Source organism: Xiphias gladius, chromosome 1, assembly GCF_016859285.1.
Source record: "Xiphias gladius isolate SHS-SW01 ecotype Sanya breed wild chromosome 1, ASM1685928v1, whole genome shotgun sequence".
Classification (NCBI taxonomy): domain Eukaryota; kingdom Metazoa; phylum Chordata; class Actinopteri; order Istiophoriformes; family Xiphiidae; genus Xiphias; species Xiphias gladius.
The window spans coordinates 25,716,205-26,003,284 of record NC_053400.1 but is presented as its reverse complement, the minus strand read 5'-3'; the positions used below and the strand labels follow the sequence as shown (position 1 = coordinate 26,003,284).

Sequence of the window (287,080 nt, the reverse complement as noted above, 5' to 3'; positions counted from 1 at the left end):
TGGCCTGAGAAGCTTGATACCACTCCCGTGTCTGCGCGGTCTCAGTCAGCAGCTGTTTAGCCTAGCTTAGCATAAAGACTGGAAACTGGGGAAACAGCTAGCCTTGCACCTCCGAGCACCGTATGCGCTCGCTTGTGTGGACGGTTTTAATCCCCTAGTGACCATGAATTGATTAACGCAGCCCCAATGATACAATATTAGCAGATTTCACAAAATTCTCTCTCGGACTTTTGGACCGTGATGCTATTGGGATCTGAAGGCATCCTCTGTGCATATCCTTTGAACCCTGGGCATCAGCCAGAGACGGGCGAGGTAATACCAGCAGTCACGGAGGTCTTTGGGTTGTGAAACTCTTGCGAGCACAGTCAAGCACAGCATGTGGTGACACAGCCTGCAAGGGGTTATCTCTCTCTCTGATTATGTCAACTCCTTTTTCACCCTTTGCTGTGCTTTCCACAGTGTGTTTTGTAACATGCTCTAGCAAAGCGATGTCAATATTAAATCCCTGATGTCCTCATATTTCACTGTATTTAAAACAGCCGAGCAAGCATGACAAACTGAATCATGATACCCCCTCACAGACATTATACAGTAGTTAAGTCTAGAGCTGCCAGTTATTTAGTAGCTTTTTTTTAAAATTAGCTTCTTTTTAAATAATTTTTACCAGTGAACTTTTTATTTTGTGAAATATTAATAAGAGAGTATTGAAAAAAAAAATCACTACCTTTTAGACTTATAGACTCAATACTGGTTTTGAATCACTAAATATATAAATGAAATCACTAAAACGCTCGATTTAATCAGCCTTTTTATCCAGATTACTTGTAAATTAATTCCTAATGCAAACAAGTCTTTAGTCGGTTTAAACTGTTAATTTATTATTAGTTTTTTTTAATTCATTTTCGCGAAAATGACAGTGCCCAAAGCCGCTGCTCTGACAATAATTCCTGGGTCATTTTCAGGGGTTCTCCTCAGAAACTTTTAAAGACACTAACCCAGTTGATAAGAATTTGCTGGCGTAAGGGATTGTGTTTCAGAATTGCATTTTTTTTTTTTCCACAAGTCACGTTGCCCCACAACATGAGGGCGACCAATGGTCTAGCAGGCACGTAGACACTCTCCTATAAAGTTTGCGGTGGGCTGAGGCGCCTTCACCCATGAGCACACTGAGAGGTGGATCCTGCGCTGCCGTGTGATTTCACTGACACACTCACTATTACATTGGACAATGCTGCGAGTAAGGTGTCTGAGAGGAGGTAGCAGGGGGGCCGAGGCTGCCCATCTGATCGGAGCCATGGTTGGTATTATGGTGGTTTCATGTTCTCTATTTTTTTTTTTTTTATTTAAATTTTTTCTTTGTTATGGTTGTTTTAAAAAAAAACCAAAAAACAAACAAAACAAAAAAAAACATTCCAGTCAATGTGAATAAAGAAAACATGTTCGACTTTTTCTTCACTAGGCTACGTCTAAGATGCTTCTTTCAATTGAGATCAGTTTAATTGATATATTTATTTATTTGTTTGTCTGATTAAGCATTTCAGCAGAATAAAACACGAAAATCTCGGGGGGAAAAAAATCCAATCTGATCGACTGTTTGGGCTTTAAAAAAAAAAAAAAAGAAAGAAAGAAACACACCAAAACAAACATTTTAAAACACTGATTATGTCAAATAGACCTTAGTCCAACGATTGATTTGTTTGTAATCGCTGAGAGATTTCTTTTTTTCCCCTTTGGTCCCTGAGTGACAGCGAGCAGCTGTTTGGCACAGATGCGCTCCCAGACTCACTGACACGGGAGCCTGCTCCTGAGCCAGCAGAGGCCCCACTCAGGCCCATCTGTGGGGAGAACGCGGCTTCTTAGCAACACGTGTACTTTGGCACCAAACCAATCTGCCTTGCTGAAGGCATTTCTCGCTGATATCTAAGGTCGCCGTGCTTTACTTTGCCAGATTTGGCCTTATTGCGTGTGAGCTGCGTGCCAAGTCATTTATGCGACTGTAATTTCACTTCATTTCTGGCACTAAAATGAAGTTAAAAAAAAAAAAAAAAATACAGCTTGCAACGTGCAGCCATGGTATTTACACACAGCTAGTGTTTTTTGCAACTAATACACAAATTGTATTAATTTGTATACAGTGTATTTTTTGCCGGAGACGGTCTATTAAATCTAAAGAATTGGCATGTGTTATATAAAACCCGTTCACTATATATGTTATTTCACTCCTGCTGCACAATGTTAAAAAAAAAAAAAAAAAAAAAGTCCTGATCCATTTTTTCCCCCTGCTCAGCTTGGCCGGGCGGTGACTGGATGGGTGCAGAGGGCTTTCGAGAGCACTTCGAGTGCAGCAGCTGCACAGCCGCGCCTTGCAGTTGAAGAGGAACACGTTACTGAGCCTGTGCACCAGGAATGTCCTGTCTGCAGCTACAATGAATGGGACCCTCTCGAAGAGGTGATTGTGGGCCGTGCTGAAAACGCCCATGTGCCTCCCTTCACCGTGGAAGTGAAAGTAAGCTCCCAGTAGAACGCTTCCCAATAGGCAACATCAGAGCCTTAACAGTGGGATAATGACATTCACTGCCTGTTGTCATATTGCAAACCTCTCAACAGGCTAACACATACGACAAGTATTGGCCCTTCTACCAGCAGTATGGGGGCCAGTGTTTTCCTGCGGACCACTTGAAAAAAGCTGTTGCTGAGATTGAAGAAATGTGCAATATTCTGCGTCACGAGGGCGTCAATGTGAGGAGGCCGGAACCCATTGACTGGTCCCTGGAGTACAAGACGCCAGATTTCACATCGTCGGGTATACTGAGAAAAATATTCCATGAATACTTTCCTTTCCCACCACTGCTCTTCACCGTTATCTCTGTACGATAACAGAGTCAATGCATCACATTGTCTTTTACAAAGTATTCTATGTAAGATGATAGTGTATTGTTGAATCTTTCGTAGGCATGTATGCTGCCATGCCCCGAGACATCCTTATGGTCGTGGGAAATGAGATTATCGAGGCTCCTATGGCCTGGAGAGCTCGCTTCTTTGAGTACCGGGCCTACAGACCTTTGATCAAGGAATACTTCAGTAAAGGTGCTAAATGGACCACTGCTCCCAAACCCACCATGGCGGATGAGCTGTATGATCAGGTGAGGCCTTGTCTTGGGAGTTGGACACGAAATACCAGATTTCCAGCTGTTAAATAATCAAGAGAGCACATGTTAAAATGTTTCAAATGTGGATTTTGTGTTTAACTTCAACTCGTTTAAACCTGCATTAAAACACCTTTTTCAAGTTCTACATATCACCACGGAAATCTTTACCTCGTGCTGTTAATTGCACTATACTTCACCACAAACTGTACATGACTACTTAATTGCCATACTGTAAATCCTAATTGCTTGGTGTCATCCAGGACTACCCCATCCGCACAGTGGAGGACAGACACAAGCTGGCTGCCCAGGGGAAGTTTGTGACCACGGAGCATGAGCCCTGCTTCGATGCTGCTGATTTTATTCGAGCTGGGAGGGACCTTTTTGTCCAGAGGAGTCAGGTAGAAAGGCTGTTAAACTTATAAGATCCCCCTATTCTTACACAACAGCCTATTGCTAAAATGCCGGACTGGAGAGTACCATGCAACGTGTAGAATGGAAGTTTAGACGAAGCAAAACTGTGAACACCAATTTACCATTTATTCACTCAAAAAAATTCATAGATACATAAAATAATTCTGCATTGCAGAGTTTAAGGATTTACATCAGATTATACATCATGTGTAACTACCTAAAACTTCAACTGTTTTCTGGCAGGTTACAAATTACATGGGAATTGAATGGATGCGTCGTCATCTGGCCCCGGACTACAAGATCCACATAATCTCCTTCAAGGATCCTAATCCCATGCACATTGATGCCACTTTTAACATCATCGGGCCAGGGCTGGTGCTGTCAAACCCTGATCGCCCGTGTGTCCAGGTACCATAAGATAGGAAAATCTGATTTTCATTTCCTGTGCTGCCCTCCTGTGGACTGATACGTGATCTTGCCCCGATAAATACCACAAAGTGCCTCTTGTTCACTGCTGCTCTCTGCTCTTTACCTCAGATTGAAATGTTCAAGAAGGCCGGCTGGACTATTGTGAAACCTCCAACACCTCTGATTCCTGATGGTAGGTAAAAATAAAACTTATCTTATCTTACATTAGCTGAACACTTTGATGTCTTACTGAAAAAAAAAACAAACGAACAAATAAAAAACCGCATTCTCTCTCTTTCTGTGCAGACCACCCGCTGTGGATGTCCTCCAAATGGCTGTCCATGAATGTCCTGATGCTGGATGAGAAGCGCGTTATGGTTGACGCCAATGAAACCACCATTCACAAATTATTTGAGAACCTCGGTGAGTTCATATATCAAAGTTATTCCATCTTATTTTGGCATCGTTTTGTGTGCTTTAAGATTAATTTCAATAGATGTTTTGATCTTCCAATTCTTCTATGAGGAAAATACTCTGTATTTCAAAGGTTGTTTTTCAGAAAATGAGGCTGTGTAATGAAGATCAATAAATGTGTTTTTGTCGCAGGGATCAAGCCCATAATGGTGAACATTCGCCATGCCAACTCTCTGGGTGGTGGCTTCCATTGCTGGACAACCGATGTCCGCCGCCGTGGTACCCTGCAGTCCTACTTCTACTAGCCTTGCCAGAAATAGGCAGTTTTTATTGAGCTTTGAAGATTAAAGCCTAAATCCGGATTCTTAATTCCAATGTAACCGTCGAATTTGTCAGTCAATCACGTATGTACACACAGGTTAATGAAGGGAAGAGCTATGTCACACAAAAATCCTCTCCTAATATCAAATCCTGTCTTAAAAATTATGTACAATTGAAATTTGCATGTTTGGGCGTCATCTTCTGCAACTCAAAGTCAAACCAACGGACGGTGTAATCTTCAAAACTGTATGAAACAAACTAATAATGGGGCAATCATATCATGACAGGTGGCACCAAAGTCCTTTTCCGGATTGGATCTTAATGTCCCCAAAAATGAACATGTATGAACTGTTTTGATTTGACATTGCTGTGCATCACACTGCCTTTGCAAACAGCTTTGTTCAGCTATATTTAAATGCTCAATTGTAAGAAATGATCATCATCTTCCCTTCAGTCGGTAATCTCAGTATTAACTGCATTTCTGGCCTGGCTATTGTGAAGCTGAGATGTTTGTGGCTCATACATCTGAAGAGCCATAACTTTGAGGGCAAGGTACAATTTGGTATGTGAATGTCATCAAACTACGGGCACAGGAGGAGAGGAGCTACCTCCTCAGGAAAACGTGGACACCATAATTCTATCTTTTTCCAAACTATTTTTTTTTATTTAAAGAAATGTATTAAAGTTATTATGTAGGTCATTTAACAATATTCATTTCTTATTGGTGGTTTATTATTTTGTAAAGATTTTAACTGAACAGACAAAGTTCTATTTATATTTTTCATACTCTTTACTGGTTTTCCTGACAATTTGTGTTTTTATATATTTACTCACAAAGTATGAAGTCCATATCAGATATTGTATACCTTTTGCCTCTGCCGTTTTCTCCTGTTGCAAATCTAGGCCAGTTATATGCTACTAGTCATTCTCACTGAACTGCTGGGCTGCTTTTTGTGTGCAAAGCAAAAATGCCTAAAGACTGGAAGATTGATGTTAAATGATTCATCCGCTGCAAAGAAAGTTAGATATAGATTTTAACCTCTTGAAGTCTGCCTTGATATTTTTTTTTTTTTTTGAAAAGATTAATTCAAAGGAAGTTATGGCTGAGCAGAGGAATACAAGTGATGTTTTGTATTATGCAACATTAGGAAATGTAATTAAAAAGAGTTGTGTGTATTTTTTGTGATTGTGTATTTTTTTTGATTACATTATTATTTTAAATTTAACATTTATGTAGATATTTGTGAGTTAGCCATTAGTGGTCCGAGAAAATATTGCAAAATTGCAAATCTTCACCCTTAATCCATATCACCAGTGGTGTGAGAAGCACTGAGATCTTTAATACTACATCTCTAATACTACAAATACTCTTGAAGTAAAAGTCCTGCAATCAAATGTATAGGAGTATTATCTGTAAAATGTACTTACAATAGCAAAAGTAAAAGTACTTATTCCAAATAGTGGCCCCTTTCATAGTGTTATATTTATCACTTATATCATTGAAATATTATTACTTATGCATTATTGTGTTATCAGCATTCTCATATAGTCAAGGTGGAGTTCTTTAACTACTTTACATATTGCATTGTATTCAGAAGGTGATTTATTTGGGTTGAAACTTTTTAATTTTAATTTGAAAAGCAACTTGGAATTATAATCGAATTATAATCAAATAAATTTAGTGTAGTAAAAAGTGCAATATTTGTCTCTGAAATCTAGTGGAGTAGAAGTATAAAGTAGCAAAAAAAGGGAAAATTAAATTTTTAAATTTTAATTTAAAGTACAAGAACCTCAAAGTTGTACATAAGTACAGTATTGGAGTAAATATAGTGGTTATAGGTGTTTATAGCCTGCTTATCTTCCACCACTGATCTGACACATGTAGTTGAATAAAATAAGCCATTGTTGGTCGTGCAAAATTGGGAACCTGAGATCTGTTCACCTGTGTGATAAATGGCACCACATTTACTGTAACACCTGTATGTCTGTAAACATTAACCTGGCTGATGTGTCAGTGGGAGGAGTATTGCATCATATATTACCATGTAAGCCAGACCAATGCAAATGCAAATAGTAATGGTGACTTTACTGTAAAGATAAAAAAAATAAAATAACTGCTTTATTTATGTATCACTTTTGTTTAAGTTGAGGGCCAAGTCTTGACGACTACTGCTCTATTTAGTTGATATCTAGAGGAGTAAAATCTGTGATTCTGTAAAATGAATTGCTAGTTTGTGGTCAGTGTTACTACTTTCAGTTAATTAAAGTGCCAAATCTTCTCTTTCTAAAAAAAAAAAAAATACTGTTTAAACTTCACGTCCACTGTGGTTGGGGTGAAAGGTCAGTCAGGTGAAATGTGTAATGAACAAGGAGGTGTTAAGTGTAGCTCTCACAAGTACCTTGGGTAGATACTCTGCTGAATTCAGTTTTTAAAATCACCGTTGATGAAGTGACCAATAAAAGGCAAATTAAGTCTTGAGATACACAAAATCTAAAAATATTTTTACGCCAACGGTGCCACTGACAGTTGCATATCTCTCATAAATAACCACTCACTACAGAAATTACATTTTACTTTATGTACTGTTATCTTTCCGTACTATATTCCCTCCTGTATGCCCCTCTGACCTCCTCTTTTGGCACAATTAGATAAAGCATAGTCTAATTTATGAGAACTACATTTACCTATCTCTGTATTTTAATGTTTAAAGCCTGCAAGACAAAATAATGTTACTGTTAATGATATAAGTGATACCGATATAATGATTTGTTGTCTGATAACAATTGAATTTAGAAATTGCAATGTGCTGAAAAGGTCATGTAAATTTATGTAATAACAGAAAAAAATGCACTGAAATAAACTGAATCAAGTAGTGCGGCAACCTGTTGTCCGCATTCTGCTGCCATCTAAAGGTCAAAATAACACACAGCACCCTGAAGTTTATTGAAGAATTAAACTAAAACTATATAAATGTAAAGTTTATGAACGACACAATCAATGATGTTGCTGCATTATAGATTTAAAACCCTGAAATTAACAGTGAATTCCTCTGCATGCAGGGGAAAATAAGGGGTGACTTAAATATGATTATTTAATGTAACATTTCAGCAATTGTTCTCCTCAGTGCAGATGGATTCTGATCCTGATTCTGAAAGTTTGCCCACTTCAAAATCTGTCCCAAACACTTTCTCCATAACGTAATTTTCAGCTTGGACCCTGCCGCTCCCCTGGTCACTATCCTGCCCAAATTAGGCAGCGTCAGTTACTTTATGCTGGAAATCTGCTACTACTGGCCACTTAGCTCCAGTTGCTGTGACAGTGTGCTCACAGCTCCACGTGGTCATCTTTAGCCTGGATCTGTAGTGGTATGGGAATCCTCTTAAAGTCCAGGAAACCAGACTCTCTCTCCACAACCTGTTGGTGATTTAAACTCCTAAACATAAAATCTAAATACCTTTTTTACTCTCTGTCTTAAACTTTGAAATGCTTCCATCTTTATGGTGAGTCGATTTCTTTTCTCGGCCCTGCAGTTACACAAACTTCTCAGTGTCTCATGTAAATCTGCTGTAACACTCTTTGCTCCGAAGTCTGGATGAGAGCATGACTTAAAACTAGGAAGTGTGACCAAAGGTGGACACAGAAGATCTTTAAAGACCTTCAAGCAAACAGCTTTGATTTGTGAAAAACTACTTGAGGACTGAGCTAATTGTGCTGTTAGGGGTACATTTTAAGTGACAGAGTCTGAATGCACCATTTCCTAACTAACTAACCTGTTTCAGACAGGTTCTGACAACATATGACTTCAATGGGACCGAAACAGTTTGCCACCAGTAGGCACATCCTGACTGTGTGCGGCTCTCTGACATTTGGCTCAAGCATGCTGCCTATTTATCGGCCTCACCTTTGTCACAATGTGGTTTGGATCAAGCACTAGAGAGTGAATGCTACGGCCTATGGCTGCCTCCAGTCCACTTGAAGCCAAGCCACTTCTCTTCACAGCTGTCTATGTAGTCTTCCGCAGATGGATTGCTTGTTTGTACAGCTGTTTAATTGCGCAATACCGCAGCTGCCTCAACAACTGTCTGCAAACAGTAGAACTGATTGGGATCTGGTGATGATCAGACTTCAATGTCTGCAGGGAAACAGCAGTCATCTTCTCAGATTGACTATGAGTGACTTTATAGTCTGAATTAGGTCCAGAACAGTCAGCCGGAGCGGATCCAAATGCTCAAATCTCTGGCAACTGGACCTTTAAGAGGGTACATACAATATTATGACTAAAACTGTCTTAGACTATGTGCAAAAATAAAAAAAAGTATGTGTTAAAGCATTAAGGTACAAGAACAGACTGCTAGATAAGTAAAGCTAGAATACTTTTTTTACAATCTAAACATCTATAGCTTTTTACAGTGACATATGAAAAAGATAAAATAAAATGTATTATTAAATACTATGTGGAATGGTATTTACATTGACTTTATAGTGTATTCAGACAAAAATAGTCAGAAATAAAGTGGGGAGACAAGGAACCTGACATTAAAAGTTAAATACATAAATTACACTTGAATCAGATACTGCATCCAGGTGGTGAGTAAAGTGTCTTGTGTCTGCAGATAGCAGTTTGAGCAGCTAAAAAAAAAATACAGTTATTGCACTTGTAGCAGCAAAAACAAATATCTATCTATATCTCTCCATATCTATTTTTATATCTATAGATATATCTATAGATATATAGATTGATAGATATATATAGATATCTATCAATCTATATATCTATGTCTATCTATCCATCTACATCTATACAGTATCTACATATCTCTCTCTCACACACACACGACCTGTAAAAATCAGTCAAATCAACGTGTTTAGGGACTATCACTCGTAATGTCATTACATTGGCATATTATTCAGTGAGACTGGTTGAATGGGAAACTTTGCTCATGGCAGCTCACACTTTTGTGAAAAAGTTTTTCCTCTTTGTCATAATGGCTTACTATTAGAATTCCTCTGTCATCCAAATAACACAATGTGATTTGTGGATTCTCCAACACATGTGTGTGTATGCGTGTGTGTGTGTGTGTGTGTGTGTGTGTAAAGTAGTCTCAAGTATTCCTTCAAATGTCATCTTACATCATCTTTTGTTTGGATTACAGGGAGAAGGATTAATGTTTGATGTCCTGGAGTACGAAATGCAACATTCAATCAGTAGCATGTCACTGACCCTGAGCAGAAAAGATTCATCCATGTCAGCAAAGCACAGGCTTTATTTTAATGCTTTGGACACAGTGTCCTTTAACTTGTCTTTTGTAACCTGAATGACAGTTTTGCGCTGGATCACGTCCAGGAACAGTGTGTTGAACAAAGATACTACAAGCACAATGTGTGCAGACAATACATGATACGGCAGCATGACTACAGGTTGGTAAGAAAAAACAGTTTAGGTTTTCTGTGTTGTGTCTGGACGTTCTGAGAGACACGGCCACTGCACTGTTTAAAACTCAATTGTTCAATAGACGCTAGTGACATGAAATGGAGTACCTGCCAGTTGTTACATTGCCCAGTTTACACCATTGTCTGCTGCAATAGCCAGACTGTTTCTGTAGCAGTTTAATAGTTTACAATTTGACAAAACAGCTCCAAATTTTCAAACTGTGTCTCAATATACATTTCTTACTGCACTAAAAACATATAGTAACATTTGCATTAAATTGGACATTTAATAATTTACTGCCTTTAGAAAAAAAAAAAAAAAAAAACAACATGTACCAACTTTGACTTTCTTTTTTATATCAACAAAATTCTTACCTATAAAACTTTTATACTATTTTATAGTAGTTAACAGTACAGAGCAACAGAAAACATGTTATAAATCTCATATCACTGGACAACCATGATGTTTTTAGACTAGGCCTACAGAAATATCCTATTAAAATATTTAAGTTAAACCCCTAGAGTTGGAAAATCTCTCAAGTGGACAGATTCCAACTCACTGTTCAGATTTCAGGTTTTAAAAACACACACACAAAAAACAAACCAAGACATTGTCACTGCACTGTATGTAGAATTGGAACATTTACTCGCCTGGCGCCCCCTAGTGGAAGTATCACAAAACACACTGTATCAGACTGCAGTGCACACTGCTTGAACAGTTTCCAGGCACTTGCAAGATGTGGAAAAAGAGCGCCATTTTTTATTTAAATCACTTGCAAACAATCACTAGTTCTACCAAAGTAGAATGATTTTTACTGTTGTAGAGTTATTAGAGGGAAAGTGCGGTGCTGCTGAGTGTGGCTCTGATCGGCTGCAGCTGATAGAATAACTTGAGGAGTAGGTATGATGCTTTACTGTTGATATATACCAGGAAGTGTGTAGGATAAAGTCAGTTAGTATCTCTGATGAAAGTATTCACTTGATAAGAATAAAGATTCCTGCTCTCACTCAAAAAAACCATTTCCTACAACCTGTTCATATACATGTAAAAGCATCGAGTTTTGGAGTATGTGTAGAATTAGTTTGTCCATGAACTCCTGAATGGTCATATTTAAAAAAGAAATATATACTGTACAAGCTTCCTTTAATAATCAGGCTAATTGTCACATAACAATTTAACGCTGTGATATTTATTGAAACTACAGAGCATAAGAACATTCAGACCTAACATATTCACTTTAACGGCAATTATAGTTAGTGTAAAAGGAATTTTATTAGTTAAGCAATATAGGACGGTTGAAAAATACTGGATTGATATAACAAAAGTTTACACATAGCATAGATAAGATATGCTGTTTGAGAGTAAACCGAACAAATTAAAAATGTACTTTCCTGCAGTGTAACAACTAAAGAATGCAGTAGCACAAAGTACAGTGATGATAACTGATAACCAAACACACATAAATGACAGAAGGGCAAATAAGGCGACAGTAAACATGTCATGCCCTCATGAATAATGCCGCCAGTGTTACAGAAAGCTTATAAAAAGAACTGAGCATGATCTGTCAGTGGGTTCATTTATGTGTTGTCATCTGTCATATGTCTAACAAAGATTTATTTAAGACTTGAATTCTTTGTATTAAACTTGTGTGTTCTTGTTTTATAAAAGCAATAAACTGTTTGAGGCCATGATTTACAGTGATTTTAAAGTTGCCGATGGTTTGGTTTCTTTTTTCGTACCCCGACTAAAGCAACTTAACCTTGATGCTCCAAAAAGCAGTTTATTATTGATATTAACCTTGACTCAATAATGGTCTGTGATGTGAAAAGGTTGCTAGCAATGCACTTCCCACTGAAAATTCACGGCCAAATCTGCAGCTCTGTGCAACTTTTAGCCATGTTGAACCTATTGTTCTCAAAAGGTAATACACACTGGCGTCATGTGACACACATTAAAGGGGAATTCCACCAATTTTTCATATAAAGGTCAGTTGTCATGGGAAGTACTACTCTGCTTATCTTGGTCTTGAAGACTACAGATTTATGACGGAAAGAAAGCCTGCACTACAAACTCGGGGCAATGAATATACCAGAGAGAGGGGGGCTCTAATGGAAAGATCATTATGGGAAATGTATGGTCCAGCATTTTTGGAGATTATTGGGAGTATAGTCAGGATATCTCTGCATCTGCCTATTCAATTGTGACCATTTCTTTTTTTGTCCCACCTCAATAAAAGTGATGTACAAAATATTCGGAGAGTCCATTTAAAATATCCAGGTCTCTTCTTTCTGTGCAAGACCACATGTCAGCAGCATCTTGCGGGTTGATGCATTTGAATGCATCGAAATACACCACTGTCCTTTTTTTCTCAGTGATAACACGTGAAAAGTCTCCATGAAAAACATTTGCTACCCGGATCAGTACATCCCATCTAGAGCACCTCGACTACTGTGTTGCAAATCCCAGCGTCAAGTGACACAATGCTATGCAACGCAGCCAGTGTGTATTGCACTTCCGCCACACATAGACTGTATGGTATATCTGCCAGACCCACATTATGGGCCGATATTAGCTTGCAGCAGATATATAGGTATTGGGCTATATGTGGGCTGATCAGTAACAAGAAATGTTGTGCTATTTGTGCTCTTTTGGAAACAGTACAGATATTACATAGTTTGTCCACCAGGGGACAATGATAAGTTTGTTTTTCAACTATAAAAAAATAAAACTGTTTCGACTCTTAATATCAACACTTTGGCCTTAAAAGTCCAACCTTAGTCAGGATCTGATCACATACGGTACTGTTTGTTACTACAGAACTACAAAATGCCTGACGTTTGTGGAGAACTGAATAAATAATTTCTGAGTCAAATTATTTGTTTGTTTTTTTTGTTACCTTGAGAAACCGTGAACAAATGAAAATGTGAATGGAGGGAACTTCTGTTATTTAAGTAAGTAGGGACCTGAAATGGGCCTTTTAAAACAGGAAATCTCTTCACCTGACGGAGTTAATGTGAATCCTCACAAATGTCACTGATCGGCTTCAGACTCTTACTCGTCAAAACAAAACTGATAAGGGACATAAACAAAGATAGTGGAAAAGAAAAACGTGAGAAATGTGGGATGGCAAATAAATGTTTACACGTGTGCTACGATAAGGAAAGTAGGATGTTTTTTTAAATTTATTTTATCAACTTATTGTTGGTAAAGGGGGATAATGGGTTCATCCTTTTTTTTTTTTTTACATTCCGCTTTAATTAGTTTGCTTCACAGTGTTTTTTCTAAACAGAGTTGCCAACTTACAGTTCATTAAAACATATAAAAACATAGTCTTTGCAGTGAAGAGCATGGGATCTACAGTGCACATTGTGTAAATGACGAAAAAGGGTTGGAAGCTTGTAGATTTTTTTTTTTTTGTCTGTACTTGATCATATGATCGAAAACTAATGCAACAACAGATACACTTGTCATTTTAAGTATATCCGAGTTTGAAAATTACAGCATATGGTTTAAACAGCCAGATGTTCACTCCGATACCTACTGTACGATGCATATATTAACACTATAGCAATTACAGAAACATTTGTTTACCCTTTCATATTAAACATGCATGCTAACATGCACTGACATATTCAGGCTGTTTGCAAAGACATTTGTCCCTGTGTCAGCTGAAAAGCTGTGAGCTATAACACACCGTGCAGTCAAAGCTCATGACACAAGACAAGGTTAGCTACTTGGCTGACGACTGATGTGGTGTTTTATTGAACTCGATTATACTGGATTGTACCGATATATGGTCATATTGTTGTTTCCTGGGGAAAAGTACACTTGAAGATATAATGCAATCCAATACAGGAAAACCATAAACTACCGCCTCATAAAAATTTTATAGACTTGAGACAATACCTGTCTCACACAATCTTATTTATAAAAAAAAAAAAAACACTGAGCGTTATGAGTTTCATAAAGGACAGCATATCAGCCGTATACTTTCAGATTTTGGACAGTTGGTTGGCCAAAACGAGAAATTGGAAGGCAACACGCTGAACTCCTGGAAACTGTGATGGGCCTTTTTCACTGCTTTCTGACATTTTATAGAAACAAATAAATGATAAATTAATTGACAAAATAATTGCCGGGCCAATCAATGATGAAAATAATCATCAGTTGCAACCCCGCTAACAATTAACTCCAGTAGGCTAATTTCCTCACTGATGAACTAACATTTCACAATAATCAAATGATTTTTAAAAAAAAAATAATTTCTCATTACACAGTCTATTTGTTCATTTATACATTTTACTCTATGTTTTTGAAATATATTTTTTTAGATATTATGATATAATTTTATGATAATGTGACTTTAAAAAAATAAAAATAAAAAAAAATTGTAAGCCATTTTGGCCCAAACGGTTCTCCATAGCCTTGACATTGTGTTACTCGGGGGTTCGGGAAGCGTTCGGCCCGCACTGCGGCACGAAACTGACCTCGCAGCGGACAGAACCGTGAAAAAAAAAAAAACTCACCGACAGGCAGCTTTTCGCCCGGCCCTTCGCGCGTGCTTCCTGCGGGAAAGCGTCCGGCGTGCCCGAACGCCAGCTCGGCGCTCGCCCTGCGTGAGCCCTTTTCCTGCTTTCAAAGTTCCCACGGAAAGCGGGGGGCCACCCACCGGCGCCGAGCACGACGCCGATTAGCTGCGCCGAGCTCATTTGCATTAACGTCAGTAAAGGCTGTAGGTCAATCCTTGCGGGTGCTTTTATTGGATGTGCCGCTGTCAAGCAGCGCTGAAGAATTGGAAGGGCAAACGCCAGAAAAGGCAGAGAAAAGACAAACATTAAAATCAGCATTATGTAGCTCGACTCTGCCTTACCTCCGCCCTCGTCAACCTTAAATAATCCTGCCGTCCACGGTTCCAGATCCGAAACTTGCGGACACGGAGCGGTCTTGTTTTTTTTTTTTTTTTTCTTTCTTTTTTTTTTTTTTTTTTTTTTTTTTAGATTTTTTTCTCTCTCTCTCTCTCTCTGTGTCTCTTAAGCGATTGCATTCTCCAGAGGTGGTACCTCCACATATTACAATCCGACAGCCTCTACATCCTTTTTTTCCTCCAGAACGAGAGAAAATCGTGGAGCCTGGTAACGCTGTAACCAACTGCACCCGGGTTTGGACCTCTTATATCAGGCGGATCATCCCCAACCGGGCAGCGGATGCCTGAATGGAGCTTGAAAGCCAGCCACCGAGGTTTCCCCGCTTCCTAAATTGGTGAATTTGGGCTGATTAAATGGAGTGTTCCGTCGGACTACATGACATTATGTTTCACGGAGGGTCCGCGGCATCAGAGCGACCGGCCAGAATAACACTCTGCAGTGTGAACGTTTCCCCCTGTTGATGATGAACCGCTCAGGACTGGAGCAAAGTGTCGTGAGAACCGGTTTATGGCCCGTGTCTTGAGCTGAAGTGGGCAACCAGATTGTTAGAGAGAGAAAGAAGGAACAAAAAAAAAACAAAAACAAAAAAAGCATCATCTTTGATGGCTCTGGGGCTGGGGAGGACGACTACAAATGAAACCTTGGACACAAAAATGGATAAAACTATTGCATGAAGCTGGCGGGGGGGGGACCGCACGGTGTGTGTGTGCGTGTGTGTGTGTTTTTTTTTTTTTTTTTTTTTTTAGGCCTACTTGATAACACTGAAGTTGAGGGAAAATGAGAAAATGGTGATGTGGTACGAAGAAGGCGAGAAGAGGAGCCGGAGTGAGGGATAAAATCGTCCATGGGGATCTGAGCAGCCCAGCTGAAGAATAACGGAATCCCAAGTTTTCGAGGATAAGACAGCTGCTTTGATTAAAGCTCTCCAATTAACTTCATGTGGAAAAACAGAGGGAGGAAATCAGCTTCCTGATCGGGGGGTGGGGGATAGAAAGAATATATTATTCATGCCTTGTGTAAGAGCAATTGGAGAACCGGCTTCGCTGTGGCCTAGATGATACATATGTATGTATTTATATGTATCTTAAAACATGAAACTTTAGGAGGAAGAGTGGACCTTAAAAATACAGAGAGGGAGGGCGAATGACACTCGAGTAGCCTCAAAGTAAAAGCACTTGCGCAAAAAGAAAAAGGCTGAAGTGGGTTGAAGCATGGGCTGTGCTTCAAGTATTCATATCTCTGATAGGGTGGTCTACCACAGTGGAAAAGAGTCCGAGGATTCCCACTCACCCCAGCAGACTAATACCACTCAGCATCAAGGAAATCCTGCCTCGGGACTACCCCTAAAACCCCAGAGCTGCAAGGTGAGGGAACCAGATATTGATTACATTTACAGACACAGGAGCACAGTGTGTGTGAGGTGTGTGTTGAGGTGCCTGCGTGTTACATGCAATTTAAAGATAAAGAACATGAGGAGTTATGCAATTCTTAAAGTAATGATTTTTGGAGCAATGTTGAACAGAAACGCCAAAACCAGAAGTTGTATATCATATTTGATATCCCGGGAGACTCAAGAAGGGGGGGGGTAAAGCCACTATAAAGTTGAACTCTCAGTGCTACAGGGACAGCCACTACGTTGTAGTCCCTATATTTACTTATTTTTAATAGAATTTGCAGTACTTTCATTTGAACTCCCTTCAAACTCTGCCGGCTATGACAGCTTAGCTACTTTTTTTTTTTAATCCAGAGGAACTAGGCCATGATTCACACTCAGTGGAAGGTCGTGGGGTCACCGGCCTCCACGCTAAACCTGGGGTGTTGTTCTCTCTGTAGCTTTTTATGTAAGAGTCAGGATAAATCAAACATTCGTAACAGGGTTCCGCTGCTTTTTACATGTGCATGATATGTATAATCTCACTGCCGGATTGATGGACGTTATAGACCCAAAATCTCAGCATGAAGCGCCGACTTCTGTTGTCAAACGTGATCCTTTTCCAGTTGACACAGCTTTGGCCTCTGCTTCACCTTTCTACCAGTTAAGCTTTTTCAATAGGATGTCCCGTCCTGCGGGATCTTTATGGAGGCCTCATCTTTGTGTTGAACGCGTAACATTGGACGAGTAATTTATAGGAACATTTAACTGTAAGTGTTTAAAAAAAAAAAATGGGCAGGGGCTTGCGAATGGAAAGTAGGAGTAGTTATTGAAAAGGACTAATTGATATAAGAGCAAAAGGTTTTCCATCAGTGTGTTACATCATTACAAAAAATTAACAGTCCCATTTGTTTATTGGACCACAAATAATTACACTAACAGAGGATCACAAAATTTGCTGCGCCTGCCTCTACGAAGGGACTAAATTAGTGCTTCTAATCAAGATAATGATGATTTTTGTTATTATTTGGCATTTATGTAAGAGGTGTAACAGGTTACACATGCACATAAGGACTACCTATCACTATTATTCAGATTAACAGGCAGATGTGTGTTTGGATGTCATTTTTTGCCGCAAAGTATGAAGGGAAGATCCTGGTTTTCATGTGTGGCCTCATCCTGTTTGTAGAAAATGCAGTAATTTAGCAATATTGAGTTGAGAACAGTCGTCTGCCTCTAAATGAAGAAGAATGATGTAGAAGTCTCAAGGAGTGGCACACTGGTTAGGGTAGCTCTTACTGTGATGTTTTCGTGCGTGCGTGTGTGTGTGTGTGTGTGTGTGCGTGTGTGCATGTGTATGTGATCACCCAGAACATTAAAAGCGATAACTGGTTTTGATGTTGTGGCTGATCGGGTACACATCTTCTGGCATCTGCAAAGAAAAAAGTGTACGTTTTTTTTTTTTTATTTTTTTTTTAGAAGGGATAAAAAAAAAAAAAGTGCGATCCTATGAATTTAGTCGTGCATGAGTGTGTCTGTGTGTTTGTGTATGTTTTCGCGAGTATGTGTGTGTTTGTCTGACAGACCGCAGGCTATTTGAGGGCCTCTGTCAAGCTGAATTTTGTGGCCAAATGTCACCGCAGGATGCAGTGAGAAGTCAGTGTGACAGATGCCCCCACGTCAAGACGCCCACTGTGCCTTTGATTGAATTAGTCCCCCTGATTGAGTTAGACTAATGGTATACAAATCTCCTTCAGCTGGAAATGGTTAATCCCTGTTCTTAATGTCCCCAATGGTTGTCCCCAGTGAGTGGCCGGGTTTAAGTTTACCATAACGTAAAGAAAAAGTAAGTCGCAGTTGCTCTCTTAAATAAAAATCACGTGTACGTCAGCTTGCCATGATGCGTTCGAGGCTCAGTGATACATGCCATTGATTGTTCTTAGATTGTGTGTTTGCACCACCTAGATTTAATAAGGTGTTCTGCAACACATTTTCAATGTAAATAACTCTCATTTCTTTCAATTCATGTGGAATATATTTGGGTATAAAGCTTCTGTTTTTTTTTTTTTTGTCACTGTTTTATTTGAATTAGTAGGGCTGCACCAGATCCCTGTAGGTGTCACTAGAAAGTAGATCTAAAACAATTTAGTTGATTTGAAAGCGATTAGTTGATAGACAGAAAATTCATTGATAATTTTGATAACCTTTTGGTTTTAAAGTCCTCTTTCAGGTAATAATGCCAAACATTCTCTGGTTCCAGCTTCCTAACTGTGAGCATTTGCAGCTCTTATTTGTCTTTTGTGATTCGAAATTGAATATCTTCGGGCTTTAGACTGTCGGTCACATTGGGCTTTAGAAAGTTGTGATTGTAAAAATGTTTAATTTTTTTTCATTTTTTTTTTTTTTTCACTATTTTTAGACCAGACGACGAGGAAAGAGTTGGCAGATTAATCAATAATGAAAATAGTCATTAGCTGCAGCCCTAGTACAATGTGGATCAACATCATCTGAAATTGTTTGTGTGTCCAACTATTATGTGCTTTGTTTTTAGTCTTTGCTTGCATGTTTGTGCCCTGGCTTGTGTCATTGTGATTCTGAAGGGAGCACACACCTTCATCCCCTGAAGGATAATAATAATCACCCAAATCTACACACAGCAGGCAGTAGCTACAGCAAAGGGCACAAGTCTAGCATATTACAAAACTGAATTAAGCAAATGTTAAAACTGTGCTGTATCTTTGCTTACTTTTTTTTTTTTTTTTTCCACAATTGGACCGAGTGTGTGACGGGGAGAGAGTGTGTGCAAGCGTCTACAGTGTGAGAAAGATTCAGTAGAAGTTTGGGATTGTGATGTGAGCCTTTGTCAAGGGTACGTTGCCATCTGGGCTGCTCTGGCGATGATAAGGCTCAAGTACAAGGTCCTGTGATAGTGGGCATTTTTGTGTGTGTGTGTGTGTGTGTGTGTATATATAAAGGGCCAAAGAGACAGAGAAAGACCTCAGCCAAACACAACACCATTTATCTGGCCTTGACTTTTCCAGTCTGATTGCCCCCACTCAAGGAAATCAAGTAGCCCCCCCCCACACACGCACACACAGCAAATGTAGAATCAGTTTTACCGTTACCTCTTACTGTAAATGGAAAAGGGCAATAAAAGGTGTTACGCCTATAAGTATCTGGAGAGTAATACCATCTTGCTTGCTGCTTGATTCCAGCCTCTGCAAGCATTAACATAAGTGGTGGAATCACTCAGCCATACCTCAGACTTCCCCCATTAAACCCTCCCATCCCAAGAAGTGACAAGGCACACAAGGTTGCTTTTTTTCTAAACTAAAGCCTCAGTTGGGAAACACTTAACTGTTGCTAACTTGCAGCACAGATCTTAAGAAGCCTCTGAACCACACACCTCATGTGATACATCTTACTTACTTCTGAAGAGAGTATAGCAAGATATGATACACCGCTGACCTGGGCAGCCTCTCTCCATTTGTCAGTTTTCTCTCCCACCGTTTTTGTGTGTGCTCTCTGGTCAGTTGTGTGTGTGTGTGTGTGTGTGTGCGTGTGTGTGTGTGTGCGCGTGTGTGTGTGTGTGTGTTTAGTCTAAGTTGAGAGTCATTGGGTAATTTATTCCAGAGGAGGGCAAAGGCTTAGCATGGCGATGAATTAATCCACTGTGCTTTTTCTGCTAGCTGAGAGGAGGAGGACTGATATTGGCTCTTTTTCTTTCTCTCTCTCTTTCACTTTCTTTCATTTGGCTATCAAATTTTCTACTCTCTTTTCCTTGTGTTTCTGTTGCTCTATAAAAACTTTTGTTCTTAGATATTACTCTCTGAGTGTCCACAGTTAATACATTTATCTCCATTTAACTGACAGCTGTTTTTATTGTCACAATCCCATATATGATTTAATGCACAATAGGAGCAGTCTCCCTCTGTGCACCCATAGAAATGTCAACATTCAGTTGACTTCAATGGCCCTGCTGTTGTCTTTGTCTTTACAGATGCTGATTGGATCAAGTGATTGACTATGTTTGTATATGTCTATCAAGGATGTCTGTCTGTATGTACAAAGGTCTTTTATAGCTGAAAGCATGGCACTAACCCCTGGCACGCTGCCGCAGTTAGTAGTTCGATTCCCACTGGGCCGAAATTTTGGTGCTGTAAGGCAACCTATGGACAAAAACATCCACCCAAACAGCACATGTATGTTTAAGGAATAATTTGAAATTTTGCTCTGCACCACTCTCATGTCTGTACAGAAAATACTTGGGGGAACAGCTAGCCTGGCTCTGTCCAAAAGTAACAAAATTCTTCTACCAGCATCTCTAAAGCTCACTGATTAACTCTTTTATATCTTGTTTGTTTAAATTTGTAAGAAAACTGAAGTGTAAAACTGATAATTTGCTTTTTTACGGAGAGTTATTTGCCCGGATTATTTCTTGGCCGGGACCAGTATCATGATACTGGTCCCTGCCAAGAACTAGTCCATGTAAAATGGTGAATTGTCATTTTTATGCTTCAGTTTTTGTACAGTTTTAAACAAATGAAATATAAAATGTTAATGAGTGGGCTTTAGAGGAACGGGTAGGGGGATTTTGTTAAGTCAGGCTAAGTGTATCCCCTTGTTTCCAGTCTTTATGCTAGGCTAAGCAAAGTGGCTGCTAACTGTAGCTTCATATTTAGTGGAGAGTGGCCTTGATCTTCTAATCTAACTTTTGACAAGAGAGTGAATAAGCATATTTCCTAAATTGTAAAACTATTCCTCGAAGATTGCTACATTGTCCTACTTTTAAATTCATTGAAATAAAAAGAAAATTCCCAACCTACTTGAGTACAGCCTTCAAGTATGACTCTAGCTGTTCATTATGTTTTATTTAAACAAAACGTCAGCCGCCGTGTGACCCTCTGTTTCCCTTCCTGTCTGGAGTGTCTGCAGCGGCAGTAAGGGGGGGGGGTAATTATTTTTTCTTTCTGCCATGTCATTTATCGCCACTGGCACATGAGCAGAAAGAGTTGAGGGGAAGCGAGATGGGGCCTGTGGAGCACCCACAGTCCTCTGATTGATGTATTAGCTCTAGAGCTTGTCTTTCTACAAAATATTAGTACTGTATACAGCAGGAGATGTCCAAGAATTCATGGTTAAATGTGTTAACACGCTATTTATACATTTCATTTCCTAGAACCAGTTTGTTCTTGAGAATTAAGCAGCTTCAGTACTCGATGTAATGACACCAAAGTCTTCCACTGTTGACAGCATGAGTGTTAATCCGTAGTAGAAATCAAATTAGGATAATATAATAAATCCTTTTGTCATCTTGAGCATAGATACAGTGGGTCTCTTCATCTCTGAGAGCTTGCTCACTTGAGGTGTCAGTTGGGTGCATGTACTTATGAAACAGAACCTCCCATTGTTTTTGAAATAGTCTTAACAAATAAGGCCACACTGAAAGCTTGTTCTGCTTCCCCTCCAGGTTAAGAATTTAATATCATAAGGTCAGCATGTGATAGTTTCACGAGATTATGGAAATGGTAGTCTTCCAAAACGAGGCACTATAAGTGTTTACTCTGTAGCAGCGCTCTCTGTTCAGTCTCAGAAGCTCACAGGAATGTAGATGTGAGTGGGCCCAGGTCCACTGGTGGCCCTTTAAGCTCCTCCTCGACTGTCTCTCCCAACTTCTGTGCTTTCCGAGCTGTGAGCATCTGCAGGGGTTGCGGTGTCGTGCTGCCGATGTGTGTTTCAGACGTAGCTTCCTGCACCGTGCATCTAAACCTTTAGGGCCGAACGAACTGGAGACTACCAGCGTGAGTCAAAGTGGACGGGGAGGTGGTAATTCATGGAAAACGGTCTTGTGTCAGAAGCCAGCTAGGCGTGCAGTTCTTCTGAATTTTTAGTCCACTGACTACTGTTGTGTTTTGCAGCCGTCACTACTGTCACTACCGAAGTAGATCATTGTTCTATCTATCAGTTTATTTGTCCCCAAAGGGCAAAAGGGGCAAAAGGGGCAAAGCACAAAACAATTTATAAATTTGTTAAGGAAAAATTAGATTATGAAAAAAAATAAAATAAAATCATTAAATATTTAGAATTTGGGTCATCATGTAACCTCATGCTCAGAGACTTTAATTGTGAGATCACAGAGGGTATGGAAGAATTTTTGTTACTGTTAATTTTGGCGAGCAGATACAAAATGTGTGCATACACTATAGTATCCCTTTAGTATACTTTATTTTGCTGGCTGTTTCCCACTGTTTTTCCAGTCTTTATTTTTAGCTAAGCTAACCGGCTGCCGGCTGTAGCTCCATATTTACCACATAGACATGAGAGTTTTATTGATCTTGTCACATAACTCTCGTCAAGAAACCAAACAAGTGCCTCCCAAAATTTTAAATTATTCCTTAAAGATGGAGTCACAGTAGTCCAGAAAGAATGTAATGTATGGTTTTGCTCAGAGTCTTTCTATATATTCAAGTTTTCGTGCCATGTTTCCAATTATCCCTATGACTCTTCTCTTCAGCCTTTGGCAGTCTTCAAAAACCTCTGAGTCTGTTTGTTCATTGGTGCCATCACAACCATTCACTGTTTGAGGCATATTTTGAATTTGTTCACTATACTGAGATCTCTCAAGGTCCCACGCTTAAGAGTGGTTTTTGAAATTTACACCACGTACAAAACACACCATCATTGTTCCTCCAAAAGTAGATTTCATCTGAGAGTCATTTCTCTTGCATAGTGGTACAGTGTCAGTGTCCATAGGCATGTGATGAATCTCCCATGGAAGAGGACCCTATGTGTCGCCTGTGGACTGCTGTAACCATGCACAATACACTGTTAACAATGCTAAGAGCCACGTTAACAGCATCTGGTTACTTCAGCACTCTGGCCATTTTCACGCTCCCTCATGCTGTACAGCACTGTAACTTGAAAGACTCCTCCTGGGGCAAGATTTACAAACCACCAGAAATCGGTAGATTTTAGTATTAAAATACAAATCCGATGGTTATTTCTCTGCAAAATTTGACTGTCGATCTAGAACTACTTTAGCATCAAAATGCTCCCAAGGCTTTGACTTCATTTTACTGCCTTTACTAGAAAGCACCGAGCAGACAAGAGCCTCACTGGATTTAAGTGATCAGGCCTGCAGCTTATTGGCTGTAGTAAACACGCAAGACACTCATTCACCTGCTGAACGCCACATTAAGCCAGCGGTGCTTGTGTCCTTCCTTGTTTAGACGGTCAGCTATGACGCAAAACTCTCTGGAGTGTATCTGGCTTTTAGCTCTGAAGATATACTGTACCCTCAGTTGTAATGTCCCTTACAAGTTTTACTGGGCAGAGCACAGATGATGCACGTCGTCTGTGTAGTGAGAGGTGTGCGGTTGCAAGGACACATTTTGGGCCCAGTACAACAATTCAGTCCAAAGCTCAACTCATGTTTTGACCTTTGACTAAACAATAACATATACAGACTGGTCAGTTCCCTCTCTTGGTCACTTTTTTGAATTTTGGCTAATGTGACTTTTGGTACTGCAAAGATTAGACTTCATCGTATGCAAAAGAAAATATCATAAGGATAGTTAAATGTAACAGGACCGTAATATTTCAAACCATTTGGCTTTGACATGCAAATGGATTTTGGAGCCTGATGAAGAAACCAGAAGTGAGCCTGTCTGCATTGCTTGGCTCAAGCATGAAATTCAAGTCTAAATGTACATATGTATGTATTGGCCCGTAACATTTGGGCCTTTGATATATCATCGTCTTTTCCCCACTGAGATCCAGAGGTCAAGATGAGCCTATCCGATGTAGTCTGGTTAGTTTTAGCCAAAGAAAATTAAATACACATTTTGCTTCTTCTCTTGAGTCGATCTAGTCTTCACAATATGTCAGAGAAAGCATATTTTAGCGTGACTTTACTTTGACCGTTTTGAAAACATGTATTCCAAAGTTTCAAAACAATAAGTTAAAATGATTCACATTAATTATGTTTGAGTCAGCCCCATTTATCCTGTCGCTACCAAGCACATTGGAGCATTTAGACTCTGAATGTGGTGAGATATGTAGAGCAGCAGACTTATAATCTAGTGGAAGCCATAGGAAAGCAGGAAATGTTTCAATGGAAACTATGAGAATACGTTCCCCATTAAAAAAAACAAAACTTTGCATGCACACGAGAAACGGTGAAAGATATATTTCAGATTCTAATAGTTGTGAAAATTCCTGCATGTCCATGAAAAGCACCTTTGTCATTTATTACACCTGTTGCACTAGCCTGATTACATACCTCACACATTGCCTGTTTTTACTGCGTGCAGTGTGCCAGAATAGTCGCTTGTAGCTATATGAAATTTTTTTTTTTTTTAATTTTTATACACTGCTGATTTTCTCCTTCAAATTATTATTGCTAATGTCTGCACGCAGTCAGCATAGTTCAATATATCAGTTCCCCTTTTCCTACCCTTAGCAGAGGCTTTTGTGCCCAACAGTTTCTGCATAAAATCAGCTTCCACATCATTTTTCTTGGCTAAATAATCGGATCCTTAAATTTGATCTTTTAGTCAGAGTTTGTGTGTTATTGTTGTTTTTTGTTTTTATGTATCCATATTGATTTTTTTGCTTACAGTGCTGCATCACATCACTCTCAGCTTAAATGTCAATCATCTGAGGCCCACAAGAAAACGAACCCCTTGAAAACTCATAAACTATTGACATTCATGTCCTTTTATCAGGTTTTTAATTTTAAAAAAAGTAGGTTTGAGATCATACACTTAATCAGGGCCATAATGAGTAGGAAAAGGAAAAGGTAGGACTTTAAATGAAATGGTATCAAACCAAGAAGCTGTTGAGTTGTCAGTATATCCATAAACATTAAATAAGTTAAAGATTGAATTACAGTTGTTGTACTTCTCCATTTTCTAATGCTCAGTTTACATCATTATTGAGTATATGTGATTGTATTTTACTTGGTTTATAACCTCTTTAGGAAAACTCTCAGTTTAAATGTCAGGGTTAGTATAGAAGCAGAAAGAGGCGTAAAGGATTTGAATCTTAAAAGTGGCCCAATTGTGAAAAGTAACAGGCACTGAGTACTTAGAAGGTAGATAATCAGATCACATAATTTGAAATCACCTATTCAAAATTTCAAAGAGGCAAATTCTAACTATAGGGAAATATTTCAGTACAATAAGTATTTAAACTTCAACAAGTTTAACTTCCTAGGAAGTTATAGCCTAAATTGTTTTAACATGAGATTCCTATAGTGATAGGGGTAGATGGGGTGCAAAGAGAAACAGAATTTATGATACAATTTGGTGGCAATATTAAACTCATTTTTTAAAATTTTATTACTTTTTTTTTTGTCTAATACTATAGGCACTTATTTGAGACCCATAACCTGTTTATTTTGATAATGCAGCAGGATCATTTGCAAACAATCTGGGCTTTATCTTTATGTGTGTTTACAAACTTCCATGAATGTGAGTATTGCCATGCAGTCATCAAATCCCCATTCCTCGTGTGTGTGTGTCTGTGTGTGTGTGTGTGTGTGTGTGTGTGTGTGTGTGTGTTTAAATAGAGTATAGTTTGTGTGCCAAGCCCCAGCCCGCTAATCAAGCGCGTGTCACTCACTGATCCCTCACGCAACGGTGACATCAGTGCTCCTGTTTTAGCAGGTGAAGAGGAGGGGGAGTCCGGTGATTATCTAATGCTCTCAACAGCCATCTGAAGAGCCCCAGAGATGTGCTTCTGATATTTAAAAAAAAAACACACCTAAGCTGTTGTGTAGAGATGGAGCCCCGCAGCGTTGCAGATAGTGCAGGGGTGGTGTGGCGGCAGTGGGCGTATTGTTAATTCTAATCCTCTCTTTTGGCCACAGGGCTGGTGAGGTAATTAAGATTGTTCAGTTTTGTATGGTTCTGGCAACAAAGTGACTGTAGACTAATGATCTCTTATTCAGGCCAGACGGTCTTCTTGTGTAGCTTGTTGTTTGCACTCTGCTTGTCTTGTTGTCATGTCTTTGGCTGTACTGAGGAGGAGGGGCCGACTGCAATGGAAAGGTTCCCGGTAAGATTACAGTACACTGTAGTGTCACTGGACCAGGCAGTGTCCTTGTTAGACTTACCAAGCTCCTTTAGCTTGTCCTTTTGCTTCATTGGCCCCTGACCTTACCTGGAATGAGCTGAGAGAGAGAGGGAGGAGAATGCTAACTACATGCGCCTGATCAACAGCTGCCCATGGTTCACAGTGAAAATGACACTCTGATGGAAAGCAGAGACACTGTAGAAAAAAGTTGGAGCATTAACAGTACAGCTGATGAATGCAGGGGGGACACAGTGAATGAAAAATAGAAAGACATACTTATAAGTATTCTGTGGTGTGTTTATATGCAGAAAAAATGAAATGGAAGAGGAGTAGGTGTGAATAAAAGGGAAATCCAAGCAGTCCATTACACAGGCCTACAGTCCAGTAACGGTGGTGTTGAAGAAGGCTGCTGTGGACAGAGGAAGTGGAGGAGGCTTTAGTAAGGGGCTGCTCTACAGCCCTGGATAGCTTAGGATTGTCCAGGTCTTATGGGGATTTCAGGGTAATCTGGATAAGGACAGAAATACCTTGAAGGTGAACATTGGAGAAAGTGCTCTGCCTCTCGTGGGTCTGTCCTCTGCCTAAAATTAATTTACCCGCGCTGGTGGTGGATACAGAGGGCATCATCTCCATCTTTCCTTTTTAAAGGGGCACTCCATCGATTTTTACACATGAAGTTCATTTTACTCATCATGAGGTTGTACTGCACAGCCAGTGAAAACAATTGTATGCGTGTGTCTGTAGTTCTAAAGGAGCTTTGTAAAGTTTAACAGTTTCTTTTGTGGGGCTTGAGACTTTAAATTGAGACAGAAAGCCTGCGTTACAAAATGGAAGGTGTGAGGTTTGAAAGAGGCCGGCATTTAGGAAGGTCTAATGAAAGATGCCATTGCATCATGGAAAATGTAGGATGCAGTCTTCTTGGAGCTTTAAATGGCTCAAGTTTCATTGCTTTGATCCACTGTTTTTTGTTTTTGTTTTGTTTTTTAACCTATCTCCCTATGTTGTTAGTGGCTTAATAAAAATTGCTGGATTATCCCTTTAACCTTGCACACTTGCTGCTTGATAGTTTGTAGATGCTGTCTGTCTTCACCAGGCTGAGGAAATCACTGACTAAGAATCGAAAGTCGGCTTTTGCTCATACTGCTATGGCTGCCCTCAAAACTAGATAATAAAAGGGTTCGGGGTCATATTGAGATCAGTTTGGAGGCATACTGACTTCAGTGTGCATATAACCAGTTTGAAAAGATGGAAATGGAATTGGGAAAAGTAAGACACAAATTTAGATAAATACAGCCACAGGAGATGCACAAAAGCGGAGGGCGTATGGAGATGTGATCTCATTAAAACCTCATCTGTCTTTTGAATTGAAGTCTCAGAAATCCCAGCCTCAGCTTCATCAACCCAGTTTGGCAGTTCGCCTGTATGCAGCTATGTGAGGAACAGCTTCACGTATTTCTCTCCAAATTTAATGAGTGCATCTCTCTCCTGCTCTGGCTCTAAATCTCATGTCCCTGTAGGCCAGCGTGCGAGGGCTCTGAGCACGGCCTCTAACCCTCATCACTTGGCCGGTCGGCAGGAACTTCTCCACTGCCAGGCCACAGTTACTCTCACTGGCTCAGTGACGTACAGATCGGATGCACGCTCGCGCCACTATGGACACGGGGTTTGCAGGCAGGGCCGGGCAGCATCAGGAGCTGAAACAATGCAGAATGCACTATGACGTCATACAGGTGTGCATAGAATCCAAATGCACATTTTATTTTAGTCAGAAATACAAACACACACTATTCAGATTTTTTTCTGTGGGAGCAGAATAAGCCGTTGCGTGCTGCTGTGTTGCTCTTTTGAGTGTCTGTGTGTTGTTGTGTGCAGTGTGTATGTGCACGTGTAGGTATTAAATATCTACTTCTTGTTTTTTCTGTGCCTGGCTGAAAAAAGCCAGAGATTGCACTGGACCAGCAGTTCACATCTGATGGTCTTTGTGTGATATCTGAGGCGATGCTTGCAAGGTGCGGAACACCAGTGAGAAACAGGGACAGGTCACCAAGGATGAAGTAACCTATCCATTTTCTGCAAACTCTGTATTTTTAAACCACGGACGTCATCCAAGGGCGTTTGGGACTGAATTCCAGGACAAGTTCAGTCTCCTGTGAGTTACTCGGTGTCTTCCCTCTGTGTGTGTATGTGCATTCCCGCATGCTTGAGTTTCCGCACTATCTGGTGAGGTAGGAGAGATGTCACTGCAGACAGAATAAAGGTCAGGGCGTTCTCTGGAAGCCCTGCTCGAAAGACAATAAATGTGTATGTGTGCATGTGTGTGCACTTTTATGCGTGACCGATTAGAAATTGCTGTTTTTTGGGACAGCATGTACAGTATAAGGGTTAGTTCACAATACTGCGGGACATACAGAGTAAATAAGAATACTTCATTTTGCAGAGGGTGACGTTTTTAAAGGCCATCATTTTTGACAGTTAAGGGGTGTGTTCTTGAGTCAAGCTGCAGTTTTATTATTTCATTTGTTTCATTAAAGATCTACTTTACATCTCAAAGTCGTATTCATTTCATCGTCAGTTTTTCTTTAAAGATCAGTGTACATTAAGTTGCATGTACAGCCAGCATAGAGCCTGGTAAGCTCACACTGCTTAAATGATTAACTTCCCCTACCCGTACTTAACTTACTGAAGATTAAGTCAGCTAGCTTCTTGAGCTAACGATGCACACCGAGAACAGACTCCACTGTCACTTTCCTCTGTGCATTATTCAGTTTGCCCTGATCTTAATTAGATAACAGTGATGGGGCAGAGGGGGGATCGCAACAAAGCCATAATGAAGTGGAGCAAGGAACAAAGTCTTGTGTATGGGGAGGAATGTAAGACATTGTCAGTCTTTGATATTGCAGGCCATGTTGCCAGATGTCAGGGCGGACTGTACGATGACTGCATTTTTGGTTTACATGGCATGATGACGGGTGTCGGGCCTGTGACATGATAGGTGTGGCAGGGATCTGCAGATTGTCAGTCTGTCTCTTGGTTTGGGCTTGGTGGAGATATCCTTGTCAACTTTAGATGGGTAAGACGTAAAATAAATAAATAAATAACAATAATGAAATGTGTGATGTTCTCTTGCTAGACTGACCAGTGGGCTCCTGCGCTTGGAAGCTGACATAGATGGGGCCTCATTGGGTTCATGTGCCTCTGCTTTTCATCCGCCACCTCAGGTTTTTGGCAAGGCTTGCTAATATCACAGCTGAAAGACGTTTCGGTCATTTATCAAGAATAAACTCCAGACGTCTCTTGTTCCAGCTTCTCTTATGGGAGGATTTGCTGCTTTTCTCTGTTTCATCTCACCATAAATATAATATAATATCTTTGGACTGTTGCTCCGTCCAAGACCTTTTGATAATGTCAGCTTGAGCTCTGGGAAATTTTGATGGGCAATATTTAGTATTATCTGAAAGATAATTGACAGATTATTTGATAATCAAAATAATTGTTAGTTGCGACCCTAGATGATATTATTATTAATATTGCATTTTTTTTTCTATCTTTGATTTATATTACTAATATTGAGTTGATTGCCCAGTAGGGACATCCCAGCCCCCAGTGGTCCCATCTTGTGTGATCTTTCCCAGGATTTGTTTAAACTTTTTCCCTGTGAAAGGATTTTTTTAGTTTATTTGCCTGATGTCCTTATCAGCAGGAATTTATATGACCGTTTTTTTTTTTTTTTTTTTGGAAAGTGCTTTGTATATTTACATGGCACTTATCTTATAGTTAGATGTGAGATGTGATTTTTTTTTTTTTTTTTTTAAAGTGTTGATTTTACAATATTTGGAGAAAATTAAAAGAAAACAGTCACTTTCCTGTCTCCTAAAATGTGAAGGTTTGGGAACAATTGTCATAGAGAAGTGAAAGGAGGCACATTGTTCATTTCATGACACCGCATCTGACACACATTGATAAACAAGAAAAAACACTGGGAGATATTAGATGAATAAAAAAAAAAACATCTGGTTGAATCTAGTTTTACACTGAAGATATTAAATGAATATTTTATTTAGAGCATGTTCTTTCCAGGACATTGCAGTTTTTGTTACAGCAGATTGGTCTTTCCTCTGTGGTAGGTTCCACCAGACAGACAGACAGACAGAGAGAGAGAGACAGAGAGAGAGAGAGAGAGAGAGAGAGAGAGAGAGAGAGAGGTAGGAATACAGAGAAAGTAAGGATGTTCTGGGACAAACCGATCCACAGTGGCCTAGTTTCCCTCAGCCATGCCAGTGACTCAACTAAAGTCTTCTGCCTGGCTGACTGTGGGCTTGGTCACCATGGATAAGACATGTGGACAGAGCCAGAATACACACGGTTGCAGTTATTTTTCTAAATGGATGAACTGCAATTATATTAATATGTTAGACAAATGTCTAATTTTTATTTGGGTGGGGGAGGTTTTTTTTAATCTTTTACTCAGGAGTCTTTTTATTGCTCTTTGTGTGCAGTATTAAAGCGTTTAATTAAGCCTTTTTTAGCGCATTGTTGTCGCCTGTGCATTTCCAAAGTGCTTTACAGAAGGACATGGACGTGTACTGTACATCAGATAACAAAAGAATATGATGAGAAAGAGATAAAACATGTACATAACAATACATCAGGTAAAAAGTACAGAGCATTTTTGCGTGAGAGCCCCTGCATGTAGATGAATAAGTGGTTCTGAGAGCAATGGCAAACAATATGTTCTTAAAAAAAAAAAAAAAAGGGAAGACTTGCTAGGAAAGGAAGTGCTGGTAACATGGAATTTTGGTATTAATGTCTTGATTTCTGAAGTCTTAATCCCAGATTTTGTGTGTGTGTGTGTGTGTGTGTGTGTGTGTGTGTGTGTGTGTGTGTGTGAGAGAGAGATTCTTGCAGGACCTAGAGTGCTAAAGTAATGAGATGACCAACAACTCAGATTTCGTTTTTTTTTTTTTTTTTTTAAATTGTTGAGGCAGATATCACCATCTCATCAACCTAACAGTTTTCATATCCATCTGTATATTTTCTACATCACAACGCTGTGTCCAGAATTGCTCACTATTCACTATATGGTCCTCTATATAGTGTGTTCACCAGTTTGTAGTGTGGTCCAAATGTCTGGTGAGAATTATTGTACCCTATACAGCGAACTAAAAATAAAGAACAATGCCCTACAGATGTAGTGTACAATTGATGGCCACTAAACCAGAGCTACTGTGACTACCAGCGCGGCGGACGACAGGAATGACTTGAGTAGTGTCCAGAAGTGCTAACTGATTTTCCCAACTAACATTTTATATAGCCCTCTACATAAAATCCCCCGTATAGTGTGTGGTGAGTAGTGAATGATTTCGGACACAGCCATATTCGTTCTTGATAGAGGTAGGCTATAACCTATCTCAGCATGCATTTGGCGAAAGGCAAGGAAACACCCTGAAAAAGGTTGCAGGGCAACTGCAGGTCTTATAGAAGTCATATTTAGGAAACTATACATGACATTTACTGTATATTAAATCAATTTGGCACACGCTGTTGTCTGCAGGTGCTCACAATAAGTGCATTCAAAGTCAATAGTATAAAATGTTGGAAGTGAAGTGAACTAAATTTAGATGTGCAGCCTACCCAAATATATTTGTTTTTAAAGAAAAGAAGAAAAAAATATATATACAGCATATTTGTAAAATATTTCTAAACTTATTTAAGCATATTTTTATGAATTAATATATACATGTTAGACAAGATAATGGACACTTTAATACAGATTTTATAAAGTAAACACAAAACAAACAGTATATCTGTTATATGTGTCTGTAACATACTTTCCTGTCATTTAATCAATTACGTTTCGTATGCTCAAGTGCAGTTTCATCGACACCACCTGTTGTGTTTATTTGACATTCTTTTAAAATAGATGTTATATATCACTACTAATTATACAAAAGTGGATGTTGTTGCGATACAAGACAAAGTGATCTTTTTTGATTTGTCGAGATCTACTTGGTATATTTCTTTGTCTTTTCTCAGTAAGTTTGGTCTGGCTTACCTTTGCTTTTAGCGATCTCTTTCAACTTAGAGGTGTGTCCTGTGCAGTTGGCCCTTCATAGCTGGTGGTTTATTGGTTATTGTGGTGATATATATACTAATTTTCAATTTCCTATTTGTGGATTATTTTTTTTTTAGTCCTAAAAACAAATAAGTAGGTACATTTTTTTTTTTTTTTCCCAAATCATAATTCCTATATATTGTCATAGCTGTCCGGTATTGTAGCTGCTATAGGCTATTATCATACCTATGAAAACCATGTATATCCAATGTGTCAACTTCTTAAGAGCTAAGGAAAACATCCTTGTTTTAGCTTCATCAGTACTTTCCCCCCCCCTACAATTCACTGTGTTTTACAATTTTAAATGTTCTTAACCAATAAAGGAATCCTTATTAATCCTTCAGTTTATCTGAAAAATTCAGAATCACCAAATTTGGAGACACAAGCTTTTCATTGGACAGCAATAAAATACAGTATATGATTCTTACATATTTTTGTGTAAATTAACTTTTAAATAGCAATCCATGTATGATCTAAAGTCAGTTGAAATTGATTTAGTTTAACTAAATTTGGTTAGGTGTTCGCCAGGCTAGTCATTGATTTTGTCCGAGTTAGAAGTGGTTACAGGTTTGAAACCCCATTGTTATCGATGGCATCAGCGCGGATCGATGGGCCGAAAATGTAAGTGGCCACACATGAAGGTGAATTATTCTCTTTGAGGTAACACACACAGCATGGGCGGCTAGCACTACTATCTGAGTGGCTCAGCGTGTGGTCAGGCTGATGTGTCACTCAGTGCCATTTAGCCCGTCACTTAGCTCGGTGTGTGTGAGAGGTAGTGTGTCTGTCTGTCTGTCTGTCTGGTACATAGTGTGCGTCCACACCTGTGGCTGGGACTGCTGCCCTTAATCAGACCTAATGAAGAACATTGATTCATCTCCATTTGATTCACACTTTTAGACGGGAACACACACGGACACATACGCAAAACACGCGCGCGACAACCCCGCCACTAGTTGTGAGACCAACACTTTGACTTCTTTTAAGGAGGAAATGCTGATCTTGTCTAATGCTCCTGTAGTGTTATCAGCCGTGAATATAATATTCTACTTAACCGCATGTGGAGAAGTTTTTAAGGAGAGATAAAGTGATGTTAGGGAACTGGAGAAGAAGTGGAATCAGAGAATGGGAGGAAGAGAGAGAGCGCATTAGCTGGAGAGCTGTGTCAAAGTGAGGGATTGTTGGTGAACGGGGCAGCCATGCACATTTTCCTAAGGAGCACGAGCAGGGCAGGCATCCCAAGATTCCCTGCATCCTGGTCCCAGCTCTGGGGTGGAGGAAGCTGTTTACTCTTTCTATCTCTCACTGCTGACGTCGGCGCACCGAACAATGTCATCCAATTTCCTGTTTTTCACTTTAGTGGAAAGCCACTCTCCCAGTGTGCATGGTGTAGTGTGCGTATTTGTGTGTGTGTCTATGAGTGTGAGACAGAAAAGCTGGTGAGGAGGAGGGAGGAGGAGGAGGAGGAGGAGGAGGAGGAGGGGGGAGGAGGAGGAGGAGGAGGAGGAGGGAGGAGGAGGAGATCTATAGGGCCGGATACACGGGGAGCAGGATACAGGGTCAGAGGCAACTGCGCTATGTAAATACATTAGGTGTATTGAATGAGAGTAGGAGGAGACTGCAGACTGTCCTGATTGCTGCTCAAGATGACTGTAGACACCTAGCAGCTCTGATGTGGTCAGATTTGGCCTGAACAAGGAAGAGAAGCGGGATATAACATGACAAGACTGTTTGAAGCTGTCAGCCTGGAAACTGTCACCTGATGGCGACGGATTGATTTTTTTTTTTTTTTTTTTGAGGTCATTTTATAAAATGACGCTCAAGCTTTTGATTTAGGATTCCTCCCTGGTATTTAAAACTACCTAGAATATCAACTGGGAAAAGAAGGCAAGCAGTTCCTGGACCCCCCCCCCCCCCCCACCCCCCCACCCCCCAGACCCTTAGAGGGCCCGAAGGCTCCAGGTTCACTGCGTGCCAGTTGATTAATTTATTCACCGGACACACTGGATTGGTATCACAGCGCAGATACTGACCATGTTTATTGAATCAGGTCTTGGCCATGATATTACCAATCCACATTGGTCAATTTCATTATAAAATTCAAGGCCTCTGCCATCAGCTGCGTGTGTTTAGTCATTGTACGCCACTGACTCAGTGTTTAGTACCACAGCATCCCTGGCATCCCTTACATAAAAACGATTCCGATAAGTTCCTCCCAGATTGGCATACACATTTAAAATTTTGGAGAGAGAGAGAGAGAGAGTGAGCACAGGTAACCTGGCTCCGTACTCTGTAACGGCAGATACTCTGAGGAGAGGTATTGGATTTAGGAGAGAGTGTAAGTTTGTTTGGTACTCCACGTAAGTAATATAAAAACTGAAGTGATAAGGCCCTTAAAGGATAGATTCACATTTTTTCGAGTCTCACTTTTTTACTGTATATATAGACATGTGAGACATAATGGTAGCCTATCATTTAAGGGGTCTTAATTATTTTTGAATTATTTTGTGCTTATTTTGATTTTATTTTGCATGTAATTAACTGGCAAATGAGTTAATGTACACAATGCATAGAGGGTGAGAGAAACAGGGAGTCCTGTAACATTACTGATCATTGATATTGATTTATCACCAAGCTTCACTAGAAAACTGATTCAAGACAAACTACAAGGAACAGAATTCACTGCATTCAACTCACACATCTATTCCAAGTTTTTGCACTGAGCACAACTGCATCTTCTGCACTTTGCCCTGCCGCTCAACAAACTTGTCGTTTTGATTAACAAGTGGCCCTGTGCACAGAGAGAGAGAGAGAGAGAGAGACACACACGGAGACAGAGACAGAGACAAAAACAGAGAGAGACAGAGATGGAGAGAAACAGAGAAACAGAGAGACAGACAGAGACAGAAATAGAGTGACAGAAATAGAGAGACAGAGAAACAGAGACAGACAGAGACACAGAGAGAGACAGAGAAACAGAGAGAGACAGACACAGACAGACAGACAGAGATACAGACAGCCAGACAGAGACACAGACAGACAAAAACAGAGAGACAGAGACACAGAGTGAGAGAGAGAGACAGTGTGAGAGAGAGAGACAGAGACACAGAGAGAGAGAGAGACAGAGACACACAGAGAGAGAGAGACACAGACAGAGAGAGAGAGAGAGAGAGACAGAGACACACAGAGAAGCAGAGAGACACAGAGACACAGAGAGAGACACAGTGAGAGAGAGAGACACAGAGAGAGACAGAGAAACAGAGAGAGACAGACACAGACAGACAGACAGAGATACAGACAGACAAAAACAGAGAGACAGAGACACAGAGTGAGATACAGACAGAGACAGAGTGAGAGAGAGAGACAGAGACACAGAGAGAGAGAGACAGAGACAGACAGAGAGAGAGAGACAGACAGACAGAGAGAGAGAGACACAGACAGACAGACAGAGAGAGAGAGAGAGACAGACAGAGAGAGAGAGAGACACAGAGAGAGAGACAGACACAGAGAAGCAGAGAGACACAGAGACACAGACACAGAGAGAGACAGAGAGAGACAGAGACACAGCGACAGAGAGAGACAGAGACACAGCGACAGAGAGAAACAGAGAGACAGACAGAGACAGAAATAGAGAGACAGAGATACAGACAGAGACACAGACAAAAACAGAGACAGAGACAGAGTGAGAGACAGACACAAAGAAACAGAGACAGAGAGAGAAAAACAGAGAAACAGAGACAGACACAGAGAGAGACAGAGAGCGAGATCCCAGTGTGACTGGTACAGCACAGCAGCATAGAGCAAGAGGGCGGGACGTGGATTACATAGGCATACTACCATGTCCGCACTGCCCGCCTGCCTGGCCTACATGCTCACTCACTTCCCCTGCTTTGTTTGCCTCTGGTTGAGTGCCAGCATGATGTTTGCGAGATGCAAATGCTTGGCTGAGTGATTCATTGCAGTATGTGCGTGTGTGTACTGTACAAGAGGAGTACGTTGCCCGAAGAGGCTGGCAGACTGGCTCAGCTCTTTGTGTGCGTGATTGTACGCGTGTGTGTGTGTGTGTGTGTGTGTGTGTGTGTGTGTGTGCGTGCGTGTGTGTGTGTGTGTGGGGCAGGCTGGCTATGCGACTTACACAACCTCAGCTGCAGCTGCAGTTGCATTGGTTGTGTCGGTGTCAGTTAGAAAGGGAAGTCTCCGTGGATGGAGACAGAGCGCTGTGTACTGCTCTTGCTAGGCCTCGGCTAGCTGGAGGCTCTGTGGCCAAACTCCATACGTCAAGACCCTGACCTCGGCTAGTTCACCAACACACGGCATCACGGCGGAAAAAATTATTTTATTTTATTTTATTTCATTTTTTCTACCTGGGGTATATTTTTGTGCAGCCACCGTCTGTGACATTTACCCACTAGTAGCCTATAGAAGAGAGAATGTTTTGTTTCACCTCCACAGGAAAATAAATGGGTGGTTTGAATCCCTAATCAAAATTCATAAAGCTGAGGGCTGAGTTATTTGTTCTGGCACACGTGGTCAGAGTAATCGAAATCAAATCTGACAACATTAAAACTAGGTCTTGTTTAGTCAAACCCTCTTGAAAGAGCATTAGTTTGTGGCATTTCCATATGTTAGTCCTATGGCCACACACAAACACACACACACACACACACACACACACACACACACACACACACACACTCACACATACACACACACACACACACACACACTAACACATGCTTACTGTCTCTCCAGTGCACATGAGCCTATCATGCGACCAGGTCCTCGTGTCTGTGAAAGATCAGATGATCACAGAGCATCAGCCTGTAGCCATCCTGATGCCATACTCCTTGTTTGTGGAGAACTACAACAAACGGCCTAGTGTCACGATGACGTCAATTTGGCTACAACCGAGGGCTAATCGGCTTTTTTTTTCCCCCCTTTGTTGTTTCATGGAGCTTTCAAAAGGCTTACAATTTAGCAAGAACTGATTTACTGCCGCCCGGCACGCTCTGAAATTCCTCTCCGTATTCCTCCTCACATGTGTAGATTGTTTACGGAGAAGAGGAATTCTAGAGGGATGGCGGTTCGCAAGGGGCTTGGTTGCTATGGTTACTAACCCCTGAGCTGGGTTGCATTTAGCAGGAAGGAAGCTAAATTATTTGCAGACAGAAAAGCCTAAGCTGATGTAGCGAAAGTGTAATGAGTTGAAAACCTGTCTGTCTGTGTGGAAACCATTTTTTTTTATTTTTTTTTCACAACTCTACTGTTGTTGAATTAGAGATCAGAAGATTAAATCCCAAGCTTTTGTTTTTGCTGATTCAGTCAGTGGTGGAAGAAATATACAGATCCCTTACTTAATTAAAAGTAGCAGTACCATAGTGTTGAAATTTTACTCAAGTATACCTCAAAATACACTTAAAGTCCAAATGGTAAAAATACTCATTCACGTTGCCACATTTCAGAGTAATGTATATTAGGGCTGCAACTAACTAAATTTTTTTCATTGTCATTTAACCTGCAGATTACTCTCACAATGAATCATTTTGTCAATAAAGTATCACATCCCTGTTATAATTTCCCGCAGCCCAAGTTGACATCTTGACACGAGTTGTTTTTTTTTTCCGTCCGACAGTCCAGAACCCAAAGATATTCAGTTTACTATCATGTATGTCAAAGAAAAGCATCAAATAGTTGCTGATTCATTTTCCATCGATTGACTCATCGGTTAATTGACTAATTGTTGTAGCTCTAATGTATATTATACAGCATTATTGGATTGTTATTATTGGATAAATTCATTTGTACATAACTTTATTGTTGCAGCTGGTAAAGGTTTGGTCTAATTTTCATTACTTTATATGATTCTGGGTTGTTTTTAAATTTCCCTCCAAGGTATCAATAAAGTCTTAACCTATATCATTACACCACCACTTAATTGTTGAACATATTTTGTATTTATAATCTGGATTGGTAAAGTAGCTAGTAACTAAAGCTATCAAATAAATGCAGTGGTGTAAAAAGTATAGTGTTTGCCTGTGAATTGTAGCAGTGTAGAAGTGTAAAGTTGTAGAAATTAGAAATACTCAAGATCCTCAAAAAACGTGTTCAGGTACAGTACTTGAGAAAATATACTTCAATACATAGTAAGAGGATCTAGTGCTGTAGTTTTACATATTTGACTCTGTTTGCAATCCTGGAGACCCTCTTTAACACCACATGGTACATTCTTTTATCAGGTTGATGACTTTTATTAATTTAATGAGAAATGCTTAATGAACATGATTTTAAAACCCATGACATGTTTCAGAAGCAACAGAAGTTGAAGCATTACTTGTGTTGGGGGGGGTCTCAGAGCCTCCCACTGTAAAACATGGTTAAATACAGTGGGTTTTTTATAAGCGCCATGTCTGTGACAGAACTTTTTACGCAGCAGTAGCCCTCTTAAATCGCAAAGAGGTCTGTTGGGATTTCTGTTACTGGAGTTCAGTACGGTTTGTTCGTAAGAGGTCTCTCTGGGGTCTAACTGATCCTAAACATAAGTAGCATCACTGTGTAAGGTGACATTTTCCTGTACGGTGACTCAATAATTTAATCATGAATAACCCATATAGCATGAGAGATATTTCCTTATTTGGTGATATAACAATGTTTTATGGTCATTTTGGTATTTTGGTATTTTCTCACCTTCATCAAATGTGCCAGCTCAGTTTGTGGCAAAGAGCAGGATTACCGCTTCAACACTTTTGAACATGTTGGGTAGAGAAGCGAAGAAAAACTTGATTATGCTATTATTGTTACCATTACGCATGAAGCAGTGACACGATGAAGAATTAATGTCAACAAAACACAGTGGTTAAAACACAAATATGAAGTAAGTGAGAAAGTATCATGTTTATGAAATGTTTTTTCTCCTAATCCTTGTTTTCTTCTTGTTATCTTTCAGACCACATTAACAGAGGTGCAATTTGGACCAATGAAGTTATTTAAAGACCCACTTCAGGTATTGTAAAACAATGCCAAACATCAGAATGATTGATGCTTATGTGCTTGAGCGCATTAAGACTTTCCAAGGAACAACAGAAGTGCTCCAGTGAAATGTTTATGTCCATATCATTCAGGGGCTTTTAGCTGAGCCTTGGAGCTAAACTTGGTGTGACTGTCAATATTTGGTAGCATTTTTCTAGGATTAGTATTTCAAAACGTCACTTTCTTTTGTTCGCTGTTAGAACTAATCTTGAATTTCTCAAAGATACCACACCTCGCTAAGAGATTAAAGAAAAAAAAGTCCCCATGCAAACATTCAAAGAAAAGGAGAAAAAAAAAAAAAAACTCTTAATGGACGTATTGTGTGCGATGCAGCCTTGGGTTGTCAAGGCAATAAGGCCAAACATTTATGACAGAGAACATACCATAATGAACAATGCATGTTATGGAAGAACTGCACAGAGGATCCATGGACCAGTTTCGTCACTGCAAATAAGGACATTCTCTGACGTTCAATGGTTCATTATACAGTTTGATACTGTGCTTGTTCCTGTGGCATGCGTTGCTGCAGTTGTGCGAAAACTTGGAGTCTTTGAAAAGCCAGCTTTTTAGGAATTTTAAAAGTATTTTGAGTATCTGCGAAATTAATCAGCTGTTTTGATAACCAATTAATCCTTTTATTCATTTTTCAACCAAAAATACAAACGTTTTGCTGGTTTCCAGCTGCCCAAATGTGAGGATTTGCTGCTTGTCTTTGTCACATATTATAGTTAACTGAACGCTTTGGGTCTTGGACCGTTGGTCAGACGAACGGGACATTTGAAGACTGAGACAATCCGATGGGCATTTTTTTTCACAATTTCTTTTTAATTTCACCGAAAAAACAATCAATCATGAAAATAATCACTACTTGCATCCCTAGTGCATAGCTCTACATAGCTTAGCTAGGGTAAGTAAAACACATTTTTTTTTTTTTTTAATTAAAATAAAAATGCAACAAATGCTAAAATTAGTATAACTATAACAATATAAAGTCAAACTCCAAGGAACAGAGAGTCAAAGAAAATCAATGTATGAGACATCCTGTAATTTAATGCCATATATAAGTGCAGAGACTCGGCTTTATTGTGTGATGCGCTCCAGTGTGACCACAGTAGGAAAACGAGGTAGAGAGATATCCCCTTCCTGTTTTTGTCACTCACAGCTGATCCTGTCATGCCCTCCTCCTCTCTACTCCTCCTCTTCTCTCGTGGCTCACAGGATCTGGCCTGGCCTTCTCTGTTTTCAACAATGATGTTTTCTAGGCAGAGCAATCACACCCTACCAAAATGCTCACTACCCCCTTCAAACTATTTTTTTTTTTTTTCCCCCTCTTTCAGTCTTTGCCTCTCTGCTACTTTCTCCGCATTTTCCATTTTATTTCTGTGGAGCATAAACAATGAATCTGCACTTACAAAACTTTTTTTTTTTTGCTTGAATGTGCTTTGAGATTGTCGAATGTTTTTGTCTGTTGCGGCTGGATGTGTTCTTACTGAGTGAGGGGTATCTGTCTAGTCTGAGCACAGGCGTCTGAAAGGACCTTATCTCAGCCTATATTACCCCGTTCCTCCACCTCCTGCGGGAATGTTGACTTTTCTACCAACATCCCAATGTGGAATTCTGATCTAATTCCCTGTGTGTACCGAACATAGCTGCAGGACTCAGTGGTGATGTATTTATGACCCGGACTTATTGCCAGTTGAAGGGAGAATGTTCATATGTGGAATATGGTTTGCATTAGCAACACCCCTCTGAGGCGTAAGGGCTTTCTGCTTCAGGCCTGAAGCTGCATTTGGGTATTTAAATATAGCCACACCAATCATCAGAATGAATCAAAAAGACAGCTGTCAAAACAACCGATCCTGTATTGCCTCATTGTGTGGCGGACAATAGCTCTAGTTTTCTCACAAAGTCATGTCTTTGTGCCCTAACTCAACTTTACAGGTGTGATGCAAACTTAAAACTGCAGAACAAACTTTCTCTTCTTTACGTTCACTCTGCTCCCTGCCAACATTTGGAGATGACGTCTGTTTGAGAGAGTGACTCATGAATCTACTCTTAGTGCAGCACTGCTCCTGGAGGTGGGCCTAAATCTCTGGTCCAGTATTTACGCAAGTAAGGGGTTATATGAAAGTATGCTGGCAGAGAGGGAGCATGCTCTCAATGGCTGGTTTGACGGTAGCAGCAGCACTTTCTGCCACAGCCTTGGCAGAGCGTAGGGGCGGCGGGGGGGGCCCAGCCAGTCTAGGCCATCTCAGCTAATTGTGTCATAGATCACGGCAGCGGACAATAAAATGTCTGACGCACCCAAGTACGAGCTGAGCCTGATCAATCAGGGCCTGTCCACCGGAGGCCCTAGGTCAAAGTCAAACCCACACTGCAGGCGGATCAGGACCACGGGCGCAAATGAGCATGAATGAAGCAATGGTGACTTGACAACTCGGAGCTGTTGACACACTGAGGCGTCAAAATCATCTTTTATTGTGGCTCTCTTTTGTTTTTTGCTGCACTGATTCTATAGCACAGGGTGTTGGCACATCATTTGATATTAGTTAATCACTTTCACTAATCAGATTACAGCTACATATAGTAGCTCTCTTATGTTGTACAGAAAAATATTTCCAGCAAATGAGTCCATATTTACATAAATTCATCATTTTTCTGTCACATAAAAATTAGATATACACTCAATTTTACAATACTACTGTACAACTACTGAAGGACTGCACAAGTGGGTTTGCAGGTTTTGCCCATGCAGGACAAACTTTATACACTTATGTACCACCAATCATTTAATTAGTGCTCAAATGATTTGTTGATTAATTGATTACTCGACAAAAAGAACATTAATTGACAACAATTTTTATAACCCATTTGTTATAAAAGTCATTTATCAAGTAGAAAATGTCAAAAGTTAGTCGATTCCATATTTTCAAATATGGGAATTTGCTGGTTCCTCTGTTTATCTCGTTGTAAATTAGGTGTCAGCTTGGGTTCTGGGAAATGTTGATGGATTTTTTTTTCATTTGGTTAACTGTTGAATTGTAAAAAATAAACAACTGATGATTCAACAGTAGCGTCAGTCGTTAGTTTCAGCCCCGTATATCAGGTTTTTGGCAGTCAGACTGTCCAGCCTTTGACTGTTCCAAAGCTTGGACTTGCAAATACCTGCGATGCCATTAAGTCAACTAGTCTGTGGACCGTTATGTCTGTGGAGTTCATGCTAGCAAATTCATTGCGTCTTTTAAAGCACTTCTTAATACCTGCTTGTACATGTAAGATTTTTCTGATGGTTGTTTTTAATCTAGCCTTTCTTCGGTGTATTTTATCCACTCTTCATTTAAACATTATTCATATTAGATGTTGACACTCCCTATGTATTTTGGTAGAAGTAATGGCATTGCAAGAGGTCACTTAAAAATACAAATTGCTCAATTGGACAAATGTGCTCAGTCATCTCTCTTTTTGCAGGTACTTTTAGTTTTTGCCAAAGAGGACAGTCAGAGTAATGGCTTCTGCTGGGCATGTGAGAAGGCTAACTTCAGGTGCAGCATGGCGCGAACACCCGAGTCGGCTCTTGAGTGCTTCTTGGAGAAGCATCACGACCTCGTCATCATTGACCACAGACATTCCAGACACTTTGACGCTGAAGCACTATGCCGGTAAACAAGTTCTTTCATCATCAATGTACTTCTACTTCAAGATGTACATCTGGAATGATGTAGTTTAGTGGTTAACAACTTTTTGTGTCGGATGCATCCACACAGTCCTGTAAACCCATGTACCCTTTCATTAACACCCATCCAAATATTTATATGAACTGATTTTAAGCTGGATGTAATTTAAGACTATTCATTATATAACATTAAACTAAATCACTACTTTTAGCTAACTATTTGATCCATTATCTCTGTATATCCACCACTTTTAGCAAACTCTTTTAACCATAGTAAGTATAGTATTACTTGTAGCCATTTCTGCCATAATCCTCAACTTTTAGTTTTTTACCGTTTGTCCATTATGTTTCGCCATCTATTTCAATTGTTGGTCAGTAACATTTACCTATCAAAAATGTATGTACCACTTTACCTAGCTATTGTAGCTATTTATCAACTAACATTACTGTTAACTATTTTAACCATTTGACCATTAATGTTATTTTAAACTATTTAACCATTTGTTTTTAGTTATTTTCAAACATTTAGTCACTGTTTTTAGCTTTTTCACAATTTATACGTTACTTTTAGCTATCTATTTGTAAAGCTGACTTAAAATGTAGATATATAGTATTTCTTTATTTAATTAATTATTTAACTTCAATTATTTTTCATACTAGTTGCACTACTCCAGTCTTTTCACATACCTCCTGGCAACTGCAACTACGAGGGCCACAGGTTAGGAAGCAATGTAATGATGTTGTTGAATTTGAATTCTGGTAGTGACTGTTATTCAAGGCCAATGACATAATCCAGACCAGATGATCTTAATAGGACCAGTTATAGCGCCCCTTTTGATGTGTTACATTACATTTGGTAACACGTGCGATTTTGAGACTCTGCGGGGGTAAATAGCCAGATCACTTTGGGGCTCACTCGCTTCCATCGCATGCTACCTAGTGGAGTCACGTCAATGAGAAATGAGCGGTGCCTGCCCATACCACTCTATCTTTAGCCTCTGCCCAAACCAAAAACACATTTACAAACATTCATTTGCCCTGCCTAGTGTGTATGTTAACCCTATTCATTTTGGCCAATCCATATGTTCAGTGTACACGCACAAGCTCAGATGGGGAACTAAAGCGCCTTTATGACCGCTGGCTGGGGAAAACCACAGGCGGATGAGTGGCCCTGTACACAGCATTCTTTCAGAGGTCTAGGCCTGCTCACAGAGCTCCGCCACTAGGCTCTGCCTGCCTGGGAGAATCGGAGCGTAAAAAAACTGAAAAATACATTGATTTGATGCCATGGGCTTTTCCACCAGCCTGCTCACTGGCTAAAAGGCTCCCTCTGTTTACATTCAGGTCAATTAGAGCGGTCAACTCCTCAGAAAACACTGTGATAGTCGCCGTTGTGAAAAGGTATGTACAATTCGCTGACCCCCCTCTCCCACTCTGCCCTGTCCTGTCCTTTTCCTCACTGTCTTTTTGGGAGTATTGTCGGAACTAAAATACATGACTCAGCGGAGGTCTGTAGGCCTGCAGCCTGTCATATGGTGCAACCCTCTGATCTTCTCTAAACAAACATTTGTCACGTAGATGTTTGGCTGCTAACATGTTTTCTGTTTTTAAGGCCAGACAGAGAGGAAGCCTCTGTGATGCCCCTGATCAATGCCGGCTTTAATAGGGTGAGCAACATCGTGTGTTAATGTGTGTCCCCTGCTGCGTGTATTTGTGTTATTATTTTGAAATGGTTTTTATATCCTTACTGTCAACAATGAATGTAAGGCGGGACTTCAGACTGTAAATCCTTTTTGTCTGCTCAGGAGACAGATACATTGAGTTGCCCATGCTCGAATCATTGTTATTGTCAACATATCCTGCAATGGCACTGATTTGAAAATGTGATTTTAGTTGTCTATGATTGATCCGTTTTCCTTGGTGTTACCCTCTGACCCTCAGAGATATGTGGAGAATGCCAATATGATGGCCTGCTACAATGAGCTGCTACAGCTGGAGCATGGAGAGGTGCGGGCGCAGTTCAAATTGAGGTGAGTCGTGCTTTATCGTTGTACAGTGCTGTAGTTGCATTTAAGATTAGTTACTATTCAAAGCTGTCACACCCAGAGCAAGACCTCAGAAAGAGTATCTACTTTTAACAATTCTCCTTTTGTATGGCAGTTTAAATTCTTTGTAACTCTTTCTTTAGAAATTATAAATGTATACTATATATGTGTGTGTGTGTTGTGTATGTGTGTATATACATATGTGTGTGTGTATGTGTGTATATACATATGTGTGTGTGTATGTGTGTATATACATATGTGTGTGTGTATGTATATAAATAGATGCTTGACACTGTTGTTGCATATTCTAACACTGATTTTGTTGTCTCTCTACCTGTACAAGGGCTGGAAATGCTATTTTCACAGCTCTAGAACAAAGCCAAGAGGCCATAGAGATCACTTCTGAAGATCAAGTAATTCAAGTGGGTTTTTAATCGACTTTAATACTTCTACTTAATTTATTGTGATGAACTGTTGATCTCTCTCTCTCTCTCTCTCTCTCTCTCTCTCTCTCTCTCTCACTTTCTCCCTCCTGCTCTCCTGGTTTTAGTGCCTGTTCGTGTCTTGTGACCCCAGATTTTAGTAATGATAGTTGCGGTCTCTGTCCCTCTGAATGGTTCCTTTTTGTTAACATCAAAGCACTGTAGCCCGTGGTATCATGTTATGTTTTCACGTAAAATATATGTTTTTGAGCTCCATAAAGCACGCAATGGATGTGTCAGCGTCTTGGAAAAAGTATTGTTTAGGTTGGCAAAAATTCATACTGTATGTTGTGAGAGGTCATCAACTGTGTTTGAACTCAGTGTGGATTTTATAAACAGCAGAACACCATATCAGATTAAGTCTGAACACTGCTGTTACCTCTCCTCTCCTTCACAGTACGTGAACCCTGCCTATGAGTCCATTATGGGTTACCAACAAGGCGAGCTAATAGGGAAGGAAATAATAGAAGTGCCTAAAAGTGAGAAGAATAAGCCTGATCTCCTTGAAACAATAAACTCCTGCATACGGAAAGGAAAGGTAATATGCATTAATGAAATCCTCTTATCATCTACATTATACATTTCAGACCAAACGAGTCATTAGGTAATTTCGTAATGAGGAACTTAAACTGATCAGGAAATAAGTGATCACTTTCTTGGGATTGTTGATTCTCCAACATACATAGTTTTGACATACGTGTAACACAGATGTCACTGCAGACAATCGCTTCCCAGTCAGATCAACCTTGAAAACACGGTAGATATCCGCTCCTGCCTTTGTGTCTGTGCATGCATGCGTGCGCAAACACAAAGGCAGGAGGACTTACAGCACACATGCATCCATGTGCGCTGTAAGTCCGCACCACCGGCCATCCAGCAGCTCTGTTTCATGTGAATAAGAACAGCAGTTGAAATCTTACTACACAGAGAGCAAAGGTCAGTCCCAGACAGGCTAACAGCAGGATGGTCCTTTTTAAGCTTCCATAGCAGTCTGTAGGTGGGGGGGGGGACATGAAACAAGCTCACCGGACTCCAGGAGCGCTCCCCCCACACATTAAAGCAACTTGCCGCTCTCTGAAATACTCTGAGCCCCCCCCCCATACCACCTAACTAGTGCCACAAACACTGCCACGCTACACCAAGTCTAAACCCACTTTTAGGACATTTCACAAAACTTATATCTTGTCAGTTTTTATGATGAAAGGTTCCTAAATATGTTCCTAAGTCTGTACATCATGTGTCTGTATGTTTCATTTCCTCTCTTGGTTCTGGATTTTTATGTTCCAGGAGTGGCAGGGGATTTATTATGCCAAAAAGAAGAATGGAGACAGCATTCAGCAAAATGTGAAGATCACACCTGTAATAGGACAGGGAGGGTGAGTGACAGTCTTCTTAAATATAAATGACATTTTCTGTAAATGAATAATTATACCTGATAACATATGACTGAATAATAATTGTATCCCTTTATTTTTCCTGATGTACTAATAAGCTGTTGTCATTCACAGAAAAATCAGACACTATGTGTCTATCAACAGGCCTTTAAATGATAATAATAAGGTGAGGTGTGTTTCCAGTTTTGCTGATTTAATAATGAACGAGATTCTGGTCTGCATGTATGAATTTGCTTTTCTCCTCTGTCCGTGCAGAGTGATAAATCCAGTGAACGTGTGCAGGCAGAGTCTCAGACAGGTAAGATTCATCCTGAAATTCTCTCTACTCCATAAAAAAAAAAATCCCCATTGTAGATGCGGGACTGCTCGGTCTTAACCCTTCCCTGTTTTAGAAGGTCATTACAGGTGATTTATTATGAAGTTCTTTCCATGACAGTATCAGTTGTGATCGGCCTCAAGACTCGAGGACCTGAGGGCCAAGCTTTGTGTTTGTCATTAGGAAGCACAGCACTCAGTTCCAGTGTTACACGAATGATATACAGTGCTAATTTTAACTGATTGTTTGCAGACACCAAATATTTGTTGAACGTTAATAACAATAAATTGGAGATAGTCACATTTGGGAACCTGAGCTTTGTAAACTCAGAAACTTTGGAAATCTGTCAGCAAATGTATTGCACCATGCCGGAAAAATCATTGTTTTCTTTAATCATGACCCAAATTTTAGACAGTAGACTAACAGAGTGTCCAGTCCTGCTTTATCTAGCTGAGAAATATTTACAAAGAAATGAACTCTGTCTTTTGTTGACCTTGAAAGAGTTATCCACAATTTTATTTCCTCTAAACTGGATGATTGTTCCTTGCTGCATTGTGGTATCAACCATAAAACCATTTCACAGCTGCAACTGATTTCAAAATGCAGCAGCTATGCTCCTGACAGGCGAAAGAAACAGGGATCATATCTCCCCTGTGTTGGCGTCCTTTCACCAGCTCCCTGAAAAGAAGTGACTTCGAAATATTGCTGTTTGTTTATGAGGCTTTATATGATCTTACAGCACATTATATTTCACAATAATTCTTATACAACACCCCTACATCCTCTAGGTCTTCTGGTAAATTGTTCTACAGGTTGATTATGCTTCTAGAGTTATAGTACCCTACAGAAAAGTAGTCAGTCAGCATAGTCATTTGCTGTTTTGAAAAATGTATTAAAAGCTTACTTCTTCTTTTCTCTCTTCAAAGCACATTTAGAAATTGCAAAACACTGAAATTTCCATTTTTCTGTCATTCTGAACTGAAATATACAATATGTCCAAAGCAGAAATGTCTACCTAAAAAGAAAAGAAAAACAAAGAAAAGTTTTCTGCCTACTTCTGCACTTTCTATCACTTTATATATACTTATTACAGTAGAAATCCCTTTAAATCAAATCACACAAACAGAATTGATTGTTTTGGTCAGAGTCATATGCGATGTAAAGTCTAAATGAAGGCAGAAACTTGAAACAAAGGTCCAAATTAAAGGCGGACAAGTCAATTAAGTCAAGAAAATTACATTTGCGTTGACTTTAAAGCAATGCAAATTTTAAATTTTCTTTTTATTGTCCAGAAATTCCATGAAAAATTCAGTGGTCTTTATATTATATAATAAATATTATACAATTAATATAATATTATATAAATAAGAAAAATATAGAATAACACCAGCCTTATCCTTTAAATGTCTAAGACAGATCTGATAATAGAAATGAAATAGATTCTAATATCTACTATTTTCTATTCATGGATTTGACTTCTGAGGTTGACTTATAGATCCAAATTTCACTCAAAGTACTGGAGTACTTCTAGTAGCTTGTTGGGTCTGCATGATGTTCAATATCACGTAAAATTATTATATTTCACTTTGTTGGGTAAGGCTTTAGTCTTACTTTTGCACCTTTTGTTCCCAACTTTGACTAATTATTACAATTTCACTGGATTGAAACATAACTTGAGGGAAACCACAGAATCAATAAATAGAGTTATAGTGAACAAAAAAACAGACTGCTAAATTCTGGTTAGCCCAATTAAGGCATCTCTTCCTCCTGCCAAGGTTAATGAGACTGGAGCCAAAGTCAACCTTGTCACTAAACTTGATCCATGTTTGTGTATGTGTGTGTGCGTGTGTGTGTGTTAATGTAAGGTGTTTTCTTCTCCCCAGACATCCAATCCAGTAAGCACAAAGACCGGAGGAAAGGCTCTCTTGACGTCAGATCCACAACATCTCGGGGGAGCGATGGTGAGAGTGAGAGGGAGTTAGATGATGGCAAATCTGGGCGTTTGTTGTCACGTTATGAAACCTAAAACCCAGTTTTCCGTCTGCGTTGAGTGTTGATTGGAAACACACATAAACAAACTCATTAGAGAGTGGTTGGAAAACTGCAGCATAATTTGTAGTTGAATCAACCCCTTTCAAAATTTGGTTGAATCAAAGTTCAAGCTTATAATATGGGGATGTCCTGTTTTCAGGGAGCTCACAGCGAAGGCACTCCTCAATGGCCCGCATCCACTCCATGACTATAGAGGCTCCCATTACCAAGGTGGGTTCATCTCCTTCCCCATCATCCCTCCCAGCCTCCATCATATGATTAGCACTTTGTACTGACGTTCTGTATCTCATGACTGAACTCTTGGGTTATAAAACTGCCACAACCGCCATGAGCTCTTCTTGTACCGCTACTTGCACTGAGTCTGAGGCCACGCATGTGTCAAGAGGAGATAGGCTGATAAAATCCCACATTTCATGCCCATACAGGAAAGCATGTTTGACCAGAATGACCTGCTGTTTCAGTGGTTTTATGTAGTTTGCAGCCCGGATAGTCGGAAACAGAGAAAGTCCCCAGGGATGGATCATATGACACACTGCAGTTCCTCTGCTGTATCATTTGACTGTGTAGTCAGTCCCTGTAGGCGTCATCCTCTCCAGAATAACCATTATAGAATTGCTGGTACTGTTTGTGTTTGTGTGGAAGTGAGTTAGCTAGAACTGGTGTTCTTGCACATCCTTGCTGACCTCGCCATCAGTGCCCATAGTTTGAACTCCCAGAACTTCCTAAGTTCACATATTGAAGTAAAAATGTAAATCTCTGTGTATGTTTTTTTGAAGATCATACTGCTGGGCTTGTCCAATTAGCACTTTTTTTCCCCTAGCACTTAAGAGATATTTTTGAAATGAAATCTTCTACTAATTTAGTTCAACTCACATGCTTTTATCTCATGCCTCGATTACTGCAACTGCCACTTCATTCAAAGAAGTTGTTTTTTTTTTATATATATCTTGCTGAGAGTTGGTTAAAACGCTCAAAACTACCCTCACATCGTTCCATTCAATATGAAACTGAACCCAGTCGCCAATTAGCTTAGCTAAGCGCAAAGACTGGAAATGGAGGAGGGGGGAAAACAGCTAGCCTGGCCCTATCCAAAGGTAAAAAAAGTCTACCTGCTAGCACCTCTAAAACTCAATAATTACCACATTATATCTCATTATATCTCAGCCATATAAAAACTAAAGTGTAAAAAACTACAATTTTGAGGTTTTAAATTGGTTTATGTTATGGACTATTTCTTGTTTGGGAGGACTAACTTTCTGAAGGTTTCTGGTGGTGCCAAAGCAACCTCACAGCGACAAACATTTTTGTTTCTGGACGGGTTAAACAATCATGTAAATTGGTAAACTTTGGATTTTTCTTTACTTTTGGTCAGTGCCAGGCCTGCTGTTTCCCCCCCTGTCCAGTTGTCATTGCTAAGCTAAGGTAACAGTCTTCCCACTGTAGCTTCATATTTAAGGGAGAGATATGAGTGGTATTGATCTTCTCATCTAACCCTTGACAAAAAAAGTGAATGAGCAGAATTAAGAGACTGCAAATGTTTTAGCCTCTTTCCACAGTTAGGACCCAGAGGCTCTAAAATAACCTGTCTGGATGCAGTGGGGCTGGCTGAATCAGTATCTATTTGAAACACAGTTTTATTGGAGAACACATCTTGATCTTACCTGATTTTTACCTTTCATTTCTTTTATGTTATGTCATCAGAACCGCACTTTACATACTTTATTCTGGTCCATTAAATGCCTTACCTATATGTGTTTTAAGTTTTCTTTCAATATTGTTGTTTTTTTTTCTGTTATTACCATCATTATTTCGTCATCCAGGTAATCAACATCATCAATGCAGCACAGGAAAGCAGCCCTATGCCCGTAGCAGAAGCCTTGGATCGGGTACTGGAGATCCTGAGGACCACTGAGCTCTATTCCCCACAGTTGGGCACCAAGGATGAAGACCCCCATACAAATGACCTCGTGGGGGGGCTGATGACGGTAAGCACCAGGTCCTTTAGAGCATGAGGGTCCTTCGATAAGTCTGAAACACCCAAACGGCTTCCTTCCGCTACAAACGAATAGACTCCCATATGGCAACACACATCAGAGCATTCGCAGAATTCCAGTGATAACAAGCATTCACTATGAAAGCCCATGACAATGTGTTAAATGAAAGAAACAGAGATGCAGAAGTGTGACCCTGTGTGTGTGGACGTTTTTTTTCTGTGAGGATTATTGTTCATATTTTGCGGGAGAACGAGAGAGACACAGAGAGAGATTAACAGACAGCAATGGTGAAGTACAGAAGTAGAAAGAGTGCCAAGTTGGCAGTCTTGGCAACAACCCCAAAGGAAGTGTTAGATTGTCCTTTGTGCTCCTGTAGGCTGGAGAGGAAAGCCCAGCCCACCCTCTCCTTCTCCCCCCTCTGCCTCTCTCTCTCTCTCTCGCTCTCTCTCTCTCTCCCCCTCCCTCCCTCCCTCCCTCCCTGCACACACTCTGCACACATGCACACAGTCACACTCACATGAACCTCTTCCTCTCGACTCCGCAGGCCTGGAAACATCCTGTTCGTTGGATCAGATGAATAAGCATGGCTTTACTTATACATGTACACTCTGGACACACAGGGGCAGAGAGGTGTCACACACAGTTCTCCCCCAGAAAGATTTGTTCTGCTTAAGCGATAAAGGCCGATGAAACCAGAAAACCATGAGGCGTTTGTTGGGGTTTAGATGATTATTTATGTGCAGTCATATCGGTTTATGAGGTGCATGGTTGCATTTGTATTTTCTTGGCCTTGTAATTCCATTTTTTTAATGGTGAGGTGTGCTGGGTCTGAACTCAGAAGACCCGGTTAACATTAAGAGAAGAGCTGTCATCTTTCTGGGGAGAAAGTCTTAAAATAGCCAGTGTGTACAGAGGCAGCGCCACCATGAGACAATGCTCGGGTCAAAGATGAGCCAGTCTCCTCTTCCTTTTTCACTTGTGAAGTAAACATTTCATTCTGCGACACACACCCATGTATTCACTGACGCCCAAAATATATACAATATGACTGGGTGATGAAGACCTGTCATTTGCATAGCTGACAAGTGGCAAAATGTTGTTTGAAAGAAGTGGAGGCCTTAATGGTCACAATGGTTTTGTTTTTTTTAGTCTTTTAACAATTTCATAACATACAGTGGCCTGAGGACATAGTTTTATACCACATAACAATACATTTTTAGGTCAGAATGATTTCATTGGCACAGTTAGTCTTTGAGAGGCACACTTAAAAAATTGTTCTGTTTTTGAGCTTTTTTCTAACGAATGCAGCACTACTGTCATGGTCGTTGCTAGCATAAAACAAGCCTGAGATGCTAGTGGCTCTGTGAGGCTGTGCTTTTAGCTAAACGCTGCCGTCATTTTCCGACATGCTCACGGTGACAAACAGGCTTAGCGGGTTCTTAGTTTAACATGTTCATCGTGTAAGTTTAGCATGTAATCGCGCTAATATTTGCTAATTAGCACTAAACACACAGTGGAGCTGACGCTGACGGGAATGCCATTAGTTTTCCAGGGTTTCCTAGAATAGCTGGATCGTTAACCGCTCGAAAGCAGGGTTTGATTATTTGGGCGATGAATTGTTACCCCAGTCACAGCACGCAACAATGCCCAGAGGAAGACAAGTGTCCGAATAGATTATCTGACATATGTACGTAACATATCCTAATGTCATTTCTGACACAACTATTTCAGTTTATAAATATGCTCATCATTTTTAAAACGTACATTGGTTTCGCTAATAAGCTCAGTTTGGCCGCCTCATCCCTCTACTCTCTCTGTTTGCTAGCGGGGGAACGAAATGAGGTGTCAACATAACAAAGCCCCCAAAATACTGTGTCATAGCACAGATGAAAAAACACTCATAAAAGTGTTAATTTGGCAAATCAGTTAAAATCCACGTCTTTGTTTCTCGTTATTCATACAGTTGTAATTTGTTATGCTTTCGCCTCAGTCAAAATTCATTTCCTTCTGTAACTTTGTCATAATGCAGCGAGGCGTTCAGACAGATCCAAAGCGATAAACACAGATCTTAATGGTTCTCTTTGCTGGGAAAATCATTAGAAAATGAGCTACTGAGACTCCAGTTATGGTTCAAGGATTTTAGGCTGTCATTAGCCCCCCAGAAATGTTAAAATCAAACTAAAGTGACAGGGTGTTTAAAAAAGTTTTTCTTTCTTTCTTTCTTTCCTTCTTTCATGTTCGCAGGATGGTTTACGCAGATTGTCAGGAAATGAATACATATTTTCCACAAAACGTAAGTTTACATGAAGTATACAGGATGATATGCTATGTTACATTTTAGTATTATTTTTATTTTTTCTTGCTCTGTTATTAAAAACTTGCACAATTTTTTTTTTCTCCTACTGGTTCATCCAGAGGTAGTGAACCACAGCTTTCTAACCTCCCTCTCTTTATCCGAATGCCTCCTCTTGTTTCTCCCTTTGCTCACAGAGCCCCACCATATCCCCAGTCACCTGACAACTCCTCTGTCGTTAAATGACATACCTCCTCGTATCGCCCACACCATGGAGAATGAGGAGTCTTGGGACTTTGACATCTTCAACTTGGAGGCTGCAACCATGAAACGGTGAGGTAACAACACAGTTAAGGGCTACCAGAGGGACTGTCTAATTTTTTTTTTTCTAGTGTGGAAGGAGAACTTGCTGTATGAGTTTTATATTAAACTACCGTGCTGAATCCTTCCACAGGCCATTGACCTACTTGGGCCTGACGATCTTCTCCCGCTTTGGGGTCTGCGAGTTCCTAAACTGCCCTGAGGCGACTTTGCGCTCCTGGCTACAAGTGATTGAAGCGAACTACCACTCTAGTAACTCCTACCACAACTCCAGTCATGCAGCTGATGTCCTGCACGCAACGGCATATTTTCTCTGCAAAGAGAGGGTCAAGGTAAATTCACAAACAGTAATAATCAATAATAAAGCATGCTATTTTAAAAATGGATGCCAAACTTGCTTAGGCATAACATAGTTTAGACTAAACGTGTGGTTTGTCGATTAGCTGATGGACAGAAACTGAATTGGCAACTATTTTGATAATAGATTAATTTATCTTTTATCCTTTATTGAGGGAAAATGGCAAACATTTTTGAAATGTTTGCATTTACTGCCTGTTTTTGTCTTATGTAATGCTGAATTAAACATCTTTGGGGTTTTTTAGACACAAAACAAGCAATTTGAAGATGTCACCTTGTGTTTCTGGTATATTGTTTTGGCCATTTTTCCCTTTTATCCGACACTTTATTAACCAAACGATTAATTACGTAACTGAGAAAATAAATGAACAACAAAACAGTCAACAAATGAATCCCCAATATGAATCACTGTTGCAGCATTATTATACATTACGAAATATGTGAATAAGGTGGCAGTGAACGTGTGATTGTTAAGGTTTTTATAGTGTGATCGGTGTGATACTGATTCCCAATAAGGGACATTTTTCATATTTTATTTCTCTGTGTTTGATGTGTTCGCGCCCTGAACAAATGCTCTTTCCTTTACAAGCTTTTTTGTTTTATCCTATATGCATAGTGTTTGGAAGTCACTCCCACGCCCAGAGTTTAACCCACACTGCCCAAGGAGCACTGTTAACAACTGTTATGTCAAAGTCTGGAAGTACATGAGTAGATGTGAAACTGCACAGCTGTATACTTCAATATGTTGTTGAAAGTCAGCACAGGTTCACCACTGCTTTGGTTGTGCGCCCCAACACCTACAGTATCTAGACGCTGGGATTTTCTGCTATCAGGCTCTCTGCTCGGTCTTAACTGCCAGGTGTCCTGTCTGAGCCTACATTATCCTTGAGAGTCGTGGTTTTGCCCAAGTGTGTCAGTGGCTCAGCCACGGGTCGAGGGCGAGCACTGGCTGAGCTGATTACCAAACTGTCTATTTCTGATCTCAGTGGAGGGATCTTTCAATGGCTTAGCCAGTGAACTGTGAAGTTACATCACCCAAGGTTAATGAATCCCTGGAACTCTACAGACAGTAGACAATTGCAAATTAATTTGAAAATTAGGAATCACTTTGAGGATCTGTATCTTTATTTTTGTTTTGTTTTGTTTTTTTTACTTATACTTATACTTTTTAATTTTTAATTAAGTGACCTCATAATTATGATGCCTAAAATTTATAAAATAGTTGAGTACAGATATTTGCTCTATGTGCTCAATTTTATTATTAAATAGTTCTGTCAATACTGAACCGGTATTTTTTTTAAAAAGATAGCTTCAAAGGTACTTTCATAATTAGATTTTTAAAAATCTACAATGTTCTACACATTCAGCAAAACGAAAGTTTTTGCTTTTGCTGTTTAATCCATCATTCAGTATATTGGGTGACATTAGAAATATGCAAATCGGCCAGTCGAATGTAATTTGTATTTTAGGAAAGCTTAGTGTCTCTTCTAAATGCAGTTAAGGGTGAACTTTACATTTTATTGTCCTATTAATAAATCACAACTTTCTTTCACAGTATAGAGCTACTTCTTGGTGCAGATGAAACTCAACGCAGATCACAGTTGAGTTGAAAGGGAGATGTGACATGTTTAGAGAATGTAGTAAACAGTTATACTGTGCCAGCTTTTGGCCTGGTTTATCAATCAGAACTGCCCAACTTCAGCCCCGACAACATTAAATATTGCAATATACCAGACCTTTCCTTCAATGCCCAACAATCTGTCCAGTTTCATATTTCCACTGTTTTTCATGTCGTTCGCACCAACAGCAAAGCTTGGATCCCATTGACGAGGTGGCCGCCCTGATTGCTGCTACTGTGCACGATGTGGACCACCCAGGCCGCACCAACAGCTTCCTGTGCAACGCAGGAAGCGAGCTGGCGATCCTCTACAATGACACAGCTGTGCTAGAGAGCCACCATGCAGCACTGGCCTTCCAGATCACCACAAGAGATGACAAGTGCAACATCTTCAAGAACATTGAAAGGTAAGAGATTTTATTACACAAGGAATACATCACCCTGAAAAAAGTCAGTATGTAGCTACTAGTCCGAAACAAGCATAATATATCTATCAAATTTCTACAAAGATTTCAAGTAGTTAATCAAATAAATGCATTGTGTGCTACAAAGACAAATATTTACTTCACTTTCTCCAAAATATGTAAGCTAACAGTTTTGACTGACCTAAGGTTGAGAAGATAGTTTCTATATTTTCATTTGGCGCTGAACTATTGCTGTAATTTATTACAAACAGTGTGAATTTGCTGACTTTTGTGATTATGTGCAATATGAGTGATTGCACTGGCAAGTATTTTCATTATCAATTAATCATCAGTTTATTTTCTCGATTAACTGATTGATTATTATGCCTATAAAATTTCAGAAAATACTGAAAAATGCCTGTCAAAATATTCTAGAGCCCAAGGTGACGTCTTCAATTTTGTCCAACCAACAGTCCAAAACCCAAAGATATTCAATTTACTGTCACATATGACACAGAAAGACATAAAGTTTTTACATTAGAGAAGCTTCAAGCAGCAAATGTTTGGCATTGTTGCTCAAAAAATTACCAAAATGATTATTCGATTATCAAAATAGCTGGCGATTTATTTTCAGCTAACCGAGTAATTGACAAATCATTGCAGCTCGAGATTGGCTAATAACCCAATTGTATGAGCATTTTTTTAAACTGTTTTATTAGATAAACATACAAATATTCTGTGTATCCCATAATATTTGTATGTATCAATATGTAAGATTGACAAAATTCATATTTTATGTGTGGAAATTCTGATAAAAGAGAGTTTGTGATACAGACATCACCTGAGGTAGCTTCGGGGATAAGCAAAGTCTGCATATGTGCCAGTGAAAGCAATACTGTATGTGTGTGTTGACAGCGGCGGGGTAGTAATGTGATTTGAGTCCCAAAGCAGAATGGCTCACATGTGCTGGTCCCCTCAGAGGGGGAAGGTGAACAAAGCATCCATTCATTGCCACTGTCATTGCAGTCAGAAGAGGAAAACTGTTCACACGGGTTTCTGTGCTATTTACCACACTGTCATCTCACTCTCTCTCTGTTCTCTCTCTTTCTTCTCTCTCCTGCCTTTACCTCCTCCCATCTGATTTCTGTCCATCTCTCTCTCGCTCTCTCTCTCTCTCGCTGTCTAGGAATGAATATCGAACACTACGACAGGCCATCATTGATATGGTGCTCGCAACTGAGATGACTAAACACTTTGAACATGTCAACAAATTTGTCAACAGCATCAACAAGCCACTGGCTGCTTTAGAGGAGAATGGGGTGAGGTTAAAAATGAAATCATGCTGAAACGCTTTTGAATGTTTTTATATTTCGTACCTGTGTAGAAATAGTATTTCTAATTTTAGCATTTTTTTCTAAATAGTGTCAGAGCAGGAAGTACACCCAGGAGCATTCAGACTCTATATAAACACAACTATTGTAATCTCATTCTGTCACACGCTGTTGAAAAATCATACTTAGTCCAGCAGTATGCAAGCAACAATAGTTTAAGAGCTTGAAAGATGATGATACTGGTTGAGGGGACTTGTGGTCTGTTGTTGCCTGGGCACAGATATCTTTGTGGGGAGAGAATTTTACAACTCGGTAACATCTTTCTCGTCTCTGTGTGGAATGCTCGACACAGACATTTAAAAGTTCTCTTGCCTTTTAAAGGCAGGAATGATACGAATAAACGATCTGACTGCTGATTTTCCCCTTAATTCTTATACTGGATACAAAGACTTTCAAAACCTGTCAATTTAGACACATAGTGCATTTTAGTGATTTGGTATAAATTGTAACAGAGGTTAAGATTAGTTAATAAAAGAAGTTGTAGATGCTTTGAGAAAATATGCTGTCATTTAATTGTAGATTTAACTTTGAGAGTTGAAGGTTTAAAATAAAACAGAGACCACAATCATCTTGGCACAGAATAATAGACCTTTTGTACTTCTGTGTGACATAATTGTCGGTGATTTCAATCTTTAAACATACAGCAGCCTGCAAAGCATGTGACTGTGTGAAGCATGCTGTAGTCTTTTACATGTAAGTGTAACCCATAATGAACATGCACTGAATGCAGACTCTCCTTCTCCATAAAGAAAACTAAAATCTTTTTTCCGCTGCAGTGCAGCGCCGTACTTTATCTTCCCAGTGTGGTTTATGCACAGACACAGTTATTTTTAAAGTTGTGCAGATGCTGTGTGTGATAAGGAGTTGTCTACTGCCACTACTAAGTATTAGTACTAATAATTAATGGGTTTTTTTTGTTTGTTTGTTTTAGGGAAACAGTGATGAGGAATCTGTTAAAAGCATTCTGACATCCCCCGAGAATCGCATCCTTGTCAAGCGGATGCTGATTAAGTGTGCAGACATCTCCAATCCTTGCAGGCCTCAGGAGCTCTGTATAGAATGGGCCGGGCGCATCTCAGAGGAGTATTTTGCACAGGTAATGAGGAAAAATAATGTGGTGTTTATGGTGTAGCAGCTGCACTGTGGTTTTTGTAATTTATGTATTCATTGTTCGTGATGATCACTTGTGCCTTCATCTCTGGTACAGACGGACGAGGAGAAGAGACAAGGTCTACCAGTGGTTATGCCTGTGTTTGACAGGAATACATGTAGCATCCCAAAGTCCCAGATTTCCTTCATAGACTACTTCATTACGGACATGTTTGATGCATGGGATGGTAAGACTGCACAGCAGAGATACATACACTGCTATAAATCTGCATACTGTTAGTTGTTACTTAATCTATTTTGTTAAGAGGGACTCTGATTGAGCACAAGAATTTCTAAGAGACCTGTGTACAACAGTAGCATAGACCAGAACACAATTCAAACACGCAAATAACAAACACAATGGACAATTATTTCTTCACTAAAGAAGTGAGAAAGTGGCATGTAGAATGTCTATGTATGATGTTAAGAAATCTTCAAAAGGATTGAGAAACTTCCTTATACTCAGTATGACTTTTAAGTCAGATGTGAAATTAGCAACTGAATTAAACTATCATCATCTTTAAAAATATACTTTTATATCTACATTTGTCCCAAGTCTTAGGGAAACACTGATTCGCTGTGGATACTAACCTCATAAAGTCGACCGGGTATTGGCCGGGACGTGACCGCGCCACATTAGATAGTTTCTTTGTCAATGTCATTAGAAAATCCATTGTTTCCACTATCTGTCACATTCATTAAGTCACAGTGGGCCATCAACTCAGTTTTTAGTGCTACGGCAATTCCTTGCCTCATGTTACCTCACATAAAAATTAATCCAATAAGTTACACACAGCGAAGCATACAGATTTTAAATTTGAGTAAAAGAGAACACTGTTATTGGATCGGTACTGGGAATCAGTACTCGGTATGGGCAGATATCCTGAATTCAGGTATAAGAATCAGTACAGGGAGACAAAAAAAATAAAAAATAAAAAATGTAAATAAGATAGTGGTGTTGATTTGAAAAAACACTGTCATTAAAAACAAACTGTCAAATCTGATATTGAGCTTCAACTTCTTTTGTCTTCTTTTCAGCTTTCGCAGACCTCCCCAATCTTATGCAGCACTTGGACAACAACTTCAAGTACTGGAAAGGCCTGGACGAGAGGAAGCTTCACAGCCTGCGACCGCCTCCAGAGTAGACGCCGCAGTGTTCGGCCCTGGGACTCTGCAGTCCGGGGCAGCCGTCCTCTCCGCTGCTGGGGCGTCTCTCTCCCTGCCAGCCCAGCCAGCCAAAGGGCCTCCTCGCCTTCACTCTCCTGCTTCTGTAGCACGCCAAGCGTCCACACGTCCGTTGATACAGAAACCACAGATGGACTTCCTGACAGGCAGCTACGGCAATAACAATGCTGGATTTACAACCCTGTCAGATGAGAACTGTGACAAACAGACACAGACACAAAACCGCATCCTTATGAACTTCTTGTGCCTCTCAGGCATTTGCAGTGTAGCCGGTCAAGTGACATAACTGAGAGAAGGTCCTTACAGGCCTCCTGGCAAAGCATCCGTCCCCTAATTACCATGTGGGCTCTCCTGTTTGCCTGTGAAGTTGCTGTTGAGTAAAAACTGCTTGTTTACTGAAGGATCAAGGAACACTGGAGGAGTGGATGGAAGTGTGGTCTGGATATGAAGGTCTCCGATCCTTGTCAGGCCATATAATCACCTTTGACCTCCATCCCTGTGCTCGCAGCAAGGCAGGACTGCTCCTTCTGCCCCTGGAGACCACGCCATGAAAGAACACTCCACTGCTCTTTTTTTTTTTTTTTTTTTTTTTTTTTTTTCGGCAATATTTTCATGTGTCCTTCAGAAACACATCCAAGTTGACACATAGCTGTCATAACAGACACGTGGGGGGGATACTTTCTTTTTGGGTCAGGGGGTGGATCTTTACTTAAGGCCACTGCTGAGAGACAAAAACCTCAACATCATGATCATAGGTAACTAATTACAGATGATTTGGTATGTTAATTTTTCTTAGATGTTCCATATTTTCTATATTAAAATTCATAAATGAATTAGTTGATAAATAAATAAGAACAAAATTTAAAAAAGAGAGAGAAAAGCCAAAGCTGATGAAGACAAATACTATTATAACTCTCAAAAATTTACAATTATTATTCATATGAAGCATTACCATATTAGACATTTTTATTTTCTTATCAAAAGTACAGTACCAGTTTGAATGAACACTTTTGTATTGCACTGTAAACAATATTAGAAATGTCTACGTCTCAGTGATTTGTCCAGGGATGGGATGTTGCATTGGAGAATAAGCTGTTATTGTTGATCATCAGGAGTTTGTGTGTCTGTGTGTGTGTGTGTCTGTGTCTGTGTGTGTGTGTGTGTGTGTGTGCGTGTGTGTCTGTGTGTCTGTGTGTTTGTGGGTGTGTTTGGGTTGTGGGTGCGGGTGTGTTGGTGTATTAATTGTTGCAACAATCCCTTACTCTTGGTTTAATGCTGTAAACCGCTTGACATTTGACAACAGCAGAAATATGTGAAAACATTTTGGACTTGAAAATTTTTTCTCCCAGAAATTTTTGTATCTGGTTTATCCTACTGAAAAGACTGCCTTATTTTATACAATATTTATACAGTACATCCCACTGTGCAACTGCAATGGACATCTGGAGTTTTTATTATAACATAGTCAGAAGGTTATGTTCAAGTAAATCTCAATATTTTTATAGACAATGAATTTTACACTGGATTTGCAGCAAATGAGATCAGCCATTCTAGCTATCTGAATACCTGTGAATTGGATGGTCACAAAGAGCATGTATACAGAGAACTAAATGGTTAAGAAGGATGTGGATCGCAGAGTTGTCTATCACTGTCTTTAAGCAGTCTCCTAGAGGCCAGCTTGCATTGATTTTTGATCAAACATCATTCTATTTTGGCCACTTGTCCAACATCCTTATGCACAGACCCAGGGAACAGCTTTTTGTTCAAGGTTGGTTTCAGATTAGGATACTAATATATGTTAAAGATTGTTGCTTATTAAGAATATTTCCTCTTTAAACAGTATATAAATGCCATAACAGCTAAGCAAATGATGGTTAATAAGATGTTTTGACCATGGTTATCTTTGTTTCTCTCTTATGACAGAAATGTACACTCAATCAGGGGATTTGTTTGTTCCTTCTGATTCACATCTTGGTCTGAAGGCACGAAAAAAAAAATTAGAAAATATTCAATGAAAAATAAAATAATGTCAATTATAAGTATGCAGTCTATTTCCTGCAATAATTCAATGTCTGTCCTCTTACTTATGTCATTTTCTCACTCATTCTTTATTAGCCTTCAGTATGTCTTATAAACATAGTTCTTTTTTTGCACTGTCTAGCTGTCTAGCTATCCAACTACCTCTTTAGGTTTCTTGTTTTACTTTGAAATATCTTAATTTTTAGAGAGATAAGGAACAACCTAGTTTGAATCAAAGGTTTTCGATTTTTTTGAATGGAGGGAAAAGATGCATCTCAAACTGCATGTTGGCCAGCTGAGACCCTGACTTGGACATCTACTTTACCTACAGTAAGAGGGACATTTGAAAACAAAACAAAACTCATTTTCTATATCACCGAGATGGCGCATCGAACAAATCTGCTTTTCTTCTGGCAAACAGGGATATTGTCCTCTTTCAACAATGTGGCAGAATAGCAGATAATACCAAACTGGGGTGGGAACAGTCTTACTCCTCTCCTCTGGGTCACTCCTCATTATTCTTTTAAGAATATTCAAAACCATTAAAGCATAAACAGACAAACAGTTACAAATGGCAGGTACATAAATGATTCATATTTGCACAGCTGATCCGCCAGTTTGATCTGTCACATATGGTTAAAGGGAGACTATGTAACTTTAGCCACAGTGGCCACTGTTTAGCCAAACTATCATTTAGCTAAAATGGGATTATGTTTAGGTTTAGGCACAGAAACTAGGGTTAATTTTTCTTTTTTTTTTTAAAAAGGGTGTAGTTTAACCAGAGGTACTTGGATTGCCATGATCTCCATGACAAAATAACATGTATGCTCACATTACTAGTAGTTTGTCATCAAGAATGCTAACAGAAGTTTTTTTTAAAAATCAGCTTTACCTCTTTAACATGCAAATTTATTTAGCAAGGCACACAAAAGTCTAATCAGATTATCTAGTCCATATGGGCTAACTGTGGTGTAAGTATGAAGTTTCTACAATTTATGGTTCTTGAGTTATCATGTTTGCAAGAAAATTAGTTTCCTCCCAATTAGGCCAATTAGCCCATTAATTAGCAAAATATTTTTGTACAAACACGTTTGCCTATGCATATTACATATCTGGTATCAGTGTGAAGTTTTTAGCTTGAAGTGTTAGGGAATTACAGCAATTTCTGGGAAGTCAGTGTTACCTCATGAATATGCAATTTTATGCAGCAGGATGCTCCAAAATCTATTCAGATCATCTGCTCCACATGGTGTACAGTCCGTGGGGTCCATGTGTCTAAAGAGTCACGGATGCCAGCATGACAACACGATGTCCTGCATACCATGTGCTATGGTGGCGGGGGACATAAAAACCTACATTGGTTAAAGTTAGGAAATGATGTTTGTCGTGGTTGAAAGAAGACAATGTTGGCTGTTGGTAGGAAATTGAAAATAAACAGTGGTCTCTGATCTCGAAATCACTTTGTTGACCCATCTATCCACCACAACCTCCTCCCTTCAAGCTTTTGTGTTGCTAAAAACAATGTCTTTCAACTTCCACCTTTGCTCCTGGCAGACAAGAGTCACTGAGTCACACTGCTGTTAGAGGTCCTTGTCAGCTAAACACAAATACAGGTTGTTTTAAGTATTTGAACAAACAACAAATACTTCAATTTTTCTACTGAGGACAGTCTCTTTCCTCTTTACCACATTTCTTTTTCAGTTATATTAACAGATTGATACAAATAGTTAATTTCTAGTCTGGTTCATGCAAAATACATACCGTTTGCACATTCATAATGCAAATCTGTGCAAACAAACGGGTTGGTGTTGTTGTATTGTTGTGTATTTATGCTCTGTTTAACATTATTTGCAAATGCAGAAAACTGAGAAATTAAAGAGGGGGCTGTGTTTTTTTTTTTTTTTTTCATACAGCTCTAAATATGTCTGAATTCTGCCTTAAGGTACCGTCACACTGGCTTTCCATTAAACGATATTACCCACATTCAGCCACGAAAAAAAAGAATGTACGATGTAATGGCTCTGATGTAGGTAATAAATAAATATTGAGCTAAGGGATTACAAACTGTACACAGCCTGTGGGAGTGAGGGTACAGTTTGTAATTTGGTAGTCTAATGTACTAAACACGGTTATGAAATTTGATGGAATAATGTTTTTTTCTATTTCTAAACTCAGCGCATTATCACTTTTGGCCGCATGGTCAGAGATCCCATTTTCTAATATATCGTAATGTCAGATAAAGGTCAGCGGACTGTGAAAAAAACATGGACAATAGAAACAAGTCCAGGCCATGGTTGCACTATCCATGACAAAATCCGATAGGTCATATTTTATAAATTAATTAGAATGTTGTCAACAAACCAAATCAAACCAAAAACTTGAACTGCAAGTCTACTGGAGCTGACTGGGAAATGCACGGACATTAGTTGGGTGAAAGTGTACTGTGCCCCCGTCACCGTACACCTTTCCGATGTTGGTTAAGGGGGAGACAATCCAACATTCACAGCCAGCTCGCTGTGATTGGTGAGCTGTAAAGTCTCTTTTTTCCATTGGTTACCCAGCTATTTGTGGCACTTTTCATACAACCTACTGCATTTTCACTGTTATTCTCATTTTAAATGACATACGTATCCCTTCTATGACGGCCTGTCTTTTCAATGCGCCTTCCAGTGTTGCATTGGAAATAACTATAAACACTTTTGATTGTCTTACGAACTAGTTCTGAGAGGCTAAAAACCGGCCCCGACTGTGATTTTAATGGGGGCCCAGGTGGTCTTTATTGCCCCGGCCCCCCCCCCAAGCAGTTTAATCCAGCCATGGTCCTGAACTCGTGACAATGGGGGCCTTTACTCTTTGGATTTTTCTACAATAAATCCCACATTTTAAATCAATTGGCTGAAAAATCCTGAGTCAGTTTAGCTTCTGTTTTACAAACTAGGTGACATCTTTTCCCTAAATATCTACAATTATAATATTAAATTAAATATAGTGTTACATAACAAGAACATAGCTCAGCTTCCGCTGAGTCAGACTTTGCGACAAGTCGTCAGAAAAAATTGCCGGCGCCAGATAGAGCAGACCGATGGCTACCGTCGTCCATCGTCAACTACATTAGAAACTGTTTTAATTTTACCGCAGATCTAGTGGAGTGGTGCTATGTCTTCGGGAATGACTGGACAAACACCGTAAGTGTCCGTTTAGTTCGTTCGATTTAAATTAATTTGGTAACGTGAGTAACGTTAGACGGTTCAGCTAAGCTAACGCTAGCCGCGGTGTTTGTTGGTCGAATCTGTTAAGCTTCACGACCAACTAGCATAAATCGTCGTGGCCTGCTAAGAGAGGTTAGCTTAAGGGGAATGATTTGTACGCTTTAAAGTCAATGCGAGTAAGCTAGTCTGAGTGTATGTTATCAAAAATAATCGAACACTAGATTCACTCAAGTCTTAAATAGATATATTGGCAATAAGAACGTCCAAAAAAAGGATTGCAGCTTGCTGAGTTAGCCATCTCACTGACACTGAAGCGGGTTACTGCTAGCTAACTTGGCTTACCTGAGAACAAACGAAACGTTTGTATTATGTGGAACAAAATACAAAGGCTATTGTTAACTTCATCAAAAAGACAAGGAATTTATCAACGAAAGACCTTTTTAAAAAACACCACGATTTACAAGATACATATTTTAACGCAGTAAGCGGTTGGCTGCAATAAGCCGCTATCTACAAACGTTAACGTTACCAGCGTTGTTTCAGGTATTGAATATGGGACCCTAATGTTTTAACGGGAGAAAGTTGCCATTTTAATCTCGAATATGTTTAGCCATCACTTAAGATTCAACAAATCATTGTCAAGATTAATATTTTCCTTTGATTTTGTACTTAGATGTAGCTTTGTTTGTTTTGTAAAATTGTGTAGAAAATGTATGCTCATTTAATGTTTCGTTTTTTTGCTTTTGTTGTTTTATTCTCAGGTGCCTATCCAGCAGATGGGATCAACCTGCCCAACCTAAACAGAGTGTCGATGTAACGCAGCAGAGGAGCAGTGAAAATGCAGCCCACCCTGTCTCTTTATCAGGAGTCGTCAGCACTGCTGGTTCCAAAAGCAACGTTTCCCAGCCACCCCAAACAGGAGAAAAGCCAGTGCCACAGGGAGGAGTTGAAATGGCTGCGGCCATGGCTGCTAAAATAAATGCCATGTTAATGGCAAAAGGAAAGCTGTTGACTCCTCCCCCGTTACTTGCAAAGGTGCACATGATTTAAAAAGCTGTAGCAAATGACTGTATGATATGTCTTGTTTATGCAGTCATTAGAGGACTTAAGGTTTTCCTTGTCATTTCACATGTCCTACAGACCCCTACATGTGTTCCTGTGCCGACCACTACAGAAGAGATGGTGGTCACAGAGGTCGACATAAATGATGTACCGCTAAATTGCAGGGACCTTCTTACTAAAGGCAAAACACAGGAGGAGGTAAGTGGAAGGTAGCCATGATAGTGTTGCAGGGGGACTGCATTAGTGTAAAAAAATGGGGAAAATGAGAAAAATCTTTGTCTTTTCACAGCTTTAAATGAACATTTTCTAAAAATCCCTCTCATATGTTTCAAATTTCCTATTACCTTTTTCAGATCCGGCAGTGTAGTGGGGCAGTCGTCTCAACAAAAGGTCATTACATGACGGAAGCTGAAAAAGGAAAAGGAGGGTATGTATTAAGACATGATATTCTTCCTGCAAAAGTAGTAGTCCATACATTTAAATTTCTCATCACTAGATGGTAGACTAGATATATGGTATTATTTGTTTCAATAAAAAAAAAAAATTCAAGATCTTTTTATTGTTTTGACTAGTTGTTGCAAGCTATACAAGAATAATTGCAATTACAGTGATGAACTGTCTTATTGCACATTTGTTTAGTGCTTGCTGAGAAAATCGCAACATATTTACCAGGAGTGCAATGTCAATCGAATAAAAATTAAATTAATCAATCACCATATAAAATGAATTTTTGAGTGTTACAGTGGTAATGGAGAAAAAAGAACAGCTGTTTGAAGGGGTGCGGAAGTTCTCGTTGTCCATGATATTTCTAATTCACTTTCTTTTAGACAAAGACCTTTGTATTTGCATGTCCAGGGAAAAACCCAAGAGCAGGTCAATAGTAAGTAGCACTTTTGTCTTTTAATCTGCTCAGTATGCAGAGTCTGGCGTTGTCTTTTAATGTAAATCACAAATGTCGTAAGCATTCCAAAGCCTGTTCTTTATGGCAAGGGATAGAATATAGCTGATGTCCATGTTGACTTCTCTTAAAATCAGAGGCTGTGATGAGGATAAAGGAGATCATCTCTGAGGATGTGATGAGGGCCTCAGCAGCATCAGGAGGACAACAGGTGCCTGTAATGCCTCCGCTCACACTATACCCTCAACCTCCTCGGCCTGTCATTCCCTCTCCTGTGCCACGGATGCCCAACACCAACTCAGTGCCAGGCCAGGGACATCGACCTGCAGCTCCTCATTCAGGGGTAGGCAGACATGACGTCTATGTTGAAGTTGAAGCTTCTAAAAACAGTGGTGAAACCTGTGTAGGGTATTCTGGCAGTTTTGCACTTATTTTCATAGTGGCCATTGAGAATAGCAAAAGTATTTTATTTTTTTTTTTTTGTAGCTATACTTTGATATTTATTTATTTTATAATTAAGTGGTGTAAATGATTGCTGCTAGAGTTAGGATTTATATAAGAGGACTTTGCTGTCTTTGGTCAAAATCTATTATCACATTTTACTGGATAAGATTTTTTTTTTAGACATCAGGATTAGGAACGGGGCATCAAGGTCTACTTAAACATATTACCACAGAACAAACTTGACGAGAAAAAAATAAATCCATTGTTGACACCTTTTTAGTTTTTAAAGATAGTCAGAGAATACACCCAGCGAAACTAGGTAACAGCATGTATAAAGCATTTCTAATTTATCGAGATGTGTAACATCTCAGCATAATATAATTACACAATATTCAAAGTAAAATTAGGATTTTATGTATAAAGTTAATTATACGGACTAGGTCTTTTTTGTTGAATATCAGTTTTACTATGCTTCTCATTGTGTCAAGAGTCAGGATTTTACAAATGGAGGTAAAGAAAGTGAGGCAAGTGAAGACTATGTTGCCTTTACTGATACCCACCTCCCAAATTAAGTAGCAGAGAGAACGTCGCTGGTCTAAAGGGAAAAACCTTGGATTACTGCATCTGCTTACAAAGCTGTTCTACCTTTAGTCAACCTTATTTTAGATGTCAACAAACAACCAATATGTGCAGGGTATGGTAGTAAATCATTCTTTTCTTGTCCTCAGAGTTTTGTGCACACAAAGATTTTTGTGGGTCTGGACCAGGCTTTGCCTTCTTTTAACGTGAATGAAAAGGTCGAAGGTCCAGGAGGTTCGTACCTGAGTCACATCCAGACAGAGACAGGGGCTCGAGTCTTCCTCAGGGGAAAAGGTTCCGGCTACATTGAACAAGCATCAAAACGAGAGTCTTTTGAGCCTCTTTATGTTTACATCAGGTATGTTCATTCTAAATGCTCACCTTTTGTAGACTTTTCAAGTTCCCTGTTAGGATTCTAATACAACTTTCTTGTGTGGTTGTGCTGGTAGCACTTCACATCTAAAGGCTCAAAAAAAAAAGAGGAAAAAAAGGCTTAAATGCTGAGCCAAACTGGCCAGTAATGTATTGTTGATCTTTAGCTTTTCACTGATTTGGAACTTATACAGTTTTTGTTTTTGGAGCATAGAAAAAGAAGTTTTTCTCTGTTTCTCCAGTTTTCAGTAGAAACTGGTGGCATAGAAGTCAGTTAACATTTGGATCTGTGACCATGTTATTTTAAAAGGAACCCACAAGAAAAGGGTTTGATTTTACCCAATGAAAATGTTTTTATAACAGAACATGCCTTTACATGGTTGGTGTAAGGAAGTTATTTGTCTGAATAACTGAAGTCAAAAAAATTTAAATCCAAATTTAAAACCAACATTGTATGGTTTCAGTTTTGGTTCATTAGTGACTGAAACACCTGCCTAATAGCCCAACTTTCGTATAAATGCTAAAACCTCTTTGTTAATAACAACTCTGTTAGTCCTTTCCCGAGTTTGTTTTATCTTATTTAACTTTTTGTGTTACAGTCACCCAAACGCAGCTGGATTGGAGGCAGCGAAGAAACTCACTGAGAGTCTGCTGGAAACTGTGAGTTCATGATATTGTCACCATAAATAAAGTTGTGGAGTTGGCCTGAATTTAATCAAAGCCTAATGGGAGGTATAAGAAGGTGAAACTATTAAAGCATATAGTTTTCACTGATACCCACCTCCAAAAGTGAAAGTGGTAGTGTGAACCACCTGATCTCCAGAGATAGGTTTCGAGTGCTCTGCACCTACCTACAATGCAAATGTTGAAAATAAATCACCATAGCCTTTTTGTATTTTTATCTAGCTCTCTACATAGTTTTTTGTTTTCTCTCATTTTCCAGGTGAGAGCTGAACATGCCCGAATGGTGTCGATGTACACGGCCACAGGCTCAACACAACGTGAGTATTCTTTTACACTTTTTAATTAAACAGGCAAATTCCAACAGAGTGACCAAATATCAGGTACTAGCTGACTGCATTCTTCCTTTGACGTCTGTAGTGGCTCAACAATAGGTTGAAATAGTTTGTCAGAACACCCTGTTATTGAGCCATATGATATATGCTATTAACTCCACATTCTATACTTTCATTTCAGCATACGCAGCACATGGATTTCCACCTAATAGCAATTACTCTAGCCAGGGGTCCTGGTATAACTACCCAGCAAATGGGTATGCTGGCGGCTATTCAGCGTACCCAGGAGACCGTGGTTATTGGAGTAGTGCAAATGGTCCCCCAAGTCTTTCTAACATTTCGACAAACCCTCCATCTTCTCAGGCAATGGTTCAGTATCCAGTGTGTCCTAGGAAACCACATCCCTATCTCGTCCAGGTAATTATCAAATATTATTTATGCTACACTTGCTGATTTGAGCACTAGTTTAGTTCTGTGTGCACACATACCACAAGGTCATAAAAGTTACTGTTAAAAGGTTTTGAGCTCATTCCTTATGTAGTAATCCATATTATAAAGTTAGGGCACATGAAACTTCTCGAAGCTTTGGAGTATTTTTTTTTTTTTTTTTTTTTTTAAACCAGTGTGCGTATGTTGTTCTTGATCTACTTAAGGATCCTGGCAGCAGTGAGACAGTGGAGCCTGAAGGATCTTTAAGCACCCCCCCTGACTCAGGAAGTCCCAAACGACATTTCCACGAGGCGGCTAAGGAAGAGCAGGTTAGCTGAAGATTAACACCTGCGAATATCACTGAAAGTTAATTCTGGCCCCTTTAACATGATCATGTCTTTTACTCATCGATTGACCTGCTTGAGTTACTGCTGAAAGTTTTAACTGTCTGGTCTTCACCATTCACAGAGAATGGAGAAGCATCAGCCATCACTGAACTACACATACTTATATTCCATGAAATTACTGTATGAAAAGTATCAAAGTCAGTTTCAGTTTGTCATCCGTGAATGCTGTCTTTCTCTTGCCTATTTTTAGTCTAGCTGAGTAGTGAGTTATTGTTTTTAAAAATCAAATTACCATTCCTAATACAAATGGCTGTTAAGTGGCAACCTAGATGATTTCAGCCCTGGTTGATTTGGTGATAACCGTAGTTACTGGCGGTAACAGCAAATGCAGTTTAATACTAGTGGTCACAGAATTCTGGGGGCGCAAAAGAAACTATTTTCATTTCAATAAAGAAGTGGGGCAATAATTGGCCTTTTTCAGTAACCGTGATCCGATTTTTATGCTGCACACGGCATGAGTCTTCAAACAGCAAGGCACAGCGGAAGGAGCTGGTTACTTCGCTGAGAAGTTGGGAGTTTTGCAGTCTGTCGCCTGCAGCTCTTCATCTCACTGCTCACTGTGGCTGCTCCCTCTTGTTCCATTACTCCCTGCAACATTTCAAACTGATCCAAAAACGCCAGAAATGGATGTTGTCTTGTTTAGTAATTTATTTTTGAATTACAGCAGTAAGTGCTAAGCTCACTGACAACCACATTGCATTTTCTGTGACTATTCATAATAAAAGTCAACTTGTGTTTTGCCAGTTGAATGCTTTTATTGTGAAGCTGCAGCAGTAAGAAACGTTTGGTTTGCATTAGCAGTAATTTAATACAGCATTTTCTTTCTGGGACTGTTGCCACAGACACTCAGTTCATAATTCTAATATATAAATAATTTAATACTTTCATCGGTAGGCTATAGGCTCAATCACCATTGTGTTACCTCGTGGCGATATTGACTTAACATTTATTTAAATGAAAATCTTTGAGAATACCACTTAAAACAAAGCTGAGCAGTGTTTTTTGACCACAGGCATGAGTTTAAACTCATGCCTTAGTCTTAAAATAGATATAATGGTGACCATTTGGAAATTCCCAACATCAACAGTCCACCCTGAAAGCAACTCAGGCTCTGTCAAATTCGTATCTTTGTCTGTCAGGACACATTTCTTTTAAGTTTTAAATTAATTAATTAATCATACAAATTTGGGCTTTTTAGAATAGTTTTAATGTTGCTTTGCTTGTTAGGTTAGCCCTTGCTGACTTTACACTTGTCTACATATGACACGGATTGACACGTCTGGTTGCAAATCTGAATTTTGTTGTCCAGATTTGACTACATCAGACAAATAGCAGATGCATGCTTTGTAGTAAAGTATTTGTCAGGCTCGTGGCTTTTTGGATTTTCAAAAAAGAAAAAAAATGTTTTTAAAGTAGTAGCAACAGTAGGTTCAAACTAGTTCATTCCTGTATTTTATTGTCTCCACACATGCAAGAGGACACTGTTGACTTCTGTTTAAATAAGGGCTTCTTGTACCGAGCACAGCTGAAAATATGTTTTTGGTAACAGAAAGTTATGACGAAAATAGAGAGTGCAAATGAACCGCTGATTGTGCTGCTGTGTAGCCACAGTAAAATTACCTTTTTCTTTCCACAGCAGCTAGCACTTTTATACTCCAATTTTCAACCGTATTTTTCAGTTTGTTTTTTTTTAAGTTTAAACTGTTTTCCTGTGGACCAAATATTTTCTTTAACATAAAAAGTTTTCTTAAATGTTTTTTACTTTTCTGTTTTAGCCAACCAGCTGCTCTCCAGAGGGTCCTGCTCACCAGGAGTCTGCACTTCCTGCCTCCAGTGTTGGAGAGGAAAAAGCCGTAGAAAGGTCTGTTAATAGATCTCATTTCCTTTGTATGTTATTCTTCACGAATCTTGTGTGCTGTAGGTACTGACATTTTTCTCTCTTCAGAATTCTGATGCCTCCACCGCCACCTCCCTTTGTGGCTCCTGCCACTGTTACCCGCAAAAGGCCGAGAGACGCAGTGACAGATGATCCGGCCAGTCTGCCCAGCAGCACCGCGTCAATGGGTATGCATTTCTTTATTCCCTAATAATAAGAGAGCCTGAGTACTCAGACATTTCTTCTGTGGAGTTGTCTATTGCATGAAATGGCATCTCCCCCCGTGGAGGAATGGGGGAGGAGTGGAGGACCTGTGTGAATCTCTCTGCTGGTAGAACCCACTAACATGGTCTTCTTGTATATGTTTTTTGTCTTTCCCTTGTTTTCTCTCTCAACATGTGTCCCCGGACCTGCCTGTTATGGATGTATGCTGTGCTGCCGTTTCATTTGATATCTTCCCTCCCCTGGCTGTGGATCAAACGAACTCAAAAACCACCGCTAACATGGGGCTCCTCAATGGGTTTCCTTTTTGTTTTGTTCTCTCGCTTTGTCTCTCCCCCTCTCTCTTTACCTCCCATTTCTCTCTCATGTCTCCCACCTCCTTTCTACTTTTCTCTCCATATTTATTGTGCCCTTACAGGTGTTCAAGAGGATATGTGCGAGAAGAAGTCTAAAGTGGACGAAGATGCCTCAGGGCTTGTGCCCTACGGAGGAGATTCCTCCGACGAAGAGGAGGAGAGGACACGCAGCAGTAAGACAGATAACTCATAACCCCTGCCCTGCCCCATCCCCACTGTCCAGGATACTCGCAGACCCAAAGTCTACATTCAGTATATCAATGCAGTTCTCAAACTCAAACCCCCTAAAAGGAAAAATCCACCTTTGAGTTATCATACACTGTTTTAGGACTATACCAGTGTTTTCTCATGTTTTACCCTATTTAACTACAAACTACGTTATTGCTGACCAGTTTCCAAGCAAAATGTTTGTTTTTGATTGACGTTCTTTGCTTCCATCCCAGCAGACATGGTTTTCCATTCATCTCCGTATGGCATTTAAACACATTGTTTGAAATGTCTGCAGCCACTTTTTGTACTGACATCAATTTTAGAACTTTATATACAGGTGACTAAGCTTTGTCAGGTTGACAGTCTTTATACAGCAGTAATCAGGGTTGGGCAAAAAATGTTTTCATATCGTCAGGTTGTTACCAGCGATCGCTGACAGGCTGCCCATTCGTATGACGGGAGGGAAAGGTCTCTCTCTCTCTCTCATGTCACTCATTTTACATGTCAGTAAAGCTGATCTCAAAGCACAGCTGCTGTCATTTACCTCTATTTTGGTTCAATTTACGTAGTGATCACAAATTAAGTTTATCTGCAGCAACAGCTTGGTTCTTCTGAACAGAGATTTCTCCCTCCCTCTCTCGTTATTCTGTTGCTTCATGTGTGTTTTTAAAACAAAGTCGGTGGCAAATCAAGTCAGTCTATGCATTACATACATTCACAAGTGAATTTCAGGCTTCAGCTGGAAATGCGAGCCTGGCAGAAATGAACCCAGCACATAAAGATAGCAGAGTGGATGAAAGAGCTGTAGTCACGTGTGCCTCACACTCACCAGCTCAAATCAAGCAGCAGCAGGCATATGGAGAATGGAGATACAGGGTTTTTTCAGATTGCACAGCACATTGATTGCGCTCCCTTTTCCATCTGCCAAACGGGTTGCTTTAAATTAAGGAGCAGAGTCGGTGTGCTGATTAACAGTGATTGCTGAGCGGGCGATGACAAATTGGCGTCTTTGATCGTTGATAGACGATCCGTTTACTGTTCCTATCAGTATTGTAAAGTACAGATGATTACTAGTAAGCAGACTGAAGAGGCTTTAAAAAAAAAAAAAAAACACTGGTAGGTATGTTCAAATAATCACCAGTTTCTGATGTTTGGTGCTTTCCTGGACTCTTAAGGAAGAAGGGTTTTTTCTTTTCTTTTCCTGGTGTTGGTTTTGCTTTGTGTAAGTCTGTTTCAGTTCTTTTCATGCATCTCCCAGAATGTCTCTGTAATCCCTCACACAATGGATGTGAACTTGTTGGTTTTAGTCAAAGGTGAGCATAGTTAAATGTATACCCACCTACATAGCAAAGTGTAAATATAGCCTGCCACCAAGTTCATTGTGCATATGTTTGTAGCCACATGACTTAAGATACAACAGATCTTTGGGAATTTTGAGGATATGGTTTCAGAGAATGTAAATCTTTTCTACAGTGTTATTGCTGTCTTGATAAAAGCCTCTTTTTTACTTAAAGGGTTTTGACTCTACAATGTGCACTTACCAATCTCTTAAATGGCTGAGAAATTGTGTGTGTACACACACAAAAAAAACACACACACACAAAAAAGGTCCAGAAAAGCAAAGAACATCTTTAGTAGCCACTTTTAACAGTGTGGAAGAATTCAGGGTGGATTTTGTCCTTTTAAGCTGTGAATACAATTGTATAGTAACAAATAAATTGATTATTTTATTTTTTCTTTCTTAAAACACTTAGTTCATTTTTCAATGCATCTTTTGTTAAAAACAAGCCCCTCGTTTCCTTTTTTGAATTTCAACATTTGGTCTGCTGCAGTTACTGATGATATAAGTACATATTGTAAAATTCAGTGAAACTTTTTCTTATCTTGGAAAATGGTGTTTGCCTGTTCCCATGGAATACTATAATAAAAACAACTAAAAACCCATCTTTGTCTTTGTGTCAAAGAAATTTTATACTGCTAAAGATGCTCAGCAGGTGTTTTTTTTGTTTTTTGTTTTTTTTAATGAATTAAGTGGTTTCTTTATGGGGGATGACACCCAGAACTTTTTTTTTTAAAGTTGTGTCTGTTTCTACCAGGCTTATGTCATTGTAATACTAGATGTGTTTGCTGGTGTCAGATGAATGCGTACTCAGGAGCCTCTATGCTGTTGTGTACAGTAAGAGCTCCTGGGTTGTCCAGGCCAAAGCAGGGGTGCACATAATTTTGGAAGTGACAGTGGAAGGTGTGTAGGTGTTGTTCCAGATCCACATTAAAGAAGGACAGAGTCCCCCCCTCGTAGTCCAGTGCCACTCCTAGCCGCACTGGGTTCACTGTAATCCTCAAGTCAGGACTCCAACCATTGTGCAGAAACTCATATTTATGCCTGAAGAAAAAAAAGAGGAGGGCGACTTTATGATTGTGTATAGCAAAGAAGTTCTAAATATAAAATGTTTTCGCTCATCCTGCTGGGATAATTTTCCCGCTCTGTCAGCCATTTGTGGAGCAGATGCTGAATTGTGAACCAAAAGTAGAAATGGCTGTGGATTAAAAGAATATGAGAAATGTGATTGTTAAATTGTGTTTAGGCAGCATCACCATGAAGACGCCAACAATGGAAACCACATTCAGGGCTTGTGTGATATGCTGCTCTCAATGATTTGCTAAAATGTGACAATTCAATTGTCCTGCTTTGTTGTTACTTATGAAGTAACATATTAAAATCTGGACTTTTCTATCTTCAAATAGGCTTAGTTTTGCATAGAGCGGATGCACACTTTTTTGCTTAGGAAAGGAAAATTTCTTGTGGCTAAAAATACAGTCTTGGCCCAGTTTCCATGAACTGCCATACTAGTCCCTGAGAGGATCAGCATGCTAATTCTGGTATCACATTGTCTGAAAAATCTGCATCCACTTGGTCTGTGCCGTCCTGTGAAAATCAAAGCCAGCTTCTCCTCTGCAGCTTGCACAACAAATGGGGTTAACAAGTTTGTATGGACAAACGACTGAGCAGCAAACCAAGGCTACTATAACTTGTATTTTGTTCAAATTTACTTCCTCCTCGTTTTTTTTTGTACTTCCCCACTGCTGTTTGTGTAAAAGAAATAATTTCAAAATCAATGTTTTTCCTTTAAATATTTTTTTCCCTCTGACCTTATTGAAAAATGATGTGGAAAGTATTGAAGTTGTAACTCTTTCCTCTGCCACTCTGACAAAATACGAAGATGAAATGAAAATCCCAATAGACTTATTTGGGAGGAGGAGTGCTCTGTTAAAAGTACTGTCGACGCCATTCGCAGATACATACAGTGGATTTTCATGCCGTATAGCTGTTTTACAGCTGGGGTCTCTGAGACCCCAAACAGAACATTAAGGGTTAATATCCAAAAGTGGTGCCAGTTTAAACAGAGATGGTGCACTGTTACCTGGATGGGGTGAGAATGTGTCTCATGCACCAGGAGGTGTTGTTGGCGCCGAGGTACGAGTTCCTCTCCGTGTCCTCGTATGCAACGCCGACCCTAAACTCGGTCCCATCATCCACCTCAATTTCCCAGTAATGCCTGCCTCGCACTGGAATCATATCTCCCAGGACAGCTACACATCTGTAGGCGCGCGTGCGCACACAATCTTATTTTACATGTTTACATTCATAGAGGGAAATCTGGAAAGCTCCCATTATCTTTAGCCATTGTGTACTTTACCTGGTAAAGGTGTTATCATCTAAGGCCATAGCACTAATTGGCAGCTCCTCATCGCCGTAAAATATGGTGAAGCCATCTTCCGAGATGGACAGGCAGGGATGGGCAGTGTCCTCCAGGAGATAGAAGAACGTACCTGCACCGGTAAACAAACATTGTTCCTCGTCATTTGAATGTGCCAAAAGTAATGGTGGCAAGTAAATAAGTACATTTTGAGGAACTAGTACTTTATTATTTCCATTTGATGCTACTTTATACTTACACTCCACTACAATTCTTTAACGCCTATAGTTATGATGCATTGTGACACACAAAACTACGTAGCGGTACCAGTGGCTCCCAACCTCTGGATTGGGACCAACACAAGGGGGCACGAGAGTTAAAAGATTATTTTTTAAAAATTCTGCAACACGTTTGTTTTTGGATTTTGCTCTAATTGTATCTGATTGTACTGCTCATTACTTACCGATACTGTATGTATTCCGTGATGAATGTTCAAGTCCACATTGTTTCACCTCACGGGGTCACAAATATCAATGATCCAATAAAATAAAACAGACTATTTTGGATGATTTCTTTTACTTTTGATAATTAAAGTACGTTTTGTTGCTAATACTTCTGTACTTCTACTTCATTAAAATTTTTGAATGCAGGACTTTTTCTCGTAATGGGATATTTCTATAAATTGGCATGGCTACTTCGACTTAAGTAAATGATACGAATACTTCTTCCGCCACGCGGCCAAAAGTACCGGGAACAGGCTGATCGATGATGCTTCTCACCTGTTGTGGAGACAGTAATAACTTCACTCCGGTCGCTGGGCCCGCCAATGTTGACTGCTCTCACAGAAATGAGGTAACGCCGTCCTGTCTGCAGCTGGATTAGACACTGACAGGTGGGCACGGCTACTATAGACCTGGGGGATTAAACAATGTGACACAAGGCTGATATCAATTCCTTTTTAAATATATTAAATGCATAATGATTACAGCTTTTTGGATTGGCTTCTATTTCAAAAACCTCTACCAGAGTGTAAAGCCTTGAAATAACTTCTTGTCTCAAAACTTCTGAAACACAAGGTGGATAAATGGGGAAGTTAACTAAGAACTTTGTCATATTTGGACCATGGACCGGTTTCAGTTAAGACAGTTGAGAGTCCTAAATGGAAAAATACACAGATTATTCAAATAAATCGTTTGACTGTTCTATGAAGTGACCAGATGAAAAATGAAAAATGACCCCAAATGCGAGGACAGTATTCTAGCTGAGGCTTAAAGTGCTGCAGGAGCTGAAGCTAAGAATAGATTTTCTAGGACAGAGTGTATCTTGACTCAGCAGCTCTATAACCATGGGACCTCAAAAATCCCATGCAAGCTCTAACACAGGCTTTTGTTTATGGATGTATTGAAGCCTTAAAGGACCGGCCTGTGAAGACCAATATCCTGGGGTACAGGATCTTTGAAACGCTGCATATCCAGTGGACCGTTCTCGTTTTAGTTGAGTTATTTTAACTTTATCTTTGTGTGTGGAAATAAAGTGCGAAATTTCAAGGAGTGCAAAAATGACATCTTGAGCTTGTTTCCACGTCAAATCTGTCAACTGTGGGTGTATGTTAGCAACGCAGTTCTTACTCAGTAACAGCGCCCCCTGTGCCATCAGTGCCCATCTCACTGAGCTCCACAGTGTAAGAGTCCACAGGGTTGGTGTTTCCCGACTCCCAGCGGATCAGAGCAGCCTCTGGACAGCTAGAACACTCCCTCCGCTTGATCACTGGGGGCGATGGCACTAAGGAATGAGGATTTAGACTTTATTCTCTCCTAGCATCAATCATGTGAGGCCAAACATCTGAAAATGGTTTTAGGGGCCATCCGAACAACAGAACGATTACTTCGACTGTCGCAAGTTTAATCACTCTTTGTGTAGTTTAGGAGTGTGACATTTATTACCTGTCATGTATAAGGCCTTCTCGCTCGCTGGGCTGATGCCTGTGGTGTTGGTAGCCGTCACCCAGAGCTCATACTGAGCATTGGGCAGCAGATCTGTCACAGTGCAGTGGGTCTCCTTCACTTTTACCTTGCTTTCTGGAAAGCAAGCACGGATTTAGTTGCGGCTGTACTGAGCGAAACCAGAGATTCCCATGCCCATAGATGTGTGTGTGTGTGTGTGTGTGTGTGTGTTATACCATGTGGCGCACAGGTGCTGTCTGCTGGTGTGTCCTCCAGCACTGGTCTGTAGTAAAGCTCATAGTACTCCACGGTGTCGTCAGAGAACAAGCTCCAGCACACACGCAGGGACGTCTGCGTGGCAGAGTTGGGCATCTGAGGGTTGATTACTGGGGCAGATGGAGCTGTTTATATATTGGGGAAACAATGTTAATCTAGTTTTGTTATCGAGTCAATACCATCACAAGCTCTAAGATAACAGTACAGAAACTGTATTGCATAAAAAGCCATACATTATGAACGCTTGTTCTAGTTTAAGCTCAACACTGACACCTCTGTGCTTTTATTTATTATGATTCTTAGCCCTAAAAAAAGAGACTTTAAAATTGAATTTAACCTTCACAGTATCCTAAATATTCTATCCTTCCTAAACACATGTACAGCGTAATACACTGATAGAAGCTTTGGTGAAAGCTCAATAAGGAAGATTTTTTTCTTCTTTTTTTTCCTCTACAGATGAATTTCTTTTATTTTTCTTGCTTTAATCTCCAGCATCACTTCCACTTTCCCAAACTATGTAAGTAACTACAGTCTTAACTCTGATTTCATCTAATCTGACCAATGATCTTTCTGCCTGTGTTCCTCAGGTCAGATCAGTCCTTAAATGCTGTTCTTAAATTATCAATGTATTCCTGTAATTTTGCCTTTCCAAACCTGCTATTGTGCAACTGGCGGCCGCCCTATTATAGCTAGTGAAATGATAGTTAATGGGCTCTGGTCAACCACCACACCACAGACTCCTCTATGTGTTAATTTATAGACAGTCTAAAAGGTATCCAAGAGCACGATGCGTCTGAGGCAACTGTACAGATGTTGACGAGAAAATTAACCTCCATCTCACTGGAAAATCAGACCTGGCACAACATTGATGGAGTCCATCATGGTTTTCACATCTGACAGGTCAGCAAGTGGTGTGTTAAACTCAAGACGTGTAGACAACGTGAGGTCAATCTCCTCTTTGGCAAGCTCCTCCATTCTAGCGTAGTAAAAAAAAAAAAAAAAAAAGAGCTCTGAATACTACATTTAACATAACGGTAAAGAAGCTTGTGTCATGCCATTCATCTGGAGCGGTCAAACTATATTCAGTTTGAAAACTCAAGATTCACTTACAAGCTTTTCCTTGAGCTCACAACCACATTTTGTTGGTCTTCTGCTCAGGTATCATCGAGACTGACGATCCCCATACCATGGAAACTGAGCTATCTCAATACTCTGCAAAAAAGCTAGTAAGTGGACCTTGACTAATTTTGAGGATGTTTATGTCAAACTACTTCTTGCAAAGCCAAGAGTATTTTTTCATGCTAGAAATGTGTCTACTTACATAATATTAGTCTGAAACGACAGGCAAAAACACCTGGAAACAATAATGCAGTAATAGCCCAGTGCCGTTAACGGTTAGTCTTTTGAAATCACACTCCAGTGACACACCATGTGGTTTGCTCACTGAGCAGCATCAAAATTACCTTTCAATGGTGGGCATAACTGCCTGTCAACAGAAGGTCAAAGAAAGCAACTGAACCACAAAGTAAACAAATGTAGAAATATTGACCAATATCTCGTTTCCACAATCACAAGAGTAAAATCCTCTACTGAGGCCATTTATCATCATGCGCACAACTGTAATCTGCACATTCTTATGACTTGCTGAAGGAAACACACACACACACACACACACACACACACACACACACACACACACACCTTCAGGAAAAGCCTTTTGTCACGGCTGCGGTAGATCTCCTTGGCTGTCTCAATGAGGTCCTTGGAGGCATCCAGCGCCCGACCACAAGCCAGGAGCTGACTGTACAGGGCTTCCAGCTTGCTCTTCTTCTCCTCCTCCAGTCCAGCTGCCCTCTCATCATATCGCTGAGACAGCGTCTGTAGCACGTCATTGTAGTGCTGCTCCAAGTGCTGCTCCTGACGGCCAAAATTCTCCTGTACACACACATTCATATGATCATGGTGGCCCAGTTAGAGAGTTAGACATTTGTTATGCGTTAAACAAAATAAGGATGATGAGGAGGATACGGATGAAAGATCAAGGGAGATAATGAATGAAATGGATGTGTTTGATTCTTTAGTTCAGGACTGTCCAGTTACAAATACAAAATCTGACATCTTGATTTCTGTCTGTAAGTTCAATGAAAGAAGTAATAAAAAGACGTATTCCCGAATGCTCACGCAGCCATAAAATAATAAATTCAAAAAACAACATCAAAACACATTAAAACAATCTATTTCAATCTATTTCACTACTATAAGACTTGAGTGTGACGTTTACCTCCACAGTGAGAAAGATTTCCTCCAGATGACCGGCAAAGTTCTCCATCTCAGCAACCTTCTCTTGCAACCGATTCCTGGTCGTGACAATCTCAATCTGAAAAACAACTGAAAGTCACTTCTACTCTATTTTTTAATTCAAACCAGTGACTATCTTTCAGCATGTGCTTTTCAGGTCTCTCTGCTCATTTTGTGTGGCTTTCATGTGGACAGCTCCATCTTCTGGGAATCAGCTACTAAGAAATCTCAAATTATAGACATTGGACCACAGCTCTTAAGAGTGCAATGCCATGGCCATTTTTAGGGAAATAAAAATGGACAAACGTGAACGTTTCAATGCATAGCTGTCATGAAATTAAGTGTTTTCATGGCTCATTTTTTTCTCTAATCCTCGCATTTTTAGGGGTGTTAATTTAAATTGAAAACAAATCGCGTGAAACCTTTTTGGTTTAACAATGGTCAAATGAAAAAAAGGAAATATCCAATGCGTCATTCCTGTGTTCATGTGTCCCCCACCTCCGTTTCTCCCTCCTCAAACACATCATCTTCACTGTGTCCATCTTCGGCCCCAGTGGGAGGAGGAGGGCTATCCTCACAGGGCTCGAAATGAAGGGACTCGCTGGTGTCGACGGAGAACCTCTGGAAGGAGGAAAGCTCTCGGGCCGCCTCTCCTCCCCTCTCCGAAACCACATTGCAGGGCTCCATGGTGGTTGGCTCTCTGCTCAACTCCTGCTGCTCAGCTTCCTCTGCAATCACGTCCAGTCTGCCTCCTCTGGTCTCATACAGGTCCATTAGGAGGGTGACTGTGGGAGGACAGAGGTTTGCAACTCGCTGATCATTCACGATTCTGATACAAGATCAATTTCAAATCAACCCTTTTTATTTCTTTCTATCTATCTATATATATCTATCTATATATCTATATAGATATAGCTATATCTATATATCAACCACTTGGAATACCATTTTAAAAACAACGCAACAAAGAACCAAACAGAACACAACAGTATGTGAGATCTCAAAACTACACTCCTTATACTTGAGCCAAGCAACTTTGCCTGTGCAGAGCAAGCGGTTAGTTAAGTTATTAAAAGTGATTCAGCAGCTGAGGGCAATTTTACCTGGATAATTCCGTGCTCCGGTCTGCTCTAAACAACCGTTTCGGGCCAACGGCGCTGTCCGACGAGCCAGCTCTGCGGGCGGTGCAGCCCTCAGCCCCCAGAAGCTGTGACAAAAATAGATGGGAGCCAGGTTGCTCGGATGTCACAGGCATGTCAGACATCCGTGCAGGACATTAGTTATTGGTCGAATAAAACGCGCAGTTTAGACTAGTTAAGGAGGCCCGCGTTTCGTTTACACTGTTCAAACAGCATACTTGTGATTAGTACCCGTTTGTTAAGTGTTTTGATATTAGGAGCTGGAAATCCCCGAACATGTGATTCAAAAGGTTAAAGTTGAGCACGATACCTTTGTGGTACCTTCAGGGCTCCTCGTAAACGGCCACTTCGGTCACTCAAACTCTTTTGAACAGACAATTGCTGCTTATTCGGTATCCCAAGTCAACGAAACCGAAGGCTGGCAGCCTTTCCTGACGGCTGCTTTGGCGTAGAAATCAAGCAACGCCGTCCTGCTGTGCGACACGAGGAAGAGTGCTGGGGAGAAATTGTTATGTTTAATTTCTTGGCTAAATAATGCACGCAAAAGATACGCGGCTTCCGCTGTCTCCTCCCACTCGACGTTTATTGCCAGTAAATGCGATAACATCGTCTTTTGACTTTAGTTTTAGTCGTCAACGTTCGGTTTTTTTTTAGATCATTCCGAATGTTCCTAAGGCACCTGAAGGCATCCTACGTCACGCAAATGGCGGACGTTGTAAACAGAGCCAGCAGTTCCCCGGAGGCCAAAGTGAAACAGCTCTTTTTAAGATGAATAACGTAGACTGCGAGCGCCTGGATAGCCTGGAGGGCTGGGTGGCCGTTAAAAGCAACTTATTTGAAGAAAGCGAGACGTTTAAGCTGGGCTTTATCGTGCAGTGGAATGTCATCGAGCTTAAGTTCGCCGTCACCTGCCACAACCGGACGCTACAACGGCAGAAACGCAAAGCCGAGGTCGCCGTCGGCGACCCTCAGATGAGCTGGGCTGGACTCTTCTCCGTGAACGACCTGAAACACATCCATCGGCAGTTTACATGTGTGGCAGACGTGCCGGGAGCCTGTTTTCCAGATTTGTCAGAGTTTGAAGGGGGCAACATTTGGGACTTGCTCTTCCTGAATCGGAGGTCAGGTCCCGAGGACGACGACGAGAGGGACTTCGATACGCCGTGCAGGAAGCTGGAAAAATATTTCAGCACGGCCATTGACATCTGCGGTCGGAAAATTGTTCTGGATACATTATTCACCCAGGATGAGCGGGGTGTTGAGGAGTACTTTGAAAATCTGCAGGAGTTCAAAAGGAAGACCATGCAGGAGGAGATGTCCAGGGCCAAGGATCACCTGCGACAGGTGAGGGGTGTGTGCGGGGGGGGGAAATGGTCCACAGGCGCACAGCTGTTTATCGGTGTCATGCAACAACTTTCATTTTGAAGGCTGTAATTTGCGCTCCTGTTTTTATATTGCATTACACAGAGGGAGGCGTCAAACATTTTGTCAGCCTCATTTATATCAGTTAAGAGGGACAACAACAGTTTCCAAGGGTGGAAAGTAACCTATTATATTTATGCAAGTCCATTTCCATTCTATGTTACTTTATACTTCTACTCCACTACATTTCAACGGAAAATATTTTACTTTTGACTCTACTCTGCTATATTTACCTGAAAGCTATGGCTGCAAGTTAATTGGCAGATTCAGATTATCAATACAAAATATAATCAAAAATAAAAATGATGATGTATAATTATAGATTAGGCTACCCAGCAGTATATAAAGTATTTAAAATGAGCTCCACCTTTACCAGCTGCATCATTAAAGTGATGCTTACACATTAATGCAAAAAAAAAAAAAAAATCATTATAAAAATGTAATATATATATTATTCAGAATTTAGTTTTTCTGCATAATGAGTACTTTTACTTTTGGGACTTTATATTTTGATGCTAATACTTTTGTACTTTTACTTAAGTAAAATTTTGAATGCAGGACTTGTACTTGCAACTGAGTATTTCTACTTTTACCTAGGCAAATAATCTGAGCACTTCTTTCACCAATGACAGTTTCAGCAAACACTGAACATTATAACCTACATGAGGACAGGGTTTATTGCAGGGCTTTTTGTGCAAGACTGCATTGGTTTATCTGTGTATTTACAAGCACTGTTACATAACTATTAGATCACTGATAAAGCAACACGGCACAAGTTAACGCTGATGGGTTTTGCTCATAGAAAATGTATAGGCGTAAGATCCGGAACTGCGCTTTACAAATCTCAGCATTGTTTGGCTTGTCCCTGCCTTCTTCTAAAACTCTTGCCTACGTGCACCACAGCCAAATCTCATTGAAAAACTCTTAGACGCTATGTTTGATGCACTCGAAAATATTTCTTATACAATATTTTCAGAAGGAATCTTTCACTTGAGCAAAAGAAGAAGGATTGCGGATTTAGTAAAGCTCGGGAAACCTCTAAGCTTTTGAATGGTACCATGCAGGACTAGCACCACGCAGTGGTGTTACAAGTCTGAAAGCAGGCCTACCATGACACAGCAAACCCCTGCTTTATCAACTCTAGATGTTGCAACACCACCAGCGCTGATGTTTGTTTTTCAGCCATAGTTTGTCACGTCATTGTATTTAATTTGCATTATATCTTACGACTAAACCTTAAATTGTTTCCCTATAAATACATAAAGAGGGCAAGGAATCATATTGTACAGGCTTGTGTGTCTTTGAATTAGATATGATGAAATCACATGACATAGAAAAGTCACTTTTTTCTTAACCAATCTCTCTTGCCGCTTTCTCCATGTCCAATAATACCTACAGTACATTAACTCACCCCATTCTCCCTCCGTACCTAACCGAATTTCAGTTACTGATCAAGCTGACGTAGGTACAAACAAGGTCTGTGGTGTGAAGGTGTCACAACTTGAAACCCTTGATATGGAATGGTTTGTTACCAGATTACCAGATTTGACGAGACAAAGTTTTTAGAGGTAACTGTCAGATAGATGACTCCAGGAATCCAGTGGTATTGAACCACTAGCCTCTAGCTTCACCAGTCAACCCTCAGCCCACCTGGGTATGAAAGTTGCATTCTGAAAGGACCAATATCAATTGTCATGTTTCTGAGCTCAGATTTGATTGTTACGAAAAACTGTTCCTTGCAGAAATTGTATTTTTTTTGTCCGGTTCGTGTGAGATATGAAAAGTCACGCAGAGCAAAGGCTAAAGCCTGTGAGCTCAGAATATACCGAGGTAATTGTGTTTATGTCTTCTATATTTAAAGCTCCTGCAGAGTCACGGCACGGCAGACCGAATGGTTGTGCTGCTCAGCATCTATGAGGAAGAGGACGAGGCCTACCAGGACCTGGTCACTGTGGCCACCACCTTCTTCCAGTATCTGCTGCAGCCTTTTAGGGACATGAGAGAGCTGGCCTGCCTCTACAAAATGGAGATCCTGGTAAATACAGCCCCATGTTTAGCAGCTGTGGACTTTTTTTTAGGATGTGGTAAATTATTACACACAGAGGACACAGTATGCTCGCAGTTAACACTATCTCCCTCCCACCATTAGTATGACTGTGTAACCAGTAACATGTGGCCTTTTTTGTCAGTGAAGATACAATATTTGTATGTACTATATTTCATTGAGTGATGATTTTCAGTCTTAGCTGTTTAATTTGTAGCTGCTGAGCCTAATACGCCATTACTAATACACCTAAAACACCAAACAGGCCGATCCTTTGATTGGCCTGTTTGATCTCTCCAACCTTCTATCTTGGCCTAGACACATACAGTACCTTTACACAAATGGTGGTGGAGTGATGGGCACAGTTTGATATCTTTATGTCCCACTCAAGCAAAATGTGAGGTCCAATTTTTATCTTCAAACTAAACTAATTTTGAGGAAAAGCTGAAGTTGTATGTGGGTTAAACACCCGTAAGAAGTCTGCATTAAATCACCAAGTGTAAAGTTGCCCACTGTTCTGCTCCTTGCAGAAGTCTTTGGAGTTTGAGGACTTGGGTCCCAAGAGAATTGCAGCTCTGGAGAAGGAGGCGGAGGAGTGGAGAACGAAGGCGGAAGATGCAGTCGCCTCAATTCAGGACATCACTGTCACCTACTTTGCACAGACTTCAAAGGCTCTGGCTGGTATAATTTGCTGTGTTTATTTCTCTTATTAGTGTATGGATGAATTAATTAATGACTTTTATGTGTCATTCCTCAGTCCACAGGGGGAAAAAAATGCTGTAGAGTCACAAGTTACATGGCAGCCGCAATCAAACAACATAATAACGATATATATTCAAAAATTCCAAACAAAATGCACATTGTTATTTCCACTTAATATTTTGAGACACATACAGTAAATTATGGAAAATTATTACATGATAATTGCATTGTGCTATTAACCTCATAGAGGCAGGGAAGACAAAGGAATAAAGAAGTATCAAACTGCCCTTCCTACATTTCAGTTGAATCTAAATTCCATCTTTCATTTGGGCATGTCGGATTCCCACCATATCTGAGGGAAAACATCATCCATAAGCAAACATTCTACACGGAGCCAAAATGCATCCGTTGTCCATCAATCATCAAGATAAGGTCCAAAAACTATTTGGCTGGAAAATGTAGTTATATTTATAGACAGGTTCAGGGAAAACAGCAAAAATACATTGCAACACTCACACCAGTCCCTCAAATGCCTTGGACAACACAAACTAATCGCATCTAACTTTGTAAAAGTATCGATCGATGGTCTCCTTTCAAAACCTGACATTGCAGTATATACTGTATGTGCTTTTGTGTGATGCGGACATACATAAAAGACCCTTGTGTACGTACATGTCCAGGTATGTTAAAGCAGATGGAGGAGGATAAGTGTCGTTTTGGGGCTGCTGCCTGGGCATCTGCAGCTCCCAGACTGGAGAAACTACGCTTCCTATTGGCCAAAGAAACCCTGCAGCATATGAGATCAACAGAGATGTGCCTCAACCGCAAGAAAAACAGCATCAGAGAAAGGGTGCGTGTCTTAGATTTTTTTGTGATTAACATAAACAGCAGGTTTTTTCCAGTGGCTCTGGAATTAGTCAAAATGTTCCATACTGTTGTATTGGACTCTTAGACAGTTGTAAGGCTGTCCCAGGTTTTAGCTGTCATTCAGATCTTTATCTTGCAGTGCCAAGGCCAACACTGCTTTTGTAGTAGTTGTAAATCTGAAGAGATGTGGCACAGTGCCTACTTGCCCCAGTGTGTCTTTTACTTGGTATTCCAGTCTGATGTGAATCTCTGCCTGCTAGAGTCCTTTGATCTATTTATAAAGCCTCTCTAAAAAACACAGAATTCCCTCGATACATCCCTAAAACCTGCATGCATGAAGAAGTGAGTGTGTCTGTGTGTATATGCATACTCAAAACGTGCCAGCTCTGTGCATATTTGTGACTACAGTTTGGTATATTTCTAATGTTAGTCACAGTATTTTGGGAACATTGTAGTGAATTACTTGCTGCTATAGGGTGTCGTGTTGTACAGTTGAGCTTTTCAGAAGAGAACAGAGAATATCCTCAGCACCTTAACCTTCCTGTGGCTGTATTATTCATCCAATTAAGCTCCTTAGAAATCAGGCTTCAGGACGCTGGCAGTATCTACCAGTGTGAAATCAACATGAGCCTTTATAGAGTTTGCCGAGACAGCTGTGTGTGAGTGTTTATGAGGAGATCTACACCTACTCCGGCTCTCGTGGAAACATAACTCTGTAGCTCTGCTGAGTGCGCTGGTGTGCCTGCAGTTGTCACAGCATGACCCCTTTACATTTATGTGTGTATATATGTGTGTTTGAAACGAGCCGTATATAATCCCAAACTAATTCAATATCTGCAGCTCTTGTGTCACATCCATACAGTGTGTGTATTTATATTGGACATAACTAAAGGCTTTTACACACACACATGCTTTGAATGTGTCCGCTCATTAACTGCACATAAAACATACTTAACATTACTGAACTACCTTGCAGGTAGCTATTGGTTTCAGCTAATTTCGTCACAATATGAACGTCAATTTGCAGAGATTAGGCTTGTTTGAGATAAATTACCAATCACAGACCCTCGTTTTTTTTTTTGTCATATTTTGTTTTTATTTTTTTTATTTTTTGGTTTTTTCACCAGGTAATGTAGTCGAAAGCAGAGACTATTTTAAAACCTCCTTGTTACCATGTTCAAGGACACTCCCACATCCAGAATTTGAATCAGCTGTCAAAAAGCATAGCATTCACAAGCACAGGTGTCAAAAATAAAGTCCAGCAGGCAAATGATAAGAAACATACTGTAGATGTCATGAAAAGGATAAGGTGGAGGACATTCTTTCACTAAATAGGTTTCAGTTTGACAGCGGACTATTTTAAGTATAGTTCATTCAAGGTGTCTTTGAACACAAAAAGAAGAGAGTTCTTTTTTGTGTCTTTTTAACACAGTCCCTGATTGCAACTGCCTCACCATCCCTCTGAGAGATTAGTGTATGAAGTCTCGTGTCTCTGCAATTTAAGGTTAACTACATACTTAAATGAATGGAAACCAGCAGCTAAATCAAAAAGTATGGTATGGTTTAGAAGATGGTCACAGTATGTACATAACAGACTGTTCTATACAAAGCCACCAGTATGATCCTTAATGGGGCTGACTTGACATTTTTCTGTTGTTGTGATGCAGCTGGGCAGCCTGTCTGGCAGAGTCCAGAGCCAGAGCGCTGATTCCAGCTCTGTGTCTGAGGATGGCCAACAGCAGGACACCGTGGACCAGCTGGAGCTGCAATTCTATGAAACCCAGCTAGAACTGTACGACACCAAGTTTGAGACCCTGAAGAATGAGGAGCAGCTGCTGGTGGCTCAGATAGACACAGTGCGACGGCAGATTAAAGGTATACTTACTGTGCATCTAACTAGCCCAGAGCTGAGCAGTAAATTTGTAGGTAGTCTTACATAGCCAGGCCTTTCTCCACAGCGCTGTGTCAGCACTGGAGAATGGTCTGGCTTCACCCATTATCATTCTGCTGGAGGAGGAAAAAACACACATTGGCTTGTTCGTAATTCTTACGATGCCGCTGCAAAACAGTGTCAGCGGAGAACCACTCTTGGTGGAACATTTGCGCACGGGGAGGCGATCACTATCATTAAAATGGCTAATTTCCTGCAAAGAGAATTCCACAAAAAACAGTAAAAGATGAATAACGACTGTGTGATTGCACAATCCAAATCTTCTTCAAAACTTGCCATTTTCAGCATGTAGATAGGTCAGTAACATGCAGATAGCACACGGGGAGGAGCATGCCGCATGAGAGACGTGGCCAGCGGGGGGCTTATACCCACGGTCTACATCCGGGGAGTAAGAATAATGTGTCGGCTACATGTGGTTTATGGAGAGAGACGTTTGAAACATACCGCCTTTTGAGCAAAATTGTATCACTGTTAAAGACGGTGATATCCCTGTAGAGTCCACATAAAAACACTCTTTAAATATCTCTACAAGAGCTCTGTACAACAATTCTGTAATAACACTCAGATATCACAATACCAGAAGCTTCAAGTGTAAAATAGTGAAGAGCAGAGAGAAAGGGATTTAAGGTTGTCTAACACTGTGAAACAGTAATTAGACTCAAGAGGTCCTCACACAAATTGCCATCTTTGCCTGAACACTTTATTTAAATTAGTGAAGTAATACAGCAAATGAATGCAAAAACAGAAACATTTGAACAAGGTAATGCTTTGAGGTATAAAAGCCCTGCCATGAACACTAGCTTACCTAAAGGGTCAGGTCTCGTAAGCCGGAACTAGAGCCCCATATTTTTTTTTAGCCTATAGTTGTTCACATTTTGACAAACTGGAACCATTAAAAGTGTGCCACATTAGCTTTTAGCTGTTCATGTTCAAAGTGTACCCGTAGACATTTATCACTGAGTTACTTTGATAGCTAAGAAAACTTAAAGACTTGGTGAATCTCATGCAAGTTGTGGAGCTATAAGGAGCACTTTTATTTCTAGGCAGATTAATGCACGTTAACTCACAATGGACATTGGAGATGATGATCTCCTCACGAAGTGTAAGTCACTGAATGTATACATTTGTGTATCATGTCTGTGTGTTGAAATTTGACTGAGTTATGATTCAGAATGAGTAGGATTTTGACACAGACTGCGGCAGTCTGGCACGAGGGCTGATTTATGGGCTGTCAGAACTACTTCGTAAGGAGTGCTGTCCGACCACATCGGACCACCACAGCGTTTATACCTTTTCTTAAAGGCCACACCTGGAGGCGGAGGGAAAAGCTGGCTGTCAAAGAGAGGGGGGAGACACAATATCTTTAAAAATGGAGATAATGGCGCCGCAGTCACAGAAAGTCTCTCCAGGAAGTCATTCATAGTATTGCAGTTGATCGTACAAATGAAAAGTGCCGCAAATAGTTGTGCAATGAAAAAAGAGAGCTAGAGAGAGTTCAGTCCTTAGCTCCTTTCTCACCTCTGCACACCTGAGCAATCACATTGTGAAGTGGGTGTGAACGTCAGATCGTCAGTTTTGGAAAGGGTGTTTCGCACGCTATCCGACCATCCAACAAGCAGATCAGACAGGGTATAGTGGCCCCATATAGTAGCCAATGAGCTGTGTGTCAGAGCCACTGCTGCTGCTCCAAGTGCTGACCGTGTTGGTAAACGGGCCAAGTCGGTGGCCAAACTCCGATAACTCCCCATTGTTTTTAGAACAGCGACATGCACCTGCGCCTTTGACCTCACGCAGTGTCTTTGCCTCACATCTCCCCTTCCACGCTCACTTGCAGTTCTCCCCACTAGAGAGGTACGCCTCACAGTTAATTTAGTGAACTGGCCCTTTAAAATGCTTGCGCACGTTTTTATGTTGACTCAGTGATATGTCTTTGATAGTGATTTATTGAAATGCATTACACTGAAGGGTGTTTCCAATATTTTGTTCACCTCATTAAGCAAAAATACTAAACACACCTTACAATATAACTACATAGCTACATTACACTTAATATGGAGTTGAATCAAAAGTCTTCTGACACAGTGTCATAATTAAAAATTGCACAGTGTTTCACATATTTATTACAGCAGTGCTGTATTGGTTTACATTATGTACAGGGTTTTTTGTTTTTCTGGACACTTAGTGTATTCTGCATAGGTTTTACTTTGGGGAAATATTTTGTTCACGTAAATATTTCCCTAATTGCTCCTCCTGGGACATGTGATGTTTACTTCCAAGTTTTGTGTCTATATACATGCTGTGTATCTACCTGTCTGTTTCGTCTTTTGGCTGTGTGAATCCTTACAGCGAATGGTGTCAGGTTTACTTTCCCAACTAAAAAGCAGGAAGGTGTCCTCTACCAGTAAAGGAAGCAGGAAGACAGAAAAAACAGATGAGAGTAGTAAACTATTCACCAATCATGAGGACAAGAAATTAATTAGTGATTTTATGCAGGCTGCACTCATCAGATTACTGCAGAACATTTAGGTAAATACTGTTGGTTAGTAACGAAATGTGTCCCTTAATACCTACCATACTACTGCTACGATACTTTTCCATAAGCTTGATCTTGTAGAAACAAGGGTAGGTGGCCCGTTTTTCTTATTGCAGAAATCTACCAACCTTAATCCGGTTTCTCTTAACCCCTTAACCTGATAAAGGGCACTAGTTTTCCTGTTGATACATCTTTTCAGAAGAACCTTTACCAACAAAAACAGGATATAATCAGATTCCATAAGTGCATGTAACGTACACAACAACTCTAATTGTTCACAATGTGCTCTGTTTTGTGTGAACTTTGATTGTTCTTGTGCCAGAACTCCTTGTATATATATTCTTCCGTGTATAAAGCTTTACATAGTTTACATACATAGTATACAGTGCATACTTACATAGTTGCGACTTTGTGGTAACAACAGAGAAGTTAGTTTCCAAAATAATGTGTGAAGCATCATGAAATTGAAGAAGTATAATGTCTGAGTTGAAAGAGTACCTGGTGAACAGGTGAAGAGGGGACAGAGTTACTGGACCACATTCCGTGTTTCAGAGCTGAAGGAGGAGGTGGTTTACTATGATGTGTGCGAGGATCCAGAGGAGCTGCAGAGCCTGGTCCACACAGGTATCCAACAAGCAGACTCTCCAGCTGTCAGTCAGCTCAAAAGACGCCTACAGACCTTGGAGACCAAGAGAGGCAACATCTGTGCCCGGCGAGCTTATCTTCGCAACAAAAAGGTGTGGACGAGTACCGCTGACGTTCATTTATTTTCAGAGGACATTATCTGCCCCGTTAAAAATGATTTTTACTGTCATTGGTCCCTTTCAAGGGCAAATGTATTGATCTGTGAGTAGTGGATTGGAAATAGTTGGAAATGTTAATGAAAGAAGATGGTGCCATTTTCCACTCTCTGTCCCCCTAAGGTCCCCAATTGCTGAGTTTTTATAATAGTTTTTACTGTGTTGTTTTATTTTTAGTTGACAGAGTAATTTAAGTACAGTTGGTGCAATTGGCACTTTGTCCTCCTGGCTGCATGCTCATTTGTCTGATTTAAAAAAAAAAAACATTTTAATGCTCGGAACAAAGTGGGAATATTCCCCTGGTTAGAGGCTCCCACGAATCACCTCCAGTAATCCACAGAGTCACATGCATGAATATTTAACAGTGCAGTAAAAAAAGAGGAACATTGTGAAATGAAAAAAAATGCTCTCCTAATTCACTGAGGCATTATTTGTCCCTCATTGTCAGTTTCACTGACATTTTCTGAACTTTGAAGAACATATTTGTCCAAACACCCACTAATTTGGTTGTACATGTCAAACTGCAATTGTGTTTTGTATTTTTGAGTATATTCAAGTGTTTCTGTGTGTTTAGGATCAGTGCATGGATTCCCAAGAGCATAAGCAGCTAGCAGCCAAGCAGAGCTCCAAGGTCTTCAGCCAGCATCATCAGGTCCACCTGGTACGTCACCACGGCAACAAGACAACCCACAGAGACGCTCCCACACCAGCAGAAGCCACAAATGAAAGTGGATCCAATTGTGTCTCTCTAATACCTCTCACTGTCTCCCTCTGTTGTCTGCAGAAACGAGAGAAGAGAAAAGAGGAGGAGCAGAGGAGGAAACAGTGGGTGGACCAGGAGCGAGAGAAGACTCTGAGCAGATTACGATCCTTCAGAGAGGTCAGGCTGTCTCATTGTCTCTGGTCCGCCTCCGCCTGCAGCTTCTCCTCTTTTAATAAAACCCTAGAAGCTGATTCATACCATCTTAATTCAATAGTTCACCTCAAGATTAAAATTCAACTCAAACCCCACGTCACAGGAAGATCTGATGACCAGGTGCTGTCGTTGTGGACATGATGACTTACACCGCTTTAAATGGTCGACAGTGAATAAAATAAGATAAGGAAGTGAATTTTGAACCCTTATTTGGGAACAGAACTACTGTGATTTGGTGTACAAGGTATTTGGACTCACTGAAATTGGATTTAATTTGGTTGAAGCTAAGACCACAAATTGACATTAAATACGCAACATTTTTAGCAAGGATCCCTCAAATTTAGATATTAAAGACGAAAGGTATAAAAAAAGATAAAGATATTCTGGTGGCAGAATATTTAACAGTTGAACAATAAATGTATTGTTTTTAACGCCGCACTTTTATCTGCTCTGCTCTAATCTGCTTCTCTGCCACACACTGCTTCTCTGTCTGTCACAGAGCGAACCATTTTTGATAGTCTTTCTAACAGACTGATGGATATTGATGTCAATTGATGACCTATTTTTCACCAAATAAACTGTTACCAAAATCGCCAGTCTGAAACAAGCTAGTAGCTACTAAGAACTTAAAAATGACTTCATAAATAACCTGAGAGATGGATTTACAAATAGCAGGTGCAGCTCAGTCCAGAACAGCTACTGAGTGGCCCTTGTGGTGAGATTGTTTTGTCAACCAGTCGATTACTGTTTTAAAAGATCACCCAGCTCGAGCAGGTTGGGAGGATTTATTTTCTCTTGGTGTGAGCATCATGGTGTCAGATGTTTTTTTGGTTTTTTTTCTTGTGCACATTCCCTATGTCACTTCAGTTTAATCTCAAGTGACTGTGAAACCTATTTAAAACAAAGGAACGTTTGGCGTCTCTCTCAAAACATTAGATAATGTCCCTATTTCTAAAGCTGTTTCTCCCCCTCTTCTGCCATCTTTTTCAAGAAGCGACAGGGCCATTACATCCTGAAAACTCCCCAGTCCAGGATGTCTCCTTCAGAAGTCCCATGTCCCTCGCAGCCGCTGTCAATCATCAGCCTCGGCCCCTCTCCCTCCTCTGAAGGACCCTCCCCCTCCATCCGCCCTGCACCCAGGCGCAGTAAAGCACCCAAGAAACAGCAGCCTAAAGACATCCCTGTCCAAATCTACACTGCACCGCCCCCTCCAACAGCAAATATACCTACTGCACCTCCTCCTCCGCCCCCTCCACTGCCACCTCCCCCACCACTGCCCCCTTCTGTACCTCCTCCACCTGCCAAAGTTTCCTCTGAGGACACACCAATGGCTCTCAGTGAAAAAGAGGACCCTCCTTTCCCAGCCAAGAACATGCTCAAACAAAATATAGGTGAGAGTGAAATACATACAGTATAATTCTTCTGTTTGTGTGTCTATAATAGATGGACACCAAAGGAAAAAACCTTTTGATGTCCATTTATTGGAAAAATCAATACAGATGAAGGTTCTACTTTGTTATATCCCCGTAGGAACAATGGATGAAGTGTTGGCCTCACTGCAGCGTGGACAGATTGAGCTTAGAAAGGTCCCCGCTCCCAGGACAGCGCCCCCTGCTGAGGACCCAAGGAGCAGTCTGATGTCTGCCATCCGAAAGGGAGTCACCCTGAGGAAGGTGAGATGTTGTACAAGAACAGGGAACATGCCGAAACCCAGAACAAGTCTGATAGATTGCCCAGACCAATATAGTGACCGATATTAGCTTATTGCAGATAGACTGTATCAGCGTATATATATCAGCTGATAAGTAACACCAAACTGGAATACAGAAATGTAGAGCTGGGTTATATAGAAATAGTGTCACATTTACATAGTTTTTCCACCAAAGAGCGCTGATGAAAAATCAATTCAACAGTCAAATGTCCTGCTCAGTATGTGTCCTTAAAAAACAAAATTATGGGATCTCTATCAAAAGTGTTATTTTTAATATATATATATATTTTTTTTTTTGCATTTCTTGAAAATTCTTAAAAAGCAATGAATTCATTTCCCTAAAAAAAAGACGTAGTACTGATAAAACCGTGATATACTGTCAATGGCAGTACATTTATTCACTTTCATTCATAACTGTAGGCATTATGTTTGTTTTCTGTCATTCTTCAACCCATATGAAAAAGGTTTTGAATTGCATTCTGTGTGGTATTACAAAGGCCTGGCGAAAACTGGTATTAAATTGACTCTTGTCGTGCTACAGGTGGTTCCTACACGTGCAGAGGTCCTGAGCAGTGGAGACAATGAGCTAGAGCGCAGCATCAAAGCTGCCATGATGCGGATGAAGAAGGTGGCAGCCGACTCTGATGAGGAGGACAGGGGAGACGACGAGACACAGAATACAGAATGGGACAGCTGAGAACACACGCATACACGCACATATTGATTAAGTCTTCCTCTAAAATTGACCCTGCTCTGTTTTATCCTGCTTATGTTGCTGTGAAATTTTCACCACAAAAGCTTCTTCTTTGACTAGGACCGGATCACACCTTTCCTGGCTTAAACATTGCAGTTTGTTGAAGTTTTCGTCAAATTGTTTTGTTTTGTTTTTTTTAAATTGCCCTGAGATGTTGAAATACATCCAGAACTGCTTCAATCTAACTATCCAGGAAGTGGCAGAATCAGGATTCAGTCTCCTGTAAACCAGATGGTTAACAGAAATCCCAAACTGAGCGAATGTGGTGCTGTGCTTCAGCGCTCATTAAGGAGACAAGCCAAGCAATAGCACTGTAGTACAGTGTGCAAATGATTGAATTTCTTCCAACTCTATCTGAAGGCCTTTTGTGTGTCTGTCACACAGCAGAGGAAGCCTATGCTGCAGGCAGAGACGACTACACTAACCAGCTCCACTATCACAAATACTCATTTGTCTCATATTGCTGAGTCTAAACTCAGCTACTTCTGTTATTTTGAATGTAATTAAATTTGAACAGTTGTTTTTTAACTTGACTTTACGCCAACAAGGGCTACAGCAAACTGAGTTTTGTAGTTTTTGCATTTTATTATTAAACAAAGGAAGAGTTACGTTCTAAAGTGCAGCAGTGTTAATTATTTACAGCCTACATGTCTAAAGTCTCTGTTACTGTTTTGTATTAGAGGCTATTTGATGCACTGTTATGTCCATGTTTTTCTTTTTGTGTAAGAAATGTGTTAATGTACTAGGCTGAATTTCTGTGCAATATATACATGATCTGTTCTTCTTTTTCTTCTTCTCTGATGCCAAAACAAATTAAGTGACAGAAAGAATGCTAGATTCCTTTTTTTTTTTTTGGGGGGTAAGAAATATGTCCTAATGATGGAAAAAAAGCTTGCTGACAGGTTATTGTTATTGTTTAGGGCAAACTTCATACTTATGGCCTTTGAACCTGTGAAAGAGCACTTGACTTACGTAAACCTCTTAAAAAGACATGGTTATAATGTATCGTGCACAAAAAACAATACTGTATTGCAGACTACAGAAGAAATTACTAATTGCTGCACTTTGTTTTAAAACTTCTGATTCTGCGAAGATATGAAACTTCTTCCAGTGTGTTACAGATGAGCTTTGGGCTGATGATAGCTGAGGCGGAAACACACTTGTACTGCTTAATAATAAATGAAGACACGTAGGATCATACACGAATTGTTGGCGAATTCTTTTTCACTCAAACATTTGTTGGTCTGAGATCTTTTCTTTTTGCTCATGCTGTTCCCTGATCTGCAAAGGTTAGCTGAACCTGGGGAGTAATAAAACCCCTGCTCTTTAAATGAGTCACATCATCTAAAGAGGTGTCTTACCAACCTGTGCTGGTGAACCCCAGTGAGCGTGCCTTTTCGATTTGTAGCCCGCGTGACGATGAGTCATATTGTAATATCCATCCTGGCAGCCGTCGCTCTCACATCTCTCTCCTGCAGTGACAGCTCAGACATCCCCAGCCAGTTTTGATTGGGTTTATTCAACTGTGTGTACTTAGAGAGCAGCCCCTAGCAGCTGCTCTTGAACATCACCTTGTTTGCAGAACCGCCATCACTCTGTATTTTGTCCGGGGTGTAATTTATTGGTAGCATCCAAGTGATTCAGATGGAAGACGTGTCACGCACCTTTGGGAAGACACACACGGCAGGTCTTCAGACGAACCTGCCAATCGAGTGTCAACATGAAATTCCGCAGCCAGTTACTATGGCAACAGGGAGTCTCAGCGGTAGTGGCCTGCAGTGCCATCTTGCTCTCTCTCTCGCTCTCAGACACATGTACGGAGCAGCATAGTCTCTTAATGATGTTTCACCAACTCGCCCACTCATCACCGGTCACACAATGAAAATTAAAGAGACAGCAATGAACACCAGGGAGGGGACAGAGAGAGAGAGAGAAATGCTGCTTTTGCTGCGACACTGCTACTGTAGCAGTTTGAGTGTGTTTGATAATTCATACGGCAAGAAGTAAGGATTATATTAATTTCACATTTTTCATTTAATCAATTCATAATTATTTATAAAGAAATTCAGAGAAGTAACCACATCCAGAGCCCACTGTAAGTTTTCTTTTGTCCAAACAAGAGTCAAAAAGGACATTTATTTTATATAGTAAAATAAAATTAAGACTTAGTCTACAACCATGCTAGGAGCTCTGTGAGAATGTACTTAAAGCAGTGCTTTAAGCTAAATGCTAAATTCAGCATACTAACATGCTCACAGTGACAATGTTAACATGCTGATGTTTACCAGGTGTCATGTTTTCCAGGTTAACTATCTTAGTAAGTATGTTAGCATGTTCACATTCGCTAATTAGCACCAAACACAAAATACAGCTGAAGCGAGTGGGAATGTTATTAGTTTTGCTGGCTGATTTGAACATTTTTAACCTGCTGGTGGCGCTGGATGAAAAGTCGGGAGATTAAAAAAGCAAAATAGGATTCATTCTCTGGAAATCCGAATGCCTGAACAAAATGTCATGGCAATCCAACCAATAGTTGTTGAGATATTTTAGTCTGGACCAAACTGGTGGATCAACTGACATTGTCATCCCAAGAGCTGCCAGTAATGTGGCAAAAAAGTCAGAAGAGTGACAAGATCCAGAGTTTACAGCAACAGTTTTGTTTTGGTTTTTTTTGTCCAAAGAACAGTTAAAGGTATTCAAAAGGTATTCAGTGGGGCTGCAACAAACTGTTATTTTTTAATATAGCATAATCTAGATTGTTTTCTCCATAAAAAGGTCCTAATAGTGAAAAATTCTGATCACAATTTTCCAGAGCTCAAGGTGATGTCTTCACGTTTTTCATTCAACTAACATTGAATACCCAAAGATATTTAGTTCACTGTCATAGAAACCAGAAAAAGAACAGTGAAATGATCATCAATAGTTGTTCATTTTTGGTCAATCGATCAATCAATCAACTAATTTTTTCAGCCCTAGCATTCAGTTTGCAAGCTACTTAGATCAAAAAAGCTGGAATCAGGACATGTTCTCCACAATTTTGATACCAGATCAGTCATTTTATCAAGCAAAACACCCTGTGGCTCCAGCTTTTCTGTTTTATCATCATTGTAAAATAAATATCATCAACTCACTTAATTAACTAATCATTTCAGCACCAAATTGATGCTTATACTGTACACTGATTAATTTTTCACCCGGATGTACCTGTGCTGACCAGCTGATCTCTGAGGGTGAAAATGAAAATTAAAGACTCTCAGGGAGACCAACTTCCAAGAGCGTCATTGGCTGAGAAAGACGACTGACACTCTGGTCTAATTAACAAATGAATCGATGGAAGGTGGCACTGGGTCTGCACTTCTCATAGTCCATTATTCACACTTTTATTTACAAAAAGAAAGGAGTGAGTGGGATTAAGTTGCCAAGGCAACATGTCCTCTGATCCACAGATCATGCTGGAATTTTAAGGGTTTTTCCGTCCTTCATCCTTGTTCTGATGTCAGAAAAACTGATACATTTCACTGACTGTGATTAAATCCCACCTCATTTGCTATGGTTCTGTGTGTTTCTGTTAGGATTACAGCTATATTTAGTGCTATGTAAATCAACATGGGAGAAAAAGACGTGCGGTGGCGGAGCTTCTGTACTCCAGCCTTGACAGGATGAAGCTCTGGGGCTGTAGGTTCATTCCACCTCCTTCTTTGAGCTTCTCATCCTGGAAAAACGCCTCAAGACATGTCAGGCAGCATATTTGTCAGCTTCATCTTTTATATTTAGTGATTTGCAACTAAGTGGGGATCAGGGAAACCTCCCATCTCCTCTCTGTCGAGTCATTGCCCAAAAAAAACCCACACAAACTCAGCATTGTAATTAAACTAAATTTTAACGATTGTCAGTTCTATTGTACAATATTGAACAGGGTCACAAAAGTGCACAAGAGGCATTGGTTCAAAAGGAACATACGATCATACATTGTGTTATCCAGGTTTTGGTGACTTGTGAGCAGTAGAGCTAAACAGAGAGAACAATAAGCAAAACGTCCCTTCGTAGATATCTCAATCTTATGACAAGATCAAAGCAGTGATGAATATTATAGACATCATAGTACTACCCAGTAAATATGCCACTACAACATGTGCCTTTGATTTCAAATGTAACATGGTTCAAGATGGACTTCCCAAAACACTATCCTGCAAACAAATCCTCCATTATATATCTTCTGAATCCAGTTTTGTAAATTTTATATATTATTGTACATCTGTGGTTGACATGAGGTTAAAAGGCGCTATGTGTAAGTTTTTGCTATCGCTACACAACCAAAGTTAGCATTAACAGCTGTTTTCTTACCAGTCTAGAGGAAATGTTGCGAGTTCAGCAATAAGGTTCCTTTAAATGCTACTTCTCATCCTCTCATGTTGGACTGAGGGCAGACTGGACACTACAGTGAATACTACTATCACAAAGTGGTATTACGAGACAGGACAGGGCTAGCTGGTTAGCATGCTAACTTCAGTAGAAGAAAAGAAGTATAAGAAATAAAAGTAAAACAAGAGTTAACATTGGCGTTCCTTTCCACCACTGGAGACACGTCTTGGGGAGTAATGGAATGAAGTTAGATGCTGAACACGCAATGTTTCTTCTAGACTGGTAAGTATACAGCTGTTAATGCTAACGTTGGCTATTTGGCGATAGCAAAAACTTACATATAGCACCATTAAGGTAACTTTGATTTACTTGGTATGTTCTAGAAAGACTAGTTGCGGAGAGGCACCAAAAATAAATAAATATGTTAAACAAAAAAAAAAAACCAAGAATCTGACAGGGTGTTAATGAAAAGGCCCGTGCCATTTAAATGTTTTCAGTGAAGTACACTGTCACATTATTCACCCATCGAGCAGCACCAAGTACCCTCACTCAAAAATAACCACCACCATAAAAAAAACTAGTGTGTAGGAAGCACATCAACAGCCTTGGAGACATTTGTCTTTGTTCTACAAATGGACAGTACTATCACAACCACAAAGTCCTTTAAATACTACACTACACTTGTGGCCAGTTGGGTTCCTGTTATTATTTTTTGATGTTTTTAAAGGAAAGCTCCTGAGACAAGAGAGTTTTCCTACTTTATGCAAATAATCAAAAATGTCTTAACTGAAGACACCCACAAGAGAGGTGATGAATTCCTGCTGCAGTCCCTTCTCAGTAGTTTTTGAGCAAGCACCTGTTTTGTCCTTTGAGTTTCTCACCAAATTAACATTCATTAACTACATTAACATCCTCGGGATGGGCTCACCTGCCTGCGTTGTCTTTTCATCTCATTTTATTAGTGAGGATGTTTGTTTTTCGTCAGGTTCTCTCACAAAAATCATCAAGTTATTATTATGGTGATGGTCATCACTTGGCCAGTTCTCCTTGCCAGGTGGATTTGGACTCACCTGGAGGCACTTTGTGTCACGGCCGTAATATATGTGCATAAAATCTAATGAGTAAAAACTGTCTTCTAACACACCTGAGATTGACAAGAGGCAACAGCGAGGACAGTCTACAGAAAGATTTCAACTGTAATTCTCTGAGGGGGCCACAAGGATTAATACCAATTATTACTTGAGTGATGCTGAACAGCATTGTCTTTGTGTGTTGTTCATTTTAGCCCTTTTAAGTCCCCTCTCCCACTCTAAGCTCAGACTGCCTGTGTAGAAGTGCTGAAGCCTTCAGAAAAAAAGACAGATGGACAGAATCTAAGAACCCTCCACCAGCTTTTTAAAGCCGCTTCCCCCCACAGAAACGGATAAGTAAGCTCCAAGTGTGACTCTTGATTTACTTTCAGAATGCCAGCGCACAAAATTAAGCCATTTGTTCGAGAATGCTGGCCTTCCTCCTCTTAGTCTGCCAGTCTCTCTCTCCCTCTCCAAAAACATGTCTTTCTCACATGGTAGTGTTTATTAGAAGCCAAAGCTGATAGTTTCTGAGTGGACATCACCTTGGGGGGAAGTAGGTGCCACAGTTTCTGCCCTGAAGACATACTGTCGTCAATCTTTCGTACCTGACCTCTGACCCTTTCAGCTCAGTGCCACTTTTCTCAGTTATCAACACCTAGCTTGGAAAGCCCCTGCCTGACCTCATGCAGCTCATCTATCTTTCCATCCAGAATATCCATGAACTTCTTCAGCTCGCCCTTCATGTTGCCCTGCTTTTGTCGGCTGTCGTTTATGTCCATCTGAAGACCCTCTATCCTCCCCTCCAGTTCCTTGTTCTTTGTCTCTGCAGCCTGCGGACAGATATTAGGAGAAAAAATGTTACACTGTCGCAAAGAAGTCAAATGGTGGGTACAGGGAAATCAAATTAATGTCTTAGGAGGGATGTCAGAGAATTTGATGTAGATGAATAGGGATGATCTTAGCAGAGATGCCAAACCACAGAAAGAGCTTCTTTCTCTTACAGCTACTTGCAAAAAAGATAAAAAGAAGTTAAGTTGGCCTTTCAGCATTTCACTTCAATGTAAGCAGTTAAAATTACAAAAGGAAAAGATGCATTTGCACTGAGTTCTGAGGAACATCTGTCAAAATGTAGCAAGGAAAAAAAAAAAAATCTTTTTTTTAAAAAACATTATCATGACTGAAAACCAAGCTTTTACATTTAGGAACTTTGTACATTTTTCTATGTGTGGGGATGGGAGAGCAAAGTAAGTCTGTCAGACTAGCAGGCGACACGAGTGACACATTAATGTGAAAGATACCATTGAAGGGAGGGGTTTAAAATAGGAGTGCTAAATAGGTGTCCCGCCTGCATGACTGTATCCTCCAGCTGACTTCTGAAACCTGATCTCCACATGGGGTGCCGTCTTTAAATAGAGGAAAGCAACAACCACAAACACACAGATGGAGTACGTAGACTTATTTTTTAAAAAGCCCTGTAAAAACACAATAATGTCAAGGGAAAAATGCTGATTTGTTATTAGAAAAGTCATTTCAAGTGTTTGTTGTTTTTGTTTTTTTTTTAAATCTCCTAACTTCTATCCAAATAGGCACTAGCTCAGTTTTGGTTTTAGGCCTCATGCATAGACAAAGGTATTTGAGAAATCCCATTGTCTATGCTTCTCCTCAGTTTGGATAGCCGGTTACATAAACTCCTGCTTCAGCCGGTTCTGTTGTCACTGTCATTCATCCAGCTGGCTGTTGCAGAAACAAACCAGGCAGTCGAGCTTTGTGAACTGCCTGAACTTCAGGCATGCCACTGTTGGTTTTATTCTCCTCCCTGCCCAGCTTGAAAGGCAGCACATGCATGACAGCTTGGATGTTAAAATCCTGCTCTGAGTCAGTCAGAACAGGGCGAGATGAGCATCACTATCAGTGCACCTCGTGTCAGGCTTGGCACTAACAGGGCGTAAAGTCGGTCATTGAGCCTGGCACTTCTGGTTTTACAGAAAGTCTGATATTACTCACTGAGGAATCAGCCTTGACAAACAGGTACTCTTGGTTACAAGGAAGATGGGAGGTAATGGGCGTGGATCCATAATGTTAAGTTGGGTGTCAGAATGTTCTGTTGCCAAATACCATTTCACGTCACAGACATAACCCACACACCTCCAGAAATACCATAAGACTTGGTCATTAAAGCCCTCAGCAGAGCTCTGAAACAACTTCAGCTGTTTTTGTAGTAAGCAAAACAGAGCAAATCTGCATCACTATGAAACTAATTAGCCATGACAAAGATGTAGCATCTCTGTGTCCCGGATGAGGAAACGAAAACCTTTTCAAAAAGGCAATAATCCACTCAGCATTGTACAGGAGATGGACCTTTATTAATAGATACAGTAAACATGATCTGCGTTAGTGAGACACGTGATATCAATGTTGTGTCACCAGCCCTCGGGCAGAATGTTGAATAGGAACTCTCATTCTCTACCTCCATCTGAAAGTGCTGCTTATGCCTCAGAGCCTGTTTGTTACCTCGCTGCTACAGCCGTCGTGTCTTCACTTGTGCTGTAAGCTCGAGGTCTATACAGCTCTGTGCTTTCTTTTAATACTCTGCTGTAAATCACACCTCAGAGAAATGTGGCGTTTGTGGGATTTCTGGGTGCTTTGAACTTACCTGCAATTTTGCGGAGATGCTCTCGCACTCCGCCATGAGCTGAGGGATTATCTCCGCCTGCCTCCTCAGGTTCTCCAGCTCCTGGGAAAAATAGGTTCAGAAACCAGTGACAACAAATCATATCAGATCATTCTTTCTATATTGTTTTTGTAAGAAGCCAAACTTTACAAATCCACTTTTTTGCTGAAAATTGGGTGACAAGATTGACAAGAACTTTGCCTAAATAAAATACAAAGTTGACAAAATTACTATCTAAATCACAAACCGTTTAATCGATTAAAGAAGAGTACACATCATGCACTTGATGCCAGCTTTCAGTAAATCGGTGCCACAGACATATTTCAGGCGGTTAACTCTGTCTTATAAGTTGAAAACCCAGCACTAACCCTGCAACATTTATATTTTTGTTTGCAAGATGTTACTGTTAATTAATGTGCACTGTCCCCTGTAAATATACAAACTATAAAAAGAGATGGGATGAATGAATATGAAGGTAAAAAGGTAGAGAGAGAAAAACAAAAGACTGGAATGAATACTGAAGATACAGCCTTGACTCTGTTTTTCTGCCTTATGTTTACATGTTTTGTTTTTTTAAATCAATTAAGCATCTATTACTGCTCTGAAAATCTCATCCCCCTGCTGCTTTAAGCCAAACACACAATATACAGTTTCATAGCATCCGTTATTGCTTCAAGCACTTCCACTGAAACTCATAATTGGAGTCTTTGTAGTCACCTGCAGCAGCTTTGTGCTGTTAGTTCACAGCTGACCAGCACAGGGTCAATGCTTAATAATTCATAGGCATATTTTTAATTAGAGTTGAGCGTGTGCATTTCTAGAAGGGGGTGAGTCACTCGGCAGATGAGCCTCTGTGGACTGTCTGATGTATCAGTGCTCTGCAAACAATGAGACTTCCTTCTGCAGCCCCCCACGGTCAGTGTTTGGAGCATTACTGTGACTGTGGAAACGCTGCAGCCCCCAAAGGACGTGATTCTTTGCTTAATAGCCTTTCAAAATCAGCTCCAGCTCTGTGAACTACTTCCTTCCTGTTGTTCTGTAAGATATACCCCTCGCGAAAGAAACATTTATGTTCTATTAATACTCAGGCTGCCAGGTGGTAAACTAGAATCTCCCAGACACACTGTTTACCAAAGGGAATGTGAATGGGTCTTTACACAGCATAGCCATAAATGTCACTATTTTACAACACCATAATACGTACTGTTACATTCAAACTAAACAATTACCTGATTAATTGATTGGAGAGCCAACAGAAAATATCAACAGCATATTTGACAGGTGATCAATCGGTTAAAGACATTTATCAAGCAAAAGTATCAAATATGTGCTTGTTCCTGCTTCTGAAATGTATGGATGTACTGCTCGTCTCTGTTTCAGTGGGATTGTAAACTGAACATCTTTGGGTTTTGTCATGTTGACCAGACTAAACAAGCAATATGAAGAATGGAGCTTCAACGATTAGTCAATCGACATAAATTAATCTGAAACTATTATCGCTTATCGATAATCGATGAATCCTGTAAGTCATTTTTTTTTTTCAAGAAAAGCTGTCACCCATTTGGTGGTTCCAAGTTCGCAAATATGAGACTTTGCCGCTTTTCCTTGCATTACAGTAAATGTGTAGTAACTGTAATGGACATAACTTGTTTTAGCACTGTATTCTGGAAGAATACAACAAGAATAGAATCCTCCATTATAAAATAATCAAGAAAATATTCAGCAGATTAACCAATATTGAAAATAGTTATTAGATAAAGCTTCATTAGATGAAGATGTCACCTTGAGCTTAAACAACAATGGGATGCTCAAAAATGAATTGAAAACAGAAAATAATGATTAGTTGTAACCATCATACACATTACAGAGAGAGAGTAAGGCTTGATTTGTTCCAGTGTTCAGGTTTATAGCCTGCTCTAAAAACGCTGACAGAAACAAGTTTGCCTATATGTCACTTTTTTGGGGATCAAACTGTAGAAAATATCTAAAAAGGACTTGGCCAGACATACGTGCAAAGAAAAAGAAAAAGAAAAAAAAAAAAGGAAAAAAAAAAAGGAAATACTGTCTTTTACTGTTGAAACAGAAATATATAATGATTTATGTACTCTTTTCCTCTCATGGTAACTTAATTTGTTCATCTTTTCCCCTGCTTCACACGTGGCTGATTGTGCTTCCCTTTCATGGCATTGGTAGGGAGACACAGTCACCATACAAAAAGGCAGCAAGACTCTCAGAGATTGCCCAACGTCAGTACTAATCATTTATCTGCAGACAGAAACAGCATTTAACCAGCAACTAGCAAAGGTCAAAAGACTGTGTGGCCGTGCAGAGCTCACCTTCATTAGATATAACAGTACCATTAGGCTCCGCTGAGCTGACAGTTAGCTAGTTTGGATTATGGATGATTGATGAAGTGGACTTAAGGCAATGCCGCTAATGGTATTTGTGCCAAAATTCCCTGCTGCTCTGACAGAAGACAAAGTCAGTGGGTGAATTTAAATTACAGCCTGTCTATTTTCAAAGTGGAGTTGAACAGTACCAAAACAGGACATATATAAAGTAAATTACTGAAAAAATAAGCAGCACAGAAAGAAAGACAGACAGTGGGCAGTATAAAGGTCTGGTTTTAGCTGGGTAGGCGAAAAACAACAAGACCAATCCAAACAAAACCCAGGATCCCACAACAAAACCTATCATTTCCCTCGGAGGTATAATCACCTCTTGAGGGAGAGGACTGGTACCTGGGTAAGAACAAGAAGCAAAGAGCTGGTGAAGAGTGAGGAAACACACTGAAATGTGTGGATCAGGTGGAGAAAGTAGATCTGGAACTTCAGGGAGTGAAGGGGAGGACAGCTAACCTGAAACTGGCATTTCTTTGATGAAGGGAACTGAGCGAATCATAAGGTTCCAAAGATGTTTACTATTTCCGTCATTGTTTTACAAACTCTTACAAACAACCCAGCTCTCAAGACTGGCCCTGTTGTTTCAAGACAAATGTGATGCCAAAGTCTCACCTGCTCTTTGTCCTGTAGCTCAGTCTCCAGCTCCTGGACTCGCACAGTCAGTTGGGCATTTTTCTGCTTCTCCTGATTGGCTTCATTGCACTGGGCTTCTAGCTCTGCAATCTGAACACATACCGAAAAAGAAAGAGATGCCGTTTAAAAAAAAAAAAAGTCAAGTTGTTACAGTGAAAAGTGGTCAGCCTGACAACAGATTTTTAGGACATGTTCCCTTTTTGTTTATCCATCATACATATGTTCATGTGTATTTGTGAAATCCTGAATATACTGTCATTTAAGTGGTTTCATCTTGAAAAGTGAAACTAGCAATTAAAAAACTTGCAGCATGTTATAAAGTGAAGAGTATTATTGCAACACCAGCCCAGCTGCAGTAACAGCCCACATTGATTATGAAACTAAAATGATTCTATTTATAGTGGACTTGGAGCTGAGACTGGCGCAGGGAACACAGAAGCTTATAAAATGTACTGTACTCTCGCTCAAAGTGGACAAACTTGGGTGAGATTTATCACAGTTTGTTGAGGGATTCACTCATTCCACTCTACAGATTTTCAGTGATAGATTAACATAGGTAGCACAAATAATCTTCATTTTGTGACACTTTGAGGTGCAGTTTTGTTCCTTTTATAAAAACAGGCAACAGTGTCTCTAACCTATCCCCTTTTTCTGGACCAATGGGTTTTGTGCACATCATTTACCTTCCCTGTAGGAGTGCATGACTATTACCTTTTCCCTGAGCGTGTCACTCTCTTCCTTGCAGGCACTAAGTTGTTTCTTCCAGCTCTCCACATTAGCTGAAGACTCCTGCAGTGCATCCACCAGCCTGGCATTATTTTCTCTTAAAGTCTGCAGCTCTGTTTCCTGCTTTTTGGCGTTGGTGTTGCTGTCAGACAGGAGAGACACAGAGAGAGAGAGAGCCAGGAGTAGAGTTATTGATGGAAGGAAAATTTAGACAGGTTAGTGTTGAAATGCCGGGGATTGTGCCCACTGGCTTGTCACATAATGCTACAGATTCCTTCCAGTCATAACTATTTAATTAGATGTGATGTACATCATACTGTCGAGACATATTTAGACCATAAAAAAAAGGAATAAGTGGGAAAAGTCTCAAAAGTCTGATATGTACCAACATACATTTTATTATCTTTTCATACCAAAGAGACTTTGTTTCTGTCTTATAAATAAGGTTGGAGAGGTTTTGATGTATATTTAGTATGCATTGCTATCCCCTTCCTTATGCATGACTGAGTTGAAGTGTGCTACTCTCCATCAAACGTGGACAGACTTGCACAGCAGCATTCTGCAATCCTCGGCTGTTTCACTGCTTTGACACACTTCCACAAAAGAAAATCCCAAAGCCTCATGAAGGCATGAAAAAGTACACAGTACACACTTAACAACAGTGTTTCATTACAATCAGTGTTATCAGGCCAGTAATTTACTTGGATGTTTCCTGGAAAAAACTTTCTAACTTGGTCCTAATTATAGGGCAGAGACAGTTACTTGAGTTTAATTAGGTGTCTAGAGGAATTTCCTTAATTGAACTGGTCAATATAAACCCAAGTAAAAATTCTTTGGATAAAAACAAAAAGTATAATAACTTGCAAAGAAACTTGGAGCACTTTAGAATTACATTTATGCAGCACAGATTGTATTCCATAGCTGACGTTTCAGCGACAGTGCGCCTTCTCCGGTGCTTTGAGGGAAAAGCTTTACAAGATTTTAGTGTTGTAAAAAAGTTATATTACATTACAAAGCCATGCTGTATATCTTTAAAATAAGGATAAAATTATACAGCATAGGAGAAATCAACTGACTGAGTAAATAATCATTCATTAGTAATTTGTTATTGGAAACTTCAGTCTCCATATTTGTTGAATTGTTTACATCTCTGTAGACAAATGTATATTTTACATGCTGTGTACCAACTAATGGACTCTCTACATTACACCAGCATATAATTATTATATATAATAAATTAGTAACAAATTACATTGTCCTGCCCAGGAACCCTGTTCATGTTCATTTAATTCTTTTTTTTGGTGTGTGTATGAAGTCTTAAGTTTTGCCAGGGGGGGTCTCCTAATTGGTCCTTTCTTTAACCTCAGGACTTTTTATCCCATCTGCAGCAAATATGTCAGTTTTTTTTTTTTTTTTTTTTACTAGCTAGTACTATTTCTGGCTAAATTTACTCACTGCAGTTTCAGTTGGCTGGGGCCCTAGGGTCATTGTATTCCCATCTGGAACTACATCTGGTGTTTCACTGATTTATACACTCAGCATTTGGAATATTAAAGGCCAGATAACCAAATGGTGGAGTAGAACAGCATCAATCTTTGGATTTGATTCTGAGTCTTTTGAGGACTTGATATCATCCAAGCAGCAGTAAAATGAAGAGGGAGAAAATCTGAACACAAGAATAAAAAACTGTGAAAGCGATCCGGAGCTGCTGTGTGTGGAGTTTGGCTTGACTGTGGTGAGATTATGAGGCATGTTCAGGATTACCATACTCGATATTGCACCATTTGGATGACTCAGTAAAATTAATGATATGCATCGTAACGGCCAAGTGTCCATATGCTCTAGTAAAACCTATGTGTTGGGCAGATACCTTTAGATCCCTGAAACTTCCTGAATGATTGTGATATTCTAGGATAAAAAGTGGTAAAGAAGCATGGTTTTTTTTTGTATTTTATTTGATTCTGAACAAGCTTTGAGTAAGTGTCATACAGTCAGTGCTCATAATCACAGAGCAGTGTTGGCATATGACTCCTTGAATGGCATCCACTCTGCTTAGTTTACATTCAATTAACCAGACTCCCAACACCTGTGTATTTTCTGTTGGTGCTCCAGAAAAAAAAACTAATTTGTGCGTGTGTTTTAATTTATTTGGCCGTGATGAGGGAAGTGCAGAAGAGTAAAATCTTAGGAGAAAACAGTGAGATTCAAAAGCAGTGTTTTTAAGAACTTTGAACATCAGTGTTATGTGTAATGTGGATCATAGTTGAAGTTTTAATTTAAATTATGCCAAAAAGAAAAAAGAAAAAAAAAGTTCAAAACTATTTTCTTCTCTGCAGTGGAAAGGATTTATCAAAAAACATACTCCTTTGTTTATGTTAATGTACACTTTTGTATTTAAATTAGATATTGTATTAATCTGACTGTGTTGATGTGGAGTAGACATAAAAGGACCCAGGCTGATAGATCACATGTTATTGATTAAATATAAAAAAGTGATTCAATCACGAAGGAAGAAACAAATCAGATGCACGTCACATTAAAGAGGTTTATCTGATGTTTCACTGAACCCTTACCTCTGTTCTACTACACTCTTGAGGTGTTCATTCTCGCTCTTCAGCAGAGCAGCCTCTGGACCGACATGAGAGATTTTCTCATCATCTGTCCCGTTAATGCTGGATGCCTGGTTGGTGGAGGGCGTCTCACTTCCAGACTCCTGCCAGGGACATTGGGAGACTTGTTATGGTTCAGGGTAGGTTTTGATTGAAGCTTACCTGGAGCTTTCTAAAAGGTCTGACATGTTCTGGGGTTCTAACTGTGAAAAAGGGGCCGTGAGCTTCTTTTGGTGAATCTCTGTAAACAACCCGAACATGTCAGCTATGACAGCGGAGGGGTGAGGAAAAACTGTTGCCAATATTTATCATGTCATATGGCCCGGCAGCTTTGTGTGCCTCAGTCATTCCTGCCATCTGGAGCCAGTGCAGGCAGAGAGCAGACCTGGCGTCAGGTGTCTGATCCGCGACTGCTGGATCTAACTTGAATCAATGCTGTTTAGTTACTGACAGAATTACCAATGGAGATTATTTGTGTAGAACTGAGAAACTTTTATTGTTTTATTACGCTCACTTGCTTCCTTATCCTCTTAATTGCTGCAGTGCCTGCCAGGTAGTATGTAGCTAAGGATGACCTTTGACCTTCATGATGATTCAGACTGTTACATGAATGATTTCTTTTGTGTTAACATGTTATATTCAACACATGATTCATAGATCTGTGTTCATATGAATTAACTATTTGAATACTTGATTAGGCAAGAAAAACAATCTGGTGTTAGAATCCTTTAGTGTTTGTGAAGGAAAGTGAGCTAAACAGACGTTTTACCATCTCATTTTCTCTGCAGTGCTGCTGTTTGTCTCTCTGTAGAGGACCACAGCAACTGAAGAGGAAACAGTTGGACCGCAGAGGTGTTGTAATGAATCAGAAGTTCGGACAGCAGAGATATAATTTACCTGAGAGTGATTACTCAGTGTCTCCACCTTCTCTTGAGATTTGTCTCTTGCTAGCTTGGCTGCCTCTTTTACCTCCTGGAACTTCTCAGCAAACTGAAAATATCAGAGACATGAAAGAGCTGTGATGATTAGTGGCAATAAAAGCTTGTGTCATACATAGTCTGGCTCATCCTAAAAAGTTTTGGGAGATCAAAGAAATAATTGGCTCCATAGTGATAATGAGGAATTAAGAATCAGGTATACTCTTAAAACATTTTCTGATTGCTTCAATTCCCCTTCTGATCTTCAGTTAATGACCAACTGTAACACTCGAGTTTTAGGACAAATGCATAATTTGGCTGTCTGTTAGCTATGCGACTTTATGTGATGCTGCAAAAATGTTTCCTCTCACCTTGGTCAGTTGCTGCTCTGAAGCGAAGCCCAGTCCAAACACAGTGTTAGCCCTGCTGTCTGCCCACTGGCCAAACTTTTGCGATGTCTTGGTGAAGGTCATGTTGGGTGTGATGGTGCTGTTGATTATCACCTGTTGGGATAACACAAATTCATTATTATGATTAATTTCTAGCCTTATTTGAGATCATACTGGTAATCAATACAGGTGCATAGACTTCCAGCATACTTCTAATTTAATCTGACATGGCACGCTCCCCTCAGGTCCTTGTCTGCTGCCGTGTTTTGAACAAGACGTATTGGAGAAGGCGCACCAGCAGCTGCATGCCCGTGATGAATAGTCCTATTGATTTAGTACAAGGACAATCCCCAACTGTAGCTCCATTCATACCAGAGTAAAGCTGTAATGCACTGCCCATGTCTTTCACTATGCCCACACTGACAAGTTTGATTACAATTGGCATATTTATGGATTTTTTCTTTGTGAAAACAGTCAGATTCATATGCATGTTTGAGAGCCTCCCTACAATACAGAGCAATTAAATCTTCCATAATGTCATACATCACAACTGTTGACACAGAAGACTACTTGCTCAAATAGTACTTAGACTAAATCCTGTAAATAGAGGAAAACACATACTTCGTACTTTAAAAGCAAAGAAATTATTAAATTCAAATTAATTTAAATTCATTAAGCAGGATGGCAACCAGTCAGTAACACAATTACATTTTTTTGCTGTGAGAATCTCAGTGTTTCCCAATGTCCTGTGTATCAAAGAAGCCGTCTTCATCCCGCAACCATCGGCTCATTTTAAGTTCTGTTGCTCAGTTTACTCTACCCATGTCACCAAGTTTCACTTAAAGCGGTTAAGAGGGATAACCATGGTGTGGGAGGACGTGGGTGTGGGCAGACATATAATGTATGTGAATGAAAAATATTTGAATTATTTGTCTGCCCTTTTTTTTTTTTCAAAAATTGCAAAAGAAAGATTTGTTTAGAAAAAATGTATTAATACATAAAAAACACTGACAGTAAAACAGACTATGCAGTGGTGACTGTTGTCCCACTAACCTCTAAGTAGTCAAATTACAATCTCCATATTTGCTACGGTACACATTCACCTGTTGTAGCTATGCAGTAAATCAGCTGCCAGAAAACATTTGCTGCGGTCTAAAATTTAACCAGTGCATGAGACCGGGACAGTAGAAACCTGTACATGCTTATTTCAGTCTAACCAGACTGAACTGTACACAAATCCAATCTCACTACCAAGATATGGGGATTTAAAAACAGCACATGCAAATTGCCAACTATTAAGAAACAATAGAAGACAGTTTAATCACAGTGCAGCCCTTGTTTCATAGCAACATGGCTCTGAACACAGGATTCGAGAATTCAAATTGCTGACAGACTCCTGTCCTTTTCTACACCCCCATTGTCTCACTCTCCATCTTTTCGCTGGCTGAGGTGTTAAAACACTTTACACTGCATCATTACAGGACACGGACACCCAGAAACTGAGCTAACAGAATGAGCAGGTTAGCACGCAATCAATACACTCTTAGACATTTGTTTCCCATTTAGAACAATGCTAAAGGCTCCTAACGACATATCATTGCTCATGCACAAAACCAGACCTTTATCAGTGTCATATACTGTAAAGATTACCGTCGCAACCTCTGACTCGGGCTGCATTCCCGCATCAAGGGTTTTGTAAGGAGAGTGGCAGTTTACCAAAGGCGGTGGTAATCTAATTTTAAAAATCACCACTCTTTCAGAGGCTTCATCTAAACAAAGGTGACCTAATTTCCCCTGAAGAGGAACCTGGGCAAAGCCTGAACAACACTCACACAGCTCATGTCGAGCAGCTGAGTGAATATTTAACAGTTCTCATCACACTGGCTCAAAGAGAAGTGTCAAGATAAGATGAAACTTTAATTATCATTGTGGAGAAATTGGGCCGGTTCCCCAGGATAAAGCGAAAGAAACAAACAAAAACAAAAAAAAAGGAATTAATTATGTAAACAGATGGTTAACACACATAATCAACTATTTAAACATCAGAACATAATGTCATCTCTGTCTGGGCTGTGTAAAAAGGGATAATGGGCAGCAAGAGCATGATCAACTTTACACCCCTGAAACCACAGCATGCAGACCTGAATCCTGCATCAGTCTCCTGTTCTGAACACCTGAAGCCGACTCAAAACTCAAACATTATCACTCACAACTCAGGCTGGACAATAATTCAGTATTGCTGATTGACTAATAGAGGAATTGCGTTATTTAAAAAGAAAGTAATTATTTAATTAAAAAGTTAATGTAATGAGAAGCGAACAAAATAATTATTGAAGTTTTAAACCTTCACATGAAGAGCTTTGGTTGATGTAGATGATGAGGATCATTTTTCAAGCAAGAATAGTCAACATCCTGTAGTTACAGCTTTTTAAATGGTTATGATTTTGCTGCTTTTCCTTGTCTTTTGGGACTGTAAACTGAATATCTTTGGGTTTTGGACTGTTAGTCGCACAAAACAAGCAATGTGAAGACATCACCTTGGCATTTAAGAAATTGTGATGTGCATTGTTTTTTTGTTTTGTTTTTTTAACCATTTTCTGACCTTTTGTTGACCAATTAATCAAGTAAGTAAAGACAATCCATTTCATTATTTTATATAATTTTGATTATTTTCCCATGTCTTGATTAATATTGTGGTATATTTTGAAAAAGAAAAATATTGCATTAATAATCCTGCATTATGGTTGAACACATACGAAAACATGAGTAGAAAAACAAGTATCACTAAATAAAAAGGGATAAACAAATGATTTGGAATCCCAACTAATGATCTGTAAATTAACATACAAGACTACCAGGTTGCCCCCATCTTCGTAGACCCTGTGACTGTGTGTTGGTATGTACGAGTGTGCGAGAGAGAGTGGGAGGGTGTGAGAGCAGAGTGACGCTGGCAGCTGTGCGGGTGGTGAGACGGGGCTGCGGATCAAGTGGCACAGGAGGTGCAGAGTGAAGCTCGGTTGGCCAATGGCCCGAGGGCCAGGTAGAAACTTAAGAGACAGCCAGGAGGTTATGGGAGAAATCTTCCTCGGCCTATTATGTGTCTGCAAGGGGTGCAGAATCTGCAGAGACAGAAAAAGATGCAGAACATGGGAGAGCAGTATAAGGGAGGGAAAGAGCTGTGATCACTTGTCAAGGACCCAATGCCAGAGGATTGTGTCAGACCTGGAAGAAAAAAAAAAAAAAAAGGACACCCGCTACACTGAGTGGTAGCCTTTCTAAGATGACAAAACTTTAAATGTCTTGGTTTCCTAGAGAGCCAAAACTTTCTACCTTGTAACTTCATTTTCACCATTTTACTGTGGTCAGCAATCGCAGACTTCAGTGGATTCCAGCTGAATGTACAGCCGAAAGCCTAGTTTTTTGAGGGACGTATAATCAAAATAACGGTGACAAATGGACAGCGAGGATAGTCATGGTGATGACAACAGGAGGAACTTGCAGTGGTGTTATAACAGAAACACAGCCAAAGAAAGACAAGGTGATGGTCGCCATGTCGTCTCATCACACTGCTCATCAGGCAGAGGTTTGATGTGGATGAAGAAATGTTAAAGCTGCTTTAATGACCTGATGCATTTCATCTCACTATATATTAAAGACAAAGGCAAAAAGGACACTGTTCCCTGGTTGCAATGACACAGGTTTGGTTTCTGAAGGGCGCAGAGGGGTCACGCTTTCTGCATTTACCTTTACACTTGGGAAGATCTACTGACTTACATACTATGTGTGAGCTGGTCCTCATGCTTCTCATGATCACGATAGTGGCAGCCTAATATACAAGTAAGAAATGAGTGTTAATTTTTGTATTATTAGGCTCTGATCTTACATAACATTACATTTCTCTTAATGACTGTAGAACCAGGGGCTAGAACAAGCTCCTCCAGACTGCACATAAGCGATCATGCATGGACAATGTGAACATGAATGTGCTGAAGAAATTGTCGGCTCCTCTGCTCTCTCTGGTCTGAATACTGAAAAGTGAAGGGCATGCATGTCTCCAGACCAGTCCCTATCCCCCAATTGTTTTTCTTCGTGGAAACAAAACTGTATGACACACAAAGACTAATGACATGGTGTGATTGGGGTACAGTCACAATTTTATAGGGGAACAAGGTGATGGTAACACAGGAAACTTGGCTGTAGGTCATAATACTGGGGTATACATTAAACCAAAGTCCTTATATGGCAAGTCTCGCCACTCGCCAGCCATCTTGGCAATGCCCCTGGGCACTTATTCTGGGCTAACAAGACCAGGCCCCTATCGGAATGAATGGGGGAAAAGAGCCATAACTGCACTTTCAATTGTCCCCGGGACATAAAGACTGCATGTATAGAATCACCAGTCAAATCTCAGTACAAATAAAAAAAAAAAAAGTTTTGTGACTTTTCCCTAAAATAAGGTTTAAAAATCTTTTTTCCTCTCAGGTTATATTTCTACTATGCATGTGCAAGGTTTCATTGCAACAACACGATTGGCTTGATGCGCTTCCAGTTCGGCTGTTATAAAGTTTTGCTTTTGGACTTTTCTATTCAAAATGCTTTAAGTGGATTGTCTCCTCTCCTATAACGTCTCCGATTAAACTACTTAAAAACTGAACATCTAGCAAACCTACCAGCCAAACACATATTTAACAAGCTAGTAAGTAGTAGTAAGAAATAAAGAACAAAATAGGTAGTTAAAGAGACAGAGGGATGTAAGAGAGAAGAATATGAGGAAAAAAAAAAAAAAAATTCAAAACAAGAGAAAAGCTGAGTGTTTTTACATGTTAGCTGGAAAGGTTATCACACTTAGAATAATTCATAAATTACAGCAAGAAAACTCTTCACTGTGTTGTCATAGTTCTCGCTTCTTGCTATATGAGAAGCACGTTTCAGGTTGAGTGAGAGTCAAAAGTGCTGATATGCTCTTCTACTTGCCGTATCACCGTCAGCGAGTTGCCCGGCAATCACGGATGGACAAATATAAGATGACGGTCTGTCATAGTTAGTGTGTACAGCAGCACAGACTATTCCTCTAGACAGACCTGTCTCCCTCGCAGCTAGTGTACAAACTAGAAACTATATTTAACATTTATTTGATATGACTCAACATTTCCTCACTTTCGGTTACTTTGCTCATACCGACATCACTTTGACTTACTACTCACTTACACTTGAATGAACTGGAAACAGGGATAAAATTGAAATCAGCAGGAGTTATCTCTACTTACTTGAACAGATGAAATTTCATAAATTTTTTATCCCCATACCTCACATATAGCTGTTGCCTGCAGACCTCTTATGACACATGCTGCTCTGCTACTCAAGGTTACAGGAAAGTGGAGGAGGACAAGGAGGACGACGGGAATGGAAAAGCAGAGAGAGGAAACCTGGCCTTGAGGATATGGTGGACTTACAGAAATATAGAGAATTTGAAATAAGGTAGATTTCCAATCTTGTTTCTTTCAAAGAAAACTGATCTTTTGTTGGGGATTTGAAAGATAAAACATGCAAGTAGAGTCAGTTTATCTTCTGTGATCTATTGTCAATTATTGTCAGTGCTGTAGCTCCATGAGTGCTGCTTGATGACCTAACAGATTAGAGTCTTGCTCCTGTGGTTTGTAGCTGTGGGAAGGGAGCTGTTTTGAAGTAAACAGAGCTTGACCCAAAAACACTTTGCTTCGAAAAGAGGGATAATTTTTATTTTATTCTGTTTAAAAGATGGATTCTACCTAAAATTGTAGAAGCTCTTTATATTTGAGCCAGACCGTCAAAGGAACTTACTTATTCAAAACTACCAGATAGATTTTAAAATACACACACACACACACACACACACACACACACACACACACACACACAGACAACCCCATGTCGTTAGCATTTATCTACAACCTTAAGAGTTTCTATTTAGCAAAACCAGAAATTGCTTTCAGTGCAAATACTCTACATTCAGATATGTCTTTGCCGAGTTCCTGAGTGACCCACCCTTCAGCTGCTGGGTTGGTAATCCTCACACTGAACTGCGCAGATCCTTCACCCAAACAGAGAAATGCATGGTAAAAGGACCAACTACGGGGACATAAACAGATCCAAACAACTGTCAACCTGCTCCTTCTCTGAAGTGGCTCTGCTGGTAATCTGAGTGATTTAAGACTGTGTGAAAGGGTGATTGCCTGACGGCAGAGGGATACCGCTGTCATAACGCTCCTACAGTTTTCACACAGAGAAGAGACTCTGATCGCCATGGAAACACATAAGCTACTCTTTCAGTTAGCAGGGGAATATGGTGTGAATATGGGATATAGGCACACATGTGGTGTCTATCATCACATGCATGACTTAATCTCAACATCATGCTCTTGTAATGTCAAAATCAAAATCATTTTGGAAAAATCAGTCTGTTGTTTTTACTTCACAGGGTTCACATACAGTGCATGATCTATACCCAAGCAACTCCTTATTCTTCATATGGGTGAAAAATAATTTAAAAAGGAAAATCAGTGCAGAGGGATTTGCCTGGAAAGAAGAAAGGCTGATCCAATGGGGCCACTATTTAAAAGCTCTATAGACCATTAAGTGTGATTACTGTCGGCTGTTTGTTGATGACAAATTAATGATAATTGAGTTTAACTGCAATTCAACAGGTATGTAGCGCTTAGCTGCTCTTATTAATTTGTCAGAGGGGATGCTTGCTAATGTTCGGGCTCTGATTTCAACCCAGTGCCGAACTATTAACACACATTTGTAAGCCTGCAAAAAGTCATGTCTGCCTTAATAGGCGCCGACTTAGCTCGGCAGCAGATGCTGTGTGAGCACAGACAGGAATATTTGAAACTGAAAATTGTGATATAATACATGTAATATTATGTATGATGTACATACTGCATACTATAATTTTTATGTGTTGTGCTTAATGCATACAGCAGATGCTCACAACGTATATAGTATTTCAGGTTTTTCAGGCTGTGCTTCTGTGACACTATCTTTCCCGTGTGGGTGCAATAAAGTTTATTTTATAAACATTACAGTTTGGGCTGAGAGAGAAATATTTTCATTTAGTGTATTAAAGTATGTGATGATGGTGATTAAAGTATATCATTAACTAAAAATTTGTTGTTGCTGAAACTACTAATTTTTGGTTGATTAATCAAATAACTGACAACAAATCTGATAAATCAATAAATTGTTGAAGTCATTATCAAGCAAGAATCCTGAGCGTACACTATTTTCAGTTCCTCAAATGTGAAAATTTGCTGGTTCTCGCTTCTTCAGATAACTTTGGATTGCGTTCCGAAAAATTGTGATGGGTATTTTTCACTGTTTTGTGGCATTTTATAGACATTTCAGCCTTAGTCCAAAATAATGATTCTGAGCACGTCTTAATTAAAAAACTTAAAAAAAAAAAAAGGACATTTTTAAGTGCTTATTAACGTAAAGTATTTGTCAACAATTATCACTTCTCATATAAAGACATATTTTATATTAATACAACAGTTTTTTACAATATTATCATTCATTGAGTGGAGACCTGCAGAAGAGTCTTAAACCAGTACATGAATAAACACTTACATCTTCTTACAACATCTACATCTCATATTATCTACCAAGTGAGAGGATGGAAATGAATGCTTAGGGAACCAGGAAAATGAATGTTTGAAAATTATTTTTGTTCAGTTCTAGCTTTGAGTGCTCTTCTTCAGCCTCAATTATGTCTCCTGAGAGCAGTTAAATGTTTCCAATCATTTCTCTCTGATATTGCTACATTCACAGAGCAAAACACACAAACACATACACACACAAACACACACACACCCACCTTGGAGCCATCTACGCTGATAATGCGGTAGCTGTTACGTGTGCTGTCGTAAAAATAGGAGACAGTGACAGCCTGCTTGCTGGCAGGAACCCAGTTCTTCTTGGTAGTTGGGTCGATTTGGAAGACGTGGGCCCTGGTGGTGTAGATTGGCTGCTCCCTATAAAGCAGAGGACAGAGGAGAGGGACAATATGAGAGGAGGATCACTGCTGATAAGACACATAATATTTAACTACAGATCAAGATAAAAATCCTCTGATCGATGAGGCATGTTTAGCAAGGTTTAGCCAAACGCACACACACTTACAGTGTGTACTGAGATCTTAACGCCCCTCCATCACATTATGGCTGCAGAGACACTGTGCTGTGTCTGCAGAGATGCTAAGTCCTGAGAGTCCCAGCATGGATGGGCAGGTGATAATGTAACACAAACCCTCAATCCTCATAGCAAACCAAAGCCAATTGCACATCAACACCCCCTCCCCTCTCAAAGGTGACGCACATATCTAGAGGCGTGACTCACTGTCACCTTATAAAAAAAACTAACTTAAAAGTGAACAGATTTTTCAGGAAAGCAAAACAGAGAACTGACGTCTTACTGTCTCTCTCTCTCACACACACACACACACACACACACACACACACACACACACACACACACACACACACACACTATTATTCCAAGAGGAAAACAAACAAATGTTTCGAAGAAGCACAGTCTTTCAGAATCACCAGCGATGTTCCGCACAGTCAGTAGTGAGTGGACGTTGAAATGTAGTGAGAGATTGAGTTTCCTGACACTTGTGTAGCTGACATGACGCAACATGACTCTGAACAAAGCCTGAAGACTGGTCCTACTCCAAAGCAAGACTGGTTGCCCTGATCAAAACCAGTGGGGCTTTTAAGAAAAAATTTTGGTTGTCTGTGGACAGGTTTTGAATATTTATTTCATTACATAGTTCATTGAGAGACCCATGTGCTTGGTTAGTAACATGTAGCTGCTTATAAAGTAGAGCCTGGCCGTACTTCCGTATTATCATACATTGTATTTTGGTGTGTTTGTAAAATATTTACACCATTTACAGAAAAGAAAAAAACAACAACAACAACAGCCACTTCATCAGAGGAAAATAATACAGTATAGAACATTTTGACTCAGCAGAAAGGTTTTTTCTACAGAGTGAAAAGGTGTAGGCTGAAGCTGCAGCTCACTGTGCCCACTCTTTTTACAAAACACTACTTATTTAATGTCAAAAAGTAACAGTTACATTTTTGCTTATTCCTACAATACTATACTAATGCCAACATCTTCCAATTTTTTGTTCAACTTTTGCTGTAATTCATAACAGTAGAACACAATGCGTTGAACTGAACATCAACTGGATTATTGTAAATAAGTGATTTTGTAAACAGTTGCCAGCACTTTGATCCGCATTTATATTGGAAAAATGTTCTTAGTGCTATCATGTTATTAATTTTAGCCATATAACCCAGCCCTATTAGAAAGAAATACTTCAAATTGCTTCTCTTCTCTTCAGCCTTCAGCAGTCAGTAGAAACACTCTGTTTTTGAAACATCTGTTTTTCCAGGTGATTGCACACCGTCTCTTAAGCATTTCCTTAGCGTTATAGACGTTCTTGTGTTGGCCAATACTGACTTTTGTTTGCCAATCAGGGGTATTAACTCCAATGATAAAAATTTTTCAAATAAAATCCTGCAATTAAACCTGTTATAAAACTAATGGGAAGTCTCAGCTTCTTTATAGAGCCCACTATAACTGAATTGGGAAACATTCTGTTAACATGACTTCCACTCAGCCTGGCAGTGGTATGTAGATAGAAACTCTGAACATCTCTCCGAGTCATCTCAGTGACCAATTCTAGACGGTATTCACATGACTCAAGTTGAGCTTTTGTCCTCGCCAGTGTATGATCTTCTTGCTGAATCAAAATAATTTTGAAAAACTTAAAATACCTTATAAAAAGTGTTTATGTAAAAGTGCTGCAATTCTGGGTATTTTACCAAATTGGAGCCAAATCCAAAATAGAATGAGCTATTAAAACCCAACTCAATAATGACCGATGGGGAAAAGTTAAAAATCATGTCATCTCTCTTTGAGAGGGTGGAGTAATCTGCCTCCCAGCAATGAGCAGCTAGCTGCCTGTGTGATTCAGAGGAGCATCATCCTCGGGATAAAAGGAGCACGATCAGACCGCCTAGTAAACTTGAATGACTGCAGAATGATAAAAAAACAGTTGAAATGCTCCTCCTCGTCATGTCATCCCTACAAACACAGAAACATCTCTTTCTCTAGACACTGATTATCCTCCTTCTCTGTCACTCATACACACACACACACACACACACACACACACACACACACACCACAGCCTGACTCGGGTAGAAAGCTGTTGTGAAATAAGCACTTCATTAGGCACAGCTGTACAACTCCTTATTCATGCAATTATCCAATTAGCCAATCATTTTCAGTTAATGTTCACATCAAACATCTGAATGTTGAAAATGTGATCTCAGTGACTTGACCTTGGCCTGATTGTTGGTGCCAGATGGGTTGGTCTGAGTATTTCTGAAACTTCTAATCTCCTGGGATTTTCACACACACAGCAGTGTTTAGAGTTTACTCAGAATGGTGCGAAAAAACAAACAACCAGTAAGCGAAAGTTCTATGGATGGATGTGCCTTGTTGGTGAGAGAGGTCAGAGGAGAATGGCAAGACCTGTTGGGGGCGGACAGAAAGGCTATGGTTACTCAGATAACCACTCTTTACAACAGTGGTGAGCAGAAAAGCATCTCAAAATTCACAACATGTCGAGCCTTGAGGCGAATGGCCTACAACAGCAGAAGACCACATTCTTTTCCAGTCTTGTACACAAAGAACGGAAATCTGAGGCTGCAGTGGGCAAGGCTAACCAAAACTGGACAATTGAAGACTGGAAAAATGTAACCCGGTGTGATGAATCTGGATTTCTGCTGAGGCAGCAGATGGTTTGGTCAGAATATAGCAACAACAGCATGGTTCTATGGACCCAACCTGCCCCGTGTCGACAGTCCGGACTGGTGGTGGTGGTGTAATGGTGTGGGGAATTTTTTCTTGGCACGCTTTGGGCTCCTTAATACCAATCAATCATTGTTTGAATGCCATAGCCATTCTTAGTATTGCTGCTGACAATTGAGTCCCTTTATGTCCCACAATTTACCCATCTTCTAATGGCTGCTTCCAGCATGATGATGCACCATGTCACGAAGCAAAAGTCGTCTCAAACTGGTTTTGTGAGCATGACAGTGAGTTCCGTGGCCTCCCCAGTCACCAGATTGATCTGAATCCAGCAGAACACCGGTGGGATGTGGTAAAATTTGACATTCGCAGCATGAATGTGCAGGTGAAAAATCTACAGAAATTATATATGATACAATCACATCAACAAGGACAAGAATCTTCCAACATCTTGCGGAATACATGCCATGAAGAATTGAGGCTGTTCTGAGTGCAAAGGGAGGCCCTACCCAATAATAGAATTTTGTTCCTAATTAAAGGACTTGGTGAATGCATGTTCAGAAAATCCTCTTCTCATTCCATGTTTTCTCTTTAAAGCAAAAAGAATACTATACATGCATACTGGTATAACTGTTACTGTCTGGTATAATGTACAATTATGCAGGTGTAGATCTATAAAGTATACGTTATGACTGGGAAAGATGGGGAGGCGACACGTTTAATCCAATCTAGAGAAAAGGCCACAAGCTTGGTCTTTCTTGTAGTATTTGTGTTTTTTCTGAAAAAAATAAGAAAAATCAATGAGTGCTCTGTCAGACATTTTAAAGACAAGAATCTGCTATTTCATTTCTCATTTCAACATCATGAGCCATGTTGCCACATCCAAGAATATTTCTAGGACATTGTTCAAGAACAGCTTGAGGTAAAAATAACCACACCGGCATGTGGTACACTCAAATTCTCAGTTCCATACAAACTGCACAGGCACTTGACACTGAAAGAACATCACTGCTGAGAGTGGAATACCATTTGCACTTCCCTTTAGTGGTAGTGCGTAACAGGGACTGGACCCAGCAAGATTAAATTATCCACCGGAACGTCGCATTTCAAAAGGTGAGTGCAAGTGGTTGCAATGCTCTTCTATAAAGTTGAAGAGCGAGGAACAATTAAGTGGAGTAGCAGGATGAGAGTGATCAGAGGACACCTTAAGAACTTGATGGATGCAGATGAAGAATACTGTATGGGGGAGACAGATGGGAAGTACTTATCTATCTGGAATTCAATGCGTGAATGCTTCTTTCAGACCTGCCACTGTTTACTTGGCTCACACTGATTGGTACAATACTCTCATAACCTACTTGGAAATGTTGGTGTAGCGCCTCTGTCTTTTTGTCTAACTTTCTTTTTGTTTTATCTTGTTGTCTATGCAATTATACATTTTATTGGTTTGTCCTGGCACCTACTGCATGCCCAGTGGCCATGGTCTCTTTTTTCCCTCAAAACTATGTTCTTGGATGTTCTTCCACGTATTTTCCAAGGGTCGGGGTATCTTCATTCAAAAATGGTTTAAAAAAAAAAAAAAAAAAAAAAAGATAAAAACAGGTTTGAGATTATTGGTTTTGCAGACTGCATTCCCCTGCCCACGGTGCCAACACCGAAGAGGTGGTGGTGGGGGGGGTGGGGGGTTTCCAGATGCCGTTAAAGCATTTGAGGAGCTTTTCAGTAGAAGTCACAGCCCATACTGAAGTCACACCGGAAATTTGCACAGTGAAATTCATTCACATTTCCTCGTAAAATAGAAAGGTTTAGTGGTATAATAAACGATATATGCTCTCAGTTGCAAACTGTAGCTGTGTTGCACCCACAAGTCCTTTTTGGACTATGACCCTCCAAGTCTTGGACCCCCTCAATGCTCCCTTAAAAGCCAGCAGTGTCTGTTCCAACTATTTATCATTGTAAATTTCTGAGTCAAAGCGCACCAAAATTTAACTCGATGCAAAAGCAGTAAGTATTGACTTTAACTCAATAATCGAATCCACTATTGTTAACTGTTAACTTCTATTGAAGTTAACAGATTTGGGTCTAAATTTTTGCCAATGAAAAGGATAGGAACATCTTTTAAGACTGGTGATCTTTGAAATGCTAGGTAGGCCTATTATGTCTTGTTAACATGCTGCTTAGTTGTATTTTATTTGGATGCTGTTTCTATGTATCATTTTGTCCTCTGATGATTGGTTTGGTTATTGTAGTCTCATTCTGTAAAGGCCCTTACATGGTTTAGATTAGGTGCTAATGAAACAAAATGATCAGAGATCACTGATCTCTACTCCACATAATTTAGACACTTTGTTACAAACATGCTCCACGGAGAGCTTTTAGCAAACTTTTTACATCAACTTTCGGTTTTAAACCCTGTGAAAAACGATACTTTCTAGTATTCTTTCTTCCTATTTGCTTTCCCTTCTTTGCTTGCCGTTTACTTTCATGACATGAAGGTTTTCAACACAATGTGTGAAGTTGGCACAAGGGTGCTGAGCTGGACACAGTGGCACAGCCACACTTTGCTTGGTGCAGTAAAATATCATTCATACACTATAAAAACCATTACAAATATTGCATTTTTTTAAGAGCACAGGGATTTGCTACGGAAAATAAGCCAAAATCCAAATCATCTGAGAGCATATTCTTCAAAAGTCACTAAATGTTAACAGCTGTTAAAGCTAGCAGAAACCTACACATCCCCTCCTGTACAGCAAAACTAAGGGTTGCATTAACAGGGTACAGATGGTGCCGTTGTTGCTGTAATGCTTTACAACAACTGGCAAAAGGAGATGTCAAGAGGACATTCAGTTCAGCATTACTTTAAGGCACTACTATGCAGGTCCCAGTTAAAATAATGTCAGACAGGCTGGTTGGCAGAAAAAATTCATGAGCTAATAAAGCTTTTACTTCCATTGGGATTATGGTTCTCACAGAAATGAAAGCCTAATAATTTCACTGCCCCCTTTAAGCTTAATCTCAGACTTCATCTGCTTTTGGGAACAACAAAACCCATTACACAGATCACTGTTGTCGCTTTATATACACACGAACACACACACACACACACACACACACACACACACACACACACACACTCTGACCTTTGCAGTGGCAGTGTCTGGAGCCAGTTCACACTGGCAGGGGAAGAGAAGTGAAAGGCCACTGCTGAACACATGGATGCACTCACACAACTGTTGGTGGAATCCAGTGATCTGCTTTTCTGAGATAAAAAAAAACATTAGATTGATTGATTTTACTGGATAAAAAGGCAGATGACATTTTGGACTTTGTGACTGCTGAATTCTTTTTCCTGCTGACTGTTAGGTGCTCTCTGTCCCCATCTGGTGCTTTAAATAATTTACCTGTGTGTGTGTGTGTGTGTGTGTGTGTGTGTGTGTGTGTGTGTGTGTGTGTGTGTGTTTCTGTGTGGGGGGAGCAGGTTTGAGTTAGTTTGTACTGTCTGTGCCTACATACACCTACACACCCACCTCATGCCCATACACAGTGGTGATACAGCAATCGTCATGTGCATCAGCAAAAGAATAAATTATAAACAAAAGGAATGTGCGGACAACCATATCTGAGGACTAAGACAATTGGTTGGGAAAGGTCTGTGTCCTACCTATAAATATGAACATTAAGGTTTTTTTTCCCTTTTTAAACATATAATGAATCTATATTACAAAAATGTATGATAGAGCACAAAGTCATACACCTAGAAACTATGATTTCAGTTTGGAGGAGGAAAAATGTTGGCAAAAGGCTGCCATGGTAGTTGGATATTGCAAGTGATGCAGAACTAAGCCTGCCGGCCTCTTGTTCTCTTAAATCCTTTAAAATTTTAGGCCAATCACTCCCTATGATTTATTTAAACACTGTATTCTCCAGAGTTTAAGTGAAGTTTGCTAAGAGAAGGATTATCCTCCTGCTTAAAGCAGACATTTTAAGATGATGGGGGATGACACCATGTCCTGAGAGGAAGTGTGAATAACAGCAGGCAGCTTCTATCCTTGACTAAGAGTTTGGATGGTGATTTTAATGCAAGCGGTTGCAGTCACGTTGCATTTGTGTTCTGCTACACCTGTAGAATCCAGGCATGTTTGTCCAGAGAGTGACAACACAGCCTCATCGAAATTTCTGAATCCACTCAAGGCTCATTCCCCAAACAAACTTTCCTCATCAGTCACAGTCACCTACCTCTCTGTCAGAATGGAAGCACCATGACAGCTGTATAGATATTGATAAGTGATTTGGGAATTTGATGTCAAAACATTGAGTTTTGACACTGAACTCCTCAAACAGGCTTTGTAGCATGTTTAACAGTGATTAGCAGTCCCTGCAGCTTCAGATATGTGCACTGCAACATTCTTCACGTTCCTTGAGAGTGTGAACGTTAACGTTACTTTACCAACCCCAGAAGTCACACAAGACGCGAGGCAGCACATACAACTACGCAAATGTAGATAAATGTGTTTAATGGTTGAAAATGACAATGCAGACAGGCAAACATATGCTTATGGATGCTGTACATCTGGCTTTTTTTTTTTGTTCCTTTTACATAAGTTGATAGTCATAAGTTTTTTTTTTTTTTTTAAATAATTAATTCTTTTTTTCCCCCCAAGGAGGCGACTAGTCTCCCTTTATATGGGTCACCAGAGAGATAGCATCAACACACAATGTCTGGGTTTTACACCATGTTTGGAGTGTAAAATGAGCTGGGGACAAATAAGCTAGTCAACTGTATATCCAGGTACTAATGAGTCCAGACCAACAGGCAAAATGATATGAATGAGTCTGTTACACTATAATACGATATCTTCATTAGTAAGACAACATCTCCCTCTCAGTGGGACTTCATAAGATCATTGCCCCGGTTAGAAGTATGTTTTTCCCCCTTTGAACATCTTTACAGCAAACAGTTTTACTAACAAAACACACAACTTTGGGAATGTTAGCAGTCAAATTCAGGACAGTCAAGTTTTCTCAACGAGACAAGCACTAAAGCAGGACAAAACACCAAGCTACATTAATTACTTAAAATCATTACATTACTAGCAGAATATGTATAAAACGCCATCCTTGAACCCAAGTGGTCTGACAAATACAAGGAATTTGCATTTCTGTCTGTTCTAAGAACTCTAGTGACAAAAGCTGCATTATTCGTTTGTCAAATATCTACAGTACAATAGGAGAAGAACACTGAGTTAGAGCACTTATCCTCCCTCACTTTCTCAGCTGGTGCTGACAACAATAAACTAAGTTTCCGTTGGCTTTTCTGTGGGACCGAGTAACAAAAAAGAGCATCTTCTCTCAAATCTGTTGGAGAAAGAAAATGAGAAACTCATATATAGCTCACAAGGTGCAGAGATCTGGTGACTCTGGCAATATGAAAAATGGCAAAGGAATATGTTGTGACTACCACCCAGAATTATTTTGTGAATATAAAATACCAGAATTTGATCACTTGTATTCTCATTAGCTGGTGTATTCCTGTTCATAGGTCAGGTGAACAGAGTTGAGGCTCTCCGTAAATTTTTTTTTTTTGAGGCATGCTGGTGAGCAGAGCTACCTTATTAGTGAGAGCGGCATTTTTTCTTTGTGAATGAGCAAAGTAGGCAGGAAAGGAAAGCTCTGTGGGATTATCACTACAACACCACCTGGGCTTTTATCACAATAAACATGCTGCTCTACTAATGATGTCAGGAGGTCTAAAAAGGGAGGACAGGTTTGCCTTCAGAAACTGTGGCACGCAATAACCTGGACTCTAAGATCCCTGCTGAGTGAGACAGTCTGATACTGAAATGCTGTGTGGCATAAATGAATGAATTTATCAGTTAAATTTATCGGTTGTCTCACACAAATGATATCAATCTCTTTCTCATGAAGGTCTGAGGTCTGAAACTGTTGATACGGTGAAGACAAGTGATAAACAGCGACTGGGGTAATTGTTTTGTTCAGCTTCTTTTTGTAGTAAAATACATTACTTCAGCCATTCAATGTGCTCGGCTGTTTTTCATTTAATGCTTAAAAACGGATTATCAATTAGCTGACCAACAAAAAGTATATCAACAACAATTTTGATAACTTATTAGTCACTTAAGCAATTCACCAGGCAGAAATGTCAAACATTTACTGCTTTATTCTATTGTATGTCGTTTTTTTAATCAAAGACCTTCAGGTTTTGAATTGTTAGTCGGACAAAACAAGCAATTTGAAGATGTCACCTCGAGCTCTGTGGACTTGTAATGGGATCCTGTGGTTCTCAACCTTTTGAGCTTGTGGACCCTTAAATTGAAACAGTGTCTATTTGTGACCCCTCATGACACGAGTTGGAAGAGGTTCAACACAACAGTGACTTTTTCTTCTCAGATAGTTCCATTTGAAGGATTTTAAGAGCCCTGAAGGGGAAAAATATGCAGTATTTCACAAGAAAAAAAAGCAAAGGAATTTTTTTTTTTTTAAACAGAAATATCTTTATCTTACTTTATTTTTAGTTTTATTAAATACTTTTTTTTGTCCCTTTAATCATCTGGGGACTCTTGAGATGTTTTGTCACTCCTTTGTCCAGGAATCACTGGACTAACCAATGAACCCAAAAATAATTGCTAGATTAATCAATTATCAAAATAATCATTAGCTGCTGCCAAATTTCATTGTTATTCGACATTTTAGCCACAGAGGTAATATAACTTTAAAAACATGTCTGACATGTTTAATCTTAACATTGTTTGTTTCATATCATTTTATTTTCTGTCTGTTTTAATTGCTATTATTGAAGATAACCTTCAGCATTACTTCAGTGTTTTGGCAGTATACTGAAATTTACTCGTGCCAGTAAAGCTCATTAAACTGGCGAGAGAGACTGTGTCCCATGCAACAAGGGCAGCAGACTCAAACCAGCAACCACATTGATCCCCCTCCACCACACTGAGGCGATAGGTCACCTAACCCAACTAAATCTGAGAGCTCAGAGGAAAAAGGAAGTGAGGAAGTCTCCTAAGAAGCACAGCATGGCAGCAGATGGCCTCCTAGGCCTCAACCATCTGGTGAGGCAACAACCAATCCGCCGTCAGTCTGTCCCCTTTCATTTACCCATGATTCTTTAACAGCGAGACCTGCTTCTACGCCCCTACTACACCTCTACAACCCTCTCCTCCAGCCACAGACAGAGAACGCACACTGGGATTAGGCTTTCAGTCCACTCTCCTGCCTGGGCAGCCAAGAGACCCACATGTCACAGAGCCTAATCAATGAATGTTAAGCCTTTAGCTGTCACTCTCTGGCCAGTCAGGAGATTATCATCTATCCGTGTGTTAGGGCTGCTCCCAGCATGACTTACTTTAAATAGCAATATGCTGATTGCATTGCTGTTTGTGCGACTGCTTATTCAGTAGGAAGGGCCTTTCAGGCAATCTGAGCTTTATTTTGGAGATGCAGCACTTAAACTGTCAAACTTTACTGGGCATGCTGCACACATACAATGTTTTAATATAATTGTGTTTTATAAATCATGTGGAAATGACACGATCAATAATATGTCAGGTTAAAAGGGTACTGACCTGAGAGGAAAGTGACAAAGGAAGATAGATACTGAGGGTGTTAACGTGTGTGTTTGTGTATGTATTGTGTGATTTATAGTTAATCTATAACTCCCTTTAGGAGCCAAGAGCTTTAGGGACAAATGGACCCCTAAATTCTGCAAAAAAAACAAAAACAAAAAACAAACACTACAAACCTTATATAGTTCCCATCAACAAGTCACTCACACACACGCAAGTGCACGCACGCACGCACACACACCTTATCTACACTGACTGGTCATTTAAGGCAGGACACATTTCATCATAACCAAGTGTGATAGGGTTGTAATACATTGCACAATTAAGCACGCATGTGAATTCAGTCTTGACTATTGTTTGAGACACTTTGTTGTTTTTGAAGAAAAAAAAAATGCCAACAACCCCCTAGTTTCAGCTTCTCAGTAGTGAGGACTTTGAGCTTTTCTTTGTTGTATTCAATAAGAAACTGAGTATTTTAGGATTTGAAATGCTGGTTGGAGAAACAAGCAATTTAGTGACATCATTAGTTGCAGAAATGATTAGTTGATGAATTGATTACTCAATTGTCAGAAAATTACTTGGTAACAACTTTTTAATTGTTTAATTCATTTCTTAAGCAAAAATGTCAAACATCCGCTGGTTCCAGCTTCTGAAATTAGATTTGTTTGTTGATTTCCTTTGTCTTCTATGAGAGGAAATTCAATTTTTGGGGTTTTGGACTGCTAGTCAGACAAAACAAGCTATTTGAGGTCATCACCTTAGGTGTTGATAACTTGTGGCTTTTTTTCTTTACTTTTATGACATTTTAGATTTGATAATTATCCAATTCATAATCTGTTGATTCAATCAGCACTAAAACAATTTTCAAAACCTTTCAAATATTAACTGAAAATTAATCATTAATTTAAAAATCTTAACTGATTAATGGTTTAAGTCATTTCTTAAGCTGAAATATCAACTCATTGCTGGTTCCAGTTTGTCAAATGTGAATATCTGGTGATTTTATTAGTCTTAAATAAAAAATAAATTAAATATAATGATAAATATATTAAATATCTTTGGGTTTTAGACTAATAGTCCAACAAAAACAGCAGTATGAAGACTTAATCTTAGGCTCTGAGAACTTATGATGGGGCATTTTTCACAAAGAAAATGAAATAACAATGAAAACAATCATCAGTTTGTGACCCCCAACAGTGGATTTCCAGAATGGCTGGCCAAATGAAATTTCCTGGGAGTCTTTTGTGTCGTTTCTGGAAAGTATTCACCCGTCAGGTGATACTACAGGTTGGCACTGACTGAAACCAGGGAACTGGAAAAGGGAGACCTGTTACGAATGTCTCTTGTGACTTCCTGCCTTGGATTGGATGAGCTGCCATGCTGCTGCTGGTCTACTGGGTCAGTTTCATGACACAACACTACTGACTCCTCTCCTCCTCTGACTGTTTTAAACCTGCGTGGTTAGTAAGCCAAAGTCTGGAGGAGTCGTCGGGACTGTTTAACTGGTTTCTTATAATTAAAAACATCTCAGCTCAGGAAAAAAAAAATCGATCACTATGGCACTTTTTACACAATTATTTAACATTAACGCTGCCTCATATTTTTTCATAAACAAAAGGTTTCTTAACGTCACAAATGTAAGCATCCATAAAGTTTCCCATAAATTATTCAGACTGGTTTGATTCTGAAATAAATTAATTACACTAAGCCGTTATTACTGCAATTCTTAATCTCAAATAAAAGCCATACAAAACAGGATTAGGAAGTTCAGAGAGAGAACTCAGTAATGTATATAGATGTGAAGTGAGCTCATGATTGCATAACTATGGCATTGAGCCACAGAGTTAACATTCGCACCATAGTGGACTATGGAGGCAAAATAATATTCTTGTACCCTGTAAACAACTGTGGGAGCACAACACTACCCTCCAGCCCCGTGGACAACGCACACACTAAAATACGCACACTCCCAGAAGTACCATCTCTCCTTTTTCGTGGGCAGTGTTGCCTCTGAAACCACCATATCGAAACCCTCTCAAACCCAAATTCGCACAGACAAATGAGGAGGGAACGAAGTATTCAAAGAGGAATTAGAGGATCCATCCGAAATTCTGCGCGAAAATAATACAAAATATCCATCATTAGAAAAACGTGTCATCAAGCATTTTCACACATTAAATCGGGAGAGCAGCTAAGGGTCACCTCTTCATTTTCTCACACTGCCAAATAATCTGGCTGTAAAATAGTGAATTGTGGTCTTCCTCGGTTCCAAACACGCGAGGGCAAGCGCTGAGGGAACAGCGGCAATTACAGTCAAATTTATTCAGAGGCTCGACACCGTAAACCAGACAGTTGTAGAGGTATTTTGCCCAAATATCACCGCGCGCTCTCTCACACACACTCACACACACACACACACACACACACACACACACACACACGCGCTCGCGCGCGCGACATTTCAGTCAGCGCAGGTGTCACGGGAGGCGCTCTTCTGAAGGGCAGCGCTTTTTGGATTACTCACCCCATTGCCGCGGACTTGAGGAACAACTCCTTTTCAATATGTCGGTTTTAGTGGCCGTGGTTTGAGAGGGGAAATAGTGTTTAGGAAGCGCAGTCAAAGTCCACAGACGATTAGTGGTCCAAAGAGTCCATTTCCCGTGCGCCGGCTTCGAACAAGTCCTCTTGCTGCTGAGAGACAGCTGAAATATGAGAGCACTTCTTCGTAAACTCGATTCGCCGGGTTGTCAAGCTCGGTCTCACGGAACCCCGCTCATTTCAGGAAGTTTTTTCTCTTTGCCCGTTTGTTTTCCCTCTTCACGCGCGCGACGGAATAAATCCCGCTCCGGAATGGCTCCTTCCTCGCTGTCGTCGGGCAATCGGCGCTAATGAATTAAGTTAATGTTTGCATTTCCCTGCCTGCTCGCTGCGCAGAGTTTCTTCCTCCCCAGCGGGATTGTGTTTCATGTGAAGGGCGGCAGCGGCGGCAGCAGCAGCAGCGACACTGAGCGGCTTCCACCTGCTCAGGCTTTTGCCACAGCCACCCACTTTTTTTTTTTTTTTTTTTCTTCTTCCCTAACCTGTGGTATCTGCTGTTCTGTCTGGGGTTTCCGTCAGAGTTTTAATCCAATCTGTGGTCTGAAATCACGCACGATTTAAACCCAAGATAAATTAACGTGAAACACCAACCAAATGACCAGCGGCGATGATAGGTTTTTCTAAATTCAGGTGAACTTACATGTTTTAGGCTCCCAGCAGTTGGCACTTTCTCCTAAATTAAGCCAAATTGCGGTTGCGATATGCGATTATCTGCGGCGCTCGTTGGCATCCTCAGCTCAAAATGCGTCTCTGTGACTTGACTTTTAAAGGACGACAGTTTCAGACGATTTGATATTGACCGTTGGTCCTGTTTCTAACTGGCAGGTAACAGTCGTCAATCAGTAGCAGGTGTGCGCGCCCCCGGAACCATTAATAGCCGTTCGCGCGTTCCCAGAGGAAGCGTTTCAGCGACGCACCAATACTGGGATTTCGGGTAGGTCGGCTCATGGCGGCAGGTATCGATGTCTAGCTAAAGTTAACAACATTCACTACGCGTGAGTCGTTTGTTTTCAAGGGCGTTCGCGTTAAAAATGCTTTTATTGTGATTTCTGAGTTGTTTGTATCTTTAGACAACGCTAATTACATCCAGATCAGCTCAGCTTCTTATCGGTCCGCATGGGGAATTTGTCCTGCGGCAGCTAAAACAGGAACAAAACAGAGACACCCGCTAGTAAACGGAATAAAAACTTATATATAGCCGCGTTAGCAGCTTCGTCGCGATATCCAGTGCTTAAGTGACTTTCCCTCCTGTGACTGCAGAATGACCGAGAGCACGGAAAGCCGGCAGGAGTACGAGGAGCTGTTTGCTCAAAGGTTCTCGTCGGAGGACCGTGAGTACCAGCAGTACCTGAACCGTCCGGCTGACCCACCACCCATCGTCGAGGACTGGAGGGGTCGTGCGGGAGGCAGCCAGAGAGGCAGGGATAACCGGTAATGTAACGTTAGCTCGCAAAGTGGGCAGAGACAGCAACCTGATAACTTGAATTTCACATTATTAACATACCAGGGTTTGGGCTGCACGTTTATGGTAAATAAAACTCTCTCTAATAACCAGGTGATACAAATGTGCAACGGTGTGATCTTGGAGCAGTGTTTTTTTATACAGGAAGGTGATAGTGATATTTTATTATAGCAACACTGTTATGTAGCCACGGCTGCGACCGGTGATTATTTTCAATATCGATTAATATGTCGATTATTCGAAAATGTCCATGACATTCTCCCAGAGTCCAAGGTAAAAAAAATCTTAAATTGTCTTGTCTAACCAACAGTCTAAAAGCAAAGGTATTCAGTTTACAGAAATCTAAAACGGAGAAAAGCTGCCAAATTGTCACATTTGAGAAGCTGAAATCAGTTTTCGCTTGAAAAATTACTAAAAGGGAGAAACCAGTGAACGCAGCTAGGTTTACTCTGGAGAAACCTGATTTCTTGGCTATTTATAAGCACAACTTGAGTTTCTAACTGCTTTTTTTATAATATGTGCCATGTAATGCATGCATTAGTACCTGTTGTCAAAGACTGATTTGATTGATTGTTAATTAATATTTGTCTCTATCTAGGTACCAGGACCGTCATGGACACAGAGGTCGTGGGTGGAGAGGAGGCCGCGGTTGGGGAGGAGACCGAGGGTGGAGAGGGGACTATCGTGAGCAGCAACACTGGCATGACCGAGACCGAGACAGGCACTCGGGTCATGGAAGTGGGTATCAGTCAGGCCCTCCAAGCTCCAACCAGGGATACAACTCCCATTATCAGAGACCACATTATGACCGTTACTGATCTCTGCTCTAATCTCTCAGGTGTTCAGTATTTATAGTATTCAGTCTTATAACTTGCATTGCAATATTATACGTGGCAATGTGCAACTGTTCTTTTTTTTTTTTTTGTGTGTGTGGCTCTCACTACCACAGTCTCATAAGCAAGGGCTGAGCAATATATCAATATTGATCTTTTATTTCCCATCATTGTAATTGTGTGGAAGTTGTTTTTTTTTTAATATTGTGATTGTTTTATTCTCTGAATTTAAAAAAATAAATTAAATAAAATCAATACATAGAAAATAGTCGAATACTAGATTTTTCCCAGAATGATTTCTGAAAAGACAGTGAAAAATGACAGTTTCTGTTTTACTTCCACATATTTTTCATACCTAAATAGTCCAGTTTTTGCTCATATTGCTCAGTTACATTTTAAATGTACATTATATTGAAAATGATACATTTTCTCATTAGATTTTTAGGATTTTTTTTTTTTGTGTTCAGATAGTTTTTGCTGCTACTTTTATACATGGTTTGATATGATATTGTAATGAATTATACAGTACAGTATTGTTGCAAACGGTGAATCTGAATTTCCAGAGAAACTATTTGTAATGCAGCTTTATTTTTCTGTTTCATAAGGACATAACTGAACTGTTGTCAATAAATGTGTATTTTCTTAATGAGTGGTTGGTTTCGTCAGGTTATGGGGCTCAACATTTAGCAAAATTTAAGACAGTGTCAGTCCTAGGCAGCACACTAACATTAAGTATTATAGGATACTGTAATACCTAATATAACTATTGGATACTCTCTTCCTCTGGCCACTAAAAATCCTTTGATTGAAACAGAAGAAAAAAAGCACTCTTTAGTCTAATTACTCACAACTAATGTTCATAGTAAAACCTAATTTGTAACAAGGAGTTGCAAGCAGAAATTGATTTGTTTTAAGGAGTTATAAGCCACAAGGTTAGAGACCAGTCCTTGTTGAAATTATTGGCTCCCCTGATTTTTAAGTATAGAATTAACATCTTCAGAAATAAATGCAAATTAACCAATTTTGAGTGATCAAAATACTAAAAATGTCCAAAGTTGCCGAACAAATCCAAAAAATCTTTTCAGATAGTGAAATAAAAATACAGACATAAAATGTATGCTTGACACAATTATTGGCACCCCTGTGATGAATTTAAATTAGTTCCTCAAACAAGAAAAAAAAAAACTCGCCCTTGCTTCATTTTCAGTGTTAACGTAACGAATTAACCAATGAATGATGGTTTTACTGTATAAAAAGATGCTGATTGTTTCCAGTTTGCTGGAGACAAGTGAGCTGTCTGAGAGCATCAGAAATGCTTTTATCTAAAAACATAATTCCAAAGGCTACAAGGCGATCGCCAAAGATCTTGAAATCCCTGTTGCAACAGTTCGTAATCTTATCAAGAAGTTTCACAGTTATAAACTGTGAAATGCCCCAGGGTGCGGTGCTAGGAAGAAACTCAGTGAGAGAAGTCAGCGAAGGTTGATGTTGATTGTGGAAAAAACACCACGCAAGTCATCTAAAGAGCTTCAGGCTGACCTGGAGCAATCTGGAGCGGTGGTTTCAGCCTGTACCATACGCCACACACGAAACCAAGTAGGGCGCCATGGGCCAAGGCCCAGGAGGACACCACTACTGATAGAAATGCACAAAAAGGCAAGACTAATGTTTGCAAAAACTTTCATAGACAAGCCACAGTCTTTCTGGGATAATGTTGTATGGAAACCAAACCAAAGTAGAGCTCTTTGAGAATCAATTGTGCATCAGTTTGTTTATAGGTGATGAAATAAAGCCCATAAGGAAAAGACCACCTTACATACAGTAAAACATGGTTGAGGTTCTATCATCTTGTGGGGCTGCTTTGCTGCCTCTGGTACTGGAGGCATTGAATGTATCAAAGGAATGATGAAATCAGAAGATCACCAAGGTGTTTCAAAGCTAATGTGTTACCCAGTGTCAGAAAACTAGGTTTGAGGTGAAGGTCTTACATCTTTCAGCAGGACAACGACCCAGAGCACACTTCCAGTAGCACAAAAGAATGGTTAAAAAGGAAAAGATGGACTGTTTTAAACTGGCCAGCAATGAGTCCTGACCTAAATCCCATTGAAACTTTTGGAGAGAGCTGAAATCCGCCATTGCAAAAAGGACTCTGCAAACTTAAAAGAGCTTAAATGCAAAGCAATGGAAGAGGCAGAATCTACCAGCAGACAGGCGCAAGAAGCTTCTAGATGGCTATAAGCAACGTTCAGGGGCGGTCATTGTTGCCAAAGGTTGTGCAACCAAATATTATTGAAAGGTGCCAATAATTGTGTCTGGAGTACATTTTATGTTTTTTATTATTTCACTATCATGCAAGTTTTGTTTCTCTTTATTTTCTTTAGCTCAGTAATCTTGAACATTTTCTATAAATATTTTCGATTATACAAAATTGGTTAATTTGCATTTATTTCTGCAAAATATTCTAAATTCTGTACCTCAAATTCATGGGTGCCAATAATTTCAACCAGGACTGTATAAAAAGTATCTGCTTGGTCTTGAAAAGTATTAAGGTATTAAAGTGTTAAATTTAATTTACAAAGGTCTGAAATATTTCTTCTAGCCTGCGGTTGGAGGCAGAAAAAGCTCCACTATTGATGTTCCAGTCCTCTGACCTTATGGAAAATATGTGGACTATTTTTTTTATTAGTTAATCCATCCATCCATTTACTGCTTCTTATCCAGGTCATGTTTAAAGATATTAATAGTGAATGTTGCTATGTTGAGAAAAACTGACGTGTGATACAAATGTCAATAAACTCATATATCTTGGTATTAAATTCCATTCTATGTGGTATTTAAAATGTCTTAAAAAGTCTTAAATTTAATTTGGTGGACATATTGCTTTAGAGTAGGGGTCTCACACTACCTACCAGGACCAGATCTGGTCTGTGAGACAGTTTTGTTAGGCCCTCCACAAGTTTCAAAATTTATTGCTAAGTTCAGCCAAAAATTATTTTTTTCCCCATTTTATTCTTTCGCCGGTATTTTATTTTGCAGTAATCATTTTATTTTGTGGCAAGGCTGCAAAAATTTAAAGTCCCACTGACATTAAACTCAGACTTTAATGTCAGTCTAATGGATGGCACATTAAACCAGACCGCCTGAACAACTGTGCTGTTTGTGGAGAGAAAGCAGCATATACAGTAAATGGCCCATAAGAAGCCTAAGACCAATAGTTCACATTCTGAAATGCACCTAAAAAATTTATGTGCATCATTAATACATTACTGCTACATGCATCAGCGGCTATGGCATATGTAGCTCATTGCCTAAAGATGTCAGGGCTCGAGTATCTCGGTCCAATTACAGCAGATCTCAACTAAGTAACAAATGGCGACTTTGGACACATTGGCCCACTGCAGCGATCCACAACACATGCACAAACCCTCGGCATTGTTTTGTCACCGCCGGACTGCCGTTCTGTGGTTTCTATTTATGGCCGTGGCTAAGACGGGGTTAACAGCTCATTTGGGCTTCAGCGGTGCAATCAGCTGTGATGATATGGGAGGGAGCGTGGAGGTTAGGGAGAAAAGTGTGTGGGGGATGTGCTGAAACACACTGCTGGCACACAGCAGGGAAGGCTGCCATCACCACTGTAATCAGTTTAGATTAGAGAAACTCAACCCTAGAGAGCTGCATCTTCACAGAGCAGGGATGCACTTGACAGAGACAGAGACAGTAAAACTAAACCAGGGACTTATTGGCAAAGAAATATCAACACTTAACTCTTGCACTTTGGTGGCATGGAAAAGGATTAGTGGGCTAGATTAGTGTCTAAGAAATAAACCCGACTTCAAATTTCCCAGTGAAACAAATAGTTGAACAGTTTTGGAAACATGCTTATTTGCTTTCTTGTCGAGAGCTAGATGAGAACTCTCATCTCTCTCATGTCTGTCCATTAAATATGCAGCTACAGCCAGCGGGTAGTTACCTTCACTTGGCACATGGACTTTCAAAAGGGGGAAGCAGCTATCCTGGATCCGTCCAAAACTTAAAAAAAAATGAGCATACCAACACCTCTAAAGCTCATTAATTACCATGTTATATGTAGTTTTTTCATCCGTACAAAAGCCTACGCGCAAAAACAACACGCTGTGGTTTTATGGGGGCATTTATGTCTTAGTTATAATTTTTCCCCAAAATGTCAAACTGTTACTTTAAGGCTCAGGCAAGGTCATATTTCTCATGGAGTTTTTTAGCCATGGCTCTATGGATGGCAGTGTCGGTCAGTCAGTTGGTTTGTCGGTCCAACACTTTGGGCAAGAAAGAAATATCTCAAAAACTAATTGGGTGGATCACCATGAAATCTTTTGCAGACATTCATGGTTTCTCAGAGGAGGAATCATAATGACTTTGATGATCCACTGACTTGTCCTCAAGCACCACCATGAGGTTCACATTTGTGGTTTTGAGTGAAATGCCTTGATGAATATTTGATGAATTGTTATGAAATTTGCTACACATGTTCATTGCCCCCTCGGGCTGAACTGTAATTACTTTGGTGATCCCCTCCCCTAGCTCCACCATGAGGACGACATTTGTGGTTTTAACGAATATTTATTGGAATGCCAAATTGCGTAACTTTTCATTTAGCACCATCATCAGGTCACAATTTAAAATTTTCCGCTCTGGTTTATGTCCAAATATCAGCAAAACTAATGAAATTCCCATCAGTTTCAACTGTACTTCATGTTTAAGTGCCAATTAGGAAATGTTAGCATGCTAACCGGCTAAACACAGCCACCAAGTCTAATCCAGGGGTTGACATATTAATCGGGTCCTTTGCTGCCACCGAGCATTGAATTTCTCTTACACATTCACTGCAATCATCTCGTTAATGGTGCATAAAACATTTGGATTTCAGTGTGAGTACATTTTACATTATTGCTAGATTAAGAAAACTAGAATGGCACTCAGTAGACCGTATACCAAGGCCAAATATTTACGAAAATGTCGAAAAACACCTCACGATGTCGAAAAAAATCTTGCAACGTTAAGGAAAGCGATTTTAGAAATTCCTGTATCCGTCCCTTTAACTGGATCGGCACCGAAATGTAATGGTTTATTCCCTGGCCCTTACGCCATCCCTCCACCAAGTTTGGTGCAAATTGGTTCTGTACTTTTTGCGTAATCCTGCCCCCCAACAAAACAAACTAGAATGGCACTCAGTAGAGCGTATACCCCATACCAAGGCCACTGTCAAACAAGCTAAACCACATGTCAGAGAAAAAAAAAATCTAATTCATAGTAAATGATCTGGATCTGCCTCAAAATTTAATCCCTGGCCCTTGCCCCATCCCTTCACCAAGTTTGGTGGAAATCAGTTCAGTACTTTTTGCGTAATCCCATTGACAAATAAACAGACACAGGCGATAAAATAACGTCCTTGGGTGGGGGTACAAATTAGCCCTACCACATTGTTTCGGATAAGGTTTCATTCTGCTGCTTACTGGAGAGGAGATCATGAACCCTTTCAGTGGCCCATGTGGTCAAATATATTTCTATTATATTTTAATTAATAAGCTGTTAATTCACAGAGAGGCTTGGAGAGTGTACGCAAAGGAAAACAATAGAGAGAGACACAGTGAGGGACCAGCGAGAGTCCCCTCAGTCTGGACTGCCAGGCTGTCAGGCTTCATGTGGCCTGTTTGTGACAATACGATGTGACAGCAATGGAGACAGTGTGCTGGAGGCCATGTCCTTGGTGATGAACTCATCCACTATAATCATAACTCTCTCTCACCCCCTTCTGAGTGCATACACACACACACACACACACACACACACACACACACACTTGTGTGTGCACAAAACACTGCAGCCCTCCCCACCAACACGCACACAGAGACACCACATCCCCCCAGCCCCTGCAGCACTTGGCAACCTACATCTGGTGTTGGAGAGTGCAGGGGCTAAGGTTGGCCCGGGCCAGCCAGACCCCCGTGCAGAGTGTTCATGTAGCGTGTGACGTGTGTGAATGGCGGAGTACTCTTTGCTATGCTTGTTCTGGTGAAATGAATGCCCCCAGCTTTGTTACATACAGCTCTGGTACATACAAATCTGTACACAATCGCACCCTGTCACATGAACACACACGTGCAGACAGTAACCAAGCAGTCATACATGCACTTTGACTTAAAAATAGAGCCTAATAATTTCTGCTGCAGATCCGTGTTGATAACATCTTGTCCCCCGCTCATCGAACTGCATGCTCTATAAGTTAATCATGACGCCGCTCAGGTCATCCATGTAAAGACAGTGGACTCTGCCGCTGAGGGGCTCTTGTTAGCCAGATTATATCTGGTTTGATCTCCACTGCCACATGTAGGCAGGCTTTAGGAGTACTCAGTGCTGGAAGAAGTATTCAGATCCTTTACTCAATTAAAACGATCAATACAACAACGTAAAAATACTCCGTTACAAGTGAAAGTCCTGCATTCAAAACCTAATTAAGTAAACACACAGCAAAATGTCCTTTAAGTATCAGAAGTAAAGGTACTTGTTCTGCAGAAGATTGTCTCCTGTGACTGACATATTATTTTATATGACATTATTAGATTGTTAATAGTGGCGCATCAATGTGTAAGTTGCATTATAGTGCCATAGCTCTAATCTTCAACAATGTGTTGTATTTTATAAGCTGATCATATTTTATGTGCACAATTTTAGAATGGAAAATGAACTAGGAACTAGAGCTGATAAATAACGGTTGTGAAGTAAAATCTTCAATATTTCCCTCTGGATTGTTGTGGAGTAGAAGTATACATTTGTGGCAAATGGAAAGACTCATGTAAAAGTAAAAGTACTTCAAAACTGTACTTTACGGCAGTTTTTGATGATACATGTGCTTTACTTCTACTTTCCACCACTGGGAATACTGCCACACAGACTCAGGTAAGAAGTGGTCTTTCACTTTTTATCAAAACATCCTAGTCGATCTCTAGAACCAGGAACTTGATGGTGAGTACCAACTGAGCCATCTGCCAAGAAGTTACATCCACTGTTCAGTCAGTCTCCATCATCCAAACCAGTGCTTTGCCCCAGGGACAGGCTAATGTGTCATCTGAATTACACTCAGTACTAGTTAGGCTGAGAATCTTCTCAGTGCAGAGATGATATTGGTGTGTGAGTGATTTCTGACTGTCAAAAATGCAACAGCTCGGTCATCTTTTTTTGTTGTTTTTTTTTTTTTTCTTCGAGGGACGGACTTTCTTACATTCAGCAGATTATTAAATGAAAATTTTATTTCCATTCTTCAGCCTGCTCTGTGCTTACGTCCACCAAGGCAGCAATCAGACTTCAGGATGATGAGCATCAACACCCTGCAGAGCACCTCCCTGGTCCACCACTGAAAATTTACATTTTTGATTATTATTGAAAGTCACATTCAAAGGGGCACAGGCATAGATTTTCTTAGGATAGAAGAAATGTTCCAAAATAGGTTAACTCAAGGAATTTGGCTCATTTTGCTAGCCATGGTGACTCCAGGCTTGGTAACTACACCACCTGATCATACCTTTCATTGTGCTAAAGAAAGTCTGAATTCACGCACACGTGAAAATGCAACATGTCAGTAACAGACCTTTGTCAGGCATCACACTCACAATATGAAGCAACCAAGTCTTTATACTGGACCCACAGGCTGCAAACACCCCTCAAAAAGGAGTGAAATTACAAACACCAGACACAACAAGCCCACTTTTGTCAAAAAAAGTAAAAGAAGACCATGCATTATAAAAACCAAAATGTTGATGTTAAGCCATCAATTTTGACTGACCAAGTCAAAAACAGGAATTACTAAATCAGAATTATTTTAATTTTTATTATATTTATTTGATATTTGTAAGGGACCATGTACATTATTAAACATAAATGTTACCATTTGATGTATTGTACCAGAGTTAGTTTAGAGCTATAACATGGCAAGAAATGTAAAATACTCACATACTGTCTTATTATTTTGACATAGTATCAAAATTTTTAGTTCTCATACAATTTTTTTTTTTAAATCATGTATGACATTTATTTTTTATTTTTTCAAATCAAAATGTATACAATCCAAAGTATACAATACAAAGATGAAAATATGAAATGACTGAACAGACAAGGCAAAATAAGTGATGTTAGAAGAAGAAGTAGTTCAGACCGGGTGTATTTCATTTCACCGGGTGCGCATGGACTTTTCATCAACCCGCCATCTCCCCTGTCGCTATAGTCATATTGTCCCATTATCCTCCATGTAAAACCTGTGCTGTATGCAGTGAGACGGGAAAACCTCATCGACCTTCCTCTGCTCTTTCTTCTTCCGAACTATAAAGTGAGAGAAGTTACAAATTAGCAGTTTCAGCTGACATGAGCAAAGCTCAACACCCAGTGATTCAGTGGCTGGGGGGGGTTAGTGATGCTCACCACACAGTCCTATATATGTACTTGGTAATTACTTACCCAACTGCCTTACATCATTGGAATACGGATTATATAACTCCCACCAGCTTGACAAGCAGGGACACACACAAACACACACACATAAAACTCTGCCTCATCCATGTTTTTAAATGGATTACGGCGACAGAGGATGTGTCATGCTAACTGGTTGTACAGAACATTTAAATAAATGTAACAGCTAAGATTAATAACACTGGATAATTGCAGGATGACTGCTGGAGTCTTGGACTAAGTTATCAGCAACATCTTCTAAAAGGATTTTACAAATGGGCCTAAGGTGAATTCAATCAATCAGACTTCACAAAGGAAGACTGGAGATAGAAGAGGACTGAATGAACTCTTTAGTTAACTTAAAACTAATATTTTATAGGGGAACCCCACTGATTTTACTCATGAAAGTCTGTTTACAGGTCTTGGGGAGTGCTACTGCATGTCGGAAAAAGTCGTCTAAAGCCTTTTGTGGCTCCGGAGGAAGCTGCATGAAATCCGACGAAATACCTGAAGAAATGTGACTAGAGTCAGTGTCGACCGGGTCTGAAGACTACAAGTCTGAAAATGAAAACAATCTGCAGGTGTGGAGTTGTAAAGAAACACGTTTACCAGACCTCTGTAGCCCGCTGCTCATGTCTGCTTGATGCTACCTGCATGATTCTTCATACATGAGTGTATTACCCCGCTGGAACACAGCGCTCCCAGAACGCAGGCGTGCTTGTGGTTCCTAGAGTCTCCAAAAGTAGAATGGGAGGCAGAGCCTTCAGTTATCAGGCTCCTCTACTGTGGAACCATCTTCCAGTTTGGGTCCGGGAGGCAGACACCCTCTCCACATTTAAGTTGGAGAGTTATGCTGCTATAGGCCTAGACTGCCACGGGACTTCCCATGATGCACCGAACTCCTCTCCGCTCCTCTTTCTCTCCATCTGTACGCATTCATATCCCATCAATACCTTCTTGACTTCTTCGCTATCCCATAGTTTTGTGCTTTCTCGTCTCTCTCCTCTCCTTTATTTATATTTAGTTTTATTATTATTATTATTTGCCCTATTATTATAATTATTAGTTTTAATATTAGTCTCATTTTACTTATAAATCCTTATGTGAGGCCTGTACTGTGCTATGCCCCCCCCCCTTCTGTCTATCTTCATTTCTCTCTCAACCCAGCCGCTAGAGGCAGACGGCCCATGAGCCCGGTTCTGTTCAAGGTTTCTACCTGTTAAAAGGGAGTTTTTCCTCGCCAATGTCGCCAAGTGCCTGCTCACGCCGCAGTGTTGGGTCTATGTAAATATTACCATAAAGAGTACAGTCCAGACCTGCTCTACATGAAAAGTGCCCCGAGATAACCCCTGTTATGCTTTGGCACTATATGAATAAAATGGAATTGAATCGAATTGAATCTCATACATTAGCGGAGTTGATATTGTCTCTTTGACTTGTCCCGACCTCCAGCCACTTCTCACTTCCCTCAGTCCCCGGCTTTTCCAAGGACCTTCCCAGACCGGTCCCACCTTTCCACACCTCACCCTCATCCTCGCCTGTAAGCATCACATCCCCCAGGCAACCACCCCAGTATTTACGCCTGCCCCTAAAACATTTGCCACCGCAGGCATTTTGACTTGTCATAGTTTGAAAAACACAGGTGGAACAGGTTTCGTTAATGATGGCTCGGTTCTGTCAAGTGTCCCAGTGAGCCAGCGTGCAAGGGACCCTGAAGCTAAACTCATCTGAATGGAATGCAACTGCTTTTCGATGTTATCAGTTACACCTTTGCTCTTCCTGCTATGACAACTCAGAGGGTCTGTCTGTTACACAGGTCTATTACTCCAGCTCTCTGCCAGATTGACAGTGTCTCCTAGCTTTCATTACACTCTAGCCATTCTGCCTGACTGTTCCTAGTCCCCTGCTCTTTGCCTGCATTAATCCTGTTCTCGTCGGTTTTGACCTGCTGTCTGACCCTGACCGGCCAGTCTGCCTTACTATTTTGGACTTGTCCACCAGCTCCAACCTTTACGTTGCTAGATTTAAACCCGTTCCCCAACCATAATCTTCTACTAAAGTCGCTTGAATTTTGTGTGTCTGCATTTAATGGTTTTGCAAAAAAGTTGCACGAAACTTAAAACCAACAGTTTAAAAATAATGTCATAAACAAATATATCAAGATATCTCATCACAGTGTATGAATGACAAATTACTTTCTTGGTTGTACATTTTGTTGATATGATGTTTTGGTACTATGGACCGTCATCAAAGTGTATCAAAGTGCATATGCATGTTTGTATGTATGTATATGTACTGTTTACGAATAAATATATGTGTATGTATATGCATGTATATATCTTGATACATATGTTGTTATATGCATAAATACCTTGTTATCTATTGTCTGGACTGTGTAGGTTGCTCATAAATGTTTTTACTGTGAGAAAGGTAGGCGTAATAAGCTCTGGCTTCAACCTACACCTTTTCAATAATTGCTACAATCAGTTTTTGATATTCACTCATTATTTTGTGGGCCGTTTAAGCACCCAGGTGCATGACAGTTTTCAGATTATCAAATTATCATACATACTATTCCACTGTCGTTTTTCCAACATACAGCAAATAGCATAATAAAACATAAAACCATTACACCAGTTGAAGCAAAACAAACGCACCAATGGTGGAGTCTTGATGTTCCAAGAAATAGAAGAAATAGAAATAAATCAGGCTACAAATTGCTGAGAAACTTTCGAGGCAACTTTGAATGTGACGTTCGATACCTAGGTTGACCAAAGACTTTGCCTTCATGAGGAGATAGAGTTGTGCTGCAGAGGCTAAATGGCAAGAATATAAGACTTCCTCTGTTTTGCTTATGGCAACGTGAGTCTGCTTCAGTATCACACCAACACTTCAGTCCTGTACAGTCATATGTCATATGTCGTCAAAAACAGCAGCAGAGGCATAAATCCTCTCGCCCCTACTGTCAGTGTCTAAGTAGAAAGGCTCAAACCAAGTAAGACAGACCATTCTGCTGCTATCTACCCACACACACACACACACACACACACACACACACACACACACACACACACACACACACAGAGAGAGAGAGAGAGAGAGAGAAATACCACCACACACATCGGAAAATAACAGATCACTGGTGTGGATTTGTAGGCTATTAGCTTGCACACACTTGAGTTATTCCAAATTAGCTCCATATATGCATCTTTATCAGTGGAAACATTCCTCCATCATCCTTTAAATACAAAGAGCTGGAAACATTTTTTACATAACACAGGTGAAAGCAGAGGTCTGTTAGTGCTGTAGTTTATTTGTCCTCCTGGTTTTTGAACATTTTGTGTCTGGTGGGTGGTAAAAACCTGTCTCAAACAGATCTTCTTGGTTCTTTCTGTTATAAAGGGCTGTCTAAGTGGGCAGTCAGCAGGAGAAGCTCTCAGGTCCCGGTGACTCACCTGACAGCCTCTGCGGATCGCTCTCCTCGTCAAAGCCCACTCACAGCCGTCCAAAGTGGCCTCGTTTCCACCGCCTGTCTCATATGAATGTGCAGATCAGCAGACGGCGCGGCTTTATTTTCTTTTTCACTGGCAGAATAAGAGCAGAGCGCGTCCGACAAGAAATAATCTGGCGTTACTGAGATTTGCATCAGGATTTAGGATGACACAGAAGCTAAAATGACAATGCTGATTAGTTTTCTGTTTTTAAAAAAAAAAAAATAGTAGTTATAGTTGGAATATTAGGGACATACTTTTCTGCACTTTTGGCATTTAAACTCTTAATCTTCAACTGCAACCTTCCGTTAAAATGAAACATCATTTGTTCAGATGTATCAGTCATGTTCAACTATTCCTTCAATTCCTGTTCATAAATTTTTGACACTGCAACAGTGACATGAGCACAATACTGCATGATCAAAAGCTAACCATCTATCATCGAACCTTTTGGCTTGTGATCCCTTAAAGTGAAACTTTCTCCAGCGGTGCAAAGTAACTAACTACATTTACTCAAGTACTGAACTTAAGTATAGTTTTGAGTACTTTTAAATTTACTTGTGTATTTCCATTTTTTCTGCTACTTTATACTTTTAATTCACTACATTTCAGAGGGAAATATTGTACAATTTTTTTGTTGGGCAATTGTAACAAAGCGTTTTCCCTGCGGGGATCAATTAAGTTTTTCTGATTCTGATTATTACTCAGTTTATTTTACAGCCATAGTTACCAGTTACTTTTCAGATTAAGATTTTACATAAAACACATGCTGTGCGATGAGCTAATCCAATAAAACAAATTGTTAAAGATTTAACTAGTTTTCCAACATGTTCTCGTGACCCTGTGGAGCGGCCTGACTCCTATGTTGGGAAACACTGGGCTAAACTACCAAACCTTGTAAAGTAGTTAAAACTGGCTCCACTTTCACTAGCTAACAGTAAGATGCTTCTTACACATTGATGAATCTATATTTACACTATCATGTACTATAATAATGTCCCAATCAAGAGATATTTTTTCTGTAGAATCAGTAGGCTACTTTAACTTTTGATACTTTCAAGTACATTTGCTGATGATATTTTTGTTTTTTTACTTAAATTGGATTTAAATGCTGAACTTTTACTTGTAATAGAGTACTTTTACTCAAGGGTCTGAATACTTCTTCCACCACTGTGCAATTATCAATGACTGGTTCAACCAAAGTTAACTTCCCTCAAATTGTTTAATTTTTAATAATTAAAGGCCTGAAGAGTAAATTTAATGTTTGTGTAGCAGATTTTTTTTTTTAATCCTCTTGATCTTATCACAATTCCTGTTTTAACCTCCAAATTAGGAACTTTCCCACTCCACGAGTAAACTGTCAAGTAGTTTGATAGCTGGCTGTATAAAGTATCTGGCATCACCTAGTGACAGAAAGAGGAATGATATAAGATACACATAAATGATTTACTCAAGACCAACTTAATCTGGAGTTTATCAAAGGAAACAATCTTACTTTGGTTTTACCACATTTTATTGCCAAAAAGCCAAATTAGACTTTGTTTTTCAATTTTTTGTTTATTTTACTTTTTTTTTAATTTAATTTAATTTTTTTTACATATTAATTAAGTGCTAAGCAAACATGAAGTCAGAAATTACAGCATGTACCACTGGCAAAGTTACACAACACACATGGGATCCTTAACACAGGGCAAAAACAAAGTACTTGAAGACACTTGTTGAATAAATGATAACAGTGCACAATAAAAAATATGCAAATATTATACTTTCGATAAATGCATCAGCGAAAACTGAAAAAATAACAAAATGAAATGGCATCAACCAACAAATGGTAGCTGTCTCTGTAGTTTCACTCGTGCAGGATAAACTCCAGCACTGGCAGCTTACTGATAATAACACACACACACAAAGGACATCAGTTATTCAGATCATCTGAAACTGATGATACAGTTTATGCGCAAAAAATGTTTTTTCACACCAGAGCTGTGATTTTGCCACAACTCCCACTGTTTTCACAAACCTGATCATGTCTGTACACCCCTATTGTATACACAGATACGCACATACGCACAAACAGACACACAAACACACACGTACACACACACACTCAAAGAAACACACTCAAGGACACATTCTTTATTCCAAGGGATCATGAGGCACTGCGTATATCTCCAGCAATCCAGTCTTCCCAGCAGTCTGAGGTCTCGCTGGTTCAGTGTACCTGCATGACACTGTGTTAAGTCTAGGTGTAGTAGATGATCTCTGGTATCTGCCCGTCCTCCACTGATGTACCATTGTTATTTCCAGGAGAGCTAAAAAAGACAAACGTCGTCTTGGTCCCTGTTGCTGATTCCTGGGTCACTTTCTTTAACCCTTTGGTGCCATAATGCGAGTCTGAGCCCTGAGTTGAGAAATTAAGCAAAGGCGCTGGGTTAATCCTAATCATGGGTAAAACAGGTCATGTTCATTCATCCGTTTTAGGACATTTTTGAAAAACAGCAACTTCAGACTGACCTTTAAGGTGGCACATGCAGTGTAGCTGACATTGGGTAGGATTTCCACAGGCTCTTTGAACATCACTCTGAATGTGTTTGCTGTGCCGTCACAGCTGAAACCTGTGTCGTTCTGACCCAGTGTATTGCGTTTGTCGCTCTCTATGATCTACAGAACAAGATAATGTCTTTAATGAATGGAAGACAAGGTGCAAAGGAAAAATCAACTCATAACAACTATAAATTGTTAAAAACACAGCAGGCACGATACTTAGAATTTCTGAGTTCATCTTGTTGGCAGTGTATTTTTGTGGTTGGTAACTGGGACCATCAGCTGTACCCTAAGTCATTTATTATCCACTATATATTCCACTATGTCGGTTTTTAACGTTGGCTAAATTTTGCCAGCTTTAGTCGGCTCAAAATGTAGCACAATGCAATGTAAAAAGAAGTGAAAATGAGATATGCTGCGTCCAAAATCATTCCCTTGTTCACTCATTTTAGTATTTTATTTAGCAGTTTTGCCTCTATTTTGAAATGGACAGTAAACCAGTGACAGGGAAGGATGACATGCAACAAGGGTCCCTGGTCATACTTGAACCTTGGGGACGCTGTGATCACATGGTCAGTGTCTTTGACACTTAGATCACCAGGACGGCCCATGAATCATCAAATTGTTATTTTCACATCCATCAAGCACTGCGAAATTTTAGGTTTTTTTTATTTAAGAGTAATTTCTGTTCAGAGACAGTGGACATTTGAATCGACGAACAAATCTGAGATGTGGGCAGTAATTCGGGGGTCTGGAACCAGACTGTGACCGAGCACTAACTGCCATCATGCATTGTGTGTTATATAAGTAATGTTCTAATACAGTTTTTGATAATTGACAGTAATGCAAAACATAGTGCTGGGTATTGATTTACCCATATAGTGAAAAGTGAGCAAGTTAATGATTTCAGGAACAGACTTTAGCTCTTTCACTTCAACTACATTTAAGTTTGATGTTTACATTTTCAATTTGCCCATTAAAAAAAAAAAAAAAAAAACATTGAGTGGAAATGCAGAAAATTAAAAAGAAAAAAAGAAAAGAAAAGAAAATCGCAAAAAAAAGGTTTTTAAGCTTGGCTAAGTGGGAAAAGGTGGTGTATCAATAAAAACAAACTGCGACAAAAGCGATGGAAATGGGCATAGCGAATAAATCATGATTTACATGAAGTATGTGACCTGTCTCTTCCACTGGAGAGACAAAAACAGCGGCAGATGAAATCACCGGATCTGTGCGGAGCGATGACGAGACTGTAGCGTTCCTCAAAGTATTACAACAAACATAGATGCTGTATTTCCATCATGTTTTCTACATTGTTTTCACCACTTGAGGTTTGACTGCCACTCTTTTAATTTCTTCATCTTGTTGCGCCCTCTTCTTCTGAAATAGTTTTACAGCACCCAACTGGAGACTTTGCGCCACCAGCTGTTTCTCTTGATGAACCAGCTCCTAATATTTGCATAATGGTTGTGGATGGAAACACCCAATAATCCGCATTCTCTTTTGCAGATTTTCTCACAATCCAATGCATAGCGCATTGAATTATGTTGAAAGGGAACCCGCCTACGGATTTCTCTATGAAGAGTGCTCTCTATAGATCATAATGCGACGCTGATCCACTGGAAAAACTGGCTGTTTTGCTCTGCCTGTAGTTACTCTCTTCATCTTCGCTCATTAGCTATAACTAAATGCAACAAGTTTGCACTTTTTGTCTGAGGGAGCACAAACTAGCTGTGGGAAATGCAGGAAGCCTTTGACCGAAGATGAATTACACAACATACAGGATGAGGGAAAGTGGGTTCACCAGAAAGTAGGGCTGGGAATCAAACCTCAATACTTTTTCTGAATGGATCAAAAACTGTCAAGTATCAGCACTGGCATAAAATGCTTGCTCATATTTGTACTTTTACGTACAATTCTTTTTAAATCAGTTTCCGATTTAAAACATTATTTTGGTAATTTAAAAAGTTTTTTTAATTTAATTTTTTTTAAAGTTCTTGCATTGTTGCTTGAGTTAAGGCAACATTGTACTTTTGAGAAGGTTGAATTTAAATTGAAATGAAAAAAGGGGTTTTGTAGATATATTCAAAGTGAGGGTAAAATAAAAATGAAATAATAATAATAATAATAATAATAAAATAAATAAATAAAATAATAATAATAATAAAAATAAAATAAATAAATAAATAAATAAAAATAATAATAATAATAATAATAATAATAATAATTATTATTATTATTATTATTATTATTATTATACTGGTATTGTAACTGGTGTATTGTATCGGTATTAATATATATTTTCTAAATTAATGATTCCCAGCCATACCAAAAAGTTCAAATTACTCACTCTCCATAACAAACACACTGATGATATTAGCATTGTGAGAGTTTTTCCTCCATCATCGTTATGCCATATTTAGTTACCTGTATGTTGACCTGATAGTCAGTGGGTCCATGTATTGAACCATACAAGCCAAAACCCACTATGGATATTCTTCTGTTAACATTGAATCTTTAGAGGGAGAAAGACAGAAGAAGAAGAAAATTAGGGAAAAAAAATGTAACTTCAAATCAGTTTGCTCAGATTAATAACTGCCCAGCGATGTTCATCATCTCACCTGATTCTGTCGCTGGTACCACTGTACCCCCATCGACTCTCAACCTGCTGGAATCTATTAATGCTGCACTCCTCCCCCCTGAGGCAGCACCGCGGCCTGTCAATGTAGTCGACCCGTGGTTTGGGGTTTACTGTAAAGTGTAAAAACAGATTTACCACCTCCCGATCGAACAATATTCCAGACTGGGCAGGCCCTGTTGCACAAGAAAGAATATCAAACTGATTTCTGTGGTTTGAGTTGTATGGACACATCAGGAACATGACGAATATGTTTATTAATGGCTGAATTGCTCATTGTAGTGTTGAAAAACCATTGCAGCATGAGAAACAGCTTGTATTTTTGTGATACACTTACCTGCAGCGAACTCCTCGACAGTCATGAGCGGAAAGCGGATGAGCGGCAGGGCTTTCCCCAGAACCTTCTGTTTGTTCTCCGCGGTCAGGGGAAGCTGTTGCCGGTAACACTCTGCCTCTGCCCAGCGTACCACCGCCCCAAACAAACGGTTCTCCCTGATGCTGAGTGTGTCTCTTTCTAGCACTGCACATAAGGTGTCTACACATACAAATACACAGGATATTCATCATTTTTCGCATCCAATCAAGCTGCAGTAAAGGAATTATCAGGTCAGCAAGACTGACATACCAAGGTCAATATCTGTAAAGCCCTCTGCGTTTATCGCATCTGCAGTGCTTTTGTCTATGGTGTCTAAGCAGAGACTGGCAAGTTGAGGCTCATCAAATAACCTTGCCTGTAATGAAAGCACAAAAGAAGCCACACAAGTATCCGTTAGTCAGTTCTGATCATTGACTTTACGTGTAGCAAAGGAGAACTGCTGCATTTCTGAAAAAGTATGAACAAAGTAAAGGCCTTCTTTATTTACTAAATATTGTGGCAGATTAACCCAAAAGATGTTTGGTGAAATAAAATGTTAATTTTAATGAAAACACTGTAAGCAGATATTTTCATATATTGTATTCTAACATCACCTGATTTGGGAAATCCTACATTTAAGTCTGAAAAATTAGGGTTACTGGCAAAAATATCCCGCAAACATCATAAAATGTTAATGAAATTAAAATGAATAGGCAAGCAATGGCACCGGTAATTAAGAGTACACTGCTGGGAATGTGTCTTTTGATCTAGGCGGTTTATAGACGACTATTCTTTGTGTTGCCATGTTGGACGAGAAAAAAGGAGTGCTTCTGATCAGAAAGCAACTCAGCATGCACCCTGGGAGCGTAGCAGGGAGCAGGAGAACAAAATCCTGAGCACAAAAAACAAACCCAAAAAAAAACAAAAACTGCAGCATAAACCAAAAATAGAACAGCTAATGTCATAAAAACTCAACCATCAATGGCTGTAAGATGGGCTGGTGTGGACACAAAGAGAGAAAAAGTGGCTTCATCCTGCATTATAAGGGCTGCTGTCAGACAGTTTGTAGCAGACGGAAAGAATAATGCAAAACTGTTATTAAATTATTTCATATATTGCCCCAGAAAACACCTTTAAAATCAGATCAACTTTTATTGAAACCTCCTATTCATGCCCTGCTTTAAAGTCACCATTTCTTGGTGCCTTGTGTCTTAAATGGTGAGTTCACCTAAAATACTATGAATACATTTTCTCACTCTGTCCTGGTGGTGTCTGGCCAGGTAGAGTTTTAGCTCTTGAGTGTTAAAGGGCATTTAATTTGTGCTGTTCAAAGCATCAAAATATCAGATACGGAAAACTGAACAGCAACGTGTTTCCAGAAAGAATGTCCCCTGATAATCACCAGTGAACGGTTTTCATAGCCACCATTTCTTCAGTAATAAGCAGATCCAGTGAAAACTGATCACAGCAATGTCCTAATTATACATACCTCCATTTCATCATTTCTGGAAAGACGTGTTGCTGTCAAATGTACTTCTTGAGCACTACCAATGAAATTGAAGAATCTCAAAAGGCCGATAACTCAAAATCCCAGCACATGAAAACCAAACGTATCTGAATGTTTTTGTGTATATCATCTATCTGATGCCTTGAAGGCTAAAGAAAAAATATGGATTTTTGGAAATTTGGGTAAAGTGGCACTTAAGGTGGCAAAACAAAAGGTGCACTTCAAATTGTTTAATGCCAGACAGACAGCTTAAGTGTCAAGTATGCACTATACAGTAGATGTGACTGAGAATAACCTGAGTGAGGAGCATGAATGCATTGTCGGCTCTGAGGTGCTTGGTGAGGAACTCCACACAGTGACCCTCCAGAGCAGGGACCGCGTACTTCTTAGCCGTATACAAAGTCGTCATCACAGTCTCGGGACCGATGTGGACCTCATCAGAATACAGGAACCTGTAGGAAAGATACAGGTGTTCATGGTGTTATCTGCAGTATAAATTCAGAAAGGTTTAGCCACTGCATTTAGGCTGACTAAAAACAGAGAATGAATCTGCAGTGTGTTGGTGGTGTCAAAATATAACTAGGAATTAAACCTCAGTACCTCTTTGGTACCAAGTATCAAAAACTGTCCGAAAGCTTTCATCAAAAGTCTGGTCAGATTTATAGTCTTACTTACTCATTATTACTTACTTATCAGACAGTACCTGATTCGCGTCATAATTTTTTCAGTTTTAGACTTTATTTCTTCGGGCAATACTGTTGCACAGTAAAACATTCAACATTTTAAGTGTTTTTAACAGTTTAAATGTTTTACTTCTTTTGTTAAAAATGGGAAAATGGGAGTTTGTAGAAGATTGTTTTCTAAATTAAAATAAGGTATTTTTTTAAAAGTATATAAAGAAAGGTATCTTGAACTTTTCATAGAATAACCATTTCTAAGAAGTATGTGTATATTCTGAAAATACAGTAAACTAGGGCTACAAACCCCATTATTTTCAATATCCATAGATCCGCTAATTCTTTTCTAAATTAATCAATTAATCTTTTGGGATATAAATTGTTGCTTTTTATTTCATGAACTTACTTTTTTTTTTTTAAATTTTGGCATATATAGCTTACTAACAGCTTGCAAATGCCATTTGTGGCCAGCTAAGAGTCTTTCTATTCTTGATTTAGGAATTTTCAACTGTTTAGTATGCAAACGTTTGGTTTCAACGCCGTCTATTGTTATTTAATACTTGATGATTTTTAACTAGTGTAATACTGTGTAGATTTATTGAAAAAACAAACAAACTCAATCAACCAAACATGATGTTAGATAGAATTATTTAAATCTTGAGGGTAGGCGTGTTGGGCTAGGCCGGGAGTTGACTGCATGTCTATAGTGATCTGAGGTTTATACTATTAAAGTTTACCCACTGTTACTGTCATGATGTCCCTATTTAGTTATTCCCAGTGTGCAGTGCAGTAACTAAATTGCATCCTCCTTCAAATGTAACCGAGGCTGGAGGTTGCTGGAGGTTCGGGGAAACTACAAGCACAGTGGGCTCGACCTTGTCCAGTGCACGGTGATCAGCTGTCCTACCTGAGCAGGGCGAGAAAGGCTGCCGGCTCCACATCAGGCAGCTCTATTTCAGCCGAGGTGGTGGCCATTCCCCCGTTGAACATGGCATCAAAAACGGCACTGCCGGCGGCCAGGACGAATTTATGGGCCGGTATCCTCTGGGCCTGCCTGCCCTTACCGACTACGAACCTGACGTCGCTGAGCAGCTCGTTGTTGAAGAGGAAGGCGAAGCGCTCCTTCAGGGAGCTCTTCGTCGCCTGCCAGTTGTACACGGGCTCCCGGTGAAGGCCGAGGACAGGCGGGGAGGCTGACGGTGCTGGACCGGAGGCCGGCACGTTGGAGATCGCTGCCGCGGCTCCGGACTGAGCCGAGTTGGATGCTGCCTCCTGACCGTCATGGTTTGACGCCAAACCGCCGCCGAGGCTGCCGCCGTTCCCGGTCGCCATAACAACACAGTAGTTTTTTTTAATTCTTCTTTTTCTTCTACTTCCACAACGTACCGTTAATGACACATGGACATACACCGACCGTACCCTGTCTGTTGTTATTTGTTTACGTGGTGTCCATCGCCGCCGACGCCATCGCTCCTTGACGGGTAGCTACCTGCTAGCCTGCGCCTCTCCAGAAATGACGCAGACGTACACTTCCTTCCAAATCCCCCCCCCCTTTTTTTTCCCCAATAATCTTTATTGAGGAATTCAAGAGTGACAAACAAGCAAGTAAGTTGATAAAACGGAAATAAAAGTTAAACAATCCAGGTAAATATATGTTTGTTTTTTTTGTTTTTTTTACGAATATAAAATGTTTTGACGTTCTTATTCAAGGAGGGTGATACAATGTCCAATTTCCTTCAAAAATATACAGCAAGGTGAAGTTTGTTTTAATTAGTAAATTAGCATTTGGGAAAGTAAAATTTTGCCTGAATAGGAACCAAATTTAAACGGAAAAACAGCATTACTCTCTTCACTGGTGAAATGTAACTGAGTAGATTAACTTACTCGTACTTTAATCGAGTCTTTTATTTTCACCCCACTTTCTACTTCTACTTCCTCTAGGGATATTTTGTACTTTTTACTCCACTGCGATTATTTTACAGCTTTAGTTGCTACTAACTTAACAAATCAACACTTTTTAACATACAAAACACACGAACAATATATATAATATGATGTTTTGTTATAAACAACATAAACTACCCAACCGTAACTACAAATACAGGTGAAACGATTGGTCGATTAATCGGTTAGTCAATTAGTTAATTGACAGAAAATGAGTTGGCAACTATTCTGCTAAGTGTTTACATCATTTTCCAAGCAAAATGCCAAACATTTCATGGTTCCAGCCTCTTAAATCGAGAAAATGATCAGAGGATTAATCCATGATGAAAATAATCATTAGTTGCAGTATTATATAAAATAGTTACAATTAGCTCTTCAATCAACTACAACAGTAAAATCGTGCTTTTACATTAATACATCAATATTACTGATCTGATGATGTAATATATAATAGTATAACACTCGCAGGGGACATTTTACTGTATTGAGCACTATTAATTTTTAATACTAAAAGTGCATTTTCCTTTTTATACTTACATACTTTTACTTAAGTAATAGTTTCATTCTAGGAGGTACTTGTATGATGTACTTCTAAAATAAAAAAAACTCAACCATACCATACAGGCATCACATCTGTACAAGACATATTGGAAATAATCCAAGCAGCACCCTATACAATGATAAAATGATAACAAACAAACATAACAGATAAAATATATTAAATTTTTCTTTAAAAAAAAAAAGTCGTCATTTTCAAGAGCTGAAATCTATATATATACATGTATATATATTCATTTATAAACATATTTATACTGTATATTCATTTGTATAATGAATTTGTTTTGTGTTTCGCATGCTAATATTGCCTAGTAAAATGCACATTATTTAGCTTTCGGCTTTAAGTTTTCCAATCGACCCCTAGATGTCAGTGTCTGCACCTCCACAGGTCGAACATTCACAAACCTCCGTAGCCTATTTACAGATGATAATAATGGAAACTCAACCAATTGTAATTACTCTGCTAAGCTCTGTAACGCGGGTTCACAGTGAGTATAAACAGCTGTGAGGTGAGGGACGGGGCTTTGGTCCAATCCCCACCTGTAGAGCGACAGAAACAGCAGGTTATGTGGTGGGGAACAATGGGAGGCTAACATTTTACTGTAACATAAAAGTGCAAGTTTTTATGTATTTATTATACATAAAAAGACAATTATATATATATATATATATATATATATATATATATATGTCATTATATTATATTATATTGTCTGTCTACATAGAAATTTCATGGCTAAATTAAAAGATCTATCTATCTATCTATCTATCTATCTATCTATCTATCTGTCGTTACATAGTGTTAGAACAGCATGACCATTCGATCCCTTTGGCTTTTATTTTGATATATTTAGTTTTACTAGAGTGAAAAAGTGCAATTACCAAATGGACCATTTTTTGGTTTTCTCATTTTTTCTTTTTTTTTTTTTTTTTTTGATTCTGACAACAAAAAGGAAAAATGGCAGTTTTTTTTGTTTTGTTCGTCTTCGGTTTAAAAAGGAAAAAAAAACAAACTGCCTGAACATATACGGACCCAAAACCTGTTCGTGCGTGCGTGCGTGTGTCTGTGTGCGTGCGTGCGTGTGTCTGTGTGTGTCTGTGTGTGTGTGTGTGTGTGTGTGTGTGTGTGTAGGTGGGTGTGGTAGGTGGGAGGCAGAGAGGGAGTGAAAGCGAGAGAGACAACACGTGCTGTGGAGTCTAGTTTCCAGTGGACACCTCGTTTACATTGCTAGACACACCTTGAGATCCCCCCCCCCCTCTCCCGTTCTTTTAGATATGATTCGCAGACTAGACATCGAAGTTTTTTGCGGCTGAATTCTTTTAAAATTCTCAAGTCTCGGATGAGATAAATCGCTCAAAGCTGTTCCGCCATGAGTGCGTCCGCAGGGACGGGGGTGTTTGTGTTCTCCTTGATGTCCATCCCCATCTGCTACTTGTTCAATTCCCTCACTTACAACGGCAGGTGAGTGAGGAGAGGCCTACATCTTTTCACTTCTGAATGTTACCTCTTAATTTCTCTGCTGATGAAAACCACCAGTGGAGCAGTAACTAGCACCAATTGAAAGCTGATGATCAGATTTTTTTAAAATATACATTTTTTACATTGCATTTAGTGCTGACGCTTTCTTCTTCGCTTGGTGTACAACAGTCCTTATCCTGGCCACTTCAGCCCGTTTTATGATCAAGAAGAAAGCTCCCGTAGATCCTCTTTTCTATGGTATGAAGTCTCGAATGCATGTTTCTTGATGTGACTAAACTATTTTTATTTTTTTTATTTTTGCAGTCCTGTCAGAGAATTATCAATTTCATACCACGTCATGAGCTAGGAATCCTAAGGTTCTGTTTGACTTTTGAATCATAAGAGAGACATCTGCATATTCATGGTCTTCAGACGTTATTGTATGAGTGTGTGGTGTTTCATAGATACAAATCTTGTGGGGTTAAATATTCAAAAGTGACACACAGCACGTTATATTTGCATTATAAAATGGATGCGTCTATCTGTGCAGTGTATGCAGGCTATGCATTCCTCAGTGTGGTGAATCTGATCATTGGTTTGGAGCAGGACAACATAATTGATGGATTTGTGACATTTTACCTCAAAGAGGCAAGTGCTGTGCCGCGTGTCCCGTTTGTGAATGACCTATACGCCTCTCCACACGTTCGTGCTGATAAGTCTGCCCTGTGTTTCAGGCAGATCCGCATATCAAAACAGCACATGGACACATGATCTCCTATTGGGATGGCTGTGTGCACTATCTCATGTATCTGCTCATGATTACTGCGATTACATGGGGGTAAGTGTTGCGCAGTTCACCAGGCTAATTACCACGGCCACATCACTAAATCTGGGGAAATATGCCCTACATTTGCCCTCATACTGTACTGAAGTCTATATAATAATATTTGCTAAGTTAAATTTCCCCATATTCATGCACAGTCTGAAAAAGGGGAAGACTTTTCTATCCATTAGTATGTTTAAGTTAAGGCTTACACAATCTATCAATCTATCTGGCTGAGTCTTTGGAAGTATAATGTGCTCATCTGGCTTTGACAATGACAGTGTTACGTGGTTTGCACAGGGACAGTTACAGAGCCATTGGACTCTACTGGGTGGGATCTTTTCTCATGCGTGCCATAGTCTACATTCTTGGGAATGCAGTGGGTAAGTAGACTAAAAATAATGAGATGCTTTTAGATGGCTAGTGTAGGGTAGCCAGTGTAACTCCTTGCACATACTTCCTGTGAGAGTACTACGATGGTCCAAACGTTGCTCTTTTTTTGTAGACTCGAAATGACACCGATGCACATATTGCTGCTACATTTAGCGTTCAACTCTGAGTCTTTCCCACAGTGAGATATTAGCCTTGTTTGGTCTTTTCCCAGGGAAATATGGGACCCAAGTTGGCCCTCTGTTCCTACTCCACATGTTGTATATCTCAGTGTCTGTCTGGGCCTGTTTCCGCATCTTCAGCCAGCCCTCCACTCAGGAGATTCAGCTCACAGTAAGTCAGAATCACAACTGGCATTTATCACAATAATATTATTGTACATTATTATATTATATGAAACACACCGGAAGCACTACACGGTATGGCTAAAGCGGCCAAGTTCAGCCATTCGCACCATTCTTGGAGTAAGCGAGAAATGTGACTCTTTGTCTGTGATCGAGACTGTTTCAGTCATTCGCCTTTGAACAACATGGAATGATTTCCAGTCTCTTTGAGTGCAGTTAGTCTTTTGGCTGTGCTCAGTCCGAGCTTCACAGATTGTCTTATGGCTCCATAGATTCTGTAAAATCAAAAACGGCAGGTTCGGCTCCGGGTGTAATGTTTTTGTCGTACGTGTTTAACCTCCGACCAGCGCCTGTTGGTTTGTGACAGAGCTAGAATGTACGTGACAGAGAGCACAGTTCGAACATCACAAAGTTGCTTTCTCTCTGTCAGAGCATCCAGGAGGGCGAAAGAAAAAGTTTACTCCACAGACCTCTGGACTTACTGTTCATTATCTACCTCATCCCTGCTTTGGCTTTCTGCGTCTTCAGAGGCCTGGTAAGAAACGCTGTTGCGATCAGTTGCCCAGTGCTACGCATTTTCTTTCTCTGTAGAGTGCCCCTCTACTTCAGACCGTCTGTATTTTAGGTCGTTCTGGACTGTTCCAGCAAATGTTGTCAAGACTACACAAAGCAGTATGAGCCGTACCTGAAAGACCCTTCAGCCTATCCTAAAATTCAGGTAACTCGGAGGCGTTAAACACACCAAAACTTCATCCTAGCGCTGTGATTACACAAATCTCTGAGGCAGTGAACTGTATCCCTGTTTTCTCAGATGCTGGTGGGCATGCTGTACTCTGGCCCATACTACATCATTACTCTCTATGGGCTGTTGGTGCCAGGATGTGAGTGGATTCCAGACCTGACTCTTGTACACTCGGGAGCACTGGCACAGGTACGTAGTGCTGGTTATTCCTATCTCTTGGCTGGTGCCCAGGCCTTTGTAGTTCAGGACCCTGCACACCCACACGGGTGTTTTCACCCATTCTGGCTAATTAACCCTCAGTTTGGGTTGACGTTAGACAGAGCTCTGCTATGTCCACGCCCATAGTGTCCTCAGTCCATCACTGATGGGCGATGCGTGGACAGCTGTGTGCGTGGACCATAGGTGTGCAGGACTTTTAAAGCCCCAAGACTTTGGCGCACATTGCTGATTGAGATTAGAAACCAACATTTTAACTTAATTTAAATCTCTTCCAAGGACATTTTTCAGTAAAAAAACTTATATAAATATTTAAGTTTCCTGTAGTTTTACCATTTCCATCTAGCCATCTTATATTTTAATCTACTTTTTTTTCTATTATTTTGTGCCCTTGTTGTGTTTTATGATAGCAATGCCATAAGCCTTTGCATTTAGTGTTTTTTTTGTGTTATTTTATCTGTAAAATGATTGTCTTTGTATCATTGAATCATTATTATACTTTTCTGTAGTATAACGAGGAATCATAAACCATATTTGGAAGAAAAAATAGAGCATGAATTTTTCATGTATATTAGCTTGCCTGAAAGTGCATCTATGTCCATTTCAACTGAATTTCTACACATCTGGAAACCAAACCTGTAGATGATGTCTTTAATTTTACAAGATATTACCGAGATACAGAGCGGATGACACTCAACCATTATTGTCTAACCCTCTTCAAAGATGAAATAATTGTTCGGGGCAGTTATTCAAACCTTGTGGTGGTTTTCATCATTTACAGCCATGCAAAGGTCTTCAGTACGGAAGACTTCTATGCAAAATATTTTCTTTTCCCACATGACATCGTTGTTCCAGGTAGATAAGGTAAAGTGGGCATCTGGCCCACTCTAGGCTGTTCCCTGACTTTCTCCTCTGCATAGTGGTTTCAGATTGGTCTCTGCTTAGATTAGTCCTCTTCGCGGTCAGAACACCAGGGGCTCCGCATGACCAAATGCGGTCTGAATCAGCGGCGTATACACTATCCGTTTAAATCTAACGATGGAAACTCTGAGGAGCGGTGGGAGCAGCTAGTGTGCCAATCACAACTCCGCAACACAAAGCAGCTATTGTGTTCGAGCTGCAGGCCGGCACGTCACTCACAGGCGGGATAAGGGCAGAGGCTGACTTCAGGCCAGGAGGAATGGTGGTATTGGTGGTATTCACTTAAATGTCAGCTGTTTGGCCAGGCTATAAATAGGAAGGCTGACGCTCCGACAGCCGTAGTTGCTATGTGACACGTCATGTGTTTCCTTGAGTGACTTTATATGAAAAGGTAACTGGCAGGAGTCTGTTCAATTGAAAAATATTTGAGGATGAGTGGCAGTACCAGAATTTGTCCAGCTTTTATGGGTCACATTAAAGGAGTAATTTGCCCTAAAACAACCAACGCCTAAGCATATTTTGTTGTTTTTCTCGTGTTTTCTTTTATTTATTCCTCTGTATGAACTGTTAAATGTAGACAGTGGGATATCTCGTCAACATATTTCCGACATTGCTACAAAGGAATTTGATATCATACTTTTTTCAGCAAACATCCAGGATTTGGAATCAGAGAATTTCCTTCTAGACTCATAGTTTTGCACTGATGTTTAGACAAAGACAAAGATAGCGCCACAAATGATCTCATTAGCCCAGAATGCAATGTGGCTACATGACACGATACATTTTAAATAAGGGAAACGATAACTCTGGGAAGCTAGTGAAAAGAAACAAAAACTTTACACTAAACATCACAGTGTGATGACATTGAGGAGTATCAGAGATTGTTTTTTTCTTCAAGCAAACAGGATCATTATAGGAAATTCCAGTTAGACTTTATTTAAGAATCAATCAATGGTAATATAATACTTGGAAAAACCAAAAAAGCAATTTAAACTTTTGTACATTATAAAAGAGGAGGTTTTTTTTTCAGATATCAGTAAGGAGAACAAGATATCATTAAAAATATGTGAAACCTTTATGATCAAGTTATGTAAGAAAAAAAATGTTCTTGTTAGTGTTAATATAAGAATTGTGAAGCTTTTAGCATTTTTCTCTCTCTGCTTTACTTCACAGGCCCAATTCTCTCACATCGGTGCATCTCTTCACACACGGACGCCGTTCTCCTACAGAGTGCCTGCCGACAGCCAGCCGTACTTCTTGCTGGTCAATGTCCTGTACACTCTGGTGCCTCAGGCTCTGTGCTACCGCTGCTGCACCAGGCCTGCCTTCTTCCTTAGGCCAATGCCAGAGAAGAAAAGTGAATGACGCAGAGTGTCAGGGGGGAGAGAGAGAGAGAGTGCCAGGGATGTCAAGGATGCCGAAATAGAAGGCTGCAGTACTATGTTTGAAGTATTTATGTTTCATTGCTTATTTTGAAAACGTGAAAATATATTAAAAAAAATAAATTGTGTTTGTGTGTTTTTAAAGCAACAGCAAGCACAGGAAGACGCACACAGTGTTACAGTACAGACTATAGACTTATTAATGAGATTCAAACTACTTGACAATACTTACTGTTCTTATGTTTTTAGTAAGTTTTTTTTTAGTTACAAAAACTGCTTTGTTGGTGATACTGAGGTGTCTTTGCAGTGCCTTTTAGGCAATGGTTTGGCAAATAAAGACATCATTCACGTGTCTGTGTGTTTAACTGTCATTGTCGCACTACAAATTACGCACAAAATGTACTAGTCACACTGAAAGTATATGCGATCATTTTTGATGTGGTCCCCGCAGATTTTTATACATTCACAAAGGAATTTTAATTTCATCGAGACTAATAGCCTATTGTTTGCTCTATGGAAAAGTTTATGGAAGCTATTCATGTTAGGATTAACATAATAGCTTCAATAACATTCTTTACAGAAAAACATTTAGGTTATCTCTACACAGTGGAAAGAAGTTTTTTCTATGTTTAGTATGAAAAATGCATTTGTAATAAAGTCAAAGTTATTACCTTGCTTTTACCCTCTAAAACAAGGATTGGAAAGATGTAGAAAATGTATAACCTGTGTTTGTATATACCATTTTTCATTTTCTCACCGTATACTGCATTTTTATTCAGTAGGACTTTACATTATCACTAATGTTCAAATTTATGTATTTAATGTAAAGTTGTTTATTAAAAATGTTTAAAAAAAAAAAGGAAAGAAACCATAAAAATGTTTGATACATTTTGTTTAATTTCAATGGACTTTAAAATGAGCTTTTTTATAAATGTCTATCAATAGTCGTGGTGTCCCTTAGCTTGGAGAACGATCCCCGAAGGTTTTACTCTGTATTTTATCAGGACACAAAAATATATATCAGCTCTAAAAATCTCAAAAAGAAAAAACGATGTTTTAATGGGGCGTTTTGAACCGGTAGTACTTTACATTAACGCCACCTCTTCCTTTGCCACTCAGGACCAAAACAACTCCGCATTCAGCTAGCTAAAGTTCACAACAGACAGGAATCATTTAGCTACACCGCTAACTTGACAAACCAAACCAACTTCGGGAATAACTCGTCCAGTCAAAGATCATTTGGTCCAACGTTTTTCTTTTTTTTTTTTTTCAACTAAACGCAAAACACGTTGCCGTGCTAACTAGCTAGGTACTGTTAGCCGCGATGGCAGCATCCACTCCACTGATTTCTGCTCCCGTGTTAAGGTCTGTGTCTGTCTTTAGGTCTAATGAAATAACTTGATAATGTTTAAGTGAGGTGGACTACAACAAAATAAAAAAAAACAAAAAACAAAAACGGTGTAAATGTCTTTACAATGCTGTAATAATGTCACACTCCTACTGTAGCATTACTACGTGTACTACCTTTCCAAAGCTTGAGCTTAATCAACACCTCGTTATGTAGCATATGCTGCTGTGAGACTGTTATATTTTATTACGACCGCAACACTTTAATGACAATATTGAGCGACCAGTTTTTCATTTTTGCACCACTTTTGGTTCCGAAAGGAAGTTAGGACATAGTTTAAGCCTTAGCACTGTTTAAAACCCACTGTCGGACTTTTGAAATTATTGTATTATTTAGGAAAGCAAAACAGCGGGAACTTCAACTGCGTTTTCTCCATCCAGACACCAATAGACCAGGACTAGCTTAAAAACCCCAACCTTTGGTGTTTGCCTAATGAGCATCACCTGTTTTGTCTTTTCTTTCCTTTCAAAGGTTTTCACATGAAAATACATGTTGTTCTACTCTTGCCAACCTGGACCTTGACATCCTTGTTACCATCAGGGCTCTCTTGTTTCCCTAAGGTTCATTAACCGCATTCACGGAGCTTTTTCACAGCCACTAGTTTAACTTGTCATGGCAGAAAAAGCAAAGGTTGGACTAACATAACGACTGCTCTGTTCTGGCAATAAATACAAATAATCTTTAATCTTTCTTAAATTGACCTTTTTGATTTTAGTCAAAAGCAACGCAGAGCTTCCCAGAGGAAAAAGAGAAGAAAACTGAAACGCCAAGCTCTCGCCCAAGCCAGAGAAAGTGGTACGGAGATACAGTCGCTCTCACGTTGGTGGTGTTGTGAAATGTGATGTGCTGTCATTTCTACAGTTGTAGCTGCACCATCTGATAGATTAATTACAACATTTACTCTGTTATAGGTTTAAAAAATGGAGCAGGCTATACACCTGAAGAAGAAGAAGAAGAAGAAATAAATGATGACGATAAGGAGGGTGACGATATTGCTGAGGAGGAAAGGTAGGCTATTTCTAATGTCACTCTCCTGGCCCGCGGCTGCCCATTCAGTGATGAGGAGCACAGACACCTTGATTGCACAGGTTTTTATTAATCCTCACTGTGTTTGATTTGTGTCTGACGTGTTTTCTCAGACTGCGGCTACATGAAGAGTGGCTGGAAAGAGAGAGGCTTGCTCAGGAGGAATTCAGGCTGAGGTCTGAGAGGGAGGAAGCCGCAAGGAAAAGAAAAGAGGAGGAGGAGGTAATCTACTGTTTGTATCCATCATAGAGAGCAGGCAAAATTCAAAAAACCTCAGTTTTTGAAAACATATTTACACGTCTTCATACTGACGACGTACTGTAGGGGTTCCCTGATTCAGGAGTGTGTAACCGATGTGGCATTTCTGGTCAGGACACAGAGAGACTTTTATGAAGCTTTACTGAAGGCTTAAAGGATCATTCCGGATATATTCTTTGGTGCTTTCCAGTTGTCAACAAATCCCACGGACAGACCAAAACCAACCATGAATTGATCTTACAAAGAAGTATTTTCTGCGTAGCCAAAGCCTGATATAGTTTAAGTTTATTCCTGTGTGCCACAGACCTCCATTGTTGCAGTAAATTATTAAAAACGCATTAATGTGTCACTTCGTTGCACTAGGTGACCTCTTCCTTCAGTACAATGAATGTACACAGGGTTTATTTTGACTCAGTCCCATGTACGCCGCGCTGCTGCTGTAAATACTCACTAGAGCACCAACTGTGTGTTAATCTGCGACAGAAACAATCCCCAACAAATGCACAGTTTATTTCCTGTTTGAGCAATGTTTTCTGAAAACTACAGTGCCCAGCTGTTTTTAGGAGATTACTGAGCCTTTTTTAGGAAATGAGACTATATGTTGTGAGCTGTTTATAAAGATTTACATCTTTGCTAGGAATGAATGGGCTTGGATCTGAGTACCGCAGACATGGTAGGAAGCAAACAAATAGTTGTTTATTGTCTTTTCATGGAAAATGTTGACAGTAAAATATAGAGTAAGTCTATTAGGGCATTAGGTACCAAGGCGCAGATTTCTTTACAGTCCTTCAGTCATATTAGTCTATCACAAGGCGTGTATGTGTATGATCCAAATAGAGGCAAGTAATCTTCATCATGAAGCCAATAAATAAAAACAGGTCAAGTTCCAAAATCAATAACTGTATTAGCATGAAGTAAAATAACTCTGTAATGAAATTTGAAGGGAAAAAAAATTCAAGTTTGGGCAGCTGATAATGGCTATTTACAGTTTACTCCCAAATTATATTAATAATCTGAGCGTGGTTGCTGTGGTGATTGTTGAGTGCACCTGAGCCTTTTTGACCGATTATTCTTAATAAAGTTCTAATATTCACTGACTCTATGTCTTTTTGTGTTCATAGCGGATGATAAAGGAGGAATGGGAGGCCCAGCAGAGGAGAGAGCAACAAGAAAAAGAGCAGAAGCAGCAGGAGAAACGAGACAGAGAGGTGAAACGGGCCCCAGGAGGATAGAAACAAAAAGAAATATATCCTCTTCTACTTAACCCTGAGTATTTATTATTTATTATTATTAGATTAAGATAATCATACGGTTAAACACCAGCTGAGTGTTTCTTTTGTGGAATGTGTTTTTGCTTTGTGCATCATCCTTTTAAAATGTTTCCTTGACTGAGTGGCACAAGCAACCATCCTACTCCTTAACTAGCCCTTACAGCACCTTCAGCTCTCACAACAAGGATGTATCTTTTACTTTGTGTGACAACTGTCTGTGAAAATTGCTTCACAAGAGTTCAGAAATCTGGAAATGGTTCCTCTTAAATGCCAGTTATGTTTTGTGCCTATGAGTCCATGTGAATGTGGTCTTAACCCACAAAAACAGATATGCTGCAGTATGTTGACCTCTACACATTTTCACCAGCCGTGTCTTTACACCATTTGTAGGAGGCTGTTCACAAAATGTTGGATGAAGCTGAAAATCAGGTATAAACACACATGAATGTGATTACACAGATATGATACATGGGTAAAATGCCGTAAGGATACAGATTTATATCATTAAAAGATATATTTCCAGGGTTTCCCAAGTTGGTGCGTATATTAGGTAGTGTATTCTATGTCTAATGGGATGGAACTCAGATGAATCTATATATATTTTAAAGTCCAGTTAAATTTAAGACATAAACAATGGAAAGTGTTCAAGGCATCATAGCTATAGAAGTAATTTAATAGAGCCTGACCAATAAATCGTGCTGACCGATCCATTGGATGATATTGGCTCATTGCAGTTTTGGTGAACGTCTTAACGATAAGCATCAAGTTCAAGAAATGACTTATTTCTCGTTACTCGTCAGAAAATGCCAAAGATACGTTTGCACCAATATCCAAAACGTGTCTCTGTAACATAGTTATCCCACCTAGGGGGCACTGACAGTTTTTGTTTTTCAAACTTTCAAACATGCTGCTCGTTACACATCTATATGTCACAGTTCTTGAGTATGATAATATATATAATACTAACCAAATTAAAGAAATTTTATTCAGAAATGTTTTGTTATATGCTTAAAGCCAATATATTATTATCATGTTTTTTAAACTGTCAAATATCAGTATGGTTATTGGCCTCATATTTCCCTTGCCTGTCTATTGATCTTATTTGCCCTGTGGATTTTTACCAATTCAAGAGTAACTTACTGTAACTGCTCTACTACAACATTGCCAGACCTTGGGATCGCCAAAAGTACAGGAAAGATCGTGTAAAAGGGTCAAGCGGTTTAGGACTATAAGTCCATCACAAGACTTTTGACCATGTAAAAGACTAAAAGCTAAGAGCTACACGAAATGTATAATTTGCACAACATCTCATTCTAGTTTGAAGTCAAACTATACAGTATATATACTATTTTTGTTCATGTTCCGACTTCTAGCTAGAAAATGGAGGACCATGGATGAATCCCGAGGCTCCAGTGACGGCAAAGTCCGAGAACTTTGGGACAGAGCGCGACGCAGCCAACTGTCCGTTCTTCCTTAAGACCGGAGCATGTCGATTCGGAGACAGGTACTATCTGTTTCTGTTTTGACGTGACTTGCTGCTATTTGAGCGGTGTTTGAACGGAAGTACAGACAAATTTTTCCCACATCTATGTATATTCCCCTGTCTTCTGTCTCTTTGAGTCCAGATGTTCTCGGAAGCACGTTTATCCCACAGCCAGCCCGACTCTGATGATCCGTGGAATGTTTACGACGTTTGGCATGGAGGAGTCACGCCGCGATGATTACGACATAGATGCCTGTTTGGAACACAGCGAGGAGGAGCTACAAGAGTCTTTCCTCGAGTTCTACCACGATGTCCTGCCAGAGTTCAAGAGTGTCGGCAAGGTGGTTCAGTTCAAGGTAAGGTTAGATCAGGACAGTCTGTATGTGTACAGACTGTCTCTTACTTATGTGTGTTTACTTCTTTTCACTTCATAAATCAACAAAATATTTCAACAATAACAATAAATCACCAAAATATTTGCTGAAACTATTATCTAAAATAAGTAAACGATGATTTCAGAATAAGGTAAGGGTAGAGGAGAAATCTGATTGCGACCCATTGCATATATTTGCAGGGAAATGAAGTAAAATGATATGATGCGAAAAATCATCATTAAGGTATACTACAAAATCAGAACTATATTAAGTACATAATAGTCTTCACAATGTGTCAATACATCTCTTACTGATGTCAGGAATGTAAAAACCAGCCTCAAACTGCATGTTCAGGATAACACTCGCTAGCTGGATGATCAAATTATTACCACTAAAAATACCTATTTGGTTTCATTAATACCGTTTCTTTTATAGGTCAGCTGCAATTATGAACCACACCTGAGAGGAAATGTGTACATTCAGTTTGACACGTAAGTTGTCACACTACCAGTCTGACCTTTTCCAAATAAATAAACCGTACGTTGTTTCAATTTTTGGACAAAACTCTTGTCCTCTTGTCTATCTGTTGTCTGTCCAGAGAGGAGCAGTGTACAGAAGCCTTCATCAAGTTCAATGGGAGGTGGTATGCAGGCCGGCAGCTTCATTGTGAGATATGTCCTGTTACACGGTGGAAGAATGCTATATGTGGTGAGTAACTTATGAGAGAGGCATTTTTCCAAGAGCAATGTCACTTGGTGACATTACTGCAGAGATGCAAGATTCAGTTCAGTGAATTTACTATCTTGCCTGTGTTGGTTTTTCCTGTCTCAGGATTGTTTGACAGACAGAAGTGCCACAAAGGGAAGCACTGTAACTTCCTGCATGTATTTCGAAACCCTGGCAATGAATTCTGGGAGGCCGACAGGGACCTGCACATGTCACCAGACCGCAGCGTCAGGGGGAGTCGCAGGGACGGGTGGCATTCAGAGCGATACGGAGACCGATCTTGGAGGCAGCGTCACCGCAGCAGAAGCCCACCAAGATCGGAGAGATCCCACAGCAGACGAGAGGACAACAGGCGGAGGAGCAGGAGTCGAGAGAGGAGGGCCTCCCACCAGGATAAAGAGGACAGATGGTCGTCCAGATCCAGACACAGCGACAGGAGGAAAGATAGGTATCTAAGCAGAAGCAGAGAAAGATCGAGGAGTAGAAGTAGAGACAGAGAGCAAGACAGGCTGAGAAACAGGAGTACAGATAGAGACAGGGAGAACAAGTACAGGAATAGAAGTGAAGAGAGAGACAGTAGAGACAAAGCTGAAGACTCTCACAGAGAAGCGAGAGAAAGGTCAAGAAGCACAAGCATAGAGAGGGAAAGAGACAAGCAAAGTAGAGAAAGGAGCCCCAAGAAACCAGATAAAAGTAAGAAAACACCTAATGATGATATCAACACGCACCACCGCCACAAACACTCCAAAAAGAGCAAGAAGAAGAGCAAGAAGAAGCGTAAGAAGAAAAGCCATTTGCCTGAATGGACGACCTCATCAGGAGAGTCAGAAAAGGAGAAGGAGTCAGAGGAAGAGACGGAGAACCATTATGCAGCGAGTCCCGGTGGAGAGATAAATGAAACAGAGCTAATTGTGAAAAACAGTGACGTAGATGACAGTGCTGAGAAGTTTAGTCCTAATGTGAAAAGTGAACAGTCTAACACAGAACTACAAATGAACCTGCTGGAAACGGTGACTTGAGTACTTCTCAGTGGCTTCTTCATTTTGATCATTATGGTAACTTTGTGAATGTATAGGGAGGAATAAACATTTATTTTTCTTTTTTTTAGCAGTGATACAGTAAGTTAGCACCTGTCCCCAACATGTGCATATGTGAATATTTTGCTTTAGGAAAATGGTGCTTTAAATTGGATCTGTGGCACTACATGGTTTATAGTTTCTGAGTAAAAAAAATATTTAAAAAAAAGATCAACGCATGGGTTTAATTTTTGAATACATTTATTGTTAATAATTTTCAAATATAAGAAAAAAAAAGTTGGCAAATGTGTTGGCAGTGTTTAATACAAAAGTAAGTGGTTTGTTTTGCACAAATCAAAGATGAACTTCTTTAATAATTGCTTATGAATGTTCAACAAAAACACCTTGTGGTTTTAAGAGTGCAGATAAAAAAAAAAACTGGACTGCCATACAGTTTGGGATGAGAATCTGTTCATAGCTTGCTGACTTGTTGTCCTGCATCTTACTGACAACTAAACAAGCTGACATTGATGAATATTAATGATGTACCCTGATATGTGCAGTTTATCGTCCTACGTTCCCACTCCATAGAGAAACCCAGGATGCATCTGTCTTTGAATGGATTGGAAGAATTACATAATACTGGTATAGTGTGGCCAAATAACACCCACATACAGTTTTTTGTCAAACATCCTACCATCATTAAATCCCTTTTCTCCCATGTTAGCCTTCCGTAGACACCCTTCAGAAGGTAAAACACAGTGTTCTTTGGTCAAATGTTAGTCTTTAAGAGTAAGCCAAAGTATAATAATACATAAAATAATGTTTCTTTTATTTGGGTCTATATCCTATCCTGACCTAAGACTAAGGGAGAGACTGACCTAAGATTTATCTTCAGAGGCCACGACAAACTTCAATGGTAACAAATGCCTTTGTCAGGAAAATAATGAAGACAACAGAAAAACAATTTTAACAGACATCCCACTAATTACACACAAACAGCTGTTGAGTAAAGGTAAACAATTAGTCTTTAAAAGGAATATGAAATGGTTAATTTATGGAGAGGACTCACCAAGCAAACTTGTACAAACCTACTTAATGTTTACATTGATATTGATTATGGGTAGTTGTTTAATTACACTTAATTGGTGGGTTGAATTTACTCATGTAGAAGTGATTGTAACAGTGTTTGTGATTCCCACAATAGCACTAGCCCCCGTTGGTGCCTCTGATGTGTTACCATTACATTTGAGTCACAGAGCTGAGCATCAGATCTTTCAAAAAATAAATTCATGACCTTTAAAAACCCGGTCATTTAGCAACACTTACTGCTGTTCTAAAGGTATTTCTAGAGTCCTCATATACCCTTCTATCCATTTGGATGAAATAATATTCTGTCCACTACACATTAATGATTTTTAACTTGTATCCCATCTTTGCATTTTTGGACGATAGCCCAAACTGACAAATCCTCCTGCTCCATTTTTGAGTGAACCGAATTTAAAGCATTTATTGTTAGTTATACTGTTACAGATATTAATGATTCTTTCAAGTATTTTATACTTACAAACAAAATAATGCATCAATATTTTGCTGTTCAGTAAAAAGAGGATACGTAATTTCCATCTACCTGGATTAGGAAGGACCCTTTTTGTGTGCAGCTAACAGAATATTTTTGAGAACTGTGGAAATACCAGAATTGCTGTAGATTTTGTTTACCTACCTTCTTGGTTTTTCAAAAATCACTGAGTATTAATTCATTCACGAAATCAGATGCTTAGCTCTGTTACTCGAATGGCGATACACGAGAGGCACCAACTACAGCTAAGACAGCACCTCAAAAAGTCCTTGAAGCCAAACAGCATATTCAACTCTGCAATCGGTGATGATGGATGATCTTAATATGATGCTGGAGTTTTCATGTCATCGCTACATTGTTCTCTGTGGAGTTTTCAGAAGTTAGGGGAGTGAATTATGCGCATAGTACCGCAGAATACAGTGAGGGAGCTTGTACATAAGGAGATACATTCAAACCACAGTTGGCACCACATTGAAAGGACATTATAGGATTGTACAGTACAGAGTAATACAGTACATAGATGGTGATTATATACATACAACACTGACACCGTGAACAGGAGAAGACAGGATAGAGACATGGAGGTTGCCAGATCTACATCTGGAAGAAAGAACTGCGAGGCAGCAGGGTGATGATTTATGTCAGCCCAATTTCTTCTAAAACGCTCCGTGGTGCCTCGGCCTCCTGCAGATGAAGACAAGAAAGTGTTCCTTGTTGTCATACTGTCAGTTTGTTCATCAGTCACAAACTCTGTAGCGCAAAGTACCCCTCCAGATTATAATTAATCGTACGAGTCATGATTGCACGTTACCAAATGTATGACGGGAACAGGAGCCCTCACCAGTGTGTTGAACCTTATACAGGCCTGTGCAGGCAGCCATGCTTTTAGTTAATCGTGCTGCATGCTTCGCTAAAAATACATCACTGAGCACTGATTCTGTGGACTGCAAATGATTACAGCTAGAGAGCAATGCAAACATGCAGGACCGCCCTTGCTTTAGCGCACTGGCACAAGGGAGAGAGAGGTATAAATCAGCAAGTCAGGCGCTTAAAATAAACAGGTACCGGCAGATGCAGATGGTCGCGAGGTGAAAAAAACAAAAACATCGACATCTTAGTTTCACTCTTTCTGGTTTAACATTAGTGTCTCTGGGTAAAACTGATTCTACATTTGCATCAAGTTAGAGCTGAAATGATTACACGAGCAACAGAAAAATTAGTCTGATAATCGATGAGCCTTTTTCAAGCAAATATGCCATAAATGTGCTAGGTTCACCTCCAATGTCAAGATTTGCTGCTTTTGTTTGTCTTAAATGACAGTAAAGTGAATATCTTTGGGGATTGGGCTGTTGGTCGAGCAAAACAAGCTACTTAAAAACATCACCTTTGGCGCTGAAAACTTGTGTTGGGCATTTTTCCAAATTATCTGACATTTTACAGACCAAAGACTTCAATCTATTAATCGAGAAAAAAAAATCTTTGGCAGGTTAACTCATAGTGAAAATAATCATCAGTTGCCAGCGTACTCCAAGTGCTGTTCACCTGACACTAGCTGGTCTGTCTGTACATGAAGAACTGCGCATACCTCCTGCAGCAGGTCGGCCTGCTCGATGGCCTTCAGCACGTTCTTCTTGGACGTCTCCTGGGCCTCTCCGCCTAGCAGGAACTCATCCAGGATAAAGTAGGCCTTCTCAAAGTTGAAGATAATATCCAGCTCACACACCTGTGAGGCCACAACACCACAAAGAGCCGCAGATCAGAGGACATACTGTCATGACAGAAATTTTACGGTAAATTTTCTGTTGTCCCCCCCCCCCCATGATCAATAAGCATGTTACATGTGTGACGTTTAAGAAACTCACACTGCCAAAATATTTGTCCAGCAGCTCCACATATCTGTGGATGATTTCCAGGGTGATCAGCTCGTTATCCTGATCCTCTACTGCACAGCAGAAATACAGGCTCGCATATCTGCAACATAAAAAAAAAAGAAAAAAAAAAGCAACAGATTAGTGACATGAGTGCAATTACAAAATCAGGTCAGCAAATGTTTAATAAAAGAGCACAGAGACTTCAGCTGGTCTTTAAAGAAACTGTATGCAAGTATTTGGTGCTTGTTTTGTTTGTCTGAAAGATTATTTTAACTTTCCTATATTGTTAATCTAATGTGTAAGACAACTAAAAACTCCAAAAAATAAATACAATTTCTTTTTAATCGTTTTTAAAAACAGTGCAGCTTTAAGGCTTTATGACTTTGCTTTTATGGCTACATCATTTTGCACCCTGGCATTAATAAACCAATAACACCATCATTTTTTAAACAATCCATCTCTGGACAAAACTAGAACATTGTAACCTTCGCATAGATAGGATTTATTGCAGGGATATTAAATTATATTGCATTAGATTGTACATGTGGACAAAATAAACAGTTAACTCTAGAAAACACCTCTTCCAGCAGAGTGGCACTGTGTGTTGGCTGTTTTGCTGTTTGTTTTTGTTTATTATAGTGAACACATTAAGATGTGTCTTTTGTATTTTCATGACTGAGCAGTCATATGTCCATGACAAATCAGTCTTTTTTTTTTTTTAAACATATTTGTGTCATTGTCCTCCATTGTTTGGCAGTTGTCATTAGAGAGGGGGCGTTTCTGGATTTCATAACACACCAGAAGATGAGATCTGAATGCCAGAAGGCTCAGTGCTTGACAAAATAATCTGTGAATCATTGTTTCTCGTAAACAAGACCAACAAGCCACCACAGATACAGAAGTGATGTAACAAACCCAACTTTAACACATCTAATTACTAAGATCATCCTCTGAAATTCCTGGCATAAGACATTTCTGCCACAAAGTGTCTGTCAAATGTTCAAAGCTTTAACAAAATAGTATAAACTCAAGGTCGACTTGCTATCTCTTTCCCAGGCTTTCAACCACATCTCACAGTCTTCCTGAAGTACTATACTTAGATCATGTTATGACATGTCATCTCCGTATTATATCCAACTAGAGTCCGACCAAATGGGCTGGTACGGATACCTATCTTAGGGAGTAAAGAAATTCCGATATAGATATATAGGCCAATATATCTCTATCTCTATATCTATTATATATATGTGTGGGTGCGTGCACGTGTGTGTATATGTATATATGTGTGTACACACACACACACACACACACACACACACACACACACACACACACACGTTAGAGTTATATTGAAAAGGGAAAATGATGGGCTCATTGTTTATTAACTTTCCAGCAATGGATTTCCCAAACTGGTTAGCAACTTATTGTGGAGATACCGCTTGACTCCACACAACCATCTACTCAGCTGTGATGCCTACTCTGCTATATACGCCCCAGACAGTGCTGAGAATACTTTAAACAATGGAGTCACAACGCACTCTGCTGGACAAACTATGTGATGACACCATTTCAAAATTACCCTAAGCCCCTTTTCCTGCAATATGTTGTGTAAAAAAAGTTTTCATATCGGCGCATATCAGACAACATTTATGCCAATTTCAATATATCTGCGATTGGCCAATCAGCCGACATTTCTCTCAAATTGGCCCGATGATAAATCGGTTGGGCTCTATATCCAACTGCTGTTTCCACAGTCAGGAATTAACTTGGATGTATATTAAAAAGGTACAGTACTATACAAACACTTGACGCACATTATATGTTTAGTTTCTTATCCATTATCCAACACGATCTGGGAGGCATCTGATCAGTCCTAAATTCATTCTGCAGCGTGACAACAAGCCCAAACATACAGTGATCAACTATCTTCAGCGACAAGAAGAACAAGTTCTGAAACAGATGAGCTGGCCCCAACAGAGCCCTGATCTAAACATCACCGAGTCAATCTAGGATTACATGAAGAGACAGAAGACATTGAGAAAGCCTAAATCCACAGAAGAACCGTGGCATGTTCTCAAGATTCTTGGAAAAACCTGGCCAAGTGCCAAGTACCCTGAAAAACTTTGTGCAAGTTTACTGAGGAGAGCTTGTGCTGCTTTAAAAGCAAAGGGTTGTCACACCAGATATTGATTTGATTCCTTTTTCTTTTCCCGTTTACTGCACTTTTTACTAAGTTAAAATATAACTAAAAAGTAGTCATGGCTTTATTTTTGAAAACATCCCCACTTTACTTTTAGTTCCCAAAACTTTTGTACAGCACAGTAGCTGCAATATCTCATGACAAGCATCTGGTTGGAAGCTTTTGCAGGACTTACTTGGTTTAAAGAGACTGGTTTAAATGATCAAAATTAAGCTCACTGTCAATAAGTAAGTTTCATAACAAGTCGCAGATGAGTGCAGCAACAACACTGAAAACAACCAGAGAGATTCAATCTTGTGTTGATAGCCTTGTTCAGGTAGCAAGAAAAACATCTGAAAAGGGTTGAACATCCAAAATGCATCTCTGCTGCAAATGTGCACATGTGTTTACTATTTGTACAATCACTTGTCAGTTTACTAGGAACACCAAGCTAAAACCAATGCAGTCTAATACAACAGTCCTGCAATAAATCCTCCTTTCATGAAGGTTATTTGGTTTGTGTTCAAACTGTGTCAAAGAGGTGTTGATACAACTGTTGTTATACAAGGAGGTGTTTCTGTTATTCAGCCCACCCTCATTGATTTGAACGGGTCGGACACAATAATAGGAACACCCGTCAACATAACGTTGTGCAGTTCAACAGTGCCACGGACACGCTACATCCTCAAAAATGATCATACGGTTGAATCAACACCTCTTTAAGTTTCAACAAAAACTGAACATTGAAATTTTCATGAAGGTTGGATTTATTGCAGGTCTGCTGTATCAAACCTCATTAGTTTTAGCTAAATAAGCCTAATAAACTGCTGAGTGTATGTGCTTATGCATCCAAGCATGAGTGTTAGTGCATAAACAGTAAAGGATACTGTACACGCCGCCTGGGCCATGACAGAGTGAAGGCCTGTATGGGTATCACAGCCCCATGCTTCAACTTCTCTTATTCACCTACCTCTTGTACACAATCTTGAGGTCCCTCCACTCCAAGAAGCTGCACATCTTGGGTTTCCTGGCCAGTATGGTCTGGACTAGGTCCCTTGAGATCTTCTTCCTCTCCTTGTCAGACAGAGGCACGTACCATTTCTGTAACCGCAGCTTTCCCTGCCGGCTGAACAGCAGCATGAACTGCATCTGAGAGAGGAAGTTCAGTTCAAAGTTATTCATCGTTGTGATGAGATAAACATTACCTTACACTGGTTCCGAGAGAGGAATGCATTAAAAGAATGAGAAGGTGAAGAAAACAATGCGTCGGTGGTAAGTAATCAGTAATCATGGGACATTTATGATGAACATTATATTTCCATGGAAAGAAAGTTATTTAGGAACATCTAATGCAATAACAAGTAGAAACGCCCTACACATGCACACATGTATTATTTTCGAGGATAATGCCAACTAGCCATGTGATGAAATTTATTTTACATTTGGTAACTTTTACGTTCGGTAGGCTTTTGCACAAAGTTTAATTAAATCACGTTAGCTGACCTTGCTAAATTGCCACATATTAACACCAACAACACGTTGTGTGTCATTTGCGCCCCCTCCTGCGACTCTTAGCTAGCTACAGCAGATACGAGAAGTAAACACGTCTCTTTACCTTACACTGGGCCTTGGATTTAGCCACTCGGTAGACTGGTAACTACAGTAAAAAAAAAAAATCAAGCGAAACACATAACCAAAAGACAGTGGACAGATGTTTCTGTGTTTCCGTGGGTTAGCTTCTCCTCCAGCCTGATGCTAAACTAGCTAGCGGATGCTGGTTGCTGGTGAGACAACGAGCAAGAGAGCGGCGCTGTGATTGGCTGGAAAAGCCACAGCGATGGGAGTCGATTGGCTAAAAGATTCCGTTATTCGTAACGTTATTCCTAGCACGGAGCTATGGCTTCTTGTGGCTGAAAGTTTGGTCGTTTTCACTTCTCTTTGTTTGGTAGTAATCTAAAAGAAAAAAAAAAGAAAAAATCATACTGTATCTTACCCAGAGATTGGAGAAGTACCGAGATCCTTGTGTAGAAATGAGTAGAAGCATTCTGGTACAAGTAAAAGTCCTGCATTCAAATTTTACTTAATTTAAAGTATAAAAGCAAAATATATTTAGAATTCAAAAGTAGTCAGTGTGGATTGGGTAGCTTGCGAATTTCACTAAAGTATCAGTAGTCGTACCTTTATCCTTGATTATACATCATAATTTATTTGTTCATTATATTTTGTATGATTAATCTGAATCTGCAAAGTAACTACTAATTAAAGTTATCAAATCATGCAGTGGAGTACAGTTTACAATATTTCCCCTCTGAAATGTAGGGTATATGTACAGTAAATGTATATGTCAAATCGTACTTAAAGTACTCAAGTAAATGTACTTACACCATTAATCTTCCAAAATGAAAGTTTTATTCACAAACATGCAGCCGGCTAAACAAATATAGACACATAGCCATTATATACAGGAAAGTAGGTGAAAAAAAATACATAAATACAAATGAACAACACAGAGTGTCAATAAATACAAGTCAAACTGTTACTGTTAACTTTGTATGAGGAGATAGTTAGTTAATGGACCCAGCTCAAAAAGACTTTTAAGACACTTAAAAAATATTGTTGCAGTGGTGACACACTTGGCAAACATGAACATAACTTTGTTTGCAATTACACTGCAAACAAAGAACTTTTTCAACTTTGTCTTCTGTCCCAGGCGCTACAAATGAAATCAGCCACACACACAAAGCTCAAGTTTCTTACAATCATTTATTCGGAAGAACTCACAAAAAATTAAGGACATTTTACTAAATAGTGTAGTCCTTAAACCATCATATAATGAGCAATAAAACACAAACTAGACCTCAGTCTCACCCAAATCATTCTCTTCAGGGAGACCAATAAACCTGCCTGTTTCTAAAGCTAATAGTAATGTACCTGTACGTTTCTGTGTTCAAAGAGATCTTTGACTTTTTGTTTAAATTCTGCCTCACTAATCTGGGGTTATCCATGCAAAACGTCCCAGTTAAAGTTCTTTCTAGTTAGCCACTGTTCACAAGTGTGTTCCAAAGTCAAATCATCTCGAAATCTATGTCGTTTAATTAGTGCAAGAGGGCTTGAATACTGGTACTTCTTTATGATAAGACACCATTTATTTTAAAGGGTTAATGGTTAGTAAACCTTTTACTAATACTTTACAGACCAGTTGTAAGCCATTAATAAGAACAACTTTTGGGTTGCCAGGTTGTGGAGAGTTGCCCTCCAGCATGAAGCTATTTAATTATTAATTAGACCCCTCCAATGGCTTGTTTGACCACTTATCTTCAGGAAAAGGGCTACAGGACATCTGGAGCAAAATTTATTTATGAACTGCTTATAAACTTTTATAACTACAGACATAATAGATTATTGTAATACTCTTTATTAATAATTTACTAACATTTATAGGTGAATGGCTAACTTTTGCTTGTGGCTTATTATAAATTGAGAAACCCATTATGCTTTCTTAATGACTTATTAACATTTATAACTGCAGACAGGGACAGGGTGGCTTGGAGACGTCTCCCAATTAAAGTCCAAGCAAAGCGTCGTGCTGGAGGAGGATTTTCCATAACCTGGAAACCCAAAACTTGTTGTTATTAATAGTTTATAAATGATTTATAAAGCATTAACAATTTATTAACCATTATTAAAGCCATTAATTACAGCTTACATCACCTTTGTAAATGGCATCTTATCAGAAAGTGGTACCTAAATGATATAAGATAATGTACTTTAATAAGTTACATACATACAGAAGTCGGTTTATGTACAGTATGTGCATTTCTACGTACAGTAAACAGCCTGCTTAGACTTACATTGACAGTAAGGGATAATATAACAAGCATGACCAGTTTTTAAAATATGGTGCATTTTTGTGGTTTAAACATAAAAGAAACAGTATATAAAGTTAGCTCTGCCTCGACTAACTACAGAAGTAAATTTAAGATGGACAAAAATTAAAGAAAGTTTTTTTTTTTCCTGCATAGCGGGGAGCAGGAAAGAACGTTTACTCTAGCACTTTCAGTCATTTTTTCTGTTAATACTTTTTTTTGCCTCTATTAAAGTAAGAGCTTGAATTCAGGACTTTTACTTGTACTGGGGTATTTCTACATAGTGATATTGCTACTTTTGTTTTTTTTTTTAACTTGAGGTAATACTTCCTCTAAAATAGTGACTGCCTAAAAAGCCCAAAAATGGTTAAATAAATAAATAAATAAATAAATAAATAAATAAAACACTATACCATTGTATCAGAAAATTAAAATCTTGGATACAAAATGTCAAGCTGTAAGTGTTTTTTTGTTGTTGTTGTTTTTTTTTTTTTAAAGGAACAATTTAAGGAAATACCAGGCTTTCTGTTTTAAAACCATATTTTATTATGTGTTACTTGTGTTATTCAGTGTAGCATTTTCATACATTAATTCCCCACCGCTCTACGGTGGCGGGGAGAACCACAGCCGGCCACTGCGTTCAAACGCTGCTGATATGTATATGCCCTGGTAGAGACGATCCAGTAGTCTAATATGTAATAATGTAACACTGACAGGGGCCATTTTCGTCTGCATAATAGGTACCACCACCGTGTATTCTCATGTTCTTATTTATGCTTTTTCGTCTTCTCTTCTCCTTCCTTTCTTTTCTGTTGTGTCGTTGTGGTTGCCTTGCTCTTTTTTTTTTCTTCTTCTTTTATTTTAGACTTCAATACTGCATTTGTATTAAAAGGTCCCTTAGAGGCAAGCTTGTCTTTAGCGCCCCCTGTCGTCAAATAATCAAACAACAGGGACATGATGTATTTTTTTTTTTTTTTTTTTCCCGAGTGGATGTGCAGTTTCATTCAGACGTCCTTCGTCTGCGAACGTCTTACTCCGAAACCTCACGTATTGTCATCCGCAAGCCCCGACTCTACATATCAAGCACTTTGACCGCAACATCTGTGTGTTTGTGTGAATGCAGACTGTGAGCTTTAACGTTACATGTCAAAAAAAAAAACAAACAAAACAAAACAGTTGGTTGCTACCCGGCTAGCGAGCTTTAGCAGAGAGAGCAGCCTCCGCAGAGCGGGGCGGTAGAAGGTGCCAGATCGAATCCTCGCTGCAAGGACCGGGGAGGATGGGTCACTGCGTGGTAGGTCACCCTCGGGGACTGAGCAAAAAAAAACAACACCTAGTATATTTACAGACAGGCAAGCTTTTAGTGCTGTGTGCTCGTTCCGACGTCTCTTGTTGTTGTTGCTGTGTGTGTGTGTGTGTGTGTGTGTGTGTGCAGTGATCAGCGAGGATGAGGAGCCGCAGTAACTCGGGAGTGAGGCTGGACGGCTATGCCAGGCTGGTCCAGGAGACCATCCTGTGCCATCAGGTGAGTGCAGTCATACGCAGCGGGCCACGGGACTGGGGCACGATGCTGTGCAGGTGTCTCGAGTGGCACATTTGCACCGTGGTGGAAATAGTACTCGGATCTTTTGCCTAAGTAAAAAAAAAAAAAAAGCCTATGCTGGGCTACCAACCAGGAAAGAGCCCACAGAGCCCCAGGTTTACTACATATTATTTGGGTCTAGATAATTCAACTCATCACTTATATTTGTTGTTACGTTTGTTTTATCAGATTGCTTCCATTTTTCTCTGTGTGTCAAGTAATTAACACACAAGGCGAGATAGTATTATTCCATCAAATAAGAACTGTAAGGCTGCAACCAAAAGTTATTTTCATTATACATCTGACAATTATTTTCCTTAATAATCGATTAATTGTTCAGTGTATAAAATGTCAGAAAATAGTAAAATAAAAAGGCCCATCTTTATTTCCTGAAGCCCGAGTGAACATGTCCTCCAACCAACTGCCAAAAATCTAAAGATGTTGAGGTTACAATGATAAAATACTTGGAAACTAGCCGATGTTTGACATTTTAGTAGCTGGTGCTGGTGAATTTTTGGAATTTTTGCTTAAAAAAATGACTTCATTAAACGGAATTATTTCAGCTTTCGTGTACTGGTTGGTTTCCGGGAAGCAATGAAAATACAATGCGCAGCAGAGGCCAATAGGGGCCCGTCAACAAATCTTTCCCCCCAGGGCCCCGTAGGAGGTTAAACCAGCCATGAAAATAGCAATACCACAGAGCGGAACTATTACATAGAGGAAAAATACATTATTTTGAGAATATCTAAAGCTACATCATCTCCGGATGAAAGTCGTTGACTGTGTAAGCCATATAACTGGTCAGGCAGTTTTTCTTCTAGCCAAGTTCATCGTACTTACAATTTAATCCACAAGACTACGTTGTTACTTTGCAGCACTCGTTGCTTATTGAGTCTGGACCCTTGCAGGCCAGGAGGATAATTTGCATCATCTGGAAAAATGTAAGGAAATACCTTCTTTAGGAATGTGGACAAAGGAACTTGTTGTGAAAGGGAAAGACAAGAACATTACTCATTTATGGAGCCCTTATACAGAATGTTTGGAAAGTCACTCTTGAATGATTTAGAAATAATACATATATAAATATACACTGTACATGTCTAGCACAAGTATATAATCTGAATATGCAAAGTAACTAGTGATTAAAGCTGTCAAATTAATGTAGTGGAGTAAAAAGTATGATATATGTCTACAAAATAATGCAGAGTTTAAGTATAAAGCTACACAAAATGGAAATATGCATGTTAAAGTACAAGTATCTCAAAATTGTACTTAAGTACAGTATGCTGCATGCATGGAAGCTTTCAACTGTGTCTAGTTTTGTATGCTTTTGTATTTTTGTAAACAAATCCTCCATTTTTTCCTGCAGAAATATGTTAGAAATGCAGATGTTTTGTAGGTTGAAAGTTCAGGTTCAGCCAGATTGCGCTGCGGAAAAATAAACAAGGCGTGAGCAAAGTTCGGCCCCTGGAATAGGCTGAGGACCGGGAAACTATGCACCTTTATCTGTCAGCCCTTGAGTTCACATTGAGTCAACAGCTATCTAATCCATGACGCAGACGGTTCACAGCTGATAGAAAACAGTGCCAGCTTTCCTTACAAAGCATGTACAGTAAATCCAAGGCTGTAGCTTCAGTTTCAGAGGAGGCAGGACATAAAAACTGAAACTGTGTAAATTGCTGTATTATTTATGCACCAGCCCAACATAAAATCACATTTATTTACATGGATAGAGACCTGATACTTGGTTTTATTTGCATCTTAACGAAAAAGAGCTGGTCTGACAAAACAAGCAATCTGAAGATGTCACTTTCAGCTCTGGGAATTTGTGATCGACATCTTAAACTTGTATCTGATGTTTTTATAGACTAAATGATGAATCAGTTAATTAAGAAAATAATTGGCAGAGAAATCGATAATGAAAATGATTAGCTGCATATCTAAAAGGATTCGGGGGTGTTTTCTAAACCCTGAGTAGTGTCTGCAGATGGTTTGGATTGCCTACCTGAGGGGCAAAATTCAGGAACAAAACCCAGAACATTTTTATTGATTGCCAGACCGTCTCTTTATGAATTATGGTAGCAGTAAACTGTCAGTAAAAAGACAGTTGACAGAGATATTAGTGAGTAAATCAAACAGAAACTCTGCTGGGGGGAGGGTATCCAGGAAATCAAGGGATTTCAAGTGTGAGGATGTCCAGCCCATCCTTGCTGTAAAGTAAGCCCCTTGTTTGAATGTGTATTTGTTTCAGAACCCAGTGACTGGACTTCTGCCAGCCAGTGCCCAGAAGAAGGATGCCTGGGTGAGGGATAATGTGTACAGTGTCCTGGCTGTGTGGGGGCTGGGCATGGCCTACCGCAAGAACGCAGACCGCGATGAAGACAAGGCCAAGGCCTACGAACTGGAGCAGGTATGTCTGTGACAGAGAGATAGAGGGGGTTACTGTGTAAGCACGCGCCTGTTTGTTCTACCTCTTATGTTGGGTTATTTATTTTAGAGTAGCAAGCTTTTGCTATTTTAAAAATATAAATTTGACGATTCTTGCTAAGCTGTCACAGATCTAACTTGGTAAAATAAGGAAGTCAGTGCTACATGATCATCAGCCAGCTGGTTGACTGGATGAATTAACAGATAACCGATTTGTTGTGTAAGAAAGTTAAGTAACTGAGTCAAAATAAAAAGCATTTGCAGGTTACAAATGTGGACATTTGCATTAAATTATATATATCAAATTAGAACGAGTTAACTAATTGGATTTTTGGCTGTTAGAGTAAGTGATCAAAGTAAAAACATCAATTTTAGCTTTTCTAAATTTGAGTAATTTTATAGATTTAAGTGTAATTTTATGTAATTTAATTGTATTAAATACATTTAATACAATGTTTGATTACTCAGTTATAAAAATTATTACTTGCAGTTCTAATTTTAATAATTTTTGGTCTTATCATTTTTAAGTCACACAATAGAATTATTTATTACCATACTATAAATTAATATCATTATTTCCTCAAGGTTATGATTCTACTGAAAGACACCAATTGATAAGTATTATATGGCTTATACACAATGGCACATTAAGTTACCAGACACAAAAACAAGCCACAGTGCTCATCCATGAAATCTGAGGATACAGAGATGGAAAGTGTGGAAATAAATACAGCCACAAGAGATTACTGTAGTTGTCTCCAGTCCAGCCCTCTTCACTGAATCACAGAATAACAGTCTACTGGACTACAAATAGAAAGCAGTTTGGATTATGGTGACATTTTGTTTGATTTTTAGATTCGTAGTTTACTGATGAGGTGTTGCTGTTTGTTGGCAGAGTGTGGTGAAACTGATGCAGGGGCTTCTACAGTGCATGATGAGACAGGTAAGGAGCACCCGGGCTCACATTAAGCATTCACATGTTCATTTGTGTTTGCACACTTGAACATTATGTCCTGGTAGCAGAAAATCCAATAAGCCAGTGGTCTGGTTCTCAGAAACCACGTGATGTTATCTGGGGTACTGTGGTATTTAAACAGAGCGTTTTATGTAAAGAGTGTATCCAGGTTTCTGGCCACAGTCGGCTACCATCTGCACAGACATTTTAAAGGTTACATAGGTAGTTAGTCAGAAAAACAAACAAACTAATGCTTATCAATATGTTTGTGGTCTACATGTGGAAGTGAATGTGATAGTCAAAGCCTGACTGCAGTGACGTTGTGTACTGTTTTTTCGCTCTGCACCTTCCACTACTGGAAATAAGACGAAGATGCCAAATCTACAGTCGAGCGTTAAAATGCCGCAGTGCTCAGGCAGCCATAAAGCAAATAGGCGTCAGCCTCTGCTGCTGAGATGTCATCATCAGTAGGTCTGAGGAAATTACTCTCGAGACTCCCTAGCATGTCGAGGAATCAAAAACAGCAGACAGTGATCAGAGACCTTTACAATGCTGTGAGCAAGTATAAAAGGATATGAATAACCAGATGACTCTTTTCCATGTCAACATTATGTCCGGCATGTCATCAAAAACAGGATATAGAGAAAAAGTGGGATTCTAGTGTGCATGTGAACACGCTCCTTGAGGTTTGCCTAATTGTTAATTAATTCTCGTTTTCATTTTTGAAACAATGTTTAGGCAGAAAGTTGTGTGTTGCAGAAATTTTCAAAGGCTTAGGTAAAATAGAATATCTACTAAATTCTAAAGCTGCAACGATTACGAAAACGCTTAGTCGATTAGCTGATCGACAGAAATAATAATCAGTATCTGTTCTGATAATCCCTTCTGGCACGGACAAACATCACTGAGCTCTCTGTTGGCATGTGTGCGTATGTTGTGGATGCGCATTTGCATGATCATGTGTTTTCAGGTGGCCAAGGTGGAGAAGTTTAAACACACCCAGAGTACAAAGGATTGCTTGCATGCCAAATATGACACTCCCACCTGTGCCACGGTGGTCGGGGACGACCAGTGGGGCCATCTCCAGGTGGATGCCACCTCGATTTACCTGCTAATGCTGGCACAGATGACAGCCTCAGGTACAGTAGGGAAGCGGAGTCGTGCTTATATTCGTTGCCTTTTCTGTGTGTTTGTGTTATCTCTGTAAATTATTTGGGAAAGGCGATTTTTGGTTTAAAGACGCCCCACGCGCTGTGGGTGTGGATTTGAAGAATTATGACTCTTGCACAGTACTAAAAGAGACACTGATGCAAACAGCATTGCACACTGCTTGGTCAACTTCTTTTCTGTAGACCCTCAGGAGAGACAATGAAAGAACTTCGCCATTTTAGTCTCGAACAGAACACAAGTTCATTAGGCAACAAAAAAACTGAACATGACTTGGTCGCTGAGTGTGTGACGTTATCATGCAGGTCTTCGTATCATCTCGAATCTGGATGAGGTAGCCTTTATCCAGAACTTGGTCTTCTACATAGAAGCTGCCTACAAAGTGGCGGTGAGTAACATTCTCGGGGGTTTGGGAGGGTGGCTGCTAGAAAGCAAGAGGAAGAAGCTGACACACAGGGGAGTTAACTTAAAAGAAAAGATTAAAGTAATAGCTAAGCATAACACAGCTGAATGTCAGATGGAATCGTAGGTGGTCGAGTTGAATTGTCGGTAATGTAGGTGCCATGGTTCTGGCAAGGAAGAAAAATTAGTGGAATAAGAAAAGTTGATATCTCGAAATCTGTCGAATCTGAAAGTTAATGTAGTGCAAGGCTAAATTGTCCGAGTATTCTTTTAAATGTGATCAAAGAGCCACAGTGCAGAGAAATGGGAAGAGTTTAGAGACTTGACAATGTAGTAAGAAATAATGTCATGACCTCTTCCCCCCGTAGGATTATGGGATGTGGGAGCGAGGTGACAAGACCAACCAGGGCATCCCTGAGCTCAATGGCAGCTCCGTGGGAATGGCTAAGGTACAGGAGCCACAGATTCCATTTATTATCGTCAGCATTTCTGATCTACAACACATTAAAGATCAGAAGAAGAAAGTGAAGTATAAAATGTATATTGCTGCTTGGGGTGTTTTCGCAGGCAGCTCTGGAGGCCATAGATGAGCTGGATCTTTTTGGTGTCCATGGAGGACCGAAGTCAGTCATCCATGTCTTGCCCGATGAAGTGGAACACTGTCAGGTACCGCTGGCTTTTCCTCCAGCCACCTCCGCATCGTCTCTGCTCATCTGTTTTTTCTCCTCAGCATGTCTGTGTGATTTTCCTCAGTCCATCCTGTGCTCCATGCTGCCGAGAGCTTCAACCTCAAAGGAGATAGACGCAGGTCTTCTGTCTGTCATTTCCTTCCCTGCTTTCGCTGTTGAGGATGCTGACCTGGTGGCCATCACTAAGTCAGAAATCATAAGCAAACTGCAGGTACAGTCTAAGCCTGAGAAACATTGATCATTTGTTTGGGACGACTCTGCTCTATTATAGAGTTTCTTACTCTATAATTTTTCCTTGTAAATACATGTAAATCTCTGGTATAATTTCAGGGTCGCTTTGGCTGCTGCCGCTTCATCAGGGATGGATATCGCTGTCCTAAAGAGGTAAGCTATTCTGCATATTGAAAATCTCAAAGCTGGGGTTTGATTGTATTTAATGGCTGCAGTGTAGAAAACATCCAGCCGTTGTGTCACCAGGACCCATCTCGACTGCACTACGATCCTGCGGAGCTCAAACTGTTTGAGAATATCGAATGTGAATGGCCTGTGTTCTGGACTTATCTCATCCTGGACGGTATCTTCGCTGGTGATCAAGTGCAGGTAACAAAACCCAGCGCACTGCTCCGCATGCAGTTTCCACTCTGTCCACACATTCGCTGACTCACTTAGAATGATTTGTGCTGCAGGTGCAGTATTGAACCAAATTACTGTGTGCTTTGCACAGGTGCAGGAGTACCGTGAGGCGCTGGAGGGCGTTTTGATCAGAGGGAACAACGGCATCAAACTGGTGCCTGAACTTTATTCTGTACCACGCGACAAGGTATCCCATTCCCATAAGAAGGACGTGGCAGATACTCCCTCTGTTCTAGCCGTATTGTAATTGCATTGTCTGACAAACCCAGCAAAGCAATCTAAAGCTACTTCATAAAAATATGCGATTAAATGTTTTTAAATTTTGCAGTTTTCATGTCCATGTTTTTCATGAAGTAGCTTGAAGATATTGCATATATTACGTTTTAATGTGTTGTATTCTTGTTGCATTCTTTGTTGCTAGAGTCAGAAAAGTTAAACCTTTGGCAGTAAAATGAGCATACAAGCACATATATCTGCACCCTGAAGCAGTGGAGTCCTTTAATACTGTACCAACTGAAGATGTAATGACAAAAATGGTGTTCAACGCCTGGCCGGTTCTTCTACAGCACAGTGCGAAATTAATCTGTTCTTTTATACTTACACAAATCTAAATCAGATTTGTACTGCTGCCTGTTACCTGCAGCGGTGATATCTGCTGTGAATCTTGATTTCTTTCAATCCTGTTTGAAGTACAGCCTCACAGAACAACTAGCATGACTGGTAGAGTCTTAGCCTTGTTTTTCAACATCTACTCTGACATATATGGACTTGAGTCTATTTTTTCCTCTATTTTATAAGTTTGTTATCGGTCTATCCAAGGATTATTTGGTACATAATTACCAGTATATTGTAAATATATGGTAATGGTAGGGTGGGGTAATCTGCAAGCCTGTCAGCAATAAAATAGTGTCAGGGAACCTCAGACTAAAAATGTTTGTTGCATTTGAACCCCTGTACCTGTATATCTGGCAACCAAATAAGAATGACAACATATATTTGCTCTTACAGGTGGAGGAGGAGTACAGCAATCCTCACTCTGTTGACAGAGTGGCCATGGGGCAGCTGCCGCACATGTGGGGACAGTCACTCTACATCTTGGGCTCTCTTCTGGCCGAGGTATTCACAGGGTCCTTGTACGCCAACTGAAATCTTGCAGCTTGCAGCTTGCAACACTCTGCACTATTCTGTTATTACTGTGACTATCACGGCAAAGGACGCTGTCGCAAATCAGGAATATCGTGGATTTTATGTTGTAAATGAGGAAAAAAGGCTCTACAAGATGTCCTCAGTAGACACATGAAGCCATAGCCCAGTCTTTCGTAACATAAACACACAGTGAAACCACTGCCCTCGTTTTCCTCTGCAATAAGTCTCCCTCTCTGTGTCTGTCTCTCTTTTTCTTTCTGCTATAAGGGGTTTTTAGCACCAGGAGAGATCGATCCTCTGAACAGGAGATTCTCCACAAACTTCAAGCCAGATGTTGTGGTACAAGGTTGGTGATCGATGACACGTCTGTGGGAAATGTCATGTTGAATCCAAGTTGAATCCAAAAAAAAAAACTGTGAAAATCTGGTACAAGAAATTGTTGTCTGGAAGTCTGTGCTTCAAGTCAGACTTGGCTTGACTTTCATCGTCCTCAGCTGTACTTTGGCTCACCTGTGCCTTTTTAGTTAAAAGGGCGATGTGTAAGAATTGGCCATACTCCAAACAAATAGAGGGCAGCATATTACGAGAAAGCTTGGGTGTCCAACCCTATTGTAAGAAGCAAGGAACATCACACACAACATCAAAAATATCAAGAATGCCCAGGACTAATTTCTATTTCTAATGTGCTTTTGATGTTTGCATTGGTTTATGTACAGATTTTCCTATAGAAGGAAGGATATAATGTACTTCATTTTACACGTGTGTGTCAGTTTGTGTTCTAGCAGAGTCGGAGGAGATCCAGGAGCTGTTAAGTGATCATGGGATAAAGGTCCAGAGGATGTCAGAAGTTCTGCCTATTAGGGTCATGCCCGCTCGCATCCTGAGCCATGTCTACGTCAGACTGGGTAAACGAGCACAAAGCACTCTTTTCCTTAGTGTACGGGCATGTGTGTGTTTGTGTGATAATAATAAGAGTACACAATATCTTGTGTCATTGCCACAGGGAACTGCAAGAAACTGAATTTGAGTGGGAGGCCCCACAGACACATTGGAGTTCTGGGAACATCCAAATTCTACGAGATCAGAAATCGCTCCTATATCTTCACCCCCCAGGTAAACCTGGCTTGAGATGTTGTGATGTTCAAAATCACAACGACAAAGCTATTTAGAAAGAGGTAGTAGTTAATACCAACAATTAATACTGTGGTTTCTTTCTTTCTTCTCTTCTTTTCTGTGCTCATCGTCCAGTTTCTGGATCAGCACCATTTCTACCTGGCACTGGACAACCAGATGATTGTGGAGATGTTACGGACAGAACTGGCCTACCTCTCCTCTTGCTGGAGGATGACAGGACGCCCCACGCTCACTTTCCCCATCACCCACAGCATGCTGGGTAATAAGGCTCTTAACCCAAAACGAAACTGTCTTCAACAATTTAAGTGATAGTGCACTTTATAGTATACTGTTTTTGTGGTTAGTATAAAAAATAGCAAACAAAACTTGAGCTGTTGGATGTCGAACTCCAACTTCAGAATCCTGCTGCCAATTAAACTTTACAAAGAGACAGTAAAATACTTTTTTTTTTTTAAATTACAGTTATTTTTTTGTTTTCTGAGACGTTCCTGGAGCTGATTAACTACCATCCGTAATCACTGATGCGTCAGAGGAACTGGTCTCAAAGATGCCACCCAGCCAGTTGAATGAAAATTGCTCGCCCAGCGGATGAGGCAAAAAAGTTTTCTAGTTTATGGGTTTGCTTCCACATTGTGTGGCCCACTGCACATGCACATTAGTGTTTAATAATTTAATTATTGTTCAAATAAAAATAGCTTTTCAAGGCTCTGAGAGAGAGTTTTGCAAAAACTTTACATTAAAAATTCAATATAGAAGGAGTTGGAGGTGTCCTGTCAAAAGTTCTACAGAGGTCTCTTTTTTTAATGGTGGTCTATGGGCAAAAAGACGATTATTTCATTACAGTGCCTCGAGTAACTGGGAGAAATTGCCAGCAGGGCTAAGTGGTGGTTCCTCCATTTCCTTCTGAAGACAGACTGATAGTTCAGATCAGACGATAAAGGTTGAAGAATAAATAATCGGGCCAAAATAATGTCTGAAAATTAGAAGTTACATTACTGCATGCTCTGTAATATAGTCAAGGATGCATTTAATATGGGGTATCTTTGTATGTAACTCTGAGTTTTCCATTTTGCCATTTTGTCGAAGTATTTCACTGCGCTGTACAGCATTTAAAGTATTTACTTTTTTTTTATCCAGTTGAAGATGGAGATGGGATTGATCCCTGTATCCTAGCAACCCTCAGGAAACTACAGGATGGCTATTTTGCTGGAGCGAGGTCTGGTTCCATCTGTAACATAGTACATCATACCATTACTGTAGATAGAATATCTCTTTTTACAAGTGTGTTGTGGGCATTTTGTGTGGATGCTACTACAGGGTGCAGATGTCAGACCTCTCCAGTTTCCAGACCACTTCGTTCCACACTAGCCTCAGCTTCCTGGATGAAGAGAACGATGTGAGCTTACTTGAGGATGAGGGTGGGGACGAGGAAGATGATGACAGATATGGAGAGGAATATAACCAATCTGGGCCCTCAGGTTAGTTAGTAATGTACAAAGTGTCTGTGTGCACCTTTCGGCCATATTTGATTAATTAAGTTGAACCGTAAGTAAATGTGGAGTGGATGTATTTAACTCCAGAGGGCTCAGAAGACATGTTTGACCAGTACTTCACGCAGCTCCTCCACAGCACCAACAACAAGAGTCATCTTCCTCCCATCCAGAGGGGGCAGCACCATGTCTTCAGTGCTGAACACACCACGAGAGACATCCTGTCTCTCATGGCCCAGGTCCAGGGCCTGAACATGCCCAGTGAGTTATCCTTTAAGAATGTAGGTACAAGGTAGGAGTGGGTATTGCTTTAAAAGTTTTGATGCTAGTGCTCATACCATACCTGAGATTATCCAAACAATATATTTTTTTATTCCTTACATTAAGGAATATAAACATGTTCTCCTACAAAACCCTTAAAAGTGGCAAAAATTCTCAAATGTTAAAGGTTGTCAAAACACGAGCTGCTGTGCAGGAAATTAAGGAGTAAGTAGCTGCTGTAAGTTCAAAGTTTGTTTGCAGCTTTAATTATCTCTTCAGTGGTTGGCTACATATAGATTGCATGGCCAAAGACATACAGTAAATAGTAGAAAAAACATATAACCTCTATCTAAAGCCTCTTTTACATTCAACACACAAGGAATTAATAACATACCATTTCTTTTTAAAATTGACAATACCCCCGATAGTCCATGATGCAATGCACTGACAAGACATGTTGTTTTAGAGGTTCAGTTTGCTTTTTCCCCAAATGTGAAACCTCTTCTTCAGCTTTCACTCGATCCAGTTGCAAGTTTAACCCACAGCAAAAAGAACAAGATGAGTGAAAAAGCATAATGGTGGTGTTGTCAAAAAGCGTACTGGAAATGTAGGAGATCATAAGAGGTAGATGAAGAACAAATTACATAAAGTGAGTACACAAGAAATGTAAACTCAAAATTAGTTAGTTTTTGTAATACATTGTTTTAATGAGTGTGTATGTTTCAGAGTCCTCCATGTATCTACCCGTGGCTCCTGTCATGAACAAACACCGCAAATCTCTCAACCTTCTTGAAGTCCCTCATCCTCCGCATGGCCCACATGTAAAGCAGCACAAGGTAGGAACGGCAGCCTTGTTTTGTCCTGTGACCTCAAAATTGCTCTGCAGTGGATCTGTCTTCCGCTGACATCCCTCAGAAGCCCCACAGCGCTGCTGATCTGCACCTGCCTCGGGACTCTCAGGGCAACACAGACTTTGCGGCGTTGGTGAGGCAGCTGAAAGAGTGTCCCACTCTGCAGGACCAGGCTGACATCCTCTACATTCTCTACGTAATGAAGTACGGGCATAAAGACAACTACGAGCACACAGTCGGACACAGCTTGTAGGTAGCTTTTGGCACACTAACAACTAAATACTGTGGTTTTCCTCTCATAACCAGAGGAGCTGATTGGCTGGTGGAGTTGTCAGGCCCTGGTCAGGGTGGGATCAGCGTGCGTTCCCTGTTGGAGGAGCTGTACATACAAGCGGGAGCCTGCAAAGAGTGGGGACTCATCAGATACATCTCTGGAATACTACGCAAGAGAGTGGAAGTCCTCGCCGAGGTCAGTGAAAAGTCACAGTAATTAACATTAACATTAAGTGACAGGTTGGCTTAGGAGCTAGTTAGAGAGTTCTTTATCAGCAACCTACAGTTGGCTCTAAATAACCCTTGTCACTTGACGTCTGAAAGTTTTAGACCTGATACAAAACAGTGCTGTGGAAAACCTATCTACGCCTGATGTACATGAATAGATTTTTAAAATTAAAGACCGGATCTGAGCGGGACCTGAGGATGATTAGAGAATTTACCTGAACACACCTAAATAGAGACAGAGCACTTAACACCGGCAGCAGCATGATACTCCACCAATTTAACGTGTGGCCGCTCGCACTTTTTTTTTTAAAGCTAGGGTATGTTTGATGTTTATCACAATTTTGTGATTTGTTTTGAATCTGAAAATTCTAATTTGGGCAAGCACCCGACACCCTTCAGGGCTCAATCTTGATGCCCGAATACGACCTCTTAAGGCAGATACGCCACCCAATATGCCATCCCAATTAGGCCTTAATAGTATCCTATTGGACCATAGGTTGGGGTTAGTGAGTCATTATCAAATCTTCCATCTGGCTAAATCACTCGACAAAAACTTAAAATAAAGATAAGCGTCTAACATCATCTCCTGGTCATCAGAAAAACCGCATCATAACACTGACACCAGTACTCAGCCGTGATGCAACACACCGAATACCTGCTGAATAACTCATGTAGTCGAACCGGGGGAAAGGCAAAAAGGGTCTCCTCCACAGAGTCACTGAATTATAGGATTATTTTAATAATTTCTTTCGACCTGTACTTGTCCGGTCCTCAGGCCTGCACAGATCTTATTTCCCATCACAAGCAGCTGACTGTGGGCCTACCTCCTGAACCCAGGGAAAAAGTCATCACAGTGTAAGTCATTGTAACCGGTGTGGCTGAAGACATTTTGTGCTCACATTAAGGCCTTGTTGAATTAATTACCACATAATAAACCAACTCTTCCTCCTCACTGTTTCCTTTCAGGCCACTTCCTCCTGAGGAGTTGAACACTCTCATCTATGAAGCCAGTGGTCAGGACATCAGTATAGCCATACTCACTCAGGTAAGTCTTACACTTTCTGGACTGGCACGGGACTCTATCAGACACCAGTCTTTCAGCTGTGAACCACACGCGTTTGTCCCGCAGGAAATCATGGTCTATCTAGCCATGTACGTGCGCTCCCAGCCGGCTCTGTTTGGGGACATGCTCCGACTCAGGATAGGCCTCATCATGCAAGTGATGGCCACTGAGCTGGCTCGTAGCCTGCACTGTTCTGGTAGGAGAACCAAGCACGCTTACAAACAAAAGTCAACATACACAAACTACCCTTGCACTGTAAAAGAGAAAAAAACGTGTAACACCTGTGTAGGGGAGGAGGCATCTGAGAGTTTGATGAGCCTGAGTCCGTTTGGCATGAAGAGCCTCCTGCATCACATCCTCAGTGGCAAAGAATTTGGGGTGGAGAGGAGCAGTGAGTTTTTTTTTCTTTCCCCCTTTTCACTGTCTCTCTTTGTCTTTAAGGTATATGTGTCAGTGTTCATATATGAGTGTGTGTTGTTGCAACCTTAGTTTTGAGTCAGGAGTTTAAGGGAAGAACTTAGGCGATGAAAAAGGTCAGGATGAGCCAGAAATTAAGTAAAACTCAGAAGTAATTGTAAGGGGAGGTAAGCAAGGTCGGTGAACCACCTTGGTCCAGACTTGTCCAATATTTTGACAGCTTTTTGACGGATTGCTTGGATTGCCTTTATATGGCCCTGGCACAGGGAGAGGACACCACCGGTAAAAATCCCGCCAAAACACAGCAATGTTGGCAGCAATTCAGAGGTCAGGAACAAAGCTATAGAAGAAGTGTTCTTTGGCCTTTTTCTTTTTTGTTTTTTGTGTCTGTTCACCAGTGCGCCCAATCCAGTCAACAGCCACCAGTCCTGCCATCTCCATCCATGAACTAGGCCACACTGGCGCCACCAAGACTGAACGCACAGGAATACACAAACTAAAGAGTGAGATAAAACAGGTGGGAAACGCAAGTGAAAAAAAAAACTGGATAATAATCAGGGTGTATCTTTGTAAACATGCTGTGGTATGTGCTTCATGTGCTTTGCTCTATCTATCCATCCATCTATATATGTCAGAACAGAATAACAGTGTTCTTGCTTTTGGTTGCAGCTGGATGACTCTCGGCCTCTCAGTGTGGGTTGGACTTGATCATATCTAGCATGTGACTGTTTCTAACCTCAGTCTAAACGACCAAACCGCCGGCTAAGTCCTGCTCATAAACCACTCGCTGGCGCTTAACATTTTGTGAGCCACAGCGCCCTCCATAGCCGGAATGTCTTTCACTTCATCGCATATCAGTAGGAGACCATGCTTTGCTACTCTTCTAAGTATCGCACAGTAATTGTCTTTTGGTAAAAGAGTCTCACATTTAAAATAACTTTTCTACGAAGTTGTGAGCTCTTGAAGCAATCCAGACCTCGATTAAGCTGCTTTTAAGTAGCACCCTCATAGCTCATTTTGTGGTAGCGTTTCATCATGGAGTGTGATCATTTGTTTGTCAGATAGTCTTACTTTTGATCAGTCTTGCAGAATACTCAGAATTTTCCTCACTAGATTTCTGTAGAGTTAAACTCCGCTTTTCACTTTACAGATTGTAACATTATGCTCTGTGTGGCTGCAGTGTCGTCATGACTGTAGTATGAGAACCATGTGAACCATCTCAAACTGTCATGTGTCACCCATATCCATGTGTAGATCTTCAGCGGTGGTCTTTCCTTGAGTAGCAATGTCACTTCTCCTCGCTCCACGGTAAACCATCTCACCTCATTGCTTCAAATTATCTTGGTTTGTCTTGCCTAGGGTTTCTGTAGTTAGAATGTCTGTATGTTTTTGGTTTTCTGTATACAATAAAAGATTCCATGTGCCTTGCTGCATTTAGGGATATGGCTGGAATTATTTTAGCTTTTTATTATCGTCAACAAATCTCCTAAAGAGACCGAATCCAACAATAAATTCATTTTACTAACAAGTATTATCCGTGTAGTCAAAGTACTGATATAGCTTGTGTCCATGCCATAGAACTCCATTACTATGCAAAAACATTTATAAACACATAGCAAAGACATAAAGTAGCACAAGGTGACATTTTCCTTCATTGCAATAAACATGGCTGGTGTAGTTAATTCTTTATCATAATGAAGCGATGTGTCGCCTCTGCAGTGGCATTCCTCTTTTATGTTCGTTGAGGCATGAGCTATATGTATGAGCTATATATTACTGACTAATTTCTAGTTCTTAATGTTTTAATCCTGTTTAAAATCACGTAAAGCACTTTGTAACTTAGTTTTTAAAAAGTGCTGTATTAATAAAGTTATTGTTGTATCAGGCTTTGGCTACACAGACAACATTTGTTAGTGAGTTAAACTAATTAATTTTTTTTGTCTTTTTAATGAAAGAACACTAAAAACACTACAACATAGAGTAAGACCAGCCTTGTCCTTTAATATGCCTGCTCAAGCGTCTTGTATTGCCACGTGACAAAAGCATGATAATCAATACGCATGACTGGTTGCATTGACTGCATAACTATAGAGGAGTGTTAATATTGTTATTTTTTTGTGTGTTTGATTGAGAGTGAGAGAGAGACGATTGCTATGGTCAACCTTACTCACATGCATTTGTTATGGCATGATAAACCTGTATATGCTATTACTCTTGTCAGTACGCTGTATCTTATAAAAAGGCTCTGTTCACCACCGCCAGTCATAAGCCTGATGATGCAGTCAGGCGCCGACTAGTAGAATGACCTGAATAAGTCTTCTGTTTCGATTCAGATTTAGGAACCCCTGATTATTCTCTCAAAGAGGAACTACTGCTGCATATGTGGGGAAAAAAAATCTGTTAAATTCCCTCAAGTGTTGTCACTTGAGTCAGCGCTTGTTGGGTCTGAAGTCTACGATTTAGCTCCTACATGATGCCAGTTAACGCAATAAGTGGCGTGGTGTGGGAAAAACTGCAGTTATTATTGATCCTGCTCATCCTGTGGTGAAAAGGGCTCACATGCGTGGTACTAACACTGCTGACAAGTGTAATGTGTATATGAGGAAAACATTTAAAACAAATTGAGATAAGGTTAAAAATCAGTAGAGTGGTCCATTAAACATGTTGTTACAGCACCGTCTCTTCTCCACAGCGTTGCAGCAGCCCCTCCACCCCCAGTGGAATCCTGTCCCCAGTGGGACCTGGTCCAGGAGATGGACAGCTGCACTGGGAGGAGAGGCAAGGCCAGTGGCTGAGGAGACGCAGGCTGGACGGAGCTATCAACAGAGTGCCAATGGGTTTCTACCAGAAGGTCTGGAAGATCCTGCAGAAGTGCCATGGGCTGTCCATCGATGGATATGTGTTGCCTTCATCTACCACAAGAGAGGTAGCAACTCGCAGACTTGCAGCCAAAGCTGGATTTAAGACTTCCTGTGTGTGTGTGTGTGTGTGTGTCTGTGTGTGCACGCATGGATGTGTGAATTCTGTGTTTTCTGTGTCAGATGACGGCGGGAGAGATCAAGTTTGCGGTGCAGGTGGAGTCCGTCTTGAACCATGTCCCTCAGCCGGAGTACCGGCAGCTGCTAGTGGAGACTGTGATGGTTCTAGGCTTGGTAGCTGACGTGGATGTGGACAGCATTGGTGGCATCATTCACGTGGACCATATCTTGCATTTGGCCAATGACTTCTTCTTCAGTGACCAGGTACTACTACTGTCAAGAGATGGCGTATGGCAGGAGATGCATTTTTGGTTTGACAGGTTGTTCATGTATTTGTGTATGTTCGCCTGGGTTCACCCTTTTCTACCTCTGCAATCCGCAGGAATCCCACAGTGCCAGTGATTATTTCCTTGAGAAGGATCCAGCGACCGGAATTTGCAACTTTTTCTATGATAGCGCTCCCAGTGGCAGCTATGGAACCATGACCTATCTGTCCAGGGCGGTTATCACTTATGTCCAGGACTTCCTGCCCAGTTCCGGCTGCCTGATGCAGTGAAAAAGCAGACAACTGTGTCTTGCTGCTCCTGAAAGTCTCTGAAAACCTGAAGAAACAAGTTTCATAACTACAGAATCCACCGGTCAAAGGCAGCAAAGCTTTTCATCATCAGCTCATACAATTCATGTGGTGCTTGTAAGTATTTCCTCAATAAATAAAATAAAATCAATAAACTCTCTAGCTCTCATACACTGATGTAACATCATAGCCTTGGCAGCTGATTGCAAACCACTGTATACCAATTTTCTTTTCTGTGTGGGTCCGGACTGTGAACGTAATTATTACTTAAACATACCGTTCAGATGCATGTTTACAGGACTTACTAACATGCATTTTATTTTGATGGAAATTTGCAAAGATGTAAGCACATTTCGGTGTTCTTGGTGTTGTTTGTGTCCATGTTATATCAACCGCCTGTCTTATAATCGAATATGTCACATGCCCAGCAGTTATCAGAGTAAACATTTTGATAATTTGTGCGCAATTATTTCCCACACATCAATAATTTGTACTTCTATCTCTGCCTCCATTACATTTTTGTTTGATCTGTATTTAGTAATATAATAATTTATTATTCTGTTGTAAAGGCTGAACTAAATATATGGGAAAAATAATAAAATATAAACCTATTTGTACCCTTAAGTTACTTCCTTTACCCCCACAAATGACAAATTTGTGCATAGGAATAAACAAAAATTTGACCTCTGATAGCTTCCAGGCTCTTTATAATTCAATTGTGATGGTAGTGAAACTTATGTGTTGTAGTCTTGTATTAATATTAACCTGTATGAGAACAAGAATCAGTATATTTTTTTTGTTGAATGCCACAATGTTTTTGTGTTTGTGTATGTGTTGTCTGTTGTCTGTGAAATGGTAAAAATGAAGCCGTCTTTGTATGCATGTCACCCCCAGGTTGTGCTACTGATATGGCAAGTCAGCATTTCGCATGGACCTCAACTTACTGAGGGTACAGTGGTACAAGCTTTGTGTACAGTGAGGACTAGTTTTTTTTCTGGTATGTTAGGGTGTATGTCTGCTTTAATACCTGTATGTAGAAGTGCTTTGTATACAGTATATACGTAGTATATACAGTGTATGTATGATGTATATGTAAAGAATGAAATGGCAGTACAGTCAGAAATTGGTACAGTAACAGAGAGGTCCGGAGTATGTTGAATAAGGTCTTTGCAAGTCTGAGAAGAGCGTTATTTCACTCTTCTTTCATCCCTGTACTTCGATGTTGAAAGCAAAACTGCAGGAAACCTAGTTTAATGTTGATATATTTTAATGCTAACTCTAACCCAGAAATACCTGCATTTACATAAAACCAATAACAGAAATACAGAGATTTTAAAAAATGTAATTATTTTACTATTATAATACATCGTGCAGGTTGCCTGTTAAACATTGAAAGATCTGTTAAATTGTTTTGACAATGCACTTGTGCCTCATTTCCATTACAAAAAACATTTATTATGACATTTTCAAAGTATGTTCACGCAATAATAAAGCCATTTGACCAATGATGGTAACCTATCATTTATCTTTATATCTGTTTGCCACATATACTTCTAAATACTTGTTGTGGTAGGAGCTCCGATTGGCCAGACTCCTGCCAACATACACACAGCTAGCCAATCAGAGCTCCAGCTGTCGCTCTATGGGTTGGACCTCATTTAATTCTTATTTTGCTAGCACATACTTGAATCAAAGAGAGCCATCTTTAGATTAAAGTGATCATGAATTTGAAACGGTTAATGTTAAACATTTGTAAATGGAATAACAAATGGAATAACACATTCTATCAAAAATTCATCAATATATACAGTATGCTGTGGTTCATCAGAATAAGGAAATACAGAATAAGGAGATTATTATCTGGCAAAAATGTATCTGTTATATTCTTTTTTACATTGAGTTTTACAATGCATCATTTAAATTCAATTTCAGTGTCTGGTTGAACTGTCCCGGCCACTACAACACGTTACCTCCTTTACTACTTACTCATCACGGCGCTGACAACCCATCTAGGGCTATGATGTGCAGTAGCATGTGACACTTTCCAGCTCAGCCAGCAGTGTTTGCTGTTGTCCTTGGTAGACATTTCTTCCAGCTGTAGGGGGACAGGCGATGGGAGGCTGGGCAGGCACATTTATACCCACCTTTCTGGTTCAGACACAGGTGGGAACACCCTCCATTCCTCCGACTGCACTCATTAATGTCTGGAGGAGAGGAGAATGTATTTTTTTTCTTATTGACTGTTTGCACTTGACCTTATAGCATAATTTCGGTTTATGAGGCAACTTTTTTTACTATATACATTTTATTTACATTCCCATGCATGATAATTTACACACAAGCTTAATGAATCACTATGAAACTAATGAAAATAATGTAATGGTTGCCATAAAACACATAACTACGATGACATGATTACTCACAGACAAGAGATGGGATGACATTTCTATACATATTGACTAATATTCATCCACCTGCAGACTCATACATATAACTGAGAGTGACCATGGAGATAGAGCAACTACAGGAGCAAGAGAAGACCGAATGGCAGATAATTCCTTAGCTCCACGAACACATCATAACCAACAAGACCATCAAACTTAATGACAAAATAGTTTTTCATTGCCCTCCAGAACATCCCACATTAGCATTTTCTACTCTGGTGTCGATCAAGACACAAATGACCATCACAAAAATGATTCATATTTCACTGTTTTCTGATCTGACACCACTATGGTGAAGGTTTGGTTGTGTTGAGGCACAAAATTACTCGGTTAAGGTTATGAAATTTCATTGACATGAGTAAAATTAAACAATTTTGAATACGAACCACAATGTCCTGTGTCAAAGTCACATGCTTTGATGAAAAACAAAATAAAGGTCATTTGAGCAAATGATCAACGCTGTTGTTGTTCTTGTGTTATCTAAGGTGTAAATTAGCCTACATCAACCTAAACAACATAAAAAATATTTTTAAAAAAAACCTAAGCTAATGTCATGTTAGCTCACCATATTTGAAAAGATATGCTAATCAATAAATGATCTAATTAATTGCCAACACACTTGTCTTCACTTAACACATTGGTGAGATTTATAAATTTACATTAATGTACATTATGTGTAGCAAGGGCCTAAACATATAATCAGCTCATCTCCAGGTTTGAGAAAAAAAAGGACAAAAAAAAAACAACCTGTTATTGTTGAGTTCTTGCCTTGATCTGTCGTTATACAGACAGACACTTGTATGCAAATGTCCCAGATACCATACATTATACTGTTAAAGAGCTGTATGAGTGTGCATTGAGTTTGCATGACCGTACTGACCCTTGCAGCGTTGCCCATCTGTTTGGAGTGTGTATCCTCTGGGGCAGATGCAGCGGTAAGAGCCTGGCAGGTTGACACATTGCCACTCACAACTTTCCTCCTGGCACTCATTTATATCTGTGTACAAAACCGGGAACCTCAGATTTTTGACATAAGTTGGAGAAATATATTGATGATGTCTTTGGAGAAATATGGGGACTTACATGGTAATACCTTAGGCTTTTACATTTTTTCCTACCTACACACTCCTCTTTCAGAGCTTGTGCAGTTGAATTCTCAGCTGTTGTTGGTTGCTTCCTGTATCCAGTTGGACACTCGGCGATGCAGCTGTGTCCATCTCCAGTTAAGATGCGCCCATATGTGCACGAGCATTGATAGGATCCTGGTGAGTTGTGGCATTGCTCCATACATGGCCCAAGCCCCTGATTAACAGAACACTCATCTATATCTGGATAAGAAAATGAAGTTTAGGAGTAGATAACAATTTTATTTTCATATTATCAAATGTGCAGAGGCACTGGGACAAAGTTGCACTCAGAAAGACATATTTTCATTACATTATATAGGGGCTGATCAATTTTCCTCTTTACTTTAAAACTACAGACCATCTTGCGATGGGATCATACCAGCCGCCAAGCCCATCACTGCACACGTTCCAACCCATGAGTACTCAGCAGTGACTGACAGGCAAGATAGTGTGTAGTTTTACCTAATGTCTTAATGGAGGGGAATGATGGAAACTGGGATACAGTTTTCCGTGACTTAAAACAAATGTGGGCCAGGGGCGTAAAGTGGGGGGCCAATGGCCCTCTCCCTACTTACAACCCCCTACTTCCGTCGCCCTTTCTCAAACCACACCCATCTTTGAAGTGTTCCTTCAGTTTGATCCCAACTACACACCTGTAAAGTTTTGTGATGGTATCTCGCATGCTTATGACTCTTTTGCGGTGAAAAAATCTGTCCACAGACAGACAGACATATAAACACCAGCTAGAGTACTCAAAACTGTCTCTAAGGTAGTTCCCGCTACAGTAGGTGTCTCAAGGACCATATTTTGCCACGATAACACACACACACACATACTCACACACACACACACACACACACACACACACAAACACACACACACGCACACACACACACACACACACACACACACACACACACACACACATTGACTCACAAGGCGAAGACAATTCCAACCCTGCTCTAGCAGCTGGTAATAACCCTTGGATGTGACAGTACCAGTTTGGCTCTATGTGTAATTAATTTGGTTTCAAAATGGGATTTTAAATGATTTACTTCATATTCTGATCCAAATCAAGTTTTCTGTGGGATAAAATCTACTTGGAGTACAATTATTAACGTATCTTAGTTAAGTAACAGGGATTTAAAATTTTAGTTGTGTGACATGGAGACTATAAAACAAATGCAAAGTGACAATGAGTCTACAGCCACACTAGTGGCTCTCTGCGGCTGCACCATAGACTGTATATAAAGATGGACGACATGAAGACATGTCATAATGGCTATATCTATCTACAGTCTGTTGTCTAAATGCTAAATCCTGACATTAGCATGCTAACATGCTGCCAGATATTATTTACCATGTTACCATGGCCTATGCTAATGTGCAAATGTTAGAATCATTCCTAGCACAATCTTCACTAAGATGTTGCTGACATTTGCTAATTAGCATGCACACCAAATGCAGCTGAGCGTAATGGGGATATGGTTTATTGTGCTGGTATTTGGTCATAAACCAAAGTACTGGACAAACTGAAATTTCAACCTGATGTTGGTGCTATAGGAAAGTCAGGGTATCACTTAAATGATTACAATTTATTACGAGATTGGCATTTCAAATTTCACTCCATCCAACAGTTTTTGAAACATTTCACTCAAAACCTCATGCCAACATCATGGTGGCGCTAGATGAATAGTCCAGGGATCACCAAAGTCCTTAGGATTCATCAGCTGAGAACCATGAATGTATGTACCCAAATTTTATGCCAATCCATCTAATAGATGTTGAGATATTTCAGTCCGGATCAAAGTGGTGGACTGATTGACATTTCCCTCCCTTGAGCCAAGCTGCTAGCATGGCTAAAAAGAGCAAGGCATTGATTCATAGTAATATTCAGCGAGTGTCTCCCAACCTTGGCAGTGGCCGTCTGCAGTCTGAAGGCCGTAGCCATCAGGACACAGGCAATGGAAGCTTCCAGGAGTGTTAACGCAGCCGAACACACAGCCTGTTACAGCTGCAGGCAGCAAGCACTCATCCACATCTGGAAAGATGGAGAGGGACGTAGAAAAACACTTTGACGTAAATGGCATAAACAGACAAAGATGTGTAAATACACACAGACACACACAATCACCTGGGCAGGAGGTCTGGTCGTGAGCTAGCTGATAGCCGTCATCACAGCCACACTTAAAAGAACCAAATGTGTTGATGCATCTCTGCTGACACTGGTGCTGCCTCTCAACACACTCATCTAAGTCTACACATATTCAAACAGACACAACACAACAAGAACAATTTGAAATGAGTGCAAGCAACAATTATTACATACCTAAATTACACATATTGAACTGGTTGGAATGGCAGAGTGGAAACAGATTTTTTTTTTTTTTTTAAAAACACGCGTGTGTCAGTCTGACAAAAACACAAAGTCCAGGTCGCACTGAAATGAATGAGAAGAGTTGTGGCTGAAAGGTGGTCATTTCCCCTGCTGCTCTGAATCAAGCTGCAATCTGAAACCTCACTGATTTGTTTGGCCTGTGATGAGCAAACCATAGCGCAGATGTTTTCTGACCTCCTGCTCTTCAGAGACAGGAAACAAAGATGTGTACGAGGGACTCAGCAAGCTCGTGTGTCAGCTCTGCCCTTGTTTCCCCGGTGTGGCCCTGCCAGCTAGGAAAGCACCATTTCCCCCAAACCTGACGTTTCTCTATATGCCTGCCCTTTCTATGTTAATGCTTTACCATGTTTCTATTTTCTGACATATCTCTACATATAGAAGACCACGTGGACAAAGTCTGCTCCAGAGAGAATGACATCTTTTGAAATGAGGACCAAAATAAATGTGCACTTTATGTCAGACAGGAATGTTTACAAGCCTTATTTCATTGCAGTGGAATTTTTTTTTTTTCCAAAACTAAACTATAATCAGTCAAACCAAGATCCCTGCACAGTGCTATCTTTCAAAGTGCACACTGATAATAACACCGTTCAAAAATAATAATATCAACACCATCCACTGATGGCTCTCACAAATGATAGGTTATCTGTGAGCAGGCATATATAAAGTAAATGTAAGGCTTCTAAGCACTACAAGGAGATCGTGCTGCCATAAATTTCACAGTTCACTTATGCTTGTCTGTGAGCCAGGAAACATCAAACACATAAAACATGTGAAGGAGATTCCCTGTTGTGCTGTAACATGCCTCAGTGCACGCTGTGATGTTATTAGGAAGATCTCAGGGCGTCCACAGAGGATTAAGGAAGAATGTTACAGTCACAGTCAAAGCTTTGGGGAAAGGAAAAAAACAAAACATTAATATGCTCACCTCGACATGTTTGCCCATCATCAAGCAGAGTGAATCCAGGTCTGCAGTGGCACTGGGTTCTGGTCTGGGTCTGGTTGGAGCTCTGGTTGTGGTGCTGGGAGTGAGAGCACAGCTGGGAACAGCTTCCATTGTAACCCGAACATGGCGTCAACTCTGGAGAAAAACAGTAAGGACAGAGGATGGATCAGTTCGGGGGTAACTACCAAGGCCGGATTACCAATCTAAGCAGGCAAGGCGCCCCAGACCTCACCTGGATCTGCATAATTTGATAATCAAAAATAAGTTAAAGAATTTGAAACACTGAAGCACGATATCATCTATCCTCCATCCTCCATTTTGTGGCCCTGGTCTTGCAGAGGGACCCTGAGTCAAAATCTAGTTTTAAGACCTTCACCTTTTCAGTTTATATCAAGCTTAATTATTGTAAAGTTGTGTTTTATAAAATTGCTTATCTTTTTTCTGTGTGTCAAGTAATGTGTAAGGCAAGGTGGTATTATTCCATCATTGGTCTACTATAAGGGGGAATGTTTGGCATTTTTCCTTACAAAATTACTTCAACAATTCAAATCAAATTTGTTGCCAATTAAATTTCTGTCAATCCACTGTTCTAATTGTCAATTTAATCTTTAAGCATAAATGCCAAACACTACCCAGTTCCAGCTTCACAAATGTGAGGATTTTCTGCCTTTTCTTTGTCTTATGTGATAGTAAACTGAATATCTTTGGGTTTAGGACTGCTGATTGGACAAATCAAGACTTATGTAGATGTCACCTTGGGCTCTAGTAAATATATATTCTATTATATTAAATACTCTGACATATTCTGACATTTTAGACAGCAGATAATGAATTTATTAATAGAGAAATTACTTGGAAAATTCATGGTGCCTTGAAAATAATTGTTAGTTGCAGGCCTACACTTAACACAGAACACAGGACTGGGACAAGACAATGCTGCCTTCCTTTTAGAAAAATAATACAAGCAGTTGGCACTGTTTAGTAAAAAACAAAAAATCCTAGACAAAGTCAACTGTGTGTAGTATGAATGATCATTGTGAGTATGGACAGGCATACTACTGTAAACTGGAGAATGAGTTGCCGCTCACAAATAAGATCCAACACAAACTGTAGATAAAGCACTATTTGTTTTAGATATTAACGTGTAAACTGAAAACACTGATGCATTCATGCTTTTAAAAGTTTACTAGTTTTTGTGGGTGGATTTTACACAGAAATCGCTGACAAACCGCCAACTATTTTTGGTGAATATACTCTGCATCTTTAAATCAAGACGTACACATTTGCCAGCGCCTCCAGCTTTTAAAACATCAAGGGAAGGGAAGCTCAGACTAAAAAAAACAATACTGTCGCTGAGTTGGTAGCTTTAAAAATATTATTTAAAATAAAATTCTGGTAGGAAAACTCCTAGGGAAATTAATCAAAGAATCAATAAGTTGTGAAGCAACACCACCTACCAAGACAAACGGGTGTGATTCCGCTCCAGGTGCCCCCCTGCTGGCAGTAGCTGTGTATATCACCATGAGCCAGTGTATAACCCGGGTAGCAGGCATACTGTATGTAATGTCTGTACACTCTGGGACCTGGGTTCTCTGCATTACGGAAGTAGAAGGTCCCATGAGCAGGCACAGGTGGGTACGGGCACACAGGTCGTCTGCTGAGGCTCAGAGACAGCAGAGGTGGTTCGGAGGTGGCGTTCGTCGCGAGGTTGTGGTATTCAGTCCGGTGAGATCCTGCCCCACTGGTGGGAGAGGTGTTTGATGGAAGGGTGACATTAGGCATTTGTGTTTTCGTACTGGACTGGGAGGTGGAGCTGGGACTTGAGGAAGTTGAGGCAGACAAGGAGGGAAGGGGGGGTGATAAGGAGAGTGTAGGTGAAGCAGGAGATGAGGTGGTGGAAGAACTTGCAGAAATGGAATAAACAGAAGGAGATAGAGTGTATGTTGAAGCCTCTGTGGGCTCCTCTGGGCGGCCAGGCTGAGACACAGAAGGATACTGGAAGCCAGTTTCAGCCTGTTGGTCTTCATCTGCAGTTTGTGAAGAGTCTGTTACTACTTCAGATGGAGTCACATAATCCCAGGATGTGACGGGTTCTCCAAATCTGATCGCTGCTGAGAGAGTATGCTTGACTGCAGTATTAGTGACAGCATTGATAGCCAGTGTATGGGCTGTTGAAAATGATGGTGGTGAAGATACCGGCTGCTCTGTTCCTGACACCAATGATAAGGTAGATGAGACAGTAGTAGATAGATATGATTTAGAGGCAAACATTTGCGTAACTTTGTCCACCTTTTCTGATTTCTCGTCTGAGGCTTTTGCCTCTGAGCCATTTCTCCCACTTCCTGTTTCTGGTCCTTGAGTTTCGTTTGCCTCCTGAAGTTGAGCCTCGTGATGACTTGTTCGGCCCCCATCTTTGACTTTAAAACTGGGAAACTGAATATGCTGCTGCAGGTGGACTTGTGGGTTAGTCACTTTAATCTTCTCACTGTTGGACATTTTGGATGGCGTATGAGACAAAAAGCCAAATTTGAGGTTTGCTTCTTTGGAGAGAGCATTAGCAAGGGTGTCATAGCGGGATTGTTGCTGGTTCTTCAGAACCACAGCAGCCTGAGGGTTCTGGTGCATGTTTGGTTTTTGCAAACTGACACCTGAAACCAAGCTCATCATGTCAGAAGCTAACAAGGAGAAAAGAGGAAAGAAGATCAAATGGTGAAGAGCAGCTTTCAAACATGAATAAAAATAGCGATGAATACATTTTCAGTTCCGTGAGTTAATTACAGTTACAGTGCAGTCACAAACTTTTTTCTACCTACAGGTGTTTGGAGTCAATGGATATGGGAGATTTAAAACAGTGTGATACAAAGACAGTTGCTATTACAAGATGAAATTCTAAAGGAATAGTACACTCATTCATGTTCTTGCCGAGAGTTAGATGAAAAGATTAATACCACTTTCACATCTGTACAGTAAATAGGTAGCTGGAACCAGAAGCCAGCTGACTGAGCTTTGCATGAAGACTGAAAACAGAGGGAAACAGTTAGCCTGACTCTGTGCAAAGGTAACAAATCCCACCTACCACCTCTAAAGCTTAAAAAAAAAAAAAGATCTTGTTTGATTAAACCTTACAAAAACGGAAGTGTAAAGATGACAATACGCAGGGTTATGGAGGTTATATTGCGCACCTAGAGGAGACTCCAGGATGTCACTGCTACCAGCCAAGAAATAGCCAGGAACGTTACCCACCCCGAAGCAGTTAAGATTTTTGGCATTTTTGTATTTCATGTTTGAAAACAGATTTTATTATGGCTGGAGAGACACATCGTTTCCCTTTAACCCTCGGTAAGAAAGAAAATAAGTGTACTTTCTAAAATGTAAAACTATTGCGTAATAGCTGAGTTTTTTTCATGCTCACCTTTGCATCCAGGCTTTGTGCTATTCCAGGTGTGGCCCTTACAGTATAACATTGAGGGCCCGAGGAGCCGAAAGCCACTATTACAGCTGAACACTGCCCAGGAACCATCCTCATTCATGCTGCTCGTCCCGTGGGTGAGCGGCCCTGGGTCAGAGCAGCCGGAGCCTAAAAGAGGGGGGAGAATCAAAAAGTTTGAGTCTGACCAGGGACCTCTGTTGCCTTTGTTGTGGTCTCCCTTCAAATTCCTATCAACTCCCTCCTGTGCACTGTAATAAAACAAACAAAAAAAGTAAAAAAAAATAAAAATGCTTGAACAAAACCTGAGGCGAATAAGTTGATGTTATCCTCTGAATGGAGCTATTGACAAAAACCGAGAGAAATAAAAAATAAAAAAACAAAAAGGTTTACAGTACATGCTCATGAATATAGCTCCTCACCGACACAGACAGGTGGGTCCCGGGACCAGTTTCCAGACACACAGCTATTGGTTTTGTATCCATGGAGCTTGTAGCCGGGATGACAGCGGAAGATCACCAGCAGCCCCCCGTATCGGAAAAACGTCCTCCCGTTCTCCAGGTGTCTAAAACCGCTGCATCCCTCGGCACCACAAGCTGTAGACAGTCTCACAATGAGTGCCTGCGGTTCTCTGAAAACATAGCAGGCAGGTATGAAATTTAACTTGAAGAAATACCTGGGGCGTAGATGCAGAGCAGAGCGACCAGTGTTGCCAGGAGCCCCATCTGAGGTCCCATCCGAATGTGTGTCCCGGATGACACTGCAGAGCGGGGACACCTCCCGTAAGACTTGGAAGGGAAGGGGTGGGAGAAGAGGAAAAGTACTTTTGAGAGTGAAAGTGGGAAGTATGTGAGAGGTTGAAGATTGAGGGGTAGGGAGATATGGTCTGGGATTACTACAGGACAGGCAGATGGGAGGAAGGAGGGGTGAAATACGCAAAACACTCTTGACAGTTGGGGGTGGATGGGGAGGTAACGGGAGACGCTCTTTTTACCTGCTTCATCATAGTAGTAGCAGCAACAATTTTACTTGTGGTTTAAAGATATAAAGTGTTCATACACTCAGACTTTGATATAAAATAAGGAAATCTCCAAAAACCCTTGCACTAGGTTTAAAAAAATATTAGTCTCCACACCTCACTGTCTGTTGCCCCCCCACATCTGTCGCCTCTTGCAACTAGTGGGTGTGCATGTGTTTAAAGTGTGTGTGTGTGTGTATGTGTAAGTTAATGTCTTCAGTAAAATCTGAACCTATTATTTACTCAGGCTGACAGGATGCCTGGGCCTGTTTAACTGCTCTCACTGTATGATAATTATAGTGGGCAGGATGCCAGAGTGAAGTAGCGCGCACACACACACACACACACACACACACACACACACACACACACACACACACACACACACTCACACACAGACAGACACACACACAGTGTAAAAATAAACACAAAACATAACAAGTAGTTTAAAAAAGCCATTTTATTCATTTTTATTAAACAGTTCAACACATACCAGCGGAAACCCAGACTTTACTGGCAGTGTGTTTCTATATTTTCTAATGCTGAAGCCTTCAGTCATCAATACTAGCAATACTACAGAACTGAGATACAACCAGTGTCCACTTTATTAGGTACACCTGTACAACTTCTCGCAATCTAATTCCACAGCTCTGCCACGTATTCAACCTTTACGAAGTTTATAATGTTCGTTTTTATTTGACATTGCAGGAAATGTGTAAATTCAATTACATGTTTATTAGGTGTTTCCACTTTTTGTCCTTCCCACTTACATACATAAGGGGGCAGAATGTTAGAAACACCTCTGAGTACAATGAAGTCCAGCATAACACCACTACTAACTATGACCTCAATGCTAAAACATATAGCTTAATTAAAACCTCTATGACAGTGTCAGAAAAACTGAACATGATAGGCATCATTGAAGTAGACTTCATAGCAGAACGGCTGTATTGGATTGTGCTGCATCGCACTGGTACTTCTGCTGTCGTGTTGTTGTTTACTGTTTCTCAGAAGTCTGCAACTGCTGCACTAAATTAAATTGTACCTAAAATACTATTTGTGTAGCCTCAAGACCTGCTTCAAATTACTATAGTTGACCTTCTCTAGGTCCTCTAGGTCCTTTCTTCACTTGGCTGAAGTTTGCTTCTTCCAACATAATCCTACTGGAGAGCAACAAATTTCAGTTTCACACTGAACCAAAAAAACCTGCTAGATGAAAAGTCACGGGATCACCAAAGTCGTAAGGATTTATCGTCTTTGGAACATGACTGGTTTCAAAGTGAAATATCTCAACAGCTATTGGAGGGATTTCCATTTTGTACAGACAAAGTGGTGGATGGAACCAACCTACCTGTCCCAGACACCCACAATTGACGACATGCACCAATAACTGTAAGGTACATCACTGAATCTCTAACATTTTTTGTGTCCAAATGTTTACTGTTGGATTTTTCCTTAAAAAGCTTAAGAAATACTAAATTACGTCATCTTATCCTTGCTTTCCTACTTCAATTCCTCCGTTAGTTTCTTTGCTGATCATGCAGGACTTCTACAATTTCGAATTCAGATTCCTCCCTTCACGAGTACTTCTCTCCATCGGTCTTTTCGTTAAGTTGCTGATCCTTGTTGTCCAGTTTATGTACCACTCTGAAAGCCTCCAGAAACTCAGTGAAGTCTATACTGCCGTCCTTGTTGAAGTCGATACTTCGTGCCAGGTCGTCGATGGCGCTGTCATCAATGTCTACGCCCAGGTGGGAACTGAAAAGACGCCAAGTGTGACGAAATTCCTCCGTGGAGATCAGACCTGAACATAACACATGCCACTCACAGACTTAACTTTGAAGAATACAATTTGAATTATTGAAACATTGTCTTCAAAGATATATAGTAGTTATTTACCTGAATGGTCTTTGTCTATAATGTTGAATATTATCTCAATGTCTGTCCTGTATCTGAACAGAGTTTCAGCCAAGTTTGGAGTGACCTAAAAGAATAAAGAGGAAAAGAAAAGTAGATAGATGGTAGACAACTAAACCTGTTGTTGTATTTATTAGCAGCAGTGAATGACTATATTATAGAACTACAAAGTACAATAATCCTAAGAGTATCAGTATCATTTGGGAAAAAATTCCTTTTAAAAAGTACTGCATTTAAAAAAAAAAGTTCAATAAAAAGGAAGTATTATTATCGTTCAAAAGTACACATTATGATGAATTGTTCCAGTCGAAGTGTTAAAAATGTAAGCAGTATTCGAATGCTCTAAAGGGTCTGGATGTAAGGGTCTGAGTCTGTGGTTCAAACAACCTGAAGAAAAAGAGGGGAGCTGCTGAATGCAGAAAAGTGAGAATTTAATATGGTTGATAGAGTATGTGATGAATAAATGCACCAAAAAGAAAAAAGTTTGGACTGGCAGTGAGTCTGGATGGTAACATGCTTCAAGCTTGGTACTATTCTTCATGCAGAGGAAATTAAGTGCCATTAAATGCGTATACTTGTGCACATATTGCATATAACATTTCATCACTTTTCTGCAGTCAAGCTCCCCTCCATTTTTCTTCCCATTATTACTGACCCTCCACTGTTTGTTGTTGACTCTGGTACACAAAAGAGTTTTGACCACAGCAATGCATCATACTGTAACTGTTGCTGCAGAGGGAAAACCGTACATCTTTCCATTTGGAGACGTTCTCTTTGCATACTTGGCGTCATGCTGAATAAAGTCTCCAACCTCTTTCGCTTACTAAAACTTAAACTGAGATAAAACCAATAAATGCACCGTCATCAATACTGAAACGCTCATGCTGCATTTTAAGGTAGTAACTAGGTTCTGAAAAATAGCACTTAAGGACAGTACTTGGGTAAATGTCCTTGGTTTCTTTCCAACGCTTCGCTTCTGACCTGAGGCAGAGGAATCCCGGGTCCCATGTCCTCGAAGCAGGACAGATACGCCACGCTCCCATCTGGTGCCAGACGGGTTAAGTGTGGACGGAGTGTCCGCCAGGGCAGGTCAAGTCTCAGTACAGAATCCAGCACCTGAGCCCATTCACCGACTGACACACTACCTGAAAAAAAAAGATATGCTTGCCTATAACAGCTATACCTGTCAACCTCGGTAAATTCATGTTCATGAATGGATGAGTAAACATGGTGGGTAAAGGTCACCGGTGTTATTCTGATCGCACTGCTGGAAGCCTTCCATCAGCTCAGAGCGATGGGCAAATAGCTTCTCCTTCAAGGCCCTGAGAGCAGCGCCCTCAGCGGCTCGTACTCTGCAGAGACAGAGGATATATACAAGTAATTAACTAAAACTGAGCTTTCTTACCTAATTTACAAATATCTATTGTCATTATTGATTAATCCGTCTGTTATTTATTGGCTTAATCCATTAATCATTTAGTCTATAAAATTTCACAAAATATTGAAAAATACTTATCATGATTATAAAATGATATTTGATATATAACAATTTAAAAACAGAAAAATACAGGAAATCCTCACACTGCAGAGGCTGGAACCAGCTAATAAATTTACCTTAAGTATTAATTGATTGTCAAAATTGTTGGCATTTATTTTTGTTTGAATTAACTAATCCATTTAACCGACTAACTGCCTCAGTAGTCCTATGCCCAGCTGCGGTTAACCTGACCGGTTTTACACAAACACACGGAGTACACACCAGACACCTGCTGTACCTCTGTGTCAGGGTGAGTTTGCGTGTTGTGCGGCTGACTTGGTACTGGTAGAAGCGGGGAACCAGTTCTCTGCCCAGTTTGATGTAGGCACCGCGGTTGCTTCCCTCCTCATAATAGTTGGATGCTGAGAAAATAGTAATCACCTGTGGACCAAACATGCACACATTTATTTCTCCAGGCTCAAACATTTTATAGTAGATTTTTGAACAACAAAGTAATTTGCTGCATCCCGTCTACCTGTCCACCATGACAGATTTCATATCCCTCCTGTTTACACTCGTGGGATCTGATGAGCAGCTGGAGTCCGTGTTGGAGCAGCAGCTTCTGGGTGACGTCGGGGCCGAAGTAGCAGCCTCCTCCTCTGAATGTATTGGGACTGCAGCCGTCTTGGGTTTTAGGGTCACTCCACAATATATCCACTATCTGCAGGAGAGAGGAAAGCTGATAAAAGTGCAGATGAAGACACAGAACCCATCACAATAGTGCACACTTGAACAATACTAATTTCTTTTTCACCGAATCCACTCCTCTGACCTGTTTCCATTCCTGCTCATGCTTTGGCGGTGAAGGAGGGGGAACAGAGGACAGAGAGTCCAGGAAAGGCACCTGGAGGACATTGTAAGGCATGCTGGGAGAAGATGGGTATGGACGAGGCGAGAGGCTGGATGGAGTTCGAGGAGAGCAGAGCGAAGAGGAGGATGAGGACGATGAGGAGGAGGAGGAAGAAGTGGAGGCGGCACTGTCTTGTCGGCTGAGCCCGCGTCGCCTCTTTCTTCAGAAAAAAAAAAAAAAAGGGTAATTTTAAACAAGAAGTCTAATTGAACATAAAAACCTTGTAACATCTGCAAGCATCTGTGGGCTGCTGTCAGACCTCAGACTGGGGGTTCTTTGGCTCTTGCTGTGGCTGCGACTGCTGCCGGGACGAGAGCCATCTGTCGATCTAACCCTTTTTGCCTTTCTGCAGGACTGACCGATGTCCAGCTGCTCCAAACTGCGTCTGGGAAACCTCAGGGAAGATTTCACCTAGAAGAGCAGAGACGGGAAGACAGAAATAAAGTGAGAATAAAAGGTATTTAGTTTTGTAAAATGGAGTTCAAACAGATGTATGTCGAGTGTCTGGAGATAGAAGTTAATGGAAGATGTGTTATCCAGATTGTAAAGGCAAATTGGTGATTTGTGAATTTTGGGATACACAAATTAAACTGACTTAACAATGAGTGTGCAGTACTAATTCTTAGGAGTAAATAAAAAAGGTCAATATACAACCTAAAGATACATATTAAAATATTAAAATTACATACTAAAACTATTATCTTTCGGAAAAAAAAAAGATAACAAACCAAAAAAAAAACCCCACCAACATTTTGTGAAACCCAGTGTATGCTACTTGCAGAAAGTCTAAGATGTATTAAGCTAAAACCCAGATATTTTGCTCAGTAGTTGGTGGAGACCACAACTAAATGGAGAGAAACATGCCTCCAAATGAGCTCCACGTTGCTCCTTGTCTGCTGGATAGGAACATAGCCAGCTGTTTGTTAACATTTTAGCCCTAACAACTAAATTGATGTGTGGTGGTTGTGAATCAGTCAGCATTTAAAAAAAAAAGAACAGTTTTCTGATCTCTAGTGGCCAAAAACTGATTATTGCATTTAAAAGAGCAGAGGCTGAAGGTTGGCTGCTCGTTTCCACTGACCTTGTGCCTCTTTATGGAGCTGAGGTAGTCCAGGTCCGTCTGGTCTGATATCCCTCCGTGAACGATCAGGATCTTCCCGTCAATGACTGTTGCGATTGGCAGAAGGCTGAAGATGTCCTGAAACAGCTGGAGGATCTCACGGCCATGAGTCTGCACACAGTCACACAAAGTCAAAAGTCAAAAGTGAAACAGGAATTTATTTCACAGCTCAGCCAGATTAACCCACTCGGCTCCACCAGCTGGGACAGTCACCAGTTACATGCAACAACCTGCAGAATGTGCGACAGTAGTTCTGTGCATAACAAAAGCAGAATAACGAGATGTATCTGGACTTCACTGTACCTTGTACTTCTGCATGACTTCTTTTGTGAACCCATATCTGAAACAACAATGTAACAAATATCACACTGAGAGAATGTTATTTTAATTTCACTGCTCATGTATGTGGTAAACCTAAATGGATGAATGTTTTCTTTCATTTCTACCCTTCCTCCTATCCACCTGAGGTTCATTATGTGGTCTTCATGGTTTCCTCGGTTCAGGTGCATGTAGTCTGGGTAAAGCAGAAGGTAGGCGAACAGGAGGATGACCACTTCGATTGACTTTTTCCCACGGTCCACAAAATCCCCATTGAACACATATGGCGTCTCCGCAGAGGGAAGGCCATTCTGAATAACAGCAACACGCCACAAAATCAAAACACTGTCACAAATCTAAAATCAGAGCTTAGACAAGTCTTGAGTGCATGCTTCAGCTATGTTTGATGTGGCTTTGACTTTCACAAACATTTGCTTGTTTAAATCTTTTCTGCATTTCCATGAAATCAGATGGATCTGCAGGAAAAATAATTTTGCCGTAAAACAGGTAGTGAATGGTGCTAAAGAAAATTGTTTTATAGAAAAAGAAAAAATATATAGCCTTACCTTATAAAATATGAGAAGTAAGTCATCAAGCCGCCCATGCAGATCACCTGTTCCAAAAGGAAAACAGCAATGGAGAAGCCAGCAATAGGAATCCACATTTACAGACATCAGCAATCATTTAACCAGTGAGATGGTCATTAATTTAGTCAGTTGCTCACTGTACTGTATGTAGCGGGTGCACACTCCATTTCATTCTACTTTGCAGGTGTACTGAAAAATTACAAACAATTTGAATTTGAATTCAAACCTTGAACGAACAAGTGAAACTGAGGCCATGGTCACCCACCACATATAGTGATCTCTTTGGTGTAGGATGTTGACAAGTGGATGACGTTGGGCATCTGTTTTAGGAGTTTTTTGGTCTCGTACAGCAGCTGCATAACATATCTGGCATGTAGAGTCTATGTGGAAGAAAAGTAATGAGTCCCCAAAAATCAAAACCAGACAATAACAAGTGAGAGTGAGAAAGACCAAAGACACATTTCCGGTACCTGCTGCTCCTTAAATGCACTGAGCAGAGCATTTGTATCCGAGACGGAGAGAGGAAACGATAGTCGAGGCCCGATGTACGAGTCTGGAACAGGGATCAGGTTGTAGCAGGTCTCTCTGTCTAACCATGGGTCTGTCACTTGGTCCAGCAGCTGAGAGATCAAGTCTGGAGGTCACAGTGTATAGAGCTGTGAACATACTGAGCGCTCAAGACATTTTCTCATGAACGTCTTTTGAGTTTGACTCTAATGAAAGCTAGAGGTCCACAAACATACAATTTCCTCTTGTTCAAAGCACAATGAAAACGAAAATGGCGAACAACGTTCTTTCTGCTCTAAAAGTAGGCTAAAACATTTTACAATCAATGTCAATAAAATCTACTGCTACACTATGCAGTATGTAATCTTGTTTCACGATTCACTACTGATACTGATAGAGAGGAATGTCTGTTTCTGGTTAAATCACCAAACTGAATACCTGACAAATCAAGGTATTTGGGTAATCCAATATAGTTCTGCTCACTGATCTGCAACATTACTCACAACGGCCTAAAATCAGAGATATTGGAACGGTAGATACCATTAAATAAACAGCATAGAAAAATCTCCGATGGTGGACAAATTTATATCCCCTAACAGTGGACAGTCACTGCCCAACCCCGATAGAGTAAAGTAGAATGTAACATAATAACTTTAACAGCTGCAATGTTTTGATCTGTCACAGATCTTTGCCAGACCCGATGAAGATCTATGATGGGCTGAAACTTCAAATGGGAATCAAGGTCTGTTTACAGGTCTTGGGGAGTGCCACTGCATATATGAAAAATGTTGTATTAAAGCCTTTTGTGGCTCCAGGTGGGCGAAATCTATGGATTAAATCATTGAATTGTGTTGTGGTTCATGTAAGCACCAGGTTTTGACAGGGAAGAAGAATGTGTGGAATAAAAAAAAAAAAAAGGTGATAGTCTTGGTTTCTTTTCCATTGTAAAAAGGCACTTAACGGCAATCAGATTGTGTCTTTAGGTAACATTGATGAAGTAAAATCTTTTGGAAGGGAAAAAAGTGAAGGGTTTACCCACTGAACTAAAACATATTCCGTATACAGATTTTAATTTGTAGTTCTTTGTAATAAACAGCTTGACACAACACCACATCCAGCTCTGCGGGGACTCAATGGGTCGTATTGAAAGACCACTCCGATATGCTAATGAAAACCGACGGTCTCTAATTTATGCACACAAAAAAAAAAAAGCCATGAGCAGACACTAACCTTCAAGCCTATTTCTATTTTGTAAGTCTTTTGTCTATTTCCTTCCTGGTGACTATTAAATGTCCCCTATTCTGTCACACACACACACACACACACACAAACACAGATGCTGTACATTATAAATACGGACAACAGAGTCTGGCCTCTTTGCATCACTGACACGACGTAAAACCCACGACGAGGACGTACTGCAGACGCTGCAATAAGGGCTGACCTAAGGACTGGCTCGTCAATAAGGCATTATGCTTTTTAGTTGGAGAAGTGGGTCAATACACACTTAAGCCACAGCTGTGTCAGTGCAACACAGCAACACACACACTGGCCTCCACATTCACAGCAGTTGCTAAGCAACAAGGTATACGCCATGGGTTTTCTAATCTAGACCAGAATACAGTGGCATGACTAACACCAGTGTTAATTTGATGGAAGTAAAAGTATATATCAATAGACAATCTTCCTTTGTTAGAACATGTTCAAAACAACAACCATTAAACACCAACTAATGACTGGTTGAAATTACTGTATCATCAAAATTCAATCTGTCATTATTTGTATTATACCAAAGAATTTGTCGAAAACACCCTTCTTTACTTATTCAGTTTCACATAATAGCAGACTAACCGCAAATAAACTGGGAAAATTATCTATACGGCTATAAAAATGCATAAATAAAAGTTAAAATTGCGCAGAATAACGTCACAAAATCAAGTTCCAGTGTTCCTGAGACACCCAGAAGGTGCTAATTTGAGTGAATACTTTACACTTTCAGAGCAAAACAGCAAAATAGGACAAAGTTTGGAGTTCCGCATTTACAGAAAACGTGTTGCATGACATCTGCAATATCAGAGTGAAATAATATTTTCTAAAATAAAACCAACTTTACCTCCAGCATTTCCAAATAACAAGGATGAAATCAGAGTTTTCAATACACATACTACTAGCGAATCTACACTTTCTCTAGATAAGAGTATGTTGGCTCCTAACCTGGCCCATTTCCATTCAGCTGAGTGAAGTTGTCCAGCATGAAACTGAAGAAACTGGAGAGCTGAAGAAAGAAAAAAAAGAGTGTTTAAGATTTACGATGCTTCTGAAAATTAGCATACACGCGTATTTAAGTTTTGAAGCAGGGGGAAAAGGCCTGCACCGAGAGGCACCTGTAGCTGGTCCTGTTCTCCGGCGTATTCAATCGATTGAAAGATGTTCCAGGTGTACCTGCGTCTCATCTCAAGACGGGCCATGTAGCGCCGGTACCATCGCTGGATCAAAACAGCTGCCTTCATAGCTACAACAAAATACCACCTGTTAGTTTATTTAGATGGGAGACATTGAAAATCTGCTACATATAGCACAGAAATCTGACATGTGAGACTCTTCAGCTCTTATTTTGTGTTCTAGCACAGCATGGCCATTTCCAGTTCCATTATAAAGTGACAGTGACGTATGTCTCTAATTCAAGAACTGATTCTGATCCAAAAGTACGAGCTACTGTATCTTTTCATCGTCAGGTAAATATGTTAAATGTAAAAATGCACACAGATGCATGCACATGACTCGTATACCACAGACGGATCTTTAGAGATGAGCAGGGTCTTACTCAGAGCCGGGGTGGGAGTCTTAACTGCTTCTTCCGTGAGAGGAAAATCTACAATTTAGCATAAAGACACACACACACACACACACACACACACACACACACACACACACACACACACACACACACACACACACACACACACACACACACAGGTCATGAGCAACAGTGGGACTGGAAAAATTGCAAATTAAAAGAGCTTTCGGGAGAAAACAGCACTAATTAAATAAAGGAGAGAAGACAGACTGCAAAGAAAGAGGAGCGCCATTTATCAAACATCTGGGGTATGTATGTGTGCGTGTGTTTTTGCAACAAGTCTGAGGGAAAATTTACAAATGCAGAAATAATTAACACATTCATACTCCACAATGTGACATTGAAATGTGTAGAATACAAAAGCACAATGTTGACATGACTACTGCTAATTATACGCTATTTAAGGAGCACTTCCTAAATAACGTTACAAATTGCTTCACTGAGGAGATCAACAAAACAAAAACAGAGCAAGACAAGCGATAAAAACCGTGAAATAAACCGTAGGAATTATGCTTCAAAAGAGCACAAATATCTACTGGTAAAACAGATCCAAAATTTAGGAAACCCGATTGATGTCATCTTTATTTTTTAATTTAGGCCTCGACTAATGATTATTTTCATTACTGATTAGTCTGCTTACTTTCTCTTTTTCTTTTAATCAATTAAGTTTTAAAACTCTGAAATGTTAAAAAAAAAAAAAAAAAAAAACTGTGACAAAAGCCCATCACATTTTCACAGGATCCTAGATAATGTCTTCAGATGTGCAAATGTTTACATTTGACAAGCTGCAGACAGAGAATATCTGGCATGTTTGCTTGTTCTGTATGTATTTTCTTGATGAGTTTTGTGCTGTAATGTATGGACACATTGTTGATTTCATGTATTGATGTATTTTACACATGTATTTTTTTATTTTATTTTCCCATCTACAGACAGGCACTGCAAACTAGCTTAGGCTATAAATGCTCTGTTATGTGGCATCGATTCATGCAATGTACTTGTCCTAATACAAATAAACATTAAATAAATACATTTAAAAAATAAACTGAAATAATTCATCAGATATCGTCGATTGACTAATTGATTTATCAGCTCTCTGTTTCAGCTCTAGTTTTCAACCTGGTCTGAGGGGAGGACGGTAAATATTTGTCGATATATGCTGTGATTCTCAAAACTGGGGTGTAGGCTTTAAATGTGATTTGTGAAATCTTAAAATAAAAGCAACTAAAAGTCTGTGTAAGGAGGCAGAAGTAAGAGTTACTCCGTGTTTAAAAAAAAAAAAAAAAAAAAACAGGGTTTGGCAAAAGCCTCATTCAAGTTATTTCTGAGCTCCACGGCCCATTTGTGCTCAGCTCGTCTGCCCACAGACCAGGTGGATGAACATACACCTGGTCTGTGGGTTCATACACCAGGTGTATGAACATGCCAGCTCTAATTCGAATGCCACTGTGGTTTTTTTCACATCTCTCCTCTGGGGCAACAGGTCCAAACGTCGAAATTTTCCAGCTGACAGGACAAGGAAAGCGTGAGTCGGTCCTGGATTGGACTGGAGGGGGGGACTCATGACAGCTCCCCGCGTTTTGAGCCTGCATAATTTCGTGCACTCCACCTCAAAAAGGGCCACACCTGTTTCCACTCTTCTCCCGTGGTTTTCCGTGGCGACGGAGGTGCCGCATCCCATGACGACCGGCAGGGAGGTCCCGGGGTCACACATTAGTCGGCGTTTCCCAAACCGGCCCACGTCTGGTTGGCGGCATGGGGCCGCCGCACCCGAGGGACCTGAGAAGTAAGACCACCGACCGTTATCATGCTGCATCAACCAGTGATCGTCCAAGAAGGAAAGTGCGTCTGTCACTTTGTTCAGAGGTTCCCTAAATCCTAGTATCACCTCAGCCTGTCTGGCATCACAGCAACGGGGGTTTACAATCCCAAACAGCCGCCTGCCTTGGGTTGGTCGGAGAAACGTGTAGAACTAATCAAACCGGCAGGTAAACGCCGCCTATTGCGCATCGCTTCCCTGCATTTCCACGCAGCATCGTATTCCGACGACGTGCTTATTTTATTTTTTTATTTCCGGTGCAAGTAAAATCATCAGCGTTTGTTGATTTTTTTTTTTTTTTTTTTTGGATGGTTCCTACCTGCGGCTTGAATCCGCGCGATCCGGAAATCACGAACGGGACCCTTCAATCCATGTGATACAAGGAAGGGAACAAACAAAAACAAAAACAAAAACAAAAAAAACCCCGACTTACATCGAAACTGCAGACAGTGGTTTGCGCTACATTTCCTCCAAATGGCTGTTCAGAGGCGGTTTGGGTGTGAGGGGTGATAGCGTTTGCCGAGGAGAGCTCGAAGCGCACGGAGGAGGAGGCGGAGGCATCATCAGGTGGCTTTGAACGCCGCACCGCAGTGTGGAGGAGCCACTGATCCACCGATCCACCATCTCTGCGGTTAAAAAAAGACCTCGAAAATGTTGCCCAGGCAACCGCCACCGCCACCCAGTTCGCGCTAATTTCCTGAACAAACTTCCTAACAGTGTCCCAGGAGTCCTCTGTCAATTCGTGGTCTCCGGAGCGTCGGTGCCACATGTGTCCAAGGACAACTTGACTTTTTTTTTGACTTCTTGACAAGATGTTATGAAAAGTAGCTGCCAGGCAAGTTATTTAGTCTTAATCCAGAATTTGTTCCCGGTGCCTTCTAAAAATGGCTGCTAGAAGGTTATTTGTGTATCTGGACGAAGTAATTAAAAAAAGGACCAGCGTGGCTGAAATTATTCTATTCATGTTTACAATTATTTTTTTCATCAGTGCGTAAAGCACCTGAAACCAAGAATCATTTTCAGTAGCTTAGAATGAGCCCTTCATATCTACATGGCCTTAGTCAATGGCGCCCACCATGTTTCTACAGAAGCCTGGAATGGACAAACCAGACACTGGGAGGGCTTTTAGGTCACCTGAAGGCCACTGTGGTTTCTCCTACACGCTTGCAAAAGGAAGGCTGAAGGGAAGGGTTATTCTTGGCTCTAGATGCCACTAATCCTATACATTGGTCCTTTAAGTTGACTTATGAATTAAAAAAAAAAAAAAAAAAAAATTACAAAAGAATCTGTGGGAACCAGACAAAAATCGAACTAGAAGTTGAGATTTGAGAGGCACAGACTGGTTGACAGGACAAACTGACAGCAAGCGAAGACAGATATGAGAAACGAAGTTTGAATGTACATTGAAGCAAGCAGTAGGGCTCACGTTAAAACCGACTCACTATGCCCTGGAAGCAAAAGCTCGCACCCTACCGCAATATTTAATTTGTCCGAAATACTGAAAACAATACCAGATTGGAGCATGTTAGCCAAAACACTGGTAAAATGGCCATCATTGTAACTGCATCAACTGAGAAATGCAACCAGAGAAACACTTTCTAGCAAGTACCCTATCAGAAATTTGCATTTCAAACTTCTCAAATACTGTGCCTACACCCTCATAAGTTTCTCTACATTGCAACTGTACGACTTAGATTTGTTGAACACTTAAGCTTCCATAAACCAACTAACTGCTAGGGGTGAGTACTTAATGTTGTTTTACCTACTGACTTGGCATCACCATGCAAAACTTGCATCTTGCATAAAGGCAACAGATTAAAAAAATTAAACTCTTTAATATAATAATAAAAATAGTAAATTTTTGTTTCGTTCAAGTCCAAATCTTCATGCAGCAGCTCTCGTGCAAGTCCTCGCTTGTACAAGTGTGACAGCAGCATTGAGCTCCTGCAGAGTGATGACTTTTAGTCTGTTGGTTTTCGACAGCCGGGAAGCCTCTGAGCTCACCAGTCTGAGCAGGAACGGTCTGGGAAAACCGAGCCGACTGGCCAGGAAGTCTGGACTCCTCATCCCAGCCAGACCCACCTGCAGAAGAGATGAAAAGTTGCAGGAGGTTTGAGTATCAGGTAAGAGCAGAGGACTAAATTAATGGTCTTCTTTCTGGTTAATTTTTAAACATATGTCCACACAAGTTACTGCTTTTGCTGTTGTTCTGACCTCTTTATGAGCTCTGTAGATGAGAGTGGAATAGGCTTGAATCCTCTTCTTTGTTTGCGGAGGACTCCTGCGTGTTGCGCGGACGGGAGCCTTCATTTTTGCTGTGTCGGTTTTGTCACAAACACACTCAAAAGAAAAGGAAAATTACAGCAGCTTCTTTATAAAGCCACTAGTAATGAGAGCAGGGAAGAAGAGGGTGTGTGAGGAGTAAGAGGGATGTTTTAATGAACACAAATTGAAAACAGCTTTATATAATTAGGCTTAATTACGTTCACCCACCTTGCTATAAAACTCTCAGTGTGAGTTTAGATGTCTAGAGCCTGAGGGTCTACAGTAGAGAGAAAAGTCATGAGCCTATAAAAACAGTCACGTAAGCATTTTATTCCACATTTTCCATATATACAATACCTAAAAAACATAGAACAGAGTTAAAATGTATAAATACAAGATGTGTGTTTTTTCCAAATCCCACTTTATCCTCTTTAATCATTGATAGTTTTAAAAGAACAAAGAGATTCCAGTATGTTTGTATGAGACTTTTACCTCCTCGATGCCTGGAAATCTATTAAAAGCACTTCGCTATACCATCTCTTTTTAATCTTTTTTTTTTTTTTTTTGGCAATGCAAAAAAGTTAATTTGTTCTGGGCGTTATTCACGTTCACAACATGAATGTTAGCGATCGAAGGATACCTTTGTTTACAAATGTGGAATGCTACGCCTGATCTCAATCTTGAGATAACAGAAGGTGGAAATTGCTAATCGTGGCTGCATCTCGCAAAAAGATCAGAAGGGAAAGACTTTTCTAGATTTAGGCTTTTCCCGCATCACTTATCACAGTTGTTGTCACTGAATAGATAAACTACAGAGGCAGAATTGTTGGTTTATTTGTGAAGATTTTTGGGCCCCTTTTCTCTCATTTTACAGTATATTCAGAAAATTTCAGCTCTTAGAATTTATAGATTAGTTTTTCGTAGATTTAAGTGTAGAGGGGATGTTGAATTGCAAACAGATTTTATACTAGTGTACACTTTTTTTGTTTGCTTTAATGGTGTCTAACGGTAATGTGACAATTCAATAATTCAGTTCTTTGGTGTATCCACAAACAAAGGAGAAAAAGGCAAAAAATATTAAATGACTTAAATAAAAACCCAGTTAAATATGCAATTATGCCACAACTAATTCCATGATAATTTTTTAGATATTTTTGCATATTAAAAGTTTCAATATTCAACATATCTATTTATCTATCTATTTTATAATCAACATGATAATATAATTGGCAAATGTAGCAAACTTGACCTTCTGGTCAATCATATGGATCACAAGGCCCAGCATAAGTCATGACCACCCTCTACCCATTCTTCTCTCTCACTGACTCTGTTGCACACACACACACACACACACAAACACACACACACACACACACACACACACACACACACACACGGATATACTCACGCACACACAACTCAAATCTGTCACATAACCGACTGCTGACCACGCTGGCCTGATGTTTTTGTTTTTTCCGCAGGATTTTTTTGACTTGAGCCCTGTGCGTGTGCAGTGATTTCCAGAATGTCCGTTGGTGTTGATGGTGGTGGGTGAACAGCTGCAGGAGGGGCTTTGTCAGATAAGGATGGTATTAGGTAAAGGCCATTAATGTCCTGTGGATTATTGTAATCCAGCCTCTCTATCACTTCTGGCTTGGTTGCTCAGTCCACAGTTGGGCTCGTCTGGTTTGAGGCAGGTTGGAAGATGGCACTCAACGCGCAGTGTTTCCTGCTGACCCTGCTTCTTCTGGAAGCTAACGGTACGATTTCAGTCTTTACACTCTGGTCATTGTGCTGCTCTTGAGTTGTGGACCCATAATCTCTGTTTACCAAAATTGGATATAGAATGTGGTGAAATCAAAAAACCTCTGAAACTCTGATCTCAAATGTCAAACTAGTTCTTAGCTTTTTTGGGGGTTTTCTATTTTTATTTGGTGACATTATACTTGATTCTGTATCTTTGTGTTGTGTTTATTTTAACTGTTTTCTTTAATGTGGTTACACTGACAGATTGATGCACAGACTTTGTTAGAATGGATGACTACTCATCTTATCCCTATTTCTTTTCTTCCGTGCTTCACGGGCTGCCTGGACCTTGTTTTATTTTCTGTTCGTCTGCTTGGACAGTGTTGGTCAGCATTTATGCTCAAGAGGTACGAAGCAGCCTCAACAACACAGCAAAAATGTCAGCAATGATTTAACTCTTAGAATCCTATTCAGAGTTTTTTGAAAAACACTTTTAGATCAACCACACCCCAGAGATTAGCCTACTCTGTTCAACTGTCATTCATCAGTGTCAAATGATTTTCATTGCTGTGATGAGATATTAGAAGGTTAAGTCTCTTTGCAGCATCGTTCTCTTTGGAGTCATCCATGAAATTCTTCTTTTTAAATTTTTTTTAGCAAACGAGCTATATTTTGAAATAACAGTACCTATTTATTTATTTAGGTATTTCTGTTGATATCAATTTGGATTGCATCTGTTAAATGTTGTGTGTGTGTGTTCTAGGCGGGTGTGTCCGAGGCATGGACCAGCAGGTCTTGCAAATGTGACTGTGAAGGAGGAGAATCCCCGACTGAGTTTTCCTCCATTGCGTCTGGCTCGACCATGGTGCGAGGAGTGGACTGCATGCCAGGTAATAACCGTCAAATACAGTTCCCTCTCTAAAAAAAAAAAAAAAAAGACACACACAAAAACTTTTTGTTTTTTGTGCCCATAACCTGTGACTTTCTTTAAAATACAGCCATTTCATTAGTGTAAAATGAATCATTTTCCTTTTGTGCACTTAAATGTCAAACTGATGTTTTTACCATTCATAATGGATGTTCGGTTTCCTTAAGTGTAAGAAATTACTTGGGCACTTAACCACATGCTGAGGAGCGATTTTCTAACTCTTTGACCCACTAATGAAGTGACTTTTGATGAGTACATGATCAACTTGTACCATTGAACTAACAATAGCACTTTAAAGGAGGAGTAAATTGTGATTGGGGGGGGTCAGATTCAGATAATGAACATGCAAAGCTGTGAGTTGGCTGAGAGGGTGGATGAGGACAAGAATGAAATGCTGCATGTCTGACTGTTTCAGCTGCTGGAAATTTAGTATACCGCACAGTAGGTCTGCAGCTCATGATTATTTTTTATTATCAATTAATCTGTCGAATATTTTCTCAATTAATGTATTAAATGTAATTAATGTAGTTAATGTATTAAATGTAAATCCTAAGAAAAGTCCATTTACAATAATCTAAGACTAACTAAAACTGTAAATCTTCACATTTGATCATTTAAGCTCTACAATGCAGATAGATGGACAGTTTTAATGTGTGTGTGTGTGTGTGTGTGACAGAGACAGAGAGAGGGGGATCTCTATATGTACATGCATGAGCGCATTAGACTCCAGATTTGACGCCACAGGGTGGACATGCTCCACTGGACATCCTCGGGGATGGTGATGCAGATGGAGCCATGAAAAGAAAGAGAAATAGCTCCGCCGAGGCTTTCACAATCCTCTATATTTACTATTTCAATAATAGAAAATGTGGTTTGCATCTGGATCTTAATCTGTATCAAAATATACACAACATAGACAGATATGGACAATCAGGGGATACAAGTGCAGCAGGTCATATTCAAAGATGCTCAATGCTCACAATGTTAACCCCTTTACATGGATCCAGATGCAAACCAAAAACTACTCACATGGTTGACAATGCAAGTTCATTCTTGATCTCGGAAAAAGCAGTTGCCAAAGTAATCTCACCGCAGTGTCCATTAGTGGCTCATATTCATCAGCAAATGGAAATCTTCATTTTTGTGATCAATTTAAGGACTGCGCATGGGGTTTATCTTCCCACCAAATCTCTGTGCAATATGTGAAACCCGTTTTTGAAATGTCCTGCAAGGAAACAAACAAACGAAAAAGAAAAACTGATGGCTCCCTCAAAATGAGCCTGAGATATAAAGGTCAGACTTGTATCATATCAGACTTGAAGAAAAGAAGAAGGCAGAACTGATGTACGGCGAAATGGTTTTCCTCTGTGAATCAGTCTGTGTCAACTGAGCCACAAATCACATGGCAGCCGGAGACGGAGAGGAGGAAGAAGTTGAGCAGATAATCGTTATCTCAGAACACGACGCTCAGATTACGGGACTCGTAATAGACTGTGCCAGTCGGGCAATTACAGAAACCAGTTATTACCACCGCATGGACCTGGTCATGAGAAAAGATGAGTGAGAAAGACATTCCTGTGCTGCATCAGACTTCACATCTCCTCAGTTCATTGTGTCTCTCACCTCCTCGTTTTTCTCAATAATTCGGGCCTTCTGAATGTCTTTTATTCGGTTGGGAAATACATTAGGGGAGACTACAGAGTCACTGGCATTAGCGTTATGTAAACACTTATCTGCTGACCGACTCACACAGACGCTGCTGCTGTATGCGTTGTAATACTGGGATTAGACAGGATGTGACCCTGTGCCAGATAGGCTTAAGCCAGTAGTAAACAAAAGCACAGCAGGCTACTTTTTCTGAAACTTTGGGGGAAAAAAACTCGCCCATGTGCATCCCTCTCATCTCTCCCATTCACAAATTTATAAATTACGTTTACCAAGTCAACAAAGGACTTGCTCTCATTTGTTTTCATGGAAGTGAGAGGACAGATTGACAGATCAAAACATGAGAGCAACACAGAGCTAAAGCTGTGGAGAGTAGAACATGGCCATCTGTCCGCTCGCGCCCTAATGGACCTCGCTGATCTCTCACTGTGGAGAATTAAAGTGCAGGCTTTTAGGATGGGGCTGCTAACGGCGGAGGCTTTGGGAGCAGGAGGGTGTGAGGATGGGAGTAGGCAGGGGTGAGGACGGAGGGAGAGGAAAAGCATAGAGAGAGATGAAGAATTGAGAGTCCAGAGATGCTTAGTAAGGATCCTGTGCTGGTCACATTTCAGTGTTTTACTCTCTTAGCTGTAGGCTGACGTGTTTTGTGTTTCTCCTCTATCGGGGTGGTGACCTTGAAATCCATGTAGCCAGCAGGTCTTTAAGTGAAAAATGATGTTAACTGAAATAACAAAAGGGATTTAAATTAATACCTCTGTTGTAAATTTGTCTCTGATCCTCCTGCAGAGTGTCCATACCACAAGCCTCTAGGCTTAGAGGCCGGATCGCTGAGCGCAGACCAGATCACCTGCTCCAACCAGGACCAGTACACCGGCTGGTTTTCCTCTTGGCTCCCAAGTAAGGCCCGGCTGAACACCCAGGGCTTCGGGTAAGTCCAGGCCAACATGCAGACCTATCTTTACATTCACAGAAAGTTTTTTTCAGATAATGTAAACAAAATATTTGCAGAGTTTTATTTCATGTAACTTGTGTTTTTAATCTCTGATAGTGAAGGCTGAGGTTGTCAAAACCTATTTGCTGTCATTTTTAACTCACAGAAAGTTGCTTTTGCCAGCAATGGTTTACTGTTCTGTCTCAGCGAAAAGACCCAAGTAAAAAATGTCAGTATTAGAAAAAAACAGGCTCAAAGAAAAGGTCTCATTATGTAAGGTGCGACTGGTAAAGTTGACATGCCAATATACTCTGGCCTAAAATATTACAATGTAAATAGGACAGGTAAAGATAGAAATGCTATATAAAACTGAAACCGAGGAGCTGTTCTGCTCAGTGTGGACAGTTGTGTATTTTGTATTTTGGTTATGTTTTTTTGCTTTTATATTATGAAACCAACAATGGACTTTTGTTGTACATCGGTCTTGGAATTGAATCTGAATCCTAGATATTTTATTCTATCAATACTGAGGGAGAAAAGTGAAGAGACCAAAAAGGGAAACTATGACTCTGTATATTATGCAGTATATATTTATTTAAGAAAAAAGAAAAAAAAGAAGAGAGTAATAACGGTAAGAATTAAAAGCATACATTAGAAGAATTTAATACAAAAAATTAAAAATGAACAATTATTAAGTTATTTTACTTCTTTAAGAGTTGCTTAAATCTACCATTACAAGCCTCGTGGAGAAGCTGATTGAGAAAAACTTTTTGAGTACAGCCAAAAATGCATCCTTAGCTCTGAATATCGAAAAACTGTCAAATACCCCAAATGAGTATGAAAGGCTCAGTGAGATTGTTAATCTTGTTTAGTAATTCTTTTATTATCTGTATTTTCTGAAAACTGTTGTTCTGGTATCATTACAGAAACTCAGGTATTGTATTGACACTGATATGGAAATTTTTCAAACAACAGGGGTTTTTTTCACAGAAGAAATTTTGACACATTACAGTAGAAAAGCGCAGGTGGAAATAATAAAATCAATGATGGTTGACTTCCTTCAGTTTCAGGGTTCTGGTATTGTACGTGCTGCTTCCCTGTCACGCTGTCACGGTTTACTGGGACGGTGTTAAAGTTATTAGTTACACATGCGATTTTTTTAATAATATGACCAGTTAAAATGTCTGTTTCTGGAAAAAGGGGCTTTTCTTTTCGGTTTGGCTCTAATGTCTACCTCTGCCCTCAGAAAGTGTCAGCCTGTGTGTGTGGTAAAGTGCTGCCATTACTAGAGTCAGTACGTGTGTCCGTCCTCCAGGTGTGCCTGGCTGTCTAAGTTCCAGGACAGCAGCCAGTGGCTGCAGGTTGACCTGCGGGAGGTGATGGTGGTGTCAGGGATCCTCACTCAGGGCCGCTGTGACGCTGACGAGTGGGTCACCAAGTACAGCGTTCAGTACCGCACCGACGAAAAACTCAACTGGATCTATTACAAGGACCAGACTGGAAACAACAGGGTCAGTTGAACTCAGGCAAAACAACACAACACTATAGAGTGAGGGGACACCACTGGTGTCACTTTGACAAAACTTAGACGGATGATATATGTTTCGGCTCTGTCCTGATAGTGATGCCACAATTACTTTAAAGAAGTTCAGATTTTATCTTTCTGAAAAAATTCTGATCTGAAAACTGATGAAAATCTGTTATAATCTTGTTAATGATTTGCCTGCAGACATTAAAAAGAAAAACATATCTTCTTTTGTAGATAGAAATTTAATATTATTACAATTGATGTTTTTATTTAGATTTTAAATACATATGTCTTAATGAACAATGTCTTATTCTTGACGTTTCACCTACAGTGCAGTCTTGTACATAATAAAATGTGTTATTAAAATTATAGTGCTGAAACAATTAGTTAAATAATTGATTGATTAGAACAGAAAAGTAATCATTTAAGTTATTTATTCAATGCCAGACATTTACCGGTGGCTAACTTCCCAAAGTGAGAATTTGTTATTTGCTGAAAATAAGCAATTTGAAGACATCACCATGACCTTTTTGGAAAATCGTGATTGGTATTTTTCACTATTATCAGTCAATAATGAAAATAATTGTTACTTGCAGCACTACATCATTATCATTATCATTGTTAGCTGTAGTGGTAATAGCTCTAACATGACAAGGAGAATATTCAGTCAGTTTCAGTCGGTACTGATGTCTTTATAAAGTAAAGAATATCCTGACCATGTCTTTCTCTCTTCCCTCAGGTGTTTTACGGAAACTCCGACCGCTCCTCGTCCGTGCAGAACCTTTTGCGGCCGCCCATCGTGGCACGCTACATCCGCATCCTCCCCCTCGGATGGCACACGCGCATCGCTCTGCGCCTGGAGCTGCTGCTCTGCATGAACAAATGCTACTGAACCTCTCCTCCCGCCGTCCCCGAGGCCTTGTCCCCAAAAATTCATCTCTACCTAAAGCCCCATCGTCACAGTGCGGTCTGATATAATATCCACAGATTTGGCCCCCTCCAGCTACATGTGTACAAAAACAGTTTGAGACAAAAATATTCTGTTTAAAACCATTTTGAAATACAAACTAAACAGTTTGACTTATGTGATTTCATTAAAATATGCTCAAGGAGTTTTCATTCTCTCCACTCTCCATTGTCTGTGCTAAGCCAGTCTCACACTGGGGGCTTTAATTTGGTGACTTCTCAATTGATTGTTCCATTTGCAATGAAATGGCATGAACTCAAAGCAGTAATTAGGCATGGAGAGGGAGAGGCAGCGTTGCGATGGAGGTTCTATCCACAGGTCTGAGACAAGCTCTTCCGAAACACTTGTGTCCTTCTGTGACAGGTCAATTAATTTCTGTCTCCTGCTGTTTAATGGTAAACAGGGAATTTACAGGTCTGCACCTCTCAGTCAGTCTCTCCTCCGTTTTCTCCTTAAAGGGTAAGGCTGGTGATGTCCTATATTTTTCTTACCATCAACAAAAACCGAAAAAAAAAATTAAAAAATGAATTGATCCTATGAAAAAATATTGTCTGCGTGGCCAAAGACTGACAGTTTATTCCATATTACGTTTTATTAATCCCAGTAGGTGACATTTCCCTTCATTACAAAGATCTACAGTGCCCATCACTGTAGTTTATTTGGAGTCAATAACTTATACACTGTCCTCCTGCTTTAAATACTAAATGTGTGTCAAACGTGTATTAATCTGCAGCTGGAAATAGTCGCCGACAATGCACCATTCACTCCTGTTTGAGTAGTTTTTGCTAAAAACTACAGTCCCCAGCTGTTTGAGGAAAATATTTAAACTTTTTTCAATATAAAGATATATAATTGTGACCCACTCTTTGGATCTTTATCTTCAGTATGAACAAATGGTCTTGGGTGCCAAAGCCAGAGAGTATTCAGAAAAGGACTAACACGTCGTTTATTTCGGTCTTTTCGTGGGATTTGTTGATAATAAGAAAAATGGAGAACACTGCCAGACATTTTCTTCAAATATGCCTGTGATTTCACTTCCTATTTTCTCTTTTTTGTTTGTAAACACTCAGAATTTTTACCTCAGGTGCTTTTTCAGTGCAATATAAAGATCGTGGGGTGGAAAATTCACTACTATTCAGATGTGGTTTTGTTTTGTGGTTAACCCGTTTTTTTTTTTTTTGATTAGTTTTTTTTAACTTTTCAATTCAATTTCCCATGGTGCTTTGGGAATACACTGCAGAGTTTTACTTACTCTGAAGATGTATTCCTTATTGTATCTTTAAACTGTTTCCTTGATTAAATGAATACTCGTCTCATGTCTGTGTCAACGTTTGTGTCTGTCTGTGCTACAAAACAAACATATGAGCTGTTCAAAAATGTACAGTTGGCTTTTATTATGAGACCCTATAATTTTTAAAGTAGAATGGTCAGTATAGATACACTTTAGTATTTCTATTTACACCCTGTAAGAAGTGGGAAAACAGCTAAATGAAAAAAAGAACTGATGTTTTACGAAACACATTCATATTTGTGAACAAACACTCTTCTCTTTCTCGTCTCAGTTGTCAGTGTATGTGACTTGCTGGGGGTTGAAGCCTCCGTTTTCATCTGGAGCGTTGAGTCAGTAAGCTAATGTAAGGCTTCAGGTCACTGGCAAGGCAAGCTTTGTCATCACTCTGTCCCATTAATGATATAAACAGACTCAAGTCAGCAGTCATTTACAATCATTAGCAATCAGGATTTTCCATAACACACAACATGGGGCAGTTTTACCTGTCCTGGGTCATGTTCAAGGACAAATTGAAAATAAAAAATGTATCGCAGAGCGATGTCTTAATATTATATGTGGACACTTCTCTTGCTTTAATCACAGACTCCCGCTGAAAATCCTTCACTGTGCTATATTTGGCTCCAGTCTAACTAGCCACTGATTTGGCTCGTACAATCTGCATCAGTCCGAGTCCCCTTCTGGATGTTATTGCTTTCAATCAGCCGTAGTCAATTGGTTCATTTGTTTGTTTTTTGTTTTTTTTGTTTTTTTTTGCTTGTGTGCACTTTTATCCTTTCGACATTTGACGAACAAAACTCAAAATTCTCCAAACCAAATCCTCTCTTTAGTCCACAGATGTTCTGAATTTTGCACAAATGCAGCCGTCCTTCTTTCCTTCCTTCCCTCCCTATGTGATGTAAAAGCTTTTTTTCTTTGCTTTGTGCTTTCAAACCACAAAGGTGGAAGAAGGATTAAAGGATAAAAGTGAAATTGGAAGAAAAACTATGCTTTATATTTTGCCTAGGCCACAAATAGTGTTTTGTTCTACAGAACTCAGTTTAAAAAAAAAAAATCATCCACAGGTCAGTAGACAACGAGTAAATGCTTTCATGAACAACCGAGTTAAGTAAAATCATCCCTGATCATGAGTATTGATGTTAAAAAGAAGGGTTGTAATGCAAAAACCAAATTCAGATTTACAAAAGGCATTTACAAAAACTCTGATAACACAAGCTTTTAAAATGCACACATAATGTAAACAAACATTAAAGGATAAGTCTGGTCTGATTTCATATCTTTATTATTGTCAACAAAGTCCCATATAAAGACCAAAACCAACCAGTGGTGGAATGTAACTAATTACATTTACTCAAGTATGGTACTTAAGTACCAGCTTTGAGGTACTTGTACTTTACTTGAGTATTTGCATTCTACAGTATATGATAAAACTCATATGATGGGCTTATAAAATACAATGCATCGTTACTGAATAAACCAGTAACCTTTTTTGCATATAACCTTACAGGAGCAGTGCCTAGTTGTGGCCCCTGACATGTTTCAGATGTCTATGAGTTGTTAGTATTTCCACTAAAGCGAGACTTCCCTTCAAATCTTTCTAGATTGTTGTATTTGTACTGTTACTTAAGTAAAGGATCCGAGTACTTTTTTCCACCACTCCCACCTCCCCATCGTTTGTCCGTGTCTCTCAGCTCCAAAGCCCATCAGTTCTTACTGAAGACGTAAACCCTTACATAGGGGTCCCTTTTGGCACGTTTCACCATGTGTCTTGATAACTTTAATTCATAAAAAAATCAAAACGATTTCCTAAAACAGCCGGTCACTGTGGTTTTTAGCAGACATTAAATTTAGTATTTGTTTGGGGACTATTTTCAGCCGCATATTTAGAGCTCTACTGAGCTTATCGTGGCAGCAACGGTGTGTGTAGGACTGACTCAAAATAAACTCACTGATGTGCTTTTTCAAAAGTTTTGGGACAACAATGGAGGGCTGTGGCACAGAGCAAAAGGAGACACCACAGACTTGTTTGAAGCCTGATTCAGTGTTGGTTTTAGATCTCCTATGGAATTTGTCACAATAACTAAAATATAGAATATAACCAGACTTTTCCATTAAGATCTTAAAGGTTGTAGGTGAGGTACGCTTTTTTGCAGAGAGCTCTCTTACTATCTTAAAACGCTTAAAATGTTGTATCACAGGCTAAATGTTCACCAGGGCTGTGTGGTGATTACTTGCTGTTTAAGGCTGCAGACAAAACCAACATGGCAGCAAGGAGCTGGAAAGCCATTGTCACTGATAAAAAGAACTCAAGAGGCTGAAAATGCGGCTCATTTCAAAATGATGACACCAGGAGTGGGACATAAAGTGAACGGACAATTACTGTACGGAAAGCACAGAGTCTAACAGTCTCACTCTGGCTGTTCTGCTACCGAACCCTGTTGACAAATAGCCCGACTTGTCACAAAACTTCGAAACTGACGTCGCGAGGGTGATGGGCAGATTTGCACTAGATGGATTTTTTTTTTTTTTTCCACTTTGGGCAACAAGTTTTTATCAATATTTCTTTACATTGTGATGAAACAAACAGAAAAAGGGTAAAAAATAACGTGATACGCTGTGAAAATCTGTTAATAACATATCAAATTGAACAAAAAAGGACATTCACCATTATTAATTATTCCTTGTGACGTATTGTATTATCAACACATAAATATCTATGCATTTCTTTGTGTCGAAACTAAAGCTCTTGCAAGTACACATTTAATTCTATATTACCTTATAATATTCCCATATAGCCTACATACTGTGTCATTTATAGCTTATATCCTTGAATTTAAAACAAATAAATATTTAATAAATAATGTTGATATAAATCTTTTTTTTTTTTTTTTTTGTTCTTATCAAATATCAGAGCTTGAAAAACATTTGAGTTTATTGGCCACGGTGTGACAGCGGCTGTCAGATGTGTAGTGTGTAGTAGTGTCCTGCGAGCAGAAGATGGCAGCAAAGGGGCCACATGGGCAGTGTCTCCTTGACACGAACGATCAGCTTATTCTGAAGTTCTAACCTTGTTATGTAGAGAGAGAATAACATACAACTGATACAGTGCTGGCATCCCGTGAGGGAGTGGGCCCTTTCCCGTTTTTTAAATTCCCCAAAGCAACAGCGTTACTGGTGTTTGTGTTTCGCCTGTCTACGTCTAATCTTTGTAGATTTCAGAGACATGAGCATCAACAGATAACTCTGTTTCTGAATGAGGAGTTGATCCAGTGAAAGAGACTTTCATGTAAACTTTTACTACAGTACCAGGATCTCTGCGTCTGGCAGATGCCTTCAGGAAGGAGCCATACTGGAGGTGGTGTGGTTTGGGGGTTTTAAAGCGCAGTCTCCTTCAGATCGTTGAGGTTTGGCATCCTGGTGCGGGAGGCTCGGGTAAACGTGGGTCCGTTCTGCCCCGGTTTGATGCCCAGCTGCTCTGGGGTGAACTGTGCACCCTCTGCCCGCTGTAAGGCAGACACGTGCCAGCTGGACTCGATCTGTCCGGGCAGGGGGTAGCTGGCCTTGCGGCTCTTGGCCTGGGCGGTGCTGCTCACCCCGGAGTGCCCCCTGCTCTCAGCATGCCCTCGACCATCAGAGTAGCCCCCTTTGGAGGAGGGCTGGGGGGGGTTGGGGAGGGGGGCTTGGAAGCGCAGGTCTGGAGGAGGAGGAGGAGGAGGCTGTCCTTGATTTGAGGAAGAAGGGGAGAGGTGAAGGAGCCTGCGGAGTGACTTGAGTGGTTGGCTCTGGTGGGAGAGAAATCATTTTTGTGAATCCTACATGTTTTTTGCAGCTATTTCAATTTTTGACAACATTTCGATAACGTTGTGACAAGTTACCTGGATAGTGGATAACATTAACACGGGCTGACATGGAAGTTTTATTTCATAATATAGCATTTTAGAGTCTAATATTTTCATCGAAATGACTAAATGAGCTCAGGCTCACATAATTTGGGCATGAGACTTTATGTGTGAGATACAGAACCACTTTGTATGGTCTCACCTACAAATAGCTATTATATGACTCAAATAACATGATCTACATGTAATTAACGTATTTGTGATTAATACCAATGTGACTGTTTTGGTTAGAAAACAACATGGAGTTAGGATAAGGACATTTTGGCGAAAGACTGTGCTCTGGGCCATGATCTTCAGACAAATACAAACTAAAGTGTGCGGTGTTTACATACCTGGGAGTGTGAGTCCACTGGTTTTTCTGGTGGCCAGTCATTGACTCTCTCTCTCTCCCTCCCTCTTTCCCTCTCTCTCTCCCTTTCTCTCTCTCGTTCCCTCTCCCGTTCTCGCTCCCTCTCTCTGTCTCGGTCACGGCTCTGTTCTCTTTCGCGGTCTCTGTCTCGGGATCGCTCGCGGTTTTTCCGTCGGCTGCCGTGATGGGAGGAGGACTTGGAGCTCCTCTGCAGGGACAGGTGTTCTTGTCCGATACCAGTAACCTAACATTTCAGAAACAAAATACAGGAGCATGATTAGCTTATCCAAAATATTTACTTCATGGAAAATTTTATTCTCTCCGTGGCGAGGTTATTTTTTCTTATCACACAACACTTCTCACTCAAATCACATCTCAAATCCTGGTGAGGTTCTTCATGCACCCCTCTGGCAGCACCAGACAAAACACAAGGAGGTGGTGATGGTGATTAGTGATGACTTTATACGGAGTCTTGTGTCTGACTGTGTTTTGACAACCTATAATACACAGTAGGGCTGCAACTAACAATTATTTTTAATTATATATCTGTATACAATCTGTTTGCTTATTTTTTTGTTAATGGATTAATAATTAAGTTAAATTGATGTCTTCAAAATGCTTGTTTTGTCTGATCAACAATTGAAAAATGTTGAAAGATTAAATTTACAACAATATGAAACAAAGAAAAACAGCGAATTATCACTTTTTAGAAGCTGAAACTGACAGTACAAAGTTTGTAAATGTCTGCAGTATGAGTTTGGATGCATGTGTTGGTTTCTTGTGCTTATAAGTGTTGAATGTGTTCTTGACCCTCACATGATACAATGATTTATTTGAAAAGGATGAGTCTCGATGTGCAGAGGTGTTGGCCTCACAAACAGCGCACACTGCAGAATGAAATCAGTGTCTCACAGCGCAACGTGAATGCAAGGTGACTGCATTGGACATACATTATAGCAAGACAAAATGGATGCACAAACAGCGTGCAGTATTGGACTCAAAACATATTTGAAATCCTTTCAATTCAATTTCTTCTCACTTAGTCAATCAATCGTCAAGCGCTTGAGAGGATTTCAAACCAGGTCATTCTGGTGAGTGCAGTGTGAGTTAACATGCAGCTGTAGTGTTGAGGTTAGATTACTGGTGAGGCAGGGTAGGGTGCAGTAGGCTGGTGTTGTACCATAGGCGAGGCGACTACAGGTAGGACTTTGACAGCTGAGTTGTGCTTTAAGCTATTCTTAGAGCTAAAGAGGGGGAAAAGACTTTTCTTGATGCTGGGGTTCCTCCCGTCCTCCATGTCCGTCTGTGGAGCACAAGACGCACAGCCACAACTCTCAACGCAAGATCTCCGACAGCAAACAGAAAACAACTGCAGCACCGGATCCTCAACCATTTAAAGAAAAACCACTTAACAATAGATACAGAGAAAAGAAATGAGTAATATCATGGATATTTGACTGTTAAGAGAAACCGGGAGGACAACAGACAGGGAGGAAATTTAGACCAGTATTAAAAAATAATTCTGTTTTATTACAACGTGTGCCTTATTTTCGAAATTTTGGCCATCATTTCTATCTGTTATAATATCAGTGTACTATCAAAAATAATTGGCATGGCGACATTACTATGATGAACTCCAATGGGGCGAGGGATGAGTTGGAGAATTATCAGATGAAAACAAGCATGAATACATTTTTGCCAGGTTATCTGAACCATTTTGCCTCGAGGTAAAAACAAAAGGGCTTCTAAAAGGTTGGCAATAATCCTTAATTGCACAGGAAAACTGTCACTGTGTTTCCATCCATCTCTTCTAAAGCACATTTTGGGTTTGCACACAAACACAGAGAATTTGAAAAAAAAAGTCGCAAAATATTGCAAAAGAGCTTTTACACTCGGCTGAGACACAAATGTTGGTTTATTGATGAAAAGTGCAAGGGCAAACAGACTTAACGAATTATACATGAGGTACATAAAGCATGTGACTTCAGGTCACACAAGCGTCTGCTCCACTGGAGACTGCACGTACGCGTGGACCGATTAGGAGACTGAAACCCTCCTGGAATTAATAGATGAAACAAAAATAAATGCCATATTTTCTTTGCGTTTTCCACTTTCTTTGTGGTTTGAGTGGCATTCTCTCATCTAGTTGTGCCCTCTTCTTCTGCAATTGTCTAATGTAGGGCTGCAACTAACAGTTATTTTCATTGTTGATTTATCTGAAGATTATTTTAGTTTTGTCTATAAAATGCCAAAAAATTGTAAAATTATAATAAGGTGAAAGTGAAAAATGAAAAAAATGTAATTTGCCACAGACATGTTAAAATGTCTTGTTTTGTCTGACCAACAGTCCAAAAATCCAAAGATAACAAGTTTATACAAAGAACAAAGAAAAGTATCAAATCCTCACTTTTGAGAAGCTGTAAACAGCAACATTTTGACATTTCTGCTTAAAAAATGACTAAAATGATTATTCGATTCTCCAAATAGTTACTGATCAATTATCTGTTGATTGACTGATTGATGAATCAAGTAATTGTTGCAGCTCTAGTTTAATGGCATGGAAAATTAGCACCACCAACTTTATCTGGAACTAATATTTGCGTAACAGTTATGGATGAAAACACGTATTAATTTGCGTTTTATTTTACCAATTTTCTGAAAATGTGGTTAACGCTTGCACTACATTTTGATGAATACTTAACTTGTGTAGTTGCACAACCATCATTGTCTCTTCCAGATAGGTTTGTCTAGACTGGGGCTGTTTTTGAAACGGGCCCACAGGTCGTTTGTGCGAGCAGCTTATTAGGGCACATGGTTACATTGTATAGTTGGGTGACCTCTAGCGGCTGTAGTAATTATGACGGGAAGCAAAGAGGCGGAAGTCAGGGGATGTAGTGTAGAGAGCGACAAAGTCCACATTACAAGGAGGCTGGGGTGGATGGATGGAGGGGTCAAGGACTGTCAGGACTTTCACACAGGAGACTGCTGTTCGTTTCCTGTGTCAAAAGTGATTGTCAACATTTATTCCTTTATCGGTGACCGTTCTGCAACTTTAACCGCGGGTTTACCATTGTAACCATGATGATGAAGGTCACCCGCTGCTGGGTCATAGCCAAGGGACAAATGACCGATGTGGTCATTTAGGTTGGAGGACTTGTTGCTTTTTTTTTTTTACAATCAATTTTGGTTTGTTGCACTTCATTGTAGCGATGCCGCTGTGGCAATTAACTTGGTGAGTCCAGTGTTATTATTTGCAACAGGAATGATGGCAGAAAATAAAAAATAATGAAAATAAGACCCACGTTGCAATAAACCAGAATTACCCTTTCACATGCTTGGTGGTTAATATCAGTGTTCACAGTAAAATTCACATAAATAGCTTTCACCGTGTTAAGCATATGTAAAACGCCAGAAGATACTGATGCTACAAGATAACCATTCTCAGATGCGCCGGTCTGAAAAAGCCTACTGATCAGCATTTACTACACACTAAAATATACTTTATGGTCAAGGGAAACAACACGTGGAGCCACAAGAAATATTTTTATACGTACTAAATGGAATGACAGGTGATGACTTAAATGATCTTACTATTTGTGTCTTCTTCTTTTTCTTTTTAATGGCTCTGAAGAAGCCTTGCTTTTCCTTCTCTTTGGTGGGCTCGGGAGGACTCATGACCATCGCTTCTGCGGCGGTCCTACGTGGCAAATGTGGAAAATTGTTCATATGACTCACGTTTGTAACTGCAAGCTCGGGATTAAACGGTGAGTCCTTTTCAGATGTGTCCCATGTGCCAGGGCACAACCAGATAGATAATGTTATGAGCAGAACACATATTCAGTAAGAAAAGACAGTGGTCCTAAAATAACACCAGTAGCACAATGGAGGACTGTGACTGATGTTTGAATAATTCTCCCTTTTAAGCTTTCAGCGTTAGGTCAGCTAATAACTATTCAAATGATTCACTTTTCAACACAGCACAAAGAGGGTTTTTAAAAGAAAACTGTGGACACTGTAAAAAAACAAAGTAATTCACTTAATATTAGATTTGCACTCTTATGGTTTATCATGACAATAAATACAGCAAATACAGACAAGAAATATTCCCTTTTTTTCATCTGACCTAACATGCTGTAATTTTTTAAATAAAATTTTGCATTCATTTAATCTTAGTAATTTAGAGACTGTAACAGTTTATGCCTTTACAGCAGCACCACAAAATAATCTTGTAAAATGTGATGGATCTTAATTAGTGTTGTGACAGATTTTCATGTGACAGCGAGGAAGAAATGTCAGATACTTTGATCTGGTGGTTGAATTCCTCAATTAGCCAAGAATATGAGGAAAAAGCCTGAAGCTACCGTGAAGAAAAGTCACGTCATGCCAGTTTAAAAAAAAAACATGAACTCTCACCAGTCAAAAGCCGTCTGGCGCTTGGAGTGGTTGGCCATGGCAACAGGGTCTCCAGGTACAACGGGTACGACCGGCCCTCGACCCTGCCCAACACCGTCATGAAAAGAGGAGGAGTTATCTGGTCTGGGGGAAGGGACTGAGGAGAAGCAAGGGGGAGAGAAAACAATTCAAAGTGTATATGCGTGTGCAGATTTCGCTGAGAAGTGTGTTTTTGGTACATGTATTTTGGGAGTTATTTTGCAGTGTATTTTTTTTTTCCTGCGCTCGCATTTCCCCTAATCCATCGTTTTGAAAATTGTTAAACAACAACAACAATACAAAATAGTAAGTGTAGAAAGAAACCCCTCGAGAAACCCCTGAAATAATTTGATGATCCCCTGACTTTTCCTCCAGCGCCATCAGAAGGTCAAAGCTTATTTTGTTAAGTACCTGCTTTATGACCAAATATCTGCAAAACGAATTCTGCTCCCAGTCTTGTTTATTCTGTTTTATTCCATTTGTTCTATTTTATTTTATTCTTTTAAAATCACATATATATGCCTTTTTTTATTTTTTTTATTTTATTTTGCCACGTGTTTCTTTTATATCTTGTCCAGGTGCCTCATTCTGTGCCATGAAAAATCATTTGAATTTCCTTTGTTATTGAAAGGTGCCATACAAATAAACTTTAAACACTTACCTTTAAGTCCCCCATTTTGGCATTCATAAGCAGTATAAAAACATTTAACAAATGGCTTGAAACACACTGTAATGTAGTTGTAAGCAGATATGATTGTTAATTAATGTTTTTGTCAGCAATTACAATTTCTCCTGTGGACAACCACAAGTGGAAGCTGGTGTATAAGCAGATAACAAATGATAATATAGTAAAACTCAGCTGTAGTGATATAATATATGTCTTAACAGGATAAGTTATAGTTGTTGACAAATACACAATAAACACTTAAAATGTCCTTATATCTGCTTACAACTACATTATAGTATGTCGTAAACCACTTGTTAAATTTTTATATAGTGCTACTAAATGCTAAATAGGTGGACCTAAAGTTGAGTGATACCTTGCCGAAATAATTCACTTTCCTGATGCCGTATGTGGTGCCACACTACACACACTTTGTCATTCGATGATGCCCGTCCCTTACCTCGGTAGAAGCTGCCTACTCTCCGAGGCATGGACTCGGTGAAGATCATCCGGTTCTCCTTGGAGGAACCTCCATCCTCGCCATGAGGGTCGTGGTACATACCGACCTAAGAAACACACACATCATGTGGACAAACAAACGCACAACCCCACAAACAAACACACATGGACACGGGACCATACAAGGTTGCTCAGTATCTTCATCTCTGTGAGTAATGATCCGATTTAATCTCACTTCATCACTTATCATTAGCTATCACATTCTTTACTGGCTCGCATCACAAGACATTCGGGACAATCTTAGAGTTTTTCAGTGAGGTTACATTTATACCAGCGACAACGTGCAGTGAGGCTGTTGACCTGAGTAGAAACAGAGAAAGCTACGGAAACCAGCGGTCAGAAGAGCTACTGTCTGAACTGGTTGGAGGAGTCAGGGGGTCGGACCTCGTTTTTAGAGCGCTGTGTATGAAAAGCGGCAGTGTTGTCCCTCGCAGAGTCTTTGATGGGGGCACAAGGGTGGCTCATGTCTTTAGGGGACTGCTCACTCTGTTGAGAAGACGGACAGGCGCAGCATGAAGCAGTGGCAATGATAATGTGAGACACTGACAGTCCCTGCACACATCCACTGTCTTGTGAAATACCCACACTCGCACACACACGCACACATCTTCAATGCATGTAGCAAAGAAAAAATCCACCCTTTGGCACTCTTGAATAACTTGAATGTGTGAGCTTCAATGCATTTCAGGAGATGTAATTATTTCTGTGTCTGTGTACCCATTCATCAACCTGCCTCATCTCCTTCTTCAGTAATTTCCCACGTTTCCTGGTATCATTTACAACAACATCGTTTCCAAGAGAATGTCATTGACTTGTTGGATTCAGATGTGGGTTTCCATTGCAGGTGGGGAGCTTCGGCGATGGTGCTGGCGGAGCATCAATAAAAACTCAACATCTTGTGGCTGCTTTGCATTATGGTCTCTTGAGGCTACTGTACTGTTGGCGGAGAAATTGAGTTAAAGCGTTAGGTTCCAGTCATAATAAGTAATAACTGCTGCCGCCTTCCTGCTGGCCACAATGTTATTGATTGATCACTTGTATCAATATAGTTTTACTTATTAAATTTGTTGCCATGCTGGCTCCCGAGCTACCCTAATGTCCTCTTGGAATATGTCTTAGTTTATGTGTTAGTGTTAATATTGTAGTAATAGTTTGTCCTTTACGTGTTCCATCATAATTTCTTTGTCAGATCAGTGCTGTGACCAGGATTTTAGAAATACTGAGGTCACGAGTACAAATTCCCCCCGAATAACCCCACCAGCACAAGGAATTATTGACAAGCGAGCAATTGAAATAAAAATGCAAAAAAACCTTTTGTTTTGTTTTGTTTCTTTTAAAAAATGATTGCCTTTTTTTTTTTTTTTACCATTCCCATCCTGAGATTTAACCTCCTAAAATCACAAAACTTCATAATTTATTTATTCATTTAACTGTTCATTTACATTTTCTGTAAATGTGATCTCCTATACATTTTGGGTCTAAATTTTTTTGTAAAACCATCACAATCCTTGATGTCATTAAATTACTGAAGACATGTCCTCACAGTTTCAGTGTCATAGATCATGTGCTTTTTAAGGATGAGCTGCGTTGTATTTTAATAAAAGATTTAACTTATTTATTACTCACAAAAAAAGGTAAAAAGGATCCTTCACGGTGTATATGTATTTTGACTGTCTGCTTAAATTGACCTAGGAATTTTTTTAAGAACACCATTCTGACCCAATATTGTAGCTGTGGTAGAACAAACATTGTCCGCATTTGGCCTTTTATCCCTGGGGATAAGAAAAATACATCACCAGACAATATAATAGACCCAAATGGACCATTTTACAGTGTTAGTTTCAGTATTTTAGGGTGAAGTTTTCCTTTAACTACCACCACACTAACAGGGTCGTCTGCTACTAACCCTCGTCATGTCATCAGTGCAGTCCTCTCTTGAAGAACTCACTGAGTGTCCAGTGAGGGTGGTCCGGTGCTGCAGCTGGGGGGAGAGGAGCTGCAGGCTGCTGGCTCTTGTCGGTATCACCTGCCCTGGTGCAGGCAAGCCCGCCATCCCACCCTCGACCCCGTGGGGACGGTGGCGCTCCCTTCTCACGTACATGGAGTGGCGTTGAGGCCGTTGCTGAGAGGAGAAGGGGGAGGTATAGCCCAGGCCGTAATGATAAGACTCATGTGGGGAAGGCAGAGTGTGAGTGGACGGCATCCCTGCTCCTCCTGGGTCTAAGAGCTCCGGAGCACCGGCATCCTCTGGAGAAGAGAGGAGAGATTTAAGAGAGATAAAAGATGAGAATTTTGGGAAAAAAAATGCACAAGATCTTCAAATTGCTGTTTTGTCCAATCAATAGCCCAAAACTCGAAAAAAATAATAAGTTTACAATTACATTAGAAAGATTAAAACAGCAAATCCTCAAATCTGACAAACTGGAAATTGATTTTGAATTAATTTAATTAAAATTGCATTAATTTTCTGTACATTAACTAATCAATTAACCAACCATGCATGCCAGCATTACATGTCATCTAAGTTCTGATTTGTTCAACACCTGCCTCTATATTTAGCGCGCAAAAGAGTACAAACTGATAACATATTTGGCACTTGCTTTAAAAGGCATTTGATGATACACTAATATGGCATGTCTGAGTAACCATGATTACCATAAAATCAACATTTTATATCAAGATCCAAATCATAATTACAACTGGGAAACTCAAGATACTAAATCAAACTTGATGCTAAATCAAGTGACTGAAGAATGTCCTCACTCTGCCTTAGTCTGTGTTAAAGATAATTCAGTTATATATTAATCATGCACAGTATTTTTAAACTTGAACACCGACAACGCTGCCATCATACATCAGTTTTGAGTGCACGCTTGCAAGAATTAGACATGGGGATCTGTCCCATCATCCTTTCTAACTACATTAGAACCTGTATGTTGTTTTGCTGTGTCTGTACTTCTTTAATGCTACAGTGTGATATTTATATATTAATTTATGTCTTGTGCTCGACAAATTTTATCCATTAGTATGTACTGTTTTTATTCATAACAGAACTTTACATGTAGATCATGAATTAGTTTTATCCTGAAAATGCTTTGTTGATATTTTTCAATGTACTCTCTCCAACTCTTGATGGTCCCGGCCAAAAGACTTATTTTCAAATATGGTCTTGTAGGCCCGCTTTTAAACTAGCTATTCCTGGAGAAAATTCAAAAGTCACAGCCAGAGGATGATGAAGATGACTCTTGAATGCAAGTCTTACTCGTGAACCTACCTGGTGCCAAAGGTTTATGTCTGGACTTGTGTCTGGATGAGGAGTCCAGTGTGCTGCTCTCCATGCGGACATTGCCACTGCTACGAGAGGCGGGGCTGTGCCCAGATCGATCACTGTGTCGGGCAGAGGGGCTGCCAGGTGGCCCCGGAGGACCTGAAGGAGCATTGAGGTCTAAACAGCTGGCAGGGAAGAAGCGGGCACTGGGACCCACCCCTGCTGTTGTGTTGGAGTTTGGGTCATCTGGGTGGAGTCGACCATCGCTGAGGTTCCCTACAGATTTGGCATCACTCAGTGCACTGTGGCTCTTGGACAGACTGAGATAAGAGGCTGAACTCTTAGAAGACGAGGACATGGATCCGTGGGCAGAGTCGGCCATACTGTGGGCATGTCGGCCATGTTGTTTCTCTGCACCAGACTGCAGCGTGTTGGTCTTGCTTTCCAGGAAGGTGTGGCGGCCAGCCTGCTGCTGCTGCTGCTGCTGAGAGCGGGAGGAGCTGGGTTTGCTGTGGCAGTATTTTGCCCCGAGACCTTGGTCTGGCAGCTTTGGGGAGGGTCCCAAGCTGAAATCAAACTCTGTCTTGCCTTTGGCTTCTTTGGGACTGAGGAGGTGTGGTAGGTTGTTGTTAGCCAGGTCTTTGCTGGATGAGGCAGAGCGATTGAGGGTCTGGGACATGTACTGGCCCTTGGGGTGGAGTGTAGGACTTAAACTGGATGGGGCCGGTTTGTTACCATTGAGGAAACTCTCATTGCCGAGGTGATGGAGGTCCCCGTGGCGAGGGAGACTGGAACATTCTTTACTGTTGGAGCGACGGCTCGAGCTCTTACTGTGACTCCTGGAGGGGCAGAGGTAGGGAGCATTATTTTAGGCTTCATTTTAAAGTCCTAATCTTTTTGGATAGAAAGTCTCTCTTTTTTTCTGAATGTTACAAATACCTGCACTCAAAGTTTTTCCCACTGAAATGAAACTCCCTAGGCTCTAATGCCAACAAGCCTAGTCCTGCTTGATCTGAGAACTGTTCAAACAGTCTGTCAAGAAATCCACTCTCTTAAAATTGGAAAAAAATCTATCCTTGGATTGGACATCTTCTCTCAGGGAACAATGCTTGGGTCAAGAAGCAATGAATGCAGCCATTAGATCAAATTTCTTTGAGCTATTTACTTTAAATATATTGTTATATAGATATACAGTAATGTATGCAACAAACACAGTTGCAAAGGCCATGTTTTTGAGCAAGCTCCGAAAGACAGATATTTTTTCACTCACTCTAATCTTTACTGAACAGCATTATTCTCAATTTCCTTTCATAGTTACAGCATGCTCTCTATGATGCCCTTGGTGAATTAGGGTCCCGGCTGAGAGATATGAGGAAATATATGTACTGCGACTGTGACATGATAGAGATTTGTCCATCGCTAACGAGTTTGCTGTGCTGTCTATAACAAAGTGACTATCCACGCAGTCACAAGATAAGCCAAAGAGCAATATCAGTTTAATTTGGAAAAAAAAACAACAACTGTATATCATGATATAATCAATATTACATACAGTGTACTGTTATCTATCCCTATCATTCAGCTTTAGTCCCAGTGTTCCCTGAGAGGGATTCAAAATGATCATTGTAAGATGACTGCGGGTGGAAGCTGTGACAGAAAGTGAGAATAAAGGAATGTAGTCTAACCTTGTAGGAACTGTGTTCTCTCCATGATGGTGTGTTTTCCTCTTGGAGGAGCGCGGTGGGTTGGGAGATGCAGGAGGAGGCCTCTCTCTCTCTGCCTGCCTCAGAGGCTGGAAGGCCGGGTGGTTCAAACTCTGCTCCGTCAAAAAACGCTCAGTTGGGTTCAGCAGTAGCAGGTTCTGAAGGGGAAAGATATGCACATGGAGGGAACTTATTCAGTGGCTTGTTTTTCTCAGATTTTATCTATACAAATATCAATAACTGACAAAGGTTAACAGGAATATAAGTGGATATATTAGTTTGAATACTTCTTGGTATTTTACCTTCATCAGATCCATCATCAAACCACTCAAGATGCCTTGGTACCTTCTCTCCAAAGTCTGAGGATGAGTAACTGAGGGAAACTGGCACACACACACACACACACACACACACACACACACACACACACACACACACACACACACACACACATACACACACTGGATGAAAATCGGATCCAAACTGAACTTTTTTGTGCATTGAAAATGCTATTACTATTAGGATTTCCAACATACAGTAGATGTTTGTGCCAGTAAAAAGTAGCGCACAGTTCAGGTCACACAGAAATCTATCACTGGATCACACTAAATAAACTATTAAACACACACACACACACTCACACACTAACATAACACACGCTCACACACAAAGTCTTGTTCGGCCTTCTGGGACATTTTCTCTTGCTGCTAAACTGAACACCAACCACCTATCTCATGAGTCACAGCAATCCACTCAGTCATGGTGCTGGGAACACTGCCACGAGAGAGAGAGAGAGGAGAGAGAGAAGGAGAGAGAGAGAAAAAGAAGGAGGGGAAAAGAGAGAGGGAGGGAGAGGAGGAGAGAAGAGAGAAAAAAGAGCAGAGAAAAAGGAGAAAAAGGTAAAGAAAGGAATAAAGGTAAACGTCCAGGTAACGGTTTCTTGTTGTAGAAGAGTTTCATTTGCTCTGCAGAGTTTTTGAACCAGGGACCTGGTGAAACTGGAAGAGCTGGAGATAAAATGAAGCACGATCATAGTTAAAGATGTGACAGTAGACTAAACTGTATTCGCAGTAGACTAAACTTCGCCACCAACAACACGAAGACTTTTTTTTCTCTCAACTGTAATGTCTCTTTGAATATTTATGAGCATTTTGTTAAAATTTATGTAAAAATTACATGAAATGAATAAAAAGCTTCAATTGTCACTCTGGAAAAAAAAAAAAAAAAAAAAAACAATCCCAAACAAAAAACAGCACACACATTTAGAGTTTAGACTGTTTTGTCAAATGTTGTTGCCAACATCAAGAATTAAGACTGAATCCAAACTTTTACGTGGTCAAAAACGCCGAAATGTGAACATCTACTACATTTAATGACCACTGAGCAAACTCTGTCTGCCGATGAAGATCATATGACATGATCAAAAGCCACACAACAGTTACTAAATAGACCTTGAGGTGTTTTTTTTAACTATACGGATGTTGCTGTTGTCACTGTTGATAAATTCTAATTAACTTTAATTTTGTTCTTTTTTTTGATGTTTTAATCACGTTTAAGAGATTACATTCTCCTCCATGAGTTACATGCGAACATGTCTTCCTTTTTCAAACCAGCATAATTAGTATTTATTTTTTGCTACTTGGAGGCAGCACAAAGAGGTTGTAAAAACAACAATAACATATTATCAACTTATAAATCTGATATGAAGAACATGTTAGCAAACCGTGGCTTATTTAAACATCCAGCAGTTACAGAGCAACATTATCATTCATTTGGAGTCATGCCTCATGTCATGTCTGGCCACCTGGTGAATGTGAGTCCAATTACCACTCTCCGTTTAGCTCTGTTTTGGTCTCTACCAACTCCAGAGGAAAACATCTGTCTGTCTAGCTTCTATATGCTAAACTGTGTTCACCAGCAAGTCACTACTTTATTTGTCTGTCATTTGGTGCAGGGCAGGTAGTGTACGCTGGGTTTATCGCAATCTTTTCGCTTTAGCTGGAGAGAGGCTGCAAGAGTTGGGACAATTCTCTGTGGGTTTGTCACCATGAGTGACTTGATTCTTTCTTAAATGTGTAACATCAACCTGCCCGGGGACTGCAGACAAAAATGAAAAGCCTTTTGGAAAAGTCTGACACATTTACATCATACTGATGTTAATTAGTGTGTATTGGTAACAATATTCCTTCTTTGGCTATTTATTTCCATCATTTGGGAGATACACTGCACTCTTTTATCAGGGAAAGTTGTGGTAATGATGGAAATCAGGAGAGCACATGTCCCAGCACATTGACCAATTCCATATTGTTTCCATAAATTTCACATTTTACAATTGTTTGGATGTATGATGGGATACATAAATCCTAAATTATTATTCATATTTATTGATTCAACCATTAGCTATTTTTTAGATTAATCAATTAGTTGTTTGAGGGTCTACAGACCCCAGATTTTGGACTATATATATGTATAAATTTGACTTGATTTGTTTGGTCTACAAAATGTCAGAAAGGAAGGACAAATGCTGATCACCACTCCAAGAGCCCACCATGTAGTCTTCTGATTACTTATTTTTGCTGATCAAAACAATCAGTGTACAAAAGACACACAAATCTTTCTTGTCCAGGTGCTAAGTCCAAAAAACCATAAATGTGATTTTTGACTCAGAAGGACTCAAAACATTGTTAAAAAATCTATTTCACTACATAAAAAAAAAAAAAAAAATTAAAGCTCAAATTAGCTCTTTGTTAGATACGGAGGAATGAAACCATGTATTCTGTCTGGGCAACTATTAAAAAACCCCAAAAAAGATTCACTTCATAAAGATATGAGACAAAGAAAAGCTACCAGTCCTCACAGGGGAGAAGCTACAGTAGGACCTACGAATGTGAAGTTTTTATTTGATAAATTATGATGGAGATTATCTATCTTATTTAATCGTATTAAAATTGTTGCCAAACTGCTAACTGTTTAATCCGCTTATTGTTTCATCACTACTTGGGGCTCACCAACCTGATCAATCTCACTTTCCCCTGGAAACAAGGGCTGTCCGTCACTCAGCTCCCCGAGGATACACCCCACCGACCACATGTCCACTGCCTTTCCATAGGGAGCCCTGAGACAGACACAAGAGACCCAGTCGAAATTTTATTTGTGTGAAACATCATCAATGATGCCACATGACGACTTTGTTAATTAGACGGAAGGGGTGATAATGGTGATGGTGAAAACGAGAATGAGGATACTAGTGAGGAGAGGAGATAAGAGGAGATAATTATGAGACTCGTGGTAACTGGGTTAACATTATTAGTGGTGGTGTTACAGTAAAATAAAACAATGGATGCTGTATTTCTGACGGCGATGCTCATAAGGAAGATGGTCATTTCTGAGGGAACGGAGCTTAGGAGCCTGATGAGAAATGGTGAGAGATCTGGCAGCAGAGAAGCAGAGGAGTGGTGGTGTTGGAGGGAGAGAGTATTTGAGTGGGCAGCATTCAAACGCTGTCTCAATAAATGTTCCAGGGCATTTGCTAAATCAGGCTACAGCAGTGAAGCTAGATGACATTCAGCTGTCTCCGAGCTAGAATGGACATCCAATGCAGCAAAATGCATCAAACACAACATAAGCAACAAAAACCACCGTGAAACGGAAATGTGATCTCGGGATACGGTGTACACGATGGTTCATGTCGTAAGTATGTAGCAGGTGACTCATTGCTCTTTTTTTTCATGGAAAAGACTAACACCTGTTTCTCAGTGATCTGAATCCAAACAATGAGGATAAAAAATGTGAACATGCGAGGTACACAAAATAGTTTCTGGGGCTCAACCTTGTGGAAAAAGACACCTGCAAAAATAATATAGCTCTTAGTAAATAGAATATAATTATAAAAATATAATAATATAGAGCTTAGCAGATGGGTGACATCTACCACAAAGGACAATACTTCATTTAACCCTTGTGTTTTGTTGACATTGACTTTACTTCATCATTGTTTTGGTGTCCCACGGATCCCACTGCTGGATGTGTAATATTAAGAATCACAAAATCAATAAATTTCTTCTTATCTTTTCTTCTGACTTTATTAAAACCCAATATGAAGCAAAATTTTGAAGTAGTAGCCCTTCCCTTTGCCACAAACTGGGTCGGCACATTTGGTGAAGATAACAACTAACGGAAATGGCCACAATGCTTGGTTATTACACCAAATATGATAATATTTTATTTGTTCACTATGCTATAATGGTTTTCATGAACATATATATATTCCTTTTTTGCCAACAGGTCTGACACAAAGAAACCATATATAAAACAATAGATCATCCTACATAGTGATCTTACTTATGTTTGGGATCAATTAAAATGTAATAAAACAAAACCAATCAGAGTTCTTGGTATTTGGGACGAGTAGTGCTGTGTCAAAAGCAATGTCAATACCAATCAAAAATAGACACGATATTAAAAAAACATTGTATTTAACTATGTTTTATAGCTGGGGTCTCTGAGACCCTGAACAGTAGTACACTTTCAGTGGCAGACTTTTTAAACATGCCATCAGTTTAAAATCATGTTTGTAAGAAATTCTCGTAAAATTATAAAAATTCATGAAGTATCAAGCAGATAAAACCGCATTAACTAGGTTTTTGGAGCTGTTAAAGAACAGAACATCAGGGTTAAACCAGGTCTTCGTGAACCTTTTCATATCAGCAACCCTCCAAATACATTAGATCCACTTCAGACCCGATTTAATAAAAACATTTTTTTTTGTCCAGTATAACTCTATTAGAGCCAAAACCCTCAGCTGATTAATCAACTAAGAGTTTCCGCACAGAAAATCCATCAGCTATCAGCTACTGTGATGATGGACTAATAAATTAAAAGTCAAACACCAAACATCCTCTGGTTCCAGTTTCTCCAGTGAGAGAGATGTGTTGCTTTTCTCTGTGTCTAGTCAGACAAAATGAGACTTTTAAAGAGGTCGCCATGGGCTGTTGGAAATTGTGATAGATATTTCACATGGTTTTCATGGTAACTGAAGATAAGGTGATGTATTAGGAAAACAAAAAACTCTTCCTGTAATCCCATTATACGTAGCCTATTTTAGTGTGTCAAGCAACATACACAATCTCATACTAGGGATGCACTAGTCCACTATACCTGATCAATACTGGCCCTATGAAACAGATAGGGGGTCAGTTCAGTGTCTGCTTAATCATTTTAGACACATTTCCCCAGAAAATGAAGCCCTGCATATTTGGGATCTATGGAAAATTTGGTCTCAGTTTTGTAATGACTGGCATACAGGTGGTCAAGGCTGGATTACCAATCAAGCCCCAAAAGCCCTGGGTTCAACCATCTCAACTGGTTTTGGCAGTTTCATTAAGTTCTTTGCAACATTACGGTATAATATCAACTAAGGTGGGTCCTGCATTATTAACCAATTATCTGGCCCTGTCTTGTGGAGGTTCCCTGTGTCAAAAACTAGTTTTCATACGCTTCTCATTTTAGTTTATATTGTCCTCATGTGGAGAATATTCCTCAATAAAGTTGTGTTCAATCAAATTACCACAAACTGAGGCATATTATGTATTGCTTCAGCACAGCGGGCCTGGTTAATGGGAACTTGGAGGCAGCAGGGTACAAATTCAGAGGTCAGTACGTGGTGCGTCAGTGGGGGCCCACAGTAACTTTTCGTCCAGGGACCCCTTAACAGGTTAATCTCGCCATGCTGGTGGGTTGCTTTATTTACAGTTTCCTTTCTATTATTATAAAGGTAAGTCATGTTACCTTACATAAAAACTATTCGAATGAGTTCTTCGCAGAGAGTTGAATTTGGGAAAACCCGAGCACTGCTATTGGATAGGTACTCTGTATTGGCTGATATCCTGAAGTGAGGTATTGGAAACAGCGTCAGGAGAGAAAATGATGCCCCTGTCTGATACAATCTTATACAAAAACTCCGCCCTTCTGGTTCTCCAGGAAGAAAGGAAAATACAAACTGAGAATGTTGTTTCTCACTTACTCTCCTACACACACGCACACACACACACACACACACACACACACACACACACACACACACACACACACACACACACACACACACACACACACAGAGACTCACCCCAGCAGCAGCTCAGGCGAGCGGTACCACCTTGTGGCCACATACTCGGTGTAGTTGGCATCTGTTCCTTCTGACAGGTTACGAGCGAAACCTGAGCCAGAGTAACATGGAGACTGATAAATCACATAGACCTGATAGCGTACATCAGGCAACCAGTACTCTGTGATAATGTGCAGACAATCTGCAGTCCTTCACACAAAGGTACAAATGGCTAATTAGAAAGACTAAAGTACAATCAACACTCAAGGTATTTGGACAGCTACAGTAGCACCATGGTTATCATCCCATGTGACCAGACTCAAATTAGTTATGTCACTGCAGGCAGGCTGAGACTCTGCTTTAGATAACTGGTATACAGAGAGTCCATTTTAAGCATGAAAAATCACAATAAACAGAATGCCAGCTCCAACAGTGAATAACAAACAAATCTCACCCCAGCTGACTCAGTAGGGTTGCATTAGCCAATTATGCAAAGCTAATTAGCTGTGTGATTTTGCAAAGACCCGTCCAAATGTAGAATACACACCTGGGGAACTGTAAAATGACAAAACTATGCTGTATCAATGCAATAATATAATTCATCAGTATTTTATGGGGTAAACAGGTGAAAACATTAACCTCACTGTCTTGAAATATACTTTTGGCAGATTAATTGTGATAACAACCACCAAAGTACATTTTATATGCTGGTTGGCTCCTTCCCAGCGGCAGAATTGATGTTACAAGGTGACAAATTATTGCTGCTGTTTTCACGGTGAACTGAACCCAAGAAACCAAACAGGCCAAAATGAAATCACAGATTTAACTGCGAAAATCAAAGACAATTTGACAGCATTGCGATGAATCTACAAATACAGAAGAATGTCTAATAAATCGCTAGTAAAAGCTGATTCAGTCTGTTAAGCAACATCTCAACATCTCAGTGTGACAATATGGCTGCTGTAAAGAACTCAAGATCCAAAGACTCACCAAAGTCACAGAGTTTGAGAACATCCTCAGAGCTGATGAGGAGGTTCTCAGGTTTGATATCTGGAAGAGAGACACAGACAGGAGGCTGTCAACAATGGGTTTAAGTCACTTTGAAATATAACAAACACACAGACTTCCCTCTGCAGTTTTTTTGTGACCAACAGTATATGAATATGGTTAGAGACTAAGTTTGGAACAGAGTTGTTCTTAAAATTCTGTTTGAGCCACACTTAACTGTTCTCTGAAAATCAAAATGATCTGATTGATTTTCCTACATGAACGTCTGAATACTGTTTCCAAGCCTTCTCCACAATGCCAAAGGGAAAAAAAAAAAAAAAAGTTGAGGGAATGCTTTGTTTATATATCTGGCCTACAGGTTGTGAAATTCAACTGTATTTTAAGTCGAAAAATATTGTAATCAACTTCTAAATGAGCCTGATAATCAGACTGGCCGACCGACTGTTGTTGCCAGTTTTTTGTTGGTAAGGGAGGTGGTTATGAGCAGTTAATGCGTTTTTACACTGATCAAAGAAATTTGTCGAAATAAGAGTTTTCTTTTCCGTAAGTCAACTTAAAACAGCTTTTACAGCTGCTGCAATCTCATCCACACTTGTCGCTATTTTTCTCTTCTTCATATAGCCACCCAGCTACATGGAAGAAGTCCCCATTGTTAATCCCACCTACGGAGATCTGATTGGTCGATTGCTTCTTTAACTTGGCAAACAGCCGTCAATGGGCGCAACGTATTTGAATTGGTGAACAAATTTGAGTTGTGGGCGACAATATAGAGTGACATACCGTGTGACATGTTACATCAATACAATAAACATGGGCGCTGTAGTTTATTTTGAGTCAATCCCACAACCGTTGTTCTTCTGTCGTAAATACTAACAAGAGGACCAAATGTGTATAATCCGCAGCTGAAAACAGCCCCCAACAAATGCATTATTTACTCCTATATCAGTAATGTTCTCTAAAAACTACAGTGCCCAGATTCTTTCCTTTTCTTTTTTTGAATAAAAGAATATTTGTATATATATATTTGTAGGAAGTAGGAAGAGAGCCACAGACAGGATAAGGAGGTCAGAACGTTTGGAGAGATGGACTAATGTTTGGTTGGTTCTAGTCTTTTCATGCATTTGTTGACAATAAGGAAAATAGAGTATATGACCAATCTTGTCCATTAAATATTAACTTTTTTTTAATTGTAGGATTTAAAAAAAAAATCACTAAAACCCCTGAAATTCCCACAAAAAATACTGAGGACATGACACCAGTGTCCTACATGACACCTGTGGCCCTGTGTGAGTCATATACTTGCATTTACAGTAATTTACAGTGTAGATCACACTGTAGATCACAGTGAAGATCACTTCAACCACCAAAAGTGTCACAAAATTAAAAAGAAATAGGAAAAATGTTATTTTACCACCACCAGTAGAGATATCAATACAGAAATGAAGATAAACTCCTCACCTCTGTGTACTATCTCATTCTTGTGACACCAGTTGATGGCTTTGATGAGCTGGTAGATGTAGCTCCGGACTTTATCAGGCGGTGCACCGTTGGGTAGCTCCTCTAATAGCTCCAGCATGTTCTGTAAACCAATACCAAATTTACCTCTAGAAAGGGCTAGCAGGTGTAGCTGCAGCTTTAACTACTTGGCATTTTGAAAGTGTCCTTTATAATATGAATGTTGTTCACGTTTTTTCAAGTATGTCTTAGATAATTCTTACAGTGGGGATTCCTCTCCCTGGTCCTAGTGGTTTTTTTTGGGGTTTTTTTTTTTTAACCCTGACCATGCAAAAACGACAAGAATACAGTATGAAAATAAATGCTGTCATGAAATAAACACTTGGCTAGATACCCTGGCAACACAGTGGGGAATACCATTATTCACCTACAGCATAGTTCATATGTTGCCATGGTGACGCTTTTTTATGTTTAACTGAGCAGCCTCAACATCCTGAAACTTAGACTAGATACAGCGGAACAGAGATATGTAATGTAAGAATCAATGTGTGCTTAGCATGTGCAAACAGTGAAATAATAGTGACAGTGTCATTAAGCTGACCCTCTCAACATATTCAAACACGAGGTAGAGCTTCCCCCTCCTGCGAAAAGCCTCCTTCAACTCGACAATGTTGTCCTGCTTCAGTGTCCGAAGCATCTTCAGCTCCCGAAGGGTCGTCTCCTTGACCTCCTCATTTTCTGTGCGGAGATGAAAGAGACAGCAATGATACAGCTGTTTTCGGCTCTTCCTCTGTCTCTCCCTCCTTTCCTCCCTCCCTTGCGCCGTCACTCACCTTCGCTGTCTTTGAACTTCTTAATGGCCACCAACTCGTTGGTTTCCTGTGAAGATATGAGGAGGTGATTGTTCTTTCCAAGACACGTAGACAGGTACAAAGATACATAGAACATTAGGATCAGAATAGAAGTAAGAAATAGAAAGTATTTGTGGAACGAAAGGTGCAAAGGAGAAATAAGAGAAGCGGTGAGGATATTTAAATTGATTTCCTGCCCACTCTACACATGAAAAAAAAAGTATGCCCAAGTTGCCGGGGCAGTGCCAACACGAGAGCCATGCCAGCGCTCTCAATTCAATTTATTTTACCACACGGCTCTTGCACACAAAAAAACAGCACATCCTTGGCATCAAGCATCAGATTGCGCGACCGACCTTGCTGGTGTGGTTGCAGATTCAGAGATTTACCGTAGCTTTGTTTCAAAGGCTGTGCTGCAGCTGGGATGCTACAGTTTAGACCTCAAGTATTGTACAGTTTAACTGGAAAACAATAAAAGGGTAGGCTTTGTTTCTGATCATATAGTGTAATCGTGCATACAGCAAATGCTTGTTCTGGGAAATGTGCTGCAGTCTTTCACAAGGCTTAAACACAGGTCAAGACAATAATTTTTTTGGTCCTCAAAAAAGAGGAAACAGGGCAAACAGAATAATCACACATATCTTCATATGCCCTTTATCAGGTTTTATTGGATTTATTTCTACTGGCTTCATCCATGCTGGAATATATAACTAAATATCAGGCTATATATCATGAGATTCCTTTCCTGAAAATGAGATTTATAATGGGTTTTGAAGGCTTAAATTATTACCAAACTGGACTCTGTTCAACCCTAATGAGAAGCTACAGCAAAAATTGAAATATTCTCAAAATAAAAGCAACTGGAGGGATTGAGCTACACGTGTTTACAAATGATGGGAATCCACATTTTAATGTCACGTCACAGAGTACATTTAGTTACTAATGATTTACATGTAGCAGCCTGGTCAAAGCCCTGGACTTTGATGTTGTGGATGGTTTTTTTTGACAAGAAACTGGTGAGGAACAAAATATTGTGTTTTTGTGGCTTTTTAATGAACAGTGCAAAAGTTTGTGAGGCTGTATTCGACAAAGGGGGAGGGAAACTGAGGGGTTTGAACGGAAAATGCATCACACTGATTTCTCAGAGAAAATAAACTCACTTTCAGATGCAAGTTAGGCTGTCATTGACAGGTGTGCACATTTCCCTTTCATAATGACTGAGGCTTTGCCTACATACACTGCAGGCATGTAACATCATGAGGTTTTTCACTCTAAATCTAACAGCTTGCATATTTTGTTGCAACAGCAACAAAGGCAATGTTATACATGCTTCTAATGTTTAATACTGCTTTTAATCTGTTTCTCTTTTCTTAAACCACCTGCCAAAATTACTTTATTGCTTGAGTCTGTGTTAAACTTACTGCTACTAGCTAGAATTTCTCACTGACATGACATTACTATCATGACATTGTGTGCCCACCGTCTTGAGTAGATGGGAAACCCATCAATCCAGTGTCACTGATGAACCATGAGGCTGGAGTTGTTGAAGACGGTGGCCTGGAAAGGGAATTACAACATATAGGCCAGTCTCCATCTGACCTCTGCTACTCTCATGTTCCTCTATTGTCCTTTTGTTTATGGAGAAAACAGAGTCAGCCCCCGTGTCAGTAAGAGGCCACACTTCCTGACACTGGAGCCGCACGTCACTGGCGGTGCTCTCACTTACACAAGCCAATTGTTTGACTGAACACAGTTGTTTTTAGCAATACAAAGTTGTGTGTTTTGAGATTTTCACAAGGGACCAGTGAAATTAAACAACATGGATTTACAGCTCTAGCAGCATTTAATCCTGAAAGTACTGTTTTTAGTTTCCGGTGAAGGAAATTGTATCCGAATAACAAACTGGGATATTTACTGTGTTTACCAGGCAAGATAAAAAAGAAAAAAACCACACATACCAACACCCATGCATCACTTGTGACAATTAAAGCTCTATGACAGCAGCTTGCAATGTGCTGATGATGCTTGTGCTCATGTGTGGTTTCTCTGACCTCCACTGATTTACCTTTTGAGCCACTGTTAAGTCAGCAGGCCTAAAAATAGCGTCGGGCTTGCTAAGTTTCTGCTGATGTCATGAGCAAATCCTTATTGTCACATTACACAAAAGAATAAAGCTTGAATGTTTGACTTTTTTTCCACAGGAACATCAGCTATAAAGGGAATAGTAAATGAAAATACAGACCATATACCGTGACATAGAAATGGGGATGTTCCTGCAGTCACCCGCTTATATTTTAATATCAATATATTAAATAGGGGCAATCATTATTGTGTTAAACGGTAAAAGTGGGAATTATTGATTATTTGGCCCCGTTAATGGGAGCCAGTATAGGACTGAATGTTTTTCCTGAAGTTTCTCGTTTTTTTTCTGTTTCTATGTAATGATGAAACAGCATATACAGTAGTTCTCACCCTTTCTTTTACTCATGGTCCTTTTACTAATGCTCAGTCTCAAGATATGAAAACTAGGGTTGGATGATATATACACAGATAGACAATATAAATCTGGCAATATTGAATTTAATTATGATTTTTGCTTCAATGGTGATGAAGTCTCTTGATTTGTCAGGTATTTAATTCACTGGGTTTGTCATAATATATTGTTTACTACATTATATCACAGTGTTTACTGATACTGATACATAGTGATATAAACTGACATAAACCAGGACAAAGGACTTTATCCACATTGCCTGCTCTCAACCACTTCAATAACCTTTTGCTGTTCTAATATGTAGTCAAGATAAAACTAAGTTTGCACATGACACTATGGCAAAACCTTATTTAAAACAGAAACAACTAACAATTATTTTCATCACTGATTAGTATTGTCTATCAATAATGTTTTCATAACCATGCAGTTTATAAAATTTTAAAAAAGACATATGGCTATCAAAAGTAACCACAGTCCACGGTGTTGTCTTCAAATGACTTACTTTGCTTTATTAACAGACTTAAAACCGAGGAAAATTGAACAAAACCCCATGTGAGAATCTGTAACAAAGGATTGACATTTTTACTTGACAAACTGCTTAAACAATGAATCAATTATTAACGAGTCACTGATTAATTTTCTGTTAAACAACTAATGGTAATTAATTAACGAGTCATATCAGCACTACAATACTCCATAGAAATACCGTATAGGCACCAGGAAACACTGGCTAGCTTGTAAGTTGTGCTATTGTCACTCCCAAAACACATATTCAAGATATCACATAAGCCTCCATACACACACCCACATACGCTAATACAACACTTGCATAAAGTGGCAGAACATTTCACAGACGCTGTCGCACATTCGCTTGACTAATTAAACGTTCAATCAAACACATACTGTACTGCAAAGTATACAGAATTTCTACAGGAACACAGATTTAAAAAGAATTTCATTTCTTCGTAGTACAGTCAGTCTCTACTGAGTCACCTGGCTGGCTCTTAGCCTGCTGCTCAGAGTCTCCAGCCTTATCTTCCTAATATTCCCTCAACCATATACAGGTCTGCTGTAGACTCCTAACAGGGTGACCCATTTACCATCAACATAGTCTCCGTATTCAATACCTCCCTCTGCATCTCCTCCTCTCCATCACACACACACACACACACACACACACACACACTCACACTCACACAATTGCTTCTCTCTCTCCCTCTGCCACCCTTTTCTCTTTTGCCCTGCTTCCAGCTGAGAAAAGTAAAAATAACTGCTCTCTTGCAGCAAAGCTAAAAAGCATTTATTGCCATGGTCTGAGTCTCTCTCTCTACATGTGAAAATGAATCCTGTTATATAAGTTGGAAGCGTATCACATGTCACTTCTTGGTAACTTCGAGGGATGGAAAAGATACTGGGTTTAACATAACCACACTTCGACAGCTGGTATTTAAATTTTTATGAAATACAGATTTGCTGAGAACCAAATTTATGGTCCAATAAAATTAAAAGAGATTGGGACAGAAGAATTATGAAATTAAAAAATGGGCTGTTGTAGCACTGATTGAATTATCTATAATGTTATTGTCTTAGGTTTATTTGTGCTATGGATTCAAACATGTTGTGGTTCAGTCACAGTATGTTTTGTGTTGAAAACAGTTGCCTTTTTGGGGAAGATAAGATTTAATCTATATATATACTGTTTTGGAGCCGGCAGATTTATTAACAAATCTATTATCTGCTGCCTTAATTTACTGAATGAGAACACTCTCATACAGAACAGTATAAATGTGGGCAACAGATACTGTAAGAATCGCCTATTGTAATTTAAAGATAAATGCAGACCACTTTACCAGTGTCCCTGCCTTAACCATATTAAAAGTTAATTTGGATGCTGATTTAACACATCTACTGGTTGGATAGTTTTTAATTAAAATTGTTTATTAATTTTCTGCAAGTAGTTATTTAGCTATTGTTGATAAAATCAAAAGAGAGGGTTTTTTTTCTACTTTACAGTAAAGTAAGCTCACTTAAATGTTACTAAACTCTAACAGATCTGTCCAAAAAGGAATATATTATACATGGCTTGAAATTAAAAGGCAATTGAGCTATAGTGCTCCAGATTTTTATTTGTTATTTTTCAAATGTAATTTAGAGTTGTCTTATTTTTAAATGACTGCGTAGCCCTCCTTGTTGGTTCCGTTTCGCAGGCTCTTTGCTTTCATTTCTCATGCAGTAGTTGAACCATATGACGTATCTCCTGGAGACAGAATAGAAGTCCTAATCAATAACTAGAAGCTTCTGTCTCGCCCGCTCGGTCTCTCAGCTGTCTTTCTCGCTTGCTCTGTCTCTCTCTCACCAAAATAACTTATAACAGCTAATGCCTACAAATAACAATCAGCAAGCCAAGTAATTTACAAGAGGCATCATCATATTTTCATGACTATTTCAGGGAGGCTTAGCCCGCTGGACACAAAGGACTCCATGCTATCCACTGACCTTGCAACCGCCATGCTGTGCTTAGACCGATTAGTCATCTGTGCAGGTAGCCATGGTTAACTCTGCAAACATGCACACATGAAGAGATACTGACTCCCCTCTGTCCCAAATTATAATTCTGACAATAACACAGCAAGTAAAAATCTGCATGTAATAAATATGTGGTCCTTTCGAAACTTGTGTTGATAGAGAAATGTTTCTATCACCAATGCAGCACTTAACTGTTGCTAAGAAAGACCTTAAGCAGAGCACAAACACTTAAGTGTTCCCGAGACAACAAAAAGACATCTTTGGAAGACGAGACCAGGGAAATGTGACAACCAATTTCCACATTCACTGTCAGTTGCATTCTGTATTTTAACACATCGGATAATGCAAAATGAAGCTTTAATTTAGCTTTCATTTGCCTCTGTTGGGCTGCGGCTTCCTCTTCAACCATCATGTTCTGCTTACCATGTCATTTTGTTCATGCCTCCAGAATGCAAGCGTTTGCATATTTAGAATTTCACTCAATGTATATAATTTATGGCTCTTATCAAATTTTCATGAAGCATAGCTTTGAAAGGACTTGATGTTCAAGGGACAAAATTAGTGTCTAAAATGAAAGAAACATGCACAAATGGAACATACAGGAAAAGGGACCACAGGACAAATACCAAGTATTCAGAGTAATAAATAAACCTGTTTTAAATCCAGAAACATAAACACATACTGGTTTCACTGGAGTTTAGATTAATATCCCCTTCATCTCTCATACAATGTAGGCAGTAATAACCTAGATTTGTTTGCTACCAAGCGCAGGACCTTTGAACATAACTCTACATATCTTATTTTCACATAAAATTGAGTTCCAGACACCAATAATGATGACCAAAAATTAAATAAGATTTACTATTTTTTAATGTAGCTCCTCTGTAGGAAATGCATTAGAATAGCAGCAGTATTAAACTTTTAAAAAATGTCTTTCCATCTCTTACTGTACGCTCTCCTCTCTTCTTGACTCTGCTTTGACTGTCACTCCACCTACAGTAGTCCTCTCTCGCGCTATGTGCGGAGTTAGGTGTTTTTCACAAATATGTTATTTTCATAAATGTGCTGCCAGAAGGGATGATATAAAGTAAGTCAAAGCAGAACATGTCGCTTTATCCACACTAAGGAATCTTTAACTACAGAACGGTTTGATTAATGTAGCTCACTGTGGCTAATGTGGCTCAGTTTGATTCAGTTTAGTAGGGATAAAGTATTTCTACAAGTGATCCATAAATGAGAATTCTATTTTATTTATATATGTAAATTCGATGAATAAGTGAAGAACAAGAGATGTAGAATAAGACTCAATGCTGTATAATACGTTTTTTAATATATGAAACTTTTTAATACAAAGTGACAAATCATTGTTAATGATATAAATTACTGGCTGATGAATAAATCGGGACTACAGGACAGACTGTTTACTCCTGCCAGGAACTCCAGGGCCCAAACTAACCTTGTCTCCTAGAAAATAGATTTATATACTACTTATTTCCAACAGAAATTTCCAAGTAACATAATATTCTTTCTCACATACCACATCTGCCAAGTCGCAAAATCTTAATACTGAGTGTGTCAGCAAAATGCTTACTGTCAATGTATTTAATTTGCTCTTGCAATACAAAAATATCTCTCTGAACATTGTTCTCTTACTGTTCAGTCACTGTAATCCAGTCTAGATCTGAGTTGATCAAAATGATACACAATCTGAGTCGCCTCCAATTACAGAGCTGCAAAATTGGAAGAGTTATTTTTGGTGCCCCTGGTTCCAGAAGTGAAAATCCTATTCTTTTTTCCCACAGACAATGTTACGTAACTCACAGCTGGAGCACTTGTATGGCTTGGATCAGCATGAAACTCTCACGGTTAAATCATCAGTACAAAAGATAAAGAAGACTCTAAGCCATCCAGGTCATGGTATTTCTAAGTGCTATACAAAGGCAACTTGACTTGCTTGAGGTTTTTGGAGACGTTTCGTCTCTCACACAAGGGGTTTCCTCAATTCTAACTGACTGGTGGGGAGTCCCAGGCATATAATCTCTTGTGGGGTCGTTAACACCTTGAGAGTCATTGAGGTCATATATGAGTCATTGACCCACCCGACCCTCATTTGAGTCGTTAGGGTGACATGAGTCATTGTGTGAATGGGCATTAAGATGCCTGGGATTTTAGGATTGCATTGTAATTGGCTGATAGCTAAGTGGTGTTGTAGACCTGGTGTATGTTTAGTGATGGTCGTTCCAGTTTGACATAGATGGCTTCTTTCAACCCTCTTTAAAACCACCGGAAGGAATGACAATATTGTTCAGTTTCTTGCTGTTTTCTTCTTTGTATTCTGTATCTTTTTGCGATTTTGACAGAGGCCCAGTTTGGGTAACCACACATTTTATGCTTCCCTGTTGTGTCATTGCTCTTTTTCCTTCCCTACTGTCCTTTTGGGAATGTTCCGAGCCCAACAGTGTGTTGGCCAAGGAACTGCACTTTGCAGTAACACCAGAACAGATGCCAGTGGTAGACCTCATCATGGCCTCAGAATCAGCCACCAGAAACAACAATTTGGCAGATACAGAGGCTGAACAACATAGGTTGAAGGTATCAGCAGCCCTCGCGGAAGCACCACCTTCAAACCTCACAACCCAAGAGAGGAAGTCACTGGCATCGCTACAAATGGACTGGAATGTCACCATCTTGCCCGCTGATAAGGGAAGATACACAGTGGTGCTAAAAACAACTGATTACCATGCCAAGCTGACCAGTCTACACAGCGACATGACCACCTATGAGACACTGAGGCAAGATCTTACCGGCAGCTATAAGAGGAAGGTAATAAACTCCCTACACCAACTGGAAAAGGACAGAGCCATTGACCGACCACTAAATTACCGCCTGTACCCCATGGAAGCCACCCCTTGCATTTAATGTACTCCCCAACATACAACGGGAGGGATCCTTGCTCAGACCCATCATCAGTAGCAACAACTCGTTTAGCTACAACACTGCCAAACACCTAGCCACCATCCCTGCTCCTCTGGCTGGTAACACTCCCCACCACATCAAAAACTCCCAGGATTTTCCATCAATGTTAGAAAAATTAAACTGGACTGAAACCATGGCATGTTACAATGTGACTTCACTATTCGCATGCATTACCATCCCAGAAGCAATAGAGACTGCTACAGGACAGTAAACTGTCCAACAGAGTCAACCTCACCCCTGATCACATATGTGCCCTGATCAACCTCTGCCTGACTATCACCTATTTCCAATAAAATGAAGGTTTCTACAGACAGAAGCACGGCTGTGCCAGGTGCTCACCGGCTTTTCCTATTGTAGCCAATTTTCTCTGATTTCTGACTTAGCTCCTCTCCATATCAACAGCAGACGCGGCTCATGGGTATTGTAATATTCAGAAACAAAGTTGGTGGTCATAGCATAAACCTATGGGGATGATACATTATCAAGGAGAGTCCTGTGTTTCTGTGTTGAGTAACATTGAGGTTATCATTTAATGAAAAAATTGAAATGGGAAACTTCTAAAACCAAACCTATGCCCTTGGTAGCAACTAAAGCACGATAAAATAAATTTTATTTTGTGTTTAACCAATTTAAAGCGATTGGTCAAGGTTAGGGTGGGAAAGATTTTGGTTTGGGTTAAATACGGAAAAAGTCAAAAGGGACTTAAAAATACAAAACGTGTTTGTTACAATTTAACCAAAACCTAGATATTTCCCGAACCTTTGACATCACAGGGTTGGACACCCTAAAGTCCTCCACTCTGTATGCCAACTATAGACCCAGAAAACCCTCCCCCTACAACTTGCATGCAGTGCACTTGAAAAATGTTGCCGGGGAACGTAATGCAGGCAGCAATGACATTTCCCCTTAAAACATATTCGGTGAAATTGTGAATGGTGAATATTAGACAGGGTTGTCTAAACACCTTAAAAATCCCATGTAGCACAACAGTTCCCGCATAATAATAAATATTTTCTGTTGTATTTTCTTAGAACTAAACCTTTTTTAACAAATATGAATGTATGTCAGTAGCATCCATTTTTAGACGTTGTCTGGTATAAGAAAGTAGTGCCATTAGCATCATGGAATGAGAATATTAGCTATTATATTGGGACAAGATAAATGATTCCCTAACATTCTTGTTTCAGCTGGACTAAATGTGGATATAGCTCTTTTTTGTAGCCGCAATGACTCCTCACAGTTTCTTCCTGGTAAAGGGCACCTAAAATTGCCTTTAATGAAAATTTCCAGCTTTGCTTTTTAGACAACGTTGAATAAAGAAAACTCTTAGAGGTCTCCACTTTGTTTTAAATGAATACACGAGTCCTCAATTTGTCTTATACTGAGACAGAGCTACAAAGTAATGTCTTAAAATGTCACATTTCCGGCAACACTTTATTTAATATCTTTCTGCAATAAATTATGGTGTGATTATTTAAAATTTGTGTATCTGGGATTACTTTCACCACTGGTAAACGGAGTTATTTTGGTTCTTGAGCCATAAAGGGCCCTGATTTCTTACCCTTCTTTGATTTATCACTATTTCTAATATTTATGTGGTGTGGACATTACATTCGATATGGTATAATGTTCACCATGGTTGGTGGTACTGGTGGTAAAGCAAACTAAACGGGGAATAAACATGGGTTTATTGGGGCTGTGATTGTTGCCAGAGGTTCTGCAACCAAATATTAGTGAAATGTGCCAATAATTGTGTCTGGGGTCCATTTTTTTGTTTGTATTATTCCACTATTATAATAGTTTTGCTTTTTTTATTATCTTTTGTTCAGTAACTTTGAACATTTTATTAAAATATTCTGATTGTACAAAATTGATTAATTAATCATCATTAATCATTAATTTCTGAAGATATTCTAAATTCCGTACCTAAAATTCAGGGGTGCCAATAGTTTCAACCAGGACTGTAGAAAGCACTATTATTTAGGACAGCTGTATTTATAACTAAATATTAAGTAAAGTAAGTGTAATAAGTTGCAAAGTTATTATTTATGATGAAATTATAATCAGTGTTGGAAATTAACTAACTACGTTACTGTAATTAGTTTTGAGGTACTTGTATTAGTATTTTCATTTTATGCTACTTTATACTTGTAGTTCCCTATATTTAAGAGGCAAATATTGTACTTTTTAATCCTCTGCATTTATCTGACAGCTATGGTTACAAGTTACTTTGCAGATTCAGATTATTAAAACAAAATATAACTGCAAATTAAATATTTTGCATTATTATAGACAAAGCTAACCAGCAGTATTTAGAGTATCTAAAATTACAAAATTACATTTAGATGATCCTTAATCACTGATTTATCAAATAATAATAAATAAAATACATACTAAATATTTATCATAATAAAAAATAAAACAATTAGTTAGAATTTGATTATAATTAAGACAAATGGCAACCGCTACAGCCTAACTTGGTCTGGTATAGGACTGTCACTTTTTGTTCAAAATTCAAAATACCCCACAAACATGCAGATATTTTAAAAATATTCTATGTGTGATAATTAGTTCAAATTGTGTGTGAGCTCAACCAGCCATACCTTGTTCTCCAGTAAAATGACCTGCGTGCCCTGTAGGCCACTGCCGTTGTCTTGCTTACGGAAAAGAGAGAAAACTAGAGAGCTGTGTTGAACAAGTACTCATGACACCAAACCATTTAAGGTAATGAGTGGAACCATTTTTAAATCGATATCCATAGGTGGAAATCAACAAAGGTAGCTTGTTTGCTAACATCGTAAAATACAACTACCTTACAGTAACATTAGCACGACACTGTAGTGAAGCAGTGAAGGTAGCACAAATGAAAACAGTAACATTAATTCAAGAATTTATTTTAGGATTATGCTACATTGGTTGCATTACAAATATTCCTGTTTTTCCTATTATTCAAACTTCATTCTTCGAAAAAGGGAAAGATCTAACTTGATGTGACCAGTATAGCTTAATGTGGTTAATGCTATTAAACTTTATATTAAACTATGCCTGTGTAATTGACTGAGTCAGTTCACTGACTTTGACTATTTGTGCTACTGTTACAATATGTTTTAGCATTTAACATTATCCCACAATTGTTACTCACAGTGGTCGCTGATTAGCAAAAGTTACATAGTCTAGTTTAAAAGTTGAGAATTTGTAATTTGAAGTCTTAGTGAAACAAATAAATTAGTACATAAGAGCTATTTTGGTGATTATCAGCCTTTTTTTGGCTTTATTTATTGTTTTGGTTTTCTTTTATTGTAAGTTTTAATATAGACACTGCAGAGAAACAGCAAGTAGAGGAAGACACAGAATAAAGCAATACATGAGCTGGGAAACATGTAATCAAGTATGGAAAGCTCTGCTGGATGAGTCACACCAGCAGGCCTTGCTTTCATGCATAACAAGTACATTAATGGCATACATTTAAATACTTTTTTGAAGAGCCACTTTTGGAACCCACAGTTAAATTTCTGATTATGCATACAATATGACATGAATAAACCATGTGAGAGAGTAGGTCAGTACCATCCATCCATCTTTCCATCCATTCATCCATCCATAGTGAGTACTATCCATCAGTGTACTATAACTTTTCTGGAGTTGGTCGTGGTGGCAGCAGATTAAGGAAGGTAGTCCAGATGTCTGTCTCCCCGGCAATGCTTTCCTGTTTCTCCTGGGGACCCCAAGGGGTTCCCAGGTAAAATAATATATCCACTGTGTTCTGGATCTACCCAAGGGCCTCCTACTAGTTGGATGTGCCCCGAAAACCTCCAATGGAAGGGGCCCAGGAGGCATCCTGATCAGATGCCCGAACCACCCAAACTGGCTCTTTCTGACGTGGAGGAGTAGCGACTCTACTCCTAGCTCCCTCCAGATGCCTGAGCTCCGTACCCTATCTATAAGGGTGATCCCAGCCACCTTACGGAAGAAACCCATTTCAGATGATTGTGTTCGCAATCTCATTCTTTTGTTCACTACCCAAAGCTCATGACCACAGGTGAAGGTTGGAATGTAGATTGACTGAAGGTTGACTGAAGAATGGTCTGGTACAATGCTAGCATTTACTTATGCTGCACCAATCTGTCTAACGCTCCATTTTAGCCTCACTCGTGACGAAGACCCGAAAATACTTAAACTCCTCCACTTGAGGCAACAACTGGCTCCCAACCTGTAAGGAGCAATCCACCCTTTTCCGGCAGAGAACCATGGCCTCAGACTTGGAGATGCTGACTCTCATCCCAGCCAACTGTCCCAGTGCATGCTGGAGGTCACGGTCCGATGAAGCCAACAGAACCACATCGTCTGCAAAAGCAGCGAGGCGTTTCTGAAGTCTCCAATCCGGACACACTCCTCCCTCTGGCCGCATCTTGAAATCCTGTCCAGGGAAATCACAAACAGGATCTTTGACAAGGGACAACTCTGACGGCGGCCAACAACAACTGGAAATATGTTAGACTTCATGCCGAGAATACGAAGACAACTTTCACTCTGCTTATGTAGGGACTGGATAGCTCATTGTAACGCCCCCAATACCCCTTACTCCCGCAGTAACCACCAAGACCCCCCCAGGGGACAGAGTCGTAAGCCTTCTCCAAGCCCACAAAACACACGTAGACTAGATGAGCAAACTACCACAACCCATCCAGTAACATTGCAAGGGTAAAGAGTTAGTCCAGTGTTCCACACACAGTTTGGAATCTGCATTGTTACTCCTGGATCTGAGTTGCGACAATCACTCAGAGCCTCCTTTCCAGCGCCGTGGCATTAGCTTTCCTGGGGTTTGCTGAGCAGTGGGATACCGCAGTAATTGGAGCACATCCTCCAATCCCTGTTTTTAAATATGGGGACAACCACCCCTGTCTGCCAGTCCACAGGCACTGTCCCCAACCTCCATGCAAAATTGAAGAGGCATATCAGCCAAGACAGCCCAACAATGTCCAAAGCCTTCAGCGTCTCAGGGCGAATCTAATCCACATCTGGTGTCTTGGCACTAAGGAGCTTTTTGACTACCTCAGCAACATCTGCCAGAGATATGAGTGAGGCTTCCCCTGAGTCTTGGAAATCTGGCTCCTCCGCACAGGACATGTTGGCCGGGTTCAGGAGTTCCTCAAAATGTTCCTTCCACTGCCTGATGATATCCCCAGTCACCAGCTGAACACAGCCTTGGTAAAGCCCTGCTTTCCTTCCTGAATCGTCTGATGGTTTGCCAGAAATTCCTCAAGGCCAACCAAAAGTCCTTCTCCATAGCCTCCCCAAACTCCTCCCACACCGGGTTTTTGTGTCTGTGACCACCACAGCCGCAGTCCTTCTCCCTCTGGTACCCATTTGCTGCTGCAGAAGACCCCTGGGCCAACCATGCCTGAAAGACCTCCTTCTTCAGCTTGACGATGCGCCTCACTATTGGTGTACAGCAACCGATTCCCAGGTTGCCGCCGCGACCTACAACAGCTAAAACATTCTGACCGGAGCTCTGTAAAGCTGCTTCCACAATGGAGGCTCTAAACATGGCCCACTCCGATTCCATGTCCCCAACCTACCCCAGGATGCATGAGAAGTTCTTCTGATCAGTACCATGTGACTGAATATTTTCAGTTTGCACACCACAAGCAACTGGTGACATAAAAGTTTCTAATCTGCTATTTAGGGCAATGTTAACAGTATTTCCCAGTTAATATTCTAGATTATTAATTATTACAGAAGTATTTCAAGATTGACTGCAATTTTTGTCATGTTGGCCATGTGCCTCTCGGGATGACACTGTTGATTATACTGTACGTCAGTTGTTCCACCACAGGATGGATTGTCAGGTAATTTTAAAAATATACTTGGTTATACCGGAACAAATCCTAATGTCTTTGGTGGTCCTGACTTTTCATTTAATACCAGCATGACTGTGGACTCTTAAGGCCAATTCATGGTTTCCACGTGCTCAAGAGGGTCCTTGTGACATAAATTTTGTCATCTCCCCAAGTCTGTGAGGTCTGCACAGACAATTTTGCAAATGTCCGCCAAAATTTGTGACCGTGCGTACTGTACACACTAGAAGTGCTCCAACAGTGTAGGTACAAGAAAAGTAAACCTTCTTGTTTTTTATGCACTGCATGCATGTACTGTATTCCCCATCTTTTGTCCTTTTCTCCTTAAACTGGTGTTATTTTTTTGACTTTTCCATTTTTTGCAGCCATATACCCAAACTGTATTACGTATAGAAGTGCGTCCTCTGTCGATGTGCAAGTGCAAAGCTCTCCTTGTTGACCTCTGTACTGAAGTACAATTAAGACTTTAAGGCTCATTTATGCTTCGGCGTTAAGGGCAACGCCATACCCTACAGTGGCTAAGTTCATAGGCTTGAAGCCTGTGCTGACATTTGCCTCCTCCAAAATGTAACTACGCGCTGGGGCTAAGGCATCGACGGAGATACCATATGGGGACAATAAGAACTGTGCTTGGCTGCTTGTGTTTTCTTACATGTTTTTGAAGCAGGTGGAGTTTTTTTAGACGGAGGACAACATTAAAGAAGTTAAAGCAAGACTCAGTAGTTTCCTCCTTTTCAGTGACAAGCATCCAACAAAGATTAAACTGCAAACCTTCTGCTCAGTGCAATTGCTGCTCTGTATGAATGAATGAACGTAAACACAGCGATTACACGGCGGTAGTCTTCTATTTATTAACAAGACACAGAGAAATAATGTTTTAAGTTACCAGGATGTAACACCAGCTCTATAAATCTGTGTGTAGCTCGCCATTGCTCTGTATCAAAAAGTGAATTAAATAATGTAAATACAGTTACTGTGGGGAGTACAAAGTTTGATATGGCCCGACATGTCTAGCGTTGTGGAGGTGATATCAACAGGGGAAATCCGATGTTCAACTATAAATTAAGACCTATGCCACAACTACTTACGGCAGGGTTCCCATTAACCCCTGTGTTTACTATAAATCCAGCTTTAGTCTTGTTGAATTACAGCAAGCAAACTATTTTGTATTAATGATGTATTTATCCCTCTCATTATGGTAGAAAGCTGTAAAACACCATTGTTGAAGCCATTTACACTATAATCAATTAAATTCTTCTGGTGACAATAAGGAAGGAAACCGGTTATATGATTTCTTTTCATAATATTTCTTTGTTGTCATTGCATTTTTCTGAGATATAAAGTACTTAAATTAATTAGAAGGTCAATGAAACAAAAATATAAGACGTCCTCTTCTTTTCTTTGTTTTGTTTTGTTGTCTATATACTGTATTTACATTTGATTCCTCATTATCATAATCTTTCAATGAAAATGCACCAGAACATAAAGGTTTCATATCACAATTATGCAAACCATAATTATTTTTCGTATAAACGACACTTAAACCTACAAAAATGAGAAATGCTGTCTTACCTTATGCCTGCACTTAAGCACCACTCCATATGCTCCTGGACAGGGAGAAATAGAGAGAAAGACACAAACTATCAATAAAGTGAGACAGAGATGTGTTGTTAAGTGTCAACATCTTAATTATGTTTTGGCCTCCCAAACCTTGGACAAACATGTTCATAAAAATAAGTGCAGTAGGTGAGAGCCACCAGAGAAACAATAGTTAATAGTCAAGGCGGAGGCGTATGTACTCTCCCACACACTCAACACGCACGTATGCCTATACCGTACCTTTGATAAGTAAGACCACATACACCCCGGATACACAGAAACACACACAGAAACACACACACACACACACACACACACACACACACACACACACACACACACACACACACACACACACACACACACACACACACACACACAGTGTCCCTGCAGCCTTCTGTCTTTGATAAGCAGGTCATGTTCTCAGTTGATCATCCATATTTCAGATTTTTGGTCTACGCATGTCAGTCTGTTGAGCCAGACTTGAATTGGTTGTAGTTAATTTTTTCCATACCTTTCCAAACTACTTTTGTTGCCATTCAAATTTCATATGCAACATAATAAGATTAGGTAAACGCTGCTAATCTCAGACACTGTGTTCACTCCCAGTTGTGCTTGTTCCAGTTTAAACTGTTAATTCAACTGGGGAACAAGGCAAAAACAAACAAATCGTCTCACATGAATAAAACTGTCTCCATATTCCTCCTTTATTCACTAAATGCATTATGAAGCCAGGTTTTTGGTAAACTCTGACCAGCTATGTCTTATAGCCCTATTGTATATATAATATTGGCAAAATTATAAAAGGATGATAACATGTATTATTCCCCATAGTTTTTCAAAATCAGAGATATTGTGCATGATGGAAAAATGATAAATAAATAAAAAACTTATTGAAAAAATTGAGTCGTAGCTCCTCCCCCAGTCTTATCATGTTACTAATTTACAAATGGAAGTCTTTTTAAGGACACAAGACTTATACTATCAATCACATATTACTTCTAATCTTTCTGATGTCCCAGTTGGCTCAGGAGGATTAGTGTATATGAACACATTTTACAATTGCCAGTTCTCTTGCTCAGTTGAATTATTTACTTTGGATATAGAGGTCATGTTTGGAGGCTAGAATCCATCAGTTTTTTTTAAAGTGTATTTAAGTCAGGATTTTTTAATGCTGTGATTTTAAGGTTTTTACAACGTGGGTCTGATGGAGAGCAGAGGTCACACCCTTTTTCCTGGCTACCCTCTGTTCCACTGGCATCTGTAAAAATATGGCTTTTCCTTTAGGAGGTACTTTGCTTGTTCTTTGTAAAAATCCCAAACAAGATAAAACAACAATTATTTTTGATAACCTTCCCTACCACAGCCTACGGAGATGGACAGGAAACAAATGCTCTCTAATACAACTTGGGCTGTTACAATGTTATGAAAAAGGATGAGTTATTTTTAGACATTCAGGGGGCTTTTTCGCAAAGGTGATTTGCGAGCTCTGCTTCGACAGAGATCACGAACGGCTGCAGCGTCATTTTAACAAATTACTTATGCTCACAAATTGCAGATGAATTTGTGAGTCCTCCTGTGCAGAGCTCTCACATGCCCTTGCATGGGCCACAAGTATGTTTGTTTTGATTACTGAAATGTGTAGAAATTAATGTGAGAGGAAATGACTCCACGGTGCAAATCATAGCTTGGGTGCTGCAAATTTGGTGAAATGGGCTCCGGAATTTCCAGAAGGAAACATGTTTACAGTATTTTCTCCATAGTTGAGGTGAGTGGTGGCAGCTTATGAGGCTTGGATGGACATGAAGTTCCTTGTTGAGTTATCGGTCTTAACTGCGAGTGCATTAGAAAATAATCTGTTTCTTTGATAATGAGTTTGATAATGAGAATGTGTATATAAACAATAAAGAGAGAAGTCAACCAACTTCAGCTTCAGCTTCTTCTGCTTTCTGGAAACCAGAAAATGCAGTCAGTGGTTTAAATCAGATCACTTTTTGGATTCTGGGTCAGTTTTAAAATAATTCAGCAACTATGATACAGTGTTTTGTTCGTAACTGCGGCAACAAAGTGTTCTGAATTTGTTCTGAATCTGCCCAGGCTCTTCTTCATAGCATTGGTGGCTGCGGCTCACGAGTCTGGAAGTATTTAGAGTCATTTGCCATGTCGAAGAGACAGAAAAACATTATTGCTGAGAAAAAAGTTGAAATAATCTAAACCAGCAGCGATAACATAAATTTATATAAATCTTATCTATTTATAAGTACAAACAAATTCTACACATAGTGGCTTTTAGGCAAGTTAAAAAAAAACACAAGAAAAATGGTCTTGCTATTACTTTAAATCTTCCACCATTTAACTTCAGTTCTTTGCGTATCTAACTTTTTGATTAATGTGTGCTGACAAGCACTGATGTAGATCACAGTTAGTGAGAATTATCAACAGTACAATAAACCCTCGGTTACTCTGTCTTCTCACATTAGAGTGAAGCCAGAGATGTGTGTCAGTCCAGCTCACTGAAATCACCCACAAATGATGCTGCTGACTGACAGAAATAATGGCTGCATGCTTTAATGTGTACAGGACCTGTGTGTGGAGTATCCGAGAGTTTTTGCAGCTAGACTTAAAGTTTCATCCTCATTTATTTCATTTTCTGACCGGCCTGATCCCACAGAGGAAGTGAGAAGCGGAGGCCAACCTTTTATTCTTCAGCAAAACACGCACACGCACACACACACACACACACACACACACACACACACACACACACACACACACACACGCACACAAACACAGAACCACACATGCACACAAACCTAACACAAACACAATTGAAGTTTATGCTCCTGACCTCAGTATTTTAGATATTTTCTGTAAAAGTAAAATTTTCAGTGTAAGAGGAATAAAATTCTGTGGAAATATTGAATCTCTTTATTTTTTAAACTTTTCATTGACTTTAAAGTAGTCTAAAGATATGTATAGAGTTTGAAACAATATAGATATATGCCTAATAAAAAACAAAAATGTCATCACTGTCCAATGAAAAGGTATATCTCCAAATATAGTTATTTTCATATTTTCAGATAAGTCATCCAAACGAAGTATCAATTATGTTGCCTCCCAAAAGTACTTTTCTGACCTGATGTCCCTATCAGCAGGATGACATAATTTATCAGTACCTTACATAAGACTGCTGATTCATATATGTTTTTCCATCCTGCCACTGCCATGGGTTAGTGTTTGGTTAGTTTTAGGCAGAAATATTCGGTTACGTTTAGAGAACGATTGTGGTCAGGATTAAAAGAAAACAATGTTGGCTGTCGGCCCAAAATGTGAAATGAGCAGCAGTCTCTTGTGTCAAAGTCACATGCTTTTACCTGTGCTTGGGCAGCTCACATGGTAAATTTACCATAGTGTTTGCGTTTCCACAGCACTAATTCTTGTCAAACTCACCACTCTGCTGTCCTGAGTTTCTCTTTTTACCACAAACACTGTTTTCATTCACTGATTAATATCAGTCTCTCCTACTGTGCTGTTTTTCCAAGTGTGGTTTAGTTACAGCCCGACACATGCTGCATATTAAAAGCCTACCAGGATGGGGATGGAACATGCACTTGGAGTTGCTGGAAGGTTTTCAATGCGAAACACCAATGCTGGATTGTTGAATTTCAGTGACCGTGGTTGTACCTTAACCATGGTTGAGAAAAACACAAAATGGAAACAAATGGAAGTAATCAGAGAATCAAAAGAGTATTTTTGTTAGAGAAAAGAAACTCAGAGCAGCAGAGTGGTGAGTATGACATGACTCTGTTATTGCACTGATGAAATTAGTGCTGTGGAAACGTACACTATCAAGACAGCAGGTAAACATTGAGGATGTTTTGAGTTTGCATCGACGGCAAATTAAAATGGGAGCAGATCAGGAAACAGGGCGACTTGTTTCTAAAATCTGATAAGATATACTTATAAAGCAGGGAAATATAGGAAGACAGAACTGCCTAATATAAGCCTGTGTCAGATAAAGGCCTGGTTTTCTCTGCATTTGAGGTAATAATGCCCTGGAAACTACTTGAGAATATACAGTATGGTAAACAAATGCCTGCTTTCATTTTCCATGTGAGGACAGTCTTGAAGGATTACATACTACTCTACGACAAACTGCCCTTACCTCTCAGGCTCGCAGAGCCCTTTAAAATCCTTCTGTATTGTGTCAGAAATACTGAGCACCTCACAAGGGGACATGTTGGAGATACAAAACCACAGTGATGTGTAGATGTCAGCCGTACAATGTTAACTAAACCTTAGTCTGCTAAAACACCCAAATTTAGATGACAAAATGCAGTTGATAGGGCATCAGTGTCCTCAGCGGCCCTGATCCCTGGCCCTGAAGGATCAGAATGGCAGGTTAACAACTGTACGTACAGGCCTCACTTTCAGCGAACATGCACTAAAATCTGCTGTGTAGAACCACCCACCTTCTCCCACAATGCCAAGGACTTCAAACTTATTCATCACATCACCGAGAATGGGGGCTCCTCCAGCAGGTGAAACGAGCTGCTTGGGTTTTAGCGAGGAGACTCCTGCTTTCACTGGCACCTGATGGAATGCACCGTAGAGCCCAGGGGAAACGTGGCAAGTGTCTGACCACACCCCATCTTAACTCCTCTACTTTTTCTTCTTCTTCAGCTTCTCTCTTCCTCACTCTACAGCTCTCTTCCAGCCTTGTGTTTTTTTTTTAAATGTCACTTTTTTTTAAATTTGTGGATCTGACTCGGAACTCTCCGAACTGCCTTCATTCCATGTTTTGAGGCTGTGCGTCTTGTGCTTCTATCCAAACCTCCGCACGGTCGTACCTGGTTGATCAGAGACAAAACAGAGAAGCTAGGTTTTAAAAATATGCCGTCGACGGGTCACTGCAAGATCCAACTTCCCATCATTCCTTGAGCAGGCTGTAGCATGCTGGTGGTATTCTTGGCACAGATGGTGGCTAACTAGGACATGTAGACGTACAGAAGGGCAGCATTTCCTTGAGGACACATTTAAATCATGGATGACTTATGCATGACTTCCACACACTCATCCTATCCCTTCTATTCCAATCGGCCCCACATTCAACCTGGAGGATGCTGCAAGGATGACAGTCTGGATTGAATATATAAGGACTGGCAGCAGAATAAAGCCATGCCTGCTTTGCACATGTTGAACTTCGTAGTCTGAAATATCTCAACGACAATTGAATGCAATTTCGCACAGGCGTTGATAGTCCCGGTTGATTTTTCCTCTAACGACATTGACATTTTTGTTTTTTCTCAACAACTATTTGATGGATTGCCATGAACTTTGGTGCAGACGTTTGCGTGGTCATCCCCTGACTTTTTAATCTAGCTTCATCATCAGGTCAAAATTGTGCATATTCTACATTTATACACACTCAGTGATAAAGCATTTTGTTTTAGGAAGTTAAAAAAAAAAGAAGCTCAGAACAATTACATCCAAAGGCTTAGATCTCCTACTGTCACACATCCAAAAACTGACCACGATTATTAAATGTCTCTTTTGTACTGTGAATGCTGCTGGAGTGGAACCATCAAAGCTTCTCACAATATCGGTCCAACTTTATTTGTATAACACTTGATTTATTCACCAGTGCAAAAAACACTTTAATGGTGATTTGGCTCATGTGCCTGTGTGGGCGTTTTCGTATGCAGTGTACACTCCACACAGCTAAGTCTTTCCAGGGGAAGAGATAAGGTGGATGTTGAGGCCATCCATGGCTAGTCATTTAAGGATATGGTGCTGGCACTGGGGAGTGCTTATTTCCACCATGTATCTTGATCAAATACACCCTAAAAGCCTGCAACTGGAGCAAACCTAGGATGCATTATTTCCTGTTCTGAAGGGAAAATGTTGGTAAACAAATGTGTACAGCACAGAGTCGGTTTATTGATAAGCTGCTGCTTCTCCTTGCAGCCATCAGGCAGACAGCCGGTAAATGGAAACGAGGCTGGAAGAGAGCGCCGTGAAAGTCCTGAAAATATTGATAGAATGGACCGAGGCATTAATCTTGCAACAAAAGCCTGTTGGTGTCTGCATGCACGGAGAGCCACGGCAATGAGTGAGTTCGGGAGTGTGAATTTAATAGGCAGGTGCGTGCGCCCGCGTGCACGAGAGTATGTGTGTGCGGGTGTACATGAGGTGAGAGAGCGAGAGGGGGGAAAGAGGGAGAGAGAGAGAGAGAGAGAGAGAGAAGGTAGTAATGCTGCTCTCTCTGCACCGAAACTGCGTCTCTCTCATCGCTGCGTTGCGGAGCGCACCACCATTCCATCGCCGTCCACGCGTTTCTCAGCCTACACAGCAACCAGTGCATACATTACAACGTAGTCCACGGACCATGTTCACGACAGTGTTGCACAACAACATCCACAAATAGCGCTTACCCATAAACCCACATTGGGGCAGAATTTCAGGCACGCAAAAAAAAACCAACCAAAAACATAAAAGAGCCCATCGCAGCCCCTCCATCATGAAGCCCCTGAACCCCTTTTACCTGCAGATGTGATGTGTCGCCCGTGTGAGGTGTGAGAGCTCAATCTGTGCAGCACAGAGCCTCGTGCCCGTGAAAAATGATGATGTGGGAAGACGAGGAAACATCATGTGGAGTGACAGGGGGGAGGGAAAGGCCTGCGCGTCGTGACACGATAGAATATCCTACTCACTTAATCCCTGGACGGAGATGGGACCGAAATCCGCAGGCATAACGCCGACAGCGGGGCTTCCACGCACCGTCAACAGTTCTTCAGAGGCTCCGTGTTCGTAGCCTCAGCATCAGCTGGTTATAGCAGCAAAGTCGTCATACGCGTGAGCGACGCTGCGGGCAGCCAATAGGAGCGCGGACGTCGGACGCGTTCCGGCGGCGGTGTTGGATCCACCGTGAGGTGCGATAATGTGAAACTTGGGGATCGGAAATGGAATCCAGCTCATACTTCGTGAAATCGTCCAATACGCCTGACACGAATCCCCCCTTCAATAATACACAGATTTCACACCGTCAGGTCCCGACAGTGCGGTTGCATCCCCGCTTCTCGTCGATCCATGAAGTGTGTCCCCGAGCAAGAACCTTCTCGCAGCCCGTCTCTCCGCTCTCTCCCACCTATGCCCCCCCCCCTTCAGGACCGCACTAATTGGCGGAACCGGAGTGAACCCACCGGATTCTCGGACGCCTGCTCGGTCTGTTTCCGTAACGAGGAGGCGTCGCGAACATTTTTTGGACCCCGAATGCTGCGGCCCCAGCCTCCTCCCAGAGTCCACGTGTGCTCCGATCGACCGCCACACGCCACGCGTTTGGCTCGTTGCTGTCACCGCAACAGCTGTCTCATACTGTGGTTGAAGAGCCGAGTGTCGTCGATAATCGTCATGTTCCAGGGCAGATGTGGCTCAGAACAGCTCTGTCCCCTGACAAGAACGTTTAATGGACCCAGATAAGCTAAACGCTTTCATTTTTACTCTCCCCTGTCCAACAGCCAGTGATAGGGGAGCATTTCTAAAGTAAAGGTGGCGATGCCACACAGTAAATACATACTCCATCACAGGTAGGCTAAAGGTCCTATATCAAAACTGTATTACTACTGTATATATGAACTATAAAAGTACATAACTCTCAGAAAAGTGCTGCTTTTCAAAATAAACTCAGCCTTTTCAATATGCAGAATGACCCTTTTCATAATGTTATTAGCAATGTCCTAGATTGAATTGCTGATGCATTAACGTATAAGCAGCTTCTCATGGATGTAGCTGGTTGAGAGGGAGATAATCTAAGCACTTTATAAACTGCTGGATTGATTGATCTTAAACAATGCGTCCTAATTTCTAAGACGATCATTTATTGGGTTTTAAAATCTTATAGGCTATGGTAAGTGCCCGTGAGACAAATTTAGAGGTCATTTTGTCTGAGATGCAGTGGGGAAAAAGTAGCATATTCAAGTTAAGGCACCAGTTTCGTAAGTTTGTAGTTAAGTTGAGTAGTTAAATAAATGTACCACTGACCAAAGTTTTCACAGGTGGCCTATATGATGGGACAGTGTAGCCGAACTCCTCATTACATTTTTAACTCTACAGCCATTGTGCAGCGTTGTTCTAATAAAAGCGGGAACATTTGATCCGAGTCCCTTCTAAAGTAAAACTTTTCTCACCTGGATTTGATTCCACATTTCTTATTTGAGATCGAGATTCGAAAGAAATGATTTCACATTTTGTCCTATGACAGTTTCATTATACGCAAACACTATTTGGAAGTTTTTGTGCATGGCTGGAGTTTCCACTCCCAACATTTTTTGATCATTCATTGGTTATCTTTTACTCAGCAGTAACAAAGTACATTTATTTATGTTCTGTACTTAAGGGAAACTTGAGGTACTCATACTTTACTTGCGTATTTCTCTTATGCTAGCTCATACTTCTACTTCACTATATTTCTGAGGGAAACACTGAATCCTTCCCCCCTCTATATTACACTACTGGCCACTTTACAGGTTAAGATGTTAGACACAAAACATATTTTCAGTTTACCATAAAAGAAGATCAACTTTAATGATGTCAGAGAAATGAAGTTTGTTTATTTATTTGATTGGTTCATTTGATCGGGAGGGGGCACACTGATCAAACTGTAAACGAGCCAGGGGCAGCTTAAACCGGTCAGGGGTTAAAAAGACAAACGACAGCTCACAAAATTCACATGCAGAAGATCACAAATGAGCACAAAATAGTACAATACACACCCACCAATAAATAATGCCACAGTCTACCACGTGGTTAGCCAGCTACAATACTAAATACAGATTATGAAATCTGATGCATTGTTACAGGTCAAACTATGCTACAGCACATATACAGAAGTTAAAATGAGCTCCACCTGCACCAGCTGCAACATCCAAAATACTGCTTAGGCTACATTTATCTGGGTTAATATTACTAATGTAATGAAATAATATATAATCACTGTAAGAAGCACCACATGTGCATAATTAGTACTTTTTGTACTGTTTGCTGATTATATCTGTGTGTCGTCTGAATGTAACACAGTGTTTCTACACTGTGCTATAAGTACTTTTAGGGGGGGGAAAAAAGGATTTGGGTACTTCTTCCCAACTTTGATGATTTGCCAATCCAGCACTGATCCCCCAATATTGTTTTTCTCCATCGTGCTGGTTCGTTGTAATATTACAATGATCGAACCCACTAGAGGTTTTTTGTTTTTTTTTTTTTTTGGGGGGGGGGGGGTTTCTTCTGTTTTATTTTTACGTTATTCTTTAGTGCATCTTGTAGATTTTTTTTTCTTCTTCTTCTTCTTCTTATCGTACACCCGACGGTTCGGATTCTGCAGGGTATACGCCACCCGCGTCATTCTCATCAAATTCTCCTGCAATGAAAAACAGGAAGCTGCAACAACAATGTTCACGTTTTCGTTTCCACTCGACATGGAGTTTATTATCCAGCCCCGACACGAAACATTATCCGGCTAAAAAAAAAAAGGGGTGGTGGGGGGGTAATTAATGACATTAATTAATTAGTTCCCCCCTTCTCTCTCCGTTTTTATTTATTTATTTATTTGATTTTTTTTTTTTTTTTTAAGCTCCAGTGGAAAAATATGAATTACAGCACTGCGCGGTGGACATGCGCGGAGCTGCAGCGAATATGGCGGCTTGCATCCGATAGAAAGTGAGGAATCTCCCATCAAAAAATACCCTGTTCGAACGGTTGGTACGGCTCATGTCTCATTATTACTCTCGTGTGCTGCAAAAGACGGGTTTCTCGCTCCGTTGTTTTCCGGGCTGCAACCGAAAGCGGGACAGATTTCTCCCTCCCTCCGTCCCCCCGTCCCCCCCCCCCGCGCTATCTGCCCGCGCGGTGGTAGATAGCGGAGCGTGTTTATACTGTAGTCCGCGCAGACGGGGAGCTTGGTGCGTACAGTAGCTACATCGGACCCCGCAGATTTCTACCCCCCCCCACCCCCCCACCCCAACCCTCGCTTTCTGTTTACTGGATTTCCTGCGGGAGGATTTGCACCGCAGACAGGGGAAACGTTCGGCGCGACCCCCCCCCCGGCCGCGTACTGTCGCCCGTCGTTATAATGTATAACGTTAGCAGGGCTTAGCCTGTGATAACGAGCACCGTCCCGCCCACAAAATGTGACCGTAACCCCGAATGAAAATGCGTCACAGACTTTTCCTCACGTTTCATTTTTTTTTTTTTTTTTTTTTTTTTAAATCTTCTGCTCATTCAGTCTCTCATCTCAAAAAACCGCCCCCCCCAAAAACCTAGAGTCCGCAAATCCCGCAGAAAACACCGCTCTTTGATCAAGCATACGTGCTTGCCTGGTGCCACGGGGGCTCGAGGCGACGCACCTCAGATGTTGGCATCACGAAAACAGTTCTGGTTGGTGGTGTGTGTGTGTGTGTGTGTGTGTGGGGGGGGTGAAAGAATACCCCAAGTTACCATCCTGGAGGTGACGCCCTGCGGCGGGTCGAGCCCCGCAGCCTCCCGGCAGCAGTAACGTGAGTCCCCTTCACTCCACAGACACACCCCCCCCCCCGTGTCTCCAAACTGTCCGGCCCTGACGGAGGAGACACCGGGCGAGGCGGGGAAGATCGCTTTTCAGTCTGGACGTGCAGGTCGATCTCACTGCTATCAGATTTAAAAGAAGAGAGAAAAAAAAGGATACATTTCCCCCTGTAGTGCAACAGAAAAATATGCTAAACCTACCGAAACTCACTTTGTCAACCTCTTTTTTTTTTTCCCTAAGTCTTTATGATTTAAATGAATTGCAACATCAGGTAGAAATGATCAGTCTACGACTAAGTAGTGTGACAGTGGATCGTCATTTATTGATCAAGCAAAAGTGCCAAACATTTGGTGGCTCAAGCTTCTAAAACGTGGGGATTTGCTGCTCTCTCTGTTTTTATGCAACTGTAAATTTTGATAACTGATTATTCTTTTCACCACGTTTCAAGCGGCAAGGTCAAATATGACCTAGTTCCAGGTTCTCGGTTGGGAAGGTTCGCTTGGAGCTGCAACTCATGGCTGTTTTTCGTCACTGATGAATCTGCCGATGATCACCTCCATTAACAGATCACGGTTTTCGTCTACCAAAGTGTCTTTACAGCAGGTCAGAACCCAGAGATATTCGGTTTACTGTCACATAAAAAACAAAGAAAAAGCAGCAAATCCTCACATTGGAGAGACGGGAACCAGCCAATACTGTATGTGGCGTTTCGGGTTGAAAAATGACTCGAATTGTTGTACTTTAATTTTCAGTTGTTGCAGACCGAGATTTGCTGCTTTTCTTTGCCCTAGGTGGTGGTAAACTGAATATCTCTGGGCTTTGAACTTGTTGGTCGCACAAAACAAGCAACGATGATGCCAGCTTGGGTTTTTAGGAAAATTGTGATGGGTATTTTTCATCATTCTCTGACAGTTTATTAACCAAAGGATCAATCAGTTGATCAAGAAAATTACGGCCAGACGAACCAGTGATGGAAATAGTAGTTAGTTGCAGCTCTTATCTAAGTTTGAAGAGGAAGAAAATCAATAAATAGCTTCTTTGGGGAAGATAACTGGCATATGTTTTTGCTGGGTGCCATCTGGTCCAAAAACAGCATAAACTTTATTTTGGGTTGTGTTGCTATTTTAACGTTGCTTTTGTCTCCCTACCGTAGATATAGGTCAAAATAGTCCTCTGAGAAGTTGAGGCCCTTTTCTGTTTTTTTTTCCTGCTTGGTTGTACAAAAATATCCGCCAGAACTGTGCAAGCACACGTCCTGTGGGTGTTTATTCCGCGTAATGGAAACATCATCATTTCATTACAAATGAAGATGTTTGTCTTAGTTTTATGGTTGTAAGCATGTAAGAGAAACTATGGATATGTGATCAGCTAGTGTGGAAACATTTGATTGACTCATCAAAAACTGATCAGCAGAAAATTCATCAATGGCAATTTCGATGATCAGTTCTCGTTTAGGTTATTCATCAAGCAAAAATGCCAAACCGACTGGTTCCAGCTTCTTAGGTGTGAGGATTTGCTGCTTTTCTCTGTTTTATTTTATTGTTAATGGAAAACTTTTGGATTTGTGGACTGATGGTCGGACAAGTTAAGCAATTTGTAGCCATCACCTTTGGCTCCGGGATCTTGTGGTGGGTTTTTTTTTAATTTTATAGACATGATTAATTAACTAAGTGTAAAAGTAACTGATTAATGATTTGGTAATGAAATTGATCATTATTGCAGCCCCTAGAATCAGTGGAAAATAAATATGGAATAACAGTATTTGTGTGAGCATCAAATATAAAAAAAAAAAAAATGCTCCATAATGCAGCAGACATAGATTATTGTTGTTATGATGATAACAAAGTATCTTTGTGTAAAGCACAAAGTTTTATCCATTTTTTTCACTACTAACTTTTGTTTGACTGCTCCTCCTGTCAAACAAAAGTTACAGCCTCTCCTGAAAACCAGGTCTGGAGCCGTTTCTCAGATCCTCTCACTGTTCAGTTTTGTGAACATTACACTAATCCCAGATCAGCTGTTGCCTTTGTGGAAATGGAGGTTGTAAAAATTAAGTGCTTCCTGGTCTACCGGGCGGTTTGGTCTCTTGAGTGAGGCAGACAGACCAGTGCAAACACTGAACCAGTCTGAAGCTGAGCGCGGAGCAGAGCAGGAATCCTTTTCATGTCAGCCGGCAGATGTCCCATGTCCACACGTCTTAATGGCTTTTTATGGCAGCTTGGAATCTTTATGGCTCCTTCTGACTCAATGGGGGGATTCGCTGCAGAGACAGAGGGGTCTTCAGAGGGAGGGACAGCCACAATACATTGCAGATGCTCGAATTTTGAATCCCAAGGAAAGGAGACATTCTCTGGCCTCTGGAGAGATTTAAAACTTTGAATTTCTGGACCTAATTTTGAATATATCGCCTTTTTTTGATGCTCTGCTACCTGGGATTCTATTCCTGCTTCGTTTTGAGCGATCACTATGTACGGACTTTGTAGGCAGTGGGACTATGCTGAGAGTTTTTGTAAACCTGATCTGGATTTTTGGGCCAGATTTTCAACATAAACAGTGTGGTAACAATTTTATTATATGAATCCTTACAGAGCATCAGGAGTAAATGTTAGTAGCGTAGCAAAGCTGTCAACTCAAACGTTTTTGCCAGAGGAGTTTATATGGACATATGGACAACACACACTATTTGTTTTTATTTTAAATCCCTTTATGTCAGCACGAGCACGCATGTTGTTAGTGTTTTTGCTGTTGTTATGATAGTTATATATTATGCAAAATTAATAGGATTGCATGTTGTTGTTGGGCTCTAATGCATTCTTTATAACTGTTGTATTTTTTAATGTAAAAAGTTTCACTAAATTATAGAATATTATCTGTTTATATCCAAGTTGTGAGTAACAGATTAGAGGTCGTAGGATTATGGTAATGCAGTGAGAAAAATATGAATGACAATTACCTATGACAATTACAGAATGAAACCTGAAGCAAACAAACTGCAGCAAAACAGTATTTTAGTTTAAAATTAGTGTATTTAAATGGAAGCTTGGCCTTGATTGAAATTACGAATGTATGTTAAAGAATTTGACTAATGTTATTCCGTTTTTCTTATTGTCCCAACATGTTAGTCCGTCACCAATTACTTTCTGACTTTCCTACCCAGATTGCAGTACTGTTCCCGTTGCCCTTTCGTTCTTCCTGCAGACAAAAATCGTTTAAAGTATGTTAC

General features: G+C 40.0%; 17 protein-coding genes across 38 annotated transcripts in view; 10 read left to right on the top strand and 7 right to left on the bottom strand.

Annotated features, from left to right (window-relative positions):
* The window catches only part of zgc:158482 (uncharacterized protein LOC100009650 homolog), a 30,105-nt gene extending 15,421 nt beyond the window's left edge, over positions 1–14,684 (bottom strand). Inside the window, exon 1 of the mRNA XM_040135681.1 lies at positions 14,662–14,684. The gene's annotated coding sequence lies outside the window, so the exon portion shown is untranslated. The remainder of the gene's footprint in view (positions 1–14,661) is intronic.
* gatm (glycine amidinotransferase (L-arginine:glycine amidinotransferase)) lies at positions 1,171–6,143 on the top strand. Its single transcript, XM_040135926.1, has 9 exons — positions 1,171–1,297; positions 2,288–2,506; positions 2,608–2,803; positions 2,953–3,143; positions 3,410–3,547; positions 3,804–3,968; positions 4,098–4,161; positions 4,275–4,391; positions 4,575–6,143. The coding sequence occupies exons 1-9, from the start codon at positions 1,229–1,231 to the stop codon at positions 4,685–4,687; spliced, it is 1,272 nt and encodes a 423-aa protein (XP_039991860.1). The 5' UTR covers positions 1,171–1,228; the 3' UTR covers positions 4,688–6,143.
* A 1,143-nt stretch (positions 14,685–15,827) lies between the features above and the next one.
* pde8a (phosphodiesterase 8A) lies at positions 15,828–60,873 on the top strand. 2 transcript variants are annotated; one of them, XM_040136862.1, is made up of 22 exons: positions 15,828–16,424; positions 39,565–39,621; positions 43,116–43,306; positions 44,665–44,721; positions 44,933–44,987; positions 45,262–45,350; positions 45,709–45,787; positions 46,245–46,385; positions 47,135–47,223; positions 47,356–47,407; positions 47,497–47,539; positions 49,441–49,518; positions 49,749–49,819; positions 51,430–51,594; positions 53,848–53,896; positions 54,094–54,229; positions 54,351–54,549; positions 56,382–56,599; positions 57,783–57,915; positions 58,919–59,083; positions 59,195–59,324; positions 60,175–60,873. In XM_040136862.1, the coding sequence occupies exons 1-22, from the start codon at positions 16,272–16,274 to the stop codon at positions 60,279–60,281; spliced, it is 2,457 nt and encodes an 818-aa protein (XP_039992796.1). In that variant the 5' UTR covers positions 15,828–16,271; the 3' UTR covers positions 60,282–60,873. The 2 variants fall into 2 exon arrangements, with proteins under 2 accessions (XP_039992796.1, XP_039992804.1); XM_040136870.1 differs by lacking the exon at positions 43,116–43,306 and having other exon boundaries at positions 16,387–16,424.
* A 4,254-nt stretch (positions 60,874–65,127) lies between these two features.
* On the top strand, positions 65,128–74,935 carry LOC120794440 (KH homology domain-containing protein 4-like). The gene is made up of 14 exons (XM_040135532.1): positions 65,128–65,525; positions 66,311–66,584; positions 66,690–66,809; positions 66,965–67,038; positions 67,439–67,491; positions 67,647–67,852; positions 68,682–68,890; positions 69,504–69,564; positions 69,848–69,905; positions 70,102–70,337; positions 70,574–70,678; positions 72,532–72,617; positions 72,702–72,820; positions 73,273–74,935. The coding sequence occupies exons 1-14, from the start codon at positions 65,497–65,499 to the stop codon at positions 73,401–73,403; spliced, it is 1,761 nt and encodes a 586-aa protein (XP_039991466.1). The 5' UTR covers positions 65,128–65,496; the 3' UTR covers positions 73,404–74,935.
* A 548-nt stretch (positions 74,936–75,483) lies between these two features.
* On the bottom strand, positions 75,484–83,142 carry LOC120794430 (fibronectin type III and SPRY domain-containing protein 2). Its single transcript, XM_040135520.1, has 14 exons — positions 83,085–83,142; positions 82,739–82,842; positions 82,134–82,420; positions 81,619–81,714; positions 81,039–81,272; positions 80,801–80,823; positions 80,192–80,313; positions 79,298–79,462; positions 79,062–79,196; positions 78,747–78,900; positions 77,898–78,031; positions 77,119–77,251; positions 76,843–77,019; positions 75,484–75,803 (listed from the first exon to the last, which is right to left on the bottom strand). The coding sequence occupies exons 3-14, from the start codon at positions 82,407–82,409 to the stop codon at positions 75,554–75,556; spliced, it is 1,899 nt and encodes a 632-aa protein (XP_039991454.1). The 5' UTR covers positions 82,410–82,420; positions 82,739–82,842; positions 83,085–83,142; the 3' UTR covers positions 75,484–75,553.
* Positions 83,143–83,280: 138 nt separating this feature from the next.
* LOC120794423 (WASP homolog-associated protein with actin, membranes and microtubules) lies at positions 83,281–97,682 on the top strand. Its single transcript, XM_040135508.1, has 11 exons — positions 83,281–84,118; positions 86,058–86,231; positions 86,771–86,921; positions 87,623–87,792; positions 89,477–89,684; positions 92,846–93,030; positions 93,668–93,754; positions 93,878–93,973; positions 95,001–95,400; positions 95,540–95,682; positions 96,262–97,682. Exons 1-11 carry the CDS (start codon positions 83,543–83,545, stop codon positions 96,415–96,417), a joined length of 2,346 nt encoding a protein of 781 aa, XP_039991442.1. The 5' UTR covers positions 83,281–83,542; the 3' UTR covers positions 96,418–97,682.
* A 2,653-nt stretch (positions 97,683–100,335) lies between these two features.
* On the bottom strand, positions 100,336–134,147 carry homer2 (homer scaffold protein 2). Of its 3 annotated transcripts, XM_040127074.1 has the most exons (10): positions 133,965–134,147; positions 126,269–126,387; positions 120,112–120,268; positions 112,239–112,370; positions 111,848–111,940; positions 110,915–111,054; positions 108,327–108,483; positions 107,595–107,705; positions 104,563–104,643; positions 100,336–102,739 (listed from the first exon to the last, which is right to left on the bottom strand). In XM_040127074.1, the coding sequence occupies exons 2-10, from the start codon at positions 126,340–126,342 to the stop codon at positions 102,551–102,553; spliced, it is 1,134 nt and encodes a 377-aa protein (XP_039983008.1). In that variant the 5' UTR covers positions 126,343–126,387; positions 133,965–134,147; the 3' UTR covers positions 100,336–102,550. The 3 variants fall into 3 exon arrangements, with proteins under 3 accessions (XP_039983008.1, XP_039983027.1, XP_039983018.1); XM_040127093.1 differs by lacking the exon at positions 126,269–126,387 and having other exon boundaries at positions 133,965–134,144; XM_040127084.1 differs by lacking the exons at positions 126,269–126,387; positions 133,965–134,147 and adding an exon at positions 133,251–133,745.
* Positions 134,148–134,156: 9 nt separating this feature from the next.
* On the top strand, positions 134,157–136,265 carry LOC120789900 (RNA guanine-N7 methyltransferase activating subunit-like). Of its 3 annotated transcripts, none has more exons than XM_040127106.1 (3): positions 134,157–134,258; positions 134,585–134,755; positions 135,385–136,265. In XM_040127106.1, the coding sequence occupies exons 2-3, from the start codon at positions 134,586–134,588 to the stop codon at positions 135,602–135,604; spliced, it is 390 nt and encodes a 129-aa protein (XP_039983040.1). In that variant the 5' UTR covers positions 134,157–134,258; position 134,585; the 3' UTR covers positions 135,605–136,265. The 3 variants fall into 3 exon arrangements, with proteins under 3 accessions (XP_039983040.1, XP_039983055.1, XP_039983048.1); XM_040127121.1 differs by having other exon boundaries at positions 134,237–134,280; XM_040127114.1 differs by having other exon boundaries at positions 134,238–134,319.
* A 12,841-nt stretch (positions 136,266–149,106) lies between these two features.
* Positions 149,107–156,828, bottom strand: LOC120788863 (BTB/POZ domain-containing protein 1-like). Of its 2 annotated transcripts, none has more exons than XM_040125059.1 (8): positions 156,211–156,635; positions 154,922–155,078; positions 153,390–153,495; positions 153,102–153,299; positions 152,748–152,940; positions 152,554–152,641; positions 150,100–150,246; positions 149,107–149,986 (listed from the first exon to the last, which is right to left on the bottom strand). In XM_040125059.1, exons 1-8 carry the CDS (start codon positions 156,633–156,635, stop codon positions 149,828–149,830), a joined length of 1,473 nt encoding a protein of 490 aa, XP_039980993.1. In that variant the 3' UTR covers positions 149,107–149,827. The 2 variants fall into 2 exon arrangements, with proteins under 2 accessions (XP_039980993.1, XP_039981002.1); XM_040125068.1 differs by having other exon boundaries at positions 149,108–149,986; positions 152,748–152,877; positions 156,211–156,828.
* Positions 156,829–156,903: 75 nt separating this feature from the next.
* Positions 156,904–164,435, top strand: LOC120788873 (transmembrane 6 superfamily member 1-like). 6 transcript variants are annotated; one of them, XM_040125084.1, is made up of 10 exons: positions 158,970–159,267; positions 159,419–159,522; positions 159,815–159,912; positions 159,999–160,102; positions 160,388–160,470; positions 160,692–160,810; positions 161,252–161,356; positions 161,447–161,539; positions 161,633–161,752; positions 163,874–164,435. In XM_040125084.1, the coding sequence occupies exons 1-10, from the start codon at positions 159,176–159,178 to the stop codon at positions 164,063–164,065; spliced, it is 1,110 nt and encodes a 369-aa protein (XP_039981018.1). In that variant the 5' UTR covers positions 158,970–159,175; the 3' UTR covers positions 164,066–164,435. The 6 variants fall into 6 exon arrangements, with proteins under 6 accessions (XP_039981066.1, XP_039981018.1, XP_039981028.1 ...); XM_040125103.1 differs by having other exon boundaries at positions 159,153–159,267; positions 159,454–159,522; XM_040125094.1 differs by lacking the exon at positions 159,815–159,912 and having other exon boundaries at positions 160,003–160,102.
* A 752-nt stretch (positions 164,436–165,187) lies between these two features.
* On the top strand, positions 165,188–171,916 carry zrsr2 (zinc finger (CCCH type), RNA-binding motif and serine/arginine rich 2). Its single transcript, XM_040125046.1, has 11 exons — positions 165,188–165,447; positions 166,206–166,285; positions 166,402–166,498; positions 166,630–166,738; positions 167,896–167,982; positions 168,436–168,474; positions 169,419–169,549; positions 169,671–169,884; positions 170,338–170,393; positions 170,501–170,610; positions 170,734–171,916. Exons 1-11 carry the CDS (start codon positions 165,407–165,409, stop codon positions 171,645–171,647), a joined length of 1,878 nt encoding a protein of 625 aa, XP_039980980.1. The 5' UTR covers positions 165,188–165,406; the 3' UTR covers positions 171,648–171,916.
* Positions 171,917–171,936: 20 nt separating this feature from the next.
* LOC120788893 (AP-1 complex subunit sigma-2-like) lies at positions 171,937–179,103 on the bottom strand. Of its 2 annotated transcripts, none has more exons than XM_040125154.1 (5): positions 178,479–178,482; positions 178,244–178,422; positions 175,086–175,194; positions 174,809–174,946; positions 171,937–173,907 (listed from the first exon to the last, which is right to left on the bottom strand). In XM_040125154.1, exons 2-5 carry the CDS (start codon positions 178,420–178,422, stop codon positions 173,860–173,862), a joined length of 474 nt encoding a protein of 157 aa, XP_039981088.1. In that variant the 5' UTR covers positions 178,479–178,482; the 3' UTR covers positions 171,937–173,859. The 2 variants fall into 2 exon arrangements, with proteins under 2 accessions (XP_039981088.1, XP_039981079.1); XM_040125145.1 differs by lacking the exon at positions 178,479–178,482 and adding an exon at positions 178,889–179,103 and having other exon boundaries at positions 171,939–173,907.
* Positions 178,415–201,250, top strand: phka2 (phosphorylase kinase, alpha 2 (liver)). 4 transcript variants are annotated; one of them, XR_005707315.1, is made up of 34 exons: positions 182,138–182,433; positions 182,575–182,664; positions 184,973–185,131; positions 186,044–186,091; positions 187,074–187,242; positions 187,576–187,658; positions 188,041–188,121; positions 188,240–188,338; positions 188,426–188,572; positions 188,692–188,745; positions 188,839–188,961; positions 189,086–189,181; positions 190,003–190,110; positions 190,408–190,486; positions 190,911–191,045; positions 191,144–191,253; positions 191,389–191,533; positions 192,412–192,490; positions 192,592–192,752; positions 192,855–193,025; positions 193,752–193,861; positions 193,941–194,080; positions 194,183–194,345; positions 195,153–195,232; positions 195,344–195,422; positions 195,507–195,636; positions 195,730–195,831; positions 196,256–196,374; positions 196,527–196,550; positions 197,112–197,165; positions 198,550–198,783; positions 198,899–199,099; positions 199,218–199,526; positions 200,304–201,250. XR_005707315.1 is itself a non-coding variant. In XM_040125024.1 (33 exons), the coding sequence occupies exons 2-33, from the start codon at positions 182,587–182,589 to the stop codon at positions 199,389–199,391; spliced, it is 3,735 nt and encodes a 1,244-aa protein (XP_039980958.1). In that variant the 5' UTR covers positions 178,415–178,545; positions 182,575–182,586; the 3' UTR covers positions 199,392–200,016. The 4 variants fall into 4 exon arrangements, 3 of the variants coding, with proteins under 3 accessions (XP_039980958.1, XP_039980950.1, XP_039980968.1); XM_040125024.1 differs by lacking the exons at positions 182,138–182,433; positions 200,304–201,250 and adding an exon at positions 178,415–178,545 and having other exon boundaries at positions 199,218–200,016; XM_040125016.1 differs by lacking the exon at positions 200,304–201,250 and having other exon boundaries at positions 199,218–200,016.
* Positions 201,251–211,229: 9,979 nt separating this feature from the next.
* ppef1 (protein phosphatase, EF-hand calcium binding domain 1) lies at positions 211,230–224,705 on the bottom strand. Of its 7 annotated transcripts, none has more exons than XM_040130731.1 (20): positions 224,496–224,705; positions 222,715–224,363; positions 222,089–222,241; positions 220,430–220,477; positions 219,990–220,117; positions 219,820–219,880; positions 217,569–217,732; positions 217,364–217,478; positions 217,078–217,124; positions 216,656–216,822; positions 216,497–216,533; positions 216,155–216,304; positions 215,333–215,484; positions 214,996–215,233; positions 214,699–214,884; positions 214,462–214,604; positions 213,932–214,038; positions 213,668–213,831; positions 212,669–212,753; positions 211,230–212,573 (listed from the first exon to the last, which is right to left on the bottom strand). In XM_040130731.1, exons 3-20 carry the CDS (start codon positions 222,174–222,176, stop codon positions 212,347–212,349), a joined length of 2,307 nt encoding a protein of 768 aa, XP_039986665.1. In that variant the 5' UTR covers positions 222,177–222,241; positions 222,715–224,363; positions 224,496–224,705; the 3' UTR covers positions 211,230–212,346. The 7 variants fall into 7 exon arrangements, 6 of the variants coding, with proteins under 6 accessions (XP_039986665.1, XP_039986645.1, XP_039986674.1 ...); XM_040130711.1 differs by having other exon boundaries at positions 224,044–224,363; XM_040130740.1 differs by lacking the exons at positions 222,715–224,363; positions 224,496–224,705 and adding an exon at positions 222,601–222,666.
* Positions 224,246–233,522, top strand: rs1a (retinoschisin 1a). The gene is made up of 7 exons (XM_040130773.1): positions 224,246–224,404; positions 226,028–226,306; positions 226,674–226,699; positions 227,056–227,182; positions 229,672–229,813; positions 231,132–231,327; positions 232,084–233,522. The coding sequence occupies exons 2-7, from the start codon at positions 226,252–226,254 to the stop codon at positions 232,234–232,236; spliced, it is 699 nt and encodes a 232-aa protein (XP_039986707.1). The 5' UTR covers positions 224,246–224,404; positions 226,028–226,251; the 3' UTR covers positions 232,237–233,522.
* A 3,451-nt stretch (positions 233,523–236,973) lies between these two features.
* On the bottom strand, positions 236,974–257,946 carry cdkl5 (cyclin-dependent kinase-like 5). The gene is made up of 17 exons (XM_040127339.1): positions 257,832–257,946; positions 257,600–257,736; positions 257,002–257,122; positions 255,526–255,585; positions 254,557–254,647; positions 251,445–251,547; positions 248,735–248,815; positions 248,415–248,590; positions 246,736–247,568; positions 245,368–245,708; positions 243,846–243,947; positions 243,403–243,508; positions 242,261–242,396; positions 241,439–241,544; positions 239,028–239,150; positions 237,831–238,091; positions 236,974–237,381 (listed from the first exon to the last, which is right to left on the bottom strand). Exons 1-17 carry the CDS (start codon positions 257,944–257,946, stop codon positions 236,974–236,976), a joined length of 3,300 nt encoding a protein of 1,099 aa, XP_039983273.1.
* A 25,047-nt stretch (positions 257,947–282,993) lies between these two features.
* scml2 (Scm polycomb group protein like 2) overlaps positions 282,994–287,080 on the top strand; it is a 28,863-nt gene continuing 24,776 nt past the window's right edge. The window contains exon 1 of the mRNA XM_040123624.1: positions 282,994–283,051. The gene's annotated coding sequence lies outside the window, so the exon portion shown is untranslated. The remainder of the gene's footprint in view (positions 283,052–287,080) is intronic.

Coding starts and splice junctions, on each gene's coding strand:
- gatm (XM_040135926.1), top strand. CDS start 1,229: ATGCTGCGAGTAAGGTGTCTGAGAGGAGGTAGCAGGGGGGCCGAGGCT. Junction 4,162..4,274: donor AACACCTCTGATTCCTGATG/GTAGGTAAAAAT, acceptor CTTTCTGTGCAG/ACCACCCGCTGTGGATGTCC. Junction 4,392..4,574: donor CAAATTATTTGAGAACCTCG/GTGAGTTCATAT, acceptor TTTTTGTCGCAG/GGATCAAGCCCATAATGGTG.
- pde8a (XM_040136862.1), top strand. CDS start 16,272: ATGGGCTGTGCTTCAAGTATTCATATCTCTGATAGGGTGGTCTACCAC. Junction 47,408..47,496: donor CTTTAAATGATAATAATAAG/GTGAGGTGTGTT, acceptor CTGTCCGTGCAG/AGTGATAAATCCAGTGAACG. Junction 53,897..54,093: donor ATACATATTTTCCACAAAAC/GTAAGTTTACAT, acceptor CTTTGCTCACAG/AGCCCCACCATATCCCCAGT.
- LOC120794440 (XM_040135532.1), top strand. CDS start 65,497: ATGTCTTCGGGAATGACTGGACAAACACC. Junction 66,585..66,689: donor CTCCCCCGTTACTTGCAAAG/GTGCACATGATT, acceptor CATGTCCTACAG/ACCCCTACATGTGTTCCTGT. Junction 67,039..67,438: donor GCTGAAAAAGGAAAAGGAGG/GTATGTATTAAG, acceptor ACTTTCTTTTAG/ACAAAGACCTTTGTATTTGC.
- LOC120794430 (XM_040135520.1), bottom strand. CDS start 82,409: ATGGACCTGTATGAGACCAGAGGAGGCAGACTGGACGTGATTGCAGAG. Junction 80,314..80,800: donor GTTATGCCCACCATTGAAAG/GTAATTTTGATG, acceptor TTACTACGCTAG/AATGGAGGAGCTTGCCAAAG. Junction 79,463..80,191: donor CTCCATCAATGTTGTGCCAG/GTCTGATTTTCC, acceptor ATATATAAACAG/CTCCATCTGCCCCAGTAATC.
- LOC120794423 (XM_040135508.1), top strand. CDS start 83,543: ATGAATAACGTAGACTGCGAGCGCCTGGATAGCCTGGAGGGCTGGGTG. Junction 86,232..86,770: donor TCTACAAAATGGAGATCCTG/GTAAATACAGCC, acceptor TGCTCCTTGCAG/AAGTCTTTGGAGTTTGAGGA. Junction 93,031..93,667: donor CTTATCTTCGCAACAAAAAG/GTGTGGACGAGT, acceptor CTGTGTGTTTAG/GATCAGTGCATGGATTCCCA.
- homer2 (XM_040127074.1), bottom strand. CDS start 126,342: ATGTGTTCAGCAGTGGCCTTTCACTTCTCTTCCCCTGCCAGTGTGAAC. Junction 112,371..120,111: donor TCAGCGTAGATGGCTCCAAG/GTGGGTGTGTGT, acceptor TTATCCCAACAG/GTGATAATCAACAGCACCAT. Junction 107,706..108,326: donor GTGACACGCTCAGGGAAAAG/GTAATAGTCATG, acceptor GTATGTGTTCAG/ATTGCAGAGCTAGAAGCCCA.
- LOC120789900 (XM_040127106.1), top strand. CDS start 134,586: ATGACCGAGAGCACGGAAAGCCGGCAGGAGTACGAGGAGCTGTTTGCT. Junction 134,756..135,384: donor CAGAGAGGCAGGGATAACCG/GTAATGTAACGT, acceptor GTCTCTATCTAG/GTACCAGGACCGTCATGGAC.
- LOC120788863 (XM_040125059.1), bottom strand. CDS start 156,635: ATGGCGACCGGGAACGGCGGCAGCCTCGGCGGCGGTTTGGCGTCAAAC. Junction 152,642..152,747: donor GGTACCAGCGACAGAATCAG/GTGAGATGATGA, acceptor CTCCCTCTAAAG/ATTCAATGTTAACAGAAGAA. Junction 149,987..150,099: donor CTGCATGTGCCACCTTAAAG/GTCAGTCTGAAG, acceptor TTCTCAACTCAG/GGCTCAGACTCGCATTATGG.
- LOC120788873 (XM_040125084.1), top strand. CDS start 159,176: ATGAGTGCGTCCGCAGGGACGGGGGTGTTTGTGTTCTCCTTGATGTCC. Junction 159,268..159,418: donor TCCCTCACTTACAACGGCAG/GTGAGTGAGGAG, acceptor CATTGCATTTAG/TGCTGACGCTTTCTTCTTCG. Junction 161,357..161,446: donor TCTGCGTCTTCAGAGGCCTG/GTAAGAAACGCT, acceptor TCTGTATTTTAG/GTCGTTCTGGACTGTTCCAG.
- zrsr2 (XM_040125046.1), top strand. CDS start 165,407: ATGGCAGCATCCACTCCACTGATTTCTGCTCCCGTGTTAAG. Junction 168,475..169,418: donor TGGATGAAGCTGAAAATCAG/GTATAAACACAC, acceptor TCCGACTTCTAG/CTAGAAAATGGAGGACCATG. Junction 169,550..169,670: donor GCATGTCGATTCGGAGACAG/GTACTATCTGTT, acceptor CTTTGAGTCCAG/ATGTTCTCGGAAGCACGTTT.
- LOC120788893 (XM_040125145.1), bottom strand. CDS start 178,422: ATGCAGTTCATGCTGCTGTTCAGCCGGCAGGGAAAGCTGCGGTTACAG. Junction 174,947..175,085: donor TGGACAAATATTTTGGCAGT/GTGAGTTTCTTA, acceptor GTGGCCTCACAG/GTGTGTGAGCTGGATATTAT. Junction 173,908..174,808: donor AGGCCGACCTGCTGCAGGAG/GTATGCGCAGTT, acceptor CTTCATCTGCAG/GAGGCCGAGGCACCACGGAG.
- phka2 (XM_040125024.1), top strand. CDS start 182,587: ATGAGGAGCCGCAGTAACTCGGGAGTGAGGCTGGACGGCTATGCCAGG. Junction 192,491..192,591: donor GGCTATTTTGCTGGAGCGAG/GTCTGGTTCCAT, acceptor ATGCTACTACAG/GGTGCAGATGTCAGACCTCT. Junction 194,081..194,182: donor TACATTCTCTACGTAATGAA/GTACGGGCATAA, acceptor TCTCATAACCAG/AGGAGCTGATTGGCTGGTGG.
- ppef1 (XM_040130711.1), bottom strand. CDS start 224,218: ATGCTGCTGTCACACTTGTACAAGCGAGGACTTGCACGAGAGCTGCTG. Junction 217,733..219,819: donor GCTGAATGGAAATGGGCCAG/GTTAGGAGCCAA, acceptor TGTGACCTCCAG/ACTTGATCTCTCAGCTGCTG. Junction 216,823..217,077: donor TACTTCTCATATTTTATAAG/GTAAGGCTATAT, acceptor GCTGTTATTCAG/AATGGCCTTCCCTCTGCGGA.
- rs1a (XM_040130773.1), top strand. CDS start 226,252: ATGGCACTCAACGCGCAGTGTTTCCTGCTGACCCTGCTTCTTCTGGAA. Junction 226,700..227,055: donor TCAGCATTTATGCTCAAGAG/GTACGAAGCAGC, acceptor TGTGTGTTCTAG/GCGGGTGTGTCCGAGGCATG. Junction 227,183..229,671: donor AGGAGTGGACTGCATGCCAG/GTAATAACCGTC, acceptor ATCCTCCTGCAG/AGTGTCCATACCACAAGCCT.
- cdkl5 (XM_040127339.1), bottom strand. CDS start 257,946: ATGTTCTATGTATCTTTGTACCTGTCTACGTGTCTTGGAAAGAACAAT. Junction 254,648..255,525: donor TCTCAAACTCTGTGACTTTG/GTGAGTCTTTGG, acceptor ACTCTGGCTCAG/GTTTCGCTCGTAACCTGTCA. Junction 243,509..243,845: donor CACAGCGCTCTAAAAACGAG/GTCCGACCCCCT, acceptor TGTGTTTCTTAG/GTCGGTATGTACCACGACCC.